The sequence below is a fragment of the Musca autumnalis genome, unplaced genomic scaffold (genome assembly GCF_047663935.1).
Source record: "Musca autumnalis isolate F117 unplaced genomic scaffold, ASM4766393v1 scaffold_1, whole genome shotgun sequence".
NCBI classification, from domain to species: domain Eukaryota; kingdom Metazoa; phylum Arthropoda; class Insecta; order Diptera; family Muscidae; genus Musca; species Musca autumnalis.
This window is the reverse complement of record NW_027411644.1, coordinates 292,447,505-292,735,862: the sequence shown is the minus strand read 5'-3', so window position 1 is coordinate 292,735,862 and position 288,358 is coordinate 292,447,505. Positions and strand designations below refer to the sequence as shown.

Sequence of the window (288,358 nt, the reverse complement as noted above, 5' to 3'; positions counted from 1 at the left end):
TAGCAAAAAAATTTAATTTACGTGGTAGTTACGACCGCGTAAAGGAAAAAACATAGGTAAAAACACGTTGAAGCTAAACAGGTTTTTTACATTGCTATTCGATTTCTGATTAAACCATTCAAATGACGGACATCTGTCCAAAGTAAAAGTAGGGGAATACAAAATGAAGATTACACTTCTAATGTATCACTTTCCAAAATTTCCACTGCATCCACCTTTTATGGATGCTGACATTTTGAAGCCGGATTTCAGGTGTTTTTTGTATTTTTTATGTAACTGGGACGCGCATTCGGATATTTCGAAAAACCAATTATAGGATTAAAGAACTCGCGATTTCGCATAATCTGATATGTATATTGAGTATGTAGCCCACACAGAAGCAGAGTAATCTACTACCAAAGGCCAAAATTTAGTGCGATATTTTTTCTAAAAAAACCTATTTGTTGGGTACAGTATTTACAATATCGTTTTGAGTGTGCTGGTACCCCGCGATATTTTAGTTTTTCGACGATCCAGATCATATGAATCACAGATCGTAAAAATCCATTTGCGAAAAATGTTTTTGAAAATATCGCGGATTAAATCGCGTTTTCTGTGGATCGTTTCCTTTTCAATGAAGAAACTGACACATCACTCGAGTTTTTGCGAAAACAGTGGTTTAAAAAATTTAGTGCCATGGGAGCTTTATCCGATTTATCCCAAAAATAGTGTGCGATGCTACATCCACGGTTCTTGATGGATTTTATCGAAATAGGTTTAGATCGATGTATTTTTTCATGGATGATAGTGAAATCGGATGCGCATAAAAAGTGTATGCACTTTGTGCAAATTATAAGCGTTATACAGTTTGTTGCACACTAAACTGCAGATGATGCTACATCTTAGCGGCCAAAGTAAATCCTAGCAAATGTGTACAAATTAAAAGAGAAGAATTCGCTATGTTGTTAAACCGCATGCGCATCAAGTGATTTTGAGGATTTCGCGATTTACACGCATTTCAAAAAGAACATTACTCGATACAGTTTTATTTCAAGAGTATACCCCATTAAAAGGAACCCAACATTTATTTGAACGATACCCATATCTTCCGCTAGATGTTAGTGTGTATTCGAGAAGTGATTAGAATAAAAATTCGATTTTTTGCGTGAAATTTCTCTAAAATAGAAAAATAACACCGACAAATTTTTCCTACATTTTTTCAACTAACTCACAAAATAAATTTTAATAAATATTTTCTCTTACAAAAATTTTATAAATTTCCTCAATATATCTTTCTGTATAGTTTTGGTTTCCATTAAACGGATTTGTATAGTTTTGGTTTCATTTGAATCATCGCGATGTTTAGATTACGTACATATTTTTTTTAAATATTTTTAGGATGCGTAAACAGCTTGAATTTTTTTAAAACAAGTTGCAAAGTACCATTTTTTTAACTCTTTCTCAATTTCCGCGAAAACTTAAAACTTTTTCACTAATGTTATGGGCCTCAGTAATCATATATTACGTAGGGAGCCCCTAATTAAGAGAGTTTCTCAATATAATGATTAGAGTCTTTTAACGATTTTTTTCTTTTTATCAGAATTGAAACCGCCATAACTTTTGCGCGCAACAACCAAAATTAGTATCTCGAACAGATTTAAGAATGGGATTTTTTTCCCAATCTATGTACCAAAAATTTTTCATGTAGCTAAAAAAAAAATTTTTAATTTTTTTTTATGGAAAACTAAAAAATTTTGTCTTTTCTTCATATATCTTTTTAGCCTAAAGACTGAGGGTATAACAAGTAAGAACGGCGTTAAGTTCGAGTTGTATTGAAGTAGAATTTGTTTCCTTTCGCTTATGAAGAAGACTAAACACTAAATTCCAGAAATTTCGCTAAAACAATGTGGATAACTTTTAAAATACCGAAACCTGGGAGGTCTCGTTGTATGGAGGCTATATGAAGGAATATACCGAAAAATTTAGAGTGAAATGTTGAATACCCTCAATAAAGGCTAAATACCAAATTTCAGTCATTTCGGTGGAATATTGCAGCCACAACCTTCAAAATACCGAAAAACGGGAGGTACCGTTGTATGGGGGCTATATTAAGGCGTGGGCCTGTCCCGACACATTTATGGGTGAACGTTTTATACCACCAACGAAAACTAAATACCAAATTTCAGCCATTTCGGAGGAATATTCAGCCATATCGGGAGGTACCGTTCTATGGGGGCTATATGGAGGCGTGGGCCTATACCGACAACATTCTGGGGAAATTATTACCGTTCCATGGGGGCTATATCAAAAAGTTGACCGATATAGCCCATTTGCAATACCAAACATCCTAGGAGAAACGTCTATACCAAATTAAAAAGCTGTATCTTAAAAATTGCGGGCTGTATCTTGATTTCAACGGACGGACATGGTTATATCGACTTAGAATTTTACCCCGATCAAGAATATATATACTTTATAGGGTCTCCGATGTGTTACAAACGGAATGACAAATTTAATTATACCCTACATATTATCGTGCAGGGTTTAAAAACGCAAAAAATCGCACCTTGGTATATTACGTAGTTGATTCAGAACCCTTTTCTTAAGATATTCCCGGTGTCAGAATTTCAGACAAAGTTGGAAAATTTTGTAAAAGTCTATAATATAAAACTATAATTTTGTCAAAAAAACGATTGTAAGATTGTGTCCTATATGACGATTTTTTCCGCGTTAACAAACATTTTGAAGAAAATTATATCTTAAAACATAAATTACACACCGCAACCATTCCACTGAATATCGTATCTATGTATTTGATTATTACCAAACTCTAACTAATTGCGTTTAATTTCTGCACTAAGTTTTAATCTTTTTTTTTTTTCAAAATAGTTTGGCTTTTTATTTTTTTTTTTTATTTTGCCTTCGAAATTTTGACTTTGACTTCGAATTATACAACGAATTTTGAACATTTTTGAAAACAAATTGCATATCCCTTCAATTTGACATGTTCTTTCTTCAAATCTATATATATAAAAGAGTAGTGAGGTGAGTGACTGACTGATTGACTGACTGATTCATCAACGCCCAGACGAAACGGCTGAAGCTAGAAACTTGAAATTTTTAGTGTGGGTTGCTGTTGGTGTGTAGGGGTGAGATAAGGCTGGATTTTTCGAAATTCGAACTGGAAGGGTACGAAAAGTACCAAAAGGTACTAAATTTGGTACCCTTTGTATTACGCGAACGCGTGGAGCTAGAACTCTGAAATGTGGAATGAGGGTAACTGATGAAGAGTTAGAAAGATGTACCAAAGGGTTTTTGGAAATTCGAACTACAAGGGTACGAAAAGTAGTAAATGGTACTAAATTTAGTACAATTTGGATTTGTGTGAACGAATAGAGCTGAAATCCTGAAATTTAAAATTAGGGTCAATTGTGGAGAATAACAAAGAAAGGTTTTTGGAAATTCGAACTATAAGTGCACGAATAGTACTAAATGGTACTAAATTTAGTAAAATTTGGATTTGGGTGAACGGATAGAGCTGGAATACAAACATTTGGAATGAGGGTCACTGATAAAGAGTAACAATGAACGGTTTTTGGAAATTCGAACTATAAGGGTACGAAATGTACTAAATGGTACTAAATTTAGTACAATTTGGATTTGGGTAAATGGATAGAGCTGGAATACAAACATTTGGAATGAGGGTCACTGATGAAGAGTAACAATGAAAGGTTTTTGGAAATTCGAACTATAAGTGCACGAAAAGTTCTAATTGGTACTAAATTTAGTACAATTTGGATTTGGGTGAACGGATAGAGTTGGAATCCTGAAATTTGAAATTAGGCTCACTGGTGGAGAGTGACAAAGAAAGGTTTTTGGAAATTCGAACTATAAGTGCACGAAAAGTACTAAATGGTACTAAATTTAGTACAATTTGGATTTGGGTGAACGGATAGAGCTGGAATCCTAAAATTTGGAATGAGAATCACTGATGAAGAGTAAAAATGAAAGGTTTTTGGAATTCAAACTATAAGTGTACGAAAAGTAATAAATGGTACTAAATTTAGTACAATTTGGTTTTGGGTGAACGAATAGAGCTGGAATCCTTAAATTTGGGATTAAGGTCACTGATGGAGAGCAAAAAGGAAGGTTTTTGAAAATTTGAATTAAAATTATAGGAAAAGTACTAAATGGTACTAAATGTAGTACAATTTGGATTTGGGTGAACGGATAGAGCTGGAATACAAACATTTGGAGTGAGGGTCACTGATGAAGAGTAACAATAAAAGGTTTTTGGAAATTCGAACTATAAGGGTACGAAAAGTACTAAATGTTACTAAATTTAGTACAAAAAGTTCTAATTGGTACTAAATTTAGTACAATTTGGATTTGGGTGAACGGATAGAGTTGGAATCCTGAAATTTGAAATTAGGGTCACTGGTGGAGAGTGACAAAGAAAGGTTTTTGGAAATTCGAACTATAAGTGCACGAAAAGTACTAAATGGTACTAAATTTAGTACAATTTGGATTTGGGTGAACGGATAGAGCTGGAATCCTAAAATTTGGAATGAGAATCACTGATGAAGAGTAAAAATGAAAGGTTTTTGGAATTCAAACTATAAGTGTACGAAAAGTAATAAATGGTACTAAATTTAGTACAATTTGGGTTTGGGTGAACGAATAGAGCTGGAATCCTTAAATTTGGGATTAAGGTCACTGATAGAGAGCAAAAAGGAAGGTATTTGAAAATTTGAATTAAAATTATAGGAAAAGTACTAAATGGTACTAAATATAGTACAATTTGGATTTGGGTGAACGGATAGAGCTGGAATACAAACATTTGGAGTGAGGGTCACTGATGAAGAGTAACAATAAAAGGTTTTTGGAAATTCGAACTATAAGGGTACGAAAAGTACTAAATGTTACTAAATTTAGTACAATTTTGATTTGGGTGAATGAATTGAGCTGGAATACATACATTTGGAATGAGGATCACTGATAAAGAGTAACAATGAAAGGTTTATGTAAATTCGAACTATAATGGTACGAAAAGTACTAAATCGTACTAAATTTAGTACAGTTTGGATTTGGGTGAACGGATAGAGCTGGAATCCTGAAATTTTAAATTAGGGTCACTGGTGGAGAGTGACAAAGAAAGGTTTTTGGGAATTCGAACTATAGTTGCACGAAAAGTACTAAATGGTACTAAATTTAGTACAATTTGGGTGAACGGATAGAGCTGGAATCCTGAAATTTGGAATGAGAATCACTGATGAAGAGTAAAAATGAAAGGTTTCTGGAATTCCAACTATAAGAGTACGAAAAGTAATAAATGGTACTACATTTAGTACAATTTGAGTTTGGGTGAACGAATAGAGCTGGAATCCTGAAATTTGGAATGAATGTCACTGATGGAGAGTAAAAAAAAGGTTTTTGGAAATTCGAATTAAAAGTATACAAAAAGTACTAAATATAGTACAATTTGGATATGGGTTAACGAATAGGGCCGGAATCCTGAAATTTGGATTGGAAATTGAAATTGAAATTCGAATTAAAAGTATACAAAAAGTACTAAATATAGTACAATTTGGATATGGGTTAACGAATAGGGCCGGAATCCTGAAATTTGGATTGGGGGTCACTGATGAAGAGTAAGAAAGATGTACCAAAGGTCGAAAAGTCCTAAATGGTAGTGAGTTTAGTATGATTTGGATTTGCATTTGAAGAACTGGGATCCTGAAATTTGGAATTAAGATTACTGTTGGAATATAGTAAATGGTACGGAATTCGCTACAATTTTTATTTGCATGAGTGTAGGATTGAGGTAGTTTTGGAAATTCGTACTTATGGAAAAGTGCTAAATGGAACTACATTGGCTATAAATTGGGTGAACGGATAGAGCTGAGATATGAAAGTACATTTTGGAAAATCGTGTACCAAAAGTGCTAAATGGTACCTTTTGGTATTTGTTATATGGTATAGAATTTTGTACAATTTGTGATTTTGTAAAGGGTAGAACTGGAATTGTGAAATTCGGTATTAGATTAGCAATTGGTGTTTAGAGTGGAGGTAGGGAAGAGGTTTTGAACATTCGTACTTATTTATACAAAAAGTACTAAACAGTACTCTTATGGGTTTCAGGGGGACATATAAAGCTGGGGAAGTGAATTGGGATTAGGATATATGTTGAATATAAGGAAGTAATTTTTGAAACGTTTACCTATGTATACGAAGAGATGGGTAACATGTTGGTACCAAAACCATTTTGGTATTGTGTAAGCGGTTAAGGTACTAAAGCTGGGATTATATAATTTGGAAATACGCTATTTGTACAAAAAATACGAAATGAAAAAATATTTGTTATGAAGATTACTTTAAAATTTGAGACAAAGTTCTGAGTTTGAAAAATTGTACTGAATATTGTTCCATTGATTTGATGTTAACGCCAAGGCGTTTCTAAACAATGCACAGTGGATCCATATATATGGAGAAAGTGGCCAAAAATATTTAGAGTGTAAAAATCAAGCCAATGCGCCGTTTACAGCTTTGTGCTGCTGCGAAGAGTGTTTTAAGAAACCGCGAGCGTAACATTCCTCCCCCCTTTCCCCTCTGGAGGGGGTATATGGTAAGAATTGTTCTATGCTGTTAATAGAAAATGTCATGAACAAAGCTCCCGATTATCTTATGATGCAAAAATAGGCTTGGGGAAACAAAACAATCTCCAAAAGAACATAAAATCCAACCAATTTAGCGGATTAAAAAAATCAACATTTTTGTCTGAAAATTGGTAAAATTTTTAATATAGATCTTATAGCGTTTTTCCTGGAAGGCACGTACCGCCAACGTAAGACAAATTTGGAAGAAGATTTCTTCGTCTTGCCACTGATGCCAATTATGTTAATGTACGTGGTCAGATAACAGAGTTATACGCTAATATATCCATAGAAACCATATTCCAGGGCAGCTTTAGTCAGCGACCCACCATTTATAGTCTGGCACTACATGGCAGCTGATTTTAATACTGAATAATCTTAAACCCATGACCTACTTTGGAAAATTATTGCCGAGGTGGGCACTGGTGGGCATCATGACTAAAACCTTAGGTCAAATTCAAGTATATGAAAATATGCAGGTCAAAATTAAAGTATATGAAAATATGCAGCTAACTAGAATTCCGCAACACACTAAAACATTATTTTTTAATGAAAATTAAGCTATTACCTTCTCCTTTAAAATCCACTATAATATTTGACTATAAGTATTAGTTTCGCGATATTTTGAATATATTTACTTGCACTTAAAATATAGGTTGTACTCACAACAAAAAATATTATTCAAATATTCCGACTTTTCAAGGTATTCTTAAGAAGATCGCGTTCGAATGAAACAAAAACTAATATATTTTAAAAAATCAGAGTTGCCAGATGTTGTACCAAAATTTTGACATTCATTTTTATACCCTACACCACCATGTGGGGAGGGTATTATAAGTTGGTTTTGGCCAAAAAGTTTGTAACGCATCGAAATAATGGTCGTAGACCCATACTTATATATACCAAAATGAATGTCTCGACGAGCTGAGTCGATCTGGCTATGTGTGTCCGTCCGTCAGTCCGTCCGTCCGTCCGTCTGTCCGTCTGTCCGTCTGTCCATCTAAACCTTGTAATCACGCTGCAGGTCGCAATTTTGATCGGATCGTCACGAAATTTTGGATGTTGATGGGGGTACCGGAGGGGAAGAAGCCTATTGATTTTGGTGATTGTCGGATAATATCTAGGGGTCGGAAAGGGCAAAAAACTTAGGTGGATAAAAAGACAACGTTTTTTTCAAAAGCGAATATCTCAGCTTCTACATGGGGTATACCAAAAGCAAAACCTGACGATGAAAGTAGAAAATATCGCCTTTCTACTGATGTAAAGTAGGTGCTCGTAGGTGATCAAACAACGAAGATATCACAATAGTAGCAAATAAAACTCCAATTTTCATTTTTGCGATTTTAATTATATTGACGAATATCACAGCTTTGGTTGGAAACTTTCCGAAAGCAAAGCCTGACTATGAAAGTAGAAGATCCCGTCTTTACAATGACTTAAACTAGGTCGGCGTAGGTAACCAAATAATGGAAATATCGCAATAGTCGGTAATACATCCCATTTATCCATTTTTTTGGAAATCACGCTACAGGTCCCAATTTTGATCGAATCGTCACGAAATTTTGAGGGTTAATGGGGGTCTCACAGAGGAAGAAGCCTATTGCTTTTGGCGATGGTCGGATAATATTTAGGGGCGGAATGGGCAAAAAACTTATTTGGAGAAAAGTCAACATTTTATTTCAAAGCCAATATCTCTGTTTCTTTAAGAGGTATATCAAAAGCAAAACCTGGCAAGGAAAGTAGAAAATATCACTTTTACAACGATGTAAAGTAGGTTGTCGTAGGTGGTCAAATAGCAGCGATATGGCAATAGTCGATAATGAATCCCATTTTCCGATATTTTTGTAATCACGCTACAGGTCGCAATTTTTATCGGATCGTCACGAAATGTTGGGGGTTAATGGGGGTCCCAAAGAGAAAGAAGCCTATTGATTTTGATGATGGTCGGATAATGTTCAGGGGTCGGAATGGACAAACACTTATTTGGAGAAAGGTCAACGTTTTATTTCAAAGCCAATATCTCTGTTTATTTAAGAGGTGTATCAGAAGCAAAACCTGGCAAGGAAAGTAGAAAATATCACCTTTACAACGATGTAAAGTAGGTTGTCGTAGCTGCTCAAACAACAGAGATATTGCAATAGCCCATAAAGCATCCCATTTTCCGATTTTTTTGTAATCACGCCACAGATCGCAATTTTGATCGGATCGTCACGAAGTTTTGGGGGTTAATGGGGGTCCCACAGAGGAAGAAGCCTACTGATTTTTATGATGGTCGGACAATATTAAGGGGTCGGAATGGGCAAAAACTTATTTGGAGAATGGTCAACGTTTTATTTCAAAGCCAATATCTCTGTTTATTTAAGAGGTGTATCAGAAGCAAAACCTGGCAAGGAAAGTAGAAAATATTACCTTTACAATGATGTAAAGTAGGTTGTCGTAGCTGCTCAAACAACAGAGATATCGCAATAGTCGTTAATGCATCCCATTTTCCGATTTTTTGTAACCACGCTACAGGTCGCAATTTTGATCGGATCGTCACGAAGTTTTTGGAATTTTATGCGGGTCCCACAGAGGATAATAGTCAGGAGTCGGAATAAGCGAAAAGCTTATGTGGAGAAAAGTCAACGTTTTTTTTCTTATGAGAATATTTCCGCTTCTAGTAGGAGTATTCCAAAAGGAAAGCTCGCCAATGGAAGAAGAAAATATGTCCTTTACATTGACGCAAAGTATGTTGGAGTAAGTGGGCAAACAACCGAGATATCGCAAAATATATTATAAAATATAATATATCCAATTTTTCCATTTTTTGTAATCACGCTACAGTTTGGAATTTTGATTGGAGAGTCACGAATTTTTGGGGGTTGATGGGGGCCCCACAGAGGAAGATGCCTATTGATTTTGGTGATAGTCGGATAATATTTAAGGATCGGAATGGGGAAAAACTCATGTGGAGACAAATTCAAAATTGTATTCTTTGTGAATATATCGATTTCTAGTAGGGTTATTTCAACGGCAAAGCCTGTCAATGTAAAAAGAAAATATTACCTGTACATTGGTGTAAAGTAGGTTGGCGAAGGTGGTCAAACAAGGGATATACCACAATAGTCGGTATTGCATCTAATTCTTCCATTCTACAGGTCGAAATTTTGATCGGATGGTCACAAAATTTTGGTTGCTTATGTGGATCCCAGAGAGAAAAAGGCATATTTTTTTATTAAAAACCAAAATATGTTTGGTGGTAGTCGGATTATGTTCCCTAAAATAAATGTTTACCAGTGAAAAGCTTATGCACAGGGGTAGTGGTGTAGGGTATCACATGGTCGGCCCCGTCCCGACTATAGCCTTTGCTCACTTGTTTTATTTTTGGCCAATGTGTGGATCCACTGTGCAATGTACTGAAATTAAGTAGTCAAACGTGAAGTATCTTTTCAAAAATGTTTTTTGTTCTGACCGCTTTGGTATGTTAATTTGAAAACGTGGTCCAATGCGACAATTTTGTTAACTGGATTGAAGTGGACATTTTTTAAATTAAAATTGTATATCCTCTGAGTATTCAAGGTCCAAATTTAAAGAGAATTGGACAATATAGATTTGTTCTTCCGTACCGTTATATGGGGATATAAGAAAACGTGGATTTTTATGGCCATTTTGAATTTAACGTAAGTTAGAACCTTGCATTGTAAATGTGCGTGATTGTTGTTGTGAAGGGGTGAGATAAAGTTTAGTGTCTGGAAATTCGTACTGGAAGGGAATGCTGTGTTAGTGAAGGGTTAAAGCCAAATCTGAAATTTGCAATATGATACGTAGTTTTGGAAACTCGAAATAAAAAATATGGTAGTTGTGTAGGGATGCGATACGGCAGTTTTTTTAGTAAATTCTGACTACAATCGAAAAAAATATTGGTAATAAAAATAGGTCTAAGTACAACAGAATCTCCAGGATTCATCATTCCCGTATTAAAAAACTTTTATATATATTTTGTTCCCTTTCCGCATACGAAGTAGCGGGCATTTGCTAGTCAAATTATAAAACACGCGTTATAAAAATTGCAAAAATCTACTTTTTGCTTAAAAATCTGTCCAAATTACCTACAGTGATGTGGCTAAAAACGGATAAAAAAAAATCGGGTGAAATTTTCTTATTGCTCGAATAGCATATCTGGCCAATTTTAGGTAATTTGGGCCCTATATATAGCTACCCAGCAAAAAAAGTCCTCCCAAAATCATGGGTTTCGTAAGGGATTTTTGGCAGCCGTAACTACTCTACGAACCCCCTTTCTTCCCCATTATTTTAACAAGGGCATTCAGTTTGTAGTTATTTTATGACCACTAGAATAACTAGTTATTCTGTGGCCACTAGAAGTTGAAAAGTAAGGTGAAAAAAATTCTATTTTCAGAACAGTTGATGTAGAGAATTTGTTTTCAATTTCATCACACTTCTTACTTTTATTTCACTTTATTTTATTTCGCTGTCTGCCCGAATTGAACCCACGAACCCTTTGATTTCTAGCCAAAGACACTACACACTATGCCACGCACGCGAATATTAAGGGTTGCTTAAGAACTTATACGTGCAGTACACATGTGCACCACGAACTATTATTTTTTAATTAAAAAAACTCGCGTGCGGACGGTGAGGGTTGAACACACAACCTTAGGATTTATAGTCGGACACACACTCACTGTGCCACCGTCGTCATTACTTAGTGAGGAGTAAAGTAAGTAGGTTTACCTTGTAATTTTTTTAAGAAGTAACCTATTACTTTTCAGATTACTTGTAATGCGAAAAGAAGCTTGTTTACATTACTTTGTAAAGGGTTACGTAATGACTACCGGATGCAAATTTTTACTGGGTAATATTAAAATCCGAGCCGATTTTCAAAATTTTTTGCAGGATTAGTTTCTTAGCCACAATAATGAACTGGTAATTTTTTTCATCGATTAGACAATATATGAGGCCTGTAGAACGGTTTGGTGAAAATTCGCCTTTGGTCCCATACAAATTACTATGGAAAATTCGAGGCCCCAGTGGCACGTGTTAACATATTCCGATTGTCTTCAAACTTTGGCAATCTTAAAATCTAACAAAACTAAACAAATTAAGAGGGTATCGCCTAAAAAAAATCTGACATCTATTTTTTCCCCTTTGAGTTAAAACCAGCCTAGTGTTCACCCAACCGTAACTGCTAAAATCTGGTTTCAATATAAATCGGGTTTAAGTGTCAAAGTGACTTTCGTTGAAAATGTACTTTCCACTTTTCGTAATCTTAATTTTTAGCAAAGTATAACACAATTATAATATCCCAAAAAAACGAAACCAGTTTTGATAATTGCAATGAAAGCTATATAAATTGTGTTTGTTAAGTTCATTGTCGCTAATGGAGTGTACGTTATTTAATCATTGATTTCAAATATAGCAGTGCAAAATGATTTGTTTTAATATTCAATTATACAGTGTGTAATTTTTTGAGTAATGGAAAATTTACCATATTCTGACAACGCAGAGGACACTTGCCCTACGGTCCTAGGCCTCCAAAGATTCGAGGCCTCGATGTTTAAAAGGATCATTTTCTCTGGCAATCAACTCAATAGTGTACCAAAGACATCAGTAAACAACTTTCTGGAACATACGAATTTGCTAAGAATGGTTTTAAGGTTTAAAATAGCAAAAATAACACAAGTAGTTTTCGAGCTTGAGGTCAGTTTTTATTTTAAATTTTTCCAATATTTCCCAATTTTTGTATAAATTTCATCTTCATGGAAAATATGTATAATAGTACGTTTACTTATAACCAGATTTAATAATCGTCTGAAAGATTATTTCTTAATCTACTTTCTGCATTTTTATGAAGAATATATTAAAACTAGCAAAGTGTCCACTACTTCGTATGCGGAGATGATATAAACAAGAAATAAAAAAATATTCAATATAGAAATGGGGAACACTGAAAATTTTGTTGTACTCATACCAATTTTAATCAATAATTATTTCTATTTAAGTAAATTTTTTTTAGGCATTAAGGACTTTCTGTCCTCAGAAGGTAAAACATTCTTCTAAAAAATAAACCCAGGACCAATTTTAGTTACATTTAGTACTTTTCGTAGCCTTATAGTATGTATTTCCAACACCATTTCAGCCAGAAGCAACCCTCGACCAAAATTAAGAATTTGTACTCATTTCAAAAAAAAAAAAAAAAAAAAAAAAATCCTTACATTATCGTTCATGCAATAACAGAATTGTACCAAATTTAGTATTTTCGTACACCTGGGTAACATCTAAAAAAGACCTTCTTATATTAACCATATATGCCAACAGCTATTCTCATTTCCAGCTCTATCAGTTCCCCCAGATCAAATTATAGTACTATAGATATAAAACATAAGTGCAAATTTCCGAAACCTCCTCCAAAAATTTTAAAAATTCCTGCTAACCCCTTTACATAGTAACAAATTATACCAAAATCTGTGCTATTTAGTGCTTTTCAAAGCATGCATTTCCAAAGCCATTACCATATCTTAAAATTTTAAAAGTCCAGCTCTGTTCCTACACCCGATACAACATTTAGAACGTTTTAGTACTTTTCTTAGTTTTATGGTACGTATTTCTTAAAACACGTCCATGTACCAACCAATACTCACCCTAACTCAACAAAATACCAAGTCCTGCTCTGTCCCTACACCCAACAACAAATTGAGTACTTACTTACTTACTTAGCTGGCCCATTACAGAACATTTGTTCTATAGGCCGAACTAAGAAAAGATCTCCATTTCTCTCTGTCTGTTGCTTCTCCTTCTGGAATACCGCGCCTTGTCATCTCTTCATCCACTTGTTTGCGCCATCTATTCTTTGGCCTGCCAATTCTGCGTGCACCGTCAAGCGGCTCATATTTATACGCCTTTTTAGCGGGTTCATCATCGCTCATTCTTATGATATGGCCTGGCCAACGCAATCTTTGCATCTCAATACTTTTAACTATATTGATGTCGTTGTATAGCAGATACAGCTCGTGGTTCATGCGACGTCGATATTCCCCGTCAACGCAGATTGGACCGTAGATCTTTCGAAGAATTTTTCTCTCAAACACACCAAGCACTGCCTTATCTGCATGCGCAAGTACACAAGCTTCGGAACCATACATCAGCACTAGGGATATAACTTTTTGCACTTTTTTGCAAATATCAAAAATACCACCACATAGCCGTGTAGAGCATGAAAAACTATTATGAAAAAAGGTGTAATTTTTTCTCTATCGCGAAAAAAGTTTCCGCACCAAATGCATTGAAGTTCAGTAATGCATTTTTTAATTTTAGCTGTTATGACAACGTATTTGCTTTTAATTACATTTTTTATTTTTTTGTAATCTAATTTGAAATCATTACCAAAGCGTTCTGGACCAATTTGTTCTCAAATCGCGCCATTTCGGAGCATTTAAGGAATTTTTGACACTATTGCAATTTTTGGTTTTTCTTTATAAACTCGTGAATTTTATGTTTATATTTATTGTACCTATCGGACAAGAGAATATGGTGCCATTTGCAACAAATTCGCGAAAGTTACAGACTGTTTTAATGACTTTGCCTGTGAGAATTGTATTTATTTTCTATAAATATTTATTCAAACAAAGCAAATTTAAAATTTTAAGTAGAAAAAATATCAAAAGGGTTTTAGTAATCACGGTCGGTGCGGAACCTTTTTTCACCGAATCGATCTTAGAAACGCGTTTTCGTTATTAGGACAAAATTCCCCACGTGGTACTGGTGTTGTATTTTTGTAAAAAACATATACGATTCTCACAGGCAAAGTCAACAAAAACAGCCTGTAACTTTCGCGACTTCGTTGCAAATGACCCCATATTCTTTTGTCCGGTAGGTACAAAAAATATAAACATAAAATTCACGAGTTTATAAAGAAAAAGCAAAAATTGCAATAGTATCAAAAGTTCCTAATATGCTCCGAAATGGCGCGATTTGAGAACAAATTGGTCCAGAACGCTTTGATAATGATTTTAAATTAGATTACAAAAAAAATAAAAATTTTAATTAAAAGCAAATATGTTGTCATAACAGCTAAAATTAACAAATGCATTACTGAACTTCAATGCATTTGGTGCGGAAACTTTTTTCGCGATAGAGAAAAATTGACGCCGTATTTCATAATAGTTTTCCATGCTCTACACGGCTATGTGGTGGTATTTTTTTGGTTATAGCCCTAATCAGCACGGGCAGTATCAGCGTTTTGTAAAGCGTTATTTTTGTTTGACGAGATGTGGCTTTGTTTTTAAACTGCTTACTTAAGCAAAAGTAGCATCTGTTAGCCAATACAATTCTTCTTTTTATTTCACAACAGATGTCGTTAGTTGTGTTTACGGCGGTGTCGAGGTAGACGAAGTCTTTTACTGCCTCAAAATTATTGGAACCAACGTCAACAGTTGGCCCGATCTCTATGGACGCATTGCGCGTCGACACCATCAACTTAGTCTTCCCGCCGTTTACCGCCAGACCCACTTTAGCAGATTCTCCTTCGACCTTCATAAAGGTATCTGTTACTTCTTTTACTGATCGTCCCATGATGTCTATATCATCAGCATAAGCAAGTAACATGTGGCTATTGGTGTAGATTGTGCCACTTCTTTCGATGTTTGCCTCTTCAATAACCTTTTCCAGCAGGATGTTTAAGAGATTACACGAGAGGCTGTCTCCTTGCCTGAAACCTCTTTTGGTACAAAATTCTTTGGAGAGATTCTTTCCTATTTTAACTGAGGATCTCGTGTCAGTTAAAGTCATTTTACAAAGCCGAATGAGCTTTGCGGGGATACCAAATTCAGACATGGTTTGGAATACCTTTGAACGCAGCTGGCTGTCGAAGGCTGCTTTATAATCGACAAAACGGTGGTAGGTGTCGATCTGCATCTCTTGGGTCTTCTCCAGGATTTGCCGCAGGGTAAATATCTGGTCAATGGTGGACTTGCCAGGTCTAAAGCCGCATTGGTATGGCCCAATTATTTCGTTGACCATGGGCTTTAGTCGTTCGCACAATATCCCTGACACGATCTTGTAGGCAATCGGGAGTACACTTATGCTCCTATAGTTAGAGCATACAGTCGTATCTCCTTTCTTATGGACGGGACACGGGATGCTCAGGTTTCAATCGTCAAGTATGCGTTCTTCTCGCCAGATAGAGCTAACTAGCTGATGCATACACCTTATCAGCATGTCGCCTCCGGTTTTAAACAGCTCGGCTGGTAGGCCATCAGCTCCTGCTGCCTTATTATTCTTCAGTCGGTTTATTGCTGTCTTTACCTCATCTTGGTCGAGTGGTATACTTTCAATACCATCTTCTGGGGTTTGATCTGTGGTATCTTCGTCGACTTCGCTACTATTAGATACCAACAGTTTGGAAAAATGCTCTTTCCACATCCTTAGCACACTATCTGTATCAGTTACCAGATTACCTAGCTGGTCTCTACTGGAGGATGTGCCAGTTCCAAAGCCATCAGTTTGATGTTTCACTCTTTGGTAGAATTTTCGGACTTCATTCTTACTCCTGTACATCTCGATTTTTTCACACTCCCGTTTTCCATCTCTCTCTTTTTCCTGCGGAAAAGACGTTTCTCCTCTCTCCTTTTCTCCCGATACCTCTCTCGTGCGCTACGCGTTGCTACGGATTGTAAAGTAGCCCTATATGCCGCATTTTTCTCTTCGGTAGCAGCACGACACTCCTGGTCATACCATGGATTCCTTGGTGGAGGTCTCTGGTATCCAAGTATGGATTTTACGTCTGTTTGCATGGAGTGGGCAATACTTTGTCATTGCGCTGATATGTTATCGGGATGAGGAGTGCTTTGATTAAGCAATTGGGCTGTTTGAGTGGAATATGCTGTGGCCATCTGTTGTGATTGCAGCTTACCGATGTCTAACTTTCGTGCTGTGTCTGTTCGTACTTTGTTTGTTACGTTTAACCGGGTGCGTATTTTTGCTGCAACTAGGTAGTGGTCCGAGTCTATGTTTGCTACTCGGAACGAGCGCACATCCAACACGCTTGACGAATGTCTTTCATCTATCACAACGTGATCAATTTGATTTCTTGTTTTCTGATCTGGAGCGAGGTGCCCTTATGGATGTCTAGATGTTTAAATCTGGTGCTGCTAACTACCATGTTTTTTGGCGCTGCGAAGTCTATCAGCCTCATGCCATTGTCAGATATTTCATTGTGGAGACTAAATTTTCCGACTGTTGGGCCAAAGATATTTTCCTTTCCAATTTTGGCATTAAAATAGCCTAGAATAATTTTTATGTCATGGGCAGGACAACGGTCATATGTTTCTTCTAAGCGCTCATAAAATATATCTTTGGTCTGTTCGTCCTTGTCTTCAGTGGGAGCATGAGCGCAAATAAAGCTGATGTTCAAGAATTTTGCTTTTATTCGAATTGTAGCAAGTCTTTCATTCAATGGGAAACGAGATATTTTAACCTCCGACCAACTACAAATCCGCAACCAAAGTTATGCTTTATGTCATGCCAGCTATAATGCAGTGCGTCACCTTTAGGTGTTGTTGTGACGCCTTTCCCGTCCCATCGTATTTCCTGTATGGCAGTAATGTCGGCCTTGTACTTTTCAAGTACATCTGCCAATGCGTAAACTGCCCTTCTCTATAAAGTGTGCGAACATTCCAGGTGCAGATTCGCAGATCATGGTCCTTAAAACGTTTGCGGGGTTCGTCAACTTTAGAGGGATTTGTTTTTCTTTTGTTTTTTCATAGTAGGCTGCTTTCTCTAGGGGAGGGTTACTAACCCGGCGCCCAAACCCAAGTTTTTAACGTTCGTATGGGTGAACGCACATGGTAGCTCAGTACCTTTAACGGGTGTTAAAGGCAGCTCCCCAGGTGACACCACGGGGAGGTCAGTGTCCACTTGATATGATAGAGGGACCAAGATAAATCCTGGACGTTGCCATGTAAAAGCCGGTCAGGACCGTTCCTTGGTATCTCTCATCCCCTACGTCACCCAACTCCAGATTTTACGCAGTTTAAAGGTCAGGCATCTTCCAAATGGAATGGCTCTAACATGATATTGCGGATTGTGAAGGGATAGAAAATATCGACATCTCATTGTTAATAAAACTTGGTTAAAACAACGTGATATCCTTCAGTTAGCGTAGCCGGAGAGCTTAGTACTTTCATAAACGAAAGGAAACTAATTGTTCCATTTTATTTAATTACAACTTTTGGTGGAGGGTATAAAAGAGTTGAGCCCGGCCGAACTTAATGCCTTTCTAACATGTTTTATTTTCATTTTTTCCAATATTTCCCAATTTCTTTAAATTGCATCTTCAGGGAAAATATGTATAATAGTATGTTTACATATAACCTGATTTAGTATTCCAAATAAATGTATGTACGTACATACGTCAAATAAATCCTCATAAAGGAGGTTAACCCGGCAAAAGGCTATAATTTATAATGTGTAGTTGCTAAATACGGGATTATTTAAGAGCTCTCGGGCCATTGTGGCAGAAAGTATGGACTTCCCCATAAAAAAATTAAATCATTGTACACAGGACCACAAGAACTAGATTCGATAAAAAAGCGATTCTTGAATAGTCCATTGACAAAAAAATCTTAAGGGGAGGTAATTCAAGGACTGGAGAGATGTATTTCATATAGTATTCATTCCAATAGCTCTTTTCATGCAAAGCATTTATCTATTTCTCTATTCGACTGCATTTCTGGGGTAACGATCTTCATAAACTATATTGATTGTTCCGAATAGAACATACGAATCAACCTACAGCAGTACGCTACCACAATCACAAGCATATCATGTACTTAATTTATTTACTTCCCCAAAACAGATAATTTATCAAAACTAAGCGCCATGTCAACATTATGATTTCTAAGTACACAAATCTATCACAACAATCAGAAAAAACTATACCAAGCAAAAAACCCCCCAACATAATATTTACTTACACAGTGTTTCATAAAGTAAATATTTAATTGGCATTCAGCAAACAACTAACAAGAATATCTTGGTAACAGAATTTCCCCTCCAACGTTTATCTTAATGAGAGATATCACAATGCCATACCAACATAGTTTTTTTTCAGTTGTAACTAGAAAGTAAGTGCGAATGAAACGAAGTAAAGATTTCATCACGACAAAGCAAATATTACTCAAGTAAATCCAACAGTAGCTGCAGCAATGGAAACGAATATGCCGACGACGGCCACAGCAGACACAGAGACAAGAACCCAGAGAACCACGAGAAATGAAATGTAATTGACGATTACTAATTGCATTATAATTGCTCCGTTTAAGAGCTAAACGGCCAAAACTATAAACACGGGCAAGGGCATTTTCAGCTATACTTTCCATACACAAAGTCAGTAGTGGAGGGAAATTTGATTTTAGAGATGTTGGAAAACTGAGAGAACCGTAAAAGTTATAATTAGCAATCGGTTCATCTAGGGTAGATTACACAAGCCATCTACCAGATCACTTATGTACAACCTTACAATTGCAATTTACATTTGCTTTTCAGTGCAGAAATCGAATGTTCCTTAAAAAAATCGGTTTTTATTCATATTTTTATAATAAATCCCTGTATTTAGATCCTTATATAAATAACGATTACTCATGTTTTTGATGTCTCTAGAACGTATATCACATGTCACCCAAGTAAAAGTATTTATATCACAAAACGTCTGCCCATTTAAAATCTAAAATTTACAAACGAATCCAAATAGCTAGAGCACTCGGGCTGACTAACAGACGATTATGTAGACATTATTGTTGTTACATGTTTGCCGTGATTGTCAATGTAATTGTATGTTTGTGTGTTTATTTTAAATCACTCGTTACACACTTTGCCTTGATTTAATTTGATAATTAAACTATCAAAAATTTTAATGAACGCCATAAATTTTATTTTCAAGATTGCATTTATTGTCACTGGCCCATTTGAAGGTGAAGAAAACGCCCATTTGTTCTATCATCAATTACGTTGTAGGTATTACTGAGATTATATCAGATTCTTACAAGTAGTATGTAACCGTACAGTCGAACGTATCTATAAAGTAGCTGCTGGGGACGAAGAATTACTACGTTATTTGTTATAGTTATGTGGGAGAATATTTATTTTTGTTTTCTACAATTCATTATAGAGAATTATTCCTTATTGAGATGGAAAGTGTATCAAACAAGTAAAAAAGTGTCAGTCGGCTTTGCCGACAGATATATACCCTCAGACACTGTGAAGTGAAACTTTCACCCACGGACAGATCGAATGTATTTAAGGTCTCTTCAGAATTTTGTGGCCCTTTTTGGACATTTGAACTTCGACAAAAGTGTGGATTAGGAATTAACTGCATTAAGACACAAATGTTGAACTTTTGTGCGGGAAGGTACCCTTAGGGAGGACCGATGTGCGCCATTTTAGAAGTTAAACTAAATTTTGACAAAATATTAGGAGAGCTAAAGTTTGGGCCAAATTGGTTGCCCCATTCAAGTGATATCGCCCTAGCCTTAATGGATGTAGCGAATGCAAATCGCTTCTACAAAAATCAAAGTGATTCGAGAGCAGGTCTTAAAGTGAACTTTTCCGACATTTTGTGTGAGAGGTACCAGAAGGAGTAGACTAGGGATACGTAAAACCGATTTCGGTTAATCGATTAATCGGTTATTAGTCGTAAAATCTCGATTTAATAGTAGTCGACTATTAACTGTGCGAAAGCCGTATAACCTATTATTCTTAATCGACTTTCGAAAGTCGGAGTCAACTATTATTCGTAGTCGACCATTAGTCGTAGTCAATTATTATTCGTAGTCGACTATTAATCGTGGACTACTATTGTTCGTAGTTGACTATTGGGTGTGCTAAAACCGCGTAATGGACGGTACTTTTTTGTACATATGTACATCACAGATTGCATCAACGAAAATGGTCGATTATATTCGATTATGTTCGGTTTTCCGCAGTTAACGAATAATCGAAACTCGACTTTAGGTACACTCTCAAATAATCAACTAACCGAAAATCGAATTTTAAGTTTTTCACGAAAACCGTATAATCGAAAAACCGATTATTGCATTTCACTGCGTATCCCTAGAGTAGACAAATATTGCCCATATTCGAACCTGATCTATATCTGGTAGATATATTTGGATGTGCAAAGTATGGATTACATCGGTCACTCCCTTCAAGAGTTATCGTGCGCACAATTTTTCCGAACATTTTTGAACTTTTGTGGGGGAGGTACCTGAAGGAATGGACCGATATGGCTTATCTTCGAACTTAAACTAAGTTTGGACAAAATATTACGAAGGTTAAATTTTGGACCGAATTGGCAGATCCGTTCGAGATTTATCTTGCGCTCCAACCACTACACACGGTGTCATAGGGGTTTTTTGCACCTTTCCGGCCATTTTCTCAGGAAGTATGGACTTGCCCTTGAAGAAACTTGTACCGTCGTATGAAGGGAAGTGAATACAAGTTGCTGCAACAAAAATCAAAGCGATTCGAGAGCAGGTCCTAAACTGAACTTATTCGAAATTTTGTGTCGGTGGTACCCGAAGTAGTGGGCCGATTGAGACCATATTGGAACCTCATCTAAGTCTGGCAGAAATTTCACGATGTGCAAAGTATGGACCAAATCGGTTAATCCCTTCATGAGTTATCATGCCCACAAATTTTCCGAACATTTTGGAACTTTTGTTGGGGAGGTACCGGAAGGAGTGCACCGATATAGCTTATCTTCGAACTTAAACTAAGTTTGCACAAAACAAAATATTACTAAGGCCAAACTTTGGACCGAATCGGCAGACCTGTTCGAGAGTTATTTTGCCCTCCAACCTCATCACACGGTGTCATAGGGGTTTTTTTGCAACTTTCAGGCTATTTTCTCAGGAAGTATGGACTTGCCCCTGATTATACTTATACCGTCGTATGGAGGGCAGTGAATACAAGTTCCTAAAGTAAAAATCACAGCGATTCGCGAGATGGTCCTAAACTGAACTTTTCCAAATTTTTGTGTGGGAGGTACCCGACGGAGTGGACCGATTGAGTCCATATTAAAACCTGATCTAAGTCTGGTAGACGCTCCACGATGGGCAAAGTATGGACCAAATCGGTTACTCCATTCAAGAGTTATCGCGCGCACAAATTTTCCGAACATTTTCGAACTTTTGTGGGGGAGGTACCGGAAGGAGTGGACCGATATAGCTCATCTCCGAACTTAAACTAAGTTTGGGCAAAATATTACGAAGCCAAAATTTGAACCGAATCGGTTCATCGGTTCGAGAGTTATCGTGCGCTCCAGCCAGCCAGACGGACGGACATTGCTCAATCGACTCCAAATTGTCTGTAACACATTTCGCCCAAACATATTTGGGGTCTAAAACCATTACTTCGATGAGGCACATTTTGCCCGTATGAAAGTGTATATGAAGAAAAGACAAATTTTTTTAGTTTTCCGTAAAAAAAAATTAAAAATTTTTTTTTTAAGCTACATGAAAGATTTTTGGAACATAGATTGGGAAAAAAATCCCATTCTTAAATCTGTTCGAGATACTAATTTTGGTTGTTGCGCGCAAAAGTTATGGCGGTTTGAATTCTGATAAAAAGAAAACCATCTTTAAAAGACTCTAATCATTATATTGAGAAACTCTCTTAATTAGGGGCTCCCTACATACTATATGTTCACTGAGGTCCCATAACTTTAGTGAAAAAGTTGTACATTTTCGCGGAAATTAGGAAAGCATTCAAAACAATTGGTAGTTTACAACTTGTTCTAATAAAATTCTTGCTGTATATGCATCTGAAAAATATATAAAAAAATATGTACGTAATCTAAACATCGCATCGCAAACATGTTCATTTTGAAATGCGTGTAAATCGCGAAATCCTCAAAATCACTTGATGCGCATGCGGTTTACCAAAACAGCGAATTCTCCTCTTTTAATTTGTACACATTTGCCAGGATTTACTTTGGCCACTAAGATGTAGCATCGTCTGCAGTTTAGTGTGCAACAAACTGTATAACGCTTATATTATGCACAAAGTGCATACACTTTTTATGCGCATCCGATTTCACTATTAACCGTGAAAAAATACATCGATCTAAACATATTTCAATAAAATCCATCAAGAACCATGGATGTAGCATCACACAGTATTTTTTGGATAAATCGGATACAGCTCCCATGCCACTAAATTTTTCAAACCGCTGTTTTCGCACAAACGCGAGTGATGATTCACTTTCTTCATTGAAATGGAAACGATCCACATAAAACGCGAATTAGTCAGCAATATTTTGAAAAGCATTTTTCGCAAATTTTTCATTTTTTGCAGTAGCCATTTCCGCCGTTCTAGTAGATGGATTTTTACGATCTGTGATTCATATGATCCGGATCGTCGAAAAACTAAAATATCGCGGGGTACCAGCACACTCAAAACGATATTGTAAATACTGTACCCAAAAAATAGGTTTTTTAGAAAAAATATAACACTAAATTTTGGTCTTTGGCAGTAGATTACTCTGCTGCTGTGTGGGCTACATACTCAATATACATATCAGATTATGCGAAATCGCGAGTTCTTTAATCCTATAATTGGTTTTTCGAAATATCCGAATGCGCGTCCCAGTTACATAAAAAATACAAAAAACACCTGAAATCCGGCTTCAAAATGTCGGCATCCATAAAAGGTGGATGCAGTGGAAATTTTGGAAAGTGATACATTAGAAGTGTAATCTTCATTTTGTATTCTCCTACTTTTACCTTGGACAGATGTCCGTCATTTGAATGGTTTAATCAGAAATCGAATAGCAATGTAAAAAACCTTTTTAGCTTCAACGTGTTTTTAGCTATGTTTTTTCCTTTACGCGGTCGTAACTACCACGAAAATTAATTTTTTTCGCTAAATTTTTGAGCTTTGTACAAAAACATCTAAATTAATCGAGCAATATTCATAGTTACTGGTAAACTACAATAGTTCGCGTATTATAAAAGTGCAAACCTTGGCTTCATGGAAACTAAAAAATTTTGACTTTTCCTCATATACCCTTTCTAGCCTAAAGGCTGAGGGTATAAAAAGTAAAAAAGCTTTAGGTTCGACCTGCCGAACTTTTTATACCCTCCACCATAAAATACATATTATTTAGTTTTCTTTCCTGTCCACAATTTTAAGTGGAGGTAAGTAAGGTCTGTAAATGTCTCTACAAATTTCTTTAATCGGGCGCCACCTTTATAGGGGGGTTATATCAAAATGTGGACCCATGTTGACAATTTTTGGTGGAGAAATTGTGAACACTGGGAACCTCAAATGTTTAGTGATAGTAGTTCGGTGAATAATAAACATCTGACTATGGTATGAGGCTGATAGACTTTGCAGCTACAAAAAACATGGTAGTTAGCAGTACCAGATTTAATCGTCTCGATATTCATAAGGGCACCTGGCTGTCTCCAGATCAGAAAACAAGAAATCCAATTGATCATGTTGTGATAGATGGAAGACATTCATCGAGCGTGTTGGATGTACGGTCGTTCCGAGAGGCAAACATTGATTCGGACCACTACCTTGTTGCAGCAAAGGTACGCACCCGCTTAAACGTAGCAAACAAAGTACGAACAGTCAAAACACGAAAGTTAGACATCGGTAAGCTGCAATCACAACAGATAGCCACAGCATATTCCACTCAACTAGCCCAATTGCTTAATCAAAGCACTCCTCACCCCGATAACATATCAGCGCAATGGCAAAGCATTGCCCACTCCATGCAAGCATCCGCAAAATCCATACTTGGATACCAGAGGCCTCCATCAAGGAATCGATAGTATGATCAGGAGTGTCGTGCTGCCACCGAAGAGAAAAATGCATCATATAGGGCTACTTTACAATCCGTAGCAACGCGTAGCGCACGAGAGAAATACAGGGAGAAAAAGAGAAAGGAGAAATGTCTTTTCCTCAGGAATAAGAGAGAGATGGAAAAGCGGGAGTGTGAAAAAATCGAGATGTACAGGAGCCATTATGAAGTCCGAAAATTCTACCAAGAGTAACTGATACAGATAGTGTACTCAGGATATGGAAAGAATATTTTTCAAAACTGTTGGTATCCAATAGCAGCGAAGACGACGAAGATACCACAGATCCAATCCCAGAAGATGGTATTGAATGTATACCGGCCAGCCAAGATGAGGTAAAGACACCATTAAACCGGCTGAAGAATAATAAGGCAACAGGAGCCGATGGCTTACCAGCCGAGCTGTTCGAAACCGGAGGCGACACGCTGTTAAGGTGTATTCATCAGCTAGTTAGCACCATCTGGCAGGAAGAAAGAGTACCCGACGATTGGAAACTAAGTATCCTGTGCCCCGTCCACAAGAACGGAGATAAGACTGTATGCTCTAATTATAAGGGCGTAAGTCTACTCCCGATTGCCTACAAGATCGTGTCAGGGATACTGTGCGAACGACTAAAGCATATGGTCAACGAGATAAATGGGCCATACCAGTACAGCTTTAGACCTGGCAAGTCCAATATTGACCAGATATTTACCCTGCGGCAAATCCTGGAAAAGACCCAAGAGATGCAGATCGACACCTACCACCTTTTTGTCGACTATAAAGCAGCCTTCGACAGCCCACTACGTTCAAAGGTATTCCAGTTTAAAAATAAAGCCACATCTCGTCAAACAAAAATAACGCTTTACAAAACACTGATACTACCAGTGGTGATGTATGGTTCCGAAGCCTTTGTACTTGCGCAAGCAGACATGGCAGTGCTTGGTGTGTTTGAGAGAAAAATTCTTCGAAAGATCTACGGAACAATATGCGTTGACGGTGAATATCGACGACGCATGAACCACGAGGTGTATCTGCTATACAACGACATCAATATAGTTAAACGTATCGAGATTCAAGAAATGCGTTGGCTAGGTCATATCATAAGAATGAGCGACTATGAACCCGCTAAAAAGACGTATAAATACGGGCCGCTTTGTGGTGCAAACAGGTGGGTGGAGAGATGAAAAGGCGCGGTATTTCAGAAAGCGAAGCATTAAACAGAGAGAAATGGACATATTTTCTTAGTTCGGCCTATGGAACAAATGTTCTGTAATGGGCCAGCTAAGTAAGTCAGTAAAGTTTTCCAAATAAACACTATCAGTCATTTATGATTAAAAATTACGTTTCAAAATTTACAATACCTCATAAATTAATCTATTCTATTTTCGTATAATCTAAAGATATATGAGATATTATACCAAACCAATTTGTACAAACAAACGTATACGAGTACATATACAGCACGCGTTTTTTTTTTCAAATGTACAGAGCAAAGATAAAAAACTATTACTTTATTTACCAGCTATCAAATTTGATCTACGATAAGAAGCACCTAACCGCACTATACCCAAAAATATGTTTGCAGTTTGTTCTGGAAATAAATCTGGGTCTGATGAAGACAACACTTATCGCCACAGTTATTCTGACGACAACACAGTAATGATGCTAATCATCATCGCCACGGTGTGTATTTGCCGAGTAAAATGAACATCAGCTGCAGCAACAGCAGAACATTCTTATCGTTTACGCTATAATCCACCTATTTTAACCACAATGTTTAGTCGAGAGTTTCAATTTGCCGGCATCTGTTATCATAAACTAATAGTGGGGACAAAAAGTATTTTTGGGATGTTTAGAAAAGAAGGCCAACAAAAGTGTGTGTGTGAGTGTCGTCTGTGTGTGTGTTACCACAACATTTTTTTGGTGAAATAAATAAATACCGCATAATGTTGTATATAAGAAAATCTTAAGATTGTGATGCGGCAAAATTTCTTAGTGTGCAAGTGTGTGTGTGTGTGAAAATAGCAACATAATAGATCAGACCAAAAAGCAACTGTGCCAACGTCGACATTATTCAACCAACCTTAGAAACCAACAACCGCTTAACAATGTGGCGCTATGTCGTTGACTTTGATTGTTGTTGAGATTGTATTTCATATTTATGAGAATTGTTATCAATTGAATAAAGGATGCAAGTTTTGAGGAATGTGTAACAGTAGGGATGGGATATATGGAGCAATAATCTCAGGATGTTGTCCGATTTGTGTTAAATGTGCCATTACGAGTTCAAAGCTTTTTATAAAACCTCTCAGCAAAAATATAAACACATTGGTGGTTTGAACGTTAAAACAATATAACTCCCAAAATGATTTTGGAAATTATGTCATTCCATGAAATCATAAACTTAGGAAGTATGTTATGACGGGGTACCGTATTTTTACAATGTAAAAATTTCTTAGGTGATCGACTTCTGTCGAGACAAAATTACCTATTTTAGTCGTGACCCTAATTACATGACCCTAATTACATTCCAAGCCATCAAGACCAGGCAAATTGTTGACATCTGTGAGTGAGGTACCAGGGGGGAGGAACCAATACAATATATCTTCGAACTCTGTCTATGTTCGAAAACATATTAATCAGTTTGATCCAAATCGTGTCCCATTAAAGAAACTCATTTGAACTGCAGAAAAAGGAATGAACCGATGTAGTTTATCTTTCGAAATTGATATTAGTTTAACAGACCTTGGCGTAGGATAACATCGTTGATAACATTTGTGAATATGCAATTACGATCACAAAATGGCACATAGGCTGCGAAGATGAGTCTACTACTGAAAGTCAAGGTTAACTCTTTCGATTTCGACTACAAACAACGCAAGGATTGATCGATCCGAAAACGGGATCAGATCGATAGAAAAGAAAACATGCTAGTTAACAGAACGGATACCGATAGAAATTGTCCCTCGCATGGTGAAAAAAATACACGAACGCAAACACATAATTGCCGACCCGTCCGTCTCAAAAAATAGCAGCTCCTAATTGAAGTTTTACCTGATTATGGTATTCATACGAAGACATTTCGTATACATATAAAACATTCATTATACCCTCAGACTTTAGGCTAGAAAACGTATACAACATACGACCAAAAATGTGCCTCATCAAAATTACGGTTTTTGACCCCACGATAACTCTTCCTCCTTCCACACAAAACTTCAAAATTTTTCCTGTAAAATAGTGTGAACGATAACTCTTGAAGGGAGCAATTGAATTGGTCCAAGCTTCTCACATCTTATTATTCCTTCCAGATATATATCGGGTTCGAATATGAACTCTATAGAGTATGAACTCTACCAAATAACACTGTGCAACATTTTTGAGCCAATCGCGTGCAAACAACTTCTGTCCAGAATTTTATGAAAGTAGAGGACCAATAGGCAAAAACCATATTTGGGTTTTGTTTTCTTAGATCGGGTTCGGTTTTTATGGCCTCATCTAAACATGGTTAAAGATCGAATTTTTAAAACAAATCGGGGCTGTATCTCTGAAACCAAAACGAATCTTGTTTTGACATCTGCAGCAAACTTGTAGATAAGAACAAGAAGAAAATATTTAGAGGAAAAGTGAACTCGAAAAACTGCATTTATTGCCTCAAATTTTATAATATATCTAAAAATTCTGTAATTTGTGTATATTTCGCAGCGTATCTCCCAAAATGTTAAATTCTTCTTAATGTTACCTTTGGGGAAAATATTCTCTGGAATGTAGTACACAACTCTTTAGAACATTATATTGTTGTAAAATGCCTCTATCGCCTTGTTTATTGCAAATTTTTCAAAAACAATTTGGTAAATATTTCAATAATTCATTGAAATCCCTAACATGAGAATAAACAGCCTGTGTGAACATTGTTTGAAATAAGTTCTGTAAAAGGTATTTTCATAACATACCCCTTAAACAACGTGAAATAACCATTTTAGAGTTTCAGAATGTTCTGAAGAAATGATGGTCACGTTATTTGGAAAATTTTTAGAATGGTTACTTGTTTCAACTCCCAACAGTTTAGTTGCTACTGACCAGAATTTCAGAAATTATGTAAACTTTTCTATATTTTAACGAGTTTGATGCGCTAGATGCAGCTTTTCCTAGTTCATCTGTTTGTTCTGCTCCTTTAGGGCTACAATATTTCTGAAGACGGCAAAGCGAAATTCTTATTAGTTTCGGAGATAAAAGTCCGATCACTGGAAAAAAGCTCATTTTAGGTCGGTTTAGATAAGGCCATAAAATCTAAACTTTCAGAAAATGTCCATTAGAAGTTGTTTGCATTTCCAGTGTTGCACAGTGTAATTGTAATAAATACCCAGCGAAAAGTTTGCCTCCAAAGAGGCAGTTTAATGATATGTACAAGTGATTTGGAAGTGCATTAAATTATGCATTTTCACTCATGATTTTTACAAGGGAGTGACCCCGGAAAGAGGCACTCCATTGCACCGCATTTTAACTGACCCTTTGGCATTGCATTTTAACTGAACCTTTGGCACTGCATTGTAACTGACCCTTTGGCATTGCATTTTAACTGACCCTTTCAGGTAGAATAGGAGGCAGTCCAGAGCACGTGTTTTGAATAACAAAATAAAATGCATATATTATTTGTGTAAAACAAAAATATTTATAACTTTATTAAACTAACACAAATTATGAAAATTCTCTATTGAATTCAATCGCAAACATGTGTGTTTCCTCCGCTCTTCATTAAATCCAAGCTTAAGTGCTTTTGCTTCATCTGCTAAATGGGTTTGATATTGTCTTCCCATCACCAGTTAAGATTTCGACATGTACTCCAACAGCACTCCATTGGGAAATTTTCTTCTCGTGAGTTACCGAAAAAATGTTCACAAATTAAATATTATGTTAACACGATTATCTCTTTTTGGAAATGTATTCCGCTGCCTGTAGAGATGTACAAACTGATTTATGTACATGTAGGGATCTCTAACAACTGCTAATAAAATGTAGTGAACGGAGTGCCTTTTTCACGACTCCGTTTGCACTGCATCCGGATGCTGTTAAATTGTGAGGAATTGGAGTGCCTTTTTCACGACTCCGTTGAACTGCCTCCGGATGTTGTTAAAATGTGACAAATGGATGTAATTCTTTGGATTGCATCCAAATGCGGTTAAAATGTGAGGAATGGAGTGCCTTTATCACGGCTCCGTTTGAACTGCATAAAAACATGCCATGAAAGAACTAGTCTACATTGCACTACTTCCAATTTATTTTGCTGGGTATTTGATTGAAAACAAAAATAAATGAAATGTTTTTTAAAAAAAATAGGTAAGAAAACTTTTTAAGTTAAACAATTTTATGTTAAACATACATTGCAATGTTTAAGATAAATGTACTAAAAACCAAAAAATAATAAAATAGATACAGTCGTGGGAATTATAAACATGTGCATAGACTAGACTAAAATAAAACCGTGGGGCACGTCAATTGTCTACAATCGTTGATTAAAATGTTTGTTTTGTAATGTTACACTATAATTAGGCAGTTGTTCAACCGACAACGATGGACGAGTGATAAGTAGGGCTAGAATGTGGAAACAAGCTAGCAAGCTCGATTATAAGCGAGTTTTAGGGTTTCATAATGGTGAGCGAGTAGTACTTTGTCGATTAAAGACAAACTACGAGCAGTGAAACGCTTCCTCGCCAGGCAGCAGTGTGAATGTCCAACGATAAACTAGTTGAAACATCTCTTTTATTTACATGGAGTGTATAACTATTGGAATTTCCATGAGCAAGAAATAGTAAGTAATTTCCTCACCGTCTGCGGGCCAACTGCCTAACGACGAATTAAACGATTCTTCTATCGCACATTAAGTCGATAATTTGTAGACAATTGACGTGCCCCACGGTTTTATTTTAGTCTAGTCTATGCATATGTTTATAATTCCCACGACTGTATCTATTTTATTATTTTTTGGTTTTTAGTACATTTATCTTAAACATTGCAATGTGTGTTTAACATAAAACCGTTTAACTTAAAAAGTCTTTTTACCTATTTTTATTTTCTAGTTTTTAGTTTTTATTTCGCATTCTGTTTAATTCGTTTAGTGCTTCATTATTGTAAGGTTTCTTGCCCGTTAGTTTATTGCAGTCCAACTCCTCTATACGTAGTCCCTGCAAAGATTACTCTACTAAGAGCCACGTAGGCTTGCCCTTCTTCAAACAGTTTCGCACCTACGTATACGACTGCGTGATCCACAGTGCTGCCCTGCATTTTATGTATAGTAGAAGCCCATGATAGTATTAAAGGCAACACACATCTGTGTGTATCGCTCCCGATGTTTTGTTAACCTGGCTTCATATTCTTCAGGCGTTTCTGACGCTATCATCTGTGTGTATCGCTCACGTTGCTTTGTTAACCTGGCTTCATATTCTTCAGGCGTTTCTGACGCCGTCATTTGTGTATATCGCTGACGTTGCTTTTTTAACCTGGCCTCTTATTGCTCAGGTGTTTTTGACGCTAATTGTTCCCGTCGTTTCTGTAATCGACTATTTCTATCACCTTCACTTTCTTTAGCTCGTTTTGCTTTATACTTTTCTTTCGCTTTTTGAAGCCTTCGTTTACGTTGTGTTGCAGTTTCTGTTTTATTTGTGTTTGTATTTTGTATATTTTTTACCATTTTGTTCCCACGTGTAATGGACATTACACGGTCGACCCCCCAGAGGTCCAATAAAGGGGCAAGGCTATTTACAACAAGATGCGCCTGAGTCTTGAGGGGAAAACGCTAACGACATATCATTTTTATCCACCCTAATGCCATACAGTTCTCGGCGCGTTTTAACCTTTCACCTTAACTTGCGTGGTGTACCGCTAACGACGTATCATTTTTAGCCACCCTAACGCCACACAGTACTCAACACGATAAAAAATCTTGACTTAGGTGGTGGATTCAGGCTGGATTAATCAGATACCTAAATTACAGATTCAATTTCTAAATTTAAATCTTAATTATACGCCATTTAGTGGCTGCGCCCATCTTAAATATTGAGGTTGTATAGTGCACTGTATTTTTCTTGTCAAGCCCTTTTATTTGATACCCATATTGGTGGGATTGATAAAAAATTTTTATCAGCCATTTGGTAGCGGCGGCCATCTTAGATTTCAATTTTGCATAGTAAATCGTATTCTACTTGTTGAGACCTTTCATTTGATACTCATGTTGATGGGATTGATAAAACCTAAGTTATCCGCCATTTTGTAGAGGCCGCCATCTTGGATTTTAATTTTATATAGTACATTGTATTCTACTGGTTGAGCACTTTCATTTAATACCCATATTGATGGGATTAATAAAACCTACGTTATCCGCCATTTTTTAGCGGCGGCCATCTTGAATTTATAATGATAATGAATAAACATAATTGTATTGTCACCAAAATCCAAAGTGTATACAAAATTTCAGATTAATCGGTTGACAGGAAGAGGGTCAAATTTGAATTACTAAATTTGACCCAAGAATAAATAATAAAACAAACGGGGTGAGCTAAATAAAACCATTTAAAAACAAACGGGGTGAACTAAATAAAACCATTTAAGAAAAAAAGTTTGGTAGTTGTTTGAACGAATTTGAATTTGAATCCTCTTAGTGAAACAGGCCATAAGAGATCGTTCTGAAAAATTGTTCAGGAGGCTATCCTTGCTGCTCCCTTTACGAAAAATAATATGTAGTATGAAAAATTTGTTTTTATACCCTCAGCATTTATGCTAACGAGGGTATATACACTTTCATACGGGCAAAATGTGCCTCATGGAAATAATGGTTTTAGACCCCAAGTATGTTTGGAGTCGATTGAGCAATGTCCGTCTGTCTGTCTGGCTGGTTGGAGCGCACGATAACTCTCGAACGGATGAACCGATTCGGTTCAAATTTTGGCTTTCGTAATATTTTACCCAAACTTAGTTTAAGTTCGAAAGGGGGCTATATCGGTCCACTCCTTCCTGTACCTCCCACACAAAAGTTCGAAAATGTTCGGAAAATTTGTGCGCACGATAACTCTTGAAGGGAGTAACCGTTGGTCCATACTTTGCACATCTTAGATAAGGTTTCAATATGGACTCAATCGGTCCACTCCTTCGGGTACCTCCCACACAAAATTTCGGAAAAGTTCAGTTTAGGGCCATCTCTCGAATCGCTTTGATTTTTGTTTTAGCAACTTGTATTCACTGCCCCCAATACGACGGTACAAGTCTCATTAGGGGCAAGTCCATACTTCCTGAGAAAATAGCATGAAAGTTGCAAAAAAAACCCTATGACACTGTGTGAGGTGGTTGGAGCGCAAGATAACTCTAGAACGGATCTGCCGATTCGGTCCAAAATGTGTTTTGTGGAAACTTAATTTATGTTCGAAGATAAGCCATATCGGTCCACTCCTTTAGGTACCTCCCCCACAAAAGCTTAAAAATGTTCGGAAAAATTGTGCGCACGATGGGAGTGAACAATTTAGTCCATATTTTATACATCCTAATATATCTACCAGATATAGATCAGGTTCGAATATGAGCAACATTTGTGCAATCCTTCGGGTACCTCCCTCCCACACAAAATTTTGGATAAATTCACTATAAGACCTGCTCTCGAATCACTTTGATTTTTGTTGAATCAACTTGCATTCACTGCCTCAATTACGACAACAAAAGTTTTTCATGGGCAAGTGCATACTTCTTGAGAAAACAGCCCGAAAGTTGTAGAACCCCCTATGGCATCATATGTAGTGGCTGGAGAGCTCGAACCGAATACTGCGTTCGTCCAAACTTTGGATATTATAATATTTCTTCGAATATTCCATGAAATTAGAAGGTGGTGCTTATAAGTCCACTCCCCCACTGTATGATATTTTGATGAGTTTTTGCCTAAGATTACATAAAATCTTAATTATAAAGTGATTCGATAAAAAAGCTGCCATACAAAGAGCTTTAAAAGTTTTTATTTTTCAGAACTATTGACAATTTTTTGAAGTCACTGTAAGCAGATATTTAACTGAAAACAAGGTATATGGGCACACGACATAACCAAAATTACATAATCGGTTGTTTCTCACTAATTTTATAATCGTATTATATATAATATATAATTTTATATTACAAATAACATTATTTTATATATCATCAAAATTAAAAGTAGTTTGTGCGGGACCTTTTTTAATATTAAAATGGAATAAAAATAAAAGTTGTCGTTAACAGGCAAAATGCCATACATTCGTGCAACAGGAAATAATTTTTTGAGAAAAAAATGTTTTTCATATCAAGGAATTTTTTCAAAAAAAAAAAAAAAAGAAGAAAGAAAAAAATTCAAAGTGGTTTGTGCGGAAACTTTTATTATAATAATATGAACGTTATTTTAGTCATTATTAGGCAAAGGTTCATTCATTCTCACTACAGGAAATCATTTTTGAGAAAAAATGTCAAAAAGACATAACCCTACATTGAATATTTTTACAAAAACGTTTTATTTTATTAAATAATGAAAATATTTGTTGTAAAAAATCGAGCGTTTTTTTGCAAAATTTTTTATTTTAAGCATTATTAGGCAAAGGTTCATTCATGCTCACTACAGGAAATCATTTTTGAGAAAAAATGTCAAAAAGTCATAACCCTAATTTGCATATTTTTACAAAAAAGTTTTATATTATTAAATAATGAAAATATTTGTTGTAAAAAATCGAGCGTTTTTTTGAAAAAAATATTTTCGCCTGCGGCGCTTTTATTTTTTCAAAAAGTATTTTCATACTTTAAAATACTTTTTATTTTCTTAAAAAGAGAAAATATTTTTGTACAAAATCGCGATGTTTTTTCAAAAATATTTTCGCCCGCGTCGTTTTTTGTTTTTTAGAAGGTACATGGATATTTTTGGGTGACGTAGGGGATGAATGATACCAAGCAACGGTCTTGACCGGCTTTAACATGGCAAAGCCCAGGATTTATCTTGGTCCCTCTTTCATCTCAAGTGGACACTGACCTCCCCGTGGTGCCACCTGGGGAGCTGCCCTTAACATCCGTTGAAAGTAGTGAGTTAACATGTGCCGCGCGTTCACCCATAAGAACGTTAAAAACTTGGGTTGGGCGTTGGGCTAGTAACTCACCCCGTCAAAACACCGCCTACTATGAAAAAACAAAGAAAAAGAAGAAAAACAAAACCCTCTAAAGTTGACGAACCCCGCAAACGTTTTAAGGACCGTGATCTGCGAATCTGCACCTGGTATGTCAGGACTCTCTACAGAGCAGGTGCAATTTGCGCACTGGCGGATGTACTTGACAAGTACAATGCTGATATTATCGCCTTACAGGAAGTGCGATGGAACAGGAAAGGCGTCACAACAACACCTAAAGGTGACGCACTGCATTATAGCTGCCATGACACAAAGCATGAGTTTGGTTTCGGATTTGTAGTTGGTCGGAGGTTATAACATCTGGTCGCCAGCTTCACCCCAGTGAATGAAAGACTCGCTGCAATTTATTTTACGCGCGCTTAGAAGAAACTTATGACCGTTGCCCTGACCATGACATTAAAATTATTCTAGGCGATTTTAATGCCAAAATTTTAATTTATCTTTGGCCCAACAGTCGGGAAATTCAGTCTCCACAGTGAAACATCTGACTATGGTATGAGGCTGATAGACTTTGCAGCTGCAAGAAACATGGTAGTTAGCAGTACCAGATTTAAGCATATCGATATTCAAAGGGCGCCTGGCTGTCGCCAGATCAAAGAACAAGAAATCGAACTGATCACGTTGTGATAGATGGAAGACTTGCATCAAGCGCGTTGGATGTACGATCGTTCCGAGGTGCAAACATAAACCCGGACCACTACCTTGTTGCAGCAAAGGTACGTACCACATTAAACGTAGCACACAAAGTGCGAACACAACACGGAAGTTGGACATCGGTAAGCTGCAAGGACAACAGATAGCCACAGCATATTCCACTCAACGGGCGCAACTGCTTAATCAAAGCACTCCTCGTCCCGATAACATATCAGGACAATGGCAAAAGATTGCCCACTCCATGCAAACAGCCGCAAAATCAGTACTTGGATACCAGAGACCTTCATCAAGGAATCCATGGTATGACCAGGAGTGTCGTGTTGCTACCGAAGAGAAAAATGCGGCATATAGGGCTACTTTACAATCAGTAGCAACGCGTAGCGCACGAGAGAGGTATCAGGAGAAAAAGAGAGAGGAGAAACGTCTTTTTCGCAGAAAAAGAGAGATAGGGAAAAGCGGGAGTGTGATCAAATCGAGATGTACAGGAGACAGAATGAAGTCCCAAATGTCTACCAAAGAGTGAAACATCAAACTGATGGCTTTGGAACTGGCACATACTCCTGTAGAGACCAGCAAGGTAATTTGGTAACTGATACAGATATTGTGCTAAGGATATGGAAAGAGCACTTTTCCAAACTGTTGGTGTCCAGTAGTAGCGAAGTCGACAAAGATACCACGGATCCAATCCCAGAAAATGGTATTGAATGTATACCACCCGGCCAAGATGAGGTAAAGACAGCAATAAACCGGCTGAAGAATAATAAGGCAGAAGGAGCTGATGGCCGACCAGCCGAGCTGTTTAAAACCGGAGGCGACACGCTGATAAGGTGTATGCATCAGCAAGTTAGCTCCATCTGGCAGGATGAACGCGTACCCGACGATGGGAACCGGAGCATCCTGTGTCCCGTCCATAAAAAGGAGATAAGACTTTATACTCCAACTATAGGGGCATAAGTCTTCTCCCTATCGCCTATAATATAGTGCCAGGGATATTGTGCGAACGACTAAAGCCCATGGTCAACGAAATAATTGGACCATACCAATGCGGCTTTAGACCTGGCAAGTCCATCATTGACCAGATGTTTATCCTGCGGCAAAACCTTGGAGAATGCCCAGAGCTGCAGATCGATACTTACCACCTTTTTGTCGATTATAAAACATCCGCTACGTTTAAAGGAATTTAAAGCCATGTCTGAATTTGGTATCCCCGCAAAGCTCATTCGGCTTTGTAAAATGACTCTAACTGACACAAGATCTTCAGTTTAAATAGGAAAGAACCTCTCCGTTGAGTTTTGTACCTAAAGAGGTTTCAGGCAAGGAGACAGCCTTTTGTGTGATCTTTTCAACATCCTGCTAGAAAAAGTTATACGAGTGACAAACGTCAAAAGAAGTGACACAATCTACACCAATAGCCACATGTTACTTGCTTATGCTGATGATATAGACATCATGGGACGATCAGTAAAAGAAGTAACCGATACTTTTATGAAGGTCAAAGGAGAATCTGCTAAAGTGGGTCTGGCGGTAAACGGCGGGAAGACCAAGCTGATAGTGTCGACTCGCAATGCGTCCATTGAGCTCGGAGCAACTGCTGAAGTTGGTTCCTATAATTTTAGGTAGTAAAAGACTTCGTATACCTGGGCACCGCCGCATCAGTTGTGAAATAAAAAGAAGAATTGTATTGGCCAACAGATGCTACTTTGGCTTAAGCAAGCACTTCAAAAACAAAGCCACAACTCGTCAAATAAAAATAACACTTTACAAAACACTGATACTACCCGTGCTGATGTATGGTTCCGAAGCCTGGGTACTTGCGCATGCAATGAGGCAGTGCTTCGTGTGTTTGAGAGAAAATATCTTCGCAAGATCTACGGACCAATCTGCGTTGACGGTGAATATCGGCGTCGTATGAACCACGCGCTGTGTCTGCTATACAACGACATCAATAGAACATTTCGAAGTTGAAAAACGTAATCTTGTGGTACTTTTATAGCGGCTCTTAAATAAAGGACGAAAAGGACATTGAAGGAAGCGAGTTAGAATGTCGAAGTGCTCTACGAAAATAATCCTCATTCGATTTGACTGAAGACATGTCATATCAAAAATAAGCTAAAGCAACAGTGGACAAAGATATAACGCTAATTCCTGATGGGTTACAGGGTCCCTAGCAAAAACTTCATCACGCCATATCGCGAAAGATCGACTCACGGCGAATCTGTCCTTCGGGGTTTTGTATATACTCACCAAGGGCTTTCATCTCCAATAGGAATTTTCCACCCCCCAAAATTTTGGTTCACAGTGTAATTTTTAATTATTCCTTATGTTGTATACTGGTTCCATTCACTTTCTTCATTTCACTTGGCAAAACCCGGACATATTTGTGTTTCTGAATACTCATAATATTATACGTGCTATTTGTATCAAATTTATGTAGAATATGTTTATGAGAATTATATGGAACCAAATCAAAAATTTTAGTAACAATCGCGTGGTCGGGGTTCGGAAGAATAATATATTATTCGCCTGCACTAACAACAACATAATACAAATTCGCGGAAAGATCGCCGAGATGCATAGCAGAAGATTCGTTGTAGCGATTGATAATAAACAATAATTGTAGAGAATCGTCTACGAATGGGCGAATTGTATATAAAAATTCGTTAAAAGATCGCCGGAAAGAAGCGCAGAAGAGCATTCTGATCAAGAAATCGTCCAACAATCTTCCAAATGTTTGCAGGGGTTAAACGTATAGAGATTCTCGATTCGAAATGCAGCGATTGCGTTGGCTAGACCGTATAATAACAATGCGCGATGATGAACCGGCTAAAAAAGCGTATAAATACTTGCCACATGGCAGTGCACGCAGAATGTGCAGGCCAAAGAATAGATGGCGCAAACAAGTGGATGAAGAGATAACAAGGCGCGGTATTCCAGAAAGCGAAGCACTAAGCAGAGAGAATTGGAGATCTTTTCTTAGTTCGGTCTATGGAACAAATATTCTGTAATGGACCAGCTAAGTAAGTAAGTAATTATTTTTCTTAAAAATGTAAATTGTTTTATGAAATGAAAAATGTATATACAATTATTTTTTATTATTTATTTTTTAATCTTTATATATAAAACTCAATTGTCGTTTGTTGGTAATTGAATCAGTTGAAAACGGCTGGAGCGATTTGGATAATTTTTTGTGGAAATGTTAGTCATAGTCCAGTTTAGGTTTTTATGCAAAGAAAAATTGGCCACGCCCACTTTTCCGCCACTTTTATAAATATGTTATATCTACGAAACTACTCAACAGATTTTCCTGAAATTTTCAGGGAACGTAGAGTGATGGCCCCCTGTTGAAATAGGCTACATATTTGGTTGAATTTCGGATCGGGCGGGGTACCTCCCCTATGCCCTATTTTTGTAAAAATGAAATATTTGCAACAATTACAAATGTATCGCTTTGAAAATTAATTTCCGAGTAAATGGCGATTGTGTCTCCGACCTTGCGTGCTTATTTGGGGCGTTAAGACTGGACAACGCCCACTTTTTTAAATATGTTATATCTACGAAACTACTGAAACGTTTTCCTGAAACTTTCAGCGAATGTACAGGGTTGGTCCCCGATAAAAAAAGGCTACATATTTGTTGACTTTCGGATCGGGCGGGTACCTCCCCTATGCCCTATTTTTGTAAAAATGCAATATTTGCAACAAATACGAATGTATCGGTTTCGGAATTTATTTGCGAGTCAAAGGCGATTGTGTCTCCAACCTTACGTACTTATTTTGGGACTTAAGATCCGACCACGCTCACTTTCTAATTAGGTTATATCTACAAAACTACTGAAGGGATTTTCAAGGAAATCGCAATTTGTCTAAACTTTTAAATCTTTAAAAATAAAAATCAAATGTCGTTCGTTGGTCATGGCATCAGTTGAGAACGGCTGGACCTATTTCGATATTTTTTTCTGTAAAATGTGCGCCATAACCCGGATTGGGTTTTTATGCAAAGAAAATTTACGCCTACTTTTTTCAATTTTAAATTTTTATCATTTCTACAAAAACTACTGAACCGATTTTCCTGAAATTGCCAGGGAATGTACTAGAATGGCCCCAGCTTAAAATAGGCTACAAATTCAGTTGAATTTCGGAAGGGGCGGGGTACTTCCCCTATACCCTACTTTTTTAAAAATGTTATATTTACAATAATTACGAATGTATCTATTTCGGAAGACCTTACCCTTAGGATCCAATGACTTGGCCACACCCACTTTTTAAAATATGTTACATCTACAAAACTACTGAACCGATTTTCCTGAAAATATCAGGGAATGTACGGGCATATTTTCTTGAATTTTGAAGGGGGCATATTTAAAAAAAACACCTTACCTTTATGAATAAAAATCAAATGCTGTCATAACCCAACTAAGGTTTTTTGGAAAGAAAAGTTTACCACGCCCCCCGAAAACAGGTTACATATTTTATTGAATTCCAGAGGGAGCGGGGTATCTCCCCTATGCGATATTTATAAAAAACGTTATATTTGCAAAAATTATGCATGTACCGGATTAAAAATTTACGGATTAATCTACAATCTAGGTACTTCTTTAGGGCCTATAGGCCCGACCACGCCTCTTTTTTTTAATACGTCATAACTCCAATACTACTGAAGGGATTTCCATAAAATTTACGACAAAAGCTCAATCTTTGCCGTTGTTATGTATATTTTATGAATTTCGGAAGTGGTGGAGTACCTTCCCCATGCCTTTCTGTTAAACGCTATATATAAGCCAAACGTACGGTTTCAGCATACATTTTTGTAGGCAATGAAGTTGTGTGCAGCCTAGGTACATATTTGGAGCCAAAATACCCGACCAGGCCTACTTTTTTTTAATATGTTATATCATGAAAACTGATGACCACGCCCACTCTTTTCAAAACATTATTTTTCCAAAACTAATGAATCTAATATTCAGAAAATGTTCAGGAATGTTCCGTGGTCCAAAATGCTATATATTTGTAGACGAATTTCGGGGCCTATTATTTTATAATCGCTATATTTGCTAAACTCATGAGTGCATCGGGACGATAATAAATCCTAAATAGCATAAATTGGCGAAAAAAATCCGACAAAGTCCGTAAGAGAAAAGAAAGGCTACAGACAAAAAATCCTTCTCGGTTTGACAATGGACCGAAGAAGTGAGGTAGAGAATACCTATTTTTGAATTGTCAAGCATAAAGTCGATAAAAAGTTGTCATTAAAACTCTTTACGACGGGCCAGCAACGCGGACCGGGGACTGCTAGTTTTGTTATACATTTGAAAATATAATTGTATTTAGAAAAACAAAAACAATTAAAATAAAAAAAAAAACTCCCAATGGAAGTTATTTCCGCTATTGGGGGTCGGACATGGCTCCCAAAATTTTTGGCACTTGCGTCCGCAAACCAAGGCGGACATAACTCTCAAAATCGTTTTGGGAGTTATGTCACGGAACCATGGCATACCTCTTTCCAAAAAAATGTTCATAAAGCCCTCCGTCCATGATTCTACTTTTTTAGGGAATATTAAAGGTTTTGGCCATATTCTTAACCGTTTGGGTATAGTTTTACATGTAAGCTTTTCTCCATATTATTTGCTTTTTCGCATAAAATGTTTATATTTCCCATAACATAAGTAAGTACGTTTACAGAAAAATGTCGGTATAATATCTTGCTATAGTTTCAATATGATAAAATACCTATATTTCCATTATTAGCGGTATTAAATGTTAATTGAATTCAAGTGATAAGATATAAAATATCGATTTAGAACAGATGTTATGGAAATCTACCAGCACGAATACATATTACGACCTATAACTTAAATATCATTTGTCATCACTACTTTTGCCATTACATATTTTAGTTGCAGACACTCGCATCTTCTTTTACAAATTCTCTTCGTATTCTTTCCTTTGCCGAATTTAAGCAACGACCTAAAATATCTTTGGAATTTTGAACAAGTGTCATACGTTTTTGCTTTAAAACATGATTTTTTTTTGGGCTAGCATTTGTAAAAACGCCTTCTTCTTTGTGTGGCATTGTTTAGCGACAGCATATTTTGCTGCCAAAATCGATTTTATTTAGGCCGTGACAGGTTTTTTCGGACCCATTTCAAATACAGTCGGGCGCTATTTGCTTTTGTATGAATACATATGTGTTTTTTTTTGTGCATGTATTAGTAGTCTTATTATTAAGTAATTTTGTTGGAAAGTTAGCCGAATGTGTGACTATCTGGTACTTGATATTATTATTGGCTTGTTCACGGATTTTTTGTATATTTATTATCTCTTAAATGAACTTTGTAGCGATACACTGAGAAGAAAAGGTTTAGAAATTCTGAATGATGTTTCTTCCAAACTGTAAGAAATGGAACTATATGAAAGTACAACATACATTTATGGCCTAAACATATTTAGGTAAATCAGCATGGTGTAATTTTGTTTTGAGTTTTTAAAATTATTATTTTTATTTTTAAATTAACATATTTAATTAGAATCTTTACTGTAATCCAAGGCATTAAATCTAAAAATCCCAATTAAAGATATATTTTTTCTTTAAGCGTTTCCATGCATTATTTTGTAATATTATCCTCAATATTTCATCTTCACCCAAAAAAATACCAAACAATTTGAACTTTTCTTCTTCACCTCGTTTTTTCTCATACAGATCACACAGTTGGCACATAGCTATTTATGCTACCACTACCATGAATACATAGCCAGCCGCCAAAGAGGCAGTAAGTTTTATGACGATACAATTGAGAAAAGTTAGGTATAAACGAAAGCAGGATTCAAGGATAGTTGTATTTGTATGGGGAGGCAAGCTTCTTCTACTGCTGCTGATAAAACACGGTCAGGGTTATGTTGTCTTTACAGTTTTTGTTGTTGATATTTTTTGTTGTTATTGTTACGGTTATTACCATTGTCCCTGCCTGCCTATGCAATTGCTAAGGTTGTCAAAAAATGAAAAATTATATTTAAACATTTATATTCTGACTTTTGTACAGAATAAATCTCAAAAAATGCCACAAACACACATACACATACACACAAACAATATACTTGAATGTGTTTGACATGGATATACACAGCATGGCATATTATTGTACCTAATGAATGCATTGAGAATGCACACATTATTATCACCATCATGACTTTTGTTATGGCATACGGATAGACATACTTACATTTAAATTGAATAAATTGTTATCTGACACTTTTACTTGTGCAGAGAACTTTTGGAAAACTTACAAAACTAAGTGGTCACCCACATAACCAAACAAAGTAAAAAGTTTTTGAAAACAATTGTTGGCTAATATTTGATACTACTTCAGTTTTGTGCAAATTATAACCAGAAACTTTATATGTTTACTAAATAAATAGTTTATTTAGTATATTTTTTGTTTAGTTTGCCAATAGTCTGCAATAATATTGATTATTTTGGGAAATATTTTCGGATTTTTGTTTAATCTGATGATTATTTATATTTTTTAAATTAAAATTATATCTATTGTATGAAAATAGGCTACCATCGGAACGGGGATGTTTATGTGATACTCTTTATCACCACTTCTGTGCTAAATATTTTCATGGACAGCAATTATTTTTGGGATATTTTTATACCCTCAGCATTTATGCGAACGGGCAAAATGTGCCTCATCGAAATAATGGTTTTAGACCACAAGTATGTTTGGACGAAATGTGTTTCAGACAAATTGGAGTTGATTTAAGGGTTGTTTACACCATTTATCAATGTCGTATGAGATGTCAAATTTTCTACCTGCGAATGTTGTACACATAGTGTGACCACTATGAAAATTTTCATCTATCAAAATGATTTGGCAACTCATATGTAAATTTTTCATTTAGGGAGCGCTCTATTTGATACGGCATTCTCGTATGTAAACATAAATTTATCAGCTGTTTTCTGGCATTCTCAAAAAAAAAAAATTGAAAAACAAAATCTTTTAAAAAGGAAAATGGAAAGTTATGTATATTTAGTTATGTATATTTATTTAATGGAAATTTTAGAAAAGTAAATAAAGGGTGTTTATAATGTTATTTTTAGATCGATTGGTCGAAAGGAGCAGTGTTGGAAAACCCTATTCTACCACATCAAACATGCTAGATATTCATTTTCCTTCAACCAAAATGAAAAATTTGCGCAAATTTGTAACTCGACAATAAATGTAAACAATGACAAAAACAGCTGTTTTTATATTTATAGGTTATGTCATACGAAAATAACACTTGTAGGTATGAACGCACAAATTGAAAGTTGTATGGATGACGTCAATTTTGACAAACATAGAGAATGTCGAATGGGTGAAAGAAATGACAGATCATATGACATTGATAGATGGTGTAAACAGCCCTTTAGCAATGTCCGTCCGTCTGTCTGTCTGTCCGTCTGTCTGTCTGGCTGGTGCTCACGATAACTCTCGAACGGATGAACCGATTTGGTCCAAAATTTGGCATTCGCAATATTTTGTCCAAACTTAGTTTAAGTTCGAAGATGGGTTATATAGGTCCACTCCCTCCGGTACCTCCTCCACAAAAGTTCGAAAATGTTCGAAAAATGTGTGCGTACGATAACTCTTGAAAGGAATAACCGATTTGGTCCATACTTTGCACGTCGTGAAATTTCTACCAAACTTAGATAAGGTTCCAATATGGACTCAATCGGTCCACTCCTTCGGGTACCTCCCACACAAAATTTCGGAAAAGTTCAGTTTAGAACCTGGTCTCGAATCGCTTTGATTTTTGTTTTAGCAAGTTGTATTCGCTGTCCTCTATACAACGCTATAAGTTTCATTAGGGGCAAGTCCATACTTCCTACAAAAAACCCTATGACACCGTGTGTAGTGGTTGGGGCGCAAGATAAATCTCGAACGGATCTGTCGATTCGTTCCAAAATTTGGCTTTCATAATATTTTGCCCAAACTTAGTTCAAGTTCGAAGATGGATTATATCGGTCCACTCCTTCCGGTACCTCCCCCACAAAAGTTCGAAAATGTTCTGAAAATTTGTGAGCACGATAACTCTTGAAGGGAGTAACCGATTTGGTCCATACTTTCATGAACATTATGAAATTTCTACCAGACTTAGATGAGGTTCCAATATTGACTCAATCGGTAAACTCCTCCCACACAAAATTTCGGAAAAGTTCAGTTTAGGACCAGCTCTCGCCTTGGTTTTTGTTGTTACATCTTGTATTCACTGTCCCCTATACGAAGGTACAAGTTTCATCAGGGGCAAGTCCATACTTCTTGAGAAAACAGCCCGAAGGGTGTAAAGACCCCCTATGACACCCCATGGTCTATGTCGGTCCATTCCTTTAAGTACCTTTTCCGCAAAATTTTTGAAACCTCATCAACATTTTTGTCGGTTCATATGACCAACATTTTTAAACCCCCTAAATACATAAGTTTTTTTGTGAAAAAAGTGTTTCAATTTACACAGGCTGAGGGTATATCTCTGTCGGCAAAGCGGACTGATACTTTTTTACTTGTTCAAGTAATATGAATAACGCAGAAAGTTAATATCTCCTACAATACGAGGAGAACTAAAAAAGTTTCTGGCTTAGGCAACACGCAGTGTTGGCAGCAGGGTTTCGGAGTCGAGGTATTTTTGATTCGACTCCGACCCCAGGCCAGTAAATTCTATACCACTAAAGTCTGTAAATTCCTATACCACTAAAATGAATAAAATGTGTAGAAATGTTTAACTTGTTCATATGTTTGGGCCCATATACGCCAATCTGTTGGGTTTTCCCAACATATTCTGTAGAAAGGGCATTCGTTCGGCAGGATTTCCTATAGAGACCACAATGTCTTTCATAGGAGTCCAACAGGTCCTTTAGTGAAGTCATCCTTGTCTTCTTTTGGACTTCTATGAAAGACATTGGGGTCTCTATGGGAAATCCTACTGATTACACTGTGACACAAAATGGAAGTCAACGTCTTTGTGAGAAGACCAGTTAAATGTCCAATAAAGAAGATGACGTTAAATGTCCAATTATTATTCGATTGTCATAGAACTTTACTTTTGCTTGCAAAAAATTAAGGGATCAGATGAGCCAAATTATTCTCGACATGCAATAGGTGATGAAAAGACTAAAATAAGGAATGATTTTCAAAAAAATAATGGTGTACCGTATATAATATTATATTTCTATAATGTAGAAAAAATGTTCCCGGAGTCGAGTAATTTTTTTCGACTCAGACTCCGACTCCAGCAAAATTGCCCGACTACGACTCGTAGACTCCGACTCCGAAACCCTGGTCGGCAGACGCCATTTGAAAATTTGTTTTTATGTTTTACAGTTTTTAGGCTGAACGTACGTAGGACAGTTTGGCATACGATCATGTGTTGTGTTGTTTACATATTCTGGAAATTGTTGGTATTTTTCGGGCTCATACGCATACTTCCATGATTCGTCATCTGGATCCATCTTATAAACGTCCTTTGAAGCACCGCGATCGTATTTTTTTTTTTTTTAAATTTCTTACTCCTTTCAACACGGGAACGATCCAACGAGAAACCCCCCATTTTTGCCACCAGGTGTTTATGCAATATCAAATGTTATTTGGTGGAATAAATGCCCAACGATGCCTCTATCTAATGGCTATATCACACCATATGACTTTTCACATGTATGACATCAGCTGGTCTGTATATTAGTATACCCAAAGTGACAACATACATGTGAAAAAGCGGTATGATATATCATTATCCGTTCACTCACGGCTTTTTTTTCTGGCGTTTTTGGACGACCCTCACGACCTTCGATTTTTAGAGAGTGTCGACCTCGATTGTATTCATTAAACCAGTTTTTCATAGTGCTATAGGATGGTCATTTTTCGACATACAGAGATTTAATTTGATCGATGCACTCTTGCCGTGATGTGATGTCGAAAATGTTCACAAGTAAATTCTTTTTTTTTTTTTGCAAAGTAATTTTTTAAAGTCACTGTAAACTACTCAACACGTGGTCGTACGTCAAACTGAGAACGGTTATGCTAACAAATGTCAAAATTTTCAGTGGAAATTTAAAATGGCGTTTTTTAGTTTCCGTCGTAGTGATTCAGAAACTTTTTTCCAGTTCAAAATCCTTAAAAATATGCAAGGTAAAAATCCAAGAAATTTGGCATCATAATGTAGGTTTTTATTTTAACCTCAGCCTTTAGGCTAACGAGGGCACATACACTTTGATACGATGAAAATTTACCTGATCAAAGTAATGGGTTTAGACCCCAAATAGACCCCAAAATTTTGGAAATCTGCGGTTTAAGGCCTGCTTTCTAATAGGTTTAATTTTTTTGCACAGGATATTCTCGGGGCTACAAGTTTTTTCAGGAGCATGTCCGTACTTCTTATACAACTACCGAAACTGATACGCAGGTCCAAACTCTATATCTTATCGGAAATTTTTACTGAAGGTACGCCTTGTGGTTCTGTTTACAGCTATAATATGTTTTTCGTGAGAAAGTCCATGCTTCCTCGGCGCGGTATCTACCGAAAGGAATGACTTCCAAAATAAAATCCACTTCCAAAATGGACCATGTCGGTCCATTACTTCAGGAGCCTCCTCCGTTACACTTTTTAGGGTTAATCCAATTCTAGTAATGGTTTTAGACCCCAAGTATGATTGGACGAAATCCGTTTCGGACAATTTGGAGTCGATTTAGACATGTCTGTCCGTTTGTCTATCTGGTTGGAGCGCATGATAACTCCCAAACAAATCAACCGATTGGGTCTGAAATTCTGCATTCTTAAAATATTTACATAAATAACTTTAAGTTCCAAGATGGGCCATATCCGGTACACTCCTTCGGGTACCTCTCCTACAAAAGTTCAAAAGTTTGCGCAAAAGTGCGCAACATTTTCGGTGCGAAGGTAGTAACCGATTTGTCCATCTTTGCACATCGTAACATTTCTGTCAAACGTAGATCAAAATTTCGGAAAAGTGTAGTTTATAAACCGGCTCTCTATCGCTTGCAGAAACTTTTATTCGCTGCCCCCATTACGACGGTACAAGTATTTTAAGGGTTGAGACCATACTTCCTAAGAAAATGACCCGAAAGATTTAAAAACCCTGTGGCCATCACGAATATAGAGGAGCTTTCAAACTATCAATGTTTCAATATATTAGCTGCGACCACCTGTGACACCGGGGTATAGACCACCTATAATATTATCACCCTACTTTGTGTGTTTTCAGGATTTTACTTACAACATTCCACCAATTTAGCCCAAAATTGACGTAACGTGTTTTACGAGTAAAAACCAGTAAGGAATCGATCAAAGTCGGGCTGGCCGACTATGATACCTTACATAACCATAATTTCAATGAAATTTGGCGAAATTTTTTCTAAAACGGAGTACGTCAAATTTTCCAAATTTTATCAAAATGTCTGTCCAATGATCTTCCCCAATTTTTACTGAATCGGACAATAAATGCGATCTGTACCTTGCGAACGGGCCGACTCAGAAGAGATTCTATGTATATCCCTAAAAGGAACTATGAGCCTATTTATGAAACACGTGTAATAATTTTAGTGAAATATTTAAACAATGATTTATTTATTATAAAATCCTTAGAATTTGTTTTTTTTTTTTTTGGAATTGAGGTTCCATGGTCTTATGACTAGTTCTACTTTGCTTGTTCAACAATGGTAACCATTGTATCTACCAAGAATGTATGTATTAAGTTTCGCTCTGCTAATGTACAACTTATGAGAACCGATAATAACATCTAGTATGATATGTATTAATTAGTAGTTTACAGTTGCTTAAAATAGTAGTATTAAATATATTTTAGAGTGTTGAAATATAGAGGGCAGGCTTGCATTTTATATTTTATATCCCAGCAAAATTTTAAGGAAGGCGTTCCATGCCTTGACCTGATTTCATGGCATCTTTTGCATTGGTTCAAACAAAGTCGTGAAAGATCCGATATTTTCATCAGCATTTGAACCCATGCAAATTAAGTCGTGAAAGGTCCGATCTTTTCATCGGCATTTGAACCCATTTCATCGACCCAATAGAGATGAATTTTGTGTTTTTATTTATACACATTTTTCTAAATATATAAGAATAATTATTTACAATAGGCTTTATGTTGTCGGAGATTCGAAATCACAACCAACGTTGTTAAAACTCTCGTCGTAATGATAATGTCATTGCAAAGGGTTGGTGAAAATGATATGCCAAAGCATGAAAATGCCATGTCAAAGCATTGGTGTAAATAACATGCTTTGGATCACTTGCACCCATGATTGAATGGCATCTTTGGCATCGAACATTTTGCTGGGATGTAGAGTTGTATTTTAATATGTTAGGCAACTGCGTGCAGTACATTTATTATTTTCGTTTATAGTTCCCACAATAATATCCCTAACTACAATGTGGTGTAGGTTATAAATATCCTTACCAAAAATGTTCACGTTTTGATATAGACCCCATATAACGGTACGTCTCATTCTAAGCTTTTCAAGGTTTCTGCCCAGATTTTTAAACCAAATTTTCAGACAATGTACATGTTGGGATCTTAGCGAATGAGGAGCAGCCCTGCGAAAAAATGCCAGTATAGGTTCACGTTTTGATATACTCCCCATATGACGATACCGCCTGCTTTGAAGCCATACATTTATAAATATGTATATTAATTTTTTGTAACTCCAAATTTTGTCCATCTTCAAATTATGAGAGAAATATTATGATTTACTATGGAACAATTTCAATTGCCCGTTCCGATAGTTTTTGTACCTACCGGTCAGTCACATTACAGAACATTTGTTCCATAAGCCAAACTAAGAAAAGATATCCATTTCTCTCTGTTTGTTGCTTCGCTTTTTGGAATACCGCGTCTTTTCATCTCCTTTTCCACTTGTTTGCTCCATTGAAGCCATGACCTGCCAGTTCTGCGTGTACCGCCATGTGGCGTGTATTTATACGCCTTTTTAGCGGGTTCATCATCGCTCATTCTTATGATATGGCGTAGCCAACGCAATCGTTGCATCTCGATACGTTTATTTATACTGATGTCGTTGTATAGCAGATACAACTCGTGGTTCATACGACGTCGATATCACCACCAACAAAAAAACACAAAAAAATCGCCGGAGGGATTTTCAAATAAATCGCGGTCAAAGTTCAAATTTTTAGGTCTTTTTTATGTATCCACGATTTTGCTTGGAAACCGCAAGCCCTATCGAAATGAGATTAAAGAAGATGATGTAGCAGTGAAAATTCTCTACAAGATTGTCCTCTATAATGTTTTCGTAGGTATTACCATTTAGAAGTTAAAATATAGAAGTTAAAATTTTGACAATTTACTGACTGTATCGTCTCCTTATAAAACAAGGTCATAACAGCAATTTCCCAACTTAAACTTATATATCTCAAAAATGGCACAACGTAGGAAAAAACAAGTGAGAAAAGGCTATAGTCGGTCCGGGGCCGACTATGTGATACCCTACACCACTACCTCTGTGCATTATCTCTATCACTCGAAAACATTTCATTTAGGGGGATAAGAAAGTTTTCACCTATCTGGATTTTATACTTAAGGCGAACTGAACCAAAATAATTAATATTTAATTTTATATTTGACTACTATCGACATCACCAACATCAATATGCTTCTATCTCTGTGAAAAAGTTTCGTGATGATCCGATCAAAATTCCGACATGTAGTGTTATTGCAGAAAAAGTGGGAAAAAGGATGTATTACCGACTAGTGCGACCTACTTTGCATTATATTAAAGATGGGATTTTCTACTTTCTTAGTCAAGCTTTGCTTTTAGATGGTCCCCAACCAAAGGCGTGATATCCGTCATTATTATTAAAATTGCCAAAATGAAAAGCTGGGTTTTCTTTGCGACTATTGTGATATCTTCGTTGTTTGATCACCAACGAGAACCTTTTCATTGTCAGGTTTTGCTTTTTATATACTCCTTATAGAAGCTGAGACATTCGCTTTGAAAAAAACGTTGTCTTTTTATCCAAATAAGTTTTTTGCCCATTTCAAGTCCTAAATATTATCCGACCATCACCAAAATCAATAGGCTTCTTCCCCTCCCCAAAATTTCGTGACGATCCGAACAAAATTGCGACCTGTAGCGTGATTACAAGGTTTAGATGGACAGACGGGCGGACAGACACACATAGCCAGATCGACTCAGCTCGTCGAGACATTCATTTTGGAATATATAAGTATGGGTCTACGACCATTATTTCAATGCGTTACAAACTTTTTGGCCAAAACCAACTTATAATACCCTCCCCACATAGTGGTGTAGGGTATAATTACGAAAACCAATCTTATAGAGAATTTTCACAGCTATAAGATTTTCTTTAGTCCCATTTCGATGAGACTTAACGTTTCAAGCAAATCGTGAAAACCTAACAAAAAAACTTAAAAATGTGCCCTGAACAGTCAATCCTCTGGAGAATTTTCACAGCTACAACTTTTTCTTTATCCCCATTCCGATAAAAATGTGAATTTTTGATTTTTTTTATTTATTTATTTATTTTTTCATCTACGAACATTGCTGTTTCAAAATCCGCAAAAACTTCCCAGGTGTAAGCGGTTTTCACTTAAAATTAGTTAAGGCGCACCATGTATGACATTGCTTGATAAGGAAGCGATACAGTCAATGCATTGTCCCAATTTGAACTTCTATATCTCAATAACGGTAAAGCCTAAGAAAATATCGTGAAGGTCAATCTTGTAGAGAATTTTCATAGCTCTAATATTTTTCTTAGTCCCATTACGATAGAACTTGTGGTTTCCAAGCAAAATCGTGAACACCTAAAAAACACATAAAAATGTCGACTTGAAACGCGATTTATTTAAAAATCCCTACGCCGATTTTTTTTTGTTTTTTTGATTTTTCTCATCTATGAATATTGTAGTTTTAGAAACCGCAAAAACTTCCCAAGTGTTAAGACGCACCGTGTTTAGTTGGTCGCCCTATGAATTTTAAAGTTGTTGGATCATTATGTTAGATAGGATAGATATAATAAGGATCCCAGTTGATTAAACCTCCTAAAAAGGCCCATTAAAAATCACTGTGATATAATTTTGCTGAAATCATATCTTCGGTAAATGGACTATTTCTGTAGAAAAGAACGAAAATCGTCATCCGATATGAGTTAAATATTGCATCAACCTATAGTCCGACTTGGCCGGTAACCCTATTTTTTTCAACGCTTTTTCACAAATACTTTTAGATTTTTTCCACCTTTATTTGTATTTGTCCTTCTGTATCAAAAGACTTGATCATCAATATTTGTCATCAGAAGCATTGACAACTTGATGGTGGCTTAGAACGCTATGACGTCGGCAACCGTGTCACTTGGCTATCGGAGACCCAGGTTCGAATCCTAGCCTGGCTCATGCGGGTTTCATTCAAACATATTTGGGGAGTTAAACCATTATTTCAGAGAGGCTCATTTTGGATCGTGAGGGTATAAACAAGGAAACAAAATTTCAATTTTTTTTTCATTGACGACAGCGTTACTCTAGGCGTTAATTGCACACTAAACTACTGAACTGGGGTTGGAATCGCTCGTTCACTCTTTATAGTTCAGCGAACTATAATATACAGTTTGGACCGATATAGTTATATGATCATTTCAATGAATCAATTGATTCTATACCATTGGATTAATTGTACGTCCAACGTGGTCGATGAATGTTTTCCATGCTGGTTTCTTATTATACCCTCAGCCTTCAGCCTAAGAAGGGTATATACACTTTGATACGACCAAAAATGTGCCTCATCGAAATAACTGTTTTAGACCCCAAGTATGTTTGGACGAAATTAGTTTTAGACAATTTGGAGTCGATTTAGCCATGTCCGTCCGTCTGTCTGTCGGTCTGTCTGGCTGGTGCGCACGATAACTCTCCAACTCCTAAACTTAGTTTAAGTTCGTAGATGCGCCATATCGGTTCACTCCTTCGGGTACCTCCCCACAAAAGTTCAAAATGTTTCTGATTGAACAATAACTCTCGAAATGAGCAAACGATTTGGTCCAAACTTTATCGTATTATTCCTCCCAGATATAGATCAGGTTCTATCGGTCCACTCCTTCGGGTACCTCCCACACAAAATTCGGAATACCTGAAGTTTAAGAGCTCCTATCGGATCATCTTGAAATTTGTTTCAGTAGGTTGTCCTTGCAGCCCCTTTTACGACGGTACTAGTTTTTTCGGGGGCAAGTCTATACTTCCTGAGATAATAGCCTAAAACCTCCAAGAAACCTGACGGCACCAATGAAAATGGCAAATCTGCAAAATAACTCTCGCAGGGAATTTCTGGTTGGTCTAAACTTGGCACACCGAATTATTTCATCCAGTATTATTTATCAGGTTGGAACATCGGTCCCGTCCTGCGTGTGCCTCCCACACAAAATTTGGAAAAATGCAGTTTGAGGACTCGTCTCGGATCTATTTGATTTTTTTTTTGCAGAAGGTTGTCTTCATGGTCCCTATGAACCAGATATGTCAATTATTTGGTATAGCCCCACATTACTGTAGTTACTGATTCCTCGTATTTTGAAGCAAAGTCTATATATTCTATATACGGCATCAATTTTTATACCCTACACCACTATGTGGGGAGGGTATTATAAGTTGGTTTTGGCCAAAAAGTTTGTAACGCATCGAAATAATGGTCGTAGACCCATACTTATATATACCAAAATGAATGTCTCGACGAGCTGAGTCGATCTGGCTATGTGTGTCCGTCCGTCAGTCCGTCCGTCCGTCCGTCTGTCCGTCTGTCCATCTAAACCTTGTAATCACGCTACAGGTCGCAATTTTGATCGGATCATCACGAAATTTTGGATGTTGATGGGGGTCCCGGAGGGGAAGAAGCCTATTGATTTTGGTGATGGTCGGATAATATTTAGGGGTCGTTATGGGCAAAAAACTTATTTGGAGAAAAAGACAACGTTTTTTTCCTAAGCAAACATCTCAGCTTCAATATGGGCTATACCAAAAGCAGAACCTGACCATGAAAGTAGAAAATATCGCCTTTCTAATGATGTAAAGTAGGTTCTCGTAGGTGATCAAACAACCAATATATCGCAATAGCCGCTAATAGAACCCAACTTTTTATTTTTGCGATTTTAATAATAATGACGAATATCACAGCTACGGTTGGGGATCTTCCATAAACAAAGTCCGACTATGAAAGTAGAAAATCCCATCTTTACAGTGATGCAAAGTAGGTTGGCGTAGGTGGCCACATAACGGAGACATCACAATAGTCGGCAATACAACCCATTTTTTCATTTTTTTGTAATCACGCTACAGGTCGCAATTTTGACCGGATCATCACGAAATTTTGGGGGCTAATGGGGATCCTACAGGTGATGGTCGGATAATATTCAGGGGTCGGAATGTGCAAAAAACGTATTTGGAGAAAAAGTCTACGTTTTATTTCAAAGCGAATATCTCCGCTTCTAAAAGGGGTATATCAAAAGCAAAACCTGCTAATGAAAGTAGAAAATATCACCTTTGCAACGATGTTACGTAGGTTGTCGAACAACGAAGATATCGCAATAGCCGCTAATAGAACACAACTTTTCATTTTTGCGATTTTAATAATAATGACGAATATCACAGCTTTGGTTCGGGACCTTCCAAAAGCAAAGTCTGACGATGATAGTAAAAAATCCCATCATTACAATGATGTAAAGCAGGTTGGCGTAGGTATCCAAATAACGGAGATATCGAAATAGTCGGTAATACATCCCATTTTTCCACTTTTTTGGAAATCACGCTACAGGTCGCAATTTTAATTGGATCGTCACGAAATTTTGGGTGTTACTTGGGGTCCCACAGAGGAAAAAACCTTTTGATTTTTGATAATGGTCGGATATTTTTCAGGGGTCGGAATGTGAAACAAAATATTTGGAAAAAAGACCAACGTTTTATTTCAAAGTAAATATCTCCCTTCTGTAGGAGGTATATCGAAAGCAAAGCCTGGCAAGGAAAGTAGAAAATATCACCTTTACAACGATGTGAAGTAGGTTGTCATAGGTGGTCAAACAACAGAGAAGACATTCAGAGCAAAGGCGCCAAGCTATCCCAATTTTAATATTTTGAATTTTATTAGTCAAAGCTTATGCACAGGGGTAGTGGTGTAGGGTATCACATAGTCGGCCCCGACCCGACTATAGTCTTGGCTAACTTGTTGTTTGATTCTTTTTTGTTCAGAGGTTGAGGGTATTTTTACGTCAGCACTAATACTTTCTTACTTGTTTTTTTTTTTTTTTTTGATAAATTGGTATAGTGTTTCATTTTCTCTAATAGTTGATTGTATTTATATTAAATGTATTTCAAACGTTAAAAACTACTTACATCTATAACCGAGGATCGTAAGTGCCTGCCAGACACAACGCAACATGAAGACACACTAAACATTTATTTTATATGCTTAATTAGTGTATTCATTACATATCAAAAACTTTCTTTTTTATATGGACATGTATTCCCCCCAATATGATAATGAAACCTCAAAAACAAAACAGCCGTCCTTGAATAAACAACAACGGCAAATACACCTTCATTACCACAATGGCTTCCCATAATCGTTTGTTTTTTTGCAGTTTGCTGATGCTCCATTGCAGTTTCCTACGCCAAATTTATTATGAGAAAACTACTTTGTTTAAAAGTTCAGCAGGGTTCAAGTCACAGGTTCACATTTAATACAATGCAACCGGCAATTAATTTTACAAAAAAAAAGGCATTTGGTAATTTTAGTCAATTGTATTTGCTTTTTCACTTATCTCCCTCCTTTCCTCTCTGTGACTATTTTTGAATATTTCTTTTGTCTTATATGTGACGTTTGTTGGTGGGCAGATAACAATAACAGTTAGGCAGTACTACCAAAAAGTAATTTATATTTAATTTGAAATGCAAATGCCAAATGGCACTTAAACAACTTCCTTTGATAGCCGCCAATAGAAGAAGAAATCCCCAAACGCTGGCTGTCAGTAAAGTCCATAAGTGAGGTAAGGAAAAAAGTCTCCACAAAAAATTACAGATATTTTGTTTAAAGAGTTTTTTCGCCTTAATCGTCAAACAAGAAATAAAAAAGACACCAAATATTTTGGTGTTGTATCTTTGCTGTCTGATAATAAAGCGAAAAAAAACATGGTTATGCGGCGCCAGCAAAGATAAATTAGCAAAATGTAAGTGAGAAATTAACAAAAAAAGAAATGTTGTGGCATTTATGTGAGTTTTATGGTCAATCCAAGTTTACGTCTCTTACATCAGCATCCACTTCATCATCGTTAAAGCTTTGCGTCCATAGCAACCACAATGCAACTATAAAGTGCAGCTACAATAATTGCTCCCCTTGTGTAGATCTACGAATTGTAGCAAGTATAGTTTATAAACTTGTGCACTTTGTTAAAATTATAGACTTACTAATAATTTACTAACTCAAGTATTTACATTGAGTACATAATCTATTTTAGTTTTCGCACCCTGCTCTCTACGTAATCAAATTCAATTAGAACAATTAAATAAGTATTAGTCGGCTTTACCGACAGAGATATACCCTCAGCATATGTGAATTGAAACTTTCATCTACGGACAGATCGAATGTATTTAAAATTTTGTATTTTCAGAATTTTGTGGCCCTTTTTCGACATTTGAACTTGCCGACAAATATGTGGTTTAGGATTAAAGTTCAATAGTGTTGCGGAGGAGGTATTTAAAGGAATGGGGGTTATATCGTCGGTGTCATGCTTAAGTGTTCCATACGCCATTTGCATGATTCGAGAAAAATTCAAGTTAATGTTTTGGTCCATACAGGCCAGGCATACTTGCTTAGCTGGCCCATTACAGAACATTTGTTCCATAGACCGAACTAAGAAAAGATCACCAATTCTCTCTGTTTCGTGCTTCGCTTTTTGGAATACCGCGCTTTGTCATCTCTTCATCCACTTGTTTGCGCCATATATTCTTTGGCCTGCCAATTCTGCGTGCACCGCCATGTGGCTCGAATTTATACGCCTTTTTAGCGGGTTCATCTTCGCTCATTCTTATTATATGGCCTAGCCAACGCAATCGCTGCATCTCGATACGTTTAACTATATTGATGTCGTTGTACTGCCTTATCTGCTTGCGCAAGTACCCAGGCTTCGGAACCATACATCAGCACGGGTAGTATCAGTGTTTTGTAAAGCGTTATTTTTGTTTGACAAGTTGTGGCTTTGTTTTAAAATGCTTACTTAAGCCAAAGTAGCATCTGTTGGCCAATACAATTCTTCTTTTTATTTCACAACTGATATCGTTTGTTGTGTTTACGGCGGTGCCGATGTATACGAAGTCTTTTACTACCTCAAAATTATAGTAACCAACTTCAACAGTTGGTCCGATCTCAATGGACGCATTGCGCGCCAACACCATCAGCTTGGTCTTCTCGCCGTTTACCGCCAGAACCCCTTTAGCAGATTCTCCTTCGACCTTAATAAAGGTATCGGTTACTTCTTTTACTAATCGTCCCATGATGTCTTTATCATCAGCATAAGTAAGTAACATGTGGCTATTGGTGTAGATTGTGCCACTTCTTTTGACGTTTGCCTCTCGTATAACCTTTTCTAGTAGGATGTTGAAAAGATCACACGAAAGGCTGTCTCCTTGCCTGAAACCTCTTTTGGTACAAAACTCTTCGGAGAGGTTCTTGTGTCAGTTAGAGTCATTTTACAAAGCCGAATGAGCTTTGCGGGGATACCATTTTCAGACATGGCTTGGAATACCTTTGAACATAGCGGGCTGTCGAAGTTTGTCGACAAAAAGGTGGTAGGTGTCGATCTGCATCTCTTGGGTCTTTTCCAGGATTTGCCGCAGGTATCTGGTCAATGGTGGACTTGCCAGGTTTAAAGCCGCATTGGTATGGTCCAATTATTTCGTTGACCATGGGCTTTAGTCGTTCGCACAATATCCCTGACACTATCTTATAGGCAATAGGGAGAAGACTTGTGACCCTATAGTTGGAGCATAAAGTCTTATCTCCTTTCTTATGGGCGGAGCACAGGATGCTCAGGTTCCAATCGTCAGGTACGCGTTCTTCACGCCAGATGGAGCTAACTAGCTGATGCATACACATTATCAGCGTGTCGCCTCCGATTTTTAACAGCTCGGCTGGTAGGCCATCAGCTCCTGCTGCCTTATTATTTTTCAGCCGGTTTATTGATGTCTTTACCTCATCTTGGCTGGGCGGTTACATTCAATACCATCTTCTGGGATTGGATCTGTGGTATCTTCGTCGACTTCGCTACTATTGGATGCCAACAGTTTGGAAAAATGCTCTTTCCATATCCTTAGCACACTATCTGTATCAGTTACCTTGCTGGTCTCTACAGGAGGATGTGCCAGTTCCAAAGCCATCAGTTTGATGTTATACTCTTTTGTAGAATTTTAGGACTTCATTCTGTTTCCTGTACATCTCGATTTGTTCACACTCCCGCTTTTCCATCTCTCTTTTTCCTGCGGAAAATACGTTTCTCCTCTCTCCTTTTCTCCCGATACCTCTCTCGTGCGCTACGCGTTACTACTGATTGTAAAGTAGCCCTATATGCCGCATGTTTCTTTTCGGTAGCAGCACGACACTTCTGGTCATACCATGGATTCCTTGGTGGAAGTCTCTGATATCCAAGTACTGATTTTGCGGCTGTTTACATGGAGTGGGCAATGTTTTGCCATTGTCCTGATATGTTATCGGGACGAGGAGTGCTTTGATTAAGCAGTTGGGCCAGTTGAGTGGAATATGCTGTGGCTATCTGTTGTGCTGGCAGCTTACCGATGTCAAACTTCCGTGTTGTGTCTGTTCGCACTTTGTTTGCCACGTTTAATCTGGTACGTCCGAGTCTATCTTTGCACCTCGGAACGATCGTACATCCAACACGCTTGATGCATGTCTTCCATCTATCACAACGTGATCAATTTGATTTCTTGTTCTTTGATCTGGCGACAGCCAGGTGCCCTTATGAATATCGAGTTGCTTAAATCTGGTACTGCTAACTACCATGTTTCCTGCAGCTGCAAAGTCTATCAGCCTCATACCATTGTCAGATGTTTCACTGTGGAGATTGAATTTCCCGACTGTTGGGCCAAAGATATTCTCCTTTCAAATTTTGGCATTAAAATCGCCTAGTATAATTTTAATGTCATGGGCAGGGCAAGGTAATAAGTTTCTTCTAAGCGCTCGTAAAATATATCATTGGTCTGTTTGTCCTTGTCTTCAGTGGGAGCATGAGCGCAAATAAAGCTGATGTTGAAGAATTTTGCTTTTAATCGAATTGCAGCGAGTCTATGATTCACTGGGGTGAAGCTGGAGACCAGATGTTTTAACCTCCGACCAACTACAAATCCGCAACCAAACTCATGCTTTGTGTCATGGCAGCTATAATACAGTGCGTCACCTTTAGGTGTTGTTGTGACGCCTTTCCCAATCCATCGTATTTCCTGTATGGCAGTAATATCGGCCTTGTACTTTTCAAGTACGTCTATTAAATCGAAGACTTTCTCTATAAAGAGTGCGAACATTCCAGGTGCAGAATCGCAGATCATGGTCCTTAAAACGTTTGCGGGGTTCGTCAACTTTTGAGGGATTTGTTTTTCTTTTCTTTCGTTCTTTTCATAGTTGTTCTTATGGGTGAACGTGCGGCACATGTTAGCTCACTACCTATAAAGGGTGTTAAAGGCAGTTCCCCAGGTAACACCATGGGGAGGTCATTGTCCACTTGAGATGAAAGAAGGACCAAGATAAATCCTGGGCTTTGCAATGTTAAAGCCGGTCAGGACCGTTCCTTGGTATCTTCCATACCCTACGTCACCCATACAGGCTAGATGTGGTGCAAAAATCCAATACTTTAAGATCTCAGTTCTACTTAACTAAACTTAAAGAATATATTAGGAGCTTATTTTAGTCAGATATCTGTAATAGTCTAGAAGTTATGGACAATTTTTATAAATGCAAAAGGTTATTGATTTGTTCCATCGGATCTGTTTTTCATGTTTTTGGTAATTTGTGTCACATGGAACACTTTATGTCACATTTTAACAAACAAACTTTTGAGCAATTGTGTTCCACCTCCGTTATGTGAAGTGCTGCTTTAGAGCTGAAAATTCGGGGGCTTCAATAAAACAGTTGCAGTAGAAAATAAATGCTTTAGGGACCATTGTTATGTGCTTCCTTTACATTTATTTAAGGAATGGACTCCTCCACTTTCGAAAAATATAATTTTTATTAGCTTATTTTTATTTTCTTATTTCATCGTTTAATTCATTCGAAAAAATCAATAAACGCTCTTTAAACTATTGGTAGTGGTAATAGAATTCTATCTTAATTCATTTTCTGACTTTTTAATTATCTTACATGTCTTTTATTAAGCGGGAGACGTTAAATTTAAGCAAAAATAAATTTTAGTTTCATATAACAATGCAACATTTTAAAATATCTTGATTTAAAAACTGTTCTTCTTCAGTTTTTAAACCTAGTCCTTTAAAACAATTTGTTCCATGGGAAACATGGAATTGTCCACGGAAAACATAATATCGCTTTAAACTGTACCACATCGAACTGCATCGGTATACGTTTACAAAGGATCCTCGAACAGACCCTAAACTGCACTAAGACACAAATGTTGAACTTTTGTGGGTGAGATATCCTAGGAGAGAACCTATATGGGTCATTTTAGAAGTAATACTAGATTTGGACAAAATATTAGGAGATCCAAAATTTGCACCAAACCATACCATTTTTTTGAATATTGCGGGAAGTAGCGGAAGGTGTGGACTAGGGTTATGACTGTTTTACTACCTCGTTTCCCTGCATACTATTTTGATGAGTTTTTACAAAAGCTCACATAAAATCTTAAATTTAAAGTGATTCGTTAAAAAAGCTTTTAAAGTTTTTATTTTTCAGAACTTTTGACAATTTTTTGAGGTCACTGTAAGCAGATATTTACTGAAAACAAGGCATATGGGCTCACGACATAACCAACCATAACCAAAAATGTATACCGATGCTATTCGCTGTGGTCCTGCTTACAGCTATATTATGTTTTCCGTGGCATACTGGTCCAAAAGTCATACGATGGCCCACTGTAATGACTAGTGACTAATGGCCATTACTTTAAGCACTTCCTCCGAAACATTTTTGATCTTTAATCCTAATCCACATTTTTATCGGCAAGTTCAAATGTCCAAAAAGGGCTACGAAATTCTGAAAACATCCTAAATACATTCGATCTGTCCGTAGATGAAAGTTTCAATTCACATATGCTGAGGGTATATCTCTGACGGCGAAGCCGACTAATACTTTTTTACTTGTGAAATATGAGTTGTCACTTTTTATATACATAATGTATATACAAAGTGAGAACACATATGTAAAATGACATACCGTGTAAAGTACCCATAAAAGAAATGTTTATGTTCACATAGTCGGCCCCATCCCGACTATAGCCTTGGCTCACTTGTTTATCCTTCATGGAATCAAGTTTATTCGGAAGGATTTTTGGAGTAATTTCATAGTTGAAATACGAAAACTATGTGGTCAGCATCTTACTGAGGGTTTTATATTTTTATGGACTCAGGTATAGCATACATTTTATATACTCCCGTGCAGTTTGTCCATACATATATTTTAAACTTAACATCCTAAATAACCACCTGTAACGTAACTGCTAAACACATGTACGAGTACATACACATTTTTTTACATATTTAAACAACAATCAAACAATAAAATTAAGAAAACGGACGTGAATAGTTTTTCCACACTTGCAAAAAAAAAAACAACAAAATGTACAGTACCAAAACAAAAAAACACACACTCCCAAATGGAAAACAACAACGTGCAACACCAGAAGCCTGAAGAAAATTGAATCTTTCGACAATTCAGAGTATTTTTTCCATAGAAACACAAACAAAACGGGCAACAACAATTGCAAAAACAAAAACGAAAGAAAAGATGCTGCCGCATGTTCACAGCCCAACTAGTCGAACATTATACAATATAGACTTGTGTACGGCACAAACATACATAACATACACAAACATACGTACATATGTATATACATTTACGATGGGAAACCAGAAAAATACAGGAAACGTATGGGTAACCACAACGATGATGATTATTATCATCATTACGAACGTGAGAGAGGAAAAACATTTCTTTGTTATGCTAAGCCTATGCCAGAGTTTGTTTAGATAAGAGATGGGATTTTCAATGTCAACACACAAGTACTAATGACAGAGTTTAATCCAGCTTGTCTTTGTTAATACTACAAGGTTTAAACAAAATTAGAAGAAGGGTAAGGTAGCAAACATTATTCAGCTAGGCTGATTAATTTTCCTATAGAAAACATTCAGTCAGGCTGGATTAATGTTTTTCTATAGAAAACATTATTCAGCCAGGCTGAATTAATGTTTTCCTATAGAAAACATTATTCAGCCAGGCTGAATTAATGTTTTCCTATAGAAAACATTATTCAGCCAGGCTGAATTAATGTTTTCCTATAGAAAACATTATTCAGCCAGGCTGAATTAATGTTTTCCTATAGAAAACATTATTCAGCCAGGCTGAATTAATGTTTTCCTATAGAAAACATTATTCAGCCAGGCTGAATTAATGTTTTCCTATAGAAAACATTATTCAGCCAGGCTGAATTAATGTTTTCCTATAGAAAACATTATTCAGCCAGGCTGAATTAATGTTTTCCTATAGAAAACATTATTCAGCCAGGCTGAATTAATGTTTTCCTATAGAAAACATTATTCAGCCAGGCTGAATTAATGTTTTCCTATAGAAAACATTATTCAGCCAGGCTGAATTAATGTTTTCCTATAGGAAACCTTATTCAGCCAGGCTGAATCAATGTTTTCCCAAAGGAAACTTTATGCAGCCAGGCTGAATCAATGTTTCCTATAGGAAACCTTATTCAGCCTGCCTGAATAAAGTTTTCCAGAGGAAAACATTGATGTTTTCTATATGAAAACATTAATTCAGCCTGGCTGAATACTGTTTTCTATAGGAAAACATTAATTCAGTATGGCTGAATACTGTTTTCTATAGGAAAACATTAATTCAGCCTGGCTGAATAAAGTTTTCCATATGAAAACATTGATTCAGCTCGGAAAACGTTTATTCAGCCTGGCTGAATTATGTTTTTTTATAGGAAAAAATTTATTCAGCCTGGCTGAATTATGTTTTCCATAGGAAATGTATTCAGCCAGGCTGAATAAAGTTTTCCATATGAAAACATTAATTCAGCCTGGCTGAATAAAGTTTTCCATAGGAAAACATTGATTCAGCCTGGCTGAATTAAGTTTTCCATAGGAAAACATTGATTCAGCCTGGCTGAATAAAGTTTTCCATAGGAAAACATTGATTCAGCCCGGCTGAATAAAGTTTACCATAGGAAAACATTGATTAAGTCTGGCTGAATAAAGTTTTCCGTATGATAACATTGATTCAGCCTGGCTGTATAAAGTTCATCATATGAAAACATTGATTCAGCCTGGCTGAATAAAGTTCTTCATATGAAAACATTGATTCAGCTCGGAAAACATTTGATTCTATAGGAAAACATTTATTCAGCCTGGTTGAATAACGTTTTCTATAGGAAAACACTAATTCAGCCGGTTGGATAACGTTTTCTATAGGAAAACATAAATTCAGCCTGGCTGAACAACGTTTTCTGTAGGAAAACATAAATTCAGCCTGGCTGAACAACGTTTTCTGTAGGAAAACATAAATTCAGCCTGGCTGAATATCGTTCTCTGTAGGAAAACATAAATTCAGCCTGGCTGAATATCGTTTTCTATAGGAAAACATTGATTCAGCCTGGCTGAATATCGTTTTCTATTGGAAAACATTGATTCAGCCTGGCTGAATATCGTTTTCTATAGGAAAACATTGATTCAGCCTGGCTGAACAAAATTTTCCATAGGAAAACATTGATTCAGCCTGGCTGAACAAAGTTTTACATTCGGCCTGGCTGAATAAAGTTTTTCATATGAAAACATTGATTCAGCTCGAAAACATGTGATTCTATAGGAAAACATTAATTCAGCCTGGTTGAATAAATTTTTCTGTAGGAAAACATTTATTCTGCCTGGCTGAATAACGTTTTCTATAGGAAAACTTAAATTCAGCCTGGCTGAATAACGTTTTCTATAGGGAAACATAAACTCAGCCTGGCTGAATACTCTTTTCTGTAGGAAAACATAAATCCATACTGGGTGAATATCATTTTCTGTAGGAAAACAAAAATTCAGCCTGGCTGAATATCGTTTTCTGTAGAAAAACATAAATTCAGCCTGGCTGAATAATGTTTTCTATAGGAAAATATTTATGCAGCATAAATTACAAATGGTACCATAAATCGTACTAGTTTTATAATTTCCATCACTTTTTCTTCTTTGCAGGTTACCTTCACAATGGACAGCAGCATCACTTTCGTTTTCATTCAGGCGTCACGTGCCAGCGCTAAAATGCCACAGCGAAAGTAATGAACCGCAAACACAATGTAAGGTGTTTGTGTCGAGACTATACAATGTTCGTGTATATCCGCGGAACGAAGCTAGTTGCTTCCAGCAGCAGTGGCATAGTTGGTGTTAGGCATACCGTTGCAACAACAATCGGCTATTTGCTTATTCGTGCATATTTATGTTGCAATTGCTGCAAAATACCCCGGTGTTGCATCGTTCATTTGACTGCCTATTTGAATTGCCAATGCTGATCATCATAAAGCAAACAACAACAACTATGGCTAAAGACATCATTGATGATGATGATGATGATGTTACTCTTGACGCAGAAGATGCTGATGGTGTAATTCAATATATTGATCAGCTGATGGTTGGTTGGTTGGTGTCTCTTCCCAGGTATGTTTTTTACCATATTGTTTTTTGCTTTTTCTTCATTGCATCTTTAATGAAGACAATGATGTTTCATGTCGCATTATTACATCTATAGCACGATTGTTTTTTTTTTCTTTGAGATGCGTCTCTATGACTATCTTTGTTTTCCGTTTTTTCGCGTTAAGGTCGATATGACTGTCAATAGAGTTTGTTATGGCTGTTGGTGTTGTTGTTGTTGTCGCCGTTGTCGTTTAATGTAATTTCTTGTATTATGTCGTGTTGTGTCATGGTTGTTAGTGACGGAACAGAGTTTTTCGAACTCTTTGCCGCAAATGTTTTGTTGTGCTGTCCACCCGTCCGTCAATTCGTCTGTCCAATTCTTCAATCATTCCAAACCATTCATCCGTTAAGTCTGTAGTAATTCAATGCCAATGTTAAGATTAAATCGTCAATACCTTGATGTACATAATTTTGGGTAGCTATGGAGATCTTCAAATCGAAATGAAGTTGCAATAGATTGCAAAATACAGTGAGTTATAGAAAACAGAACACGGTGCGCTCTAATTTGGTTCAGATGTTATTATTTGAATTCTGTATTTTTTGTTTTTGTATAACTAGGGAGCATTCATTATTTATTTTTGTTCCTTATTTATCTGATGTCACACTGTCCTCCTTGTGTGTGACCTGGGATTCCCTTCCATAAATTCCTTACTATATAAAAACGAGATTTCCTTTATGTTGACGCACAGCCCACTCGATGCATGCATAATAATCTCTTAATTTTGACTTGGGATTTTTGGACTCCACGTTAAAGGTACAAGCCCAATACAGCCTTAAAAAATGACATCTCCATATTCAAAATAGGGTGTTTTTTAATATTTAAACCATTATGGATTCCATATCCATCATGGAAAAAACTCGCACTGTAACAAAGACTTCTTAAAACATTAGTGGGAGAGGTGCATGAAGGATTTGCCCTAAATATTGGAACTATTCGGTGCCCATATTTCAGGAAGTATTAACATTGTGGTACTATTGACCACAACACCTACCCGCTATTAAAATTTCAACACGAACCAAGATATGGTCTTATAATGTTCAACTTGTGCGGGAGAGTTTCCTGATGGAATGGACCGGTATAGTCCAACATGGAACTGAATATAATTCTGGAAGTCTTTCGATAGTAACCGTGGCAAATTTTTTGATTGTTACCTTCAGCTCCAAGTTCAGAGATCACGTCAGCTGAATTGGATTAGTCCGTACTGCAACAGGAATTAGATGAGCTGGTTTAGCTGGACTGTCGAACAGGTTCAGCTTATTATACGGCCTGTTATTGCAGATGTAGGCCGAGTAGGAATTAAAGCAGCTGAACCAAAACAACACTCGTTTCTTATTCTTCCGCTGTCATGGCTGGTGGATGATCTCCAAGGACGACTCATATAGCTTCCGCGACTGCATTAGTATGAATACCACTCGAACCGGGCTGATACGTCTGTTGATCTCGAGGTTATATTTTGTATCTTTGGACCTCTCCCTAGATCATGACATACCTAAGGCAGGAGGAACCCATCCACTAGATAGTGATTTGGATGGTTTTGTCTATTGCATCCAATCAGATACTGCATCGACAACACCGCCTCCTCATGGCGGACCGAAGACATATGGAATTCTCAGGCTGTAAAGAGGTTAATTAGGTTTCCTTATCTGCTCCTCAATTGTTACCGGCTAGAGATTTAAGAATCTTGTTTCTACTTCTTTTATCTCATCAAAAATAGCTGTGAACGAGACCAGCAAAACTGAGTGCAAGCTTCATCTTCCCAGTTCTCGTAGAATAACTCAACAAAATCAATTAGATAGGCATTTAGTTACTTAGCTGGCCCATTACAGAACATTTGTTCCATAGACCGAACTAAGAAAAGATCTCCAATTCTCTCTGTTTCTCGCTACCCTTTTTGCAATACTGCATCTTTTCATTTCTTCATCCACTTGTATGCTCCATCGAAGCTTAGGCCTCCCGATTCTGCGTGCACCGCCATGTGGCATGTATTCATACGCCTTTTTAGCGGGTTCATCATCGTTTATTCTTATGATATGGCCAGCCAACCCAATCGTTGCATCTCGATACGTTTAACTATATTCATGTCTTTGTATAGCTGATATAGCTCGTGGTTCATACGACGTCGATATTCACCGTCAGCGCAAATCGGCCCGTAGATCTTTCGATGAATTTTCCTCTCAAACACACCAAGCACTGCCTTATCTGCTTGCACAAGTACCCGTACTTCGGAGCCATACATTAGCACGGGCAGTATCAGCGTTTTGTATAGTGTTATTTTTGTTTGACGAGATGTGGCTTTGTTTTTAAATTGCTTATTTAAACCATAGTAGCATCTGTTGGCCAATACAATTCTTTTTATTATTTCACAACTGATGTTGTTTGTTGTGTTTACGGCAGTGCCGAGGTAGACGAAGTCTTTAACTACCTCACAATTATAGGTACCAACTTCCACAGTTGGTCCGAGCTCTATGGACGCTTTGCGCGTCGACACCATCAATTTGGTATTTTCGCCGTTTACCGCCAGATTCTCCTTCCTAAAGGTATCAGTTACTTCCTTTACTGATCGTCCTATGATGTCTATGTCATCAGCAAATCGTGCCATTTCTTTCGACATTTGCATCTCGTATTACCTTTTCCAGCAAAATGTTGAATAGGTCACACGAAAGGCTGTCTCCTTGTCTGAAACCTCTTTTGGTACTGAACTGTTCGGAGAGGTTCTTTCCAATTTTAACTGATGACTAGACTGCGGAATCCTATGCAAATGCATAAATGGTTAGGATGGACGTAGAGAAAATCTGATTAGACAGAAACTCGTTTTATTACAAAATAAAACGAATTAGGCCCAGAAATTTTTGCATATTTTGCATATTCTGCATATCGTGCATATTTTGACATATTTTTACATATCTGCATAAAATGAGCATATGCAAAACCATATGCAAAAATATATTCAAGGATTTGTGGTCTAAATATCCCGCCGAAATGGCTGAAATTTGGTGTTAAGTCTTCGTTAGGGGTATGCAATTTTACAACTGAAATCTGTCCGCATAGGTCCACGTCTTCATATAGCCCCCATAGAACGGTACCTACGGGTATTCGGTATTTTGAAAGTTGTAGCCTCAATATCACACCGAAATGACTGAAAATTGGTATTTAGTCTTCGTTGGGGGTATAAAACATTCCACCTGAAATTTGTCTGCATAGGTCCACGTCTTCATATGGCCCCCATAGAATGGCACCTCCCGATTTTCGGTATTTTGAAGGTTGTGGCCACAAAATTCCACCGAAATGACTGAAATTTGGCATTTCTTCTTCGTTGTGGGTATACAATTTTCCACCTGAAATTTGTCGGTACAGGTCCACGTCTTCATATAGCCCCCATAGAACGGTACCTCCGGATTTCTGGTATTTTGAAGGTTGTGCCCTCAATATACCTCCGAAATGGCTGAAATTTGGTATTAAGTCTTCCTTTTGGGGCATGGAAAACCTTTGATCGGAAGGGACTGTCGAAAGCTACTTTATAATCGGCAAAAAGGTGATATGTGTCGATCTGCATCTCTTGGGTCTTCTCAAGGATTTGCCACAGGGTAAATATCTGGTCGATGGTGGACATGACCATGGGCTTTAGTCGTTCGCACAATATCCCTGACACTATCTTATAGGCAATAGGGAGAAGACTTATGCGCCTATAGTTGGATCATACGGCCTTATATCCTTTCTTGTGGACGGGATACAGGATGCTCAGGTTCCAATCGTCGGGTACGCGTTCTTCCTGCCCGATGGTGCTAACTAGCTGATGCATACACCTTATCAGCGCGTCGCCTCCGGTTTTAAACAGATACTCGGCTCTTGGTTTAGCATCATCATTGAAATTCGGTCAGGTTCGTTTGTGCTCAACGACTAATTTATTGACCTCTAATATCAGTTCTGTGACTCTTGGTCGCTAGGGTTCGTCCGACGAAGCTCATCAATTTAGCTAACCCCGCCGCCTTTCCTGGCAAATTAAATCTGGAATACGGCGAGCAACTGTAGCAGAGCCCAACAAAAAATTCCATTACAAAATAACGGGTTTTTGTAGTCACTTTTTGTAACTACTTACAAATCAACTTGCTAACTCATTATTTAACAAGGGTATGTCGCAATGAATAATTAGTTATTCTATGACCACTTGAAGTTGGAAAATAAGTTAAAAAATCTAAGTTAAAAAAGCTAAAGTCCATATTTTGCTGTATTGAAAAATTTGAAGAACAACAAAATATTTTACAATTTTATTTTTACAATTCTGAAATTTTGCACAAACGTAGTATGTGTCCGTGGGCAATAATAGACTAAATATGAACAATATCGGCTAATATTTTGGTATAGCCCCATATAACGGTACCTCCTGATATTCCGTATTGTGAGGATTTAAGCAATCCTTTCTTTCCAAATAAGTTACAATTTAATACTTAGGGTTTCTAGGGATCACTAAACTTTTCCACCAAAAATTGCGGCCATAGGTCCACGTTTGGGCATAGGCCCCTTTTTATGTACCTACTGATTTTCAGTATCTTCGGGGATTTAAGTTACATTTTCCGCCAAAATTAGGTGTAATTTGGTATTTGGAGTTCCCAGTGGCCACAAACATTCTCCAGGAAAAGTTGTGGACATATCTTTATATATAAAACTCAATTGTCGTTTGTTGGTAATTGAATCAGTTGAAAACGGCTGGAGCGATTTGGATAATTTTTTGTGTAGCCGATAGCCTTAGATGCTAGTGATATTTTTTATATAATTTTATTGTAATTTTTTATTATAATAAATATTTGAAATAAATAAAAAAATAAAATAAATTTTTTGTGGAAATGTTAGTCATAGTCCAGTTTAGGTTTTTATGCAAAGAAAAATTGGCCACGCCCTCTTTTCCGCCCACTTTTATAAATATGTTATATCTACGAAACTACTCAATAGATTTTCCTGAAATTTTCAGGGAACGTAGAGTGATGGCCCCCGGTTGAAATAGGATACATATTTGGTTGAATTTCGGATCGGGCGGGGTACCTCCCCTATGCCCTATTTTTGTAAAAATGCAATATTTGCAACAATTACAAATGTATCGCTTTGAAAATTAATTTCCGAGTCAATGGCGATTGTGTTTCCGACCTTACGTGCTTATTTGGGGCATTAAGACTGAACAACGCCCACTTTTTTAAATATGTTATATCTACGAAACTACTGAATCGATTTTCCTGAAACTTTCAGCGAATGTACAGGGTTGGCCCCCGACAAAAATAGGCTACATATTTTTTGACTTTCGGATCGGGCGGGTACCTCCCCTATGCTCTATTTTTGTAAAAATGGAATATTTGGAACAAATACGAATGTATCGGTTTGGGAATTTATTTGCGAGTCAATGGCGATTGTGTCTCAAACCTTACGTACTTATTTTGGGACTTAAGATCCGACCACGCTCACTTTCTAATTAGTTTATATCTACAAAACGACTGAAGGGATTTTCACGAAAATCGCGATTTGTCTAAACTTTTAAATTTTTATAAATAAAAATCAACTATCGTTCGTTGGTAATGGCATCAGTTGAGAATGGCTGGACCTATTTTCAACTTGGGTTTTTATGCAAAGAAAATTTGACCATGCCCACTTTTTTCAATTTTAAATTTTTATCATTTCTACAAGAATTGCCAGGGAATGTACAGAGATGACCCCCGCTTAAAACAGGCTACAAATTCAGTTGAATTTCGGAAAGGGCGGGGTACTTCCCCTATACCCTACTTTTTTAAAAATTTTATATTTACAATAATTACGAATGTTTCTATTTGGAAGTTAATTTGCGAGACAATTGTGGTTGTGTCTCCGACCTTACCTACTTTTTTAGGAACCAAAGACTTGACCATACCCACTTTTTAAAATATGTTACATCTACAAAACTACTGAACCGATTTTCCTGAAAAAGTCAGGGAATCTACGGGCATATTTTCTTGAATTTTGAAGAGGCATATTTAAAAAACGCTTTACCTTTATGAATAAAAATCAAATGCTGTCATAAACCAACTTAGGTTTTTTGGAAAGAAAAGTTTACCACGCCCCCGAAAACAGGTTACATATTTTATTGAATTCCCTAGGGGGCGGGTACCTCTCTTATGCGATATTTAAAAAAACGTTATATTTGCAAAAATGATGTATGTATCGGAATAAAAATTTAAAGATTAATCTACAATCTAGGTACTTCTTTGGGGCCTATAGGCCCGACCACGCCTGTTTTTTTAATATGTCATAACTCCAATACTACTGAAGGGATTTCCATAAAATTTGTAGCATAAGCTCAATGTTTGCCGTTGTTATGTATATTTTATGAATTTCCGAAGAGGTGGGGTACCTTCCCCATGCCTTTCTGTTAAAAGCTATATGTATAATCCACACTCATGATTACATCGGTTTCAGCATACATTCTGGTAGGCAATGAAGTTGTGTGCACCCTAGGTACATATTTGGAGCCAAAATACCAGACCAGGCCCAATTTTTTAATATGTTATATCTGATGACCACGCCGACTCTTTTCAAAACATTATTTTCCAAAACTACTGAACCTAATTTTCAGAAAATGTTCAGGAATGTCCCGTGGTCCAAAATGTTATATATTTGTAGAGGAATTTCGGGGCCTATTATTTTATAATCGCTATATTTGCCAAAGTTATTAGTGCACCAGGTTGCAAATTAGTTTTCGAGACAACAGTGGTTGCGCCCCCGATGAAGAAAAACTATATATGTACTTAAATGGTGAGGTTCAACGGTCCATCAGCCATGAAAAGCTAAAACATATAAGTCTAAATAAGCGGGAGAATTCGATTTAACCATTTTTTTAACTTTTATAATTGGATCGCTTTAGGATAAAGACAGGGACATGGACGATATTAAATCCTAAAAGGCATAAATTGGCGAAAAATCCGACAAAGTCCGTAACAGTTGTCATTAAAACTCATTACGACGGGCCAGCAACGCGGACCGGGGTCTGCTAGTGTAGGTATACTTTTTGATATTGCCCCCATATAACGGTACCTCCCAATATTTGTTATTTTGAGGATTTCGTCCACATTTTCACATTAAGCAAACCAAAAATTTTGAACATAGGACAACGCCCCCATATTACTGTACCGCCCGACTTTTGGTATTTTGAGGATTTAAGCTATATTTTCCATGCATTTATCAGGAAGATTTGGGGCTATTTGCAGCCAAAAGAAACTAGGAAGTCCAATTTAATTTGTCGAAAAAGAATTGGACTGGACATTAGAGAACTTTTGTAGTTGCGCTTCATTTAGCAAAAGTATATTGCACTAAAAAACACAAGAAAAATAATAATTTTTGAAAATTTATTGCTATATAACTATGTAACTCCAGGCCCCAAATTTATCTAACAATTAAACAAATATGAAGTTAGATACTTTGTAACAATTTTCATTAAATCTGATGCAGCAAAGTTTCTTGCATTGGATAGTGAATAGCTGATAGAATATTTACAACAACAACAATGTAAAACAGGTAAAAAAGTATCAGTCGGCTTTGCCGACAGAGATATTCCCTTCAGCCTATGTGGATTGAAATACTTTTTTCCCCAAAAAAACTTATGTATTCAAGGGGGTTTTCAAACAATTTCGGGGATATCAATAGATAGGGCATTTTTACCACACTAGCCTACGAAAAACATTATATCGCTGTATACAGGGCCACAAGGAAAACCTTCGGTAAAAATGTCCAAAAGATCCTCGAATCACACAAAAATGTTGAATATTTGTGTGGGTGGTACCACAAGGATTGGACAGATAGGACCCACATTTGAACATAACCTAAGTTTCGAAAATATTTAGAGATTCAAAGTTTGGGCCAAATCGGTTGCTACGTCTATGAGAATCCGCGCGTACTATTTTATCGAATATTTTCGAACTTTTGTGGGGGAGGTACCGGAAGGAGTGGACCTATAAGCACCAACTTCGAATTTCATCTAATATTCGAAGAAATATTACATTACCCAAAGTGTGGACGAACGCAGTAACCGGTTCGAGCCCTCCAGCCACTGCATATGGTGCCATAGGGGTTTCTTACAACTTTCGGGCTGCTTTCTCAAGAAGTATGGGCTTGCCCCTGAAAAAAAATTTACTGCCGTAATTGAGGCAACGAATGCGAGTTGCTTCAACAAAAATCAAAGTGATTCGAGAGCAGGTCTTAAAGTGAATTTATTTAAATTTGTGTGTGGGAGGTACCCGAAGGAGTGGTCAAATATAGCCCATATTCGAACCTGATCTATATCTGGTAGATATATAAGGATGTATAAAGTATGGACCAAATCGTTCACTCCCATCAAGAGTTATCGTGCGCACAATTTTTCCGAACAGTTTTGAACTTTTGTGGGGGAGGTACCTGAAGTAGTGCACCAAACTTAAACTATGTTTGAACAAAATATTACGAAGGTCAAACTTTGGACCGAATCGGCCGATCCATTCGAGAGTTATTTTGCGCTCCAACCTCTACACACTGTATCATATGGGGTTTTTGCAACTTTCAGGCTATTTTCTCAGGAAGTATGGACTTGCACCTGATAAAGCTTGTACCGCTGTATGGGGGGGCAGTGAATACAAGTTCTTGCAACAAAAATCAAAGCGATTCGAGAGCTGGTCCTAAACTGAACTTATCCGAAATTTTGTGTGGGAGACACCCGAAGGAGTGGACCGAATAATCCCATATTGGAACCTCATCTGAGTCTGGTAGAAATTTCACGATGCGCAAAGTATGGATCAAATCAGTTACTGCCTTTAAGAGTTATCGTGCCCACAAATTTGCCGAAGATTTTCGAACTTTTATGGGGGAGGTACCGGAAGGAGTGGACCGATATGGCTCATGTTCAAACTTAAGCTAAGATTGGACAAAATATTACGAAAGCCAAATTTTGGACCGAATCGGTTGATCCGTTCGAGAGTTATAGTGCGTTATCGTGGACGGACATGCCTAAATCAACTCCAAATTGTCTGAAACGGATTTCGTCCAAACATACTTGGGGTCTAAAACCGTTATTTCGATGAGGCACATTTTGTCCCTATGAAAGAGTATATACCCTCGTTAGCATAAATGCTGAGGGTATAATGAAACGTCCACATAAACCTGTGGTCATGACACAAAAGTAAAGTAGTTCAAAATACAAGTTTGTACTAAAAAGGTGTATTTTCGTATTATTAAATGAATTCAATTATTTAAATAAACATACACGGTTTATTTAAAAAATATCATCAGCACAACCCTGCAATGCACTGTAACTTGCAATTTCTTCGTATGGCCTTGATGCGTTTAAATTTATTTTCTCTACCTCATTTTTTTACTTCTCTGTCAGATATGATGTTATTTCACGTTGCTGCTGCAGTTGATGACTTTGAATAACATTCAAGCAGGCAGGTACTTGTTGTATTGGCCGATTGTTATGATGCAATTGTTATTACAAGTATTAAATAACTTAACAAAAAATAAAACAAATAAATATTTTGTATTTGCAGAGATCGATCGATGTTAGGCTATCGAAAAAGTTGATGCGGTTACAAGCAAGCGTGGTAAGTTAATGGTATAATGCTATTAAATCTGAACAATTTTCCACAGCCTCCAAAATTATGGATTGTCATGTCAACCAACTACAATAATTGCAGTGGTTATTATTAAGGTGTTGTTGCATTCGTTTTTCATCGAAATTATCGAAAAATATTTTAAAATTGTTGATTAATTTAAACGCCTTTTACAAACCATTTAAATTGTATTATTAATGTAAGTCGTGTGCCTCTTCATTGCTACTAGCCAAACCAACACCACCACCACATCTGTCTGGGAAACAAAGTCTGAGCGTTTTATCACCCTCATAGATCTATCGTTTGGTCATAGAGGGCCTAGCACTTGGCAATTGCCATACCATTGCAAGCAGTGTCAAGGTCTTTGTTATGCACTTGCACGCTTTACCTCCCGCCGACAATCGATTTCTCCACCAACAATGATGCTGAAGTTTTTTACTCGCCCATCTGTCGACAGGCCATGTCTTGGCATTGTCTTTTTTCTGCTTTGGCTTTTTTGGCCTTTTCATAATTTTTTTCTCTTATTGTCTTACATTGTCGTCGGCGGCTGGCATCTGCGGAATTTCTTTGAACATCATATTGATTACTGGCGTTTGCATCATTGCAGGTTCCATGTAGCTGTCATGTCCGCCCCCTCTCGCAATGTAAATGTTTCTCTGCTTCAATTAGCACATGGTCCAATGTACCAACCAACAACAATCACTTCCGTTTACCCAGCAGAGCTTGGTTCAAAGCAATAAACTTTCGGATTAATTGCTAATAATGGCTTTTAGCAAGATAAGGTGGGACATGTGCGATTGATGATAACGTGTAAAGGAGATTCTGTTTTTCTTTTTAATTACTGTAATTATGTTATTGCAACATTAATAATTTTTTTGAGTGGGGAGACAAAATGTTGCAGTAAAAAGGGCATTTAATTTTTCTGTCAATCTTCAAGTGCCGTCAGTGTATTTAAATGGAAATATTGTAGAGCTGCGAATTAAATAATAAGCAGCGGATAATTTGGCTGATTTGGAAGAATAGTCTTATAGAAAATGTACCTGACGTATGTTGACGGTGCTAGTCTCTGGCGCTACGTCTTCTTATGAGAACGTTAAAAGTCATCGGTTAAGGCGTTGACAAGTTAATCTAATTGCCCAAAACATACCAAATTGAAAGAAAAGGCAAAATATTGACGACATCTACAAACGTTTTGAAATCCACGTTCTGTGAATTCGCTCCTGGAGCTCGAGTTTACCCACTGGTGACTGTTGAAAGCAAAATAGGTTTAATTTCCGAGTTGGCTTAGGAAAACCGTTTTTTCTTATTTTATTCATTTCATATGGGAACATAGGTCATTTCTAAGAAAATTCCATCCTATTTCCTAAAACTTTAAGTTCTTACCACGAATTGTTGAATCCTTTAAGTTAGTTTTAGTTGTTATAGGCCAATGCCTTGGGGTTCCCAATCTAAAGGAATTCTGGAGTTGCTGTTCGGACCTTTTAGAAGGGTGTGGTCTATCCATTTTCTTCTTGTGGTCTGGCATTGTATGGATTCTTCATTAGTTTTATTCCATAGTTTTAAATTAGAAATTTTATTTGACCAAGACGCCGCAATTTCTTTTTAAGCATCTGTTTATGAAGGCTTGCAATCTTTAAATTTTTGAGTTTAAAAACAAGTAAAAAATATCAGTCAGCTGTACTGACATAGATATACCCTCAACCACTAAAAAAAAAACAAACCAAGCACATTAATTATGCCGTATAAAAAATATGTTAATTTTGTATCACGACTTTGTTTTAAAATCTGTAGGTGCCGTAATGTGGGGCTATACCAAATCATTCACATTTACCAAACATTTTTAGTAACCAAAAGGACTCGAAATACTAAATTATGTTAAACTACGTTTGGATGAAAAAGTTTTTGAGTTACCTTGCACAAAAATCATTTTAGTTTAGGCCTACAGGGCCTTGGAGTTTTTGGGTCATTATCTCAGGAGGTATTGACTCACTCCGGAAAAAATTTTACTGTTGTAAATGAGGCCGCTAGAACATCCTACTGAAAAAAAAATCACACCGATGCGAGAGAAGCTCTTAAACTTCACTTTTCCCGAATTTTGTGTGGGAGGTACCCTACGTAGTGGACGGATAGTCCATATTCCAATATGACTTTATGAAATAATACGATATGCAAAGTCTACACCAATCAAAAACTACTAACTTACTTACTTAGTGGTCCCATCAGAGAACATTTGTTTCGTAGACCGAACTAAGAAAAGATCTCCATTTCTCTCTGTCTATTGCTTCGCTTTCTGGAATACCGCGCCCTGTCATCTCTTCATCCACTTGCTTGCGCCATATATTCTATGGCCTGCCAATTCTGCGTGCACCACCTTGCGGCATGTATTTATACGCATTTTTAGCGGGTTCATCATCGCTCATTCTTATGATATGGCCTAGGCAACGTAATCGCTGCATCTCGATACGTTTATCTATACTGATGTCGTTGTACAGCTGATACAGCTCGTGGTTCATGCGACTTCGATATTCACCGTTAACGCAGATTGATCCGTAGATCTTTAGAAGACTTTTTCTCTCAAACACGCCAAGCACTGCCTTATCTGCTTGCGCAAGTACCCAGGCTTCGGAACCATACATCAGCACGGGTAGTATCAATGTTTTGTAAAGCGTTATTTTTGTTTGCCGAGTTGTGGCTTTATTTTTAAAGTGCTTACTTAAGCCAAAGTAGCATCTGTTGGCCAAAACAATTCTTCTTTTTATTTCCCAACTGATGTCGTTTGTTGTGTTTACGGAGGTGCCGAGGTATACGAAGTCTTTTACTACCTCAAAATTATAGGAACCAACTTCAACAATTGGTCCGAGCTCATTGGACGCATTTCGCGTCGACACCATCAGCTTGGTCTTCTCGACGTTTACCGCCAGACCCACTATAGCAGATTCTCCTTCGACCTTCATAAAGGTAACTGTTACTTCTTTTACTGATCGTCCCATGATGTCTATATCATCAGCATAAGCAAGTAACATGTGGCTATTGGTGTAGATTGTGTCACTTCTTTTTAACGTTTGCCTCTCGTATAACCTTTTCAAGCAGGATATTGAAAAGATCTCACGAAAGGCTGTCTCCTCGCCTGAAACCTCTTTTGGTACAAAACTCTTCGGAGAGGTTCTTTCCTATCTTAACTGAAGAACTTGTGTCAGTTAGAGTAATTTTACAAAGCCGAATGAGTTTTTCGGGGATACCAAATTCAGACATGGCTTGGAATACCTTTGAATGTAGCGGACTGTCGAAGGCTGCTTTATAATCGACAGAAGGGTGGCAAGTGTCGATCTGCATTTTTAGGGTCTTCTCCACGATTTGCCGCAGGGTAAATAATTGGACTTGCCAGGTCTAAAGCCGCATTGGTAAGGTCCAATTATTTCATTGGCCATGGACTTTAGTCGTTCGCAAAGGTAGGCGATAGGGAGAAGACTTATGTCCCTATAGTTGGAGCACATAGTCTTATCTCCTTTCTTATGGACGGGACACACGATGTTCAGGTTCCAATCGTCAGGTACGCGTTCTTCCTGCCAGATGGAGCTAACTAGTTGATGCATACTGCGTGTCCCCTCCGGTTTTAAACAGCTCGGCTGGTAGGCCATCAGCTCGTGCTGCCTTATTATTCTTCAGCTGGTTAATTGCTGTTTTTACCTCATCTTGGCTGGGTGGTACACATTCAATACCATCTTCTAGGATTGGATCTTGGGTATCTTTGTCGACGTCGCTACTATTGGATACCAACAGTTTGGAAAAATGCTCTTTCCACACTATCTGTTTTAGTTACCAAATTACCATTCTGGTCTCTACCGGAGGATGTGCCAGTGCCTAAGCCATCAGTGTGATGTTTCACTCTTTGGTAGAATTTTCGGACTTTATTCTGTCTCCTGTATATCTCGATTTATTCACTCTCTTTTTCCTGCGGAAAAGACGTTTCTCCTCTCTCCTCTCTCCTTTTCTACGCTACGCGTTGATTGTAAAGTAGCCATATATGCCGCAGTTTTATCTTCGGTAGCTGCACGATAATCCTGGTCATACCATGGATTCCTTGGTGGAGGTCTCTGCTATCCAAGTATGGATTTTGCAGCTGTTTGCATGGAGTGGGCAATGGTTTGCCATTGTCCTGATATGTTATCTGGACGAGGACTGCTTTGATTAAGCAATTGGGCCAGTGATTGCAGCTTACAGATGTCCAAATTCCGTGTTGTGTCCGTTCGCAATTTATTTGCTACTTTTAATCTGGTACGTACCTTTGCTGCAACAAGGTAGTGGTCCGAGTCTATGTTTGCACCCCGGAACGATCGTACATCCAACAAGCTCGATGCATGTCTTCCATCTATCACAACGTGATCAATTTGATTTCTTGTTCTTTGATCTAGCGACAGCCAGGTGCCATTATGAATATCGAGATGCTTAAATCTGGTACTGCTAACTACCATGTTTTTTCCAGCTGCAAAGTCTATCAGCCTCATACCATTTTCAGATGTTTCACTGTGGAGACTGAATTTCCCGCCTGTTGGACCAAAGATATTCTCCTTTCCAATTTTGGCATTAACATCGCCTAGTACAATTTTAATGTCATGGGCAGGGCAATGGTCATAAGTTTCTTCTAGGCGCTTGTAAAATATATCTTTGGTCTGTTCGCCCTTGTCTTCAGTGGGAGCATGAGCGCAAATAAATCTGATGTTGAAGAATTTAGAAGGATTTGTTTTTCTTTTCTTTCGTTTTTTCATAGTAGTCTGCCTTTTTCTAGGTGAGGGTAACTAACCCGGCGCCCAAACCCAAGTTTTTAACGTTCTTATGGGTGAACGCGCGGCTCATTTTAGCTCACTACCTTTAACGGGTGTTAAAGGCAGCTACCCCAGGTGACACCACGGGGAGGTCAGTGTCCACTTGAGATGAGAGAGGGACCAAGATAAATCCTGGACTTTGTCATGTTAAAACCTGTCAGGACCGTTCCTTTGTATCTTTCATCCCCTAAGTCACCAATCAGAAACTCTCTGCGATAATTATGTTGCGGATTTGTCATTTTGGTTGGTGCCGTCGGCGTTTACTGGAGTTTTAAGGCCAATATCTCAGGAAATATGGACAAAAAAAAACTATCTTTTAAACTTCACTTTATCCGAATTTGGTGTGGTAGGTACCCGAAGACGTGGTCAGATGTAGTCCATATTCGAACCCGATCTATATCTGGAAGGAATAATATATCTGGAAGGAATAATACGATGTGAAAAGTTTGGACCAAATCGATTGCTCCCTTTGAGAGTTATCGTTTACACCACTGTAAAGAAAAATGTTGAACTTTTTTGGGGGAGGTACTCGAAGGAGTGGACCGATATGGCCCATTTTCGAACTTAAACTAAGTTTGGACAAAATATATAGATACCCTAAATTTGGTTTGAATCGGTTAATCCGTTCTAGAGTTATCGTGTGCACCAGCCAGCTAGACAGACAGACCGACAGATAAACGGACTGATATGGCTAAATCGACTCCAAATTGTCGAATTTCGTCTAAACATACTTGGTGTCTAAAATCGTTATTTCGATGAGCCTGAATGCTGAAGGTATATCTTCCTGTCGATAGTATCAACCCGATCACCATAGAACCGACATAAACACCAGATTATCTTCGAGACGACAGCAAGTAAGCGGGTTACCATCGAACCGATCGTATCAACCCGATTATATCAACGCGAGTGTCATCGTATCGACCACATCCGAATAACTCAAAATAGAGCTTCCTATTAACGAGACAACAGGGTCCGAATATTTCAGAGTGAAGTCACACATGCGATCACCGTCGATCCGATGATATCAACGCGATTATCATCGAACTGACCAAATCTAAATACCTCAGAGAAACACTCCCCATTACATCCGTGGTGACAACGTCCGGATGCTTCAGAGTGGAGCCACACATCCGATTATCGAGATCACCGTCAAGCCGACAGCAACAACCCAATTGTCACCGAGCTGACACCAACAAACCGATTACCATCAAACCCACCATATCAACCCCATCACTGTTGACCCGATGATATCAACACGATTACCGTCGAACCGATCATATTAACCTGGCCACCGTCGATCCAATTATATAAAGATCATTACCATCGAACCGACCACATCCAAATACCTCAGGCCAGATGCCACAGCTATCTGTGAAAAACTGAAAAGGAGGACCCAGGTCCTGAAGTCCCTAGCCGGCTGCACTTGGGATGCAGATAAAGAAACTTTGTTGACTACATATAACGCGATAGGTCGGTCTGTGGTGAGCTATGTGGCGCCAGTTTAGTCCGCGAGTTTATGTGATATGCAATGAAATAATATTCAAACTTACCAGAATACCGCCCTGAGAACAGCAACAGGGTGCCTCCTCTTGTCTTCAGTGGACCATTTACATGAGTAGGCAAAGATTTTTCCAGTACAGTAACACAATGAGATGCTTTCATAGCAGTACTTGCTTGTGTCTTACCGTGGGATCCATGCTAATCACCATCTGTTGGCTAGGCCCGACACATTCAGGCATATCAGGAAGGATATTCATGCTCTAGAGAGGGAGGTCCAACAATATAGTAGAGAACGCCTAGATCAACAGGCATATCAAGCAGGTTTAAATAGTATTCACACGGATGCAGTTGCTAAGGCCATAAGCAAATATAGTGTGAATAAACTCCTCGGAGTACATCCCCGATCTATCGCAGCTGAGGAGCGTTAGCTCCAACGGCAAACCAGAGTAGTTTTGGGATATTGCAATCGCCTAAATTCTTAAAGGACAAAGATCGATCGCATCGTGCAAAACATCGGCCTAGCATGCGACATGGGCCTCACAACACACCGCACCTTTTCAACTGCGCTGCCAAACCAACTCAGCGAAATCCAGTGAATCCGTGTTTGCATCCCATTGAAGCAGCTAAATTCCAGGAACTGGAGATAGAACCAGAGCCAGATTGAGCAGAAGAACGAACACACAAACATACAATAATAAACACTGTTACAACAACAACCAGACTACACTTCCGATTACTTCCGAGCCGATAGGCACTGAATATAAGAGAGTGGAGCCACACATCCTATCCCCGGATATCTGATGATATCAACGCGCTTAACATTGAAACAACAATATCAGATCAGTCGATCAGATTATATCTAGGCGATTGCCATCGAACCGAACACATCTGGATACCTCAGACCCTGTGACCGTGACTGAGATTACCTTAGCCCTAAACAAAACCACTCTGTATAGATTTTATTTAGACATAAGTACAAACAATATTCGGCTACCTGCCCTAAAAAAATTCAACATTTTTCGCTAAAATCATGCTCACGATAACTCTTGAAGTAATTAACCGGTTCGGTCAAGCTTTGCTCGACGTAATATTTCTTCTAGAAATAGATCAGGTCCGAATATATCATCTGTGACATTTTTTAAATGTTTTTTTTGGGGCTGAAAAAACACACTGCTAGTTCGCAACATAAATCTCGAAGGGAGTACCAAAACTTTTTCATCCGTTATAGTTCTTTTAAAACTACACCTATTTTGCGGTTGAAATATATCGGCGACCCATAAGTACAGATTAAGACCTGTTCGCGATTACGTTTTGTAAATTATATTATTACGGATGGTTTTTGCGGAATAACTATTACTCATTGAAATAATTGTTTTAGACCTCAAGTATGTTTGGACGAAATCCGTTTCAGACAATTGGAGTCTATTTAGCCATGGCCGTCCGTCTGTCTGTCTGGCTAGCTGGAGCACACGATAACTCTCGAACGGATTAGCCAATGCGCTTCCAAATTTAGTCTTCGTATTTTGTATTTTGTATCTCCCCATATTGTATTCATTCTTTCCGAGACAATGATCCAAAAGTTTCAAAAAATGACAACCGCTTCAGACAATCATGATGTTCTCTATACCCTCAGCCCTTTGGCATATATGATACGATAATCCTCTTCAGAAAGCATGGAGTCAATGGTCGACCGGATTATCCAAACATTGTACATCATAATATTTCTTCCAAACTTAGCTTAAGTTCGAAGATGGACCACATTAGTCCAGATTTTAGTAAAGGTCCCATATAATCGTAGCTTCGGATTTCAGGTATTCCAAGCTTTTCGAGTTCGCTGATAGGATAGGAATTTATGATATAAATTCCTGGCTTTGAGAATATGTGTTTGAAGAAGGTGTTTAAATTTGAGAACGGTCTAAACTTTGGGTTGTGCATACAACTGAGGCGTTTGGGGGTGTACTGCTTCAAGAACAGACGTTCCAGCATAGAGCCAATTTAGACATTGAAATAGCAAAAATTGCCACAGAATTTCTGGTCGATATTAGTTATTATTTGTATTCTAAATAGCTAAATATATCTTGTAAAAAGTTTTGACGGATTAAACAAAAATATAAAATTAAGTTTTAATTTTATACCATAACTTAACACTCTCCTCCCACTGTCCCAGCCACCTCTACCATTTTCATTAAACCATCCATATAATAAACCATTCAAAACGATAAAAAATATACATTTTCAAATTAAAATAAATTGCTGTTGAAATATTTTCCCATTGTAAATCTTCGGAGTCGTAATACAGCATCACATGCTTGTATTTCCGAAATATGACATGCATGGCGCAATCATGTTTGTATCTCTTAAATCTTTTCAAATTGAAACCGAAGAACAACACCAACAACAACAACGAAACACAATAATAATGCATTATTAATTTATCTACACCTACAAAACAAACAACATAAAATGAAAAACTAAGCAAAAAACTATAAACCAAAAACGAAAAAAAGGCAGCAACTAACTATTCATTGGTGGTACCTGTCCAAAATGCATCCGCATGCAATCATAAAACTAAACAAGCTCTTTGCTGAATAGCAAAATAAACAAACAAGTCCGAAGCATGAAACATTGCAGCACAGTTAGAGGATTGGATTTATGTTCATGACTTATGAGGCTTGGTGAGGTACAATGGACTTCCCTGTTTGATGGCTGGTTGTTGGCTGGCTGACTGTTGCCAGCGGGGCAAAGAAGACCAGCTTCAACATATGCCACGTTTTTTTATTACACTAAGCTAAGTTTTACGGCTTTGGGTGCTATTAACGTGCTGCTGCTGCCGCCTGCTAGTTTTTTTATGAAATGGAAAATATGGGATTATCTTTTAAGCTGAGGTTGTCTTTTTCAAACATCATTAACCCAGGCAAAACAAACAAACGGACGACACTCTTACCCAGATACTACCCCAGCAGAAAAAGTTTTAACCTTGCAAGCGAATAAATTGGGGTTTACGATCGTCTTTGAATAAAAAACAGAAACAGAAATTCTCTTTCGTACAACATGTTGGCTGTTCGATGCTGTTATGCACAGTATTGGGAAAGCTGAAAATTTTTTGATATTTTTCTCCAGTATTAGTTTAGCTATGCAATTGCAACATGAGATTTTCGAATCATATACAAGTCTATTGAGGACTTAAACAGGAAGGACATGTTGTGGTTATGTCTCCCGTACAGTGGTACGTTAGGTCCCCAATCAAATCTTGTTTGTCCATTCATTTCCAATATTGACAAAGAATGCGTATGATTCTTCGATCACATCGGTAACGACCTTTGTAAAGCGTTGAATTGATCAACCATATCGGTTATAGAAATATCCATCAGATTTCAGAACAAGGTCTACGGCTTTTCAACTTGAAGCCCATATTAAAAATAATGCACAGTTCAGATATTGATGTACTTTGAACATACAAGGCCACTGTAATTGCCTTACAAGAAGTGCAATGGACGCTCTACAGCAACTATGAAACATGAACGTGGGTTTGATGACTCAAGTTCGGTGGAAAAAACTATAATTAATTAATAATTAAGTAAAGAATAACACATTTTTATTAATTAAGATTCTGTGCCGCATGCTTTGGCAGGGTAGATAAACGCTTCTCATAAGGTTCGTCTTCGACAATCGGTTGGGTTCGATGGAAGTACGAGGTTTGGATCTTCCACTATTAAGTCATAGCTGGGATGGCATCGCAGATAGTCAGGATTAACTGCCTAATCAGAATCACATTTTGTTGCTTGACTGACAGAATCCTAACCTCCTAATCGAGGAAATCTATTGCAAGTCGAGGTGTATTATTTGCAGACTAAATTTACGTTGATATGGAGAGAACGACCGAAGTTTTTGTACGTAGCTACGAAAGATTCTTTATCTTAGTCCCAGGAGGTGCTAACTCATGCCTACCTTCAACTTTCTGGCTAAAGAAGGTGGCCAGAGAAAAAAATGACACCTTCCGGGTCAAACTGACCACATCCGTTGTCAATTTGACAACGATAAGGTGTCAATGGTTTCGAGAATTGACAACGTACCGTGGTCAAAGTGAGCACGATTGTGGTCGAAATATTAAAAATTGGGCACCCATGTGCTCATACACTGAGGAAAAAAATGCCTCTCTAACATATGTATGTCCCAAACATATTTTGCAGCAAACATATATTTCTTTGCAATCAGTCATTTAATAAAAGAAAAACTGAATGAAATAATTTATAAAAAAGTTGCAATTTTAAATAGAAACAAGTAAGAAAGTATCAGTCAGCTGTGCCGACGGAGATATACCCCCAGCCAATGACAAAAAAGAACTATTCCAAACCAAATATAATAATTATGACGTATATAAAATATATTGATTTTGTATCACGACTTTTCTTTAAAATCTGTACGTACCATAATGTGGGGCTATACAAAATCTATATGTCATTGATTTTTAGTAATCAAACTTATTTACAAAGGACTCGAAATATTAAATTACGCTAAACTAAGTTTGGAAGAAATGTTTCAAAATGTTTTAGTGTTATATTGCACAGTAGCCATTTTAGTACGTGCCGGCAGGGGCACTATCTATCCCGGCAGGGCCATTATCTCAGGAGGTATTGACTTACTCCGGAAAAAAATTTTAGGGTTGTAAATGAGGCCGCTAGAACAACCTACTGAAAAAGGAATCAAAACGATGCGAGAAGAGCTGTTAAACTTCACTTTTTCCGATTTTTTTCGGGAGGTAGAAGAATTGGGCCGACATAGTCCACATTCCAACCTGATACATGACTGGATGAAATAATACGATGTGCAAAGTCTGCACCAATCAGAAACTCCCTGCGAGAATTATCTTGCGGATTTGTCATTTTGCTTGGTTCTGTCAGGGTTTCTTGGAGCTGTTAGGCCAATATCTCAGGAAGTATGGACTTGCGCAAGAAAAAATATTTACCGTCGTAAAGAGAGCCGCAAGGACAACCTACTGAAACAAATTTCGAAACGATCCGAGAGGAGCTCCTAAACTTCATTGTATACGAATATTGTGTGGGCGATACCCGAAGGAGTGGACCGATAAAGTCCATATTCAAACCCTATCAATATCTAGAAGGAATAATACGATGTGCAAAGTTTAGACCAAATCGATTGCTACCTTCGAGAGTTATCGTTCATACCATTTTACGGGAAAAATTTGAACTTTTGTGGAAATCGGCATCTGGAATTTTGATTCAATTATAAAATGCTTTACTAAAAAGCACAATTTCTTTAAGAAAAGACAAAACACTGATTTATTCACTCACTTTACTGTCTTTACCCTACGATTGTATTTATAAAACTGTAGAAAAAAGAACAACATAATTAAAACCATTTTTATTCTTCTCCTCTTCGCTTGCTACGTTGGTTAAAACAAAGCATGAAACACACGTGTTTTACGGCATACACACCACCAAAGCTTCTGCTTCTCCTATTACACCATACACACAGTTCTTTATTATAAAACAGCATTCCACAGGCGCGAGAGCCCTGTTGTTACTCTCTTTAACAAAAGTCCTCTCTCCACCCATAAAAAATATGTTCTAACATAAAAACAAGTAAGAGAGGGCTATAGTCGGACGGGGTCGACCATGCGGCCACCACTCCCTTGGACATTCGTTTGACCTGACCTATGTCTAGATGGAATAATACGATATGCAAAGTTGGGACCAAATCGATTACTCCCTTCAAGAGTTATTGTTCGCAGCATTTTAAAGACAATTTGTTATCTTTTGTGGGGGAAGAAGGAGTGGGCCGATATGGCATATCTTCGAACACAAACTAATTTTGAGAAAAATATTACGAAGTTCAAAATTTGGTTGCACCAGCCAGACAGACGAAAGGACAGTCTGAAACGAATTTCTTCCGAACATACTTGGAGTCTAAAACTTTTATTTCTATTAGGAACATATTTGGTGGTATAAAAGTGTATTAACCATCGTTAGCATAAAGGCTGAGGTATTAATTGACTAATATTTACCAGTACAGAATTTTAATTTGCATCAATTTAAAAAATGGGAATTTTTCTATCATGATTTAAAAACTTTTCTATAATGAGTGCGATATAATAAATAAATGTAGTTATTTGCAAACTACCCAAAACGATAACCGGTATATTGCTACAATTTGCATCAAGGGATAGGTCAAGAATTAGTTTTCAAGTTTCGAGTTCCTAGTTTGACGGAATCTACCCCTCAGAATTCAAAATATAGAACGAAAACTAAATTTGAATATTTTTCCCACAAAAATTAGGACCGATTTCACCCGCTAAATACTATCCTGTTATTATTCAAGATTATTGGCACTCTCCTAGACCAAAACTCTTACCCAGCAAAATGTTCGATGACAAATCATGAGTTGAATCATGGGTGCAAGTGACATGTCATAGGTGAACATTTAGGTGAATCACCAATGACATTTACAAGGGAGTGACACACACTTTCACCAATTCATTGTCATAGCATTTTGCACCAGTTCATTGTCATGGCTTCTTGCACCAGTTCATTGCCATGGCTTCTTGCACCAATGCTTTGGATCCGGATTTTCGCCAATCATAAATAAAATTTGCAATATAATTATATAATTTGTTGAATTAATAAGAATACAATGCACCGATGATTTGTATCGCCAGATGTTATTTTTCTTAATTTTGTATGTAATTTTCAAAATTATATATTATATTAATTTGCAATATCATATTTATCTCTTCCGATGGTTGCAAGATACTTCTTTCAACTTGGGGTTCCGTTTTTCCAATATTTGATAATTTATGTGTCAGTCTCGCACCAGGCTCATCATTACCATGTTTGGTGGTCTCGCACCGATCTTCTAATATGCTTCTCCATTTTTGGATGCCATATTTTGTGACATCATATTCAACTTGGTCTTTCCATTGGAGTTTTGTTCTTCCCTCGGGTGGCGTAACGTCAAATGGCTCGTATTAATATACCGGTGGCATCTTTATCCATCCTGTTGACATGGCCCAGCCAACTCAATTATTGCAGCTCGATATGTTTTATACCCGTTTCTCTTTTATTCATATTTTTAATTCCACAAAATAAAACAGGTTTCCAAACACAAAATATATTTTTATTTTGTTTTATACCAATTTATATTGTATTTTTAATTAAAATATATACATTTTGCCACAATCGATCACTTTCATCTGACTTTTATTTTCATTTTAACAATTACTTCTGCAAGTACACAATTATTCGGGTACATGAGTATTTGATAATTTATTGTGCGGGTACTTATCAATTTATTTAGACTCATGACAATATTATGACAGAGATCGGATTTTTCACCACTTCAAATGAACTCATGAAAATTCGATGAAAAAGATCGGATCTTTCACGACTCATTTCGCACCCATGCAAAAGAACCAGTGAAATCATGATTTCACATGGAATCACATCCATTTAATGTTGCTGGGTACCTTGTGTAAAATTGTTTTCAGAATTGAGCTCTAACTGCGACATCTAGCGTGATTATTATTACACTACACAATTAAAACTGCGTGATCCCTGTATAAAGTAGGCTGTAACTCCGTTATCTGACCATAACATAATTTGTATCAATGGAAAGGTCAAGAGCTCCTCTTTCAAATTTATACTAAAAATTTTACCAATTTTCACACAAAAGTTTTGGTCACTTTAAGCCAATAAATATTATCAGACCATTTTCTACAATTGCTGACATAATCTTTATCGTAACCCAAGCCTAACGTAAAATTTCGCGACGATCGGACCATAATTGCGACCTACAGACCCGCTACAAAATCGGATAAAAATTTATTTTTTGGTCCATTTCATCTTCTTAATATATTGCGATCATCACCAAAAACTATTCTGGTCTGAACCCGACCTCCATACAAAATTTCGTGTAGATTGGTCCATAAGTACGGCCTGTAGCGTGCGTACAATTTTTAATGGACGGGCAGACGGACACACATCTCAAAATCTTTATCTCGTCGAGATTAGAGATTGGTATACCACATTGGGGGTCTACGATGAATATTTCGCAGTGTTACATGAATTTTTCGAAAAACAAACTTATAATACCCTTTTCGACATTGTGGTGTAGGGTATAAAAATTCCTCTGGGTAAAAAGTATTTTAAACAAGTAAAAAAATATCACTCGGCTTTGCCGACAGATATATTCAGCCAATGTGAAGCGAAACTTTCACCTCCGGACAGATCGAATGTATTTAAGGTCTCTTCAGTTTTTTTTGTCGCCCTTTTTGGACATTTGAACTTGCCGACAAAAATGTGGATTAGGAATAAACTGCACTAAGACACAAATGTTGGGCCATTTTAGAAGTTAAACTAAATTTTGACAAAATATTAGGAGATCCAAAGTTTGGACCAAATTGGTTGCCCCATTCAAGTGATATCGACCTAGTATTTTAGTGGAGAAGTACCGGAAGTTGTGGACCGGTATGGCCTCATGAAACTAAGTTTGGATATAATATGACGAAGACCAAATGTTGGACCAAATCGGTTGAACAGTTCGAGAGTTATCGTGCTCTTCGACCGCCACATATGGTGACATAGGATATTTTTACACCTTTCGGGATTTTTTCCCAAAAATACGAATTTGCCGCTGAAAAAACATTTACCGTCGTAATGGAGTTAGCGAATGCAAATAGCTTCAACAAAAATCAAAGTGATTCGAGAGCAGGTCTTAAAGTGAACTTATCCGAAATTTTGTGTGAGAGGTACCAGAAGGAGTAGACAAATATAGTCCATATTCGAACCTGATCTATATTTGATAGATATATTAGGATGTGCAAAGTATAGATTACATTAGTCACTCCCTTCAAGAGTCATCGTGCGCAAAATTTCTCCGAACATGTTTGAAGTTTTGTGGGGGAGGTACCTGAAGGAGTGGACCGATATAGCCCATCTTCGAATTTAAACTATGTTTTGATAAGATATTACGAAGTCCAAATTTTGGACCGCATCGACAGATCCGTTCGAGAGTTTTCTTGCGCTCCAACCACTACACAAGGTGTCATAGGGGCTTTTTGCAACTTTCCGGCCAGTTTCTCCGGAAGTATGGACTTACCCCTGATGAAACTTGTACCGTCGTATGGGGGGAAGTGCATACAAGTTGTTGCAAAAAAAATCAAAGCGATTTGAGAGCAAGTCCTAAACTGAACTTATCCGAAATTTTGTGTGGGAGGTACCTGAAGGAGTGTGCCGATTGAGTCCATATTGGAACCTCATCTAAGTCTGGTAGAAATTTCACGATGTGCAAAGTATGGACCAAATCGGTTACTTCCTTCAAGAATTATCGTACGCACAAATTTTCCGAACATTTTGGAACTTTTGTGGGGGAGGTACCGGAAGGAGTGGACCAATATAGCTCATCTTCGAACTTAAACTAAGTTTGGACAAAATATTACGAAAGCCAAATTTTGGACCGAATCTGTTGATCCGTTCGAGAGTTATCGTGCGCTCCAGCCAGACATACGGACGGACGGACGGACATGCCTAAATCAGCTCCACATTGCCTGAAACGGATTTCGTCCAAACATACTTGGGGTCTAAAACCATTATTTCGATGGGCCACATTTAGCATAAATGCTGTGGGTATAAAAATGTGTTGGTACCCAAACAAATAAAATTGAGATATTTTACAAAATGTTGCAAACATATACTTGTTTATATTTGTTTGTAATCAGTCCCAAACAAATATTTGTTTGGATCCAAACATATTTCTAAAATATATTTTTCTGCGTGTATTGACACCATTCGTGGTCAGAAAATTGAGCACGCCTATGCTCATGTTTACACCATACGGAGTTGATTTTGAATCGGCTTTTTTATACCCTCAGCCTTTAGGCTAAGGAGGGTATATACACTTTGATACGATGAAAATGTGCCTCATCGAAATAATGGTTTTAGACCCCAAGTATGTTTGGACGAAATGTGTTTCAGACAATTTGGAGTCGATCTAGCCATGTCCGTCCGTCCGTCTGTCTGTCTGTCTGTCCTGCTGGCTGGAGCGCACGATAACTCTCGAACGGATGAACCGATTCGGTTCAAATTTTGGCTTTCGTAATATTTTACCCAAACTTAGTTTAAGTTCGAAGATGGGCTATATCGGTCCACTCCTTCCGGTACCTCCCCCACAAAAGTTCGGAAATGTTCGGAAAAGTTGTGCGCACGATAACTCTTGAAGGGAGTAACCGATTTGGTCCATACATTGCCCATCGTGAAATGTGTACCAGACTTAGATAAGGTTTCAATATGGACTCAATCGGTCTACTTCTTCGGGTACCTCCCACACAAAATTTCGGAAAAGTTCAGTTTAGGGCCATCTCTCGAATCGCTTTGATTTTTGTTTTATCAACTTGTATTCACTGCCCTCCATGCGACGGTACAAGTTTCATCAGGGGCAAGTCCATACTTCCTGAGAAAATAGCCTGAAAGTTGCAAAAACCCCTATGACACCGTGTGAGGTGGTTGGAGCGCAAGATAACTCTAGAACGGATCTGCCGATTCGGTCCAAATTTTGGCCTTAGTAATATTTTGTCCAAACATAGTTTAAGTTTAAAGATAAGCCATATCGGTCCACTCCTTCAGGTACCTCCCCCACAAAAGTTCCAAAATTTTCGGAAAAATTTTTCGTAAGATAACTCTTGAAGGGAGTGGCCGAGTTGGTCTATACTTTACACATCCTAATATATCTACCAGATATAGATCAGGTTCAAATATGGACTATATTTGTCCACTCCATCCGGTACCTCCCACATAAAATTTCGGATAAGTTCACTTTAAGACCTGATATGGGATCACTTTGATTTTTGTTGAAGCAACTTGCATTCGCTGCCTCAATTACGATGGGAAAAGTTTTTTCAGGGGCAAGTCCATACTTCATGAGCAAACAGCCCGAAGAGTGTAAAAAACCCCTATGGCACCATGTGTTGTGGCTGGAGATCCACTTTCATAACGGTCAATGTCGATTCATTCCTTTAAGTATTTCCTCTGCAAAACGTTTGCTCTTTTATCCTAATCAACATTTTTGTCGGTTCAAACGACCAAAATTTTTACGTAAATACATACGTTTTTTGGGAACAAATTGTTTCAATATACACAGGCTGAGGGTATATCTCTGTCGGCAAAGCCGACTGATACATTTTCACTTGTTTTTTTTTAATTTTTTAATTTTACCGATTGTTTTCGATAACTCAAAAATGTGTTAGAGAATCGCACTACTGATCACAATGAATAAATAAATTTAATATTGCAACACGATTCGAGAATGAGCTTATACCAAATTAAAGCGCAAACTCTTTTAATAGTTATCGTGTCCACCAGTCATTTTAGTTGGACGCTGTAGATCTTTTTAGAGCTTTTGGACCATTATGTCAAGAATCGTGTTGCATTTTTGTGAAAGAGGTACCCGAAGGTGTAGTCCAATATAAACTTTTTAGAACTTGATCAACGTTTGGAAAAAAAATTTAAAATGTGCAAAGTTTTGAAAAACTCCGATACTCGGTTCGTAAGTTATCGTACTTATCAGTAATTTTAGTTGGCACAGAGGGGCCGGGAGGTCAAGCTGCCTCAGACAAATTCGAAACGATTCAGGAAATGCCCTTATACTGGACTTTTGCGCGACATTTTAAAATGTTTTGTGGGAGGTGCCTGAAAGGGCGGACCGCTATAGCCATATTTGAATCTCCTTCGAACTCCCTTCGCACACATAGAGAAAGCCACAACTTCGATATAAAAGTTCAAGTGAATCAGAACAACACGATAGTTGGTCACAGGATTACGGCGCTTTCGAAGTTAAGTTGCAAAACCAAGCTCGGCTCGATTCAAATTTTTTAAATGTTTTCTCTAACTTTGCTGCATTCACAACACTGTGCCATTTCTCAGCAGCAATGAAAACGAAAGTGATCATTTTATTGTTGGGGATAGAAGGAAGAAACTAAAAGCAACATAACCTACAGATCAACTCGGTGAACACCTTCTCTTTCGTTGGCAGCAAAAGTGGCAATAGTAGAAGCAGCGGCAACTGGCAATGGTTGAAGCAACAAAAAAACTCAAACGGCACGTACCACACTCCACGTTATGATGCTGCAACAAATGGTGATTAAAGCAAAGTGGAAGTAACGAAAAAAAAGACAATAGCCAACATGAATGGATGAGTGGTGGTGGATGGTTATGATGGTGGACGCAAATGGAGCGTATGGATTGGTGGGATTGGACGAGGGAAATATTATTGTAACTGCATCCAAGTTAGCAGCATTACAGCAAAGAAAAGAGATACAAAATTACTTAAAGAAAACATTACGTTATGATTGTTGTGCTGTTGTTGTTGTTGCTGATATTGGCGGCCATGGCAAACTGTCGCGTAATAACCGCCATAGAAGAGGCATGCAACAAATGCTCAGCTATTTGTGTGTTGTTGTTATTGTTTCGATTTTTCGCTGCTCTATGAATTAATATCCGTCCGTCCAATTGTGGGGTTTTCTCAGTTTACGTCAATATATTTTTGTATGGATTTTTTTGGGTGCTGTTTTCAGCGTCTTCCATAACTTCTTTCTTTTTGCTTTGTTTTTTGTTAATTCAAAAAACAAAAAATGGCAGCGACATCAGCCGCGCTTCAGAGTACCACCGGAGCAAAACGCTGTAGTTCAAATTTGTAATCATATTCCCTAGTTTGTTACAGTTGCCCACCATCTGTCGTCGCGTAAACAACGGTATTTGTTGTGAAACCGAATGTAAAACGACGCTGTTGTCGCACACGCGCTTGTGCAAATCCTACGAAAAACGCTAACGGAAATTCAAACAAACCAAATAACGAAAAAAAAACAAAACCATATTTTTCTACCGTTTTCAATTGCCAGCTACCATTCATTGTTGTTTGTCGTTGTTGCACAAATATTAACAAGAAATTGCAGCAAAACTAAAAAGACTGTCATTTAGTACAGAAAGTGAAGGTGTTTAATTTGTATATTCGGTAAATTTTGCCTAAAACGCTAATAAATAATGCCCTATAAGGCCTGCAAGCCTCTGAAACTGTGGACTCGATAAGACTTAATGGCCAAACTCTAAATGGCATCGTTAATGATATTGCCTGCAATCAGTGTTAAACAGACAAGTGCTTTCAAAGTGAACTTTAATTTTTGTAATAATTAAGCAAATCGCCTGCCAGGACTTGATTTGAAATTCGTGATCCAGTTATTGGAATATTGAGATATTAAATACTAAGAGAAATAAATTGAAAACTAAATACATATTAAATTTTAAATTCGTGGTTGCTGCTCACAGTTACGAAAGGTTATTGTGGTTTGGCTGGTTACCAAATGTTACTGTACTAAACAATTTAGAATTATCTATAAACAATTTTAACTGAGACCAAAAATAGCATCCCTTGACAAACAGGAGAATGTTGCAAATTTAGTGACTAAGCTAATTAATATCCTACCAGGGATAAAAAAAACCGTGTGTGATGTGGAGAAATCTTTCTGTAGTAGCTCTCGATTCCGTGGTCCTCGGAAAAGTAATTCAAGTATCATCACTTTTTCTTTGAATGGATTCCTGTAGTGGAATTCTGTAACTCATGTTTGGGTTACCAACAAAAATCGGTAACACTAAAACGTAATATTATGAATAACAAGTAGAAAAGTATCAGTCGGCTTTGCCGACAGAGATATAACCTCAGCCCATGTGAATTGAAACTTTCATCTAGGGTTTTTCATAGTTTTGGACATTTGAACATGCCGACAAAAATGTGGATTAGGATTAAAGTACAAAAGTGTTGCGAAAGAGGTACTTGGAGGAATGGACCGACATTGTTCATTACGAAAGTGGATCTTCCTTTAGAACAGCCCTTAAATTGCACTTAAACAAAAATGTTGAAATTTTGCGGGGGAGGTACCTTAAGGAGAGGACCAATATGGGTCATTTTAGAAGTTAAAATAAATTTGGACAAAATATTAGAAGATCCAAAGTTTGGACCAAGTTGGATACCCTGTTCAAGAAAGTGTATCGTGCATACCATTTTAGTGGAATTTTTTAAATGTTGGGGGAAGTACTGAAAGTTTTGGACCGGTATTGCCCATCTTCGAACTGAAGCTAAGTTTGGGCAAAGAATGACTAAGGCTAAATTTTGTATCAAATCGGTTGACCAGTTCGAGTGCTATAGTGCGCTCCAGCCACTACACATGATGCCATAGCAATTTACAACTTTCGGGCTATTTTCTTAGAAAGTATTTACTTGCCACTGAAAAAACTTGTACCAGCGTAAAGGGGGTCAGTGCAAGTCAGAATGCAAGTTGCTTCAACAAAAACCAAAGTGATTGGAGAGCAGGTCTTAAAGTGAACATATCTGAAATTCTATGTGGGAGGTACCCGAATTAATGGACAAATATAGTCCATATTCGAACCTGATCTATACCTGGTAGATATATTAAGATGTGTAACGTATGGACTAAATCGGTCACTCCCTTCAACAGTTATCGTGCGCACAATTTTTCCGAACATTTTGAACTTTTGTGAGGGTGGTATCTGAAGGAGTGGACTGATATGGCTTATCTTCGAAATTAAACTAAGTTTGGATAATATTTGCATAAATGCTGAGGATATAAAAAGTTTGCTGCCCGTGAAAGATGGACCACATCGTTGTACCCCACAAAATGTCAAACTTTTTCGCTAAAATGGTGCGCCGATAGCACTCGAAGAAAATAAAAAATTGGGTCCAAATATATGTACATATATCCGATATTTCGAACAAAAATTCAAAAAATTTTGTCACGAGTGCTGTTAAGGACACTTGTAGGATCGGTGTGAACTTTTTTGCAGCACGTTGTTCTGTCCACCCTTTTCACGACGATGCAATTTTTTGGGGGCAAATCGATACTTCCTGAGATAATGTCCCAAAAGCTCTAAATAACCCTGCATCAACTCAAACGACTGTCTTAAAAATATCTTCCAAACGTTCATCAAGTTCTAAGAAGGAGTCTATTAGAAAACATATTCAGGTAAACAAAGTGCCTGATAGGAACGATAACTATCGAAAGGAGTCTTTGACATTGCTTCATCATTTGCGCATCGTAATATTTCTCTCACACTTAAATCATGTTCTAATATGGACTATAAAGGTCCACTCCTACGGGGATCTCCCACACAAAATTTCAAAATTTTTCGCAAATGTGCATTTTAGGAACCAGCCTAGGATCGGTTTAAAGCAGGCATTCATCGCTGCTCATATTAGGAAAATATAAGTTTAATCGAAGGTAAGGCCATATTGACTGAGATAATTAACATAAAGCTGTGAAAAGCCTACGGGAGTAGACTTAAAGGGAGTCCTCAATTTGGTCCAATTATTGTACATCGCAACTGTTCTTCCAAACTTACGTCAAATTCGAAGTTGTACTAACCCGTCAGCTTCTTGGGGAAACTCTCCTACCACTCCAAAAAATTCACACATTAAGACTTAATGGACTACATCAGTCCAAAAATTTTGAAAAAGTGCAGTTTAAGACCTGCTCTCGAAGCGCTTTGATTCTTTTTGCAACAAATTTTATTCGATGCCCCCATTACGACGGTATAAGTTTTTCAGGGGTAAGTCCATGCTTCCATACTAAGCCGATCCATTCCTTCAGGTACCTCCTCCGCATCACTTGTGAGCTTAAATCCAAATACCGACATATATGTTTTGTCCGAAAGTTCATGCGTCCAAAAGTGGCCACATTATCTGAAAACACCCAAATACATAATTATTAGGGAAAATGATTTTGGTTTCATAGCCGGTAATACATGCGATATTGTGAATAGATGAAAGTGTCAATTCACACAGACTGAAGTTATATCTCTGTCGGCAAAGCCGATTGATACTTGTTTTCCGAGAAAATTACCAATTTTTTACTAAATTTGAAAGAGTTAAGGCCTGGGTACATACATAAGCTGCCTCGGCAGAATAAAGAAGAAATGTCAGAAAAGAAGCATGCAAGGCAGCTTATGTACCCAGGCCTTTTGGATGTGCTCTTTTCAAAACTCTACTTTCAAAAAGTTCTATGTTGAAAAATATTTTTATTGTTTTGCGGGAAAATTGCCGTCTACGAGATACTCTTTTTGCTAAAACTTTAAATGCATCCATTGTATCTCGTTGAATATTGGACGGTTTAGTATCTTTGGACCAGAACCAGAGAAACAGGATAAAAATCCGATTTGCTTTGCTATTTTGAATTTTAAGAATCATCTATACATAGTTCGTATGTTCTAGAAAGACGTCTATTGAGATTTGAGGTACATATTTGATTTTTTGCTTGTTTGCTTCAAATTTCAACGGTTTGATAAGTGTAGACCAAAACCCGAGAAAAATTTTTAAAGAAATTTAACCTTGGCGATTTTGACCATGCAGATGAAGTTTGAAGTATTATATGTGTTCACATTTTTTGTTCTCTAAGACAAGAGCTACAAGAGCCTATAACCACGAAAGTTGATGAGATAGGGAAAAACGGCGAGGCACTGAGTCATCAAAACTTAATTTTTGAGAAGAAATGTGGATATCCTGAAAGGGCCGCCATATTCTACAGTGGTAAATATTCTCTAAAATGTATGGGAATGGCTTATGCGTAAAATCTACGACTCTAGTAGACAGTACGCTTCCAGTAATTAAGTTGTTGAAGGAATAAGGCAAGCCCTGTCAGGCAAAAAGAATCCTTGACATGATATACGGCTGTATACTTAATCAGGAGATATATTCTTATATTGAATAATACTGAAAGTACTTTGTTTTCAATATAGAGTTAATATGTATCGATATTCTAATACAATTTTTCTGAATACCTAGGTTCTATTCAAATGAGCCAATTATACCCTCAGCCTTTAGGCTAGAAGGGTATATACACTTTGATATGAAAAATGTCTGTCTGTCTGGCTTGTGCGCACGATAACTCTCGAACAGTTCAATCGATTCGAACCAAATTTTGGGTATCGTAATATTTTGTCCAAACTTAGTTTAAGTTCGAAGATGGGCCATATCGGTCCACTCCTTCTGGTACCTTCCAAACAAAAGTTCAACATTTTTCTGTAAAATGGTCTGAACGATAACTCTCGAAGGGAGCAATCGATTTGGTCAAATTTTGCACATCGTATTATTACTTCCAGATATAGATCTGGTTCGAATATGAACTATATCCGTCCACTCCTTCGGGTACCACCCACACAAAATTAGGATAAAGTGAAGTTTAAGGGCTCCTCTCGGATCGTTTTTCAACTTTTTTCAGTAAGTTTTCCTTGCGGCTCCCTTTATGACGGTTTTTTTCTTGCGGAAGTCAATAATTCCTGAGATATTGGCCTAAAAGCTACAAGAAACCCTGACGGCATCAACCAAAATGGCAAATCCGCAACATAATCCTCGCAGGGAGTTTTTGATTGGTAAAGACTTGGCACATCGTATTATTTCTTCCAGTCATGTATCAGGTTGAAATATGGACTATATCTTCCCACTCCTTCGGGTACTTCCCAAACAAAAGTTCGAACATGTTCGAAAAATTTGTGCGCACGATAACTCCTGAAAGGAGTAACCGATTTGGTCCATATTTAGTTCACAATGGGTTTAGATAAGGTTTCAATATGAACTCAATCGGTACACTCCTTCGGGTAGCTCCCACACAAAATTTCGGAAAAGTTTAGTTTAGGGCCTGCTCTCGAATCGCTTTGATTTTTGTTGTAGCAACTCGTATTCACTGCCCCCCATACGACGGTACAAGTTTCATTAGGGGCAAGTCTAAACTTCCTGAGAAAATAACCTGAAAGGTGCAAAAAAACCCCTATGACACCGAGTGTTGTGGTTGGAGCGCAAGATAACTCTCGAACGGATCTGCAGATTCGGTCCAAAATATGGAGAGTGTCCATTGATAAAAAAAAATATTGGGCAGAAAATATGTATTAGGCTCTCGGAATATTTTGAAAATCGATGTTTATATGCCAAAAAATATTCTTATGAAGAAATCGACAGAAACAATTTATAAAGCCAATGTTTTATACTGAATTGTGTTCCAAATGATCAGGACCACAACAAAATTACAAAGAAGTCAAATTTGACAGCTTTATAAGTCCAAAACAGAATAAATATGGTAACTATAATTCCCAGTTTTGCCTTTACAATTAAAAAATTAATATTTTATCTGACCGATGTAACTGTTATTTGACATTTGAGGTCCCCAGAGGTCGCAAAACTTCTAAAACAAAAATCATCAAAATTGGCCAATGTTTTGGTATAGCCCCCATATAACGATAATTCCCCATATTTTAACCGAAAAAGCATTTTTTGACAGAAGCTCTTAGTTGACATTTGAGGTTCCCAGTGATCACAAAACTTCAATAAAAATTGTCAACATATGTCCCGTATAAAGGTACCACACGATTGAAAACATTTTTAGATACATTTTCTGACCTAATTTTTGCATTTGGCTTATCCATGGCCGAAAACTTTAACCCCTCCCTGAAATTTAGTTATGAATATGGTTAGATCTACTTACTTACTTAGCTGGCCCATTACAGAACATTTGTTCCATAGGCCGAACTAAGAAAAGATCTCCAATTCTCTCTATTTGTTGCTTCGCACACTTTCATCTCTTCATCCACTTGTTTGCGCCATCTATTCCTTGGCCTGCCAATTCTGCGTGCACGAAGAAGAAGAATGTTTCTCTCAAACACATCAAGCACTGCCATGTCTGCTTGCGCAAGTACCCAGGCTTCGGAGCCATACATCACCACGGGTAGTATCATTGTTTTGTAGAGCGTTATTTTCGTTTGGCGAGATGTGGCTTTGTTTTTAAACTACTTACTTAAACCAAAGTAGCATATGTTGGCCAATACAATTCTTCTTTTTATTTCACATCTGATGTCGTTTCTTGTGTTTACGGCGGTGCCGAGGTATACGAAGTCTTTTACTACCTCAAAATTATAGGAACCAACTTCAACAGTTGGTCCAATCTCAATGGACGCATTGCGCGTCGACACCATCAACTTGGTCTTCCCGCCGTTTACCGCCAGACTCACTTTAGCAGATTCTCCTTCGACCTTCATAAAGGAATCGGTTACTTCTGTTACTGATCGTCCCATGATGTCTATATCATCAGCATAAGCAAGTATCATGTGGCTATTGGTGTAGATTGTGCCACTTCTGTTGACGTTTGCCTCTCGTATAACCTTTTCCAGCAGGATGTTGAAGAGATTACACGAAAGACTGTCTACAAGTCTGAACCCTCTTTTGGTACAAAACTCTTCGCAGAGGTTATTTCCTATTTTAACTGAGAATCATGTGTCAGTTAGAGTCATTTTACAAAGCCGGATGAGCTTTGCGGGGATACCAAATTCAAACATGGCTTGGAATACCTTTGAACGCAGCGTGCTGTCGAAGGCTGCTTTGTAATCGACAAAAAGGTGGTAGATGTCGATCTGCATCTCTTGGGTCATCTCCAGGATTTGTCGCAGGGTAAATATCTGGTCAATGGTGGACTGGTCAGGTCTAAAGTCGAATTGATATGGTCCAATTATCTCGTTGACCATAGGCTTTAGTCGTTCGCACAATATCCCTGACACGATCTTGTAGGCAGTAGGGAGTAGACATATTAACCTTTAGTTAGAGCATACAGTCTTATCTCCGTTCTTGTGGACGGGACACAGGATACTCAGGTTCCAATCGTCGGGTACTCGTTCTTCCTGCCAGATGGTGCTAACTAGCTGATGAATACTCCTTATCAGCGTGTCGCTCCCGGTTTTGAACAGCTAGTCTGGTAAGCCATCGCCTCCTGCTGCCTTATTATTCTTCAGCCGATTTATTACCGTCTTTATCTCATCTTGGCTGGGCGGTATACATTCAATACCATCTTCTGGGATTGGGTCTGTGGTATCTTCGTCGTCTTCGCTGCGAGTGGATACCAACAGTTTAGAAAAATGTTCTTTCCATATCCTGAGCACACTATCTCTATCAGTAACCAAATTACATTGCTGGTCTCTACAGGAGGATGTGCCTGTACCAAAGCCATCAGATCTAGATCTACACTCTTCGTAAACAATTTTTATTTTACTTGTTTTAATTTTGTTTTTATATACATCAAACTTTGAACACCTTTCGTATTGGCAATCTTTGTCGGTCTAATATAAAACAAGTGGAAATTTTAAAACCTGTTCACAGGATTTTAAATAAAAGTTTGAACAACAGTATCTTTCCTATGAAGACAATATAACTTCCACATATTTAAGAATATGAGACCCATGTTAATTCTACATATTTCCGTAACATAAGTGTTAATAAAAGTTTCATATTTTAATAAAATACATTAACAGCCTGTTCATGTATGTCGACCGAAAGGTTTCTTGCGCTTCCGAAGTGGAAAAAACTCATTTTCTGTTCATGTAAACGCCTTCGAAACGAAAATATATGCGACCGACAAGCCATACGAAATAACACGTAAACGTACACTTTTCCATTAAATTTGGGTTTATGTATTTCGAAAGGACTGTCTCTTATAGAAAGAGAATGTCAAAATCACTCACTTGCTTTGTAGCTGCCGAGTAGAACGTAAACTCGCGAATAACACCGAAAATCTTCAAACAAATTTATGCAACACATTATTGAAACAAAATAAAAATTTTAAAGACACTTTTTTATTGGGGGTTCATTCATTATTTTGAAGAAATCAATAAAATAAAATAATTCAAAATACCGACACATTTTATTTTTTAAACAAAACAAATCACACGTATTCCAATTTTCCAATTTTTAGACGGATGTGAGTGACTGCTTTCCTTTCGTACAGGTTTCCGTGCGACATACATGAACAGGCGGTAATTGTTAATCAACAATTTTTAGTTTTACGTACATAGCTTCATATTTATCAATTTGTTGAGACAACTATCCTCATTTTTAAATCCTATATCCTTAATAATCCGTAACTAAACATTTTCATACTATCGAGGCATCAAATCTTGTCTAATTTGTTTAAATAATTATTTACATTTATTATTTAGAAAACGCCTTTTACGGCACAGACAATCATATTTATCCAAGAATCATACCATGTTATTTATCCTCTCGAAATTCCGAAAAGGATTTATTTCGTGTTATAATAATATCTCATTTAAAATATTAACAAATATAAATTCAAAGTTCAAGGAACTTTTAGTCGCAGCACATAACTAAAGACACGTGTTGTAAAATTCACACCTAACATGGAATTGGTCCAGACAGTCTCGTTAACTAACGAACGAAAGAACGAAGAAACGAATAAAATGGGAAGAAGAATCAATGCCACAATTTCGTTACAGACAAAAAATTCAACGCCTTCTCATTTTGACCTTAAACATGAAAACCAATTTATTTGTGGTAGACATTAAAACTTTGTTGTCAAGAATTTGCCTGGGAATTTTTGTTAAGCACGAATGGTTTCAATTTTACAAAAAGAAAATAAACAAGGTGGTAAAACATAACCATTTTCAAAGTATTTGTGAAATTTGAAAATTTGGATAACTCTTACACAATTACGACATTTCTTTAACCAAATTAAATATTTTCTTAAAAACTTTAACTAAACCAATTTTAAATAGTAAAAGTGATATACCTTGTTAAAGAATGTTTGTCATGGTTTTCAGCACTATTCAAAATATAAGACTACTATGTTTTGATATGCTGTTGCTCTCTCATGTAGAATAAATGATGGCCAATTATATAATTTAAAGTTCATCTTTTGTCTGTTTGCAGTGATTAATGGCTAAAGTTACACGCCACCCAAAAAAAAAAGTGAAAACAAAACAAATAAACCCAGCCAGCCCCAAAAAATTTTAACCTTTCTTCTTTTAGTATTTTTTTTAATTAAAATACTACATTGTTGTTAGTGGGCGAGTGTGTAGCTATTCTTTATTGTGTGTAGCATAAAAAATACCATAGTATATATGAACTATGGTATTTTTTTTTTTTTTTGTAAATTTTTGTAATTACATATTGTAAATCTAGTAAACTGGAAATTCACAACAACAAAAATTGAAAAATAAAAATATTCAACCCAAAATAAAAACAAAAGCACAATGTATATGAAACAATTATCTTTCAGGAAATATTCTGCAAAACTTTAACAATGTGTCTTTTAAAGCTATCCTCAGTTATTTAGCTCATCATTATCCACAGCACAATAAACAGTGTGTCATATTAAAGAAACCCCAACGAAATGATGTGAAAGTGTAACTCAAGTGAAATTAAATAATAATTCTACTGTCAATACAACAAAGAATTGTGTGGCGAGGAGGCAATTATCTACGGTAAATCCGACTTGCACGGATATGAAGTAATACGGAATTTCGCTGAAATTAAAGCGTTGCGAATATTTCACTTAACCGCTGGCATCTTTCTTCTTTCCATTTTAACTTGTTAATTGTTTTATGAATGAATTGGAGGCATCAATGATGTTCCAAAGATGCGTTTCAACTTTCATTTTCTTTTGTTGTGCATTGCCTTAATTGATTGGATAACAACAACCGGATCATCACCGTCCATTGTTTCGCAATACTATAAGCCGAATCAATTTGCCACAGGTAAGATCTGCAGTTATTTTAATAAACATATGTTCTAAAAGTTTTATGTATGTACTCGTATATTCTTGATTGTATACGTACGCTGTAAAAAGAATAAATTGCAATTTAGAAAGCAATTAAAAAATGCATTAATCTATATATATAAAAGAGCGGTGAGGTGAGGTATTCACTGACTGATTCATCAGCGCCCAGACGAAACCGCTGAAGCTAGAAAGTTGAAATTTTGGGTGTAGGTTGCTGTTGGTGTGTAGGGGTGAGATAAGGATGGGTTTTTGGAAATTCGACCTAGAAGTGTACGAAAAGTACTAAAAGGTACTAAATATGGTACCCTTTGTATTAGGCAAACGGTAAGAGCTAGAATATTGAAATTTGGAATGAGGGTCACTGATGGAGAGTTAGAAAGATGTACCAAATGGTTATTGGAAATTCGAACTATAAGTGTACGAAAAGTACTAAAATTTACAAAATTTAGTACCAATTGTATATTTTGAACGGATATAGCTAGAACCATGGAATTTGGTATGGAAATCAAGGTTGGGAAGTGGTGTTGATGTAATTAAATGGTTTTGGAAAATCGTACGAAAAGTACTAAATGGTACTAAATTAAGTACAACTTGGATTTGGGTGAACGGATAGAGCTGGAATCCTGAAATTTGGAATGATGAAGAGTAACAATGAAAGGTTTTTGGAAATTCGAACTATTAGGGTACGAAAAGTACGAAATGGTACTAAATTTAGTACAAATTGGATTTGGGTGAACAGATAGAGCTGGAATCCCGAAATTTGGAATGAGGGTCACTGATGAAGAGTAACTATGAAAGGTTTTTAGAAATTCGAACTATAAGTGCACGAAAAGTACTAAATGGTACCAAATTTAGTACAGTTTGAAATTAGGTGAACGGATTGAGTTGGAATCCTGAAATTTGGAATGAGGGTCACAAATGGAAAGTAACAAAGAAACGTTTTTGGAAATTCGAACTATAAGGGTACGAAAAGTACGAAATGGTACTAAATTTAGTACAATTTGAATTTGGGTGAACGGATTGGGTTGGAATCCTGAAATTTGGAAAGAGGGTCACTAATGGAAAGTAACAAGGAAAAGTTTTTGGCAATTCGAACTACATGTGCACGAAAAATAATAAATGGTACTAAATTTAGTACAATTTGGATTTGGGTGAACAGATAGAGCTGGAATCCCGAATTTTGGAATGAGGGTTACTGATGAAAAGTAACAATGAAAGGTTTTTGGAAATTCGAACTATAAGTGCACGAAAAGTACTAAATGGTACTAATTTTAGTACAATTTGGATTTGGGTGAACGGATAGAGCTGGAATCCTGAAATTTTTAATGAGGGCCACTGATGAAAAGTAACAATGAAAGGTTTTTGGAAATTCGAACTATAAGGGTACGAAAAGTACGAAATGGTACTAAATTTAGCACAATTTTAATTTGGGTGAACGGATTGGGTTGGAATCCTGAAATTTGGAAAGAAGGTCACTAATGGAAAGTAACAAGGAAAAGTTCTTGGAAATTCGAACTATATGTGCACGAAAAATAATAAATGATACTAAATTTAGTACAATTTGGATTTGGGTGAACAGATAGAGCTGGAATCCCGAAATTTGGAATGAGGATTACTGATGAAAAGTAACAATGAAAGGTTTTTGGAAATTCGAACTAAAGGGTACGAAAAGTACGAAATGGTACTAAATTTAGTACAGTTTGAAATTAGGTGAACGGATTGAGTTGGAATCCTGAAATTTGGAATGAGGGTCACAAATGGAAAGTAACAAAGAAAAGTTTTTGGAAATTCTAAGTCCCAATTTACATTAGGCGAGTTTACTTGCGGCAATTGTCAGTTTGTATGTGAGAGAGGGTGCTGAGAGGCAAAGGGTTACCATATGCCTCACCTCTCTCTCCTACAAAATGAAAATTGCCGCAAGTAAACTCGCCCAATGTAAATTGGGACTAACTATAAGTACACGAAACGTACTGAATTTAGTACACTTTGGATTTGGGTGAACGGATAGAGCTGGAATCCTGAAATTTGGAATTAAGATTACTGTTGGAATCTAGAATTGAGATATGGAGGTAGCTTTGGAAAATCGTTCTAATGTGGATGAAGCAGTGCTAAATGGTACTAAATTCGATACAAGTTGTATTTGCGTGAACAGATTACTGTTGGAGTGTAGGATTGAGGTAGTTTTGGAAATGCGTACTTATGGAAAAGTGCCAAATTGAACTACATTGCAGATATATGAAAGTAGTTATTGGAAAGTCGTGTACGAAAACTGCTAAATGGTACAAAATTTGGTACATTTTGGTATTTGCTATATGGTACAGAATTTTGTTCAATTTGTGATTTTGTAAAGGGGTAGAACTGGAATTTTGAAATTCGGTTTTAGATTAGAAATTGGTGTTTAGAGAGGTGGTTTAAAGGAGGTTTTGAAAATGCTTATTTATACAAAAAGTACTAAATAGTATTATAATTGGTTTCAGAGGAACAGATAAAACTGGAAAAGTGAATTGCGGTTGGTATTTATGTTGAATATTAGAAGTAATTTTTGAAACCTACCTACATATGTGTACGAAAAGTTTGGTAACATGTTGGTACCAAAACCATGTTGGTATTGTGTAAACGGTTAAAGTGAGAACTGCATACTATAGGGGAACGAAAAGTACTAAATGGTACTAAATTTGGGCTCGGTGTAGGAACAAAGCTTGGATTATATAATTTGGACAAAAAACTACGAAATGGAAAAATATTTGTTAAGAAGATCATTCTGAAATTTAGATAAAGTTCGGAGTTTAAAAATTGTACTGAATATTGTTCTATTGATTTTATGCTAACGCGAAGGTGTTTATAAATAATAAAAAATAATGTACTGGAAGTATGTAGTTAAACGTGAAGTATCTTTTCAATTTTTTGTTTGTTTTTTTATGTTAATTTGAAAACGTGGTTCAATGCGACAATTTTGTTAACTAGAAGGTTATTATCCCCTGATAATAAAAAGGCTTAAATTGAAATGCATCAAAAAATGTACCGTTATATACGGTTAACATACCCGTGCACATTAACTAAAATTTTTTGTAAAAAAGTTTTTTTTCTAACCATAAATTCCGAATTTCGGTCGGAAAATGTGCAAAAAATCTTCAAATTACTCTAAGTCTTCAAAATATCTCTTCTAATAAAAGTGGATTAAAGTAGACATTTTTTTAAATGAAACTTTTGTATCCTCTGAGTATACAAGGTCCAAATTTAAAGAAAATTTGGCAATATAGATTTGTTCTATTTTTAAAATACACTAAGTCGAGGGGTACTGTTATATGGTGATATACGAATTTTTGTGGTCATTTTGAATTCCGAAAATTAGGTTCGTAGAATTTTCGGCATTCGTAGAATTTTCGGGTTCTTGGCGAAACCGCTGAAGCTAAAACCTTGAATTGTTGTGAAAGGGTGAGATAAAGTTTAGTGTTTGGAAACTCGTACTGGAAGGGAATGCTGTGTTAGTGAAGGGGTAAAACCAAAAGTCAAGTCTGAAATTAGCAATATGAGTAGCTGTTGGTGTATGTCTGTGATATGAGGTCGTAGTATTGGTAATTCGAAATAAAAAATATAGTAGGGGTGCAATACGGCAGATATATTTTTTTGGGAAATTCGAAATACAGTATTAAAAGGAATTAAATCAATTAAATGTTGGTATTAAAAATAGGTTTTAGTTCAACAGAATCGCCAGTGTTCACCTCTTCCATATTAAATATTGTTCATATATATTTTATTCCCTTTCCGCATACGAAGTAGCGGGCATTTGCTAGTAAGAAATAAAAAAGTACCAGCCATCAATGGACAGATCGAATACCGGCTAACAACAAAAACCTTTTCACCAAAAAATATATTTAGGAGGTCTTTAGAATTTTGTGGCTCTTTTTAACGTATGAACTTTAAGTACCTGAAGGAATGAATCGACATAGCTCATTTTTTAAGTGAATCTTATTTTGGGAATCTTTCCTTTCGATACACGTCGCGCCCACCAGTCTGTCGAAAAACATAATATCGCTGTAAAGAGGATAACAAAATGTACCTTCGCACTATAGGTAATTTGCCCAGTTTTTGAGGCAAAAAGTCGGTTTTGCAACTTTTAATAATAATAATTTTTTAGTGGACACATATGAATGACATTTTTCAAAATAGCGCAGTCAAAGTGAGAATTTCGAAGAAAAACTAAACAATATAAATTGTAAGGCCTATTTCAATGTGTTTAAAACCGTGGAAAAATAAATCAAATATAATTATATATAAAATGGAATAGATTGGCCACTGCGAGTGCAATTTATTAAATATATAATATAGCTTAAACATGTTGTGTAGCGACCAAAAACAGAAAAAGTCGAAAATAAATATTTTATTTTTCTTAAACTCACTTCATATAGACTTTTACTAAATTGGCCGTGTTTGGCCGTGATTTTGCCACCTAGAACACATTACTGAAAGTCTTCTGCATTGGTATTACTAGGTTTCAAAACCCGATTTTGCCCGTTTTTTGATATTTATCCGCTTTTATTAGGTTACTTCTCAATAAAAACAATTATAATTGTGGAAGTTTAGTTTTATGAAATAAATAACAAATATAAAAATATTATTGTTTACAATTTCATTGCAAGTAAAATAAGTTGTTGTTATATCCGTGGTTTTCTATAAACAGTGCGGTAGCAGTAAGCTTTATTTTATCTTTCTTTTACATATTAATCAGTGATACGGTTTAAAGGAGTACTAAACTCGCCTTTATTAACGTATATTTAAAAAATATCCAAAATTTTAATAGCAATTCGTTTGAAAATTTTCCCGAATTGTCAAAGTTTTTGTTACTAAGAAAACTAATGAAATTGGCATTGGAAGGAATAGCTTTGTTCGTTATATACGTAGTTGCTTATAACCGTTGTTCCTTATATCCGAATTTATCTGTTTAAGTCTTTGTTTTATCTCACTTTTACACATAAATAATTTAAAAAGTCAAAAAATCCTATAATTCCGTCGTTATTAATTTTTGCCTGGAAAACAGGGCAAATTACCAATAGTGCTTCCAAAAACTTCCAAAAGATTTTCGTACACACATTTTCGAATTTAAATTAAGTTTGGACAAAATATTACAAGATTCAAAGTTTGGACCAAATCGGTGGATCCATTTTAATTTAACGAATATTTTTGAGCGTTACCGAAATCAATGTACCGATAAGCATTAGAACAAAGTTTATACCAACGCAGCATCTTGTTCGAAAGTTGTCAAGCTTTTACAGCTTTCAGGTCATTTTCTTAGAAAGATGTGATCCGATATGGTTCCATCCATTTCTTCCAAAATACTTGGGTTCTGAAACCATTATTTCGATGAGACACATTTTGGGTGCATGAGAATTTATATACCCTCGGTAGCCTAAAGGCTGAGGGTATAAACATTAATGTATTTTTAAAGATACCAAATTAGACATATCATAGGTTTTCTTATAGAAACCTAGTATATATTGACGTAAAACGCCACTAGATATTGAATATTTTGTTAAAATATTGCAAAATTCTCGTCTTCTTCTCTACCTTTAACTTTTCATCAATGTGTATATGTACTCTATTTTCATCCTAAAATATTGGTCACCGTATGTATGTATATAGTTAGATTAATAATATAGTAGAACAGGAATTATATTCCTTAACTCTTGTATATAAACAAAAATTTAAATCGAAATTTGTAATCTATATATATCTATATAAAAGAGCAGTGAGGTGAGTGATTCAATGACTGACTGATTCATCAAAGCCCAGGCGAAACGACTGAAGCTAGTAACTTGAAATTTTGAGTGTGGGTTGTTATTGGCGTGTAGGGGTGAGGTAAGGCTGGGTTTTTGGAAATTCGAACTGGAACGGTACGAAAAGTACTAAATGATATTAGGCAAACGGGAAGAGCTAGATTTCTGAAATTTGGAAAGAGGGTCATTGATGGAAAGTTAGAAAGATGTACCAAAGGGTTTTTGGAATATCGAAGTATAAGTGTACAAAAAGTTACTAAATTTGATACCAATTGTATATTTTGAACATATATAGCTACAATCTTGAAATTTGGTATGGGAATCAATATAAGAAGTGCTGTCGATGTAAGGAAATGGTTTTGGAAATTTTTACTTACGTGTACGAAAAGTACTAAATGGTACTAAATTTAGTAAAACTTGGATTTGGGTGAACGGATAGAGGTGGAATCAAAAAATTTGGAAATAAGATTACTGTAGGATAGAGGTAGTTTTGGATATTCGTACTTATACGTACCAAAAGTACTAAATGGTACTGAATTTGGTACAATTTGGATTTGGGAGAACGGATAGAGCTGAAATCTTTAGAACTAAAATTACTTTTGGAGTGTAGGGTTGATATATGGAGGTAGTTTTGGTAATTCATATTAATATATTTAATATTAATGGTAATATTTGGATTTGGGTGAGCGGATACTACTGGAATCCTGTAATTTGGAATTATTATTACTGCTGGTTTGAGATATGGCAGTAGTTTTGGATTCTGGTTTGGTGGATTCCTGAATTAAAATTACTTGGTGTGTGGAATTGAGATAGTTTTTGAAATTCATACTTATGTGTACGAAAAGTACTAAATGGTACTACAATTTCCGAGAACCTTTAGAGTTTGAATCCTGACATTTGGAATAAATATTACTGTAGGAGTGGAAGTTTTAGTTAGTTTTGGAAATTCATACTTATGTGTACAAAAAGTACTAAATGTGATACAATTTGGATTTAGTGAACGCATAGAGGTAAAATTCTGAAATATAGAATTAATATTACTATTGGAGTGGAGGATTGAGATAGTTATTGAAATTCTTACTTTCGTACGGAAAGTATTAAATGGCACTGGGTTTGGATATAAATAGAGGTGGAATTCGGAAATTTTGTATTGTAGTCGCTGTTGGTGTGTAGGGTTAAGATATGGATGTGGTTGGGGATAAACGAAAAAATTTGGTTCAAATTGTTATTGCATAAATGGGTAGAGCTAAAATTGTGAAATTCGGTATTAGGATAGCAGTTGGCGTTTAGTGTGGAGATAAGGAGGATGCTTTGGAAATTCGTACTTATGTATACGAAAAGTACTGAATACAAGCCTAAATTAAAATATCTTAAAAAATTAGCTGTTATATAGGGGTCATTTCAAAGCTTGCTTGCGCATTAGGCAACATTTATTTAAAAAAGTTTTTCTACATTTTGATATCACAAATTCCGAAATTACAGCTAATTCGGTTGGAAAATGGGGAAAAAATCTTCAAAATACCCGTAGCGTTATAATAAAACGTGGAATGAAATTTAGAATGTGGGTTGTTCTTGATGTGTAGGGGTGCGATAAAGTTTTTTTTTTTTGGAAATTCGAACTAAAGATATACGAACAGTATATAAATGAAATTAAATATCAATTGTAATACGTATTAGTATATCAAAATTTTCAGTGTTCCCCATTTTCATATTAATATTTTTCTATTATTCATTTTCCGCATACGCATAGTAAATATGTATATATAATAGAGTTGACGACTGACAGATATACACCGCCCAGACGAAACAGCGGAAGCTAGAATCCTGAAATTTTGGGTGAGGGTTAGTCTTGGGGCGAAGGTGGTCGATAAGGCTGGGTTTTTCGAAATTCGTCCTAGAAGGGTGCGAAAAGTGCTAAAATGTACTAAAAATGGTATCATTTGTGCGGGGGACCGACTTATAATCAACACTCAGACGAAACGGCTGAAGCTAGAATCCAGAAATATTGTTTGCGGGTTAGTCTTGGGTCGAAGGTGGTCGATTAAGATTGGTTTTTGAAGGTGGGACGACCGAATAATAATCAACGCCCAAATGAAATGCCTGAAGCTAAAATTATGGGTGAGGGGTAGTCTTGGGGCTAGGGTGTCGATAAGGCTGGGTTTTTGGAAATTCGTCCTAGAAGGAAGCGAAAAGTACTAAAATGTACTAGAAATAGTATCATTTGTGGGGAGGATCGATTAATAATTAACGCCCAGACGAAACCGCTGAAGCTAAAATCCTGACATTTTGGGTGAGCGTTAGTCTTGAGGCAAAGGTGGTCGATAAGGTTGGGTTTTTGGAAATTCGTCCTAGAAGTGTGCGAAAAGTACTAAAAATTGTGTCATTTGTGGGGAGGGCCGACTAATAATCTACGCCCAGACGAAACGACTGAAGCTTAATCCTGAAATTTTAGGTGATGGTTAGTCTTGGGTTTTTGGTGATAAGGCTGGGTTTTTAGAAATTCATCCTAGAAGAGTGCAACAAGTACTAAAATGTACTAAACGCCCAGACGAAACGGCTGAAGCTAGAATCCTGAAATTTTGGATGAGGGTTAGTCATGGGCCAAAGGTGGTCGATAAGGCTGGGTTTTTGGAAATTTGTCCTAGAAGGATTGGAAAAGTACTAAAAATATATCATTTGTGTGGCAGACCGACTGATAACCACGCAGAAGGTCGGGGGTTCGATTCCCCATCAAGCATTTTTTCAACGGTGGCAAAATACCCCTCAGTAATATTGGCGACATTTCCTAAGTATTTCAGCCTAGAAAACTTCTCCACAAGTGGTGTCTTAAGACACGCCGTTCGGACTCGGCGATAAACAGTAGGTCCCATATCATTGAGCTAAATATGAATCGGGGTGCACTCATTGATATGAGAAAAGTCTCCCTTGTCCCGTATGGGATGTTGTGGAACAATGTTTTGTTTTACTAGAACGGCACGAAAAGTACTAAATATGATACCATTTGTATATGTCGAACAGGTAGAGCTAGAATTTGAATGAGCGTCACTGATGGATTGAAGAATAGATGTACCAAACGACTTTTAGGAACTTAAAATATATGTGTACGAAAAGTACAAAAATTTACTAAATTTGGTATCATTTTGTAATAAGTGAACGGATGGAGCTAAAAGCTTGAAATCTGAATGAACATCAAAGTTAAGAAGTAGGGTTGATATAAGGAAATGGAAATGTGTACTATTGTGTACGATAAGTGCTAAAATTTGGTACAATTTGGATTGAAATTCGAAAAAAATGGAATTAAGATAGACGGATAGAATTGAAATTCTAAAATATGGAATTAAGATTGCTAATTGTGTTAAGGACTGAGATATGGTGTTAGTTTCCGAAGTTCGTACTTATATGTGCAAATAGTACTGAATGTGGTACTCTTGGGGATTTGCTAAAATATATAATTTTGGTATTGGGGTCAATATTGGTTTGTAGAACTGATATCAGTAGTGGAATTCTGTAACTCATTTTTTGAGTTACCGACAAAAATCGTTAAAATTAAAACGCAAAATTATAAATGAAAAGTATCCGTAGGATTTAGCATCAGGTTTATTTTGGTTGTTAACTTACCGAACATTTTCGTTAATTACCGAAATTATAAGCATTTCAATTTTACCGATATTTGTCGGTATCTCGAAAAATGAGTTACAGAATTCCACTACAGAAAGATATTTCGGATATTAGTGCATATGTGTACGAAAATTTCTAAATAGTAGAGGTGGAATTCGGTATCATAGTCGCTGTTTTGTGCAGGTTTGAGATATGAAGGTGGTTGCGCTAATATGTACCACAGATTTCAAATCTTAAGTACTAATCGGTACTAAATTTAATATTGCGTGTATTTTCTAATATTGCATTCGAATTCGAATAATTTTTTGTATTAGGGTCACTCTTGGCGTATATGTTTGAGATATGGACGTTGTTTTCGAAATACGCACTATACAGGCTTTATAGGATAACAGTTAGTTTTTAAAGTGGAGGTAATGAGGAGGTTTTGGAAATTCATATATATGAAAAGTACTATAATTGGTTTTGGGGGAACAATTAGAGCTGGGAATAAAAGGATAAAGCTGGAATTCAGATTTTCCCTATTAAATATTGTTTTAATGTATTTTATTCCCTTTCCGCATACAAGGTAGCGGGCACTTTGCTATTGACGAATATTTCAGCTTTGGTTGGAGGCACTTCAATAAAAAGGAACTGATGAGGATCTGTGGCGAGATCCGAAACAATAGTCTTCCTTGCCTTCCCCCTTGGTAAACCTCGACAATTTGTCCCACTAATACATTAAAGTTATTTTAATAAAATATTAAAACAACGACTATGGGCTAAAGCCTGACTATTTTGAAAAGCAAAATATAAGTCGTCATCCCAAATAACAAGTAAGAAAGTATCAGTCAGCTGAGCCGACAGAGATATGCAATCAGCCTGTGCAAATTGAAACACTTTTTTCACAAAAAACTTATGTAGTTAGGGGGTTTCAAAATTTTGGTCGTATGACGACAAAAATGTTGATTAGGATTAAAGTTCAAAAATTTTGCGGAAAAGGTACTTAAAGGAATGGACCGACATAGACCATGGGGGTGCCATAGGGAGTTTTTACACCCATCGGGATGTTTGCTCAAGAAGTTTATACTTGCCCCTGAAAAAACGTTTACCATCGTAATTGAGGCAGCGAATGCAAGTTGCTTCAACAGTGATTCGATAGCAGGTCTTAATGTGAACTTATCCGAAATTTTGTGTGGGAGGTACCGGATGGAGTGGACAAATTTAGTCCATATTTGAACCTGATCTATATCTGGTAGATTTATAAGGATGTGTAAAGTATGGACCAATTCGGCCACTCCCTTCAAGAGTTACCGTACGAACAATTTTTCCTAACATTTTTGAACTTTTGTGGGGGAGGTACCTGAAGGAGTGGACCAATATGGCTTATCTTCGAACTTAAGCTATGTTTGGACAAAATATTACTAAGGCCAAATGTTGGACCGAATCGGCAGATCCGTTCGAGTGTTATCTTGCGCTCCAACTACCTCACAAGGGGTCATGGGGTTTTTTTTGCAACTTTCAGGATATTTACTGGGGAAGTGTGGACGTGCGCCTGATGAAACTTATACCGTCGTATGTGGGGCAGTGACTACAAGTTGCTAAAATAAAAATCTAGGCGATTCGAGAACAGGCCCTAAATTGAACTTATCCCAACTTTTGTGTGGGAGGTACCCGAAGGAGTGGACCGATTGAGTCAATATTGGACCTCATCTAAGTCTGGTAGACATTTCACGATTTGCAATGTATGGACCAAATCGGTTACTCTCTTCAAGAGTTATCGTACGTACAAATTTGCCGAACATTTCGAACTTTTGTGGGGGAGGTACCGGAAGGTGTGGACCGATATAACCCATCTTCGAACTAAATTTAGACAAAATATTACGAAAGCCAAATTTTGGATCGAATGGGTTGATCCGTTCGAGGGTTATCGTGCGCTCCAGCCAGCCAGACAGACTGACGGACGGACATTGCTCAATCGACTCCAAATTGTCTGAAATACATTTCGTCCAAACATACTTGGGGTCTAAAACCAATATTTCGATGAGGGACATTTTGCCCGTATGAAAGTGTATATAAAAATGTGTGAAGAATAGACAATACTAAAATGACCTCATTAGTTCAAACGCAATTTTAATAGATACCAACACAAATACATCACAATTTTCTTGAACAGACTTACACATTTTTGTTTACATTTCAATAAATCAGCTTATCATTATTTTCAGATTGTGGTATACGACCTCCGAGGAGAGAACCCAGATCTAAATTACCAGTCGATGATCCCGAAACTTCACGTACTGCAAAAATAATCGCCGGCATTCATACCAAAGAAGGGCAATATCCCTGGCAAGCATCACTGGAGTTGTTGCATCCATCGTTGGGTTTCCTGGGACATTGGTGTGGTGCTGTTCTCATACATCAATATTGGATACTTTCCGCCGCCCACTGTGTACATAATGATCTCTTCAATCTACCTTTACCCCCTTTATGGACTGTAGTTTTAGGTGAATACAATCGGGCTGTGGAATCGGGCTATGAACAAAGAATACCTGTGGAGAAGATTGTTCTTCATAAAAGCTATCAAAATTTCCTACACGATTTAGTGCTAATGAAGCTGTCCAAACCTGCAGATTTATCTAAAAAATCAAATATTCGTAGAATTTGTTTACCATTTCTATTCAATGAACCTGCTTATACCGAATATGAAGATGACGATGATTTGGAGGCGGAGGAACTTGATGATCCGCTATTAATGGATTTGGGTCAAGTGCCGGATAAAATGGAAAATTTCCTTAGAAGTGTTCAGAATATAAGGAGACATCGCAACATAACAATGCCAACAATGAAAGATTTGTTAGATTTGAAAATTTCAAATAGATTAAAACGCCAGCAAACAGCCCAACAACGTCTTAGTGGTAGTCGCAATGGTCGTAGCGTTCGACGTCGTAATGATAAAATTTTGAAAATTTTCCAATATTCCAATGAAAATGATGGTATGTCAGAGCAGAAACATTTTCATCGTTATTTAGACAGTAATCCAGATTTACCCTATATCGATTGTGTGGCAACGGGTTGGGGTAAAGCCAATGTTTCGGGCGATTTAACAGATTTACTGCTAAAGACAAATGTTCCTCTGCACAACAATAGAAGGTAATAATTGTGGAATAAGGTTTTTATTAAGATAATTTGAAATATTGTTGTTGTTGCTTTATAGATGTAAAGATGCCTATGGCACCTTCGTGCGAATACATCGAGGACATTTATGTGCTGGAAAGTTGAATGGCAAAGGGGGGACGTGTGTGGTAAGTTGAATATAAAATTATAAAATGATATCATTACTTGAGTGATATACAACGTAATTAAAATTACAAAATTGCCAATTCGTACACTACTGTTTTACAAAACTTTGGACCTAAACGATATTTATAGTTTATAGCCTCAGTCATATACCTAAAAAGCCTATATACACATTAATACAACAAAAATGTACATAATCGAAAAAACCACTAGGGTTTTATACATCAAATAAAAATGACTGGTGAGCACGATCAATCTCGAACGGAGTACCTGACTTCCTCACTACCTTGCGCATCGTAGTATTTGATCCAAACTATATCGATCCACTTTTCAGGTACTAAAACGTTACGGTTAAACGAAGTTCAATTTTCAATGGCCATAAAATAACTACTTATTTGGAGTGACATGGCCTTTTTAAAATAATGGGTTCAAGGTTGTTTTTTAGGTAAATACGGATACAAAAAAATACTATACACTGCCCGTCACTTAAATTTATATTTAGTTTTATGAAGGACATTGGCATCAATTCCTTTCACCTTAAATGCGTACGATATTTTACATAGGAATTCTAAAAAAGTCTTTTCCAGTAGTGGAAAGCATTTTCGGATGTCCGGAGTGGTAATTTCATCACGATATTGGTCCATTTTAAACACTTCGAGCAGCGAATACTAACATTTCTCAAAAGCAATTCGGATATCCTGAAGGGACCGCCATATTTTGTAGTGGTAAATATTCTCTAAAATGTATAGGAAAGACTTCTGTGTAAAATCTACGACTCTGACAGACAGTACGCTTCCAAAAATAAACGTATTGAAGGAATAGTGCAAGCATTGTTAAGCATTACACGTGATTATGAAAGGAAATTGTGCGATTCCTTGCCAATACAGGATATAGGGGTGTGTCTTTAATCTGGAGGGATATACTTTTACTGAATATTACTGGAATTATTTCGTTTTTAAAATAGAGTGAATGTGCATCGATATTCTACTACAATCTTTATGTATACCCAAGTTTTTAAGGTGGGTCCTATTCAAATGACGCAATTTTTTTACATGAATTTTTGACTTTATTTTGCTTTCGTCGTATAATTCTTATATAAATCAGATATGAATACTCAAAACACTTACAATTAAATATAAAAAATCTTCAACATTTCATATTTTGCATAATTCCGGAAAAAAATAAGGTTGGAAAAAAATTGGTAGGGGGTCCTATTCAAGTGACGGGCAGTGTATATGTAAAACCGTTATTTGAAAATGGTGGTTTTTGCTGGTATTTCGAGTTCTCTATACATCCGAAATTTCTTTACCAAACATTATTGAACTAGGTCAATGTTTCGGTATATACCCGGAAAATTGGGTAAATACCCATTTGTGGGAATTTATTTGGGTATTTACTATATTGAATCGTCAATACAACTTCTTAAACCCAATTCCAGGTTTTAGGTTGTGAAATCGTTTCAAAATTGAGAGTTTACCAATACTTTAAACATGTGGGTAAATACTGGAGTATTAACCAAATGGGTAAAAATTCTTTAAATGTCTAACCAATTAACGTATGGTGCCAAAATGTGGCTGAAATCTTTTTTATATCAATTGAACTCCTGGCATTAAAAATGGGGTCTCTGGGTCCATGTTTTGACATAGCCCCCATATAACTGTACCTCCCTATTTAAGGTATTTTTTATCTGTTAGCCGCATGTTACAATCTTATTGGCTGTAATTTGGCACAGTGAGTTCTCAATGTTTATAAAATATCCTTGCAAAAATCTATTAACGTACTTATTTAGCTGGCCCATTACAGAACAATTGTTCCATAGACCCAACTAAGAAAAGATCTCCAAATCTCTCTGGTTAGTGTTTCCCTTTCTGGAATACCGCGCCTTGTCATCTCTTCATCCACTTGTTTGCGCCATCTATTCTTTGACCTGCCAATTTTGCGTGCACCGCCATGCGGCCCGAATTTATACGCCTTTTTCATTATCGCTCATTCTTCTGATATGGCCTGTCCAACGCAATCGCTGCATCTCGATACGTTTAACTATATTGATGTCGTTGTATAGCAGATACAGCCCGCGGTTCATACGACGTCGATAGTCACCGTCAACGCAGATTGGTCCGTAGATCTTTCGAAGAATTTTTCTCTCAAACACGCCAAGCACTGCCTTATCTGCTTGCGCAAGTACCCAGGCTTCGGAACCATTCATCAGCACGGGTAGTATCAGTGTTTTGTAAAGCGTTATTTTTGTTTGACGAGTTGTGGCTTTGTTTTTGAAGTGCTTACTTAAGGCAATTCTTCTTTTTATTTCACAACTGATGTCGTTAGTTGTGTTTACGGCGGTGCCGATGTAGACGAAGTCTTTTACTACCTCAAAATTATAGGAACCAACGTCAACAGTTGGCCCGATCTCTATGGACGCATTGCGCGTAGACACCATCAACTTAGTCTTCACGCCGTTTACCGCCAGACCCACTTTAGCAGATTCTCCTTCGACCTTCATAAATGTATCTGCTACATCTTTTACTGATCGTCCCATGATGTCTATATCATCAGCATAAGCAAGTAACATGTGGCTATTGGTGTAGATTGTGCCACTTCTTATGACGTTTGCCTCTCGTATAACCTTTTCCAGCAGGATGTTAAAGAGATCACACGAAAGGCTGTCTCCTTGTCTGAAACCTCTTTTGGTACCAAACTCTTCGGAGAGGTTCTTTCCTATTTTAACTGAGGACCTCGTGTCAGTTAAAGTCATTTTGCAAAGCCGGATTAGCTTTGCGGGGATACCAAATTCAGGCATGGCTTGGAATACCTTTGAACGCAGCGGGCTGTCGAAGGCTGCTTTATAATCGACAAAAATGTGGTAGGTGTCGATCTGCATCTCTTGGGTCTTCTCCAGGATTTGCCGCAAGGTAAATATCTGGTCAATGGTGGACTTGCCAGGTCTAAAGCCGCATTGGTATGGCCCAATTATTTCGTTGACCATAGGCCTTAGTCGTTCGCACAATATCCCTGACACGATCTTGTAAGCAATCGGGAGTAGGCTTATGCCCCTATAGTTAGAGCATACAGTCTTATCTCCTTTCTTATGGACGGGACACTGGATACTCAGGTTCCAATCGTCGGGTACTCGTTCTTCCTGCCAGATGGTGCTAACTAGCTGATGAATACACCTTATTAGCGTGTCGCCTCCGGTTTTGAACAGCTCGGCTCGTAAGCCATCGGCTCCTGCTGCCTTATTATTCTTCAGCCGGTTTATTGCTGTCTTTACATCATCTTGGCTGGGCGGTATACATTCAATACCATTTTCTGGGATTGGATCTGTGGTATCTTCGTCGTTTTCGCTAGATACCAAAAGGTTTGAAAAATGCTCTTTCCATATCCTGAGCACACTATCTGTATCAGTTACCAAATTACCTTGCTGGTCTCTACAGGAGGAGGTGCCTGTAAAAAAACCATCAGTTTGATGCTTCACTCTCTGGTAGAATTTTCGGACTTCATTCTAGCTCCTGTACATCTAGATTTTTCCACACTCCCGTTTTCCATCTCTCTATTTTTCCTGCGGAAAAGACGTTTCTCCTCTCTCCTTTTCTCCCTTTTCTCTCCTTAGCCCTGTATGCCGCATTTTTCTCTTCGGTAGCAGCACGACACTCCTGATCATACCATGGATTCCTTGGTGGAGGTCTCTTGTATCCAAGTATGGATTTTGCGGCTGCTTGCATGGAGTGGGCAATGCTTTGCCATTGCGCTGATATGTTATCGGGATGAGGAGTGCTTTGATTAAGCAATTGGGCTAGTTGAGTGGAATATGCTGTGGCTATCTGTTGTGATTGCAGCTTACCGATGTCTAACTTTCGTGTTGTGTCTGTTCGTACTTTGTTTGCTACGTTTAACCGGGTGCGTACCTTTGCTGCAACTAGGTAGTGGTCCGAGTCTATGTTTGCTCCTCGGAACGATCGTACATCCAACACGCTTGATGCATGTTTTCCATCTATCACAGCGTGATCAATTTGATTTCTTGTTCTTTGATCTGGCGACAGCCAGGTGCCATTATGAATATCGAGATGCTTAAATCTGGTAATGCTAAGTACCATGTTTATTGCAGCTGCAAAGTCTGCTGCTATCTATCTGTAGCGCCCATATAACCGTACCTCCCTATTATTGGCTCAGTGAGTCCTCAATGTTTATAAAATATCCATGCAAAAATCGATCAACGTAGGTCCACGTTTTCTTATAGCCCTCATAAAAGGTACCCCTATTTCGAGTATTTATCCAAGTATTGGGTAAAAACTATTAATCTGCAAACCAATTGATGTAGGGTGTCAAAATTTGGCTCAAATCCTTTCTATATGAACAGAACTTCTGGTTCTGAAAATGTTCAAAATTTTTCGCTAAAATGGTGGGCACGCCAACTTTAATTTAATTTTAAATTATTTTATCAAAAACACAGAACCTAGCCTACAGGTCCAAAATGGTTCCAAATACAGCATAAAAGTTACTACACCGAAAACTAATTAACTTCCAAAGGGAGTAACCGAATTGGTTAGAACTTTGTATATGGTAATATTACTTCCAGTTATAGATCGGGCTCAATATGGACTGCATCGGTCCACTCCTTCGGGTACCTCCCACACAAAATTCGAAAAATGAGAAATTTAAGAGCTCCTCTCAGGTTTTTTTTCAGCAGTTTGTCCTTGCGACTCCCTTTACGACCCACACTGATTCATAATTGTTTTTTTTCTGGTCAAAGCTCTGTAACTTTTGAATTCGGTATTGTAGTTGCAAAGGAATTCATATGTTCCAATCTAGTGGACCGATATAGTCCACCTCCTCGGGTACCTCCAACACAAAATTCGGAAAAAGTAAAGTTTTGGATCTGCCCTCTACCTAAATGATGCCGAAGTTTGCTTAGTAAGAATGTATGGTATATGTCAATGATTTGGTATAGCCTCACAGTACTGTACCTACAGACTCCACGTATTTTAAAGGAAACTCGTGATTCAAAATCTATATATTTTATATACCGCATAATTTTTTGTCAGATGCTGAGTGTATGTATCCTTTACCGATACGTAAAATCTTCAAAACACGTAAAATCTGGAGGTGCCTTCATATTGGGAATATAACAAAATATCATATATTTATCATTCATTTCTTTGAGCATCCCTACCCATTAAGAATCCGAAATGCCAAGTTAAAATCACAACAAGAAACAAGCTCAATGTGAAGTCTTTTAAGAACGTGGACATATTCCAGCAATTCTCTGCAGGATTTTTCACATTTCTGTAGAATAAAAAACCAAAGACAAACTTTTAAAACACCAAAGATCGGAACCGTTCTAAGGTTGCTATATTAAAACGTGGTCCTATACCGACAATTCTTTGCAGAAATACTATATATCCCCAGCGAAGACTATATACATAATTTTACCCATTCCTGTAGGAAAATGCGGCTAAAACCTTGAAAATACGGAAAATCAGACGGTACCCTTCTCTAAGGCCTATTTCACAACGTGGTCCCTGGGAGAAAATCTTGTAGTCTCAAAAAAGACAAAATACCAAATTTCAGACATTTCGCTAAGAAAATTTAGCCAAAAAATATTTTTGTCGAACCATCCCAGACAAACCAAACCATAGTGCATTGTTTCAATGGGCCATTATTAAATGTCTTCGTTTAATATCTGATGGATTTGAAAACGCAAAATAAACCAATTTGGAGGCATTAAAAATATAATTTTTACATTGAAAGTTGATGCCAAGAAGCTCCTCCTTGAGGCGGAACGCTCTAAATCTGTTCGGTAAATCCAAAATATAACAAAAGAAGACTTGTTATAAAGGGGGTATGTCTTTATACCTTTAGCATTTATGCTAACTTACGGAAAAAAGGTGCCTCGTCGAAAAAATGGCTTTAACCCCAAGTATGTGCCAATTTACATTGGGCGAGTTTACTTGCGGCAATTGTCATTTTGTAGGAGAGAGAGGTGGTTACCATATGCCTCACCTCTCTCTCCTACAAAATGACAATTGCCGCAAGTAAACTCGCCCAATGTAAATTGGCACATACTTGGGGTTAAAGCCATTTTTTCGACGAGGCACATTTTGTCCGTAAGTTAGCATAAATGCTAAAGGTATAAAGACATACCCCCTTTATAACAAGTCTTCTTTTGTTATATTTTGGATTTACCGAACAGATTCAGACAAACCAAACCATAGTGCATTGTTTCAATGGGCCATTATTAAATGTCTTCGTTTACTATCTGATGGATTTGAAAACGCAAAATAAACCAATTTGGAGGCATTAAAAATATAATTTTTACATTGAAAGTTGATGCCAAGAAGCTCCTCCTTGAGGCGGAACGCTCTAAATCTGTTCGGTAAATCCAAAATATAACAAAAGAAGACTTGTTATAAAGGGGGTATGTCTTTATACCTTTAGCATTTATGCTAACTTACGGACAAAATGTGCCTCGTCGAAAAAATGGCTTTAACCCCAAGTATGTGCCAATTTACATTGGGCGAGTTTACTTGCGGCAATTGTCATTTTGTAGGAGAGAGAGGTGACGCATATGGTAACCCTTTGCCTCTCAGCACCCTCTTTCACCTACAAACTGACAATTGCCGCAAGTAAACTCCCTAATGTAAATTGGGACTATGTTTGGGAGAAATCCGTTTAAGACAATTTGGAGTTGATTTAGCCATGTCCGTCTGTCCGTCCATCTGGCTGGCTGGATCGCAGGTTAACTCTCGAACGGATCAACCGATTCCGTCCGAAATTAGGCTTTCGTAATGTTTTGTCCAAGCTTAGTTTAAGTTCGAACATGGGTTACATCGGTCCACTCCTTCCGGTACCTCCCCCACAAAAGTTCGAAAATGTTCGGAGAATTTGTGCGCACGATAACTCTTGAAGGGAGTAACCGAGTTGGTCCATACTTTGCACATAGTGAAATTTCTACCAGACTTAGACGAGGTTCCGATATGGACTCAATCAGTCCACTCCTTCGGGTACCTCCCAAATAAAATTTCGCAAAAGTTCAGTTTCGATCCTGTAAGTCCATACTTCCTGAGAAAATAGCCTAAAAGGTGCAAACAAAACCCTTATGACATCGTGTGTAGTGGTTGAAGCGCAAGATGACTATCGAACGGATCTGCCGATTGGGTTCAAAATTTGTCCAAAATTAGTTTAAGTTCGAAGATAAGACATATCGATCCACTCCTTTAGGTACCTCCCCCACAAAAGTTCAAAAATGTTGGGAAAAATTGTGCGCACGATAACTCTTGAAGAGCGTGACCGATTAGGTTCGTACTTTACACATCGTAAAATATCTACCAGATAAAGATCAGTGCGATTCTCTAAAATATTTTTTGAGTTACCGACAAAAATCGGTAACATCAAAACTCAAAAATATGAATTAAAAGTTCAAATAAAAGTTGACAACACTGTTGCTATCGGTAGAACTTTACGACTACTTTTTATTAGTCGCTAACTTACCGAATAATATCGTTAACTACCGAAATTATAAGCATCTTAATTTTACCGACATTTGTCGGTAACTCAAAAAATGAGTTAGAGAATCGCGCACCATCGGGTATCTCCCACATAAAATTTCGGATAAGTTCACTTTAAGACCTGCCTTCGAATAACTTTGATTTTTGTTGAAGCAACTTGCATTAGCTGCCTCAATTACGAAGGTAGAACCAACCCGACATTTGTAAAAAACCCCTATGGCACCAAATGATGTAGCTGGAGAGCACGATAACTCTCCAACTGATCAACAGATTTGGTCCAAAATTTTACCTTCATCATATTTTGTCGACCCCCCCCCCCCCCAATATTTAAAAAATTCTGACTAAATGGTATGCACGATATCTCTTGAACGGGGCAACCAATTTGGTCCAAACTTTGGATCTCCTAATAGTTTACCTCCCCCACAAAAGTTAAACATTTGTATCTAAGTGTTCGAAGATCGTTTGGAAATGTATTCCGATGCTGTTCGTTGTGGTCCAGTTTACAGCGATATTATGTTTTAAGTACTCCTCCGCAACACTTTTGAACATTAATCCTAATTCACATTTATGTCGGCAAGTTCAAATGTGCAAAAAGGGCCACAAAATTCTGAATAAAGTCCTAAATACATTCGATCTGTACGTGGATGAAAGTTTCAATTCACATAGGCTGAGGGTATATCTCTGTCGGCAAAGCCGACTGATACTTTTTGACTTGTTTAAACTAATTTATTCCAACCATTTTATTCAATTTCTTTTCAGGGTGATTCCGGTGGTCCCCTACAATGTCGCCTAACAAAAACTGGACCATGGATATTGGCTGGTATAACATCATTCGGTTCAGGCTGTTCCATTGAAGGCTATCCAGATGTCTATACAAGGATATCACATTATATGAAATGGATTCAGGATACAATAGCTTTTGAATAGCGAGCGAAGGAAGCTATGTTTAAAAACCTAACGAAATTCTAACAAAATTGCATTTTGTAAATGCCCCAAAAATTTCGAATCGAACACCAAAAGTACAATGTTGAAATTTAATTTTTTGTTATATTTTTTTAAACTTTTATTTTTTTTTTTAATTTTTATTATTTTTTAAATATTTATTTTGTTTTTCTTGGTATAAAAATGTGTATGCATAACTTAACGTAACTAAATTATATGACTATTTGTTATAATTATAGTTTAACATTGTTGTTGTGTTTTATTTTAATTGTTTTTGTTTTTTATATTTAAATACCCCACTAGTTCGTAAAATGATATGAAATGATATAATGAAAATAAAGCGAGAGAAATACAAACTAATCCCCTTTCAAAGAACAATAAAAGAAAACTTAACTTAAATTTATTATCACAGCCATAAATACTTTTCTACATCTTCCCCACTACAATAGCTAAAGAACAAGAGAATCTACGGATACTACTTGGTACCTATGAACTAAAGATTTATAAACTACTGCTAAGACAATGAGGATGATGATGATTATTTTGGACAAAGCCAAGTAACTACAACCAAAAATGAACACAGGAGATGAGCATCAATTGAGTATGAATAGTATAAGTAAAGGTTGGATGGATGAGTGGGTGGGTGGGTGAATGGTAGTGGTAATATGGTGATGGATGACATTGGCAGGCAGACACAATTCTCGTTTTCTATTGTTTTCTATATTCAGGCAATATAAATGTACTGCTCTGCTTTTGTTGTTCCTCCAATTCAAATTCCATCTCCATGTCGAGTAACTCTTGCTGCTCACCCAACTCAAGCTCCATTTCAAGTAGTTGTTCTTGCTCCTCAACATCAAGACGTTCACCAGCCGATTGTTGCACCAGCGGTACAAGTGGTGCAAACGCCACATGAGCTTTACTAAGTCTACGTGCTTTCTTTTTAGTTTCTTCGGCAAGAGCAAGCATTTTGTTACAACTGCTGTTGTTTGTTCCGGAGGGTATAATACTTGTGGCCACCATGGCAGCTGTTGAAGCTATCGTTGACGTTGGTATCTGGAAACACTTGAACATCGCTGTACACAAAAGTGCTAGGCCGGCAATAAATAAGGACAAAATAATGCCGTATTGTAAATAAGGACAAACTTTAAAGAGTATTTGCAGGAGGACTTTCAATTCCGGTGTCAGATCATCAACGCCCTAGAAATGATTATAAAGAAAACAAAAAAGAAATACATAAAATAGAAATGGTTTTATTTCTTATATAATTATATAAATTAAAGGTGGGACCGAAGCCAAAGCACAGGTTGCACTGCAGCTCTTGGTCGCATATCAAAAGGAATGGACAAGGCATCAAGAGAATTTTTATAACCCCTCTTTGGCACTCTCGGGTAGCTGAGAGAATTTTCCGGGACCTCACCACTACTGCAGCCGCTCGCCATATACCTAATGATCGGACCAAATTTCCAAGCAGAGGTGACGGGACTAGCAAATAAACGTGATGAGCTTCATCGTACGAACCCTTAGGACCCAAGATTTAGAAAACATACTGTTGAAGTCAACCGAATAGTAAGCGATCATAGGCGGAAAAAGTAGCTAGACCACCTTAATCAATGCAACATTGATACAAGCTTCTGAGATTTATCCAAATTTTAATGAATGATGATTTAATATTAATTAATTAATATAATTTAAATTTCTTTTATTTAATGACTGTATAGCAGCTTAATTTGGTCCCTCTTTAATCTCAAGTGGACACTGACCTCCCCGTGGTGTCACCTGGGGAACTGCCTTTAACACTCGTTAAAAGAAGTGAGCTAACATGTGCCGCGCGTTCACCCATAAGAACTTTAAAAACTTGGGTTTGGGCGTCGGGTTAGTAACCCTCCCCTAGAAAAAACAGCCTACTATGAAAAAACAAAAGAAAAGAAAAACAAACCCCTCTAAAGTTGACGAACCCCGCAAACGTTTTAAGGACCATGATCTGCGAATCTGCATCTGGAATGTTCGCACTCATTATAGTGAAGGTACAGTTTACGCATTGGCAGATGTACTTGAAAAGTACAAGGCCGACATTACTGTCATACAGGAAATACGATGGAACGGGAAAGGCGTCACAACAACACCTAAAAGTGACGCACTGTATTATAGCTGCCATGACACAAGGCATGAGTTTGGTTGCGGATTTGTAGTTGGTCGGAGGTTAAAACATCTGGTCTCCAGTTTCACCCCAGTGAATGGAAGACTCGCTGCAATTCGATTAAAAGCAAAATTCCTCAACATCAGCTTTATTTGCGCTCATGCTCCCACTTAAGACAAGGACGAACAGACCAAAGATATATTTTACGAGCGCTTAGAAGAAACAAAATTGGAAAGTAGAATATATTTGGCCCAACAGTCGGGAAATTCAGTCTCCACAGTGAAATAACGTAGCAAACAAAGTGCGAACAGACACAACATGGAAGTTGGACATCGGAAAGCTGCAATCACAACAGCCAGCCACAGCATATTCTACTCAACTGGCCCAACTGCTTAATCACATCACTCCTCGTCCCGATAACATATCAGGACAATGGCAAAACATTGCCCACTCCATGCAAACAGCCGCAAAATCCATACTTGGATACCAGAGACCTCCACCAAGGGATCCATGGTATGACCAGGAGTGTCGTGCTGCTACCGAAGACAAAATGCGGCATATAGGGCTACTTTACAATCAGTAGCAACGCGTAGTGCACGAGAGAGGTATCGGAAGAAAGGATAGACGAGAAACGTCTTTTCCGCAGGAAACAGAGAGAGATGGAAAAGCGGGAGGGTGAACAAATCGAGATGTACAGGAGACGGAACGAAGTCCGAAAATTCTACCAAAGAGTGAAACATCAAACTGATGTCTTTGAAACTGGCACATCCTCCTGTAGAGACCAGCAAGGTAATCTGGTAACTGATACAGATAGTGTGCTAAGGATATGGAAAGAGCATTTTTCCAAACTGTTGGTATCCAATAGTAGCGAAGTCGACGAAGACACCACAGATCCAATCAAAGAAGATGGTATTGAATGTATATCACCCGGCCAAGATGAGGCAAAGACAGCAATAAATCGGCTGAAGAATAATAAGACAGCAGGAGCTGATGGCCTATCAGCCGAGCTGTTTAAAATCTTAGGCGACCCGCTGATAAGGTTTATGCATCAGCTAGTTAGCTCCATCTGGCAGGAAGAACGCATACCCGACGATTGGAACCTGAGCATCCTGTGCCCCGTCCATAAGAAAGGAGATAAGACTTTATGATCCAACTATAGGGGCATAAGTCTTCTCCTTATCGCCTACAAGATAGTTTCAGGGATATTGTGCGAACGACTAAAGTCCATGGTCAACGAAATAATTGGACCATACCAATGCGGCTTTAGACCTGGCAAGTCCACCATTGACCAGACATTTACCCTGCGGCAAATCCTGGAGAAGACCCAAGAGATGCAGATCGACGCCTACCACCCTTTTTTCGATTATAAAGCAGCCTTCGATAGCCCCCTACGTTCAAAGGTATTCCAAGCCATGTCTGAGTTTGGTATTCCCGCAAAGCTCATTCGGCTTGGTAAAATGTCTTTAACTGACACGAGGTCCTCAGTTAAAATAGGAAAGAACCTCTCCGAAAAGTTTGGTACCAAAAGAGGTTTCAGGCAAAGAGACAGCCTTTCGTGTGATCTTTTCAAGATCCTGCTAGAAAAGGTTATTCGAGAGGCAAACGTCAAAAGAAGTGGCACAATCGACACCAATAGCCACATGTTACTTGCTTATGCTGATGATTTATCATGGTACGATCAGTAAAAGAAATAACCCATAAAGGTATCGGTTATTTCTTTTACTGAAGGAGAAGGAGAATCTGCTAAAGTGGGTCTGGCGGTAAACGGCGAAAGGACCAAGTTGATGGTGTAGACGCGCAATGCGTCCATTGAGATCGGACCAACTGTTGAAGTTGGTTCCTATAATTTGGAGGTAGTAAAATACTTCGTATACCTCGACACTGCCGTAAACACAACAAACGACATCAGTTGTGAAATAAAAAGAAGAATTGTATTGGCCAACAGATGCTACTTTGGCTTAAGTAAGCACTTCAAAAACAAAGTCACAACTCGTCAAACAAAAACAACGCTTTACAAAACACTGATGCTACCCGTGCTGATGTATGGTTCCGAAGCCTGGGTACTTGCGCAAACAGATAAGGCAGTGCTTGGCGTGTTTGAGAGAAAAAGTCTTCGAGAGATCTACGGACCAATCTCCGTTGACGGTGAATATCGACGTCGTATGAACCACGAGCTGTATCTGCTACACAACGACATCAATATAGTTAAACGTGTCGAGATGCAGCGATTGCGTTGGACAGGCCATATAATAAGAATGAGCGATGATGAACCCGCTAAAAATGCGTATAAATTCGAGCCACATGGCGGTGCACGCAGAATTGGCAGGCCAAAGAATAGATGGCGCAAACAAGTTGATGATGAGATGACAAGTGTTCCAGAAAGCGAAGCACTAAACATATTTTCTCACTTCGGTCTATGGAACAAATGTTCTGGGCCAGCTAAGTAAGTAAGTCCATTTTGTTTGATTAGTCAAATTAATTGGAAGGTAGGGTTTTACTCCCTATATATCGAAATCCTATATCAAAATCCAAATCGATTTTTAAGGCTATTTATCAAAAATTTACCGATTTATAGCAAAATCGTTGAAAGATATATATGGGGGCTATATCGAAATCTGAACCGATTTTTGTAAAGATCAGTAAAACTGCTCAGGGGTCTAAGAAAATATCACATATTAATTTTGCAGCCTATTCGATCGAAATTGACTGAGTTATAGCAAAATCGGCTATATCCATATCTGAACCAATATGGACCAACGTTGAAATTTTTCATTCTTATACCATCATAAGCTTGTATGGAAGCGGCAACACTGTGCGCCGTTATAACTATCAAAGAGAGAAACCGATTCGGTCCAAACTTTGTACAGTCAAATATTTTTATACCCTACACCACTATGTGGGGAGGGTATTATAAGTTGGTTTTGGCCAAAAAGTTTGTAACGCATCGAAATAATGGTCGTAGACCCATACTTATATATACCAAAATGAATGTCTCGACGAGCTGAGTCGATCTGGCTATGTGTGTCCGTCCGTCAGTCCGTCCGTCCGTCCGTCTGTCCGTCTGTCCGTCTGTCCATCTAAACCTTGTAATCACGCTACAGGTCGCAATTTTGATCGGATCGTCACGAAATTTTGGATGTTGATGGGGGTCCCGGAGGCGAAGAAGCCTATTGATTTTGGTGATGGTCGGATAATATTTAGGGGTCGGAATGGGCAAAAAACTTATGTGGATAAAAAGACAACGCTTTTTTTCCAAAGCGAATATCTCAGCTTCTATACGGGGTATACCAAAAGCAAAACCTGACAATAAACGTAGAAAATATCGGCTTTCTAATGATGTAAAGTAGGTTCCCGTAGGTGATCAAACAACGAAGATATCACAATAGTCGCAAATAAAACCCAAATTTTCATTTTTGCAATTTTAATTATAATGACGAATATCACAGCTTTGGTTGGGGACTTTCCAAAACCAAAGCCTGGCTGTGAAAGTAGAAGATCTTATCTTTACTATGATGTAAACTAGGTCGGCGTAGGTGACCAAATGACGGAGATATCGCAATAGTAGGTAATACATCAAATTTTTACACTTTTTTGGAAATCACGCTACAGGTCTCAATTTTGATCGGATCGTCACAAAATGTTGAGGGTTAATGGGGGTCACACATATGAAGAAGCTTATTGATTTTGGTGATGGTCGGATAATATTTAGGGGTCGTAATGGGCAAAAAATTTATTTGGAGAAAAAGACAACGTTTTTTCAAAACGAATATCTCAGCTTCAATATGGGGTATACCAAAAGCAGAACCTGGCCATGAAAGTAGAAAATATCGCCTTTCTAATGATGTAAAGTAGGTTCTCGTAGGTGATCAAACAACGAACAATAGCCGATAATAGAACCCAACTTTTTATTTTTGCGATTTTAATAATAATGACGAATATCACAGCTTCGGTTGGGGATCTTCCAAAAACAAAGCCTGACTATGAAAGTAGAAAATCCCATCTTTACAGTGATGCAAAGTAGGTTGGCGTAGGTGGCCACATAACGGAGATATCACAATAGTCGGCGATACATCCCATTTTTTCATTTTTTTGTAATCACGCTACAGGTCGCAATTTTAATCGGATCGTCACTAAATTTTGGGGGCTAATGGGGATCCTACAGAGAAAGAAGTCTATTGATTTTGGTGATGGTCGGATAATATTCAGAGGTCGGAATGGGCAAAAAACTTATTTGGAGAAAAAGTCAACGTTTTATTTCAAAGCGAATATCTCTGCTTCTAAAAGGGGTATATCAAAAGCAAAACCTGCTGATGAAAGAAGAAAATATCGCCTTTCTAATGATGTTACGTAGGTTGTCGTAGGTGGTCAAACAATGAAGATATCGCAAAAGCCGCTAATAGAACACAACTTTTCATTTTTGCGATTTTAATAATAATGACGAATATCACAGCTTTGGTTCCGGACCTTCCAAAAGCAAAATCTGACAATGAAAGTAAAAAATCCCATCATTACAATGATGTAAAGCAGGTTGGCGTAGGTATCCAAATAACGGGATATCGCAATAGTCGGTAATACATCCCATTTTTCCACATTTTTGGAAATCACGCTACAGGTCGCAATTTTAATTGGATCGTCACGAAATTTTGGGTGTTATTGGGGGTCCCACAGAGGAAAAACCCTTTTGATTTTTGATAATGGTCGGATATTATTCAGGGGTCGGAATGTGACAAACAAAAATATTTGGAAAAAAGGCCAACGTTTTATTTCAAAGTTAATATCTCCCTTCTGTGGGAGGTATATCGAAAGCAAAACCTGGCAAGGAAAGTAGAAAATATCACCTTTACAATGATGTGAAGTAGGTTGTCATAGGTGGTCAAACAACAGAGATATCGCAATAGTCGGTAATGCATCCCTTTTTCCATTTTTGTGCAATCACACTACGAAATTTTGATCGGATCCTCACGAAATTTTGGGGGTTGATGGGGGTCTAACACAGAAAGAATCCTATTGATGGTTGGCATACATCCCACTTTTCCATTTTTTATTTGGGTTGTACTGTCGATGCACTTAAATACGTTTCAAAAAAATTGACCTGTGTTAATGTAGACATTCAGAGCAAAGGCGTTAAGCTATCCCAATTTTAATATTTTGAATTTTATTAGTCAAAAGCTTGCGAACAGGGCTAGTGGTGTAGGGTATCACATAGTCGGCCCCGACCCGACTATAGCCTTGGCTCACTTGTTTGTCATATTTAATGTATAAAATATGAAAAATCTTGTTTCTTATGGTATTTCGAGTTCTCCATGAACAAACAATATATGTGCCAAAAGTTTTATACCTCCATCCTTTTCGAGTTCTCTGTGGACAGAAGATTTTCTTCAAAATATTGCTGATACTGGTGCAAATATTAGTATAATTTGACATCTCCATTTCTCTTTGGATAAAAATTAACCCTATCAAATTCATTGCCAAAGGTCAACATTTATTCGGAAAGTCCACAAACACTATATATTTGTCAGCAAATTCATTCGTCCAGGAAAAAACTTCTGAAAACAAACAAACTTCTAAAAACCTCAAAATACATAATTTTCCGAAAAGGATTTCGGTTGTGTAGCCGGTATCGATATGTCCATAGATAATAGTTTCAATTCACACAGGCTGACAAGTTAACGTGAAGAAGTTTTGTGACTACTACCGTTATATGAGGGCTATACCGACAAATGGACCTATGTTGACAATTTTTGATGGATAAGTTTTGTGAAGAATGGGAACCTCGAATGTCAAATAACTGTAGTTCGCTTAAAAAAATTAGATAAAATCTTCAAAATACCTAAAATCGGGGGCTAATATACCGTTATATGGGGGCTATACCAAAACTTGGAACTATGTATGTACCTAAGAACTGCAAATGTCAAATTCCAGCCAGTTGGTTAAAAATTGGAATTTAGTCCTCAAAATACCGAAAATTGGGAGGTACCGTTATAAGGAGGCCATACCAAAACATTGAGTTATATTGACAATTTTTGGTGGAGAAGTTTTGGCACTACCAAAGGCCTCAAATTACAGTTAGTTCCATTAAAAATTGTAGCTAAATCCTCAGATTTCCGATAATTAGGTATAGTTATATGTATATGGGCTATACCAAAACGTGGACCGATATAAACCATCATTGAACTTGACCTTCCTATGCTTGAAAAGACCGAAAATCGGGCGGTATTGGTATTGGTAGGAAGGTTTTGTAACCCTAACTATGACTAAATACCAAATTTCAGACATTTCTATTGAATAATTAAGCTAAAAGGGTGCCACCGTGGTGCAATGGAATGCACACCCGCCTTGCACGCTGAAGGTCGTGGGTTCGATTCCCCGGCCAAGCAACATCAAACAATTTTCAACGGTGGCAAAATACCCCTCAGTAATGTTGGCGACATTTCCTGAGTATTTCAGCCATGTAAAACTTCTCTACAAGTGGTGTCTTAAGACACGCCGTTCGGACTCGGCGATAAACAGTAGGTCCCATATCATTGAGCTAATATGAATCGGGGTGCACTCATCGATGTGAGAGAAGTCTCCCTTCTTACATCTGGGATGTTTGTGGAACAATTATATTATAATTAAGCTAAAAGCGTTAAAATACCTGAAATCGGGATGTAGCTTTCTATGGGAGGGAGCTATAAAGAAACGTTGACCTAAACCGACAAATCTATGGAGGAAAAGTTTTTAAGCCCCAACGACTCATTAGAGCCATTTTGATGGGATAATGAGGCTAAAAACTTTGTGGATCGATCTACGACGATTGCGTTGCCTGGGTAATGTCATAAGGATGGATAATGATGTTTCCGTCAGAAAGGCATATGAATACGAACCGTTTGAGAGTATACGGTCCAAGAGAAGGGAAGGCCAAAACTCCGATGAAGAACCATGTTGAAGACATGGCGTTTATTTAATGTAAGTACCCCGCCCTTTTCGAAATTTAAGAAAATATGCATCCTATTTTCACCGGGGGCCATCCCTGTATATTCCCTGAAACTTTCTGGGAATCGTTTCAGTAGTTGTGTAGATGTAACATATTTTAAAAAGTGGGCGTGGTCAAGTCATCTCAAATATACCAAGAAGATACCAAGAATATCGGTACATTTGGAAAGCTCTTCTATGTGAAGCTGATGAAAGAACAAGAAAAAACTATCAGTCGGCCTTGCCGACAGAGGTATACCCAAATTTTCCCAAAAACCGTATGTATTCAGAATTTTGGGCGTATGAACTTGCCGACAAAGATATGAATTAGGATAAAATCGCAAAAGTTTTGCGGGGGATGTATCTAAAGGAATGGACCGACAAAGTCAATTTTGGAAGTGTGTCTTATTTTGGGAATCATTCCATTCGATAGGACCATAGGACCACGATAGGACCACGAAAATCATATCGCTGTAAACAGGGCCACTAGGAATACCTTCGGTAAAAATTTACCGAAATTTAAACCTACCCTACCACCACATAAACTAAGTTTCGACAATATTTAGAGTTCCAAAGTTTGGACCAAATCGGTTGCTACGTCTATGAGAAATCGCGCGTACCATTTTAGCGAATATTTTCGAACTTTTGTGGGGGAGGTACCGGAAGGAGTGGACCTATAAGCACCACATTCGAATTTCGTCTAATATTCGAAGAAATATTACAATATCCAAAATGTGGATGAACGCAGTATTCAGTTCGAGCTCTCCAGCCACTACATATGGTGTCATAAGGGTTTTTTACAACTTTCGGACTGTTTTCTCATGAAGTATGGACTTGCCCCTAAAAAACTTTTACAGCCGTAATTCAGGTAGTCCGTGCGGAGTTTTTTTTTTTTTCTTTTTTTCTCCCATGGGACGCCTCCCCAGGTGGTGGATAGGGGAAAGCTCATCACATATGACGGGTACCGCAAAAATAAAATAAATGAAGTAACTCTCCCATGAAAATCATACAATATGAACAACCAACAAAACACACGGCCCTCAGTCTCCGGCCAATCGAGGGTGCTAAAAACCCCCGGAGGTAAAAACAAGAAAACACTGAACATTGGAACATGGAATGTTCGAAACATGTATGAGTCTGGAAAACTTAACAATACTATCAATGAAATGAACAGATTTAGCATAGATATATTAGGCGTTAGTGAAACATGGTGGACGGAATGCGTCGATATACTCCTCAGGAAATATGGAAGGGACACTCAGAAGAAGTGTAGGTATCATCGTTAGCAAAAATGTTGCTGGCTGTGTTACTGGATTTGTTCTAATGTCCGATAGGTCAATGATGAAAGGGGGGCGAAAGAAATGAAAGGGGTGACAGATTAATACAATTCGGTCAAGAGCATGGAACTACAATCACTTACACACTATTTCAATTACACCCCAGAAAGCTTTATACGTGGAAATCACCACAGGATAACAGAAATAATATAGTGCGTAACCAAATTGATTACATTATGATAAATAAAAGATATAGGAGCTGCGTGACCAAATGTTCAACTTACCCAGGAGCAGACGTGCCATCGGACCATAACCTTCTGATGTTAAATATCCGAATAAAACAAGCAACAATACGAAAAAAGAAGACTAGGGTCAGAATTAACTGTGAGAAACTCAATGATCCACTGATTAAAAACGAGGTGAAGGATAGCATGAACAAGGAACTAGCAAGGATTGACATGAACGATTTGGAAAACCTCTGGTATAATGTGAAGGGCACAATATGTAAAATTACTGAAAACTCCCTTGGAAACTGCACTTGAAAAAATAATGAGGAATGAATGACCAATGAAATTTTAGAGCTTCGAGCAGAACGCAGTAAATTTAAAAATGTGGATTACGAGAAGTATTGGGAAATCAACAAAGAAATTCGAACAGCAACTCGTGCTGCCAAAAACACACTGTTAAATAGAAAGTGCCAAGAAATTGAACACCTACAGAATATGCACGATGATTTTAATCTTCACAAAAAATTGAAAGAAGCGACCGGAATTTATTAGAAAAATATCCCCACAACGCTTATTGATAACAACAACCAGCCAATTTTTGAAACAGAACAAATAAAGAGCCATTGGAAAAAATATATTGAAGGATTGTTTACAGATGAAAGCCGATCCAACAACGAAAACGTTAATAACGGAGTCTGAAGTGGAGCATGCAATTATAGCGCTGAAGGACAAAAAATCAACAGGACCTGACCAAATGCCTTCCGAAGTGTTGAAGCTAATAGATGGACGCAATATACAAATATAAGTAAAACTCTTTAATAATGTATATGATACTGGCCAGTACCCACATGACTGGTTATTATCGACCTTTATAGCAATACCGAAGAAGATGCATGCAAGAATTGCAGTGAGTACAGACTGATTAGCCTCATGTGCCACATGCTAAAATTTTTTCTAAGAATAATACACACAAGAATATACCCCATATGTGAAAAGGCTATGGGAGAACCACAGTTTGGATTCAAAGAGGCATGGGGACGAGAGAGGCTTTACTCTCCATGCAGATACTGGTGCAGAAGTGCAGAGATGTCCAGAAAGATGTTTTCCTTTGCTTCATAGATTATGAAAAGTCATTTGACACAGTTCAACACGACAAGCTAATAGATATGTTGAAAGACATTGGAGTTGGGGAGAAGGAAATAAGATGCATTAAAATCTTATACTGGAGTCAAACTGCACGGATTGAGATAAATGGCGAAACTACGGACGAAGTTATTATATCAAAAGGAGTAAGACAGGGGTGCATATTGTCTCCTATGCTTTTCAACATTTATTCTCAAAAAATATTTAATGAATCCGTGGAAAATGAAAGAATAGGGATAAAAATACATGGACGAACAATAAATAATATACGATATGCAGATGATACCGCAATAGTAGCTAGCAGTCTACCTGGTTTACAAAGGCTCGTAGATAAACTTACAAGTGTGAGCGAAGCAAATGGCCTAAAAATAAACATTAAGAAAACAAAATACATGGTTGTGAGAAAGAAAAATTACCATTATCACACCATACTAACAATTAATAATAAAAATATTGAGCGAGTCACTAATTTCACATACCTTGGAGTATTGTTAAATGAAAAATGGGACTCTTCCAAGGAAATCAAACGTCGTATAGAGATGACCAGAGATGCATTTTTCAAATACAAAACAGACTTTACAAATCACGATATAAGCCTCTCAACAAAAGTCAGATTCGTGAAGTGTTATATCTGGTCCGTACTACTATACGCAGTTGAGACATGAACCATCTAAATTGCAGATGAGAAAAAACTTGAATCAGTCGAGATATGGGTCTACCGAAGGATTTTAAAGATACCATGGACTGATCATGTAACAAACCAGGACGTTTTACGCAGAATGGGTTTAGATAGACAATTACTGCGACATGCCAAAGTTCGGAAAATTGCATATTAGGAAGGAAAAAGAGGAAGAGGCAGGAGAGAATTGAACATACAAGATTGGACAGGCTGCCATGATGAAAGAAGCATGATTTCGGCGGCAAGAAATAGAGAGGTGTTTATGCCTGTATAATATAAAATAAAATAGCATAACACATGTATAATGTTATTGTGTGATCGCTTATATCCGGATAACGGATTTGCAAATAAAGAAGAAGAAGAATTGAGACAGCGAGTGCAAGTTGCTTCACATTTTGCCCGCATGAAAGTGTATATACATTCCCTCGTTAGCATAAATGCTGAGGGTATAAAAAGCTATATTTAGACTGGGGCAAAAATTAATGGACATGAGAACGCAACCTGAGGCTATTTAAATTTTTCAGTAACATAGTTTCTGGTGTACTTCCTATATAATATTTCTGTTCCCACAAATATTATATATTCTTACAAATATTATTTTAAACTTTAATTTAAAGCATAACTCCCAATAATACTTACAAATTCCAACCAAAGAAGTGGTATAACCGTATTGCGAAATTTGGACATTTCTCTATTGAATTTAACGTCATCAACCATCAGATTAACTTGGAAACGTGAATAAACTCTCATAGGAATGCCCAATTGCTAAAAAGAACACAAGAGAAATATTTTTGTAATTATGTATATTTCAAATATAACTTAAAATATGAAATTCTCAAACAAAACTCACACTATAATTTTTAATCATGATGAATATATTTATCTAGATGTATTTGCCAAAAAATATATGAATTTCTACGCTACATAAATCATGATCTAGTGCAGAACGATAATTTTAAGCATTTCTTAAATCTCCAATTACAAAAAGAAATATTTTCTAATATTTATTTACCGGTTGTATGGCTACTTCCGAACCATGTTTTGATTCATTGGGACTTAGGCCATCAACACCCTCCAATAGCGAGGGATCCGAATTAAAGAAGTGAGGAAATGAAATGGCCAAAGGAATATCTGTAAAAAAATAAACAGAAAATTCAAATACCTCACCACACCACTCAAACCTTTAAGAACTTACTGTAATAGCAGGGCGTTACATTGCCCAAACCCTTTTTCAAACATTTCTTATAATTACAATAACATGAGGTATCCGGATCCGACCTGTCACTGTCAAAAGCATTTTCATGTAACTTAAAATGATAAGCCACAATGCCATCGATTTGGCCCGGATGTGAATATACAATGGGAAGAGCACGACAAAAAGCTTTGCGATAGATGCGAAATGTTTCACCCTTGGTTATTTGGCGTGGAAATAAAGTTCCATCATAGGTGCCGCGAATACTATTGCAATTGGTAAGACTAAAATAGATGACAAACATTATAGATTCCCATAAGTTTTTACAAAAACTTAAATTATGTACTTACTTTCCCCTATTTTTGGTCCAAAATTTAATTTCCTTGCCACCATTCCATGTATCCAAGGCATAATCTCTCAAGCCACTGGGATTCTTTGGTTTTCCATCTTTGTGCTTATTTTTCGATGGCAGCTTCATTGTCACCGTATTCTCACCTTCGTCAAAAATTCTCTCCAGTATGCCGAATTTACGAAAGTTAATAAAATTTGGTACAAAACGTGATGCCAACTCCACCAGATTATCTTCATAGCCCCATAAATATTCATAGACTGACACCTTCAGCATGGGTTTCGATTTCATTTGACGTGTCAATGCACTCACACCCAGCGCAGCAAATGTCGACAACGATGTTGCAGCCGATGATGCACCCATATATGGTATGTTCGCTGCTATTATGTGATCATCCTTGGGATCTCCAATTGATTTCTCACGTATGAACTTTACTTCCCGTCTGGGCATAAAGGTTATGGTGTCATTGTCATTGAAGGTCACATTGTGGTTTGTCAGAATTTCCTGATAAACATAAGGACCTACTTCAACGACTTTTAGCTTGGCATCGATACCACGAACATATTCATCCAAATTGGTCACATTGAACATGTAAACCTTCATAAAGACTTCCAGCGGTGGCTTCTTCCATAGGTTAAAAAGCAAAGAGCCGGTTCTTAGTGTCAATTGCTGTAACAGACAGACAAATTGTGGTCAAAATGGTGAAACAAAAGAAGAGTATAAATATGCAATCATTTATCATGAAATGAATAGGAAATGATAAAGGGCAATTTGTCATGTCATGACTTGCGGAGATTAATGATAAACAGTGGTAACCAAGGGGGGAAAGGGATAAAAGGTAGCAAAGTAACGTTTAAATAAAATAATAAATATAAATTGGTTCCTTCTTTTAAAATGCTTGTTTATTGTTAAATTATACTGATCCAATAGTTCAAGGTATATTTAATGTACCTTACTTTATGTCCGGTTGAAAAGAGTAAAAATGCAGGGGTGTTTCCAACCACCAAGACTCAATCCAATTTGCCGATCCCTCCCAGCGTCAATTATCCGATCTATCTTTTGCTATTTAAACATATCTTATCGTATTTAAACTAGAGATGGGCGCGATGGGCGGACCAAAATTTTTGTGCACTTTCACGCACAAACACGGCGTTTTTCGAGAAGGCACGAACACGCACACTCACGCACGAAATTACAAAAAAAGAGATATTCATATATTTGTACAATTATTTGTTCAAAAAATATTCATATATACTTCTAAAATATACATATTGCAAAGTTACTTATTCACTAATATTTACATATTCTTATTTAAAAACATTATTTCCAGATGTGGAAAAATTTCTCGCTCGTTGCTGAGCTGAGGCGTATAGCCAAAATGTTCCTGGCTAATTGTTTTAAAATTTTTAGATTAGACTCTTTCTAAAGTTTAAAACATCAGTCTGGCTAGATACGGCACTCGCTAAATATGTATCAATTTCTTTATAAATTAGAGACTTATCCATTTTTCGTCTTTTTGTCAAATTTGGATCCAAAACTCTGAAAATTTGTGTGGCATTTTAATTTCCTGCTCATGCTTAGAACACTCTATGTTCTCACTTTGTATATCAAGTAGCATTACGTTTAAATCTCCTAAAATCCCAAACAACGTTGGAACCATTGTCGGTTACAAATACAGAATTTCCCAACTTGTCTTCAATATCAAATTTAGCAAGATAAACAATTGATTTTCAAAGACAGTACATTGCGTTAACCCGCTGAGTTGTTTTTGTATTTGCTTCTCTCTCATGAACAAAAGAAATGCAAACAAACATCATCTTTTTGTTCTGGCCTCTCCATAACAAAACGGCAAAAAGTACCAGACTTTTTTTTATATTCTTGTTCGATTTTCTTGTTTAGTATGGTCTCTTGCACGACTTCTAAACGGAGCCCAAAAATTTAGCACGATCGTGACACATAGTGCAGGTCGTGTTTAGTCGTGTCGTGCAAAATCGTATCGAACAAAAAAACACGATCACGCACGGCCAAAAATTTATTCCGGCACGACACGCACAAACACGCCGATTTTCGGGAAGGCACGAACACGCACTACTCACGGCACGACACGCGCCCACGTCTAATTTAAACATCAGTAGATTGTAAACTAGTCTTACGTCAATAAATATCCGATTTAACCCCCAGGAAAGGGAGATTACTCGTATTTTTATTCCGTAAGGTTGGGTCCTTATAGCGACCCTGGACACGACTGAACTTAGCCCAGCCAACGCCAAAACCACGTTACAGCATGCTCCGCAAGCTGTGTATATATTTTACACGGTATCATCTACTCTGGTTTGTCCTGATGCTTCTCGGCTACGATAGATGGGGATGTTCTCCGAGGACCGCATTCACGTGATAGTTGTTTATGGCATCTGCGACTGCGTGAATTCTATTTAAACCTCCGTGTGAATGCTATTTAAATCTGCCACATAGGCTTGTTGATATAGGTATTCTCTCTTGTAACGCTGGATCTCTCTTTCTAGATGATGTAGTTCCCTCCTGTCATACCTGGGTGGGGTGTCCTATCCAGTACTTGCACGGTAAAACCCGAGCAATTACTGCAACGAAAACATGTCATTTCTGTACTCGAAGAATATTTGTCTGCTCTTGTAAATGGCCCACTAAAGGCATGAGGATGCACCCTGATGCACTTCCCATTTCGGCATTCTGACAGGTTTGGATATTTTCCATCACATTAAACTTATATTCGCAGACCACACTGGCGCCACTTTATGTGTACCACAAGTGCTGCCGGTTAGGGACTTGATGACTTTGTTCCCAGATTTTTTAAGGTAGTTGGTGGTCGGATTTTTTTTTTTTTTTTTTTTTTTTTTGTTATGAACAGAGTTGAATGGTGGATATGTGAATATTCCTACGAGGGAAAAGATGATACGACCAGTCAAATAGGAGTTCAACATTTCACAAATCACATCACGGAAGGTACCAGATGCCAAGATCGATTCTACGATCTTAACCTCTCAATGCCGTCTGGGGGCGGAATACAGGAGAAGTAGAGGTTAAACAGTTGCAGTTTCACTCTACGGGGCTTGGACTTCTTGTTACTGAATTCCACGTACGACTGACGTCTGTCTCGGCACGTCCTTTCTGCTGAAGTGGGAAACTCGTCCAATTAGCTTTCCCATGATTGACGGATGTATGGCGTTCAGAGGTGATGAAATCGGATGGTCTGCAAGTGTCGCGTTATGTTCGGCGAACTGTGACACTCTCCGCTAATTCTGCTACAGGCTTCCTCATTGACCGGGTAAAACGTAGATCAATCAATCTGCTCGGCCAGCACTATACTCCTCTGGCCGTTTCCGAGGGCCGAATGCCATACCTCATGATGGGCATTAAAGTTCCCCAAGACCAGACGGTTATGACCTGCCAAAACGGGCCAATGTTGGGTCTATAACCTGGAGTACAGATATTTATCTATACGTTCAACAACTCTACCTCGGCAGTTCCACACCTGAGAGCCAGGCTCAAGCGAGACAGGTTTGCAAAAGCTAGTCCCCCAACTCCACTTCTGGTGCGATCCTTCCTCAGTACGTTGTTATCATCACAACGCTGTAAGCTGCAGTTGTACCCTGAGGTGGCAGCCACTGGCCGGAACGCTGCAGTGGCATGGATCTGTAGGTCCATTAATCGTCGCCTTTGACGATCTTATAAACGCATTTTTAAGCATCGAGGGTATAATTAAATTTGTCATTCCGTTTGTAACACATCGAATTATTCATCGGATACCCTATAAATTACATATTCTTGATCAGGGTAAAATTCTAAGTCGAAATAACCATGTCCGTATGTTGAAATCAAGATACAGTTCGAAATTTTTAAGATAGAGAGAGTAATTTGGTATAGAAGTTTCTATCACTCCTGGGATGTTTGGTGTTGCAAATGGGCTATATCGGTCCACGTTTTGATGAAGCCCTCACAGAACGGTACCACCCAATTTTCGAGAGAGATAGGGCGAAGAGAAGTGTGCTACGCCGTATAAGTAGAGCTCTTCCAGCCGAGGAGGTACCACCACAATTTACGATGAGCGATGTTGCAGATGCCATCCGAAACGCTAAATCATCCAAAGCGTTGGGCCCGCACCGAATACCGATGGTAATGCTTAAGCAGCTGGATGAACCCGGAGTTGAGTATTTAACAAGTGTTCTCAACCTATCGTTAGCCACCCATGTTGTACCGGATGCCTGGAAAGTTGGCAGGATGGTCCCACTACTGAAGCCTGGCCAGCAGAGGTGAATCGTACAGGCCGATTTCCCTCCTGTCGACAGTAGCAAAGATCCTAGAGGCGCTACTTCTCCCCACGATGAGAAGGTGTTTTCCAGTTGCCCAACATCAACATGAATTTCGGAAAATGCATAGTACTACAACAGCATTAGACGTCATATCCACACATATCAGTAGAGGACTGAACCAGAAAAGGCCGTGCGACCGAACAGTCATAGTGGCTCTTGACCTATCGAAGGCCTTCGATACCGTCAACCATGCCAAGCTGTTCGAGGATATAGAGAAAACTAATCTCCAGCCATGTTTGAAACGTTGGGTAGTCAACTATATGTGTGGACGCCAGTCGTTTTTAGAATTCAGATACAAGAAGTCCAAAACCCGTAGAGTGAAACAGGGAGTTCCCCAAGGAGGGGTGATATCTCCGGAACTGTTTAACCTCTACCTTTCTGAAATTCCACACCCTCCAGACGGCATAGAGATCGTGATGTATGCGGATGATTGTACGATCTTTGCGTCGGGTCCTATCGTCGATGACATATGTGATAGGTTAAATGTCTACATAGCTGACCTAGTGCAGTTCTTCCATCTGAGGAATATGAAAATATCCGCCGCTAAATCCACAGCCACGCTGTTCACCACATTGACGGCTGAGATGAGGCTCCCACTGAACATATTGGTCGATGGTGCACTGATTCCGACCACTAACTACCCTAAAATACTGGGGGTAACGTTCGATAGCATGTTCAAGTCGTCCGCGCATGCCACAGCTATTTGCAATAAGATCAGAAGTAGGAACAAGGTTCTCAAGTCGCTGGCCGGCAGCACTTGGGGTGCTGATAAAGAAACCTTGTTGACCACCTACAATGCAATAGGCCGGTCTGTGGTAAGCTATGCGGCGCCAGCGTGGTCCGCAAAGGTTAGCGCATCGCAGTGGAAGAAGATTCAAACCTGACAGAATGCCGTCCTGAGGACTGCAACAGGGTGCCTCCTCATAACACCAGTGGTCCATCTTCATGAGGAGGCAAAGGTTTTACCGGCGCGTCAGCACAATAAGATGTTGTCGATGCAGTACCTGCTTGGGTGTTACCGCAGTGAGCATCCCTGTCACGATTTAATGGACAGGCTCCCCCAGCCAGGCACGTCAGGAGAGACCTTCATGATCTAGAGAGAGAGGTCCAAAGGTATAAAAGAGAACCGCTAGATCAACGAGCCTATCAGGCAGGCTTGAATCGCATTCACACCAACATGGTTGCGCAAGCAGTACGAATATATGAATGCCGTACTTGGAAACCATCCCCCATCCATCGCAGCAGAAGAACGACAGCTGCCAAGGCAAACACGAGTGGTATTACCTCAGTTAAGATCCGGACGATGCAGTCGCCTCAATTCGTATTGGGCCAGAATTGACGCCACGATACCCAACATATGCCCAGCATGTGGATTGGGACCACACGATACTCTGCATTTATTCCACTGCCCTGCTAACCCCACTCATCTGTCTCCTCATTCTTTATGGACGCAACCAGTCCAGGTTGCAGAATTCTTAAGTCTGGATACAGAGGAACTTGATAACTGAAATAATACACGAACGAATATATATGCGTTGCTACAACAACAACAACCCAATTTTCGGTATTACACATCGAAATGGCTGAAATTCGGAACTAAGTCTTCGTTGACGGTATAGGTTCTTGCCTTCATATTGCCCCCATAGAACGGTACCTCCCAATTTCGGTATTTTGAAGGTTGTGGCCACAATAATCCACTGAAATGGCTGAAATTTGGAATTAAGTCTTCGTTGGGGGTATGAAACTTTCCTCCAGAAAGTTGTCGGTACAGGTCCACGCCTTAGTTCAGCGCCCATAGAATGGCACCTCCCTATTTCCTGTATTTTGAAGGTTGTGGCCTCAATATCCCACCGAAATGGCTGAAATTTGGTATTTAGTCTTCATTTGGAGTACTAAACGTTCCATATGAAATTTGCCGGCATAGGTCCACGCCTTCATATAGCCCCCATAGAACGGTACCTGCCTATGTCCGGTATTTTCAAGGTTGTGGCCTCAATATCCCACCGAAATGGCTGAAAATTGGTATTTAGTCTTCCATAAACGTTCCATATGAAATTTGTGGGTATAGGTCCACACATTCATATAATCCCCATAGAACGGTTCCACCCAATTTTCGGTATTTTGAAGGCTGTGGCCACAGCAATCCACGGAAATGGCTAAAATTTGTTGGAGGTAAAAGCCATTCTGACTGAAATTCGTCGGTATATGTCCAAGTTTCGATATAGCCCCAATAGAATGGTACCTCCCGATTTTCGTAATTCTGAAGGTTGTGACGTCAATATCCCACCGAAAGACTGAAATGTGTTATTTAGTCTTCCAAGGGGTTATAAAATATTCCAGAAGTGAACTATCAGTATAGGTCCGTGGGTTCCTATATCCCCCATATATTCTCACTTGTTTTGAAGACATTTTTATACCCTCAGGCTTTAGGTTAACAAGGGTATAAACAGTTTCATACGATCAAAATGTGCCCCAGCGAAATAACGGTTTTAGACTCCAAGTATGTTAGGACAAAATCCGTTTCAGACAATTTGCAGCCGTCCATCAGTCAGGCTGGAGCGCACGATAACTCTCGAACGGATCAACCGACCCGGTCCTAAATTTGGAATTTGTAACATTTTCTCCAAAATTAGTTTAAGTTCGAAGATGAGCCATATCGGTCCACTTCTTCGGGTACCTCGCCTACAAAAGTTCTAAATTGTTTACTAAAATGGTGAGCACCAAAGCTCCCGAAGGGATTAACCGATTTTGTCTATATATAGACATATATGAGGTTCGAATATGGACTATATCGGTCCATTACTTACGGTACCTCCAACACAAAAATTCATTTCAAGACAGTTTAAGACCTCCTCTCAAATCGTGATTTTTTGTTCAGAAGTTTGTGCATGGAGCCGCTATTACGAGGGTAAAATTTTTTTCATCGACAAGTCAATATTTCCTGAGAAAATTACAGGAAAACTGTAAAAATTCCTACATTTTGAACTGGGTACTGCGTTGGGGCAACTTTGTAGTACTTCTGCGAATCTTAGATAAAGTTCGAACAGTACTTATCCATCCACCCCATTCCTGTACCTCCCCCACAAAAGTTCAAATCTCTTGAACGGAGCAACCGATTTGGTCCAAACTTTGGATCTCATAATATTTTTACCCTCAGCATTTATGCTAATGGGGGTATATACAGTTTTATACGGGCAAAATGTGCCTCCTCGAAATAATGGTTTTAGACCCCAACTATGTTTCGAGGAAATCAGTTTCAGACAATTTGGAGTTGATTTAGCCATGTCCGTCCGTCTGTCAGTCTATCTGTCTGGCTGGCTGGAGCGCACGATTACTCTCGCACGGACCAACCGATACGGTCCAAAATTTGGCTTTCGTTATATTTTGTCCAAACTCAGCTTAAGTTCGAAGATGGATTATATCGGTTCACTCCTTTCGGTACCTCCCCAACAAAAGTTCTAAAATGTTCGGAAAATTTGTGCGCACGATAACTCTTGAAGGGAGTGACCGATTTGATCCAAACTTTGCACATCGTAAAATTTCTACCAGATTTAGATGAGGTTGCAATATGGACTCAATCGGTCTACTCCTTAGGGTACCTCCCACCCAAAATTTGGGAATAGTTCAGTTTAGGATCTGCTCTCGAATCGCTTTGATTTTTGTTATAACAATTTGTATTCACTGCCCCCCATACGACGATACAATTTCCTTTAGGTGTAAGTCCATGCTTCCTAAGAAAATAGTCTGAAAGGTGCAAAAAAACCCATATGACACCGTGTGTAGTGGTCGGAGCGCAATATAACTCTCGAAAGGATACGCCAAAATTCGGCCTTCGTAATATTTTGTCCAAACTTAGGTTAAGTTCGAAGATAAGCCATATCGGTCCACCCCTTTGGGTACCTCCCCCCTAAAAGTTCAAAAATGTTCGGAAAAATAGGGTAACTCTTAAAGGGAGTGACCGATTTGGTCCATAAAATACACATCCTAATATACATATTTACCAGATATAGATCAGGTTCGAATATTTTTGTCCACTCCTTCGGGTACCTCCCGCACAAAGTTTCGGATAAGTTCACTTTAAGGCCTGTGCTCGAATCACTTTGATTTTAGTTGAAGCAACTTGCATTCACTGCCTCAATTACGAGGTAAAATTTTTTCAGATTTCAAATTTTTTTCTTGAGGAAACAGACCGATGCTGTCGAACTGATCCCCTCAATATTTAAAAAATGTCACTAAAATGGTATGAACGATATCTCTTGAACAGGACAACCAATTTGGTCCAAACTTTGGATCTCCTAATATTTTGTCGAAATTTAATTTAACTTCTAAAATGGCCCATATCAGTCCTCTTCTTAGGGTACTTCCCCCACAAAAGTTCAACATTTGTGTAAAAGTGCAGTTTAGGGTCTGTTCGAAGATCCTTTGGAAATGTTTACCGATGCTGTTCGTTGTGGTCCTGGGTACAACGATATTATGTTATCCGTGGACAAGTCCATGCACCCTGATATACCGGTCCAAAAGTTATACGATGACCCACTGAAATGACTACTGAGCGCGATATCTATCGAAAAGACATGACTCCCAAAATAAGATCCACTTCCATAATTGACAATGTCGGTAATTGACAATCTTAGGGTACCTCACTCACAAAAATTCAACATTTTTGTATAAGTGATATTTAAGTTTTTTTTTCGAGGATCGTTCGGAATGCTACACTTTGTGGCCCTTTTACTGCGATATTATGTTTTTCGTGGGCAAGTCCATGCTCCTTGACTTTATTGTTCAAAAGCTGTGAATTATAGGTGCCAACTGAAATGACTGTTGGATGCAATATCTAGAGGAAGGAATGACTCCCAAAGTAAGAACCACTTCCAAAATGGACTATGTTGGTCCGTTCCTTCATGTACCTCCTCTGTACCACGTGTGAACTTGCCGACAAAAATATGGATTCGGATTACCATTATATTTTTGTCGGCAAGATAAAATGTCAAATGTCTCACCTAAATACATTAGTTTTGGGGAAAAGGATTTTGATTGTGTAGCCGGTATCAGATCTGTCCATGGGTGAAAGTTTCAATTCACATAGGTTGGGGGTATATTTATGTCGGCAAAGCCAACTGATACCTTTTTACTTGTCCTTTTTATCGCAACAATCCGCATTTCATCAAAGTCCCTCCCATAAACCCATAGTAACCACTGTTCAATGTAATCATCACAATCATGTATTACATATGCGCGTACTTACCGAATCTACAACCATGGCTACAGGATCACTGACTAGTATTACCACCGACAATATGCTTAAGGTCATGCCAAGTGCAGCAAATTTAAGAATATCTGAAACGGAACGAAACGAAACAAAGAACAAATTAAGACAAATCAATAAACACACGTCAGAATAGCAATACAATAAAACATTTGCGTGATCAGGAGGATGTCATGACGAATTTAATGGAAGGAAAAATTTTATGGCAATGGAATTTTTCAATTAAGTCAATTGTCAAAATTGTTGAAATCAATAAAACAAAGCAAAATACTGAAAATAAAAATTACACGGATGCTCAAATGGAGATAAAGCGTGAAACAAGTTTCTTTTTCTGTGAATTCTACCTCCGAAAACCCCAAAAAAAAAAACTAAAAAACAAAGCAATGTTGAATTGCATGCCAGGCAACGGTGTGCACACCTCTTCTTGGCATCTTAAAACCAAAAGTAAACAAAAAACATCAACTTTTGTGCACTGACTGCATGCCGCCGATCTTTAACATTGACAACAAAAAAGAATTTCAATATCAAGGTGACGTTGTTGTTGTTTGTCTTTAACAAAATTCAAACACATCAATTTCAGGGTTTGTCCAAAAACCAGGGCCACACCAGCATAATTGATGTGTTCTTAGCATCAAGACCATGAATGTGGCACAATGACCTACAATCGACATCGATATGGTTTCCATGCATTATCATTTTAAAATCTCCAATATTTATGAATTATTCAATATGCCAATATGTTTTGTTTTGTTTTGGGCGTCAACAATCTGGACACTTGAATTCTGCCAGAATAGGCCCGATACTCAAACAAAACAAGCACCAAAAAACTGTCCAAGCTTTCGTTTTCATTTGTCAAGTAGCTAGTTAAGCGTTTAACTGTTGGTGTAGGTCCGAAACACAAACAAAACGCCACACACTCACAACAACATTCAGAATCAAAAAATTTAAATCTCAAAATTGACCGCAAATTATACCCAACAACAATAACACACAAAAGTTGTTGGTGCTGCCGCCGAAGCAACAAATTTCACGCTGATAGCCATAACCTTACCAACAACGCGACCAATAACAAACAGGTAAAGCCACAGCGCGTAAAGAAACCAACATTATTAACCTAAGCGTTCGTTGGTTGGTCTGCACTTAGTCACTTAACCACTTGTAACGAGAGGTGAATCAGACAGCTCGCCAGCCAGCCAGTCAGCCACCCAGTCAAACTGACAAATGGTCAGCTATTAACCAAAAAACCACCAACAAAAAATAACCAGATCAATGAACCTCCATCGTGTGGTGGTGGTAGCAGCATCAGCAGCTGATTTTAGCGCTATAAGTTATGCCGGTACAGGTTATAATGCTGCGGAGGCAATCGCTTATTCTTCAACTCCAACAACAAATACAAAAGTCATTCAGCATCAAAAATGCATTTAAAAGTATAAAGACCGAAACTGAAATCGGTATGAATGAATTTTATGTTGAAGGCAGCAGCAGTCGTCATAACGTAATGAATGTTTGTACATATGTATGTATGGATGGACGAAATGAACCTATAACTGATACCCCAGTGTATACATATGTACGTACAGACATAGGTGGAATATTAAGCAATATTTCTCATATTACATACGATTTGAAATTATACTGTGGTTTCTAAAGCCTATCCTGCATTCTACATATCGTCACCTGAAATACCCAAAGACGTAACCCTCAAGGGTTACGTTGAGGGTTACGTCTTTGGGCATTTCAGCTGACGATATGTATGTATGTACGAGTATTGAAAGAAAAACAAGCAAAATAAGTAAAGGCCTCGACACATAAGAAGCATGGCACTCTTGCTTAAGTCATATCTGGTAAATAACTAAAGACCAAGTTCGACCTAATTAAAATGTGATTCTAAAATCTTTTTATTAAGTCGAACTTGGTCTTTAGTCTTTTATCAGAATATCATGCTTCTTATGTGTCGATGCCTTAAGAACGGCGTTAGCCAGGCCGAACTTGTTTTACCCTCCACCATGAGTTGCATTAAAGTAAAATGGAACAATAAGTTTCCTTACGTTATAAAGAAGACTAAATACCAAATGTCAGCAAGTTTGGTAAAACAATGTGGCTAACCTTCAAAATACCGAAATTCGGGAGGTACCGCTCATTGGGGGTTATATCAAAAGGTTGATCTATTCCTACAAATTTCTGGCAAAAAGTTTTTAGACTCAAAGAAGACTAAACACCAAATTTCCGATATTTCGGTAAAACCTTCAAAATACCGAAAATCAAGACGTACGCTTCTATGGGGGATATGGGAACCCGCGGACCTATAATGATAATTCTTCTTTGGAGTATTTTATAACCCCATGGAAGACTAAATAACAAATTTCGGTCTTTCGTTCTGAACCTTCTGAATTACGAAAATCGGTTAGTACCGTTCTATCCAAACGTGGATGAATTTCAGTCAAAAAGCTTTTACCTCCAACAAAGACTAAATACCAAATTTCAGCCATTTCGGTGGGTTGATGTGCCCACAATCTTCGAAATACCGAAAATCGGGACTATATGCAGGCGTGGACCTATACCGAAAAATTCATGGGAGAAAGTTTTATATCCCTAGCGAAGACTAAGTACCAAATTTCAGCCATTTCAGTGTGATAATGAGGCTAAAACCTTCAAAATACCGACAAGCTGGATGTACCGTTTTATGGGGGCTATATGAAGGCGTGGACCTATACCGACAAATTTCTAGGGGAAAGTTTTATACCTCCAGCGAAGACTAACTACCAAATTTCAGCCATTTTGTTGCGATAACGAGGCTAAAACCTTCAAAATACAGAAAATCGGGTGGTACCGTTCTATGGGGGCTATAGGAAGGCGTTGACCTGTACCGCCAAGTTTGGGGGGAAAAGTTTTATACCCCAATAGAAAGACGTATTAGCAAATTTCATCCATTTTAGTGGATTATTGTGGCCACAACCTTCAAAATACCGAATATAGGGAGGTACCGTTCTATGGGGGCTATATGAAGGCGTGGACCTGTATCGACAAATTTCTGGGAGGAAGTTGTATACCTCTAGCGAAGACTAAGTACCAAATTTCAGCCATTTCGGTGTGATAATGAGGCTAAAACCTTCAAAATACCGACAAGCGGGAGGTACCGTTCTATGGGGGCTATATGAAGGCGTGGACCTATACCGACAAATTTCTGGGGGAAAGTTTTATACCTCCCGCGAAGACTAACTACCAAATTTCAGCCATTTTGGTGCGATAACGAGGCTAAAATACTGAAAATCGGGTTGTACCGTGGACCGATATAGCCCATTTTTAATACCAAACATCCTAGAAGTAATAGAAACATCTACACCAAATTACAAAACTCTATCTTAAAAATTGCGAGCTGTATCTTCATTTCAACAGACGGAGGGACGGTCGAACGGGCAGACGGACATGGTTATATCGACTTAGAATTTTACCCTGATCAAGAATATACATACATATGTATATGGGCAAAACTGCCAATTATTTCATATTCCATTTCCAAAAAATTGAATTTTTTCTTTTCGCGCTACATTAACGATTTTTGGTACATAGGTTAAGAAAAAATTCCCCAGTACAAATCCGCTCGCGAGCAAATTTTTGGTTGTTGCGGACAAATGTTATCGCGGTTTTACTTCTGATTTTAAGAAAAAATTATTATAAACACGCTAATTATTTTATTGAGCACAATTGTCACTAAAAAGTTATCACGAAGTGACGTCATTAAATAGATTGCATAATACTTGTAAAATGTTTCTCAGCATTCGCGGAATTTACAAAAAATTGACAAAATTTTAAATGTAATCCGAATTTTTTGAAAATATAGCTCCATATACCCGTCAAAAATTACAAAAAAGTAACAGTTTTAAATAAAGACTTCACGGGGAATCAAATGAGACCAAACTTATAATCATCGGGATAGTAGTTAGGATATTATAGCCAAAATAAGCACATATTTGTGTTACAAAAAACTAATTTTGGTTTGGAATAATAGTTTTCACACGCATTCTAGAGTCGAAAATATTGGAAAAATTCTATAAGAGCACTTCTTTTATTTTTCTTGAAACTCCCAAGAAAATGGGTGGATTTTGCTTTATCTACATTCACATAGAAGGTTTCCCATTGAGGAAAGTTATCGGGTTGTTGAAATAAATCATTAGACTTCTTAAACGGAAATAGAATTCAAATAAACCGCTTTAACTTATATGAATTATTAAAATATGTGTAAATCGCGTAATTATCAAAATCGTTTTGTCCGCATGTGATTTTCATGTACAGCAAGACCATATCTTTTAATTTGTATATATTTTTCGAAATATAATTTGGACGCTAAGATGTAGCATCGGCTGCATCTTAGCATTAAAAAACCTATAAAACATCGCTAATTTTCCCAAAGTTCATACAATTTCGTTCCGCATCCGGTTTTAGTGTCACCATGAAAATCTGCATCGATATATACCTATTTCAAGGCAATCAGTCAAGAACCGTGGATGTAGCATCACACACTATTTTTGGGATAAAATGAATGTAGTTCCCTTATCAGTGAAGTTTTTAAATCTTTGTTTCCGCAAAAAGGAAGATCCTGCACTAGTTTTTTCATAGCAGTGCAAGCTGCCGACAGAATACGCGATAAAATGCGCGATATTTTCAAAAACAATATTAGGTGATTTTCCTACCTTGGAATTTCTCGTATCTCGCGTTTTAGTAGATGGAATTTCACGAGTATTGATTTATTAGATCCGCAACGTAAAAATCAAAAATTTGCAATCAAGTACGAGTAAATCGAATGCCAATTGTAAAAATTAGGCCCGAAAAATATGATTTTTAGAAATTTGTTCACACAAAATTTTCGTATTTGGATACAGATTTCTCTGAAGCTGTGTAGGCTACATTCACGACACATATATCAAAAAAATCAGAATCGTGAGTTCTTCATTCCTATATATGACTTTTTGAAAAACCTGTTTGCGGAACGAAATTATAAGAAAATTTCAAAAAACACTTAAAATCTGACTTCAAAATGTCAGCATCATTTAATGGTAGACGCAGATCAAATTTTGAGAAGTTATACACTAGTGAGATGATCCTTATTTAGTTGCCTTCTACTTTTACTTTAACGGGAAAATCGTAAAAAGTGTGGTTTAATCACAAATCGAGAGAAAACAAAAAAAGGCACTTCGGCTTCAACCCATTTTTACCCATTTTTTAACATAAATATAGCTACAGCTTCCACGCAAATTAACTTTGAAACCCAATATTTTTTGCCAAGTCTAAAAACATTTCATTTTATCCAAAAGCATTTAAATTGTACAATATACAACCACTATTCGCGAGTTATAAAGGGGTAAACCTTGGCTTCAACGATGTTAAATTTTCAATAATATTGCCCATATACTTTATAGGGTCTCCGATGAATATTTCGATGTGTTACAAACTGAATAACAAATTTAATTATACCCTCTAAATTATGGTGAAGGGTATAAAAATCGTTAAGTCCCAATTTACATTAGGCGAGTTTACTTGCGGCAAGTCTCTGTTTGTAGGAGAGACACGTAAGGGGAATGGAAATGAAAAAATTGCTCGTACCGGCAATTTTCAGGCAATTCCTTTTATTTTTTCGAAGTTGACATTGTTTTCATTGTTTTGAAAAGAAAACTTGCCGGAACAGAAATGAAATAGAAAGTTTCCTTTTAGGTGGGACACGTTTTTTGGCAAAAAAAAATTGTCTACAATCGGGATGTACAGATAGTTCAGTAAACAAATGTCAATTCCTTAAAACACCTAAAATCTGGAGGTATCATTATATGGGGGTTACAACAGAAAATGACCCTATGCTCACAATTTTTGGTGGAGAAGTTTCGTGACGGCAGATGTCACAAAATGGATAGTTCCCTCAAAAAATTTAGCTAAAACCCTCAAAATACCAAAAATCGGGAGGTAACGTTATATCGGTGCTATACCAAAACATAGACCTCTGTTGACAATTTTGGTGGATAAGTGTTGTGACCACTGAGAATCTCAAATGTCAGATTACAGGTAGCTCGGTGAAAAAATTAGATATAATTTCCAATATATCGAAGTTCGGAAGGTACCGTTATATGGGGCCTAGCTATAATATCAATAATCGGGAGGTACTGTTTTATGGGGGTTATACCAAAAACATGGACCAGTACTTAAAATTTTTGGTGGAAAAGTGTTGTGGCCACTAAGAACCTCAAATGTAAAATTACTGTTAATTCGGTTAAAAAACTTACCTAAAATTATAAAAGTACCGAAAATCGGGTGGTACCGTTATATGGGGCCTATAACAAAACATGGACAATGACAATTTTTAGTAATTACGTTTTGTGAGCACTGGAAATCTCAAATGTCAAATTATAGCTAATTCGATAATTAAATTGTAGCTAAAACAGGTAAAAAAGTATCAGTCGGCTTTGCCGACAGAGATATACCCTCAGGCTGTGTGGATAGAAATACTTTTTTCCCAAAAAAAAAAAAAAAATATATATATATGTATTTTGCACCGACAAAAGTATGGATAGGATTAAAGCTCAAAAAGTTGCGGGAATATCGATAGATAGGGCTTTTTTGTCACATCAGCCTGCGAAAAACATAATATAGCTATATTCGGTAATATATTCGGTTCGTGCCGTCCAGCCACTACATATGGTACCTTAGGGGTTTTTTTTAAACTTTCGGGCTGTTTTCTCAATAAGTATGGACTTGCCCCTGAAAAAAACTTTTACTGCCATAATTGAGGCAGCGAATGCAAGTTGCTTCAATAAAAATTAAAGTGATTCGAGAGCAGGTCTTAAAGTGAATTTATCCAAAATTTTATGTGGGAGATACCCGAAGGAATGGACAAATATAGTCCATATTCGAACCTGATCTATATCTGGTAGATATATTAGGATGGGCAAAGTATGGGCTAAATCGGTCATTCCATTCGGATCTGCCGATTCGGTCCACAATTTGGTCTTTGTAATATTTTGTCCAAATTTAGTTTAAGTTCCAAGATGGGCTATATCGGTCCACTCCGTCCGGTACCTCCACAAAAGTTCGAATATGTTCGGAAAATTTGTGCGCACTATAACTCTTGAAGGGTGTAACCGAACGGTCCATACTTTGCACATCGTTAAATTTCTACCAGACTTAAATGAGGTTCGAATATGGATTCAATCGATCAACTCTTTCGTGTACCTCGGAAAAGTTCAGTTTAGGACCTGCTCTCGAATCACTTTGATTTTTTGGTAACAACTTGTACTTGCTGCCCACATTACGGCAGTAAAAGCTTTATCAGGGGTAAGTCCATACTACCTGAGAAAAAAGCCCGGAGGGCAACAAGTCCTGTGGTTGGAGCGCACGATAACTCTCGAACGGATCTGCATATTTTGTCCAAAATAAGTTCAAATATGGGACATATCGGTCCTTCGGTACCCCTCCTTCGGTACTCGTTCGGGTACCTCCCACACAAAATTTCGGAAAGGATCAGTTTAGGACGTGCTCCCGAATCGCTTTGATTTTTGTTGCAGCCACTTGTATTTGCTGCCCCTATTACGGCAATACAAGTATTATAAGGGTCAAGTCTATACTTCCTGAGAAAATAGCCCGAAGATGTAAAAAACCCCTACGGTACCAAGTGTAGTAGTTGGAGCGCACAATAACTCTCGAACGGATCTGCAGATTAGGTTCAAAATTTGGCCTTCGTTAAATTTTGTCCAAACTTAGTTTAATTTCAAAGATGGGCCATATCGGTCCACTCCTTCATGTACCTCCCCCACAAAAGTTCGAAAACGCTGGGAAAAATTGTGTGAACGATAACACTTAAAGGTACGAGTACGAGGATTCAATATGGACTCTATCAGTCCACCCCTTCGGGTAACACCCACACAAAATTTCGGAAAATTTCAGTTTTGGACCTGCTCTCGAATCGCTTTGTGTTATCAGGGGCAAGCCCATACTTCCTGAAAAAATAGCCCGAAGTTGTAAAAAACCCCTATGGCAACAAGTGTAGTTGTTGGAGCGCACGATAACTTTCGAACGGATCTGCAGAAAATTGGCCTTCCTAATATTTTGTCCGAACTTATTTTATGTTCGGAGATGAGCCATATCGGTCCACTCCTTCAGCTACCTCCCCCCACAAAAGTTCTACCCTTTCACTAAAATGGTGCACACGATAACTCTCAAAGGTACTAACCGATTTGGTCCATACTTTGAACATCGTTTTATTTCTACGAAACAGGTTCAAAAATTGACTACATGTCAACTCCTTCGGGTACCTCTCACACAAAATTTCAGAATGGCCTGCTGTCGAATCGCTTTGATATTTGTTGTAACAACATTTATTCGCTACCATTACGACGATACAAGTTTTTTCAGGGACAAGTCCATACTTCCTGGGAGCTGTAAAAAGCTCGATATTATGTTTTTCGTGGGCAAGTCCATGCTTTCAGACCAACTGAAATGACTGGTGGGCACAATACCTATAAAAAGGAATGACTCCCAAATTAAGATCCCCTTCCAAAATGGACTATGCATATCCATTCCTTCAAGTATATCCTCCTAACACTTTTGAGCTTCAAACCAAATATATTTCTTATCAGAAATTTCCAAAAAGGGCCACAAAATCCATATTCCGTATATTCGATATTGTCAATAGATATACGTTTCAATTCACAGAGGCTGAGGGTAAATCTCTGTCGACAAAGACTGTAATCCTACGGTCACCAACTAATATAGCTGGGGCGCGCGATAAATAAGAATGAAATGAATCCCAAAATAAGATCCACTTTCAAAATGGATTATGTTGGTTCGTTTATTCAGGAATCTACTCCGTAAAAGCTCAGCTCTTTTGCGCTTTAACTCCATAAAATTTAATAGCAAAAGGTAATTAATCCGGAACGTTCACAAACCTTAAGATATAAATACCTAAAAAGTCTCGATATTTTTATCAGCATGTTCATTAAACCGACCCAAATAAAACAAAAATTGTTTATTGGAATTCAATTTTTCCCCTTGACCCACCTTATATATGACATTTTCTGACGATCGGTTAAGGTTAACCCTTGCCACCCGGGAGATTTTTGTTTCCATAGTAATAGGCAATTACTCCGGAACGTTCACAAACTTTAAGATAGAAATACTCGTACCTAAAAGGTCTCGATATTTTTATCAGCATGTTCATTAAACCGACCCAAATAAAAAACATTTTTTTTTTCAATTTTTCCCCTTGACCCAGAAACCGTATATATGACATTTTATGACGATCGGTTAACCGTTGTCACCCGGGAGATCCTTCTTTCCATAGTAATTTAGGGCCCAAAGGTGCATTTTCACGAAAATTCTTCGAAAGCCCCATTTATGGTCCAATCGATGAAATGTTTACCAGTTCATTGTTGTACTAAAAACGAAACCTACAAAAAATATAAAAAACGCATCGGATTTTGATATAATTTGTATCGGGTTAATATATTTGTATATTATATCGGATAGAACAAAATTATTATTCTAAGTAAATAATTTAGGATTCTGATCTTTATTTTCTCAAATATTAACAAATCAACCAACCACACTTTACATTTCTAATTGTTTGGGGAAACGAACCACTGTGCCTGTCCACCACCATTTTTGTTGCTAGCGTCGAAAATTCAAACAAACAATCAAACATTTTATGCATTTATTTGAATATTTCTCAGCTGTTAGACGGACGTTATTGCAGTGCAACTGCTTTTTGGTTGCATTTCCCAATTAAATGCTAATAAAAACGTATTTCGTCAATGGAAATTTTCTATTTGAAAAGATGAAATATGTTTTGTGCATTCAATTTGAAATTGTATTGTAATTTTGTTTCTTGCCAGTTTCTGGCAGGATTTTTGACATTCATCAAAGTGATTTTTTTCATTAAATATTGATGATGAATTTATGAATAAATTGTTAATTTTTTCTCTTTCAGTGAACAGCTTTTCAACATTTGTCTATGTTATTATAATGAGGTATTGTTTAACTAAACAAGAAACTTTAATTTTTTTAATCGGAACATTTATATAATTTGTTTTAAGGTAAAAATCGCTACAGGCCTATGGTGCGTATGTGGCTGTAGCGATTTTTACCTCGGAACATTTGGCATCCCTGTTACAGAGTATCCAGCAAAATTAATTGGAAGTGGTTCCATGTTTTATTTGCACAATTTCAAAGAAAGTGGAAAAAATCAAAGATTTTTCTCTGACATTTATTCGAAAAAGAAGCCCAATTCTGAGAAATATTCTTTATGTGATATAATTCATAAATACTGGTAACTCAAAAGTATATGCGGGGGGGATATCTTAGTGAAATCGGACACTTTTTTAAAATAAGGTTTTTGATTTCCTTTATTTTTTGCTGTGGTGATGCTGCTCATCAGCAAAATATTTTAGTATATTTTCAGATTTTTTTTTTGACAAAAGGTTCCAGATATATCGCCCCCTTGAAGAAATCGAGTTCTGTAAGAACTATATGCAAAGAAATATTCATTACTTTTTTAATATTGGTCCAAATAGAAAAAATCTTTAATTGGATTTTTTTATTTTTTTATCAGTTAACTAACTAAAAATAGAAAAAAGTTTGCACAGTGGGCTTGGATGCAATTTTCGCGATTTACAATTTAAATTCCATTTTTATCAATGATTGTACTCTTCGATTTTCTTGACATTTTTTTTTATTAAACTACGAATAATTACAAAAAATTTAAGTGCTATTTGGTAGTGGGATTCGAATAATTACTATTTTTACAGTGTTTTATTTAACTTGTTTTGGTGTCCGTTTAGTTCAAATCTGGTAACTCATTTTTAACACATTTGCAGTTGACCAATCGAACTGAAACTTTGCACACTTTTCAGATTTAGATGACAATACATGAATATGGAATCAAAACTAATATTTGTCCATTTTTACAGTGTTTTATTTAACTTGCTTTTCAAATCTGGTAACTCATTTTCCACACAGTTGCAGTTGACCAATCGAACTGAAACTTTGCACACTTTTCAGATTTGGATGACAATACAGCCTCCATATAGCGGTACCACCCGATTTCAAGTATTATGAGGATTTTATCTTCACTTTTAGCCCGAATTATGGACATAGGTACAGGTTTTGGTATAACCCCAATATAGCGGTACCACCTGATTTCCAGTGTTTTAAGGATTTTATCTTCATTTTTAACCCGAAAAGGGTGTAATTTGGCATTTGGGGTTCCCAATGGTACTGAAACTTCCCCACCAGAAATTGTGGACATAGGTCCATGTTTTGGTATAGCCCTCATATAGCGGTACGGCCCGATTTCAAGTGTTTTAAGGATTTAATCTTCATTTTTAGGCCGACGCTACAAAAACTTCCCAACAAAAAATTATGGACATAAGTCCAGGTTTTGGTATAGCCTTTATATAAAGGTACTACACGATTTTAGGCATTTTTAAGTTTTTATCTAAATTTTCGGCCTAAATTGACTATAATTTTGTTCTCAGTGATCAAAAAATGTTTTTACCAAAAAGTTAAAACAATATAATTTAAAAAAATTAAGTTTCAGTGTTTTATTTAGAAATGCACTTAAAACTAGAAAATAATTTGTCGCTTAGCCTCAATATATATATTCTTTCTCATGATGAAATCTCTCAAATAAAACGCTTGCATTTAAATTATAAACCGTGGCAAAATTAAACGGCAAGCGTTTATTTGAGAGATTCCATTATGAAAAAGAATATTAAAGTTATGAGTATTTCCTTGCATATAGTTTTTACAGAATTCGACTTTTTCAAGACGCGACATCTCTGGAACCTTTAGTCAAAAAAATCTGAAAATATTCTGGAATGTAGCAGCATCACCACAGCAAATCAAAAATCTCATTTTGAAAAATCAACCGATTTTACTCAGAAATCCCCATATTTATGTATGAATGGTTGAATTGCTTTTTTTATTTGTACTATAACTAAGCAAACTAATTCGCATCATAATTAATGATGAAATATGAATCACACCACACCACAACGACGATATAAAATGAAGTGTTGATTACTAATAAATTTATTGATATATTTAAAATAAATGTTAAATGCAATATATTGACCTCTTATGTATATATAACCCATTATTATATAGAATTATGAAGCATTTTTTTCTTGTTTCCTAAAGTCTGCAATTAAATGCATAAATTTATTGCATCAAATTAATGCAACTATTGCAACTTTTGAAAGTTGTTACCAACGGCACGTGTTGCGTGCGAATTTTTGAAATAAATAAAATATTCAAAAAACATTTGTTTGTTGAAATGTCCCACAATTATAGACATTCACTTTACAACTTAATTCTAAATAGAATTTCATTCATCTTTTTGGATGTTTATTAATGAAGCAAAACAATTACTTTTTATCATTGATCAAGCCGATCTTATTCATACCTAATTAACATGCTCTGTCTGTCATATGCTACAGAGCAATTTTAAAGTTCACTAGGAAACGTCTGAGTAATTACATTCCAGCTGTGAAGTTTAATCTCAATAAATTATAGATTAACAAGACACGTGAAACAATGTTAAGTGCAGTGGTGTATTGACAGATTGAAATTAAATGATTGATTTATAAGGGGACATAGAGTTTATTATAAATACCATATTATTAAATACAATATACTCAAGTTTATATGAATAGGTTCGCTATTAGGAGGGTTGGAGTTTTTTATTGGGATGACGACTTCTATTTTGCTTTTCAAAATAGTCATGGTTACTCCCATAGTCGTTGTTTTAATATTTTATTAATAAACAAGCGAACTGATGAAGATCTGTGGCGAGATCTGAAAATATAGTCTTCCCTGCCTCACCCCTTGCTTTGCTATTTTCATAAAGAATTAAGTGAAGAATTATAGAATTAATAAATAATATTGATGTTGTATTTGTTTCGGCTGAAGGTCATTCATCAATATTAAAAATAGTCAGGTCAACAATAAACAACAACAGCATTAATAAATAATTTCAAAATAGGGCTTAGTAACTGGCTGAGAACATTTTTCTTTAATTTTGGGCCATGTTATCTCAAATCATTACACACAGTTGATGTATGTATGTACAAGCTCTGAGCAAAATGAAACCCTTATGACCTGATCAAAAATAAAAAAATATATTTATTCATCAGTAACTATCTTGTCCCCTTAAAAGCAATCCCCTTCAGATGTAATACACTTTTGTGTTTTTTTCTAATCCTCTACATAATTCTGAAACGCGTGTTTTGATAAAGCCAATAGGAACAATCTTAGCTGCCGCACGTTTCATACCAAAAACATCCGTAAAAATTACTTGGTATGAGCAAAACGATATGCCAATTTTATCAGCAATTTGATTATCAGAAATAATTTTCAATTATCAGAAATAATTTTCAATGTTTTCACCGGTTGTCCATTCATTCCATTCTTCGAATAGTAAAAAATCGAAGAGCACACCAAAACACGGCTAACCTTATTATATGTCAGAAAGAAACAATCCAAAATTGCGTTAAGTTCGTCCGAACTTTTTATGCCCCTCACCACGAGTTGTATTGAAGCAAAATGGAATAAATACTTTCCTTTATTGCCTGCATTAACGCACCGTGCGTTAACTAACTTGAGATGAAAGGTGCTTACACCTGGGAAGTTTTTGCGCATTCTGAAACTACAATGTTTATATATGAGAAAAATCTAAAATCAAAAAAAGTCGCAGGAGAGATTTTCAAAGAAAATGTTGTAGAGAATTTTCACTGCTACAACATTTTCTTTAGTCCCATTACGATACGACTCGCGGTTTCCAAGCAAAATCCTGAAAACCTAAAAAAAACCTAAAAATGTGAACATTGACAGCGATTTATTTAAAAATCCATCCAGCGATTATTTCGTGTTTTTGGATTTTTCTCACCTATAAAAAATTGCTGTTTCAGAATCCGCAAAAACACCCAAGATGTAAGCGGTTTTCACCTAAAGTTAGTTAAGGCGCATCGTGCACGACATTGTTTTGAAATGAATCGACACAGACAGTGCATTGTCCCAATTTGAACTTCAATATCTCAAAATTGGTAAATCCTAGGAAAAAGTCATAAAGGTCTTGTAGAGAATATTCGCTGCTGCAACATTTTATTTAGTCCCATTACGATACGACTCGCGGTTTACGAGCAAAGTCGTGAAAACCTAAAAAAACCCTAAAAATGTGAACTTTGACCGCGATTTATTTGAAAATCCCTCCGTCGATTTTTTTTTGAGTTTTCTCTTCTATGAGCATTGTAGTTTCAAAATCCGCAAAAACATCCCAGGTGTAAGCACATTTCATTTAAAGTTAGTTTAGGCGCACCAAGAACAATGTTCCGAATAAAATTTGTGTGTTCACATTTCGGTCCGCAAAAATGACTAAGAACCCACGAAATAAAAAAAGGGCGGTACCGTTACATGGGGGCAAAATTAAATCGTGGATCCATTCTCTGCTTGAATGTTTTATACAGCTAGCGAAGACTAGATACCAACTTTCGGTTGTTTCGTTGAGATAATGTGTTGGGAGGTGTTGTTCTATGGTAGCTATATAAAAACGTGGACCGATAGCGACAAATTTATGGGGGAAAATGTTGTACTCCCAACGAAGAGTAAATACGAAATATCAGCCATGGTGCGATAATTAGGCTCTGTAGGGGGTATACCAAGACGTTAATCTACACAGACAATTTCTGGGGGAAAGTTTTGTAGGCCCAAAGAAGGCTAAGTACAAAATTCCAATTTTGGTAAGATAATGTGACTAAAACTTTCACAATACAGAAAATCGGGATGTACGCGCTATATCAACACGAGGACCTTTACTGAAAAATTTCTAGGGGAAAGTAATATAACCCAAAAGATGACTAAATACCAAACTTCAGCCATTTTGGTAAGATAATGTGACTAAAATTTTAATATACAGAAAATAGGGAGGTACCGTCCTAGGGGGGCATATCAAAACGTGGACCATACCACCAATGAAGTCCACATGCTAACACCTTGAAAATACAAAAATTTCTGGTAACCCCACAGAAAACAAAAAACATCAAATTTTCGTCATTTTCTTAGGATAATGGCTAATATCTTCAAAATACCGAAAATCATGCTATATCAAATCGTGGGTCTAAAAAAATATTTTGGTGAAAATGTATTTTAGCCTATGGAGACGCAAATTACCAAATTACATATTGTGTATTTATTTGAGCTGAAGTCCATATTTTGTTGCTTCTATATTTGAAGAACAAAATGTTTAACAGTGGGTAATGAAATTGATTACTACGAGCGGAGGCAGAGAAGACTATAGTTTCGGAAGCAGCCAAACTTCCTCATCAGTTCCCTTAACCGCGGACTCTGTGTCAATAAGCAGGTCAATAAAAGTGACCAGACAGCGGTTAAGGGAACTGATGAGGAAGGAAGGAAGGAAGGCCTCCAAAGGTTTGATGCTTTGATGAAAAAAGGGCCATTTAGTCAGGACTATATCTTCCAAACCGTTAGGAAATTGGAATTTATCTCAGAGGCAAAGCTGTAGCTCTTGTCTTAAAGAACAAAAATTGTGAACACATATAACAGATCAAACTTCATCTACGAGGTCAAAATCGCCATGGCCAAATTTCTTTTAAATTTTTTTTCTCAAGTTTTGTTTACAGCTTTCATACCGATCAAATTTGAAGCAAACAGCTAACTACAAAAATGTACCTCAGATCCCAATAAACATCTTTCTAGAATATACGAACTCTGTAGAAACCGATCTTAATGGTCAAAATAGCAAAACATTTGCGATTTTTTACCTCTTTTCTAGGATTCTGCTCCATAGATATTTAACCGTTCAAAATTCAAGAAAACAATTAACCCTAATAGCGTAGCAAAGGCATCAATAAACAACTTTCTGGAACATGCGAAATGTCTATGAAGGGTTCTTAATGGTAAAAATAGCAAAAATCTTTTGAAAATATCCAATTTTTATACTTTTTCTCCGACTCTGGTCCAAAGATACGCAACCGCCCAAAAATTAAGGATACAGTCAACTACAAACATGTACCTTAAATTTCAACAAAAAAGTTTCTAGAACAAATGAAGATTCTAGGAACGATTCTTCAAGCTAAAAATTCGATTATTTTAGATCATTCTTTCCTGTTCAGGTCCGTAAATAACAAACCTTACAAATTTCCTTGAGTTTTTAACAGTTTGTTATTTCCAAACCTGAGCAGGGGAATGTTAAAAATAATTTAATCGTTCGTGAATTTCAGCCCTATGAATCATTCCCAGAATCTTCATATGTTCTAAAAAGTTGTTTATTGAAATCTTAGGCACATTTTTGTGGTTGACTGTATCCTTAATTTTTGGGCGGTTGCGTATCTTTGGGCCAGAGCCGGAGAAAAAAGTATAAAAATTGGATATTTTCAAAATATTTTTGCTATTTTTACCATTATGAACCCTTCATAGACATTTCGCATGTTCCAGAAAGTTGTTTATTGATGCCTTTGCAAAGCTTTTAGGGTTGACTGTTTTCTTGAATTTTGAACGGTTTAATATCTATGGAGCAGAATCCTAGAAAAGAGGATAAAACTCGCAAATGTTTTGCTATTTTGACCATTAAGATCCGTTTCTACAGAGTTCGTATATTCTAGAAAGATGTTTATTGGGATCAGAGGTACATTTTTGTAGTTAGCTGTTTGCTTCAAATTTGATCGGTTCGAAAGCTGTAAACAAAACTTAAGAAAAAATTTTAAAAGAAATTTGACTATGGCGATTTTGACCTTGCAGATGAAGTTTGATGGGTTATATGTGTTCACAATTTTTGTCCTTTGAGACAAGAGCTACAACTTTGCCTCTGAGATAATTTCCAATTTCCTAACGGCGTGGAAGATATAGTCCTGACTAAATGACACTTTTTACATCAAAGCATCAAACCTTTGGAGGCCTATAACCGTGAAAGTTAATGAGATAGGAAAAAACGGCGAGACACGCGTCTCATTTTTGGTGTTCTATCACACTATGGAGTCAGAATATGGTTAATAATTTTCATGTTGCACAGTGACATTTTTTCGACCATATTTTTGCAAAGCCCAAATATGGGTTTCGTAGTCTCCAAGAATACTGCGAGTAGTATCCGGAGTCTATCGTTTGTATCGCCGAACTCCTGATAAAAATTATTTTTTATACCCTCCACCATAATATGGAGGGTATAATTAAATTTGTCATTCCGTTTGTAGCACATTGAAATATTCCTCTAAGACCCTATAAAGTACATATATATATTCTTGATCAGGGTAAAATTCTAAATCGATATAAACATGTCCGTCCGTCTATTGAAATCAAGATACAGCTCGCAATTTTTAAGATAGAGCTTTGTAATTAGCTATATAGGTGTCTATTATTCCTAGGATGTTTGGTATTGCAAATGGGCTATATCGGTGAACGTTTTGATATAGCCCCCATTGAACGGTACCACCCGATTTTCGGTATTTTGAAGGTTCTAGCTTCATTATCACACCGAGATGGCTAAAATTTGGCACTTAGCCTTCGTTGGGGGTATACAACTTTCTCCGAGAATTTTCTTGGTATGGGTCCACGCTTTCAGATAGCCCCTATTGATCGGTACCTCCCGATTTTGGGTATTTTGAAGGTTGTGGCCTCAATATTTCTTCGAAATGGCTGAAACTCGGTATTTAGTCTTCTTTGGGGTATAAAACTTTCCCCCAGAATTTGTTTGGTATGGGTCCACGCCTTCATATAGCCCCCATTGAACGTTACCTCCCGATTTTTCGATATTTTGAAGGTTGTGGTCTCAATATTCCTTCGAAATGGCTGAAATTTGGTATTTAGTCTTCTTTGGGAGTTCGAAACTTTTCCCCAGAAATTTGTCGGTACAGGTCCACGCCTTCATCTTGCCCCCGTAGAACGGATTTCCGGTATTTTGAAGGTTATGGCCACAATAATCCATTGAAATGGCTGAAACTTGGTATTTAGTCTTCGTTGGGGGTATTCAACTTTCCCCTCTAAATTTGCCCATATATAGGTCCACGGCTTCATATCGCTCCCATAGAACCTCCCGCTTTTCGGTATTTTGAAGGTTGTGGCCTCAATATTCATCCGAAGTGGGGGTATAAAACTTTCCCCCAGGAATTTGTTGGTACAGGCTCACGCCTTACTACAGCCCTCTTTAGAACGGTACCACCAGATCTTCGTTATTTTGAAGGTATTGGCTTCATTATCACACCGAAATGGCTAAAAGTTGGTACTTTGTCTTCGTTGGGGGTATAAAATGTCCCCTTCATATAGCACCCAAGGAGCGGTACCCCACGATTTCCGGCATTTTACAGGTTGTGGCCTCAATATTCCTTGGAAATTGCTGAAATTTGGTATTTAGTCCTCATTTGAGGTATAAAACTTTCCATATAAAATTTGTCGGCATAGGTCCACACCTTCATATAGCCCCCATAGATAGGTACCTCCCGATTTTCGGTATTTTGAAGGTTGTGGCCACAACAACCCACCGAAATGGCTGAGCTTTCGTATTTAGTCTACGTTGGAAGTAAAACCCTTTCCGGCTGAATTTCGTCGGTATAGGTCCACGTTTCGATATAGCCCCTATAGAACGGTACCTCCCGATTTTAGTAATTGTGAAAGATGTGACGTCAATATCCCACCGAAATGACTGAAATGTGTTATTTAGTCTTCCATTGGGTTATAAAATGTTCGTCAACAATTTGTCGGTAGAGATCGACGTTTTGATATAGCTCCCATTGAACGGTACCTCCCGTATTTCGATATTTTGAATGTTAACGACATTGTTCTACCAAAATTGCTGAAATTTGGTATTAAGTCTTCTTCATAAACGTAAGGAAACTAATTGTTCCATTCTGTTTTGCACCCAAATATATTATTTGTTTGCTACATTTTTTTCTTCTTGTATAAATCGGGAGCTAAAACGTTCACCTATAATTATTGAACATATTAGAAAATATTAACTTAATCAAATAAGAAATGTAGATAAAATCATAAAAATACTTTATATTTTTGATGGTACCCATTTATGAAGACTTGTAGAAATCTTCTCCCATCCCTAATATGCACCAAAACCGTGTTCCGTTATATTGATTGAGACGTAAATATTCGAAAATTATTAACATTAAACCACCCAAATACTGCCCTGAATTAATCTGCCTCTTTGGGGATCGTCGTCGCTTCTACGCCTTCTATTGCACCATACACACAGCACTCTATTATGAAATTAGCGAGAGCCCTGTTGTTACGCTCTTTGACAAAAATCCTCTATCCACCCATAAAAAATATATTCTAACATAAAAAATATGTTGGTACCCAAATAAATAGAATAGAGATATGTTACAAAATGTTGCAAACATATATTTGATTGGAACCAAACATAATATGTTTGCAACCAGTCCCAAACATATATTTTTCTGCGTGTGTAATTTCAGCATTCAATCGTTTGTCATTCGTTTTGGAACCCCGGGGCATAAAATTCAATAATTTCCATCTTACCAGATGCTGCTAAGTAGCTGATACATTGACAGGGTACAATGTCTCCTTCAAGTTTTAAACAACTCGTCGGTTAAGCAATTGGTTCCATTCATCAGATAAATGAGAAATTTACATTTCACGCCCTACAACTAATGAACAATTATAGCCCTTATGCTATGACGGTAGGTACTCAATACTAGTTCTAGGGAAAAACATCTGTTATGTAACAATTAAAAAATTAACAATTAATTAAATTAACTCAAAACATCACTTAGAGCAATAAAGCTGATGAAAACATTTCAGCATTTGATGTGTTTTGTTTTGGTATTTAGCTACCGTTTGATTTGTTTTTTTTTTCTCACTTTCTGTTTATATTTCATGTCTTCTTTATGTTGGCTATTTTAGTGGCATTTCATAATTTTTTATGCGATACTGATGATGATAAATTTAACAAGTATGCGGCGACATTGCTATTTTTGTGCGTTTCTCTTTGCACGCCAGCTTCTTCAAGTTCAAGTTCATTTAAATGATGTGAGTTTTTTTTTTGTTGGTTGTTAAAGCAACTTTCGAATAAAAAAAGTGAAAAAGAAAAAAAATAAGCGGTGTTTGTTGTCAAACAAACGGTTCATCTCACGAATAGCGGTCGTAAAATTGAGGGAGGTATGAAGATTGGCTTGGTCGTTTAGTTATGGCGTGACATGGTGATAATAAGGTAAATCCGTACATACATACATATGTATGTACATTTGTTGATACTCACAAACATTAAGACGGCCATTAACAAACTGACAGCTTTAAGGAAGTGCTCTGTGCGTTTCACTTTAACGAGTTATGAAGCATCCAAACTTTACGATAAATGACACGAAAACCTCGTTTAAGATCGATAAGTTTATCTTTTGTGTTGTTGTAGTCGTTTTTATTTATCATTGCAAATGTCAGATCAATCATTTTTATGTGACATAAGTGGAGGAGGTTATGACCAAAATAATAAAATAAAAGGTGTGGCAGTTGGCAGTTTAAATTTTTTGGAAAAAATAAAATAAATATAAATAAAAGTAAATAAATAATACTAATAATATGGAAGTGGTTATTGTATAGTTTATTGTCAAGGCAATTGCTATAGGCAATGTACATAGTTTTACTGTTAGATATTGTTAAATATGCTCTACATTAAATTGTTTATAAAGTAGAGAAAGGTATGTGATAAACTGTATTCAAATTTTAAGGAATCAAATCAGAAGGCAGAACAACCAAAATTATTATTATAAAAATTAAGAAAATAGGCCCTGGGATAGGAAAATCAGCAATTTCTCTGTAGAATAGCATTAAAGTTGTCAGTGGTTTGAAAACACTGAAATAACAAGTAAGAAAGTATCAGTCAGCTGTGCTGACGGAGAAATACCCTCAGCCACTGACCAAAAAAAACGTATCTTATATAAAAGAGCTTAGTGATAAGTGAGTGAGTGTGTGAGTGACAGATCATCGCCCAGATGAAACGGCTGAAGCTAGAAGCTTGACATTTTGATTGTGGTTTGCAGTTAGTGTGTAGGGGTAAGATAAGGCTGGGTTTTTGAAATTCGAACTGGAAGGGTACGAAAAGTACTAAAAGGTACTAAATATGGTACCCTTTGTATTAGGAAAACGGGAAGAGCTAGACTTCTGAAATTTGGAATGAAAGTATCTTATGGGGGTTAGAAAGATGTACCGAAGAGTTGTTGGAAATTCGATCAGCATAAAATTCTATGTCGATTTAACCATGTCCGTCTGTCTGTTGAAATCAAGATACAGCTTGCAATTTTAAAGATAAAGAGTCAATATTTGGTACAGAAGTTTTTATTACTTGCAGGATGGTTGGTGTTGAAAATGGGATATATCGGTCCACGTTTTGATATAGCCCCATAGAACGGTACCTCCCGATTTTCGGTATTTTGGGGTTTTTGGCTTCATTATCCCACCAAAATGGCTGAAATTTGATATTCAGTTATCTTTGGGTGTATATAACTTTCCACCTGAAATTTGTTGGTATAGGTTCACGCCTTCATCAAGCGCCCATAGAACGGTACCTCCCGATATTCGGTATTTTGAAGGTTTTAGCTTCCTTATTGCACCAAACTGGTTGAAATTTGGTAATTAGGCGCAGCTAAGTACTTTCGTAGATGAAAGGAAACTAATTATTCCATTCTATTTCAACGAACTTAACGTTTTCTTACTTGTTATACAATCATTTGATTCCAGATGCCGATTTCCCGCTGATGATTTCAACTTTGAGGAAAATGTAATTTATTTCACAACTAAGGCGAAGCGTTGAACGATGTTTCAATATATTTTTTCTTTTTAAAAGTGTGACTTTTTATAAATTATTTAATTCCGTTTTTTCTTTTATTAAAGTCTGTTACGTATTTCTTTGGAATTTTGTATGTTCCTATGGGTCTGTTGTTGCTTTTGTGTTTGGTATTTCGAAGCATTTCAATAAACCAACACTATTTATAAATGTGTGTATATGTTAGAGATAGCCAGTGAGCGCTTACTTAGAGCAAGCGAGCATACATTTCAATGTATTTTACATTGAAATTTACGCTTCCTTGCTCTCAGTAAGCGCCCACTGGTGCATGTGTTTTGTTTTTATACCCTACACCACCTTGTGGTAAGGGGTATTATGTCTTTGTGCATTAGTTTATAACATGCAAAAGGAAACGAGATAGACCCATAGTTCCTTTTAGGGATATACATAGATATAAGGATATACATAGTCCGTCTGTCCATGTATTTTTGTAAACAAAGTACAGGTCGCATTTATTGTCCGATTCGCATGAAAATTGGGGAAGATAGTTTTTTTGGCCAAAGGACGAACGCTATTTGTTTTGGTAAAAATCGGTTCAGATTTGGATATAGCCCCCATATATATCTTCGCCCGATTTAAGGCATTTGGTGCACGAAACACGCTATATATGTCCGATTTCAATGAAATTTGAAATGTGCGACGGAATTTAGTCTAGAAATAAGTGTGCCAAATTATATAGAAATCGGTTCAGATTTGGATATAGCCCCCATATATATTTTCGCCCGATTTAAGGAATTTTGTGCACGAAACACGCTATATATGTCCGATTTCAATTATATTTGGAATGTGCGACGGTATTTAGTCTAGAAATAAGTGTACCAAATTATATAGAAATCGGTTCAAATTTGGCTATAGCTCTCATATATTATTTAGGCAGATTTGAGGTATATGATGCACGAAACACGCTATATTTGTCCGATATAGCCCCTAGAAGGCTAACTCCCGATTTTCTGTATTTTCAAACCTCATTGTCACTCAGAAATGGCTGAAAGTCTGAATTTTCCCCCAGAAATTTGGTCCTCAGGATCCACGTTTAATTAAAATTGTTTGGGTGTAATTTTTTTGGTGGTGGAGGGGCAAGTTTATTAAGTTTTTGTATGAGGGAAGGGGGGAGAGGGCTCAAGTTATCCAACTCACCTTGCTCGAAATCGAGAAGAGTTTCACTCGCGATAGGAATTCGAGGGAGTATTCACAGCTCTGGTTTAATACGGATATCATGTAACGGTACCGCCCCATTTTTATACTTCGTGGGTTCTTTGTCACATTTCAAACCGAAATGTGGCTACAAAAGTTTTATTCGGAAAATCATTAACATTAACACATAGCCTTGTATGTGTTGGTAAAGATGCCGCAGCGGAAGAGCTTCCATAAACTAAAAGATCTAAATTTCCATTTCACTTCAATACAACTCATGGTAGAGTGCTTAAAAAGTTCGGATCGGTCCATTGCTTTGACCCCAAAATGAGGTCAACTTACAGCTTGTTAGTCTGGAGATTTCTCAAAGAAGGTAACAGGCAGGCTATCTGGCTTCTAAAGCTCAAACATTTTGCGAAGAAGGTACCTGAAGGAATGGACAGATAATATCTGGACCATTATATTTGGACTTGCCACACAAGATATAATGTCTCAGTAGATCGCGAGATGTAGGTTAGGCAAAAATTTCCAAAGGATCCTCGTGCAGACCTTAAACAGTACTCAAGCAAAAAGAGTGCACCATTTTCGAACTTTAACTAATTTTGGAGAAAATGTTATGAAATCCAAAGTTTGTTTCGGTTGCACTGTTTTACCATTTTAGCAAATATTTTTGAATTTTTGTGGGACAGGTACAGGAAGGAGTGGGCCGATGAGCCCAATCTTCGAAATTTATCTAAGATTCGTAGAAATGTTACTATATGCAAAGTTTGGACCAACGAAGTACTCATTGCGAAAGTTGTCGTGCGCCTCAGCCTCTATATATTGTGGTTGCAGGAGCTATTACAGATTTCGAGCTATTTGCTCAGGAAGTACTGGCGTGCCCCAGAAAAAAAAACTTGTACTGTTGCACTGCCCAATGACAGATTTTTGAGGCAACAAGTCACTGGAAGCTGCTGGACCTTTCAAATTTCGTCCTGATGTTTATAGTGAGCATAAAAATATATCTTCAAAATTTGGAAGGAATCGGTTCAGATATAGATATAGCTTTCGTATATATGTTTCAATCGATGTTATCCGATTTTATATTTTAGCCGCACTTAGGTCACAATTTGCATCCGATGACTTTAAAATTTGATATGGTACATCCTAATCAATTAAGAATCACGTCCAGAAAATTTGGTTCTGATCGGTTCAGGTATATATATCTACATATATATAGAAAATTATTCAGATCTGCCATGATGTTCGAAATATAAATCCTCCGAAATGGCTGGACTGTAGATTCTTTAGGTCTTAGAATAGATCTTAAGGTTATTTTTTATCCCGAAAATGGAGGAGGCGGGGAACCTCCCCCACAACGGGTTTTAGCCAAACGCGAAATCTAAGAGATTATTTGACGTATTGGGATACAATACAATAGTAATTGTGACCTCCATCATTAATTGATTATTTCGAAGTAGAATACCGCGATCGCGTTAAATTTTTGAATACTTTATAATTACAGGTCAAGATTTTTAAATTTAGTAGGTTTTTGTTGTCCCAATTACTAAATAAAGAGATCTTGAACATAAAAGATTTCAATGCTTGGTATAACTCGATTAAGATAACTATCAAATTTCGCGACTTGTGACATACTGACAAGTTCCACTCTCAGCCCAGCATAATACTTAAAAATATCCAAATTTTTAAGTATCACGCTATTTGTAAGTATTTTTCTATTAGTTTACGGATCCATACGGAGATAAAATTTTCTACACATATACTACTCACCATTACCTTTTACCACATATATATAGTTTCGCGAATACGTCGCAATACCGAGAGTTCTATTCCAAAAACTACACAAAAAATACACCACAAGTCTACATCAAATATTCCTTATCAAATCTAACTTTTTTTAATTCTTAATCAGAATATTAATTTACATACGTTTACACGTGTTATCCATTAAAAAAGCTGTTTATTATATTAGCGGTTTTTAATTGTCGAGCGAAACAAATTTGTTCTTCGTTTGATAGATTTTTATAAAATTTTACAATGTAAGATGCAGTATCTTTGACAGCCCGGTATGTGGTCATGAAGCATTCCAGGTTGAAATGATTCCGTTTCTAAGTGGCTCAAAGTGTTAAGAATCTAATCCCGTTACTATTTTATCCAAATATATGACTTCAAAAATAGACTTTTGCCTCAGAAACCTGTCATTGTGATTCGACAGCAGGCCATAAACAGCACTTTTCCGAAAATTTGTGTGGGAGGTACCCGAAGGAATGGACTGATCTATGTCTCGTAGAAATATTAAGAAGATAAAGAAGTTATTGGTTCACTTCGTTGAACTTAATCTAGGTTTGGAGAAAATACTACTAAAGCCAATATTTGGACCGAATCGATCGATCCGTTCGAGAGCTATAGTGCATTCCAGCCAGACAGACGTTGTACGGTCATTGCTAAATTTAATTTGTCTGAAATATTTTTACATTTTGGCCGTAGACTAAAGGGTGAGGGTATAATGAGGGCTGTTGGTGGTTAGTAATCTGTCGACTGTCGATTTTCGCTTTGTTCAGGTACCTCACTGCGTCCCCGCCTTGAATGGGGTGGGTCGAACATAAAGAAATTTGTAAAAAAAATTGTATGTCCAAACGAAAGGGTGAAGTGTTTTTCTCCGCTATCGAACCTAAGGCCTTTTACCAAAGTTCAAAACATATTAGTCCAATGTAACAATTACAGAAGTAAATCAATTTAAATAACCAATTATTATTTAATTTTTGCACTTAATAAAATCTGCAATTCTATATTACGACTAATTTACATCATGCCAACCAACAAAGCCCAATTACAATACACTTTCATGCAATAATCGAGGCGATTGTTTGACCTCCGATGAATTAAAATAAACTTGTTTTTCTTACGTAGATTCTGACTTCGACAACACTAATGACAACGGACCCAGATAACCTCTAATAATTACACGGAATTTTTTATTTCCAATTGTGGTTGTAATTATCAAGAAATCAGTTGCAAACGTTGTTTGCAATTCCATATCCAGACGTATTACTTCATACGTATTCTCAGGAAAACCTCGCTTGCAATCAAAATCTTTTTTAGAATTCCTATAAAATTCGAAAATGTTTGTTGGTAAATAGCTGTGCAGATTTATACATAAGTATCCACCTAAAAACTAGTTAACCGACTGACCCACTATTTTGTTATGAGTGTAATCGACACATGAAATAATCAACTCTAGCACTTGGTAACAAACATTGCAAAAGTAGTAGCAACAGAGATTGCCGTAACTCAAAATTTACGCTCACCAAATTAACAAAAATCCGTAGCATGTTTACTACAGAAAACAGAAGAAGAAGAAAAACAACATCAAATCAAATAAAAAATAACGCATTTCAAGTTGTTGAATGAAATGGAATCTTAGCGCTCACATGGTATAGCTGAAACATGGGCCTGTCCAGTCTAGTCTAACTAGACGGCTGAGAAAAAAAGAGTCAATGATCTAGCAGTTATGTACATAAGTACGAACATATGTACAAACATAAGTAGATTCAATTCACTTGTTCACCAGCAATGAAATCAAAATACCCCAACCACCACACCTCAATACTTCAAATAATAACAAAAAACACTTCTAATGCTTCTAGGCAACACACTGCGGCTATGCATGCACATGGCTACGCCGAGCATGCCAGTCAGCTGCTATTGCCGCATGCATGCCGTATGATAACAACAAAAAATCTCTATAAACAGTAAACAGGTATTCTGGTTTCAATACTTCCGATTCGGTAACAAAAAAATACTTTGTAAGTCTATATTTCAAATACACACCAAAACAAACAAAACAAATGTATCGTTCAAAATAAAAAAACCTGCAAATATATTCAACGGACAGGCAGACATCAGCATTGTCAGCATCCAACAACACCAAAATAGACATGTTTTAAGCATTTTGCAGTGGTATTCGTTCGTATATTGACCAACAAACAATAATATCACACAAGCGCCACACAGCAAACATGCCGTTACTATCAGTCAGTTTTGTACTCTGTAAACATACATACATATTAGGGTTAGACTTTTTTACAACCTCATATCCCTGTATCATAGCGTAATGAGTTTATACATAAGATTACATAAAATCTTAATTATAAACTGATTCGGTAAAAAAAGATTTCGCACAAAAAGCGTTTAAAGTTTTTATTTTTCAGAACTTTTGACAATTTTCTGAAGTCACTATAAGCAGACATTTAATAGAAACCAAGGTATAGGGGCACACAACATAACCGAAATGACATAACCGTTGGTTTCTCACTATTTTATAGTCGAATTATTACATATATCATTTTATATTATATATAACATTATTTCATATATCATAAAAATTAAAAGTGGTTTGTGCAGGACATTTTTCAATATTTATATGAAATAAACGTTATTCAATGGTGGGCAAATTGCGAGAGACTCATATATTTTTTATACTTTTGTGTATGAGGCCGAGCATTTCTGCCCAACAGTGGTTATTTTAGTCATTCATAGGCAAAAGGTCATTCATTCGTGCAAGAGGAAATAATTTTTTGAGAATTTTTTTTTCATTTCATAGTATTTTTTCAAATTTGTTTTTTTTAAGTAGTTTGTGCGGAACCTTTTTTATAATAAAACGGAATGAATGGTATTTTAGGCATTAGTAGGCAAAAGTTCATTCTTTCTTACTACAGAAATCATTTTTAAGAAAAAATGTCAAAAAGTCATAACCCTAATACATATCTGTATCTAAATGTCTACAATGTCGAAATTAGCTGCTCAATTTTCAATCAGCCTGAACTTCCATGTCGTTCAAAGAGCCGCTAATAATTGATTGGTTTTTGTTGACAAAGAGCGCGTATAAAAAAAGTTGCCCACCATACACGGACGGTACTAAACGTCAAATTATTACGCTCAATTTTATTGAATATAATTGAGCGGGGAAATCCCATTAAATGTCAACATTTATGACTGAGTAGTGTAAACACACTATTATTTATTTACGATGTATTTAACAATGTTGTTAAATGAGAGAATATGTCAAAATGTGTGGCACATAAACGGTTTTTATGTTCAAATAAATTACAATTGGTTGGTTGGTAGTTGGGATATTTTGTAATATTGATTGGAGGGAATTATAGTTGTGACATCGGTGGGTAACAATAAAATATGAGTCAATAGAACTATAGTAAAAGTTTGGTTTTTAATTATGCGTTACCGACAAAGGTATATAGCTTGAACATTTTATAACATCAGCCTTTACTCTTGCAACCCACGTCGAAATCAGTTTCTGATAATATGGAGTCGGCTTGGCTCTATACTCCCATCGTACAATAACTCTAGAACGGATCAATCGATTAGGTCCAAATTTTTCACATCGAAATATTTTGTCCAAACATTGATTAAGTTCGAAGATAAACACTGTCGGTTCACTTCTTCAGATACCTAAAAGTTCCATATTTATACCCATGGCACAATTACACAGGTAGTGGCATCGTAAAAATTTGAATATGTTATGTCAAAACTTTCTTTAAGTTGTTGGGGAAATTACAACAAAAATATTTTTTTTATAAAGTGATTTGACTTTTCATATTCGATCAGCTGGTGTGATACCACTACCTGGTAGTTCTGCCATGTTTATACCCTACACCACAATGTGGAAAGGGTATTATAAGTTTGTTTTGGTAAAAATTCGTGTAACACCGCGAAATATTCGTCGGAGACCCCCAATGTGGTATACCAATCTTCATATCTCGATGAGATAAAGCGATTTTGAGATGTGTGTCCGTCTGTCCATTATAAATTGTAAACACGCTCCAGGCCGCAATTATGGACCGATCGTCACGAAATTTTGTATGGAGGTCGGGTTCAGGCCAGAATAGATCCCTATTCTTATTGGTGACGATCGAGAAATATTTAGCGGGTGAAATGGACCAAAAACATAATATTTATTCAATTTTCTAGCGGCTCTGTAGGTTGCAATAAAAGTCCGATCAACGCGAAATATATAAGGTAAGAGTATATGACTGAGAAGAAGCTTGCAATTTGAGATGGCGATCAGATAATATTTAGAGGGTTAAATGGACCACAACTTTTGTGTGAAAATTGTGAAAATTTTTAATATACAACTTATATCTTTATTCCTGGAAGACAAGTAAGCCACCCTTGGAAATGAAACGGTTGACCTTTCAATTGATGCCAGTTGTGTTGGTGTGCATGATCAGATAACAGAGTTACATCCCAATATTTTCAGTTATTCGTATATAGTGTAATCATGAACTCGTTAGAGGTCGCAATTTTACCCCAATAGTCACGAAAATTTTCACCGGGTAAGAGTTTAGGTCAAAGAAGATGCCTAAAATTTTGAATGATAATCTGATATTATTTAGCGGGTGAAATGGACCATTACTTTTGTATGAAAAATATACAAATTTTATTTTTGGTCGATATTTTAATTCTTTGAGGACATATATCGGCAAAGTAGCCGATTTGATTTGTGAAAAGCTAATTCCCAGGGCTAAAGGTGTAGGGTATCACATGGTCGGCCCCGTCCGATTATATCCTTGGCTTACTTGTTTTCTCTAAAATCGTGTACGAAAACTATCGACAGGAGTAGCCATAGGTTTAAATATATATTTTAAAGTATTAAGTTAGATAGATATTGCGCCCACTAGTCATTTCATTGGGTCATCGTATAACTCTTGGACCAGTACGCCAGGAAGTATGTACATGTCCACTAGTTAAACTAAATTTGAACAAAATATTAGGAGATCCAAAGTTTGGACCAAATTTGTTCCATAGATATCGTGCATACCATTTAAGTGACCTTTTTTAAATATTTGGGGGAAGACCGGAAGTTGTGGACCGATTTTGTGTATCTTCGAACTGAAACTATGACAACTTATGACGAAGGCCAAATTTTGGACCAAATCGGTTGATCAGTTCGAGGGATATCGCGCTCTCCAACCACTACACTTGGTGTCATAGGGGATTTTTACAACTTCTGATTAATTTCTCAGGAAGTATGGACTTGTCCCTGATAAAACCTGTGCTGCCGTAATGGCGGCAGCAAATACAACTTGTTACAGCAAAAATCTAAAGGCCTGCGTACATAAGCTGCCTTGTCTGATTGCCTTGCTTTCCTGCTTCATTTCTGACATAATAAAAATAAACGAATAAAGAAGGCCGAGCAAATTTCGAACTGGGTTGCCCTTTTCTTTTTTATTCTTTTATCAGAAGCAAGCAAGGTAAGCAGCCAAGGCAGCTTATGTACTCACCCCTTAAGCGATTCGAGAGCAGCTCCTATACTGAACTTTTCCAAAATTGTGTGTGGGAGGTACTCAAAGGAGTGGACCGATAGAGTCCATATTGGAACCTCATCTACGTCTGGTAGAAATTTCACGATGTGCAAAGTATGGGCCAAATCGATCACTACCTTCAAGAGTTATCGTGCGAACAATTTTTCCGAACATTTATGAACTTTTCTGGGGACGTACGTGGACCGATATGGCTCATCTTCGAACTTAAACTATGTTTGGCCAAAATATTACGAAGGCCAAGTTTTGGACCAAATCGATTGATCCGTTCGAAAGTTATATTGCGTACCAACCACTCCACCCGGTGTCATAGGGATTTTTTTGCAACTTTCAGACTATTTTCTCATGAAGCATGGACTTGCCCCTGATGAAACTTGTACCTTCGTATGGGGAGCAGTGAATACAAGTTGTTACAACAAAAATCAAAGAGATCCGAGAGCAGCTCCTAAACTGAACTTTTCCGAAATTTTGTGTGGGAGGTACCCGAAGGAGTGGGTCGATTAAGTCCATACTAGAACCTCATCTAAGTCTGGTAGAAATTTCACGATGTGCAAAGTATAGACCAAATCGGTTATTCCCTTCAAAAGTTATCGAGCGCACAAATTTTCCGAACATTTTCGAACTTTTTTGGGGGAGGTACCGGAAGGAATCGGCCGATATAACCCATCTTCGAACTTAAACTAAGTTTGGACAAAATATTACGAAAGCACCAGCAAGACAGGCAGACGGACGTACATTGCTAAATGGACTCCAAATTGTCTGAAACACATTTCGTCCAAACATATTTGGGGTCTAAAACCATTATTTCGATGAGGCACATTTTGCCCGTATGAAAGTGTATATACCCTCGTTAACATAAATTTTGCAAGACCTGGCGAAGACTAAATACCAAATATCAGCTACATTGGTTGTTTAATGTGGCTAAAACCTTGAAAATACCGAAAATTGGGCGATACCGTTCTAGTGGAGCTATATATATGTACATAATTTTTATAATTTTTTAGTTTTTTGGTCCATTGGGAACCCTCAATGCACAATTTCGGCGTATTTGGGCGTGAAACATATGTAAAATGTTCAAAATTCCGAAAATCGGGAGGTAACGTAATATGGGGTCTATATGAATACGTGGACCTATGTCCATAATTTTTATCGGAAAAGTTTTTTGTAAAGTGAAAACCCCGCATCTCAAAATTCAACCAATTTGGTTGATAAGTTCAGCTAAAATATTCAAAATACTGAAACATTAAGAAGTACCGTTACATGGGGACTATCCCAAAACGTGGACCGATCTTCCCAATTTTTTGCTCTCGACATTGCCAGTGAACTATAAATATTTATACCAACACTCCTTTTATATTTGGCCACCGTTTATTTGAACTCGCGACATAGTGCAGCGTTTTTTGAGGTTATGCGTCATTATCTCGGGAACTATGGACTTGCCCTCGAAAAAAATTACAATGACGTAACGGGGGCCGCACGAACATCCTGCTACAAAAAATTTCATAACGATTCGTGAGGTGTCACTAAACTGCACTTATTTCAAATTTTGTGTGGGAGATACCTGAAGGAGTGGAGCGATATAATCCATATTCGAACCTGATGTATGCCTAGAGGTAGTATTACCGTATGCAAAGTTTGGTTCAATTCGGTTACTCCCTTTGAGAGTTATAGTGCGCACAAGTTTTGCGACCATTTTTGAACATTTGTGGGGGAGGTACCTGAAGGAGTGGACCTATATGGCTCATCTTCGAACTTAAACTATGTTTGGACAAAATATTACGAAGGTCAAATTTTGGACCGAATCGGTTGATCCGTTCGAGAGTTATCGTGCGCTCCAGGCAGCCAGACAGACAGACGGACGGATATTGGTAGATCTACTCAAACTTGTCTGAAACGGATATCGTACGAACATACTTGGGGTCTAAAACCATTATTTCGATCAGGCACATTTTTGGTCGTATCAAAGTGTATATACCCTCATTAGCCTAACGGCTGAGGGTAAAAAATGGTTTCTTTAATGGCACAATTAACAAGTACGAACAGCGTTAAGTACGGCCGAGCTGAACTTACTAAACCCTTCTACCCATTTAGGTTCCGAAATACCAAGTTACAGCCAATTCAATAGAAAAAAACCTTTAAAATACATCCAATCTGAGAACTCGCTGTACGAAATTACAGAAGTCGGAGGAAACCGTTGCAGTATGGAGGATATATTAAGTCTGTTTTTCCGTTTGTAACGCATTGAAGTAATAACATGCGACCCTATCAAATATATATATTCTTGATCAGGATAAAATTCTGATTCGATGTAATCATGTTCGTCTGTCCGCGTATTGTAATCGCTCTAGCGTCCACAATAATTGAGCTAGAACGCTATATTTTTGCACCAGAGATGGCCTATCGGCCCTGGTTTTGGTATAACCCCCATAAAACGGTACCTGCCGATTTTCCGTATTTTGTGTATTTTATCAACATTTTTTGTCGAAACTACCTAAAATTTCCTATTTGAGGTTCCCAGTGGTAAAAAAAAAGTTGTCAACATAGGTCCATGTTTTGTCATAGCCCCCATATAACCGTACCTGCCGGTTTTCGGTATTTTGAGGATTTTTGCTACATTTTTGGACCGAACTACCTGTAATTTAACAGTTGTATCTCCATCAAAATTGTCAAAGTAGGCCTATGTTTTGGTGTAGCCACCATATAAGGTTATCTCCGGATTTTCAATATTGTGCGTATTTTAGCTACATTTTTGGACCGAACTACCTGTAATTTAATATTTGGGGATTCAAATGGTCGCAAAATTTCACCATAAATTTTCAACATGTGGGGGCTACACCAAAACCCCCACAGAGATTTAGAGAAATGTAGAGAACTAGCTGTAATTTGATATGTGTATGTCTATGGTCAAGGAACTTCTCGACTAAAAATAACCGTACCTCCTGGTTGTCGGTATTTTGAGGACTTAAGCTACAAATTTTAACGAAACTCACTATAATTTAGATTTGAGGTTTTTGGTGGGCTCAGCACTTTTCCACGGAAAATTTGTTTATATAGTTAATTTTAGTATAGGCCCCATATGTATAACCGTACCTCCCGATTTTCGGTATTTTAAAAATTAAAGCTACAATTGTTAACCGGACTAGCTATAACTTGACATTTGAGGTTCTCCGTGATTACATAATTTCTCCATGAAAAATCGTCAATATAGATCCAAGTTTTCATATAGCGCCCATATAACAATACCTCTCTACTTTCGGCATATTGAGGATTTTTCCTAAAATTTTTAGCCGAACTATCTGTTATTCGACATTTGAGGTTCTCAGTGGACACGAACCTATTTCATTAAAAATCATAGGTTCATGCTTTGCTATTACCCTGATATAACGGTACCTCCCGAGTTTCGTTATATTAATGGTTTTAGCTACAATTTTTAACCGAACTAACTGTACTTTGACATTAAAGGTTCTCTGTGGTCAAGAAACTACTCCACCAAAAATCGTCAGGATTTTTTCTAAAATTTTTAGCAGAACTATCTGTTGTTTGACATGTGAGGTTCTTAGTGTTACCTCGTGCTTTTTGGAATTTTGAGGGTCTTAACAACATTGTTTTAGGGAACTTTGAGGTTCCTTGCAGTTACAAAACTTGTCCCGTAAATTGGCAGAATAGGTCACACTTTGATATAGACCCGATATAAAAGTGCCACCAGGTTGAACATTGTTCATCTCTCTACCATATAAAAATAAAATAAAAATTCTTTTGATAAATTTAGAGAAAAAAAAAACAATTTTGACCGGAGTCGAGCTTTTTTTCACGACTCCGACTCCGATACCAGCAAAATTTGCTAGACTCCAGACCTCGACTCCGATACCCTGGTCTCAATTGGAGTGGAAAAAGTGCTTCAACAATTGGTTTGAGCACATAAAAAAGTGTTCAAATCATGCCGGAGACTACTTACGGAAGTCCCGGTCCACACTGGAGCGGTTTCATTGTAACAATTGCATGAAATTAGGCGTTCTTAGATCGAGTTCCATACTAAAATACTATCATGTAATTACTGTAGTGAGGTACTCGATCTAAGAAGCACTAATTTCATGCAATTGCTTTAATGAAACCGCACTAGTGTAGAACGGAACAACGCAATAAAACTATTTTTGATGGTAAATATTGGCTTTTTCATTATCGTGGAGACCTCGTATTTATAGATCACAACAGCACAATTAAATAAATGTATCGAGTAACAATAATTAAGTTGGCCATATATTATAAATTAATACAATGACTTATGTATAGTTTCCCTACAGTGGAGGGAAGAATAAAAAAGTTTTTGTTTTATTATAATAATTCATATTCCGCAAATAAATCATAATCGATAATTGTCGATAACAAATAGAAATATTTCAATTTCCGGTAAATCAACAAATTGTATTTATGCAAATTGAATAGTATGAATAGTTATAGTATGATCCCAGTAATTCAATCCCAACTTTAAATATCGGCCAATAAATCATATTTAATTAAACATTAATTTTGAAATAATTGACTTTAAATTAACTTTATTATTCTATTAAAACACATTGTCAATAATCAATTCACTAATATTTCAAATTGCAAATAGGAATTATACAACATGTAATGGAACTAACTCTTCAACTGACGTCTCACTTAAACGGTTGTACGAGTGCAGGTTTATCGAAATAATGCGGAAACACTAGTTTACAACAAAATAAACATACAACAAAACAAAAAACACGACAATTCAAATAAATACACATATGGAATTACAGGCCAAATAAAGTTCTAAATTACAAAACGCATTAATTGTTCATGTCCAAACAGTTGTAATTACAAAAACAAAAAAGGAAAAACTTGTTTAATTTGATTTTAATTATCACCAAAGATGAGTTATTTATGTAAATGATTTAATCTTTTAAGATCGGGAAAATTCTGAAAGTTACTTAATAAAATAGAAGCAGATGGATTTGATTAAATTATTTTATTTCTTTATACCAATATTTAGAACCCTGGTTCTTGTAGCCGAAATCAAGATCGGCTTGTTACCCCTTGTATGACCTGAAACTTTATAACAAGAATGAACGAAGAAAAGATCACCAACTAAGAAAACGGTTATCTCTCGCTCAATATATCTCCTACCCCAGTATGTTCTGGAGCATAGCTTCGAATGCGAATATAATTCCCAACACTTTAGCTGAGAGAAAAAACCCTATTATGTAATTGGTGACAAAAACCTTTTAAAAGTATTGTCTGATATTTTATTAACAATATATTATTTCATTTGATAGACAAATCGAATTTATGTACATCTGTTAATTGCCTTCTTTTTATACCCTCAGCCTTTAGGCTAAAGAGGGTATTTACACTTTGATACGACCAAAAATGTGCCTCATCGAAATAATGGTTTTAGACCCCAAGTATATTTGTACGATATCCGTTTCAGACAATTTTGAGTAGATCTAGCAATGTCCGTCCGTCTGTCTGTCTGTCTGTCCGTCTGTCTGTCTGTGTGACTGGCTGGTGCGCACGATAACTCTCGAACGGATCAATGGATTCGGTTCAAATTTTGGGTATCGAAATATTTTGTCCAGCTTCGATATAAGTTCGAAGATGGGCCATATAGGTCCACTCCTTCAGGTACTTCCTCCACAAATGTTGAAAAATTGTCGCAAAACTTGTGCGCACGATAACTCTTGTAGGGAATAACCGATTTGGTCCATACTTTGCACATCGTGTAATTTCTAGCAAACTTAGATAAAGTTCCAATATGGACTCAATCGGTCTACTCCTTCGGGTACCTCCCACACAAAATTTCGGAAAAGTTCGGTTTAGGACGGTTTGGTCTCGAATCTCTTTGATTTTTGTTTACGCAAGTTGTATTCGCTGTCCTCTATACGACGCTGTAAGTTTCATTAGGGGCAAGTCCATACTTCCTGAGAAAATAGCCTGAAAGTTACAAAAAACCCTATGACACCGTGTGTAGTGGTTGGAGCGCAAGATACTCTCGAACGGATCTGCCGATTCGGTCCAAAATTTGGCTTTCGTAATATTTTGTCCAAACTTAGTTCAAGTTCAAAGATGGATTATATCGGTCCACTCCTTCCGGTCCCTCCCCCACAAAAGTTCGAAAATGTTCGGAAAATTTGTGCGAACGATAACTCTTGAAGGAAGTAACCGATTTGGTCCATACTTTGCACATTATGAAATTTCTACCAGACTTAGATTAGGTTCCAATATGGACTTAGTCGGTAAACTCCTTCGAGTACCCGCCACACAAAATTTCGGAAAAGTTCAGTTTAGGACCTGCTCTCGAATCGCATTGGTTTTTGTTGTAACATCTTGTATTCACTGTCCCCTATACGAAGGTATATACTTCCTGAAAAAATAGCCTGAATAGCCGAACAGAAATTCCGATTCCGACCAAAATTTGGCCTTCGTAATATTGTATCCAAACTTAGTTTAAGTTCGTAGATAAGCCATATCGGTCCACTCCTTCAGGTACCTACCCCACAAAAGTTCAAAAATATTCGAAAAAATGGTGCGCACGATAACTCTTGATGGGAGTGACCGATTTGGTCCATACTTTACACATTCTCATAATGTGTACCAGATATAGATAAGGTTCGAATATGGACTATATTTGTCCACTCCATCCCGTACCTCCCACACAAAATTTTGAATATGTTCCCTTTAAGACCTGCTATTGATTCACTATGATTTTTGTTGAAGCAACTTACATTCGCTGCCTCAATTACGATGGTAAAAGTTGTTTCAGGGGCAAGTCCATACTTCTTGAGAAAACAGCCCGACTGGTGTAAAAACCCCCTATGGCAACCCCATGGTCTATGACGGTCCATTCCTTTAAGTACCTTTTCCGCAAAATTTTTGAACTTTAATCCTAATCAACATTTTTGTCGGTTCATACGACCAAAATTTTGAAACCCCCTAAATACATAAGTTTTTTGTGAAAAAAGTGTTTCAATTTGCACAGGCTGAGGGTATATCTCTGTCGGCAAAGCAGACTGATACTTTTTTACTTGTTATATGACAAAAACGTTTATGTCACCAGTTTGCATTTGTAAATAGACAAGTTATAAGAATGCACTCAACGCCCGTGTCCACCTTTGACTCTATTTCTGCAATGTCTCTTTCCATTTAGATTTAATAATACCAGACACAATTTATTACATTTATTGTTAATTATTTGTTAACAATGCCATTAGTACTCTTAATACCAATAATAAGTCGATTTTTTTAAACACTGTGCAACATTTTTAAGGTAATCTTGTGCAAAAAATTTGAGCTGAGGAAGTACAGACCCAAACGACAAAAACCCTAGTTGGGTTTTGTTGTGTCAGATCCGGCATGGATTTGATGGCCCCATCTAAACATGGTTAAATATTGACTTTTTAAAGCAATTCTGGGCTATATCTCTGAAACCTATGTGAATTTTCATCTGACCTCTAAAGCAAATATGTGGATAAGGGCAAGAATAAAATATTTAAAGAAATAATGAACTCGAAAAACTACATTTATTGCTTCAAATTTTAAAAATATCGAAAATGATTTGTCTACATTTCGCACCATATCTCCAAAACCGTTAATTTTTTCTTAATATTTTCTTTTGGAAAAATATTCGCTTCGGAACATGTCATTGTTGTAAAATGCCTCTATCACGTTGTTTTCAGTATATTTTTCAACGACCATTTAATAAATGTGTCAATAGTGTGGTAAAATCCGAAATGCGAGAATAAGCTGTTGGTGTGAACTGTATTTGAAATACGTTTTGTAAAAGATATGATGCAAAATACCGCTGAAACAACATGAAGTAAGCATTTTAGAGTTTCAGAATATTTTGAAGTATTCTTCTCTTCTTTATTTGCCTATTCGTTTTTCGAATTTTGGCGATCAATGCAATTATATACCTACATATTACATCTGTTACATTATAAATTTCATTTTGGTGTTTATAAATTTCTTATTATCTCAGCAAATGACTCTCTGTTTCGGCTTTCGCTGAGAAGATTCCCAACATCTTGGATACCAGTCCACTCCTGTATGTTATTAATCCATATCATTTCTTTTCTTCCTCTAGTGGGTCTTCCTTCAATTTTTGTTCGGATTATATTTTGGAGTAGCTTATATTTGTTATTTCGCATTATATGACCAAGATAAGCTGTTTTTCGTTTTTTTATTATATGGATTATTTCCTTTTCCTGGTGTAGCCTTTGCAGTACCTCACTGTTTGAAACAAACTGCGTCCATGGAATTTTCAATATTCTTCTGTATGTCCACATTTCAAAAGCTTCTAGTTTTTTAATATCTGTTGCCTTTAAGGTCCAAACTTCGACAGCGTATAACAGAACTGACCATACATATGTTTTCATGTATCGCAGCTTGGTTTTTATGTTTATATCATGGCTGGTAAAGATTTTCTTGTACTTTATGAATGCTTCCCTCGCCATTTCAATTCGGCATCTTATTTCGGATGAGTTATCCAGCTTGTCATTTATCACTGCACCGAGATATTTAAAGCTGTATACTCTCTCTACTGGTGTATCTTTTACTGTTAGTGTGAAAGGGGGCAGCGGTTTTCTTTGCTCACAATCATATATTTTGTTTTCTTAATATTGATTTTTAACCCATACAACTCGCTTTGTGCTACCAGCCTATTTAAGAGATATTGAAGACCTGACATGCTGTCAGCTAAGATTGTTGTGTCGTCTGCATATCTTATATTGTTGATAAAAGCGCCATTTACAAATATTCCTTTCTGAACATCTTTAAATGATTCCTGAAATATTTTTTCGGAGTATACATTGAATAGTAAAGGTGACAATATACATCCTTGTCTAACACCTTTAGATATTATTATATCTTCAGTCATCTCTCCTTCAACATCAACCTGTGCGGTCTGTTGCCAATATAAACTTTTTATGCAGCGAATTTCCTTTTCTTCGATACCAATAGATGCAAGGATTTCTACAAGTTTATCGTGTTTGACTGTATCAAATGCTTTTTCATAGTCTATAAAGCAAATATAAACGTCTTTTTGAGCATTTTTACATTTTTGAAGAAGAACTTCAATTGAAAAAAGCGCTTCACGTGTTCCCATTCCTTCTTTAAAGCCGAATTGAGAGAATCCCATAACATTTTCACATCTTTTATATATCCTGCCATGAATTATCTTGAGAAAAATTTTAAGGGCATGGCTCATAAGACTAATTAGTCTGCATGCTGCATGCTGCATCGCTGCATGCTTTTGGATGTCCTTTTTTAGGAATAGCTATGAACGTAGATTTTAGCCAGTCCTGTGGATATTTACCGGTTTCATATATGCAATTAAAAAGCCTTACAAGTATGTTGATATTATCGCCTTCAATCAGTTTAAGAATTTCGGATGGGATTTCATCTGGACCACATGCTTTCTTCATTTTTAAAGATTTAATAGCAGCTTCAGTTTCGTGTTTAGTTATCGGAGTTCCTACTTGTGGCTCGGGTTCCATTATGTCGTAGTTTGATCTGTTTTCATCTGTATAAAGAGAGGTTATGTAATTCTGCCATATAGCTTTTTTCTCCGTAATATCAAAAACAGCTTCATTGTTGCTGTTGTATAGAACTTTTGGCAGTGATTTGAAGTATTGCTGAGAACTTTATTTGGAATATTTGCGCAAAAGGTTACTTGGTTCAACTCCAAACAGTTTGGCTGATTCAGACCATAATTTCAGCAATAATTTAAATTTTCTATATTTTACAGATTTTGTTGCCCTAGGTGGAGTTTTTCTTATGTGGTCTGTTCAAAAGATAAGTTCTACTTGATTAGGGCTACAATCAAGTCCAAATTCCTAATCGTTTCTGAGATAAAGGTCCGATAAATGCAAAAAACTGTAGTTTTAGCCCGGTTTATATGAGGTTAGCCCGGTTTATATGAGGTTCTGACGGGACAAAACCCTACTAGGGTTTTGGTAGTCTAAATATGTTCTATCAAAAAATGCACACTAGAAGTTGTTTGCATTTTCAGTATTGCATAGTGTAAGCTGCGCTTATTTATAGCGATTATTATGTGCAGAAACCTGGTCTATCATATTGTAACCATTTTCAATTTATAACAAGTAAGAATGCCGTTAAGTTCGGCCAGGCCGAACATGTTATAGCCTCCACCACGAGTTGTATTGAAGTAAAATGGAACAATTAGTTTCCTTTCGTTTATGAAGAAGACTAAATACCAAATTTCAGCAAGTTCTTTAAAACAATTTGGCTTACCTTCAAAATACCGAAAATCGGGTGGTACCGTTTTATGGGGGCTATATGAAGGCGTGGGCCTATACCGAAAAATTTCAAATTTTAACCATTTTGGTGGGTTGCAGTGGCCATAACCTTCAAAATACCGAAAATGGGGGCCATAATATGGCATGCACCGAAAATTTTCTTGGGGTATTTTACCCCCAACGTAGACTAAGCACCAAATTTCAGCAATTTCGGTGTGATAATGAGGCTAAAACCTTCAAAATACCAAAAATCGGGTGGTACCGTTGTATGGAGGCTATATCAAAACGGTAACCGATATAGCCCATTTTCAATACCAAACATTCTAAGAGTAATATAAACTTCTGTACCAAATTACAAAGCTGTATCATAAAATTGCGAGCTGTTTCTTAATTTCAACAGACGGACGGACAGATGGACATGGCTATATCGACTTAGAATTTTACCCTGATTAAGATAGGGTCTCCGGTGAAAATTTCGATGTGTTACAAACGGAATGACAAATTTAATTATACACTCCATATTATGGAGGGTATATGACAGTAATGCCGGCCGGGTATACTTTTCAAATACAATGTACATGTGAGTAATAGCCGAAGTGATGTTTTTCAGATGATGTCAAAATGAAGTAATGTTCGCTATTCGTCTTATACTCTCCACCATAATATGGAGGGTATAATTAAATTTGTCATTCCGTTTGTAACACATCGAAATATTCGTCGGAAACGCTTGATGAGCATAAAATTATAAGTCGACATAACCATGCCGTCTGTTTGTCTGTTGAAATTAATTACAACCTATAATATTTATGGTAGAGCTTTATAATTTAGTATAGAAATGTCTATTACTATTATCGGTCCCATAGAAAGATACCTCCCGATTTTCGGTATTTTCGGAAGGTTGTGGCCTCAATATCTCACCAAAATGGCACAAATTCGGTGCTTAGTCTTTTTTGCTAGAAATTTGTCGTCTGCATATAATCTCCATAGAATCGCCATTTTCGATAGTTTGAATTTTTCCGCGCCATTATCAAACCGAAATGAATGAAATTTGGTATTTAGTCTTCGTTGAGAGTGTACAATACAACATTCAACTCCCGATGTTCGGTATTTTAAAGTTGTTGGCATCATTATCAAACTGAAATGGCTGAATTTTTTTATTTAGTCTGCGATGGAGGTATAACACATTGCAGAAGAGAATTATAAGAATACGTCCACATTATCATATAGCATCCATAGAAGGGCACCTCCCGATTTTCCGTATTTTTCAAGCACCGAGGGATTTTTTAAAATAATAATTTGAGCGGAAGCTGTAGTCGTATTAGTGTACAAAAATTGGAAAAATTGGAAAGGGTATATGAGGAAATATCAAAATTTTTTAGATTTCCCAAAAAAAAAAAAAAAATTTAAAAAAAATTTTAAGCTACATGAAAGATTTTTGGTGCATAGATTGGGAAAAAATCCCGATTCTCAAATCTGTTCGAGATACTAATTTTGGTTGTTGCGCGCAAAAGTTATGGCGGTTTTAATTCTGATAATAAGAAATAAATCTTAGAACAACGCTACTCATTACGAGTATATTGCGAAACATTCCCAGCAATATAAATTGGAAGTAGTGCAATGTAGACTAGTTCTTTCACGGCATGTTTTTATGCAGTTTAAACGGAGTCGTGAAAAAGGCACTCCATTCCTCACATTTTAACCGCATTTGGATGCAATCCAAAGAATCGCATCCATTTGTCACATTTTAACAACATCCGGAGGCAGTTCAACGGAGTCGTGAAAAAGGCACCCCAATTCCTCACAATTTAACAGCATCCGGATGCAGTGCAAACATTTTATTAGCAGTTGTTACAGATCCCTACATGTACATAAATCAGTTTGTACATCTCTACAGGCAGCGGAATACATTTCCAAAAAGAGATAATCGTGTTAACATTTCCAAACATTTGTTAATACAAACTAAATAATATTTAATTTGTGAACACTTTTCCGGTAACTCACGAGAAGAAAATTTCCCAATGGAGTGCTGTTGGAGTACATGTCGAAATCTTAACTGGTGATGGGAAGACAATATCAAACCCATTTAGCAGATGAAGCAAAAGCACTTATGCTTGGAATAAATGAAGAGCGGAGGAAACACACATGTTTGCGATTGAATTCAATGGAGAATTTTCCTAATTTGTGTTAATGTAATAAAGTTTTTAATATTTTTGTTTTACACAAATAATAAATGCATTTTATTTTGTTATTCAAAACACGTGCTCTGGACTGCCTCCTATTTTACCCCAAAGGGTCAGTTAAAATGCTATGCCAAAGGGTCAGTTAAAATGCGGTGCAATGGAGTGCCTCTTTCAGTAGTCACGCTCTTGTTAAAATCATGAATGAAAATGCATAATTTGATGTACATCCAGATCACTTGTACATATCATTTAACTGCCTCTTTGGAGGCAAACTTTTTGCTGGGTTTTAATTAAGGGCACTTTTGGGCGGAAATGCTCGGCCTCATACACAAAAGTGTAAAAAATACATGAGTCTCTCGCAATTTGCCCACCATTGATTAAGGGCTTCCTACGTATGTACTATATGATTACTGAGCGGTTTGCACATTTTAGCAAAAACCAAGAAAAAAATACATATATGGAGGGAATTGAGAATTTTTGTAAGAGAACATATTTTTCAAATTTTTTTGTGAGTTAGTTGAAGAAAATGTAAGAAAATTAGGTCGGAGTTATTCTTCTATTTCAGTTAAATTTCACGCAAAAATCACGTTTTTTATTCTAATCACTTCTCGAGTACATGCTAACATCTAGCGGAAGATATGGGTAACGTTCAAATAAATGTTGGGTTCCTTTGAATGCGGTATAATCTTCAAATAAAACTGTATCATTTGAAATGCGTGTAAATCGCGAAATCCTCAAAATCGCTTGATGCGCATGCGGTTTATCAATACGGCGAATTCTTCTCTTTTAATTTGTACACATTTGCCAGGATTTACTTTGGCCGCTAAGATGTAGCGTCGTCTGCAGTTTAGTGTGCAACAATCTGTATAACGCTTATAATTCGCACAAAGTGCACACACTTTTTATGCGCATCCGATTTCACTACCAACCGTGGAAAAATATAACGATCTAATCCTATTTCGATCAAATCCATCAAAAACCGTGGATGTAGCATCACACACTATTTTTGGGATAAATCGGATACAGCTCCCATGCCACTAAATTTTTTAAACCGCTGTTTTCGCAAAACCGCGAGTGATGTGTCAGTTTTTTCATTGACAAGAAAACGATCCACAGAAAATGCGACTAAATCCATTTTTCGCATATTTTTCGGTTTTTGCAGTTGCTGTTTTCGCCGTTCTAGGGGATGGATTTTCACGATCTATGATTTATATGATCGGGACCGCCGAAAAACTAAAATATCGCGGGGTACCAGCACACTCAAAAGAATATTGTAAATACTGTAACAAAACAATATGTTTTTTTTTAAATATCGCACTAAATTTTGGCCTTTGGCAGTAGATTACTCTGCTGCTGTGTGGGCTACATAGCCAATATACATATCAAATTATGCGTAATTGCGAGTACTTTAATCCTATTATGTAATTGTTTTTTGAAATAATCGAATGCGCGTTCCAGTTAAATTAAAAATACGAAAAACACCTAAAATCCGGCTTCAAAATGTCAGCATTCATAAAAGGTGGAAGCAGTGGAAATTTCGAAAAGTGATACATTAGAAGTGTAATCTTCATTTTGTATTCATCTACTTTTACTTTGAACATATGTCCGTCATTTGAACGGTTTAATCAGCACTCAAATAGTAACGTAGAAAACCTCCTAAGCTTCAACGTTTTTTTGCTATTTTTATTCATTTACGCGGTCATAACTTTCACGCAAATTAAATTATTCTGCCAAATTTTTGAGCTTTATTCAAAAACACTTGAATTGATCTAGCCAAGGTCATAGTTACTGGTAAATTGCAATAGTTCGCGTATTATAATAGTGCAAACCTTGGCTTCATGGAAACTAAATTTTTTTGATATTCACTCATATACACTTTCATACGGGCAAAATGTGCCTCATGGAAATAATGGTTTTAGACCCCAAGTATGTTTGGACGAAATCCGTTTCAGACAATTTGGAGTCGATTTAGCAATGTCCGTCTGTCTGGCTGGTGCGCACGATAACTCTCGAACCGGATCAACCGATTCGAACCAAATTTTGCACTTCGGAATATTTTGCCCAAGCTTAGTTTAATTTCGAAGAAGGGCCATGTCGATCCACTCCTTCCGGCACCTCTCTCACAAAAGTTCGCAAATGTTCGGAAAATTTGTGCGCACGATAACTCTTGAAAAGAGTAACCGATTTGGTCCATACTTTGAACATCCTTAAATTTCTACCAGCCTTAGACGAGGTTCCAATATGGACTCAATCGGTCCACTCCTTCGGGTGTGTGGGTGGTACACAAAATTTCGGAAAAGTACAGTTTAGGACCTCCTCTCGAATCGCTTTGATTTTTGTTGTAACAGCTTGTATTCACTGCCCCCGATACGACGGCAAATTTCATCAGGGGCAAGTCCATACTTCCTGAGAAAACAGCCTGAAAGTTGCAAAAACCCCTTTGACACCGTGTGTAGTCATTGGAGCGCAAGCTAACTCTCGACCGGATCTGCCGATTCGGTCCAAAATTTGGCCTTCGTAATATTTTGTCCAAACTTAGTTTAAGTTCAAAGATAAGCCATATCGGTCCAATCCTTCAGGTACCTCCCCCAAAAAAGTTCAAAAATGTTCGAAAAATTGTGTGCTCGATAACTCTTGAACATAGTGACCGATTCGGTCCATACTTTACATATTCTAATATATCTACCAGATATAGATCAGGTTCGAATATGTACTATATTTGTCCACTTCTTTAGGTACCTCTCACACAAAATTTCGGATAAGTTCACTTTAAGACCTGCTCTCAAATCACTTTGATTTTTTTTGTGATGCAACTTGCATTCGCTGCCTCAATTACGACTGTAAACGTTTTTTTAGGGGCAAATAAATACTTCTTGATAAAACAGCCCGAAAGCTGCAAAAAACCGATATCGAGGCTGGGGACCACGACAACTCTTGAACTGATCAACCTATTTTGTTCAAAATTTGACTACCAAAATAAGATCCACTTCCATAATGGACTTTGTCAGTCCATTCCTTCAAGTACCTCCTCCGCAATACTTTTGAACTTAAATCCTTATCCATATTTTTGTCGGCAAGTGCAAATGTCCAAAAAGGGCCACAAACATCTGAAAAGATTCTAAATACATTTGATCTGTCCGAAGATGAAAGTTTCTATTCACATTGGCTGAGGGTATATCTCTGTCGGCAAAGCCGACTGATACTTTTTTACTTGTTTTTATATAAATTCCCAATAAGTGGCGTTTGAATAAAAATTAGAGGTCAATGTTCCAAGAATAAGTTAAATACTACACTTCAAAGATTAAGTTGCTAATGTATGATTTTTTTATATATCCACTACATCAGCCTCTCAGGGAATGCTGACATTTTGAAAACTAAAAAATTGGGTACTTTGAATTTTTTCTCCATTTTTGAGGCGCAACGGGATTTATCTAGAAGCTTAATATATGATTGTAGTACTCGCGACTACGCATTTTTGCATGTATAACTCGAGAATGTAACCTTCATAGGATCACAGCAATCCACTTCCAAAATAGAAATTTTGTGCGTAAAATTTGTTCGTTGGTAACGCATTAAAATATACCCGCGACCCTATAAAGTATATATATTCTTGATCAGGATAAAATTCTGAGTCGATATAGACTTGTTCGTCTGTCTGTCCGTCTGTTGTAATCACTCTAGAGTCCACCATAATTGAGCTAGAGCGCTATATTTTTGCACTGATTTCCCTTTTTCCATAGACAGGTCAAGTTCGAAGATGGGTTACATAGGCCCACGTTTATACGGGTATAGCCTCCATATAACAATACCTCCCGATTTTCGGTATTTTGAGTATCTTAGCTACAATATTTTACCAAACTAACTGTAATTTGACATTTAAGGTTCTTAGTATTCACGAAATATCTCCACTAAAAACAGTCAACATATGTCCATGTTTTGATATAGCCCCAAAATAACGGTACATCCCGATTTTCGGTATTTTAGAGATTTTAGCTACATTTTCTGACCGAACTACCTGTAATTTGACGTTTGGGGTTTTCAGTGGCCATAAAACCTCTCCACCGAAACCTGTAAAAATAGAACCATATTTTGGTTTAGACCCCATATAACGGTACCTCCCGATTTCGGTATATTGAAGATTTTAGGTACAATGTTTAAGGTTCTTAGTGGTCACAACACTTCTCAATGCTTTGGTGTAGCCGAAATATAACCTTTTCTCCCGATTTTCAGTATTTTGAGGATCTTAGCTAAATGTTTTTATCAAATTATCTGAAATTTGACATTTGAGGTTCTTAGTAGTCACAAAATATCTCCCCCAAAACAGCAATCCACTACCAAAGTAGAAATTTTTGTTCGTAAAAATTAAAAAAATCGCATTTTTTGGTTCAAATTTTACAACTGCATTCCAAATCGAATAAGCCATGGCGGGTCCAAATCCTTCTTGATGTATTCTTCAATGGCGATCATTGAAATCGGGGAAATTATTGTAATTTTACTGTTTTTGGACCCTTAATGTGCAACTGAGGCTAAATCGTGGTCGCCATGGTTCGCTATGTTGGAAATTCAGATGCGCATCATATCATTTCCACTATTACGCGGTTTATACGAAAATAAAGTACAAACTCCGTTGATCTACCTTGTTACGGTATATCACCATAACACTTCCTTTAATATTTCTAATCCCATTACTAATATTAAATTTCATTAAACAACATCCAATATGTGTATACAAACGTCAGAATGTAACCAATTTAATATTCAAAGCGGTAAATTGTGCATTAATATAATCTGTAAATTGCTTGTAATGACTGCAACAATTTATAATTGTTTTCATTTTTTCTTCAAAACATTTATTAGAGCGTTTTAAACCTTTAATGTCAATAGCAATTTCAACAACCATTTTATTAAGAAAATTAATTAGGTTTTCTAATAAAAATAACAGCAACTATTGAAAATATTATAACAACAGCTGACATTCGGGATCTTATATTAATTATTATTGCAACTTCTGTTGGGACAATTACATTTAAGTACAGCACATTTAAAATCTAAATTATTTGCTAAATCATTGTTATCTTTTCCCCCCTTATCAAGAATATTATTATCATGTAAATTAATATGAGAGATCAATGCTACTACTAACGTAAGCCAGTAGTCGTTAAACGTATGAAAACACATTAGTAAATCTAGTTTGGATTATGACTACGATTGTTCCGCCTAAAACAATTGTCTTCGTCATATTTGCATACAATTACAATTCCATTTATACTTTTATTCACGTTTTTACGTTTTCAAAAGATTTATTACCAAAGAAATTGCACTAGACTTATTTTATGCTTGCAATAAAAAACGTTTTTGTAGAAACAAATTATAAATCCTGATTAGTTTGAGGTGGAAAATTCCAATCGTATTGTGTTTTATATGTTTTGTGTAACAAACGCGTTTACAAATTCACAATGAAAAAAAAATTCCCCCAAAATACAAAGTATATTTTATGTGAACAGTTTTTGTTTGTGATATCACTGTGCAACATTTTTAAGGTGATCTTGTGCAAACAATTCGAAATGAGGATTTTTTTTTAAAGAACAGACCCAAACGACAATAAACCCTAGTTGGGCTTTGTTGTGTCAGATCCAGCTCGGATTTTATGGCACCATGGTTAAATATTGAGTTCTTAAAGAAATTCGGGGCTATATCTCTGAAACCAATGCGAATCTTCTTTTGACCTCTGTAGCAAATTTGTAGATAACGACAAGAATAAAATATTTAGAGAAATAATGAACTCCAAAAACTACATTTATTGCCTCAAATTTCAAAATATATGCAAAAATTCCACAATTTTTATACATTTCGCACCGTATCTCCAAAACCGTTAATTTTTTCTGAATATTTTCTTTTCGAAAAATATTCCCTGGAATATAATACACAACTCTTCAGAACATGTCATTGTTGTAAAATGCCGTTGTTTTCAGTACATTTTTCAACGACGATTTAATAAAAATGTCAATAATGTAGTGAAATCCGAAATGCGAGAATAAGCTGTAGGTGTGAACTGTGTTTGAAATACATGTTGTAAAAGATATAATGCAAAATACAACATGAAGTAAGCATTTTAGAGTTTCAGAATGTTCCTAAGAATTGTTGAGAACTTTATTTGGACGATTTTTGCAAGAGGTTACTTGGTTCAACTCCCAATAGTTTAACCGATACTGACCACAATTTCAGCAATTATGTAAAATTTTCTATATTTTATAGATTTTGATGCCGTAGATGGAGTTTTTCTTATGTGGTCTTTTCAAAAGATAAGTTCTACTAGTTTAGGGCTACAATATTGCTAAAGACAGCAAGGACAAATTCCTATTCGTTTCTGAGATAAAGGCCTGATAAATGCAAAAGAGTGTAGATTTAGCCCGGGTTAGATGAGGCCATAAAATCCGAACTGGATCTGACAGGACAAAACCCTACTAGGGTTTTTATACCCTCAGCATTTATGCTAACGAGGGTATATACACTTTCATGCGGGCAAAATATGCCTCATCGAAATAATGGTTTTAGACCCCAAGTATGTTTGGACCAAATGTGGTCTGCCTGTCGGTCTGTCTGTCTGGCTGGAGCGCACGATAACTCTCGAACGGATCAACCGATTCGGTCCAAAATTTGGCTTTCGTAATATTTTGTCTAAACTTAGTTTAAGTTCGAAGATGGGTTATATCGGTCCACTCCTTCCGGAACCTCCCCCATAAAAGTTCGAAAATGTTCCGAAAATTTGTACGTATGATAACTCTTGAAGGAAGTGACCGATTTAGTCCATACTTTGCAAATCGTGAAATGTCTACTAGGCTTAGATCTGGTTCCAATATGGACTCAATCTGTCCACTCCTTCGGGTACCTCCCACACAAAATTTCGGAAAAGTTCAGTTTAGGGCCATTTCTCGAATCGCTTTGATTTTTGTTTTATCAACTTGTATACACTGCCCCCCAACGAAGGTACAAGTTTCATCAAGCGCAAGTCCATACTTCCTGAGAAAATAGCCTGAAAGTTGCACAAAACCCCTATGACACCGTGTGAGATGATTGGAGCGCAAGATAACTCTCGAGCGGATCTGCCGATTGGGTCCAAAATTTGGCCTCAGTAATATTTTGTCCAAACATGGTTTAAGTTCGAAGATACGCCATATCGGTCCACTCCGTCAGGTACCTCCCCCACAAAAGTTCAAAAAATTTCGGAAAAATTGTTCTTGAAAGGAGTGGCCGAATTGGTCCATACTTTACACATCCTAATATATCTACCAAATATAGATCAGGTTCAAATACGGACTATATTTGTCCAATGTACCCTGTACATCCCACACAAAATTTCGGATAAGTTCACTTTAAGACCTGCTATTGAATCCCTTTGATTTTTGTTGAAGCAACTTGTATTCACTGCCTCAATTACGATGGTAAAAGTTTTTTCAGGGGCAAGTATGAAGGGTGTAAAAACCCCCTATGGCATCATATGTAGTGGCTGGAGATCCACTTCCATAATGGTCAATGTCGATCCATTCCTTAAACTTTTGCTCTTTAATCCTAATCAACATTTTTGTCGGTGTATACGCCGAAAAATTTTAAAACCCCCTATGTACATACGTTTTTTTGGAAAAAGATTGTTTCAATATACACAGGCTGAGGGTATATCTCTGTCGGCCAAGCCGACAGATACTTTTTTACTTGTTGTAGTCTCAATATGTACTTTCAATAAATGCATACTTGAAGTTGTTTGCATTTTCAGTGTTGCATAGTGTATTTCCTGTCCAGAAAGAACCCTACCAAATACATATGTGAATTCAGTATGAGGGGTATACCGAACAGGGTAGTCAGTCCCTGTTACAACGGCACTGCTGTAAAAATTCAAAACAATCCGAGACATGTCGTTAAACTGAATTTTTCTGAAATTTTGTGTGGAAAGCAATCGAAAAGTGGACCTTTCTTACTAAATTACCCCTTTACAGAACATTTGTCCTGTAAGTCGAACTATCAAGACGTTTCCACTCCTTTTTATTGTATGCCTTTCTTTCCTAATTTTGAATATTATGTCCTTATACCATCAGCATTTATGCTAACGAGGGAGGGTATATACACTTTTAGACGGGAAAAATTTTCCTCATCGAAATAAAGGTTTTATACCCCAAGTATGCTTGTATGAAATCCCATTCAGACAATTTGGAGTCGACTTAGCAATGTCCGTCCATCTGACAGTCTGTCTGGCTGACTGTAGCGCATGATAACTCTCGAACGGATTAACTGATTTGGTCAAAAATTTGCATGTGTTGTGGATGGGGCGCGTTGTAACTCTCGAACGGATAAACCGAGTTTGCGAGTAATTTCTTTAAGACAGAAAGCGAGCCCTACAGTCATTTCAGTTGGCCACCGTATAACTTTGCGATTTTTTACCACTATGTTAGGAAGCATAGATCCACGAAAAAACTTAATATAGCTGTAGAATGGACCACAAGGAGTAACATCGGTATATATTCCCAAAGGATCTTCAAAAAACTGCACTTAAAAAGAAATGTTGAACTTTTGTGGGGGACCGATATAGTCCATATTCGAACTTTATCAAAGATTCGAATATACCAACAGGACCAACAGGGCCCAGAAGTTACCTGAAGGAGCGGACCGATATCGATCATCTTCGAATTTAAATTACGTTTGGACAAAATATTACGGTTCATCCGTTCGAGAGTTATGGTGCTCTCGAACCACAACACTTAAAGGGTATTTACAGATTTCGGGCGATTTTCTCAGTAAGTATGGACTTGGCCCTAGAAAAACTTGTACCTTCCTAATATAAGTTGCTACAACAAAAATCGAAGCGATTTGAGAGCAGCAGGGTGGTAAGGACTGGTATTTGAACCTGATCTATGTCTCGCAGAAATATAACGATGTGCAAAGTAGGGTGCCACCGTGGTGCAATGCTATGCACACCCGCCTTGCAGGCTAAAGGTCGTGGGTTCGATTCCCAGGCCAGGCAACATAAATTTTCCAACGGTGCCAAAATACCCCTCAGTGATGTTGGCGACATTTTCTGAGTATTTTAGTCATGAAAAACTTCTCTACAAGTGGTGTCTTAGGACACGCCGTTCGGACTCGGCAATAAACCGTAGGTCCCACATCATTGAGCCAATATGAATCGGGGTGCACACATTGATATGAGAGAAGTCTCCCTTGTTCCATCTGGGATGTTTGTGGAACACCATTTCAGCGAAAAGTTTTGACCTTCTGTGGGGGAGGTTCCACGAATGAGTGGCCCGATATGATGATGGTCATCATCTAACTCAAACTATGTTACCGGTTTCTCTGTTAGTTACGCACCTCATATGACATATCGACTATAGAAGTGGCTTCTTGGCAATGCTTCGAATCTAGTACTTATCTCTGCTATCGAACTATTTGTCGAAGACTCTAAAAAATATATATATTCTTGATCAGCATACAATTCTAAGTCGATATAACTATGTTCATCTGTCCGTCTGTTAAAATACATACAGCTGTTGGACCCTCAACCTTCAAAATACCGAAAATGTCTGAAATTTGGTACTTAGTCTTCTTTGGGGGTATAAAACTGTCCGCCTGAAATTTGTCGGTATGGGCCCACGTTTTCATATAGGTACCTCCAGACTTTCGGTATATTGAAGGTTGTGGCCTCAATACCCTACCGAAATGGATGAAATTTGGTATTTAGTCTTCCTTGTGGGTATAAAACTGTCCGCCTGAAATCTGTCAGTATGGGTCCACGTTTTCGCATGGCCCCCATAGAGCGGTACCACCCGATTTTCGATATGTTGAAGGTTGTGGCCTTAATACCCCACCAAAATGGCTGAAATTTCGTATTTGGTCTTCGTTGGGGTATAAAAATTTCCACCTGAAATTTGTCGGTAAATTATCAGTAAAAAATTTCTTCTCCTGCAAGGAATAGAAGGAAGAACTTATTACATACTTTCATAAACGAAAGGTAACTAATTGTTCCTATTTACATCAATACAGTTCGTGGTGGAGGGTATAAAAAGTTCGGCCCGACTGAACTTAACACCGTTCTTACTTGTTTCTCAAATGCAATGTGTTTCTTTCCAGCGAAAAGGGTTTTCTCGTTACAATCCGCATGGTTTCCATGACAAACGCTTTTTAGCGCAGCCTTCGGAGGACGTGGGTGCAAACTCCAGCCCGGATTACGCTGGTTTACAATATTACAAACACTTCGGCATGAGTACAAGATTCAAAAAACAATTAAAAACCCGGTAGCATAATCTGGAGGTTGTGTGATGATCTCTTCCGATTTCCTTTTTTTATGCAAAAACTATTTGATCATTCAGATCAACTCCAACGAGACATTACAAAAAATTAAAAACGTATCAGTTGGCTTAGCCGACAGTGATGTACCCTCAGCCAATGGAGTTTTAACTTTCATCTACGGACAGATCGAATATATTTAGCGTCTTTTCAGAATTTTGTGGCCCTTTTTGGACATTTGATCCTGCCGTCGAAAATGTGGATTAGAATTAGAGTTCAAGAGTGATGTGGAGGAGGTACTTAAAGGAATGGACCGATTTGGACTATTATGGAAGTGGATCTCATTTTGGGAGTCATATATTTTCGATAAATATAACGTCCACTAGTCATTTCAGTGGGTCATCGTATAATTTAGGACCAGCACTCCAGGAAGCATCGACTTGTCCACGGAAAACATTATATCGCTTTAAACAGGCCCACAGCGAACAGCATCGGTATACATTTCCAAAGGATTTTCGAACAGACGAACTTTTGCCATTTTAGAAGTTCAACTAAATTTGGAAAAAATATTAGGAGATCCAAAGTTTGGACCCAAATTGGTTGCCCCGTTCAAGAGATACCGTGCATACCATTTTAGTGAAATTTTTTAAATATTAGGGGAAGTACCGAATTTTGTGGACCGGTACTGCTCATTTTCGAACTGAAACTAAGTTTGGACAAAACATGACGAAGGCCAAATTTTGGACCAAATCGGCTGATCAGTTCGAGAGTTATAGTGCTCTCCAGCCACTACATATCGCTCATTTACTCAAAGAGTGACACATCTCGAAAAATCCAGTCTCGAGAAAAACGCGTTTTAAATTGATGATTGAAATTTGACTTCCCATCTTAAAAAAAAATGTTATACAAAAACTAAAACAACTACTTGGCCCATATTTTGTAAACAGCTAGCCAGATATTACTGCTAAATTTCTGTGCATAATCAAGCATGATTTGAAGTGGTTTAGTGCTTCATAAACTCAAAAAAACGTTTTTGTTGAATTTTGCCATTATAGTAGTAAATGAGCTGTAACTCGTTGATTTTTAGAGATATCAACATGAAAATGTCACACAAGATAAAAGACATGTCGTAGAAAAAATAGAAATTGCTAACTCAGAAAACGTATTTTTAGAGTTATGCCACTCTTTGAGTAAATGAGCGATATGTTGTCATAGGGTTTTTTACAACATTCATCCTATTTTCTCAGGAAGTAAAGACTTTCCCCAGACGAAATTTGCAGCGTCGTTTGGGGGACAGTGAATACAAGTTGCTACAACAAAAATCAAAGAGATTGGAGAGCTGGTCCTAAACGGAACTTTTCCGAAATTTTGTGTGGGATGTACCCGAAGGAGTGAACAAATTAAGTCCATACTGGAACCTCATCTAAATCTGGTAGACATTTTACGATGTTCTAAGTATGGACCAAATCGGTTACTCCCTTCAAGAGTTATTTTGCGCACAAATTTTCCGAACATTTTCGAACTTTCGTGGGGGAGGTACCGGAAAGAGTAGACCGATATAACCCATCTTCGAACTTAAGTGCGCTCCAGCCAGCCAACCAGACAGACAGACGGACGGACATGGCTAAATCAACTCCAAATTGTCTGAAACGGATTTCGTTCAAACATACTTGGGGTCTAAAAAAAGCCAAGATCACCCATATACGTTAACGTGACTGCAACAACAAGTTACGTTCTCCTTATTCTCATCTGTCGTGGTTTAGCAAAGGAAAGACTTACTCAGAGAGACTAAGGCACAACTATGTATTTTGAGCACCAGCGCACACTGGTCGAAACCATTGATCTACCGGCGCGAAAGTCAAAAAATCAAAATATAAAATTGCGAAATGTTTTCCATTGTATCGATTACAGACATTCTGCTGACTTAAATTTTGTTTTCACTTTTTTGTTGTTGTAAATATTCACTCAGTTATTAACTGTCAAGTGCACGAAATTTTGATGCATCAGCTTTTAACACAATTTTTGCTAAAAACTTCATTTCATATTTGTTTAATAAATTCGTAATAAAAGCTAAACAAAGTTTATTTTTTATTGATAGGGGAGGGTGTAAGTTAAATTTAAAAAAAATGTTTGGGGCCTGAAGTTACATAGTTATGTAACAATAAATTTTCAAAAATTATTATTTTTTTATGTTTTTAATGCAATATACTTTTGTTGAATGGAGCGTAACTCCACTAAGGTTCAGTCCATTTTTTTTTACTAATTCAATTGGACTTCCTGGAATCCGATTTACCACAATTGAGCTGCAAATAGCTGCAAATCTTGCTGGTAAATGCTCTTGAAAAATAGCTTAAATACTCAAGATATCCAAAATCTGTCGGTACAGTTTTATGGGGGCTATATCAAAATGTAGACCTATGTTCACAATTTTTGGTCTGAAAATTTAGACAAAATCCTAACAATACCGAATATTGGCAGGTACCGTTATATGGGGACAATATCAAAACGCAGACCTACGTCCACAATTTTTGGTGGAAAATGTTTGTGTCCACTGGGAACCCCAAATACTAAATAACACTTAATTTGGCCGTAAAATGTAGCTTTAAACCCCCAAAATACTGAAAATCGGGAAGTACCTTAAAAGGGGTCTATAACCAAAATTGAACCTATGTCCACCATTTTTGTTGGAAAGGTTTAGTGATCACTAGAAACCCTAAGTAACAAATTACAATTAATTTGGAAGAAAAGATTGGGTTAAATCCTCGAAATACCGTTATATGGGGCTATACAAAGATACTAGTCGATGTTGTTCATATTTAGTCCATTATTACCCACGAACACGGACTGAGTTTGTGCAAAATTTCAGAACGATATCTCCATTCGTTTCCAAGTTATTAATTTCGCGCCGCTAGATCAGTGATTTCGACCACTGTGCACCGGTCTAAAACCATTAATTCCATGAGACAGATTTTGCCCGTATGAAAGTGTATATACCCTCGTTAGCATAAATGCTGAGGGTAAAACCAATAATATTAAATTATCTTCGCGCTAACAGGCAAACTTGCAAAAAAAACATCCTAATTTATTTATCTTAAATAATTTATCCACCTTTTCTGAACGAAGTGCCCGTAAGTTGGCAGTAATTTAACATTTCGCACTTACTTTGAAAACATTCAATTAGGAGCCTTCTCAACAAGTTATCTATGTCTTCATGTTTTAAAATTGGTATTCATTTGTTGAAAATTTTAATCATTAAAAAAGAAGAAAAAATTAACAATATAAAGTTTAAATGCTTTCAAGGCACCATAAATTGCTTAACGATGAATATAGAAATAATTAAAACAAAACATTTAATATTATCCTTTCAAGTACATCACAACCCAAATATTACTGCAATGTCTTTCAAACTGTTCTTCTTCATCTGTGGTTGTTGTTGTTCACGCATTCTGAAAACACATTTTTCCACGTACGCCACTAACCAACATTTTATTCTTTTTTTAATCCAAGTTACAATGAAGGAGTAACCCTTTATAGCACGTTTCAAGTTCTGTTTTTTTTTTTTTGCAATATGTTCTTGGTGATCGCATGCACCTTATCACGTAGACCACGAAAAAGAATCTGCCTTTTACTAATAGATTTAAGTTGCCTTGTAAAGTGAGCAGCAGTTCTTTCCCATAAAAAGTGTTCAATGACAGACTTCTGTTCTGGATGCACGTGTATGTGTGTGCAATTATGTGGAATGATAATAAAAGTGCCAACAATGTAATTATTTTACGGTTTAATGATCAATTGGAATAAATAAAGACACTATAACGTACATCCAGAAGAATTATAGACTGCATTGCAAATTGATTGAATAATGTTCATGAAACATATTTCCGTTGAAATCGAAAGGTGGTAAATCAAGGTTTTTGAATAAAGTGAGGTATTAATGAAGTCCTTTTACAATCACATAAAAATAATTGCCTATAATTTTATGGAGTGTTCCATCGAATTGGGATAATAGTTGTGTGGAATGTACCTCATAATGTCGATTGCACTTTACCGCTTTGCAATAACTAAATTGAAAACAATTGCAATTTAATTTTTGGCTCCTAGTAATTTTCAAGTTTTTTTGGATTGAGACACAGTCCTTGATAATATTGTTATATACATAGTAATTTTACATGCCGCATTTAAATTATAATTTCATTATTTAAAGGTCATGCAAATATTTTTTTTTTCAAAATAGGTACATACTGTAATTTAATTCCACCAACATTCTTTCGACTCAATTTGGTTTCATAAATGTAACTAAAACTGCAAAGGTTTTATTGTCTACACATTTAATTACCCTCACCCTAATAAAATAAATTAATTTGTTTTATTTAATTGTAAAAATATGACGTTTTTAGCCTTCAACTTCTAAACTATTGACCCCAAACTACGTCAGCCAATGTAGAGCAACAAAATATCTCAAATGTTTGGAATTCCCCTAAACTATGACTACAAATTGTACTTTTCTCTGTAATGCCAATTAAATACTTGTTAATTAAATTCTCAAATTAACCATATTTGAGCATGATATTTATTTTATATGTTTGAATACAAAAAATCTAACAAAAGCACTTCATTCGCACATGTGTTAGTGGAATTTCTACACAATAGCATCTACAATTTTTACAATGTGTAATCAATAAATGATTAGGTGATTAAGCTTAATCTAATTCATAACTGCAAATTTTATAAAAAAAAACATTTGCCACCATGTACAGTACATTCGAAATCGTTGGTAACATCACACAGTGGTTCAGTAGTGCGATTCTCTAACTCATTGTTTGACTTACCGACAAAAATCGGTAACATTAAAACGCAAAATTATGAATGAAATGTTCAAATAAAAGTTGGCAACACTGTTGCTGTCGGTAGAACTTTGCGACTACTTTCTATTGGTCGCTAACTAACCGAATAATATCGTTAATTACAGAAATTAAAAGCATTTTAATTTTACCGATTTTTTTCGGTAACTCAAAAAATGTGTTAGAGAATCGCACTACAGGAATCGATTTTCCTGGTCAAACCACCAATTTTTTGTCGCCACCGATTGTTAATTTCTGTAGGGGTTTCGAAAGTAAACATATTGAAAATAAGGAAATCAACAAATTAGTTCAAAATATTGGAAGGTGTCGGCGTGGCGTGCTCCTACAGACGACAATTTTTTTTTCGCAATTTTGGAAAATATGTCATTTTTGCAAATTTCTGGAGAAATAAATAGCTATTTCTCGAAAGCTATAACAGATATTGGATTCATTGTTTTTTTTTTTTGTTAGGTAGGTAGAATTGTTGTCGTTAGGTAGGTAGAATTGTTGTCGTAATATATCGTAGCGTTAACACAAAGTGAGCTATTTTATTTTTCCTCAAGTACTAAATTTTAGTGAATTTCCAAATTTGGTGGACTAGAACTTTTAGGGAACAGCTTGGAACAATGTTCTGTTTTTACAGAATGATGCCCAAAAGTGTCCTCTTTCAGCCCATGTACAATTTTGAACCCGTCCCGTTACGTCCGTTTAAATTTTTTTAAATTTTTATATCCTCAGCATTTATGCTAACGAGACATTTGGAGTCGATTTAGCCATGTCCGTCCGTCTGTCTGTCTGTCTGGCTGGAGCTCACGATAAGTCTCGAACGGATCAACCAATTCGGTCGAAAATTTGGCTTTCATAATATTTTATCTAAACTTACTTTAAGTGCGAAGATGGGTTATATCGGTCCACTCTTTCCCGTACCTCCCCCACAAAAGTTCGAAAATGTTCGGAAAAATTGTGCGAACGATAGCTTTTAAAGGTAGTAACCAATTTGGTCGATACTTTACACATCGTGGAATTTCTACCAAACATAGATAAGGTTCCAATATGGACTCTACCGGTGCACTCCTTCAGGTACCTCCCACACAAAATGTCGGAAAAGTTCAGTTTAGGACCTATTCTTAAATCGCATTGATTTTTGTTGTAACAAGTTGTATTCACTGCCTTCCATACGACGGTATAAGTTTCATCAGGAGCAAGTCTATACTTCCTGAGAAAATAGCCTGTAAGATGCAAAAAAACCCCTATGACACCGTGTGTAGTGGTTGCAGCTCAAGATAATTCTCGAAAGCAACTGCCAATTCTGACTTAAAAATTGGCCTTCGTAATATTTTGTCCAAATATAGTTTAAGTTCAAATATAAGCCATATCGGTCCACACTTTCAGGTACCTCCAAAAGCTCAAAAATGTTCGGAAAAATTGTGCGCACGATAACTCTTGATGGGAGTGACCGATTTGGTCCATACTTTACACATCCTAATATATCTACCAAATATAGATCAGGTTCGAATATGGACTATATTTGTGCACTCCTTCGGGTACCTCCCGCACAAAATTTTGGACAAATTCACTTTAAGACCTGCTCTCTAATCTCTTTGATTTTTGTTGAAGCAACTTGTATTCGCTGCCTCAATTACTACAGTAAAAGTTTTTTCAGGGGCAAGTCCATACTTCCTGAGAAAACAGCCCGAAAGTTGTAAAAAATCCCTATGGCACCATATGGAGTGGCTGGAGAGCTGGAACCGAATACTGCGTTCGTCCAAACTTTGGATATTGTAATATTGCTTCGAATATTAAATGAAATTCGAATGTGGTGCTTATAGGTCTACTCCATCCGGTACCTCCCCCACAAAAGTTCGAAAATATTCGCTAAAATGGTATGCGCGATTTCTCATAGACGTAGCAACCGATTTAATAAAGACTTTGGACCTCTAAATATTGTCGAAACTTAGTTTATGTTTAAATTTTGGCCCTATCTGTCCAATCCTTGGGGTACCACCCACTCAAATGTTCAACATTTTTTGGACATTTTTACCGTTGGTTTTCCTAGTGGCCCTGTTTACAGCGATATTATGTTTTTCGTAAGCTAGTGTGATAAAAAATCCCAATCTAACGTTATCCCCGCAAATTTTTGAGCTTTAATCCTATCTATACTCTTGGCGGTTCGTACGCCCAAAATTTGGAAAACCCCCCTAAATACATACGTTTTTCTTTGGGAAAAAAGTATTTCAATCCACACAGGCTGAGGGTATATATCTGTCGGCAAAGGCGACTGATCCTTTTTTACTTGTTTACTTTTTAATTTTGGAAAAAAATTAAATTTTTTGAAAAAAAAAAATTAAAAAATTTTTTTGAATAATTTTTTTTTCCAAAAATATTTTTTTTAATTTTTTTTTTATACTAGCTGACCCGGTTCCGCGTTGCTGGCCCATCGTTTTGGATTTCCATGTAAGCGTTAGTAATCTATCAACAATTTATCTATTTAATATTGATACCTCTAAATTTTCGAACCGAATTGACAATATGTCGATGTTTTGGTATAACCCTCATACAATGGTATCTCCAGATGTAGAATAGAAAGTTACTAAGATTATAGCTTCCACCATACGATGTGTAAGGGTATAATTAACTTTGTGATTATGTTTGCAACACATCGGAATATTCGTCGGAGAACCTATAAAGTATGTATAAATTTGTGATCAACATAAAAAAGTCGATATAACGATATCCGGCTATCTGTGGAAGATACAGCTCGCGATATTTAACATAGAACTCTTCAATTTGGTGCAGAAGTCTCTATTTATTACTCGTAGCATGTTTGGTATTGAAAAGTTATTATATCAGTCCACATTTTGATATAGCCGCCATACCACTGACCGCCCGATTTGCAGTATTTTCAATGTTTTAACAGCATTATCCTACCGAAATGACAATAATTTGGTATTTAGTCTCCCTTGGAGGCATAAAATATTTCTGTAATAAATTATCGACATAGGTCCACGTTTTGATAGAGCTACTCTAAAACGGTACCTCCCGAGTCTCGATATTTTAAAGGTTTTAGTCTCATAATCACACAGAAATGGCTACAATTTGGTGTTACGTGTTCAGTGGGGGTATAAAATATAGAATATTCGGTACAGGTCCAGGTTTTGTAAATAGTCATAGCTAGATTTCTAACTTCGGTATTTGTATGTGTATAGCCATATTATTCATACGAAATGGCTATAATTGGTACTTAGTCTCCCTTGGGGGTATAAAACATTTCTGCAGAGAATTATTGGCATAGGTCCACGTTCTAATACAGGTACCATAGGACTGTACCTCCCGAGTTTCAATATTTTAGAGTTTTTAGAGTCATTATTCCACCGAAAAGGCTACAATTTGGTGTTTATTCTCCATTATGGGTATAAAACATTACCGGTAGAAGTTGTTATGTAGCCTCCATTGAACGATACCTTCCGGTTCTCGGTATTTTCAAGGTTTTAGTGGCATTATTCAACATTATTTGGTATGTAGTCTCCTTTGGAGGTATCAAATATTTTAGCAGAGAATTGTCGGTAAAATCCATATAGCCCCCATAAACGATACCTACCAATTTTTGGCGATTTTTTTTCAATCGAAATGTCTGAAACCTGATTTCAATATAATTTATGCTGGTGGGTAACGTCGTTTTTAGTTGTTGTTAACAAAGTGCTGTTTCATGAAGCACGTTATTATTTTACACTTTTAAACATGAAACATCGGTGATTCATAAAAAATGACTTCAAAATGCTAGTTGAATTTATCTAGACTCTGCTGTATTTCAAGCCCTAAAGTTAATGTTCACGGCGTGATTGCTGCCCCTTATTAAATTAGTAATTCTAATCAGAAAGAATAAAGTTTTCAAAACTTGGACGCAATCGCGATATTCTGATTCAAAAAACCCTTTATTGACAGAGGCCACAATTACTATTGTTTTTACTAATATGTATAATAATAATTGCGTTTCGCGATTTGTTAAAACCTGTTATGGGAGAGGTCCCCCATCCCCTCCATTTTTTGTATTCTACCACCTTAAGAACCTGCACACACGGAAGTCTAATTTAGAACATCATGTCAGTCTTAAAGAATTTATATGCATTTAGGTAGATCATACCATAGGTTACCCGTCGTTTTAGTGGCCATTTCACATTTTTAGACGTTCCAGTTATTTAACCATCTTTGACGTTTTACGTTTTGTCTGATTTCTCAATAAATTTTTTGGAATTTCGATCACGCAGCATTTTACATTATCGAGGTTGTAATATGTTCCAAAATGTGGTGTTGAAGCCAGTGTTTATATTTTTTGTAGTCACGCTTACTAAAATTAAGGATATTATCAATAATAATACATTTTTGAAAAATTGGGCTGACCGCGATTTTTCACTTCCGAGATGACCATTCAGGATCGGGGCAGTATTTACCATAGTATTGCAAGTAATTTTTAAACAATACTTTCAAAAATATCCTTAATTTCACGTTTTCTTAAAAAATTTTGTGGGGGAGGTACCTCGGTCACTCCACTGACCAATATAAAAAATAGCTAAAAACCTATTCTCAGATCTAAAAACTCCACGTGCAAAATTTCATCGAATTCGGTCCAGCCGTTTCGGAGGAGTTTAATTTCGAACATCATGGCAGACTCGAAGAATTTTATATATATATAGATTTTCTATGGTTTCCTGATTGGTGTTTGACCTTTTTTAAATAGTTAGAACATATGAAAAACTCAAAAACACTCATATAATGATGCAAAATATGAAAAAAACTTAAATTTTTAACTTTGACCATGAATCCCTCAGCAACTACTACACCACAATCAAGTGCTTTTAATCTGTTATCTGTCAATCAAAAAATTATAAAAATATATCTACGCGTTCAAAAGTTACAGAGTTTTGACCAGGAAAAACGATTCTGGACCACTGTGCGTCGCAAGGTGAGCATCAAGGACAACCTGCTGAAAAAAATTCAAAACGAACAGGGAGGAGCTCATAAACTTCACTTTTTCCGAATTTTGTGTAGGAGATACCCGAAGGATTGGACGGATGTAGTCCATATTCAAACCCGATATATGATTGAAAGTAATATTACCATATGCAAAGTTTTCGAACTCCGGAAGGAGTGGATGGACATGGTCCACCTTCAAAAATCAAACTAAGTGTGGACAAAATATTACGTATGTCAAATTTTGGACCCGATCAGTTGCTTCGTTCGTCTCCAAATTGTCTGAAACAGATTTCGTCCAAACATACTTGGGGTTTAAACCCATTTTATGCAACCCTTATTATTGGTCCGATTCATGTCAAATTTTAGGACTGGGCATATGTTGGACTTCTGATTAAATTGCAATCGAAACATATGATATATGCAAAATTATGCAAAATGCATAAATTTTGCATATACATTTCGGAGGGATATTGAGGCCCCAACCTCCAAAATACCGAAAATCGGGAGGTACCGTTCTATTGGGGCTATACGAAGACGTGGACCTACATCGACAAATTTCAGGTGGAAAATTGTATACCCCCAACGAAGACTAAATGCAAAATTTCAATCATTTCGGTGGTATATTGAGGCCACATCGTTCAAAATACCGAAAATCGGGAGGTATCGTTCTATGGCGGCTATATGAAGACGTGGACCTATACCGACAAATTTCAGATGGAAAGTTTTATACCCCTAACGAAGACAAAATACCAAATTTCAGTCGTTTCGGTGGGATATTGAGGCCAATATCAAAATACCAAAAATCGGGAGGTACCGTTCTATGGGGGCTATATGAAGACGTGGACCTATACTGACAAATTTCAGGTGTAAAATTGGATACCCCCAACGAAGACAAAATACCAAATTTCAGCCATTTCTGTGGGATTTTCAGGCCACCAATCCTTGCACATGTTTTTGCATATGCTCAGCACGGTGCTCTTGAATTAAGTTTAAATGGAAGGGCTTACACCTGGGAGGTTTTTGTGGATTCTGAAACTACAATGTTCATAGATGAGAAAAATCAAAAAACAAAAAAAAAACGCCGGAGCGCTTTTTAAATAAATCGCGATTTAAGTTGACATTTTAGGGGTTATTTAGGTTTTCACGGATTTGCCTAGAAACCGTTAGTCCTATAAAAATGAGACTGAAGAAAATGTTGTAGCTATGAAAATGTTCTTCAAGATTTACCTTTAGGGTATTTTCGTAGGTTTCACCATTTTTAAAATATTGAAGTTCCAATTGGGACAATGCTGTATCGCCCCCTTATAAAACAATGTCATGAAGGGTGCGCCTTTACTAACTTTTAATGAAAACCGCAAACACAGGGGAAGTTTTTGTGAATTCTGAAACAGCAATGTTCGTAGATGAGAAAATTCCAAAAACAAGAAAAAATCGCTGTTTGGATTTTTAAATAAATCGCGGTAAAAATTCACATTTTTAGGTGTTTTTTAGGTTTTCACGATTTTGCTTGGAAACCGCAAGCCCAATCAAAATGGAGCTAAAGAAAATGTTGTAGCTGTGAAAATTCTCTACAGGATTGTCGTTTATGATTTGTTCTCAGGCTGTACCATTTTTGAGATAAAAAAAGCTCAGTTTACATTTTTTAGGTTTTTTTGTTAGGGTTTCGCGATTTTGCTTGAATACGGCAAGTCTTATCGGCATGGGACCTGAGAAAATCTTATAGCTGTGAAAATTCTCTACAAGAAATTCTCTAGGTTGTACAATTTTTTAGATATATAAGTTTAAGTTGGAAAATTGCAGTCATGACATTGTTTTATAAGGAGACGATACAGAATTGAATTGAATTTGAATTGTCCCAGTTTCAACTTCTACATCTCAAAAGTTGTAAAACCTACGAAAATATCGTTAAAGTCAATCTTGTAGAGTATTTTGATAGCTATAACATTTGATTTTGATAGGACTTGCGGTTACCAAGCAACTTGAATCGCGATGTTTTTAAAAAGCGCTCCGGCGATTTTTTTTTTTTTTGTTTTTTGATTTTTCTCATCTATGAACATTGTAGTTTCAGAATCCGCAAAAACTTCCCAGGTGTAAGCACCTTCCATTTAAATTTGATTCAAGAACACCGTGTCAGTTTATGCAAATATGTCAAAATATGCATGATATGCAATGTATGCAAAAAAATCTGGACCTAATTCGTTTTATTTTGTGATAAAACGAGTTTCTGTCTAATCAGATTTTCTCTACGACCATCCTAACCATATATGAATTTGCATAGGATTCCGTTGTCTACTTATCTATTATCTATGTACCACCGGAGTCTTTTTGAGCCACTCAATTCCAACATTGTTAAAATATTATATTTTCGTCTGAAACCACCTAATCCTCTACAGTTTTACTTTTGTCGAAAACCTATTGCTTTGGGATAGGTTTACGACGTTTTCAACATATGTATTATATATCGGCTATATTTGTCACATACATCACACTTCCTGACAGGTGCCATTTCCGATTGATATGCCAACACTAATTTCATAACCTGAAATGTTATAAATTATTTTATATTATTTTCATGTTCACACCGATTCGATAAAACGTCCAAAAGAAGGTGGGTCAAAAAAAAACAGGTTCTGGCATAGTGTTGGACAAAATTTGATTTTTGATTTAGTATTAACCAGTAGTGAATACGATACATTTGATTTTTATTTGTCAACAAATTTTCTTTGTTCGAAGCCAAACAGAAATATTTAAATTTAGTTCATAGATGAACACGCTGAGCACTCGCCTTTACGTTTTAATGTTTACCTTTCTTTGCAATTTCATGCATTCAACTATTCATCAAAACTTTTAGTGTTCTTTTTTTGAAATTACATTAGTTATGTAATCTTGTAAAAAATAAAGAATCATAATATCGAGAACATATCATGTTCTTGTTATTTCGCAAAGATTGTCAATAACTTTTTTTACTTAAGAAAACAATATTATATAAATAAAATGGCTAATAGACGTTACCGAGAAGTATTTGTTAGGGAAGTTGTCGAACAGACATGTATAACTTGTTACAAATTATTGACTAAACAAACATGCCTATAAATAGCAAATCTCATACAAAGAAATGACTTTCTTGGAACGCTTTACAAGTGTTGACTTTTGAAAAAAAAACGTGAATATTAACCAACCTTAACATTTGGCACAACAACTGGTCAGTATATCTTAACAATATTTGATGACTAATAGCTCAAATAAATTCAGTAATAAATATTCAAAATATAGAAATATTTACTAGCGATAAACAAATATTGAAGTTGAATACTCTTTACTTAAAAAATAAAAAATGCATATTCACATGTCTATATAATATATACCTATGTACATGTATATACATACATTACTTGCACTCTATTTCAATTCTATGTTGATTTTTCGTAAATATTTACAATTTTTGTATTTCTGTGTTTTTTCGAACTATAGTGTTAAGTGCTTTTTTGTTGTTGTTGTTGTTAAATTTCCGCCTCTTGATTGGTGTAGTAAAAACTAAAACCCTTACTTTATGAATTGAAGGTGGGATTTTTTTCTGTTATCTCTGCATAGTTGCACAGTTTAACTTCCTAGATAATTTACATTTTTAATTTGAACCATAAAGATCATAATTGTCGATAATAGCATTTTATAGAATTGTTTCTCACAACTTTGTTTTTAAAACAACAAATGATTATAATATTTATACATAATAATTGTCGGTTAATACATTGTCTATAAAATTACAATAAATGTCATAAATAATTTTTCAACCCTTGCTAAAAGCTGAAGTACCAGAATAAGCGTTTTTAAAAACGTGCGCATGTGCCACATACTCATTATACACACGTTAAACATACTCGTACACATACGAGGAAAATAATAAATGTGTTTTCTTACGTACAAACTTTATGATTGACGGTCACGATAAACAAAAAACAAGAAAACAATACAAAAATTCAGTTAATAATATTAACATCAAATAACGTTTTTCGTTAACACTCATGTTTTACAACATTTAACGATGTCACATATGGCGAGTAGGTATGTGTGTTTGTAACATCCCTCTAGGAAGCCTGGGATCAAGTGTCGACATGTCACCAGTTTGTCCACTATTATGGGGACGATGTCATCTTGTTGTCTACAAGTTGTCAACAATCGTTAGTTACTCTTTAATAAAATGTACAATTTAAACAAAAGTGTAGTGTTTGGTTCAAACAATGTTGTTGTCTTATAGTAGTTGATGTAAAATGTTAATTATATTACGTATACGTAAAATAAATCTCGTGGTCATATACCCAGTGGATATTATCGGAGGTGTACGCTATTGAAATCGTAAATCTAAACACACTTTTATGCATCTAGTTTTTTAATGTACTAACAAGTACAAAAGTATCAGTCGGCTTTGCCGACAGAGATGTACCCTCAGCCTATGTGAATTAAAACTTTCATCTACGGACAGATCGAATGTATTTAGGGTCTGTTCAGAATTTTGTGGCCCTTTTTGGACATTTGAACAAAAATGTAGATTAGGATTAAAGTTAAAGTGTTGCAGAGGAGGTACTTAAAGGAATGGAACGACATAGTCCATTATGGAAGTGCATCTTATTTTAGGAGTCATATCTTTCGGTAGATATCGCGCCCACTAGTAATTTCAATGTATCTTTGTATAACTTTTGGACTGGGATGCAGGAAGCTGGGCTTGTCCACGGAAAACATAATATCGCTGTAAACAGAACCACAACAAACAGCATCGTATACATTTCCAAAGGATTTTCGAACAGACCTTTAACTGCACTTAGACACAAATGTTGAACCTTTGTGGGGAGGTACCCTAAGGAGATGACCGAAATTGCCCATTTTAGAAGTTAAACTAATTTTGGACAAAATAATAGGATATCCAAAGTTTGCACCAAATTGGTTGCCCTGTTCAAGTGATGTCGTCCATACCATTTTAGTGATATTTTGGGAAAAGTACCGGAAGTTGTGGACCGGTATTACCCATATTCGAACTGAAACTAAGTTTGGACAAAATATGACGATGTCCAAATCAGTTCGAGGCTTATCGTGTTCTCTAGCCATAGGGGTTTTTACCCCTTTCGGGCTGTTTAATCAAGAAAAAACTTTTAGCGTCGTAATTGAGGCAGCTAAGCAACTTGCTTCAACAAAAATCAAAATGATTCGAGAGCAGGTCTTAAAGTGAACTTATCCGAAATTTTGTGTGATAGGTACCCGATGGAGTGGATAAATATAGTCAATACTCGAATCTGATCTATATCTGGTAGATATATTAGGATGTGTAAAGTAGGGATCGAATCGGTCACTCCCATCAAGAGTTATCGAGCTCACAATTTCTCCGAACATTTTTGAACTTTTGTGGAGGAGGTACCTGAAGGAGTGGACCGATATGGCTTATCTTCGAACTTAAACTATGTTTGGACAAAATATTACGAATGCCAAATTTTGGACCGAATCGGCAGATCCGTTCGAGAGTCATCTTGCGGTCCGACCACTAGACACGGTGTCATAAGGGTTTCTTGCCCCTTCCAGCTATTTTCTCAGGAAGTATACACTTGCCCCTGATGAAACATGTACCGTAGTATGGGGGGCAGCAAATACAAGTTGTTACAACAAAAAGCAAAGCGATTCGAGGTCCTAAACTGAACTTTTTCGGGAAGTACCCGAGGGAGTGGACCGATAGTGTCCATATTGGAATCTCATCTATGTCTGGTAGAAATTTCATGATGTGTGATGGTATAGACCAAATCGATTACTACCTTTAAAAGTTATACTTATTTACTTACTTAACTGGCCCATCACAGAACATTTATTCCATAGGCCGAACTAAGAAAAGATCTCCGTTTCTCTCTATTTGTTGCTTCGCACTCTGGAATACCGCTCCTTTTCATCTCCTCATCCACCTGTTGCGTCATCTATTCCTTGGCCTGCCAATTCTTTGTGCACCAACAAGTGGTCCATTCTTATGATATGGCCTAGCCAACGCAATTGCTGCATCTCGATACGTTTAACTATTGATGTCGTTGTATAGCAGATACAGCTCGTGGTTCATGCGACGTTGATATTCACCGTTAACGCCGATTGGTCCGTAGATCTTTCGAAGAATTTTTCTCTCAAACACGCCAAGCACTGCCATGTCTGCTTGTGCAAGTACCCAGGCTTCGGAGCCATACACCAGTACGGGTAGTATCAGTGTTTTGTAGAGCGTTATTTTTGTTTGACGAGATGTGGATTTTTTTTTATACTGCTTACTTAAACCAAAGTAGCATCTGTTGGCCAATACAATTCTTCTTTTTATTTCACAACTGATGTCGTTTGTTGTGTTTACGGCGGTGCCCAGGTAGACGAAGTCTTTTACTATCTCAAAATTATAGGAACCAACTTCCACAGTTGGTCCGAGCTCAATGGGCGCATTGCGCGTCGACACCATTAACTTGGTCTTCCCACCGTTTACCACCAGACCCTCTTTAGCAGATTCTCCTTCGACCTTCATAAAGGTATAAGTAACTTCCTTTACTGATCGTCCCATGATGTCTATATCATTAGCATAAGCAAGTAACATGTGGCGATTGGTGTAGATTGTGCCACATCTTTTGACGTTTGCCTCTCGTATAACCTTTTCCAGCAGGATGTTGAAGAGATCACACGAAAGGCTGTCTCCTTGCCTGAAACCTATTTTGGTACAAAACTCTTCGGAGAGGTTCTTTCCTATTTTAACTGAGAACCTTGTGTCAGTTAAAGTCATTTTACAAAGCCGGATGAGCTTTGCGGGTATACCAAATTCAGACATGGCTTGGAATACTTTTGAACGCAGCGATCTGTCGAAGGCTGCTTTATAATCGATAAAAATGTGGTAGGTGTCGATCTGTATATCTGGTCAATGGTGGACTTGCCAGGTCTAAAGCCGCATTGGTATGGTCCAATTATCTCATTTACATAGGCTTAAGTCGTTCGCACAATATCCCTGATACGATCTTGTAGGCAATAGGGATTAGACTTATGCCCCTAGAGTTAGAGCATACAGTCTTATCTCCCTTCTTGTGGACGGAGCACAGGATACTCAGGTTCCAATCGTCAGGTACTCGTTCTTCCTGCCAGATTGAGCTAACTAGCTGATGCATACACCTCATCAGCGTATCGCCTCCGGTTTTAAACAGCTCGGCTTCAGCCGATTTATTGCTGTCTTTACCTCATCTTGGCTGGGCGGTATACATTCAATACCATCTTCTGGGATTGGATCTGTGGTATCTTCGTCGTATTCTCTGCTATTCGATACCAACTATTTGTATCAGTTACCAAATTACCTTGCTGGTCTCTATAGAAGGATATACCTTCAAAATGTATAGTTCGCACAATTTTTCCGAACATTTTCGAAATTTTGTGGGGGGTACTAGAAGGGCTGGGCTGATATGGTCCATCTTCGAACTTAAACTAAGTTTGGGCAATATATTACGAAAGCCAAATTTTGGACCAAATCGGTTCATCCGTTCAAGAGTTATCGTGAAATATATTTCGTCTAAACATACTTGGGGTCTAAAACCATTATTTCAGTGAGGCATATTTTGCCCGTATGAAAATGCATATACCCTCGTTAGCATAAATGCTGAAGGTATAAAATGCTCCAACTAAACCAACAAATATAGTAGTGAAACTCTGGCACCAATGTCTCCATATGGCCCTTCATGATCTATTCACTCACTATCTCCAATGTCTACACTGACTTACTACCTTCAGTGGTCCCTCAGAAACTACTGACACACTAGTTTCAATGTCACTAGTGACTTTCGAATGATACGTTCATACAAAATGTCTATAAGAAATTACATGAGTTGTCTACACTTTGTCAGTAATACGGTTGACATTGTCAATAGTAAGTCAGTATAGATTCCCTATTGACATTTCCTACAGGGATGGGTAATAAAAGAACTATAGATGTGTGTTTTTCTACATGAAATTCAATGTGACAAAGAATACAAATAAAAAATTCATCACGTGTTTATTGACATCAGGGATGATGGATTTCCAGGAACGACCCTGATCACCTTTAACAATACAAACTCCATGATTTATTTATTCTGGCCCCTCTTTCATATTAAATAGGCTCTTAACACCCCGTGGTGTCATATGAGTATCTAAATAAAACATTCGCCATATTTAATAAGGCAAATGTGCCGCACAATCTCTACAAGAACTTTAAAACATTGGGTAGAGGAATGGAGATAGTAACTCTGGAGTCCTTAAACTTAACTCTTTTCAAACTTTGTGTTTGGACATTATTCAAGTCTGTAATAATGAATACAAAGAACCACGTTTGGACCAAATCAGTTTCACCCTTCGAGGGTTATCGAACATACTACTTAGTTTAGTTGGTGTCGATAAGAGCTTTTCGGTCATTATCTCAGGAATCTATGCCTGTTAGTAATGTTACTATTATGACCAATTCGTTTATAGTGCGCACCATTTTAAAGAAAATTTATTAACTTTTGTGTGGAGTGGACCTATATGGCCTATCTTCGAACTTAAAGTAAGTTTCGACATAATATTACGGTACCCAATTTTTTAACCAAATCGCCTGATCCGTTCCAAAGTTATCGTGCGGTCTAGCCAGACAACAGACGGACATGGCTAAATCAACTTCATATTGTCTGATTTCGGATTTTGTCCAAAAATACTTGGGGTCTAAAACCATTATTTTGATGATTTAGTCGTATCGAAGTATATGCATGTACCATCTTTAGGCTTAAGGTGAAGGGTATAAAAAATACTTCACATGTTGTTGTTCCTGCTGTTCCTAAATGTAAAGAGTAAATATGAATCTTACAAGATAAATTATATTTAAGATCGAAAATTTACTATATCAGTCCATCCCTCTGTACCTCCCTATACAATTTTAAAATACATGTCGGTGCACATATCGGTACATATCTTCCTTCCCCACAAAAGTTCAAACACAAACATATATACACTGAGGTGGCAGCTGCTGGGCGGAACGCTAATGTAGTGTGATTCCGGGTCAATCCGGTGTCGAAGAATCCGCTATCTCCCAAGCAGGTACTGCATCGACAATATGTACGTATTTTCTTGTGCTGATGAACCCGTAAAATCTTCATCTACTCATGAAGATGGTGGGACCAATGGTGCCATGAGAAGTCACTCATTTGCAGTCCTCTACTAATGCGCATCGCTAACATTTACATAGCTCGCATTCCCACGACGGCGGGTTCTTTGATATCGTATTGACCAGGAACCGAACAACACCTGTATTACAGCCAGCGGCTGTCACCCAAGTGTACACATGTTTGTATTTATATAGTTGTTCTGTGTTGGAGCAGCATATCCCGGAATGCCTGCTTCGGATTCTTTTAGTCCGTGCCGGGACGGATGAAAACATAGGAATCGGTGAGATTCAATAGGTACTGGGATTGGGTGCATCTCAGGGGTTGTTCTGGGCTCGTCGATGCGAGGTACTATGACAAGGACCATGTTGCTGCATGCTGCGTGAACACAGATCCAGTACTTCGTCGTGACTCCCCCGCAGTCCCCCCACACCAATCGCACACACAGCTCTTAACACCTTAACGTTGTTATTCCAATCACTGAAAATGCATTCCCATTGCAATTTAATTGCGTTGTGAGTGTTGCAACGTACTGAGGAAGGATCGCACCAGAAGTAGAGGAGGGGGAATTTGCTTTCCCATTGCACCAGTCTCACCAGTCTGTTCAATACAGACCTATCTCGCTTGAGCCTGGGTTCTAATCACTCGTATATGGAATGTAGGGGGTAGCAGGCAAGAGTGGAATTAGGTAGAGTTACTTACGCCGATCAATAGCTGTACTCCAGGTTATCGGCTCCCTTTTGGAAGGTCATAACCGTCTGGTCTTGGGGGATTTTAATGCTCATCATGCGTTATGTCATTCAGTCCACGGAAACGACCAGAGTTCTACCAGAACTAACACACAGTTCGCCAGACATAACCATCGTGTCCCCTGGTCCGACAAATGACGTCATCTGGCAAAACGCCGATTCTCTTGGATCCGATCATCACACAATGATGGTCTCCATCAGCAGACCGTCCGATTTCATCACCTCTAAATGCCACACTTTCACCAATCATGGGAAGTTTCAAAGAGTTCACCAATCACCGCTTAAGAGATCAGCCTAGGGGGTAGCAGGCAAGAGTGGAATTAGGTAGAGTTACTTACGCCGATCAATAGCTGTACTCCAGGTTATCGGCTCCCTTTTGGAAGGTCATAACCGTCTGGTCTTGGGGGATTTTAATGCTCATCATGCGTTATGTCATTCAGTCCACGGAAACGACCAGAGTTCTACCAGAACTAACACACAGTTCGCCAGACATAACCATCGTGTCCCCTGGTCCGACAAATGACGTCATCTGGCAAAACTCCGATTCTCTTGGATCCGATCATCACACAATGATGGTCTCCATCAGCAGACCGTCCGATTTCATCACCTCTAAATGCCACACTTTCACCAATCATGGGAAGTTTCAAAGAGTTCACCAATCACCGCTTAAGAGAACAGCCTAACCCTTCCGACATAATCACTGCTGCAGCCGCTCGCCGTATTCCTGCTGGTCGAATACCAGAAGTTAGACCAAACTTTCTAGCAGAGGCGACGGGAGTAGCAACGATGAGCGTGATGAGCTTCGCCGTGCAAACCCCAGTGACCCTAGATTAGGGAGCTGATACTGGAAGTTAACAGGTTGGTCGATGAGCATAAGCGGAAGAAATGGTTAAGTCATCTGAACAGTTGCAACATTGGAGCCGATATAAGTGAAATGTGAGCAAAGAAGAAAGATAGGATCTTAGTCACGTTTGGCGACCTTACGCTGACTGATCCGAAGAGGTGCGCAAGTTATTTAAATCGACAGTTTGTCGAGCACCCCGATTTTCAGTATTTTGAGGATTTCAGCTACATTTTTTACTGAACTACTGATTTCAACACCTCTAAATGCCACACGTAGGGGATGGAAGATACCAAGGAACGGTCCTGACCGGTTTTAACATGGCAAAGCCCAGGATTTATCTTGGTCCCTCTTTCATCCCAAGTGGACACTGACCTCCCCGTGGTGTCACCTGGGGAACTGCCTTTAACACCCGTTAAAGGTAGTGAGCTAACATGTGCCGCGCGTTCACCCATAAGAACGTTAAAAACTTGGGTTTGGGCGTCGGGTTAGTAACCCTCCCCTAGAAAAAACAGCCTACTATGAAAAAACGAAAGAAAAGAAAAACAAACCCCTCTAAAGTTGACGAACCCCGCAAACGTTTTAAGGACCATGATCTGCGAATATGCACCTGGAATGTTCGCACTCTTTATAGAGAAGGTGCAGTCTTCGCATTGGCAGACGTACTTGAAAAGTACAAGACCGATATTACTGCCATACAGGAAATACGATGGATTGGGAAAGGCGTCACAACAACACCTAAAGGTGACGCACTGTATTATAGCTGCCATGACGTAAAGCATGAGTTTGGTTGTGGATTCGTAGTTAGTCGGAGACTAAAACATCTTGTATCCAGCTTCACTCCAGTGAATGAAAGACTTGCTGCAATTCGAATAAAAGCTAAATTCTTCAACATCAGCTTTATTTGCGCTCATGCTCCCACTGAAGAAAAGGATGAACAGACCAAAGATATATTTTACGAGCGCTTAGAAGAAACATATGACCGTTGCCCTGCCCATGACATTAAAATCATTCTAGGCGATTTTAATGCCAAAATTGGAAAGGAGAATATCTTTGGCCCAACAGTCGGGAAATTCAGTCTCCACAGTGAAACATCTGACAATGGTATGAGACTGATAGACTTTGCAGCTGCAAAAAACATGGTAGTTAGCAGTACCAGATTTAATCATCTCGATATTCATAAGGGCACCTGGCTGTCTCCAGATCAGAAAACAAGAAACCAAATTGATCATGTTGTGATAGATGGAAGACATTCATCGAGCGTGTTGGATGTACGATCGTTCCGAGGCGCAAACATTGATTCGGACCACTACCTTGTTGCAGCAAAGGTACGCACCCGCTTAAACGTAGCAAACAAAGTACGAACAGACACAACACGAAAGTTAGACATCGGTAAGCTGCAATCACAACAGATAGCCACAGCATATTCCACTCAACTAGCCCAATTGCTTAATCAAAGCACTCCTCATCCCGATAATATATCAGCGCAATGGCAAAGTATTGCCCACTCCATGCAAACAGCCGCAAAATCCATACTTGGATACCAGAGACCTCCACCAAGGAATCCATGGTATGATGAGGAGTGTCGTGCTGCCACCGAAGAGAAAAATGCGGCATATAAGGCTACTTTACAATCCGTAGCAACGCGTAGCGCACGAGAGAGATACAGGGAGAAAAGGAGAGAGGAGAAACGTCTTTTCCGCAGGAAAAAGAGAGAGATGGAAAAGCGGGAGTGTGAAAAAATCGAGATGTACAGGAGCCAGAATGAAGTCCGAAAATTCTACCAAAGAGTCAAGCATCAAACTGACGGCTTTGGTACAGGCACATCCTCCTGTAGAGACCAGCAAGGTAATTTGGTAACTGATACAGATAGTGTACTCAGGATATGGAAAGAACATTTTTCAAATCTGTTGGTATCCAATAGCAGCGAAGACGACGAAGATACCACAGTCCCAATCCCAGAAGATGGTATTGAATGTATACCGCCCAGCCAAGATGAGGTAAAGACAGCAATAAATCGGCTGAAGAATAATAAGGCAGCAGGGGCCGATGGCTTACCAGCCGAGCTGTTCAAAACCGGAGGCGACACGCTGATAAGGTGTATTCATCAGCTAGTTAGCACCATCTGGCAGGAAGAACGAGTACCCGACGATTGGAACCTGAGTATCCTGTGCCCCGTCCACAAGAAGGGAGATAAGACTGTATGCTCTAACTATAGGGGCATAAGTCTACTCCCTATTGCCTACAAGATCGTGTCAGGGATATTGTGCGAACGACTAAAGCCAATGGTCAACGAGATTATTGGACCATACCAATGCGGCTTTAGACCTGGCAAGTCCACCATTGACCAGATATTTACCCTGCGGCAAATCCTGGAGAAGACCCAAGAGATGCAGATCGACACCTACCACCTTTTTGTCGATTATAAAGCAGCCTTCGACAGTCCGCTGCGCTCAAAGGTATTCCAAGCCATGTCTGAATTTGGTATTCCCGCAAAGCTCATCCGGCTTTGTAAAATGACTTTAACTGACACGAGGTCCTCAGTTAAAATAGGAAAGAACCTCTCCGAAGAGTTTGGTACCAAAAGAGGTTTCAGACAAGGAGACAGCCTTTCGTGTGACCTCTTCAACATCCTGCTAGAAAAGGTTATACGAGAGGCAAACGTCAAAAGAAGTGGCACAATCTACACCAATAGTCACATGTTACTTGCTTATGCTGATGATATAGACATCATGGGTCGATCAGTAAAAGAAGTAACTGATACCTTTATAAAAGTCGAAGGAGAATCTGCTAAAGTGGGTCTGGCGGTAAACGGTGAGAAGACCAAGTTGATGGTGTCGACGCGCAATGCGTCCATTGAGCTCGGACCGACTGTGGAAGTTGGTTCCTATAATATTGAGGTAGTAAAAGACTTCGTCTACCTCGGCACCTCCGTCAACACAACAAACGACATCAGTTGTGAAATAAAAAGAAGAATTGTATTGGCCAACAGATGCTACTTTGGATTAAGTAAGCAGTTTAAAAACAAAGCCACATCTCGTCAAACAAAAATAACGCTCTACAAAACACTGATACTACCCGTGCTGATGTATGGCTCCGAAGCCTGGGTACTTGCGCAAGCAGACATGGCAGTGCTTGGTGTGTTTGAGAGAAAAATTCTTCGAAAGATCTACGGACCAATCTGCGTTGACGGTGAATATCGACGTCGCATGAACCACGAGCTGTATCTGCTATACAACGACATCAATATTGTTAAACGTATCGAGATGCAGCGATTGCGTTGGCTAGGCCATGTCAAAAGAATGAGCGATGATGAACCCACTAAAAAGGCGTATGAATACATGCCACATGGCGGTGCACGCAGAATTGGCAGGCCAAGGAATAGATGGCGCAAACAAGTGGATGTTGAGATGAAAAGGCGCGGTATTCCAGAGAGCAAAGCAACAAATAGAGAGGAATGGAGATCTCTTCTTAGTTCGGCCTATAGAACAAATGTTCTGTAATGGGCCAGCTAAGTAAGTAAGTAAGTAAATGCCACACTTTCATCAATCATGCGAAGATTCAAAGAGTTCACCAATCACCGCTTAAGAGATTAGCCCAACCCTTCTGACATCATCACTGCTACAGCCGCCCGCCATATTCATGCTACCCGAACTTTCTAGCAGAGGCGACGGGATTAGCAACGATGAGCGTGATGAGGTTCGCCGTGCCAATCCCAGTGGCCCCAAATTCAGGGAGCTGACACTGGAAGTTAACAGGTTTTCGGTATTTTGAGGATTCTAGATACATTTTTTACTGAACTACCGATAATTTGACATTCGAGGTTTACAGTGACTTCTGTAAACCTCGAATGTCAAATTATCGGTAGTTCAGTAAAAAATGTATCTAGAATCCTCAAAATACCGAAAACCTGTAAACTTCTTCGCTAAAAATAGTCAATATAGGTCCATATTTTGGTATAGCTCCCATATAACGGCACATACCTTCGGATTCTAGGTATTTCGAGGATTTCGGTATTTTAAGGAGTTTTCTAACGCAACTTGCTGTAATTTGACATTTGAGGTTCTTAGTGGTGACAACACTTCTCCACAAAAAATTGTCAACATAGGTCCATGTGTAGGTATAGTTACCATGTCACAACACCTCCCCATTTTTAGTATTTTGAGGTTTTTTTTATCGAAGTACATGTAATTTAGTATTTAAGGTTCCTAGTGGTCACAAAACTTCTCCACTAAAAATAGTCAATATAGGTTCATGTTAGGCCCCATATAACGGTACCTCTGTCAGGAAAATTGTCCATCAAAAGCTGTCAAGGTAGACCCATGTTGTGGTATAGCCCCATATAACGGTACCTCCCGATGTTCGGTAGTTGAAGTTTTTTGTGATATTTGAGATTCTTAGTAGTCTCAAAACTTTTCCACCAACAATGGAGCTATATTGACAAACACTGTCAATATAGCTCCATGTTTTGATATAGCCCTCATATAACGCTGCCTCCCGATTTTCGGTATTATGAGCATTTGAGCTACATTTCTTGACCGACCTGTAAGTTGGCATTTGAGATTGCCAGTTGGCGGAAAACTTCTTCACTAAAAATGGTCAACATACGTCCATGTTTGAGACCTCCCGATTTTCGGCATTTTGAAGATTTTCCCTTCAATTTTGAACGGAACTTGCTGTAATTTGACATTTGATGTTCCCTGCGGTCATTAATAGCTCCATGTTTTGGTATATCCCTCATATAACGCTACCTCCCGATTTTCGGTATTATGAGCATTTTAGCCACATTTCTTGACCGACCTGTAATTTGGCATTTGAGATTACCAGTGGGCACAAAACTTCTTCACTAAAAATTGTCAACATGCGTCCATGTTTTGAGACCTCCCGATTTTCGGCATTTTGAGGATTTTAACTAAAATTTTTAACGGAACTTGCTGTAATTTGACATTTGATATTCCCTGCGGTCATTAATAGCTCCATGTTTTGGTATAGATCCCATATAACGGCACAATGAATTAGTTGTAATTTGGTTTTAAATTTCCTAGTGGTCAAAACACTTCTCAAACAAAAATTGTGGACATGGGTCCACATTTTGGAATGGTCCCATATAACGGTATCGCCGACTTCAGACATTCTCAAGTTGTTATCTACTTTTTCAGGTGCTGTAATTTGGACAAAAAACTTCTCCAGCTCTAAATCTGTTTGTAACAATATTTTCAGTCCAAGTGTGATCCAAAAGCTTCTGCATCCAAATTTGTGAACAGGTATTCCGACAGAATTAACTATTACTTTGTATTTGGGGTTTCCAAAGGTCAAAAAACTTCTCTACCTAAAATTGTGTACTGATTTCAGATATTTTCAAGTTTTGATCTACATTTTCGACCCAAACTTTGTGTACGGGGATCCCTAACGGTCAGAAAACTTTATGTAATTTTAGTTCATAATATTTAATGTTGAAGAGTAAAATAAGTTCGTCCAGGTCGAACTTACCACTTTTTACTTGTTAAAATAGTTTCTACCAGTTTAAAATACTCTTTAATATTTCTAATTTTTAAATTCCAAAATAATATCCTCCCAACATTATTTCTTTTTTTCACTTTTAAAGTATTAATAAACATCTTCGTTATATTCTTCAATAATTTACCTTAGTTTTGCTTATAAATTATTCAAAACAAATATAAACAAAATTATAAACAATATCAACATTTTAGCCCAGATAAAGGCTGGCAAAATTCGTAACATTAAATACCAACGAATGAATGAATAAATATTTAAGAAATGTTTCGGTTTCAAGGTCATGTTTTGTTTATTGAAAATAATTATACAAGGCCTATGGCACAAATTGAATAAATTATTTATAACATAACAGCATCAGCTGTTTTAAACTAAAGTAACATTGTTAGCATTGTACATAGTTGTGTATACATATTAATATTTTATGTACTAGTTCCACCAGATTTAATGAGTTCTTTTAATCAATATTATTAAGAAGAGGAATTTTTAATTTCCTATAATAAAGTATGGCTGCCATTGAAGATGACTGAATTACAATATGTGCCCAAAAACAAGTTTGCACAAAAATACGAGTAGCCAATTTATTGTCTTTATAATATTAAAAAAAAATAATTAAAATTCTATAATCTTTTTTATTAAAAAATAATAACAAATATATATAATATTAGACAATAATTAAAATTCTATAATCTTTTTATTAACAAATAATGAAATATTGCATTCAAATAAAAAAACTGGAAAAAAGCATTATAAAACCATGAATGAACATTTGAATGAATGAATATTCTCTCATATTAAAACTATACTACATTTTTTAACTCACATTCTGCATACATTAATATTTCATGTACTAGCTGCACCTGATCCGATGTTATGACCAATTTTTTAAAATTATTTATTTTTAACTTGTTAATATTTCGAAGAGAGTCAATGGCATCGATTATAGAGAACGGATGAAAAATTCTTTAGAACTAGTTTTGACAAAAAAAAAAAGATACAGGTATTCAACTAATTGTACGTTAACATTAAAAAAATATATAAAAATTTATTTTTTAATTGAATGCAGAAACACATATTAATAAATACTACAAGAACTAAATAAAAAACTGGAACTAAAATACAATGAACCCTACCATCTTCTGTCTTAAATGAAGCCTTGGTAAAAAAGAAAACCTCGAAACTAACAATAACAAGTAAAAAAGTATCAGTCGGCTTTGCCGACAGAGATATACCCTCAGCCTGTGAGGATCGAAATACTTTTTTCCCAAAAAAAAAATTATATTTTTAGGGGGTTTTCAAAATTTTGGGCGTATGAACCGACAGAAGTATGGATAGGATTAAAGCTCAAAAATTTGCGGGGATAACGATTGATAGGACTTTTTATCACACTAGCCTACGAAAAACATAATATCGCTGTAAACAGGGCCACTAAGAAACCCTTCGCTAAAAATGTCCAAAGGATCCTCGAACAGACCCTTAACCACACAAAAATGTTGAATATTTGTGTGGGTGGTACCACAAGGATTGAACATAAACTAAGTTTCGACAATATTTAGAGATCCAAAGTTTGGACCAAATCGGTTGCTACGTCTATGAGAAATCGAGCGCACCATTTTAGCGAATATTTTCGAACTGTTGTGGGGGAGGTACCGGAAGGAGTGGACTTATTAGCACAACCTTCGAATTTTATCTAATATTCGAAGAAATATTATAATATTTAAAGTGTGGACGAACGCAGTATTCGGTTCGAGCTCTCCAGCCCTACATATCGTGCCATAGGGGTTTTTTCCACTTTCGGGCTGTTATCTCAAGAAGTATGGACTTGCCCCTGAAAAAGCTTTTACTGTCGTAATTGAGACAGAAAATGCAAGTTGTTTCAACAAAAATCAAAGTGATTCGAGAGCAGGTCTTAAAGTGAATTTATCCAAAATTTTGTGTGGGAGGTACCCGAAGGAGTGGACAAATATAGTCCATATTCGAACCTGATCAATTCCTGGTAGATATATTAGGATGTGTAAAGTATGGACCAAATCGGTCACTCCCATCAAAAGTTATCGTGCGCACAATTTTTCCGAACATTTTTGAGCTTTTGTGAGGGAGGTACCTGAAGGAGTGGACCGATATGGCTTATCTTCGAATTTAAACTATGTTTGGACAAAATAGGCCAAATTTTGGACCGAATCGGCAGATCCGTTCGACAGTTATCTTGCGCTCCATCCACTACATACGGCATTATAGGGGCTTTTTGCATCTTTCAGCCTATTTACTCAGCAAGTATGGACTTGCCCCTGATGAAACTTGTACTGTCGTATGGTGGGCAATAAATGCAAGTTGTTGCAGCAAAAATCAAAGCGATTCGCGAGCAGGTCCTAATCTGAACTTATCCGAAATTTTGTGTGGGCGGTAACCGAAGGAGTGGACCGATTGAGTCCATTTTGGAACCTCATCTAAGTTTAGTAGAAGTTTCACGATGTGCAAAGTATGAACCAAATCGGTAGTGCGCACAAATTTTCCGAACATTTCCGAACTTTTGTGGGGGAGGTACCGGAAGGAGTGGACCGATATAACCCATCTTCGAACTTAAAGTAACTTTGGATAAAATATTGCGAAAGCCTAATTTTGGACCGAATCGGTTGATCCGTTCGAGAGTTATCGTGCGCACCAGCCAGCCTGACAGACGGACAGACAGACGGACGGACATTGCTCAATCGACTCCAAATTGTCTGAAACACATTTCGTCCAAACATACTTGGGGTCTAAACCATTATTTCGATGAGGCACATTTTGCCCGTATGAAAGTGTATATGGCGAATAACAAAAATGTTTTGCAATCGATGAATCCGAGTTTCCCCCTATCAGAATTCGCGAACTGTTAATATATTTTATAAAGTATGACTACAATTCTTTAAAATGAAGTGTTTTAGGAGGGATCCCATAATATCGACCATTAAAATTAATTTTCGTTGAAGCTGTGTTGGCATCAATGTAGAAAAATGGGTAAAAATGTGTTGAAGCCAACAAGTTTTTTTATGTTCCCATACGATTTTTGGCTTAACCTTACATTTTATAGACCTATCCCCAAAGAAAGAATCACAGAATACTCCATGGGCAACAAGATTGTAGTGTATGATTTTTCGATATATCCACTGCATCCACCTAAAATTGATGCTGACATTTTGAAGCCGGAATTTCGGGGTTTTTTGAATTTTTTTAATAATCCGGACGCGCAAGAAGGTAATATTCCAAACTCATAACACGATTATAAAACTCGTGATTTTACGTCGTTTGGTGCATATCTCATGAGTGTGCTCCTTACAGCATCCTAGTAATTGGAGCCGAAAGGCCAAAATTTCATGCGTTAATTTTTTTACAGAACAAATTTTTTGCGTGTAAAATTTACAACTGTCATTCAATTTCCTTTGAAACCCGCGTGAATTTAGTTTTTTTACGCGACGGTTCTAATGAAGGCTTCCGCGATCGAATTCATCTACTAAAACCGCGGATATAGATACCTTGAAAATCGGAAAATCAGCAAAAATCTATTTTGACAAATCCGCGTACTAAACCGCGATTTTCTTTAAATTTTTTTTACATAAATGGAAACCTATACTCGCGATTATAATATTTGCGAAAACACGTGTCATAAAAAAACAGAGATACGCGAGTAATATGGGTATTTCGCCAAAAATTGAATGTGGAGGCACATCCGCGGTTTTTGAAGAATCAATTTGAAATAGGTGTATATTGACGTATTTTTGATAGGCGCTGATGAAACCGGATGCGCATCAAAATCATATGCACATTGCGCGACTTTTACCAACTTTAAGGTTTTTTGCAGTGCATGATGCAACTGGCGGCACACAATGACCGCTGACTGAAACATCGAAATATGCATAAATATTGAAAGAGATTGATTCGCTTTATCCAAAATCGCATGCGCATCAACCGACTTAAACTAATTCACGAGTAACAAGCTTTTTAATTTTCATATCTTTTAAATGATAGTAATTTCAATATTACTCTTAATTTCCTATCCTTATAAGTTATCACAGTAAGCAGTTAAGCTTTCACGGTGGTAAACCATATTTTTTGATGAAGTTTTAACAGTATACATTCATTATTCTATGGGATTTTAGCAAAATAGTTGGAGAACTCCCAAATATTTTTTTCGAATTTTTAGAATCAAACCAAAAAAATATTTGCAACAATATTTTCCAACAATAAGTTTTTCTCTTTTGTTGTTGCTATAATATGCAATTTATGTACCCAATCTCCATAAATTTGGTATCATATTTTTCTACGCATTGTCTAGATTCCGCATATATTTTTTAATTTATTTTTTGAGGGTTTGTGCGGATTCTGGGAAAGGATAATTTGGACTTACTTCAAAATTTTTTTATTGTTTGTTGATTTTCCGCGAAAATAATAATAAATTTAATAACTTTTTTATCCACGAATAGATATGGAATGCTGTTAACGATTTATGCATACATTTTCTTATAACAACAAAAAAGATATTTTTAAATATTTTTTCTTTATATGAGAATAAAAACCGCTATAACTTTTGCGCGCATTGGCCAATTTCGTGAACGCGAGTAGATTTGAAACCGGATTTTTTTCCTTTACCTCTATACCAAAAATCGTAGATGTGCTCGCAAAAAAAAATTTTAATTTTTTTCAAATGGAATTGTAAAGGAATTTTGTTATTCGCCATATACCCTCGTTAGCATAAATGCTGAGGGTTTCAGACAATTTGGAGTTGATTTTTCAATGTCCGTCCGTCTGTCTGTCTGGCTGGCTGGTGCGCACGATAACTCTCGAACGGATGAGTCGATTTGGTCCAAATTTTGGCTTTCGTAATATTTTGTCCAAACTAAGATTAAATTCGAATATTGCCCATATCCACCATATCCACTCCCTCGGGTACCTCACCCCCAAAAGTTCGAAAATGTTCGGAAAATTTGTGCGCACGATAAATCTTAAAGGGGGCAATCGATTTGGTCAATTTTTTACACATCGTGAAATTTCTACCAGGCATAGATGAGGTTCCAATATGGACTCTAACCGTCCACTCCTTCGGGTAACTCCCACACAAAATTTCGGAAAAGTTTAGTTTAGGGCCTGCTCTCGGATCGTTTTGATTTTTGTTTTAGCAACTCATTCCATTACGAAGGCATACGTTTTATCAGAGGTAAGTCCATACTTCCTGAGAAAATAGCCAGTGGTGTAGTGGTTGGAGCGCACGATAACTCTCGAAGCAATCTGTCGATTCGGTCTAAAATTTAGCCATCGTAATATTTTGTCTAAACTTTGTTTAACTCCCAAGGTGAATATTCGGAAAATTTGTGCCCACGATAACACCTGAAGTTTGTCAATACTTTGCACATCGTAATAACTCTACGAGCCATCTATCGGGCTTGAATATGGACTATATATGTCAACTCCTTCAGGTACCTCCAACACAAAATTTCGGAAAAATGAAGTTTAAGGCCTGTTTTCGAATTTGTCTTTGTTGTAAGAACTTGTATTCGCTATTTTTAGGGACAAGTCCATACTTCCTGAGAAGATAGCCCCAAAGCTCCGTCCAAAATTTGTGCTTCGTAATATTTAGTCCGAACTAAGTTTATGTTTGAAGATTGGCACTGTCGGTGCGCACTTTCCGGTGCCCCCCGCCATCCCCAAAAGTTAAAAAAGTTCACTAAAATAGTACGCTCTTTATCTTCTGATCAAAGCAACCGTCTAAAACTTGGATCTCTAATATTTTGTCCAAATGTAGTTTTACTTCAGAAATCGGTCTTCTCCTTATGGTACCTCCCCCACAAAAGTTCAACGGTTTTGTTTAAGCGCAGTTTATGATCTGTTCAAAGAACCTTTGGAAAGTTATACCGCTGCTTTTCTTTGTGGGCAAGTCCATGCTTCCTGACATCGTGGCCATAAGCCTCTGAGTTATACGGGGACCAACTGAAATGACTGGTGGGCACAAAATCTATCAAAAGGAATGAATCCCAAAATAAGATCCGCTTCCAAAATAGACGATGTCGGTCCATTCCTTCAAGTACATCCTCCGCAACACATTTGAGCTTCAAAACAAATATTTTTTTGTTTGCAAATTTCAAAAGGGGCTTCAAAATCCGTAATTCGATATTGTCAATAGATGGACGTTGCAATTCACACAGGCTGAGGGTATATCTCTGTCGGCAAAGCCAACTGATACTTTTTTACTTTTTTATAATAAATTGTTAAGTACCGAGTTAATGATTGATGCATTTAATAAAAGCACACCTAAGATCATATTCCTGTCTAATCATCCAATGATTTGAAAAATAGCTTCTCAGTTTAAGTTGTCATATGGATTAGGTGTTAAATAAACCATTAATTAAATTCATATTAGACCCGAAGAGCAGAAAACGGGAAACTAGCATTCAGTACTATTTCATGATGTCGAAGAAAATAATCGCCAGAGGAGAAATGCGAAGCGTAGAAACATTTTTTAACGGAGATTAATACCATAGTTGGATAAGAACTGTAGAATTAAAAATTTGGAATTTTAAAACTATGGTTTGTAAAAGTCAGTCTTCGGCAGCTAATATTATTATCAAAGTATCCCACGGCAGCGGTTTCATCGATACCGGATTGACCCGGAACCACACAACACACATTTTACGGCTAGAGGCTGGCACCTCAGTATACACTAGGGTTATGATTTTTTGACATTTCTTCTCAAAATGATTCCCCGTAGTGAGAATGAATGAACTTTTGTCTGTTATTGTCTAAAATAACATTTATTCCACTTTATTATAAAAAAGGTTCCGCACAAACCAGTTTGAATTTTTTTTTTTTTTTTTTTTTTGAAAAGTCTATGAAGTGGACGCAAATTTCTCAACAAATTATTACCTATTGCACGAATGGATGGTCTTTTACCAATTAATGACTAAAATAACTTTTAATCCACTTAGATTTTAAAAAAGGTCCCGCATAAACCACTTTCAATTTTTATGATATATGAAATAAATTTATATATAATATAAAATGATATATATGGTATAATACGATGATAAAATTAGTGAGAAAAAAAACGGTTATGTCATTTTAGCTATGTCGTATGCCCCTATACCTTGTTTCCAGTAAAATATCTGCTTACAGTGACTTCAAAATGTTTTCAAAAGTTCTGAAAAATAAAAGCTTTCTGTGAGGAAATTTTTTCTATCGAGTCACTTTATAATTAAAATTTTATTTAATCTTAGGTAAAAACTCATCAAAATATCATACAGGGATATGAGGTTGTAAAAAATTCATAACCCTAGTATACACATGTTATTATTTGTATCGTTTTTCTGTGTTGCTGCTGTAGACCAACCAGGACCAACTTATTTGTGCTCAGTTTGTCACATCCGCATCCACCACACTCAAACGTCGGTGAGATGTCGGGAATGGTTGCTTCTTAGGGATTCTTCTGGAAAGACTACGACAGGAACTATGTGAACCCTCTAGTAGTGAGTCGTCGTCGTTATCAGAATAAGCGACGCAGCACTTAACACTTGCCGTTGTTGTTCCAAATCCTGAAAATGTATCCTTTCAGAAATTTAATTGCAATGGACTCCGAGATAAGATGGAGGAAATAGTGAGTTTCATGAGTCGGAACAATGTTATGGTCGCGGAGGTCAGCAAACCAAGCTCAACAACAACTGTAGCTACCGCATTGTGATGGTCAAAACGTACTGGGGAAGGATCGCAACATAAGTGGCGGTTGGAGATTAGCTTTGCTATTGCACCAGTCTGTTCGATACAGCCCAATCACGTTTGAGCTGGCTCTAATGATCCGTACATGGAAAGCTTTTTTATGGTAGTAGTCAAGTGTAGAACTCCCCAGGTAAATGGGCGCTACATATAATTTATATTAATAAATAAAAATCCAATGTAATTCGTTGGTAATGGCATCAGTTGATAACGGCTGTACCGATTTGGATAATTATTTTTTTTTTTAATTTTCGTCACAACCCAACCACTCCCACTTTTTACAGTCTTAATTTTTTCTACCTGAATTTGCCAGGGAATGTACAGGGATAGCCCCCGGTTTGGAAATTAATTTTCGAGACAAGTGTGGTTATGTCTCCGACATTACATACTTTTTAGGACCCAAAGGCTGACCATGCCCACTTTTTAAAATATGTTACATCTACAAAAATACTGAATCTACTTTCCTGAAATTTTCAGGGAATGTACAGGGATGGTCTCCGGTGAAAATACACAGAAAAAAATAATTACTGCATTTCAGGAATAGTGTTCATAAAGCCTTGTCAAGGTTCGAATTTTTGCATTTCATGAACGCCTTACATAAAGCAAAAAAAAAAATACTGTTTTTTTCTGCGAGATTGAAAAAAAAAATTTTTGACTAGTTGTTGTTTTGTTATTATTGTACTAACAACCACCACACACACCACCAACCAAAACCAGAGGCAATTTTTGCTACTTTTATTAATTCTTTTATTTTGAATTACCCTGCAAATATTTCTCAAAATTGTGGAAGATTGTTCGCTCAGATTAATCTTCGGTGATTCCCAACGGCGATCATTGGACGATTGTTTACATTTTTTTCTTAGATTTTTTCAAATGATCGCCCTAGAGAATCACAGAAGACTCTTCTGGAAGAGCAACAGATGATTCTTACTAACATTTTTGATTTTGTTGCATATAATTCTCATATACACTTTCTACAGAACTTTAATATAAATGACACGTATAATATTATGAGTATTTACATTTTTGCGGGGTTCAAAAGAAAACGAGAACAAAGTTGAGAGCATTTGCCAACCAAGAGAAGATATATAAGAGCAAACAGTAGAATATAGGGAAAAATAGGAAAGTGATTTTGTATCTCAGGAAAATCTTACATATTTTTGAAAAAATAGTGGCTTTCGGATGGAAATAAGAAACTGCACATGTATCTTATGTTAGGTACCTGTACAGTATAAAAAAACTACATCTCGAATGAAAATATGTAAAAATTCTTGAAATATTTGTTTCTGTGTTGGATGCATATTTTCTTGAATTTCAAAGAGGCGGGGTACTTCCCTCTGCCGTCATAACGCAACATAGGTTTTTATGGGCCACTTCTTCATACACATCCTACGAACTTTCTAATGATGTACATAAAAGGTTATCGGATTTCATATCTCTCATTACAAAACAACTTCAATACATATTTAAACCTCAGACGGGTTTTTTTAATACTTGTCACTTTTTTTCGAATGCACCTAACAAAAACAGGGATATTTATAATTCCAATAAAAAATGGAAATTTAGGATTGTTTATTAATATCTTCGACCTTTGACCCCTAATAGGAGCTCTATAAAATCACTACTTGTTTTTTGTTGATTTGAATTCTATATCCAACCAACACCGCCACATAGTGATGTAGGGTGAACATTGTCATTTTTTTGTTTTTTCATTTAAATAAATTGAACGATTAATATTGATAACTCTTAGTTTATTTTCTTTCTCTTTTTTAGATATTCATAAAAAAATTTTTGGAAAACTAGTTTTTGCATTATTTGACGCAAAAGCTCTAAATTTAACACACTGAAAAATTGCAAAAAATTTGTTTCACTAGATATGTTTTACATAATACGCTCTAAAGTTGATGGGAGGCCACTAATGTTGTGGAACAGAATGAATTTCCTAAAAATAGATTTGAAAAGGCAAAAGACTCACAATATAAATCCAATTAATAATTTAATAGAAAGTTAACAAAAGCGGAGTTCAGATGCGATTTCTTTGTCCAATGTTCTCACATTTATTGGCAAAAACAAATACCGAAGAACGAACGAACGTCACGAAATGTTGACAACATAAATATTTATTAGGTGTTAATTGACGCGAAGCTCTTTTATTTCCGTTCTTATTATTTATTATTTACACATCTCTCATGATCTTTAATAATTTATCGAAACTTGGACCTATACCGGCGAAATTCAGTCGGAAAGGGATTTACTTCCAATGTAGACTAAATCTCAACCATTTCGGTGGGTTGTTGTAACCACAACCTTCAAAATAGCGAAAATCGGGAGGTACCGTTCTATGGGGGCTATATGAAGGCGTTTACCTATACCGACAAATTTCATATGGAAATTTTTATACCTCAAATGAGGACTTAAGACCAAATTTCAGCAATTTCAGAGGAATATTGAGGCCACAACCTTCAATATACCGGAAATAGGGAGGTACCTTTCGTGAAGGCGTGGACCCATACTAACAAAATTCTGGGAGAATTTTCATACCCCCAACGAAAGCTAAGTACCAAATTCCAGCCATGTCGTTGTGATAATGAAGCTAGAACCTTCAAACTACCGAAAATCGGGTGGTACCATTCTACAGGGGCTGTATTAAGGCGGGGACCTGTACCAACAAATTTCTGGAGAAAAGTTTTATACCTCCAACAAAGACTAAATACCAATTTTCAGCCACTTCAGATGAATATTGTGGCCACAACCTACAAAATATAGATAATCGGGAGGTACCGTTCTATGGGGGCTATATGAAGGCGTGGCCCTATACCGACAATTTCTGGGGAAAAGCTTCGTACATCCAACGAAGACTAAGTACTAAATTTCAGCCATTTTGGTGTGATAATGAAGCTAAATCCTTCAAAATACCGAAAATCGGGTGGTACCATTCTATGGGGGCTATATGAAGGCATGGACCTATACCGACAATTTTAGAGAACAACGTTGAATACCCCCAACGAAGGCCCAATACCAAATTTCAGCCACTATGGATGAATATTGTGTCCACACCCTTCAAAATATAGATAATCGGGAGGTACCGTTCTGTGGGCGCTATATGAAGGCGTGGACCTATACCGACAATTTTAGAGGAGAAAGTTAAATACCCCCCAACGAAGGCTAAATACCAAATTTCAGCCATTTTGAAGGAATATTGACAACCACAATTTTTAAAATATCGAAAATCGGGAGGTACCGCTCTATGGGGGCTATATGAAGGCGTGCACCCATACCAACAAAATTCTGGGGGAAAGTTTTATACCTCCAACGAAGACTAAGTACCAAATTTCAGCCATTTCGGTGTGATAATGAATCTAAAAACTTCAAAATACCGAAAATCTGGAGGTACCGTTCTATGGAGGCTATATAAAAACGTGGACCGATAAAGCCCATTTGCAATACCAAATATCCTAGGAGCAAAAGAAACTTCTGTACCAAATTACATAGCTCTATCTTAAAAATTGCGAGCACGGACGGACAGACGGACATGGTTATTTCGACTTAGCATTTGACCCTGATATACTTTATGGGGTCTCCGATAAATATTTCTATGTGTTACAAACGGAATGACAAATTTAATTATACCCTCCATATTATGGTGGAGGGTATAACTAGTAGATTCTCACAGTGCTGGAACAGGCCAATTGTCAAAGCAAATGCTCGAAAAGTTCAAAGTAGCCGTATATTTTTTCGGCAAGTCCTTACTTCTTCAAATAGGCCACAAAATTCTGACATTTTTAGACAAAAGATGAAAGCCTCAATTTCCAGCCAAAAGTTTGCCTTGTACGGGAACCTGGAAAATATAAATTTTTCAACCGACAAAAAATATACCCCTTTAAATTTATTGGCAAAGGCCTACATTTATTTGGAATGCCCACAATTGCCTAAATAGAGGCCACAAAATGTTCCAAACCGTCGTGAATTTTTTCCTACATGAATAAACCACCAAATTCTGAAATCCCTCTGAATGAATAATTTTTAGGCAAAATGGAATGATCGAATATAGGATACAAAAACCAAGGATGTATTCGATAAGCCCATGGATGAAAGTCTAAATTTCTTGCTGAGGTTTAAATCTCGACGAGATATAAATGAATTTTCAAAAAACCCTTGACTTAGAATAAAAATATTTACTAGACTTCATATCACAGGCTGAGGGTGTATCTCATTAGGCAAAGCCGACTGCTCCAATTTTTTTTATTGTTAATATTTTAAGTGAAAGAACCTCGTTAATAATTATTAAGATTATTTCACAAAATCACCCCATAATCCAAATCGTTCTTCCTATGTAATATGTCCGCCCATTTCCGCTAAACAGCTGATTTAATCAAACCGGTAGTAAATGTTGTAATTTCCTTTTAATATTGACTTATCATACGATTTAATCACTTTGATTCTATTCATCATCACTTCTGATCTATTGACGATTTCCTTGTCACTTTTATGATGTGCACTTAAGCATCATAATTTTCCTCATACTCACAACAAAATTGCTAATCATAACTGTCAATGGCATCACAACAAACAGCAATAACAATATTATTAATGGAATTTTTATCGCCGGTTTTTTTTTTTTCAACGTAAAACATGTCATAAAATATGCCATTCATTTGCCTAAATTGACCACATAATTCTGATTAACTTCATTCACTTGGTTTTTGACATTAAACATCAAAACAGTTAATTTCCATTATATCCTATGTACAGCAGCACATCACACTGACCTTAATCGAAACGTAACATTCGCTGCTGAATTATTGGGAAATGTAAACAACGAAATTTACTACCAATCCCTCAACTTAGCACTTGACGACGACGACAACAACACTAGTTATTGAGAGACAACAGATAAACCAACAATAAAATAAAAATAATAAAACACCTTTTGTCACTTGTGATTAAACGTTTTAACACCTCAAAGTGATTTTTTTGTATTTTAACATTTTTAATAATTTTATTTTCTTTCCAAGTTTTAGTTTTTTTTGTTGCTGCAAAACATTGGGAAGACTAATTAAAAATGCAAACTTACTTGCAGTTTTTGTTGATGTTGTAAATAGCTTCATTTTTGCTGTTGTTGTTTTTGTTGTTTCTGTTATAAATTCGTTGATAAATTCTTAGTTAAACATATATCACACTGACTTTTTTTCAAATAACTTTTTAGTTATATTTTCGTTATATCTTCTTAATTTTTATTTATATCATAAATTCTTAATTTTTTCATATATATTTCATTATTTTTTTCTTTTAATATCCTCTCCACTTTACTTATTTTATTTATTTATTTTTTGTAATTTTTCAATTTTTTTTCTTTTAAAATAATATTCTATTGCTCTTGCATCGATCGCATCAGGGAGTAGCACTGCATTGAATCGGCCCGTTTTCTTGTACTCTCCACACTTCTAGACAGCGCGAGTTTTTTAAAATCAATGTTTATCTCGCACAATGCGACTAACCCTTTTATATAGACTTTTTCAAGTCAACCGGTCTGTTACTATTTAAGCCGAGATTTGTTGCTATTTTCCTCTGCCGCCTCAATTTCGGCAAACAACAGCAGCACTACCGGCAGCAAAACTACTCAGGCTTGTGGCTGCTGCCGTCACTACCACTCCGACTCCGGCTAGTAGCATTCATTTAATTTTTTCGGACTTACGAACCCTGACACCGACACCGTCAGTTGTTGCTGCTCAACAATTCTTGAAACGATGTTGTTGTCGTCGTCGGGCTTCTCATTGTTGTAGCTTCTTAGTCGGTGTTGTAAAGTCTGCTTTAGTGCAAATTACCCCCCCCCCAAACCAGCCGCAAAAGATTGCTTGACCACAACAACGCAGGCCAACGGGTTGTAAGAGAGAGCAACAAACAAACTAGCCAAAAACTAAACAATCGTAAAGCGCAAAAGCACACTCAAGTTTAGCTGAAAGCACAGCTCATTCTTTGCTGGTCGTTGAACAGGTGATCTGAACGTAAATGTGTCTATGCATTTAGCATCGGCATCAGCATCAGCATCAAGTCGAGCTTAGTTTTCTTATCGACTAACACACATTTGTGATGATCTACAAGCATAAAGAATACCGGTAACAAAAATGAGAAACAACAACAATTTCGTGGTATTCATAACAATATCACAAGCCAATGTCAATAAAACAGTAACTGGATGCATATTAGTCAATGTGATACAGTGATGAAGAAAAGTCTTAATACGTTTATAAAACAAGTAAAAAGGTACTAGTCGGCTTTGCCGACAGAGATATACCCTCAGTCTATGTGAATCGAAACTTTCATCTACGGACAGATCGAGTGTATTTAAGGTCTTTTCAGAATTTTGTGACCCTTTTTGGACATTAGAACTTACCGACAAAAATGTGGATTAGGATTAAAGATCAATAGTGTTTGCCGAGTTGAAAGAATCGACCGACATAGTCCATTATGGAAGTGGATCTTATTTTGAGAGTCATTTTTTTAGATAGATATAGCGCCCATTAGCCATTTCAAGCGGTCATCGTATACTTTTTGGACCAGTATACTAAGAAGCATGGACTTGTCTACGGAAAACATAATATCGCTGTAAACAGAAGCACAACGAACAGCATGGGTATACATTTCCAACAAATCTTTGAACAGACCCTAAACTGCACTTAGATACAAATGTTGAAGGAGAGAAGCAACGTGGACCATTTTAGAAGTTAAACTAAATTTGTGTAAATAGTAGAAGACCCAATGTTCGGACCAAATTGGTGGCCCCGTTCAAGAGTTATCGTGACCTCCACCCACTAAAATGGTGCCATAGGGGTTTTACACCTTTCGGGCTGTTTTCTCAATAAGTATGGACTTACCCCTGATAACACTGTTACCGTCGTAATTGAGGCAGTGAATGCAAGTAGCTTCAACAAAAATCAAAGTGATTCGGGAGCAGGTCTTGAAGTGAACTTATCCGAAATTTTGTGTGGGAGATACCTGAAGAAGTGGACAAAAATTTTGTATCCACATTTTCCAATTGAATTTTGGAATTTGTGATATCAAAAGATAGAAAACCATTATTCAAAAGATGTTACCCTATATAACAGTTCATTTTAGAAACATTTCATTTTAGGCCTTTTAGTTCTCAGGGCGTAAAAACCTTCTTGTAAAACATTAGCCGCATAGATTTCCTTTTTCAAATGAACTAACTATACACGGTGCGCCTTAACTAATTTTAAATGTAAATGGGCCTAAAGAAAATGTTGTAGATGTGAAAATTCTCCACAAGATTAACATTCATGATAATTTCGTAGGTTTTACCGTTTTTGAGATATAGAAGTTCAAATTGAGACAATGCGCTGACTATATCGCCTCCCTAAAAATATCATTACTGCATTTTCCCCAATTAAACTAATATATCTTGAAAATGTTACAACCTAGGAAAAAGTAAATCATCCAATCTTGTAGAGAATTTTCACAGCTTCAACATTTTCTTAGTCCCATTTTGATATGACTTGCGGTTTCCAAGCAAAATCTTGAAGACTTAAGACAAAAACCTAAAAATTTTAACTGAAAATCTATATCTCAAAAATGGTAAAACCTACGAAAAAACCTAAAGGTCAATCATGTAGAGAATTTTCAAAGCTACAACACTTTCTTTGGACTCATTTCGATACGACTTGCCTAAAAAACCTAAAAAACCATAAAATTGTGAATTTTGATCGCGATTTATTTGAAAATCCCTCCGGCAATTTTTTGTGTTTTTGTTATTTTTCTTATCTTTGAACATTGCTGTTTCAGAATCCGCGAAATTGTGACAGCTGCCTGTTACATTTTTTTACATTTATTTCCACAAATTTAATTTCACTGGCCAGAAATGTTTACTATTTATTTGTTTTGATCATTTTTTATGAAAACTCAAAACAAAGTACTGTCAAATGTGATTAGTGTTGTAAAACGACACCAATCCTCATTTTGTTCTATGTTGCCACAACGACGTTTTGAGATTGGGAACTTGCATCATTAATAGGCATGCGTCAGCGTATAGCGTATGAATTCTAAAACATGTATTGTGTTCGAAGAAATTTTGAATACAAAAATAGAAATAATACCACATTGAGTGTTACTTCCACATGAAACAAAATAATGTATGGTTGCGACATCTATACTCCCACCATTACATTACAAACAATGACATTAGGATGCAACGATAAAAAAATCGATAATTTATCGATTATCTTCTAAGGCTAAATTCCATGTGGATTTTAACTTCCTGAATATCAAGATGGCTTAGGATCGATCTTTCTCAAAGAAACCAGTGATAAGTACAGTTCGGCAATATTGAAGAAGTAAAAACGCCATAGTGAAATATAATATACAAAACTCATAATTCTGTTTCGACACCTATTAAGAATTTCTTTCACCATATTCAACTGGAACTCCTACTTGAAGCCCAATTTGGTCATATTTTTTTGCTGAGAATATAATTCTATCCAAGGAAATAGTGATATTTTTAATAAATCTAAAATATACTCGGGATTCTGTGGTTAAAGCCGTGAAATATTGACAGACGGGATTAGTCCAATAAGTTTCCACATTTCTGGGAATTATCATCCCAGAAAATTAATCCAGCAATTTCAACAAGAGTGCTGAACCATACGGTAACCACATTCTTCCCGAGGGAAATTATCATAAATTAACACATCTGTATGCCACCAGGGTAACCTAAAAGCCAGTGAGTACACAAACCATCACAAACTGTACTGTATTGTAAAAAACTTTATAGAGGCATAAAACAACAAAATAGCAATCATATTACTTTGAGAAAATCTCTATACATTTAAAAAAATACATGATCTATCTAAAGTAAGAACCTTAAGAAGTCATATAAAGCATAATCTTCCCTTTGGTTGTAAATTGAGAGCACGTGTCTCAAATTAATATCCATTAACCCTAAAGCAATGAATGAATTGGAAATTTAATGTATACATATTTCAAAGCAAACTTTTAGGCGTTTGCAACTTCTACAACCAAATCAAAAATAACAAAAACTTCATTATCTCGTTGTAGTTATAAAAATAAAGAGAATTGAGCTAAACATATTAATACATTTAAAATTAAAACAAAAACATATATGTAATATATAATGCAAAATATACATAACCTTAAAAAACAAGGTAAAAAAAATTCTAGACTGTGTAAAATATAACCTGACGTTAAAATCTGTACATATATCATACAAAAATTTGTGGTAAACTGAATGTAAATATTGAAATACGTGTAAATCTTGATAAGATTATATATTGATATATATATAAAATTCTAATAATAAAATAAATATTCATCCCCTTAATATTTGTATGATGTATGTATAAAACAAAACGCATAAAAAAAAATATAAAACCATACACAAAAAAACTATAAAAATGATACACATTAAAATATAAAAAAATAAAAAAATAAACTAGCATATATATATAGATATTAGAAATATAGAAAATTAAAAAGAAAGAAACTAATTAGTCTATATATTTATATAAAAAAAAAAACCAATTATATATATATAAGTCAAAAGAAATATGTTAAATATTATAAATTATATTATTAAATGAATTATCACTAAATTGAAACAAAAAAATATGTTTTGAATCTATTTAAAATAATGGACTGAATGTGATTATCAAATAGGTAGGTTTCATTAGGGGTGTTTTCAGTAATATAAGGTGGCTAGAAAATACCACGGATGACTTTTAAGTCATATGGGGTGGGCAGCCACAGAGGTATACCATCTAAACCTCTACACAGTTGGAAATTAGGCGTTCATTATTAAATTTGCACAGCATAAGGATAGGAATTGAAATACATCCGTTACATAAGTACTTTAATCCCCCTTTTTTCATTTTGTTCACTCTAAAGAATTTCCGTAATAGAATATTTAAATGGTACAATCTAATTTTAAATGTACAATTTCGCGGAAGAAAAACCCCTCCCATCCGGCGAGCTTAGCCGCAGCAATAAACCACCTTGTACCACGTCCGCATGAAAAGAATTGTCACATTTATGGCGCCCATCTCTCGAGCACGCATTTTTTAACTTCTGAAATAGCCCAAGCCCTTCTATTGGAAGAAATCATCTTGTCGGTATCCCAGAAGGTTATATCCAAAACCATGCTGTGTCGTAGCGACACGTTGCTGTTTTCGAATAAAGGGTAACCAACCAAGTAATGTAGTACGGTATTCGAATGGAATCATATGATGATGAGGCTATATAGCTTAAAAACATATTTGTTCTTCTTTTGAAAAATATTGCAAAATCTTGTTTGGTAGGATACATTTAACTACAAAAAAATGTATTTCAATACTTTCTTTCTAAAAATTTTTTATCTTGTGCATAAAATAACATAAAAAAAATCAAATTTAGAATGAATGCTGGTTTTTATTTTTTTATAGTTAATATAAAAAAAAACATATAATCATATTAACAATTTTTTTGGTTTCAATAAAATTAATTTTCTAATATATATTAGAGAAAAGTTTAATATTTTTGAAATATATATAAAAAAATTGTTGCTAAATTTCCAACAAATATATTTCTCTTGCGAAATAAGTTTACGTATATGTATAACTACTTTATTTGAAAATCAAAACATTCAGTCCTAAAGAATACATAATTTATATAATAACTTATAAAACATAAAAAATTAAAAAAATATTTCTACCTACAATCACATAAACCATTTGCAAATTATATTTCCAATTCGCTTATAAAGAACACATTTAAATTCTATCTAACGTATTCAAGATATAGAATACTTGTTTCAAACTGCTCTTAATTGCTTATATATATATTTTTTTTTTTGAAGTCGAATACCTGACTATGGCGAGTAAAAAAACTTCTCATATGGCCACTAGATCTACTAGTAGAGCAGCTGATTTAGACAATCCAAGTACGTCCAACCAAGCCAATAATAATTTTTCAGCCAATATTCCATTGCCAAACAACAACCAAAATTTAAATAATATGAATGTCTCACAAAACTCAGAACAAGAGGTCAATAGAACAATAGTTCAATCTTCTATACCTCCTTTAATGTCGCTTGTAACAACACAGCCATCCGGACCCCAAACCACATCATCTCCAGAGTCAGGTAGTTCCATTACTAGAACACAGTACAGTAGCATGGCAGCTCAGGAAATTAGGGACCAATTTGCTAGGAATAGTCAACCGGAGCCCAGACTCCCAACTCTGAACGAGCATGTTAGCTTAGAAACCCCAATAAATAGTACTGCTGGCCCAAGCCTGAGAGACTATATAGACGCATCGGTTAGAGTAGCGCAATCGAACTCATTGAAAACTATAGAAAACAAATTGAAATCAATTATTCCTCAAGTTGTCAGGAGCTCATTAGATCCATACAGAAACGCATCCCATAATACCACACAAGAACAAATACAAAATGAGCAGGACCAATCTAGACCCCCACCTAATCAACAACAACACTATCCAGAGCCAAATTATCCTCAACGTAATTATGGAGAACCATATTCTCATAATGTACAACAAAATTTTGCTATTGGTTACAAACCCATAACCCCATTGCAACTGCAAAAATGGGGACTTAAATATGACGGCTCATCTAAATCAGTAAGTGTAGAAGAGTTCATTTTTAGAGCGGAATCTTTGAGAGTAGACTACGGTTGTCCTTGGGATGTCTTTATCAAAGGCTTCCACCATCTATTGAGTGGTAGAGCTTACGAATGGATATGGCAATTTCGCCAACAAAACCCCCTATGTGAATGGGACTATCTAAAATTCTGCTTTATCAAAAAATTTAGAACTTTCGAGAGCGACTTTGAGATCCAAAGAAGGATCATTGAGCGTCGACAGCTTCAATCAGAATCTGCAGACGTGTATATTTCAGAGATAATAAGGCTCAAAAATCAAATGAGAGTTCCCATTCAGGAATATGAAATTGTGAGGATTATTAAAGACAACCTGAAGGAGGGTCTGGTACAGCTGATATACCCTAAAAATATAGACACAATAGATTCCTTGTTGGAAGAGTGCAAACGTGCCGAATCCAACATTGCCAAACGTATCTCCTATAGACAACAACAACAATCAAATTACAGACGTGTACATGAATTGGAATTCCAACAAAGTGACGTTTTTGATCCATTACATGAAATTGAGGCATTATGTAGTTCAACAGCTCCAGGCAGGCAAATAACCTGCTGGAACTGCAAAAAGCTAGGTCATTCCTTTATCAATTGCCCAGTTGAACAAAGGAATGTCTTTTGTTATAAGTGTGGGTTCGATGGGGTTACATCCCCTATGTGCCCTCATTGTATGGGAAACCCAAACAAGAACATGGAGAAGTCTGGGACCCCATGTTCTCACAAAGACTCGACCCAGCAATAAAAATCGATGATAATTTTAAAGCCATAAGTCCTAATATTGCAATAGACCAACAAGATAGTAAACATTCTACATTACTACAATCTCAAAAAGACATAGATACACCAAAACTTGTTAGAAAATTGAAGACAATAGTTCCATACGACCAGAGGTTACAAAATTACAATAAACGTAGGGAAGAAATATTCAAAGATTTCAACCCAACAATTAGCAAGAAAGTAGCCAAAGCCAGAAAAAGTTACATTAAAAGAAAATCGGAACGAAGGGAAATAGCCTCTACTTGCCTTGAACTTGAAAATGACATCAGGCCTTATATGAACATAAAATTAAATGGTGTGGAGTTTACTGGACTGATGGACAGCGGCGCCTCAGTCAGTTGTTTGGGCAAAGATTGCATTGAAAATGCCAAGAGGATCAATGCCAATATTCAAAATTTCAAATCCACTATAAAAACGGCTGATGGCAACAAGCAACTTATTATAGGCAAAATTCAAGTTAAAGTACAATGTGGCAGTAAAATTAAAGATATGACCTTTTACTTAGTTCCTAGCCTTAAACAGAACTTAATTCTGGGCTATAACTTTTGGCAAACTTATGACATCAAAATCTCTTTTCACCCGGAAGTCAGAGAAACAGTCAGTGGCATAGTAGATTCAATGGAAGAAGAAGACCAGGAAAAGCATAATTTGACCAATGAACAAAACCTTATTCTAGAAAAAGTGAAACTCTCTTTCTGTTGCTATACCAAATACGGTTTAGGCAAGACCCATCTAGAGCAACATGTCATTGACATTGGGAATTCTGCTCCGAAAAAGATGCGGTATTATCCGGTAAGTCCTGCAGTACAAAAATTAATGTATGACGAGTTGGATCGCATGCTTGATCTTGACGTCATAGAAATAGCACAGAATGCAGAGTGGAACAATCGTGTAACCTTAGTCATAAAGCCAAATAAAAATAGACTATGTTTGGATGCTAGGGAACTGAATAAAGTTACCCGTAAGGATGCGTATCCCCTACCAAATATAGATGGTCTTTTGGCAAGACTAGGGGAAACCTTTTATATATCAGCCATTGATCTCAAGGACGCATTCTGGCAGATTCCTCTGGAGGAATCGAGTCGCCCCTTGACAGCTTTCACAGTCCAAGGAAGGCCACATTATCAATTCAAGGTAATGCCCTTTGGACTGTGTAATGCTGCTCAAAGGATGTGTCGACTTATGGACAAAGTGATTCCTCCAGAGTTGAAAGACCGTATTTTTGTGTACCTTGATGATTTATTGGTGGTATCACAGAATTTCCAAGTTCATATGGAGATGTTAGAGACAGTCGGAAAGAGGCTAACCAATGCAGGTCTGACAATTAATATGGATAAGTCAAAATTTTGCTATAGGGAGCTACGGTATCTAGGCTATATTGTTGGCGCTGGAAAACTTAAGCCAGACCCAAGCAAAATAGAAGCCATTATAAATATAAAACCTCCAAAAACCCAAAAAGATGTCAGAAGGTTCCTCGGTACTGTTGGATGGTACCGTAGGTTCATTCACGAATTCTCAACCCTAACTGCACCACTTACGGATACCTTAAAAAAGGCATCAAAATTCGTGATGACTCCACAAGCCATAGAATCTTTTGAGAAATTAAAAATGTGTCTCGTATCTAGTCCAGTTTTATCTAGTCCAAATTTCTCTAAACCATTCTTTGTTCAGTGCGATGCTTCGAATGTCGGCGTTGGCGCTGTTTTGTTTCAAAGAGATGACGATGATGGAGAACATCCCATCGAATATTTCTCAAAGAAACTTAACAGTGCCCAGCGAAACTATTCGACCACTGAAAAAGAATGTTTAGCAGTAATTTTGGCCATAGAAAGATTCCGTCAATATATAGAATTGATGGACTTTACCGTATTAACAGATCACTCAAGCCTGCAGTGGTTAATGCGGCAAAAAGATCTCAACGGACGACTGGCTAGGTGGAGCCTCAAACTACAGGGTTATAGGTTCACAATAGAACACAGAAAGGGAACTAAAAACATAGTTCCTGATATGTTGTCCAGATTAGACATGGAGGAAATCGCTTCAGATAGCACATCCATCATAAATTTTGACTCTGAAGAATTCAAAAATTCTTCATATCTAACACTAATTGATACTATTGAACAAAATAGTAACCGCCTGCCAGATTTAAAAGTAAATGACGGCGTTGTTTATAAAAGAGTAAAATTTAATAGTATGGATGTGGAAAATGAAGATGAATGCTGGAAGATATGGCTTCCAGAAGGGTTAACTAAAGAAATCATACACAAATCCCATGACAATAACACTTGTCATGGTGGCGTAGCTAAAACGTTACAAAACGTTCGGCAATATTTCTATTGGCCGTCTATGGTATCCCACATTAAGGAATACATAGACAACTGCAACACTTGTAAGGAAAGTAAACATCCAAGACAAGTGCTACGACCACCAATGGGTAACGAGGTAGTCACCCAACGTCCCTTTCAGAAGGTTTATATAGATTTCCTTGGGCCATACCCAAGAACAAAGACAGGTAAATCTTTCATATTCATTGTCTTAGATCACAAAACAAAATTTGTTTTGTTGAAAACCATGACAAAAGCAACTGTTGCTCATGTGAACAAATTCCTTGTTGAGGAACTTTTCTATAAATTTGGCGTACCTGAGTTTATCCATTCTGACAATGGTAAACAATTTACGTCACAGGCTTTTAAGGACTTACTGCAACTCTTTGGCATTAAACACATTCGGACAGCTATACACTCACCGCAATCAAATGCGAGTGAACGTGTCAACCAGACTATATTGAGTAGTATAAGGAGCTATTTACAAAGCGACCAATCACGGTGGGATGAAAAGCTACCAAAAATTGAATGTGCTTTAAGGTCTACAATTCATGCTTCTATTGGCACATCACCTTATTTCGCATTAACAGGGTATAACATGATTACCCATGCGGACGCATATACGATTTTAAAAAAACTAAATGCTTTGGAAGATGGTGATATGGAAGTATTACCAAAAACAGACCAAATGCAAATTCTCCATAAAAAGATAAATCAGAAAATTCACGAAGCTTATGAAAGGAATACAAAATCGTATAATAAAAGAAGTCGATTTGTAACCTTTAAACCAGGTCAGGAGGTGTACAGGAAAAATTTTGTGCAAAGTAATTTTGCAAAAGGTATAAACGCAAAGTTCTGTAAACCGTGGTTAAAATGTAGGGTGAGAAAAGCGTTAGGAAATTCATATTATGAGGTAGAAAACCTCAAAGGTAACCTAATAGGCACAATACATGCGCAACACCTCAAGCAATGACCGAGTAAACAATTATACCAACCACCGAAAACCCCACTGTACACAAATAAACTATGACACATTACTTTCCTTTGTTTATCCTTTATTCACTTCAAATTTCCGAGTTAACATCACATAAAATCACTCACACACTTACTTACATAGGGTATTTGTAGATTCCATATCGATAGAATTTCTTCTTACCACAGGTATACGCTTTTGGGCCTTGTTTGTATATGACGGCAACCATTGAAACCAAAAGACTACAGTATTTATTTTTGCATTTTATTAATTCTCACACACATTATTCGGTCATCGCCACAAAATACCTAAATAAAAAAATATATTAACATATTACAATGTTGTTTGAAAATACAACATACATACATACCTTCCATACAAACTTATTTTGGTGTCACTTCTTATTCATGTTCATGGCAAAGCTATAGAAACAAAACAAACTATTTAATAGTACTCACTGACAACATTATCTACTAACAAATACCTCTTTGCATCTATTCCTTTTATAAATGGTGGTATTTGTATGGTCCTAAGAAACGCACGATTTTGTTTGTCCTTTTGTGTGTGTGTCACCAACAGATCTTATACCTTGTATACCCATTGAAGCTGAAGACACTGACCATAACCACAAAACCAGCACCTTTTACCTGTAAAACAATAGATGCTATAGGCTGCTAAAGTAAACAAATGTTTTCTTACCTGAAATAACAAAAAAATCCATGCAGAATCCCAACTCTTTTGTGCGCCACAGGCTCTGCAAAAAGCGTTGGCTTTGTGACAGCTGCCTGTTACATTTTTTTACATTTATTTCCACAAATTTAATTTCACTGGCCAGAAATGTTTACTATTTATTTGTTTTGATCATTTTTTATGAAAACTCAAAACAAAGTACTGTCAAATGTGATTAGTGTTGTAAAACGACACCAATCCTCATTTTGTTCTATGTTGCCACAACGACGTTTTGAGATTGGGAACTTGCATCATTAATAGGCATGCGTCAGCGTATAGCGTATGAATTCTAAAACATGTATTGTGTTCGAAGAAATTTTGAATACAAAAATAGAAATAATACCACATTGAGTGTTACTTCCACATGAAACAAAATAATGTATGGTTGCGACATCTATACTCCCACCATTACATTACAAACAATGACATTAGGATGCAACGATAAAAAAATCGATAATTTATCGATTATCTTCTAAGGCTAAATTCCATGTGGATTTTAACTTCCTGAATATCAAGATGGCTTAGGATCGATCTTTCTCAAAGAAACCAGTGATAAGTACAGTTCGGCAATATTGAAGAAGTAAAAACGCCATAGTGAAATATAATATACAAAACTCATAATTCTGTTTCGACACCTATTAAGAATTTCTTTCACCATATTCAACTGGAACTCCTACTTGAAGCCCAATTTGGTCATATTTTTTTGCTGAGAATATAATTCTATCCAAGGAAATAGTGATATTTTTAATAAATCTAAAATATACTCGGGATTCTGTGGTTAAAGCCGTGAAATATTGACAGACGGGATTAGTCCAATAAGTTTCCACATTTCTGGGAATTATCATCCCAGAAAATTAATCCAGCAATTTCAACAAGAGTGCTGAACCATACGGTAACCACATTCTTCCCGAGGGAAATTATCATAAATTAACACATCTGTATGCCACCAGGGTAACCTAAAATCCAGTGAGTACACAAACCATCACAAACTGTACTGTATTGTAAAAAACTTTATAGAGGCATAAAACAACAAAATAGCAATCATATTACTTTGAGAAAATCTCTATACATTTAAAAAAATACATGATCTATCTAAAGTAAGAACCTTAAGAAGTCATATAAAGCATAATCTTCCCTTTGGTTGTAAATTGAGAGCACGTGTCTCAAATTAATATCCATTAACCCTAAAGCAATGAATGAATTGGAAATTTAATGTATACATATTTCAAAGCAAACTTTTAGGCGTTTGCAACTTCTACAACCAAATCAAAAATAACAAAAACTTCATTATCTCGTTGTAGTTATAAAAATAAAGAGAATTGAGCTAAACATATTAATACATTTAAAATTAAAACAAAAACATATATGTAATATATAATGCAAAATATACATAACCTTAAAAAACAAGGTAAAAAAAATTCTAGACTGTGTAAAATATAACCTGACGTTAAAATCTGTACATATATCATACAAAAATTTGTGGTAAACTGAATGTAAATATTGAAATACGTGTAAATCTTGATAAGATTATATATTGATATATATATAAAATTCTAATAATAAAATAAATATTCATCCCCTTAATATTTGTATGATGTATGTATAAAACAAAACGCATAAAAAAAAATATAAAACCATACACAAAAAAACTATAAAAATGATACACATTAAAATATAAAAAAATAAAAAAATAAACTAGCATATATATATAGATATTAGAAATATAGAAAATTAAAAAGAAAGAAACTAATTAGTCTATATATTTATATAAAAAAAAAACCAATTATATATATATAAGTCAAAAGAAATATGTTAAATATTATAAATTATATTATTAAATGAATTATCACTAAATTGAAACAAAAAAATATGTTTTGAATCTATTTAAAATAATGGACTGAATGTGATTATCAAATAGGTAGGTTTCATTAGGGGTGTTTTCAGTAATATAAGGTGGCTAGAAAATACCACGGATGACTTTTAAGTCATATGGGGTGGGCAGCCACAGAGGTATACCATCTAAACCTCTACACAGTTGGAAATTAGGCGTTCATTATTAAATTTGCACAGCATAAGGATAGGAATTGAAATACATCCGTTACATAAGTACTTTAATCCCCCTTTTTTCATTTTGTTCACTCTAAAGAATTTCCGTAATAGAATATTTAAATGGTACAATCTAATTTTAAATGTACAATTTCGCGGAAGAAAAACCCCTCCCATCCGGCGAGCTTAGCCGCAGCAATAAACCACCTTGTACCACGTCCGCATGAAAAGAATTGTCACAAAATCTTCCCATGTCTAAGCGGTTTTTTGCGCACTGAGCATGATATTGTTTTAGAAGGAGGCGATACAGTCAGTGCATTGTCTCAATTTGAACTACTATATCTCAAAAACGGTAAAACCTACGAAAATTCATGAAGGTCAATCTTGTGGAGAATTTTTACAGCCACAACATTTTTTTAGACCCATTTACATAGGACTCGCTGTTTCCAAACAAAATCGAGAAAACCTAAAGAAACCCTAAAAATGTGAACTTAAATCGCGATTTATTTGATAATCCCTTCGGCGATTTTTTTTTTTTGTTTCTTGATATTTCTCATCTATGAGCAATGTAGTTTCAGAATCTGCAAAAACTGCCCAGGTGTAAGCACCTTCCATTTAAATTTGGTGTATAACGTTCAGAATAGACAACAAAAATAAAAACAATTTCGTTAAAAAGATTCGTTTGACTTGTTGATTTCTGTACATTAATTAGAAACTGTTTCATCGATTGGACAATAAATGTGGTCTGTAGAGTGATTTTGTGAAAATTGACCTTTGGTCACATACAAATTCGCCTTTGGCCCCCATACAAATTTTAAAGAAATCGCTCTACAGACCACATTTATTGTCCAATCGATAAATCATAATACAATTAATACTTTTCGTATGACAGTAATTCCGAATTTTTAAGTATTGTACCAAATTTAGTACCATAAACACGAACTTTCACAACTATTCCAGTCCTACACTCCAATAGTAATCTAAATTCCAACTTTCAGAATTCCAGCTATCTCCGTTCACCCAAATCCAAATTATACCATATTTAGTACCATTTAGTACTTTTCGCACATATAACTACGAATTTCCAAAACCACCTCAAACCTAAACTCAAACAGTAATCTTAATTTCAAATATCAGGATTCCAGCTCTATCCGTTCACCCAAATCCAAATTGAAACAAATATATACCAAACTTAGTACCATTGGTACATTCCGTACCCATAAGTACGAATTTCCAAGGCTAACACAATGCTACAGTCCAACAGTAATCTTAATTCCAAATTTCAGGATTTCAGTTCTCTCCGTTCACCCAAAACCCAAATTTAGTACCATTTAGTACTTTCCGCACCCATAAGTACGAATTTCCAAAACTACCTCAATCCTGCACTCCAAAAGTAAACTTAAATCCAAATTTCAGGATTCCAGCTCTATCCGTTCACCCAAATCCAAATTGTACGAAATGTAGTACTTTACGTACCCAAAAGTACGAATTTCCAAAACTTTCTCAATCTTACACTCCAACAGTAAAATTTAGTACCATGTAGTAATTTCCGTAGCCATAAATACAAACTTCCAAAATCCTACAATCCTACACTTCAAAAATAAGTTAATTCAAAATTTCAGGATTATTTATTATTATTATAATTTCAGGATTCCAGCTCTACCCGCTCAACCAAATCCAATTTGTACCAAATTTAGTACCATTTAGTACTTTCCGTACCCATAAGTACGAATTTCCAAAACTTCCTCAATCCCTAACTCCATCAGTAATCTTAAATCCAAATTTCAGGATTCCAGCTCTATCCGTTCACCCAAATCCAATTTGTACCAAATTTAGTACTTTCCGTAGTTATAAGTACGAATTTCCAAAACTACCTCAATCCTACACTTCAGAAGTAAACTTAATTTCAAATATCAGGATTCCAGTTCTATCTGGTCACAAAATGCAAATTTAGTACATTTAGCACTTTACGTACCCATAAGTTCGAATTTCCAAAACTTTCTCAATCCTATACTCGAACAGTAATCTTAATTCCACTTTTCAGGATTACAGCCCTATCCGTTCAACTAAATCTTAATTGTACCATATTTAGTACCATTAAGAACTTTCCGTACCCATAAGTACGAATTTCCAAAACTATCTCAATACTACACTCCAAACGTAATTAAATTCCAAATTTCAGGATTCCAGCTCTATCCGTTCACGCAAATCCAATTTGTACCAAATTTAGTACTATTTAGTACTTTTTGTCCCCACGAATTTCCAAAACTTTCTCAATTCTTCACTCCATTACTAATCTTAATTCCAAAATTTCAGGTTTTCAGGCCTATCCGGTCACCCAAATCCAAAGTGTACCAAATTTAGTACCATTTAGTACATTTCGTACATATAAGTACGAACTTATGTGTACGAAAGTACGAACTTCCGGGTGCCACCGTGGTGCAATGGTATGCACACCCGCCTTGCACGCTAAAGGTCGTGGGTTCGATTCCCAGGCTAGGCAACATCAAATTTTCAATGGTGGCAAAATACAAATATTTCAGCCTTGTAAAACTTCTCTACAAGTGGTGCCTTAGGACACGCCGTTCGGACTCGGCAATGAGCTAATATGAATCGGGGTGCACTCATTGATATGAGAGAAGTCTCCCTTGTACCATCTGGGATGTTTGCGGAACAATTTTATATATATAATTACGAACTTCCAAAACAATTCCCATATAGTAACACCACTTCCCAAACTTGATTCCCATACCAAATTTCAAGATTCTAGCTATAACCGTTCAAAATATACAATTGGTACTAAATTTAGTAACTTTTAGTACTTTTCGTACACTTCTAGGTGGAAATACCAAAAACCCTTTGGTACACTTCTCTAACTCTCCAGCAGTAACCCTCGTTCCAAATTTCAGAATTCTAGCTCTTCCCGTTCGCCTAATACAAAGGGTACCCTATTTAGGACCTTTTAGTACTTTTCGCACCCTTCTAGTAGGAATTTCCAAAAACCCAGCCTTATCTCACCCCTACACACCAACAGTAACCCACTCCCAAAATTTCAAGATTCTAGCTCCAGCGGTTTCGTCACTCAGTAACTCACTCACTCATCACTAAGCTCTTTTATATGTATAGACATACCCCCATTATTATAAGTCTTCTTTTCTTATAGTTTGGATTTACCGAACAGATTTATAGCGTTCCGGTTAACATAAAAGCTGTGTTCCTTTACTTACCCGAGGTTACCATTTGTTACCATTTTTAACCTGCAAAGCTTTCCTTAACCCCGAAAAGTGGCAAAACTGGAAGCAATTTTTAAGAGAGTGAGAGTGGAGAGAGAGAGCGAAAATGGCTTTCTCCTCTACCACAGGCTACCAGCAAAATTTCTGCAGGTAAAAAATGGCAGAACTGATTTTTCGAATTTTGTTTGACGATTATTTCACAATGAAAAAGAAAATGGACGCAAAACAGAAGAAAAAGTCGAACGCTGACAAAACTAAATTAAAAACTGTGAAATAAAAGACGAAAATTAATTTTTTATGTTTCTTTTTGACATTGCTGCCAGATCTACCATTTTTCCATTCCTTTACTTTTCTGGTAAAAATGTTCATGAGAGAGCAATTTTGACACTTTTCTCTTTTACCACCCTTACCATTTAAAAAGTAAAGGAACAAAGCTAAAGTTAAAAGTGATGATTGAATTTCAAGGAGGAGCTTCTTGGCAATAACTTTCAATGTAAAAATTATATTTTTAATGCCTAAAAATTGGTTTATTTTGAGTTTTCAAATTCCTCAGATAGTAAAAGAACACATATAATAATGGCCCATAGACTAATAAATATATAGACGACGGATCACTCAATTTTTCCGCGGTCAAGTCACTCAAACCGGAAAACTCTAAAAGTTCGAAGACGATTTTTGGGGAAAATTGCAATATTTTCATGGATATTTTTACCTGAGGATATAGTTCCCATCAAAAACTATCCCCATGTAGCCTTTTGTCAGAACAAAATATTTGTTAAGTTGTATTTTTTGGCATTTTATATTGAGTTTCTTAGGTACCACACCCAAATCGAACATACTCGGTGAGAGAGTTCCGACGTCTATGTTTTCATTAGTCTATGGTATAGATTATTATGTTATTCAGTAAGTTAGCGACCAATAAAAAGTACTCGCAAAGTTCTACATCTAGCAACAGGAATGTAAACTTTTTTTGAACTTTTCATTCATAATTTTGCGTTTTAATTTGACCGATTTTTGTCGGTAACCAAAAAATGCCCTAGAGAATCCCACTATTGGTAGATATATTTGGATGTGTAAAGTATGGATTAAATCGGTCATTCACTCCCTTCAAGAGTTATCGTGCGCACAATTTTTTCGAACATTTTTGAACTTTTGTGTGGGAGGTACCTGAAGGAGTGGACCGATATGTCTTATCTTCGAACTTAAACTAAGTTTGGACAAAATATTAGGAAGGCTAAATTTTGGACCGAATCGGCAGATCCGTTCGAGTGTTATCTTGCGCTCCAACCACTACACACGGCGTCATAGGTGTTTTTTGCACCGTTCATGCTATTTTCTCAGGAAGTATGGACTTGCCCCTCATCCGTTCGAGTGTTATCTTGCGCTCCAACCACTACACACGGCGTCATAGGTGTTTTTGCACCGTTCATGCTATTTTCTCAGGAAGTATGGACTTGCCCCTCATAAAATTTGTACTGCCGTACTGGGGGCAGCAAATAGAAGTTGTTACAACAAAAATCAAAGCGATTCGAGAGCAGGTCCTAAACTGAACTTTTCCGAAATTTTCTGTAGGCGGTACCCGAAGGACTGGAACGATTGGATTCATGTTGGAACCTCATCCAAGTCTGGTAGAAATTTCACGATGTGCAAAGTATAGACCCAATCGTTTACTCCCGTCAAGAGTTATCGTGCGCACAATTTTTCCGAACATTTTCGAACTTTTGTGGAGGACAAAATATTATTGACGCCAATTTTGGACCGATTCGGTTGATCAGTTCGAAAGTTATCGTACGCTCTAGCCAGCCAGACAGACGGACGGACATGGAGTCTAAAACCATTATTTCGATGAGGCACAGTGGATGTGCCCAACGACGAAAATAAAAAAAATTGATGTCACTATTTTAAGAATTTAAAGATGCAAAACGCTTCAGAACATTCAAACATTTTTCGAAACTCAAGTCAAAGCGGTTCTTAAGGAGAAAAACCCTTAGAAACATGACTCATTTTGAAGCAAAATGTATTTAAAAATGAGAAAAAATGGTTATATTATAAACGAAATTCTGAAAAAAGGACTATTATTCACAACTAAACTTAAATGGAATGATTTAGTAAAATTTCCTAGGCTGCGTTTTTCTACTTATAAGAATTCATCTAAATTACAAAGTTTGCAAAATATTTTGGTTATAATTTTGGCCAAAATGAAAATATTTAATATAGATGTATGGATTTCCTTAAAGTTTTAGTTATTGTCCAAGCATATGCAAGAATAGGGATAGGTAATGGAAAGCAATAATCGATTTTTCGACTTTTAGATATTGGTCTAAAACTAAAAATGCGATTTTTCGGTCTGGCGATTATTTCAGTTATCCTTAAACCCGACTTCCGACTTTTTCATTCTTCTTCTTTATTTGCCTATTCGTTTTACGAATTTATGGCGATCAGTGCAATTACATAAAATATATTACATTATATTAAGTGATTATATGTATTTATAAGTTGTTTATTATTTCAGCAAAAGATTGTCGATTTCTGCACCTGCTGAGTAGAGTTGAGGCATCATTTATGCCGGTCCATTCCTGAATATTGTTAATCCAAGACTTCTCTTTTCTTCCCCTGGACTGTCTGCCTTCTATTCTGCATCGGATGATGTTTTGGAGTAGTTTGTATTTGCTGTTTCGCATGATGTGTCCAAGATATGCTGTTTTTCGTTTCATAACCGCCTCAAATTTATTATTCGTCGATTTTCAAGTTTTCTTTTGAAACTGCAAGACCTCCAAAACTGTAAATCCGACACGTCAGCAATCTGTGGGCAAACTCGAAAATCGATTGCAAGATATTTGATTATAGGTATGTTCGATAACCCAAAAATTTGTACAAACTTTTACAAAATGCTGTTCGATAACAAACTTGTTTCGTAAAAGAGAAATGGGAAGTACTTGCAAGAACTTACAAGTACTTTTTACTTGCAGAGTTATCGAACAGGCCTTATGTGATTTTCCCTCCAGACAAATGATTTTTAGATTTTGACTGCAGAAAGTCGATTATTCGAAAGTCGACTTACCTATCCCAATGCAAGAATCGCCACTAGTACCAAATTGAAGCCAAGGGTCTGTAGATTTCAAAACTGTTAAGATTTTTGCGGACATTTGCGGCAGTTATGACCAAAAGTATAACTCGGATTTTATACGCTCAGCATTTATGCTAACGAGGGACTTTCATACGGGCAAAATGTGCCTCATCGAAATAATGGTTTTAGACCCCAAGTATGTTTGGACGAAATCAGGTTCAGACAATTTGGAGTCGAGCAATGTCCGTCCATCTGTCTGTCTGGCTGGTACGCACGATAACTCTTGAACGGATGAACCGAATTGGTCCCAAATTTGGCTTTCGTAATATTTTGTTCAAACTTAGTTTAAGTTGGAAGATGAGTTATATCGGTCCACTCCTTCTGGTAACTCCCCCACAAAAGTTCGGAAATGTTCGGCACATTTTTGCGCACTATCACTCTTGAAGGGAGTAACCGACTTGCTCCATACTTTGCACATCATGAAATTTCTACCAGACTTAGATGAGGTTCCGATATGGACTCAATCTCTCCACTCCTTCGGGTACCTCCCACACAAAATTTCGGAAAAGTTCAGTTTAGGACCTGTTTTCGAATATCTTTGATATTTGTTGCAGCAACTTGTAATCACTACCCGCTTACGATGGTACATGTCTCATGAGGGGTAAGTCCATACTTCCTGAGAAACTAGCCTAAAAGATGCAAAAAAAAACCCTATGACACCGTGTGTAGTGGTTGGAGCGCAAGATAACTCTCGAACGGATCAACCGATTTGGTCCAAAATTTGGCCTTCGTAATATTTTGTCCAAATATAGTTTAAGTTTGAACATAAGCCATATCGGTCCAATCCTTCAGGTACGACCAAAAATGTGTCTCATCGAAATAATGGTTTTAGACCCCAAGTATGTTTGTACGATATCCGTTTCAGACAATTTTGAGTCGATCTAGCAATGTCCGTCTGTCTGTCTGCCTGTCTGGCTGGTGCACACGATAACTCTCGAACGGATCAATCGGTTCAAATTTTGGTTATCGAAATATTTTGTCCAGATTTGATATAAGTTCGAAGATCGGCCATATCGGCCCACTCCTTCAGGTACCTCCCCCACAAAAGTTCAAAAATGTTCGGACAAATTGTCCGCACGATAACTCTTCAAGGGAATAACCGAATTAGTCCATACTTTGGACATCGTGACATTTCTACCAGACATAAATGGGGTTCCATTATGGACCCTATTGGTCCACTTCTTCGGGTACTTTTCACACAAAATTTAGCTTAAGTGCAGTTTAAGGCCTGCTCTCGAATCGCTACCCCCATTACGGCGATATAATTTTTTTCAGGAGCAAGTCCAACTTCCTCAGAAATCATGTGTCGTAGTTGGAGCGCACGATAACCCTCGAACGGATTAACATATTTGGTTCAAATTTTGTCCAAACTTAGTTTAAGTTCGAAGATAGACCATATCGGTCCACTCCTTGCGGTACCTCCCCCACAAAGGTTCAAAATTTTTCGCCAAGATTGTAGGCATGATAACTTTAGGATATAGTAACCGAATTGAGTCAAACTTTGCTATTGGTAATATTACTTTCAGGCATAGATCGGGTACTAATATGGACTATATCGGTTCACTCATTTGGCTACCTCCCACACAAAATTAAAAAAAAGTATAGTTTAATAACTCCTCTCTGATCTTATTAATTTGAGATGCAGCAGGTTGCACTTGCGGCCCCTGTTACGAGATTGTAATTTTTTTTCGTGGGCAAGTCCATACTTCCTGAGATAATGACCCAAAAAGGTCTAAAAAATCCTACCGGCACACCTAAACTGGCTAATGTGTAAAATAACCCTTTAAGAGAGAAATCGATTTAGCTCAAACTTTGTAAATTGAAAAGTAAAATTGTAATATATTTAAATTCAGAAAATTAATTACAACATTTTTAATTATATAGTCTGTAAGGAAAGTATCCATATACTAATAAAGAAAAAATTATTTCCTACAGATTTGTATTTGGTCCAAATATGTACTACATCGGATCACTCCTACGGGTACACCCTACCCAAAGTTTGGAAAAAATGCACTCGTCTTGGATCATTCTGAATTTTGTTATAACATGTAGTTCTTTGCAGCCCTTTCCAACCTGGAAAATTTTCCAAACAGCTAAAAAACCTACAGAAATATTGTGTTAAAAATGAGAAAAAATGTTTATATTATAAACGAAATTCTGAAACAAAGGACTTTTATTTAGTAAATTTCCTAAGTTGCGTTTTTCTACTTATAAGAATTCCTCTAAATTGCAAGGGTTGCAAAATATTTTGGTTATAATATTGGCCGAAATGAAAATATTTCGTCTTTTTCATAACCGCAGCAAATCCATTATTCGTCGATTTTCGACTTTTCTTTTGAAACTGCAAAACATCCAAAACTGTAAATCCGCCACGTCAGCAATATATGGTTAAACTCGAAAATCGATTGCAAAATATTTGATTTTGTGATTTTCCCTCCAGACAAAAGTCGACTACGATTTTTAGACTTTTGACTGCAGAAAGTCGATTAATCGAAAGTCGACCCCAAGTATGTTTGGACGAAATCAGTTTCAGGCAATTTGGAGTCGATTTAGCAATGTCCGTCCGTCTGTCTGGCTGGTGCGCACGATAACTCACGAACGGGTGAACCGATTTGCTCCAACATTTGGCTTTCGTAATATTTTGTTCAAACTTAGTTTAAGTTCGAAGACGGGTTATATCGGTCCACTTCTTCAGGTACCTCCCCCACAAAAGTTCGGAAGTGTTCGAAAAATTTGTGCGCACTATAACTCTTGAAGGGAGTAACCGATTTGGTCCATACTTTGCACATCTTACTGAGGTTCGAAGATGGGTTATATCGGTCCACTCCTTCGGGTACCTCCCACACAAAATTTCGGAAAAGTTCAGTTTAGGACCTGTTCTCAAATCTCTTTGATATTTGTTGTAGCAACTTTTATTCAGTACCCCGCTTACGATGGTACATGTCTCATGAAGGGCAAGTCCATACTTCCTGAGAAAATAGCATAAAAGATGCAAAAAAAAACCCCTATGACACCGTGTGTAGTGGTTGGAGCGCAAGATAACTCTCGAACGGATCAACCGATTTGGTCCAAAATTTTGCCTTCGTAATATTTTGTCCAAACGTAGTTTAAGTTCGAACATAAGCCATATCGGTCCAATCATTCAGGTACACAAACACCTACCCCCCCCCCCCCCCCCTAAAAGTTCAAAAATGTTCGGAAAAATTGTTCGCACGATAACTCTTGAAGGGAGAAGCTAATTTGGTCCATACTTTACACATCCTAATATATATACCAGATATAAATCAGCTTCGACTATGGACTATGTTTGTCCACTCCTTCGGGTATTTATCACACAAAATTACTTTGATTTTTATACCCTCAGCCTTGAGGCTAAAGAGGGTATTTACACTTTGATACGACCAAAATGTGCCTAATCGAAATAATGGTTTTAGACCCCAAGTATGTTTGTACGATATCCGTTTCAGACAATTTTGAGTGGATCTAGCAATGTCCGTCTGTCTGTCTGCCTGTCTGGCTGGTGCGCACGATAACTCTCGAACGGATCAATCGATTCGGTTCAAATTTTGGGTATCGAAATATTTTGTCCAGATTTGATTTAAGTTCGAAGATGGGCCATATCGGGCCACTCCTTCAGGTACCTTCCCCACAAAAGTTCAAAAATGTTCGGACAAATTGTCCGCACGATAACTCTTGAAGGGAGAAACCGAATTAGTCCATACTTTGGACATCGTGACATTTCTACCAGACATAAATGGGGTTCCAACATCGACCCTATTGGTCCACTTTATCGGGTACCTCCCGCACAAAATTTTGCTTAAGTGCAGTTTAAGGCCTGCTCTCGAATCGCTTTGATTTTTTTCAGGAGCAATTCCATACTTCCTCAGAAATCAGCACAAAAACTGCAAACAACCCATATAATACCATGTGTCGTTGGAGCGCACGATAACTCACGAACGGATCAACATATTTGCTTCAAATTTTGGGTCTTTCAATATTTTATCCAAACTTAGTTTAAGTTTGAAGATAGACCATATCGGTTCACTCCTTCCAGTACCTCCCCAACAAAGGTTCAAATTTTTTCGCCAAGATTGTGGCTAGATAACTTTAGGATGGAGTAACCGGATTGAGTCAAACTTTGCTATTGGTAATATTACTTTCAGGCATAGAACGGGTTCTAATAAGGACTATATCGGTTCACACATTTGGGTACCTCCCACACAAAATTTGGAAAAAAAGTATAGTTTAACAACTCCTCTCTGATCTTATTAATTTGAGATGCAGCCGGTTGAACTTGCGGCCCCTGTTACACATGTAATTTTTTTCGTGGGCAAGTCCATACTTCCTGAGATAATGACCCAAAAAGGTCCAGAAAATCCTACCGGCACCACCTAAACTGGCTAATGTGTAAAATAGAAGAATAGAATGTGTAAAATGTAAGTATTGTGTTAACTTTTTTTCTTCGGGTACGTGGCTGAGGGTATATCTCTGTCGGTCCAGCTGACTGATACTTTCTTACTTGTTTTGAAACAACTTGCATTCGCTGCCTCAATTACGACGTTAAACCCCTATGGCACCAAATTTAGTGTCTGAAGAGTACAATAACTCTCGAACTAACCGATTTGGTCCAATATTTGGTCTTCCTCACATTTTGTCATACTTTCAGTTCGAAGATAGGCAACACCGGTCGACAACTTCTGGTACTTCCCTAGAATAGTCCATGCTTCCTGGCATACTGGTCCACATATTATACGATGATCCACTGAAAAGCCTATTGGGCGCGATATCTATCGAAAAGATATGACTCCCAAAATAAGATCCACTTCCATAATGGACTATGTCGGTCCATTCCTTTAAGTACCTCCTCTGCAACACTTTTGAACTTTAATTCTAATCCATATTTTCGTCGGCAAGTCCAAATGTCCAAACACAGGCCACAATATAATAAAAAGACCATGAATACATTCGATCTGACCGTAGATGAATGTTTCAATTCACATAGGCTAAGGGTATATTTCTGTCGGCAAAGCCGACTGATACTATTTTACTTGTTAGGTGCTGAATTCATATTTTTTTGGAATATTTTAAAGTAACTTTATTATCCGTACAATATAATGTTTTGTGCTATTAGCGATTTCTATTATCATGGTAACTTGGAGCCGAATTGAAGACTCGTGAAAGAAAAAGGACAAGTTTTGGGGGTATTCACTTTAATAAATAATTTGTCTTTTTGTTGTTGGACCACGCCAACACTTTTAGATTTTTCCGCACTGAAAACTATTATTACATACATATACATGATTACAGGTAATTCTGCAGAAAAGGTGATTAAATTTTATAAAGTACCGAAAAATGGATGATAACCCTTTATGGAGGTTGTGATCAAAACTGGACCAACATCTCATTTCTTCATAAGGTGGTGTTCTGAACTCTGAGTTCATTGTTAAAACCTATTCGGTTTGAATATTTAGTTAACATCTGTCGAAATAATTTGAGATATAAATCATAAAGGACAAAATAATGGACCAATATTGGCAAGTTTTCGAGGGGAGGTTTAATATGCAACAACAACTACTGGTACCGGTTTACAGCAAATTCTGTTGGTAACAGTAAAATACTTCAATTTATGATGATTCGTTACATGGGAATCGCGCGAAATCTTGGACATGAAATTCTTCTGGAATAGATCCTTGAATTCATAAATTTCGTTTCTGATAATATTACAGGAAATGTACCTCCTAGATTGCGATTTTAAATTACCTGCAGCCTGCATTGTTTCTGTTAAAGGTAAGTTATCTATATATTGTTTCATAAACATTTTTTGTTGCATGCATTTTGTCTAGTCTTATTTCTTCCACGTCTATAACAACTACTGGCTGAACTTGTCGATCAAGATATTTTCCTTCCCAATTTTTCCATTAAAATTCCCTAGAGCATAACGTCATGACCTCTCTAGTAGCTCGTAGAATATATCCTTTATATATTCATCTCTCTCTTGGGTCGGGTCATGCATGCAGATGAGACTGCTTTTATGTGTGGCAATTCACTCATCAACTGCAATGAATTAGGAGACCAGGTTGTTAAGCCTCCGATTTACCATAAATCCAAGACTTAGCGCATGGTCTACACGATTTCATCGCTACTTACCAAGTACATCCGCAAGTGCGCAAACTGCACATACTCTTTAAAGAGTTCGAATATTACAGGTGCAGATTCGCTGGTCAGTTTCCTTAAAACGTTTGCGGGGTCGTCAACTTTAGAGGGTTTTGTTTAAACGTTAGTTAGTTAAGCAAATATTCATTAATCCTGTAGCAGAAAAAATTAAAAAAGTCACCACATTAGTATGCATGTCTGTTCTAAGGGCCTAGAATGCATGGTGGGTTTTATTATGCCAATGCTTGTGTTTAAAAACAAGTAAAAGGGGATTGGCCGGTCTTGGTGATTACTATTTTCTAACTTTTTCAATCACCAATGATATATTACACTTTTACAAAGGCGTCATCTTTAAATAAAACAAAAAACAATATTAAGAGAATAATATAGTTTTTTTATTATTTTTTTTTAAATACGTATAAATGTGAAAACATTAAAAAGCATATCTTTATGATTTATTTACAAACATACATATATGTATATGCAGGTATAAACCACCCATGTAGCTATAAACTACAAACATACAACGTACTACATTGACATAAAACATACATTGACCTGAGATTTGATATTGTCATTCTTACTTTAACTTCAAAAGCTCTTGAGGTGATTACATTTTCTTCTTGTTTTTGGCAGAGACCTCAAAAAGATTAGAATTTTATGACTTGGGTTAATTGTTGTTAGCATTTTTAACATTTAATTTTATTACTGCGTCCATAAAATGTTTGAAAATGTAGTGAGGCGACATGTTTATGATAGAAGGGATGACTTTTAGAAAAACTGTGAGCTGCTGACTAATATTGAGAAATATTTGCATAGTTGAATTTGTTTTATAGAAGTTGTAGTTATCATTTGGTTTGTTCCAGTACTGCAAGAATCTACTAATTTTTACTATGTTTTCCGATAACATAAAGGAAAAAATGTTATCGTAGTAAAAAATAGTAGCTTCTTGCAGGTTCTGGAACAGAGCAATTGTGGAAGAAAATTGTTTAGATATTGTTTTATTAAGAAATTTTAAATCTTTGGCAAGATGCATTCCTGGGAGATTTTATTTGTGTCACTGTCTTGCTGTTTTATTGTAAGCCACATAAATACATATTCTTACTTTACCTAGCTGGCCCATTACAGAACATTTGTCCCATAAGCCGAACTAAGAAAAGATCCCCATTTCTCTCTGTTTGTTGATTCGATTTTTGGAATACCGCGTCTTTACATCCCTTTTTCCACTTGTTTGCTCCAACGAAGCCTTGTCCTGCCAGTTCTGGGTGTACCGCTATGTGACCCGTATTTATACGCCTTTTTAGCGGGTTCATCATCGCTTAGTCTTATGATCGTTGCATCTCGATACGTTTAACTATACTGATGTCGTTGTGTAGCAGTAGTATTTATACCACAAATCATTCGAAAATTGTATATTCGAATTATTTATTTATTTTAACATTAATTATTTAATTCCAAACCTTTCCTATAGTCCGACTTGCCTGGTAACCCTATTTTTCAATGTTTTATTACAAATACTTATGAATGAAGAAACATAACAACTACTCCATTGCGCTCATCCTCCAAGCACCTACCCCAACATAAGGAATAAAAACCCATAACAAATATGAAGAGAAAACACAAATTACGACCAAAAAACTTCTCAGATTGTGGTGTAACTCAACTATCAAAACACAAAGAAGAATGAGAAAGAAGAAACAAATAACAAGTAAAAAGTCGTTAAGTTCGGCCGGGCCGAATTTTTTATACCCTCCGCCATAAAATAATCTTAATTAAAATGGAATAATTAGGGTGCTTTCACAATTTTAGGTGTAACATCTTTTCGACAATGGATAGACTCCTACTGCCTCCCACTATTGCTTAAATTACAATGTGAACACAAATGTTGGGGCAGAGATAATTCCTTTTGGAGATGAATGCCCTTGGTGTGTGTATATTAAAAACCCCGAAGGGTAGATGCGCCGTGAGTCGAACTTCCGCGTTATGGCGCGATGAAGTTTTTGCATGAGACCCTGTAAGCCATCATGCATTAGCATTATATCTTTATTTGTTGTTTTTGTAGAGCACTTAAGCAACAGTGAACAAAGATATAACGCTAGTTCCTGATGGCCCACAGGGTCTCTAACAAAAATTTCATCACGCCATAACGTGGAAGTTCGACTCACGGCGCATCTGTCCTTCGGGGTTCATAATATACTCATCCAAGGCCTTTCTTCCCCAAGAGAAATTTTCCGTGCCCCAGACTTTCACCTCCATTTTGTTGCACAGTGTTATCTAATCTAATCTAAAAAAATGTGTTCAGCTAGGTGAAAGGTACCACCTACGGGGCCATATCAAAGAGTCAACCGATCTTTAAATTTTTGGCGGAAAAGTTTTATAGCTGCAGGGAACTTCAAGAGTCAAATGGAGGGTAGTTTCATCAAAACAATGTAGACCCTCAAAACTGGACTCATGTTGACGAATTATAGTGAAGAAATTTCGTTACCACTGAAAATTCCCGAAAATCGGGAGGTACAGTTATATGGGGGGATATACCAAAACATGGACCTATATTGACGATTATTTTTGAATAGACAAAATTGTAGCTAAAATTCTGAAAATACCGATCATTACAGCTAGTTCGGTTAAAAATTGCAGCTAAAATTCTCCAAATTCCGAAAATCGGGAGATGCCGTTATATGGGGGCTATACCAAAACATGGACCTATGTTGACGATGTTTGGTGGAGATGTTTCATGTATTCTGAGAACCTCAAATGGCAAATTACAGCTAGTTCGATTAAAAATTGTAGCTAAAATTCTCAAAATACCGAAAATCGGGAGGTACGGTTATAAGGGGGCCATACCAAAAATGGACCTATGTAGACGATGTTTGGTGGAAATGTTTCATGACCACTGAGAACTTCAAATGTTAAATTACAGCTATATCGGTTAAAAACTGTAGCTAAAATTCTCAAAATACCGAAAATCGGGAGGTACCGCTAAATGGAGGCTATACCAAAACATGGACCTATGTTGACGATGTTTGGTGGAGATATTTCATGACCACTGAGAACCTCAAATGGCAAATTACAGCTAGTTCGGTTAAAAATTTTAGCTAAAATTCTCAAAATACCGAAAATCGGGAGGTACCGATATATGGGGGCTATACCAAAACATGGACCTATGTTGACGATGTTTGGTGGAGATATTTCATGACCACTGAGAACCTCAAATGGCAAATTACAGCTAGTTCGGTTAAAAATTTTAGCTAAAATTCTCAAAATATCGAAAATCGGGAGGTACCTATATATGGGGGCTATACCAAAACATGGACCTATGTTGACGATGTTTGGTGGAGATGTTTCATGACCACTGAGAACCTCAAATGTCAAATTGCAGATAGTTCGGTTAAAAATTGTGGCTAAAATTCTCATAATACCGAAAATCGGGAGGTACCGTTATATGGGGACTATACCAATCCTTTGGGATATAAGTTTGATGATCACTAGGAACCCTAAGTGCCAAATTATAGCTAATTCGGTCTGCAAATGTGGCGAATAACGTCAAAATACCTCAAATCCGGAGGTACCGAACTTGACCTGCCTATGGAAAAAATACCCTCGGGTGCAAAATTTCAGCACTCTATCTCAATTATTGCGGACGCTAGAGTGATTACAACAGACGGACAGTCGGACGGACAGACGGACATGGCTAGATCGTCTAAGAATTTTATCCTGATCAAGAATATATATACTTTATAGGGTCGCAAATGATTAGTTCGATGCAGGGACGTACGCAGGATTTCATTTCGGGGGGGGCCCAACTTGACCAAAAATCATGAAAATTAAAAATGTTGTGTATGGTTACATAGAGCTATTTTAAAGGTTTTTTAGTTGATTTTATGTATGTATATGCAATATTGCCACAAAGTATATACATTCAATAGAGAGATCACAATATTTTAGAAGCAAGATTGAAATTTGGAATGTTAGTCCTTGGATGTATAGAATTGAAAGTGAAGTTTAACCAAATTCTCCAACGGAATTGAAGCAATTACATTACCTCTTATTTGGCATTTTGGGTTCTAAATCCCACAGAAAATAGCTTTCGAAAGATTTTCTATAATTCAAGGCAATTAGCATAATTTTTAAAAATATCGTAAGTAAAATGGATTTTGGAAATCCTTTTGTGGGAGAACCTCCAAGCAAAAAGTGGTGAAAATAGATCCACCTTCGAATACAGGGATTGCAATCGCGAATATGTCAAATAGAGATATACAGTGGTTGGAGGATATAAACAGTTCGGCCCGAAAGCCTTTTCTTCCTTAAAGTACATATCCAGATATCACACACTAATTTCAGTCCCATTAAAATTAGTTTTTTTATTATTGCAAGAAAATAATTTTCTTTAATGACACCAAAACTTTACTATTTTACCAAAAGCGATAGAGTCCGTAAAATCCAACTAAAAACTCAGAAAATTACATTAAAAAAGAAAACATTTTTATCAAGAGCCGGGCGATACAATCAACGACTCATAGACTCCGAATCCAACACGCAGTACTGTTTGATAGTCCTGAAAAAATGGGTTAAGTCGAAAAACTCCATCTGATACCTCAATGGTTGTTGTTGCCACTTATTAATATCTGAATTGTACGACTAGAAGTTTATGGACTCGATGACATTAAAAACTTTCCAAAGACCAATCACTTCTGTCGGCACAGCAGAGGCAAACTTATGAAAATTCATAACTTTTGTTTTCCGGAAAACAATTAAAAAGTGACAGCCTGTGTGAGTTGAAACTTTAATATCGAATCGAATACGGGCTACATAGCCAAAAATTTTTCTATTAATTGTATATCCAGGAAGTTTCAGATAATATGGATAATATTTGGGGTATACAATTTCACGATTGTTGGCGTTGCGGATAAATGCTTATGTTGTGCTCAAAAATTTGGCTTAAAGAAAGCCCAAATGTTTTGCACTTTTGTACAGAAGATACCTTAAAGAATCGACTGATATAGTCCATTTTGGAAGTCATTCCTTTTGATAGTTATGGTGTCAAGCCGTCAATTTAGTTAGTCGCCGTAAGATTTAGAGCTTTTGGACCACTCCTGACATAACCATGGACTTACTCACGAAAAATACGATATCACTGTTAACAAGACAGCAAGGAGTACCATTGGTCAAAATGTGCAATGACTCTTCGAATAGCCCTTAAACTACACTTATGTTGAATTTTGTGAGGGATGTATCCGAAGATGTTGTCCCGAATTGACTCTCTTGGTCCTGATATATGTACGTAAGGAAGTAATTTTAGGACGTTCAAAGTTTCGGTCAAATCGGATAATTGAAAATTTGTGTTGGAGGAACCTGAAAGAGTTGATCGATATAATCCATATTCAAACCTAATCTATGTCTCACAAAAATCGATTTGGACTTTCGAGAGTTATTGTGCTCAAGATTATAGGGAAACTTTTTGAAGTCTTGCGGGGAAAATGTCCAAGGAGTGGACCGATATGACTTAAAGTTTGGATAAAATATTGGGAGATCCAAAATTTGGACCAAATCTATTGATCTGTTCGGATGAACTGGAATAAATCAACTCCAAATTGTTTGACGCGGGTTTCGTCAAATCTTTATTTCGCTGAGGTACATTTTTATCATTAGCCTAACGGCCGAGGGTACACTATCACGGTGCTCGTGAACCAACGTTAAATGAAAGGAGCTTACAACTGGGAATTTCTGCGGGTTCTGAAACAGCAATGTTCATAGATGAGAAAAATCCAAAACTAAGAAATAATCGCTGCAGGGATTTTTAAATAAATCACGGCCAAAGTTTTTAAGTTTTCGCGATTTGTTTGAAAACGGCAAGTCTTATTGAAATGGGACTAGAAAAAAATCTTATAGCTGCTAAAATTCTCTACAAGATTGGCATTCGTAATTTTTTTCTAGGTAGTACCATTTTTGAGATATATAAGTTTAAGACGATACAGTCAGTGAAATGAAACCTACGAAAATATCATAAAGGACAATATTATAGAGAATTTTCACTGCAATTTTCTTTAGTTCCATTTCACAGCAAAATCATAAAAAAAAACTAAAAAACCCCAAAAAATGTGAACTTTGACCGCGATTTATTTAAAAAGCGCTTCGGCGATTTTGTTGTTTTTTATTTTTCTCATCTATGAACCACCAATAAAAACAGGTGTAACCTTCTTTCACTTAAAGTTGGTTCAAGAGCGCCATGACATACAATACAAATTGTAAATTGGAAAAAAATCAGATGTGCATGCTATTTATAGCAGATATTATCACTTTATGATACACAACAATAAATTAATAATTAATAAATTTTTCTCCATTACTTTCTCACAATATTTAGAAATAAGTTGATATAAAATAGGAATACAAAATTTTGATTAAGACAGTAAAACAAGTTTCTAATTGTTTTTCGAGATATACTCCACAGAGAAACCTTGATATGTCGTACATATTGTCCAATAGACATTTCCTTTCATGTACTTCTAATCCGTACAATACTGAATTTGTAAACGTTTTGAATACGCAATGAGTTTAAAGCCTCAAGGCCTTTATATTCATTACAGAATTCCACAACACTGACTTGGGGCAAAAGAAGGAATTCAGTTTTACTGGAAGTTTCTCTCAAAAAGAGTATTTAAAGAAAAAATTTTTAAATATTTCTTAGACAACTTCTTAATAAAGTACATTTTCAGTACATAACCTTCAGAACAATATAAGTTTTCATTTGAAATTTCAAAAACAAAAAATTATTTTAGAGAAAAAACGTTAAAATTTGTTAAAGTAGCTCAAAAAATGTAGTCAGATCAAACCATTTCGGGGGGGGCCCGGGCCCCCCGTGCCCCCCCCCCCCCCCCCTGCGTACGTCCCTGGTTCGATGTGTTACAAACGGAATGACAAACTTAATATACCCTCCATACTATGGTGGAGGGTATAAAAACAAGAACCTTTATGGTGTACATACACAAAAAAAAACAAAGATAAAATAAAAAAACAAAGATAAGAGGAACTCATACAAACAAAACTCACCAAAATTGATTTTTTTTTCGAATACCGAGAGAAGAGGACAAATTTGTCGATGAAAAGAGAATAATATTGTAAACTCAGACAAAAACTATTGTTGGATATGACAAAAGCAATTGTTGTTATTAACAAAAAACAATTGTTGGAGTCACAATACTACATACGTAATCTAACAATATCTTTACAATACGTATTTTGCTCTTCGAGTATTGTTGGATCAATCATATCTTTCGCTCTGCGTGCTGCCTTATCTGCTTTCGCAAGTACCCAGGCTTCTGAACCATACATTAGCAGTGTTTTGTAGAGCATTGATTTTGTTTGACGAGATGTGGCTTTGTTTTTAAACTGCTTACTTGAGCCAAAGTAGCATCTGTTGGCCAATACAAATTCTTCTTTTCATATCACAACTGATGGTGTTTTTGTGTTTATGGCGGTGCGGAGGTAGACGAAGTCTTTTACTACCTCAAAATTATAGAAACCAACTTCCACTGTTGGTCCGAGCTCTATGGACGCATTTAGCGTCGACACCATCATCTTTGTCTTTTCGCCGTTTACTGCCATACCCACTTTTACTGACTCTCCTTCGACCTTTTTAAAGGTATACGTTACTTCCTTTATCAGCATGGTAGAACAAATATAAGGTAAAGTAAATACTACAACAAATACAACTCAACAACAACCACATAGAAATTTGTTTTTGTTTGTAATGTTAGTGCCAAAGTTATATGTAAACAAAATAAGGAAATGTCTATAAATTACACTGTGCAACAAAATCGAGGTGAAAGTCTGGGGCACGGAAAATTCCTCTAGGGGAAGAAAGGTCTTGGTGAGTATATTAAGAACCCCGAATGACAGATCCGCCGTGAGTCGAACTTCCGCGTTATGGCGTGATGAAGTTTTTGCTAGAGACCCTGTAAGGCATCTGAAATTAGCGTTGTATGAAACCTCTTTTGGTACTGAATTGTTTGGAGAAGTTCTTTCCTATTTTAACTGAGGAGCTGGTATCAGTTAAAGTTATCTTACAAAGCCGAGTGAGCTTTGCGGGGATACCAAATTCAGACATGGCTTGGAATACCTTTGGGGGTACGGGGTTTTCGAATGCTGCCTTATAATCGACAAAAATGTGGTAAGTGTCGATCTACATACATCTCTTGGGTCTTCTCCAGGGTTTGCCGCAGGGTAAATATCTGATCAGGTATAAAGCCGCGTTGGTATGACTCAATTATTTCGTTGACCATACGCTTCAGTCGTTCACAGAATATCCCTGATACTATATTGTAGGCAATAGGGATTTGACTTATGCCCCTATAGTTAGAGCATACAGTCTTATCACCTTTCTTGTGGACGGGACACAGGATACTCAGATGGTGCTAACTAGATGATGAATACACCAGAGCGTGTCGCCTCTGTTTAGCAATCGGCTCCTGCTGCCTTAGTATTCGTAAGCCGTTTTATTGCTGACTTTCTAACTTCATTCTGGCTCCTGTACATCTCGATTTTTTCACATTCCCGCTTTTCTACATCTACCTTTTTCCTGCGGAAAAGAAGTTTCTCCTCTCTCGTTTTCTCCCGATACCTCTCTCGTGCGCTACTTGCTATTGATTGTAGATTTCTCTTCGGTTTCGTGTTGTGTTCGTTCGTACTTTATTCGATACGTTTAACCGGGTACGTATCTTTGCTGCAACCACCTGGTGGTCCGAATCTACGAGTATGCTTGCTCCTCGGAACGAACGTACATCCAACACGCTCGATAAATGTCTCCCATCTATCACAACGTGATTAATTTGATTTCTTGTTTTCTGATCCGAAGGCAGCCATGTGCCCTTATGAATGTCGAAATGCTTAAGTCTGGTGCTGCTAACTACCATGTTATTTGCCGCTGCAAAGTCTATAAGCCTCATACCTTTGTCAGATGTATCACTGTGGAGACTAAACTTTCCGAATGTCGAGCCAAAGATATTCTCCTTTCCAATTTTGGCATTAAAATCGACTAGAATAATTTTAATATCATCGGCAGGACAACTGTCATAAGTTTCTTCTAAGCGCTTGTAGAATATATCTTTGGTCTGTTCGTCCTTGTCTTCGGTTGGAGCATGAGCGCAGATAAAACAAATGTTGAAGAATTAAGCTTTTATCCGTATTGTAGCCAGTTTTTCATTCACTGAAGTGTAGCTTGAGACCAGATGTTTTAACTGCCGACCTCAAATCTGCATCCAAATTCATGATTTGTGTCATGGCAGCTATAATGCAGTGCTTCACCTTTAGGTGTTGTTGTGAAGCTTTTCCCAATCCATCGTATTTCCTGTATGGCAGTTATGTCGGTATTGTACTTTTCAAATACATCTGTCAATGCGTAAACTGCACCTTCTCTATAAAAACTGCGAACATTCCAGGTGCAGATTCGCAGATCATGGTCCTTAAAACGTTTGCGGGGTTCGTCAACTTTAGAGGGTATTGTTTTTCTTTTCTTTCGTTTTTTCATAGTAGGCTGCTTTTTGTAGGGGAGGGTTACTAACCCGACGCCCAAACCCAAGTTTTTAACGTCCTTATGGGTGAACACGCAGCATGTTTTAGCTCACTATTTTTAACTAGTGCTAAAGGCAACACCCCGGGTGACACTACGGGGAGGTCAGTGTCGACTTGAGATGAAAGAGGGACAAGGATAAATCCTGGGCTTTGCCATGATAAAGCCAGTCAGTACCTTTCCTTCCTTCCTTCCTTCCTTCCTTATAACTTTTTTTCTTGCGCAGGTCTATACCTGAGATATTAGCCTAAAAACTCCATCAAACCCTAACGGCACCAACCAATATGGCAAATCCGCAAGATAATTCTAACTTGTTTGGGAGTTTCTGATTGGTACAGACCTTGCACATCGTGTTATTTCATACAGTCATGTATCAGGTTAGAATATGGCCTATATCGGTCCACTCCTTGGGGTACCTCCAACACACAATTCGGAAAAAGTGAAATTTAAGATCTACTCTCTCATCGTTTCGATTCTTTTTTCTGTAGGTTATTCTAGCGGCCTCATTTACAACGTTACAATTTTTTCCGGAGTAAGTCAATACTTCTTTAGATAATGGTCAAAAGCTTCAAAACTGCCGGCACATACTAAAATGGCTATAAGTTCTTCCAAACATAGTGTAACGTAACTTAATATTTTGAGTCCCTTTTGAAGAAGTTCGGTTACTAAAAATGTTTGATATATGTCAATGATTTGGTATAGCCCCACATTACAGTGCCTTCAGATTTTAAAGCAAACTCGTGTTACAAAATCAACATATTTTATATACGGCATAATTATTGTGTTTGGTTTTTTCGTCAGTGTATCTCCGTCAGAAACCACTGTCCACTGTGGTCCACTGGTCCATTCGTACGTGCCTTTTTAATTGAAGCAAAATTAAGAAATAGTTACGTTTTGTTTGCTTTGTCTACACGTACAATATACAAATATTTATCAGGTTTTGATCATTAATAATAAAAAAAGAGATAACACTTACAACGCACTACGTGTGGAGATTTTTATTTGTATCAAGCATCTTTTTTAATTGACATATTTGTTGATGTTTTGAAAGAAAAGTTTATCACTGGACTATTGTTACGCCTTTTAAAATAAAATAATTTTATTTTGTATATGACAAAATTATCAAGCTGAAAAAAATTGTGCACTAAGTTGAAATGTTTAACTTACGGAAGGTTTGACTAACGGAGGTACATGACCAATAAATTACAATTACGACAGAGATCTGTGTTACGCGCTACACAAGCACATGTTTTTTGGATGTATAACACGTGGGCGGGATTTTGGATCATTCAGTCCATTACCGAGAGAGAAATATGGAGAATACAATTATAGGAGAGGGTGACGTAAGGGATAAAAGATACCAAGGAACGGTCCTGACCGGCTTTAACATGGCAAAGTCCAGGATTTATCTTGGTCCCTCTTTCATCTCAAGTGGACACTGCCCTTCTCGTGGTGTCACCTGGGGTAGCTGCTTCACACCAGTGAATGAAACAATACGTATAAAAGCAAAATTCTTCAACATTAGCTTTATCTGCGCTCTTGCTCCAACCGAAGACTAGGACGAAGTGACCAAAGATATATTTTATGAGCGCTTAGAAGAAACATATGACCGTTGTCCTGCCCATGACATTAAAATTATTCTAGGCGATTTTAATGCCAAAATTGGAAAGGAAAATATCTTTGGCCCAACAGTCGGAAAATTCAGTCTCCACAGTGAAACATCTGACAATGGTATGAGGCTGATAGACTTCGCAGCGGCAATAAACATGGTAGTTAGCAGCACTAGATTTCAACATCTCGACATACATAAGGGCATCTGGCTGTCTCCAGATCAGAAAACAAGAAATCAAATTGATCACGTTGTGATAGATGGAAGACATGCATCAAGCGTGTTGGATGTACGATCTTTCCGAGGTACAAACATAGACTCGGACCACTACCTTGTTGCAGCAAAGGTACGTACCAAATTAAACGTACCAAACAAAGTGCGAACAGACACAACACGGAAATTTGACATCGGAAAGCTGCAATCACAACAGATAGCCAGAGCATATTCCACTCAACTGGCCCAACTGCTTAATCAAAGCACTTCTCGTCCCGATAACATATCAGGACAATGGCAAAACATTGCCCACTCCATAAAAATAGCCGCAAAATCAGTACTTGGATACCAGAGACCTCCACCAAGGAATCCATGGTATAACCAGGAGTGTCGTGCTGCTACCGAAGAGAAAAATGCGGCATATATGGCTACTTTACAATCAGTAGCAACGCGTAGCGCACGAGAGAGGAAAAAGAGAGAGATGGAAAAGCGGGAGTGTGCCAGAGATGTACAGGAGACAGAATGAAGTCCGAAATTTCTACCAAAGAGTGAAACATCAACTGATGGCTTTGAGACTGGCACATCCTCCTGTAGAGACCAGCAATGTAATCTGTAACTGATACAGATAGAGTGCTAAGGACATGAAAGAACATTTTTCCAAACTGTTGGTATTCAATAGTAGCGAAGTCGACGAAGATACCACAGATCCAATCAAAGAAGATGGTATTGAATGTATACCACCCGGCCAAGATGAAGCAAAGACAGCAATGAACCGACTGAAGAATAATAAGGCAGCAGGAGCTGATGGCCTACCAGCCGAGCTGTTTAAAACCGGAGGCGACACGCTGATAAGGTTTATGTATCAGCTAGTTAGCTCCATCTAGCAGGAAGAACGCGTACCCGACGATTGGAACCTGAGTATCCTGTGCCCCGTCCACAAGAAAGGAAATCAGACTGTATGCTCTAACTATAGGGGCATAAGTCTACTCCCTATTGCCTACAAGTTCGTTTCAGTGCGAACTACTAAAGCCTATGGTCAATGAAATAATTGGACCATACCAATGCGGCTTTACACTTGGCAAGTCCACCATTGACCAGATATTTACCCTGCGGCAAATCCTGGAGAAGACCCAAGAGATGCAGATCGACACCTACCACCTTTTTGTCGATTATAAGGCAGCATTCGACAGCCCCCTACGCCCAAAGGTATTCCAAGCCATGTCTGAATTTGGTATCCCCGCAAAGCTCATTCGGCTTTGTAAAATGACTCTAACTGACACAAGATCTTCAGTTAAAATAGGAAAGAAGCTCTCCGAAAAGTTTTGTACAAAAAGAGGTTTCAGGCAAGGAGACAGCCTTTCGTGTGATCTCTTCAACATCCTGCTGGAAAAGGTTATACGAGATGCAAGCGTCAAAAGAAGTGGCACAATCTACACCAATATGGCTGTCGACGCACAATGCGTCCATTGAGCTAGAACCAACTTTGGAAGTTGGTCCCCATAATTTTGAGGTAGTAAAGGACTTCGTATACTTCGGCACCGACTTAAACACAACAAACGACATCAGTTGTGAAATAAAAAGAAGAATTGTATTGGCCAACAGATGCTACTTTGGTTGAAGTTAGCAGTTTAAAAACAAAGCCACATCGCGTCAAACAAAAATAACGCTCTACAAAACACTGATACTACCCGTGCTGATGTTTGGCTCCGAAGCCTGGGTACTTGCGCAAGCAGACAAACACGATCCGAGAATGGCATTAAACGCAAACGTTTTGAACTTTTATTTCGTCACCATTGGACCAGAATTGTTTCGACTTTCAAATTTCAAAACAAACCTTAAACTACACTATGTTGAACTTCTTTGAGGGTACTTTTTGGTTGTTTTTATATGTTCGTTCGCGTATTATTTCAGTTATCAACGTCTTAATTGGGCTAAAAGCACTAGTTTTTGTTTGCCTTGGCAGCTGGCGTTCTTCTGCTGCAATGGATGGGGGTGGTCTCCAAGAACGGCTGTATCTCTGTACTGCCAGCGCAACCATGTCAGTGTGAATGCTATCCAAGCCTGTCTGATAGACTCGTTGGTCTAGGGCAGGGATGGCCCAAAACACACATTTGCAGATTATAACTAGTGTGAGTGGAAACGTAAACAATGCATCAACCCTAAAGCATAGTACACACGGTCCAACAAAACTGACAGTCAACGTACTTTTACGGCAATATTCTGGCAAATAAAAACTTTTTGTTAGCTAAAAATGATTGAAATACTACTTTTAAGGTATAATTTAGTGATTAGGAAAGTAATTATTCAGCTAGACTTTGATATTAACGAAATAGACCTCGATGACTGTCAGTTTTGTTGGACCGTGTGTACTATGCTTAACGAATGTGTTTATAGTGTACGTGTGTTTCGTATGCCCGCATAGGAAAATTGATGTTGGTGGCCATCCCTGGTCTAGGGGTTCTCTTTTATACCATTGGACCTTTCTCTTTAGATCATTAAGATCTCTCCTCACGTGCCTGACCTCCTGGGGGAAGTCTGACCATTAAATCGTGACAGGGATGCCGGTAAAACCTCATGAAGATGGTCCACTGGCGTCATAAGGGGGCACTCTGTTGCAGTCCTCAAGGCGGCATTCTGGCAGGTTTGTATTCGACGTTAGCATATGGACGAGCGGTGAACATCGTTTCATTCGACGTTCGTGTGTATACGATCGGGGTACGATGTATTCGGTGTTCGGTTGTATGTGAACGGTGATACGATGGAATCGATGTTCGTCTGTAGATAATCGGAAACACGTTGTATTCGGTATTCGGCTGTGAATGATCGGTGATACGGTGGATTCGGTGTTCGGCTGCTGATGCTCGGGAACACGATGGGTTCGGCTGTTGATGGCCGGGGTGTTCGTCTGTAGATGATTGAAAACACGTTTTATTCGGTGTTCGGCTGTGAATGATCGCTGATACGACGGATTCGGTGTTCGACTGTAGATGATCGGGAACACGTTGTAATCGGGGGTCGGCTGTGAATGATCGATGATACGATGGATTCGGTTTTTGGCTGTAGATGTTCGGGGACACGATGTGTTCCGCATTCAGCTGTTGATGCTCAGGAGCACGAAGAAAGCGAAACCCATATCGTCATCGGGTTCTTCTTTTCTTCCTTCTTGTCTTCAGCAGCAGGGGCAGCACGAACACCGAATCCATCGATGGGTTCGCCGTTCGACTGTTGATGCTCGTGCAACAGCTGACCCGAAGGCTCTGTGGAACTGCTGACCCGAAGGTCCAGTGGAACAGATGACCGAAGGCCCTGTGGAACTGCTGACTCGAAAGCCCTATGTATGTATTAGCCATTACAACCTAATGGATAGCCCTCAAAAAGTATTCCCAACGCTATAACACCGAGGATTTAGAACAGACTATTGTTCCAACCCGTGTAGCTATCTCCGTGCAGTAGCAAGCTCCCCTTCTCAAGCATTTCTGAAATACTTTAGTGTCCTGGATTATAAATTAAATGAGAATTATTTGTTGTGCGCGATGACAATGAATATTGTGACGTTGCACTGAAATGCAAATTTCCCTTGTCTAAGATGTTATTTCTCTGCGGGTGGGTAGTAATGACGTAGTGTAGATTTTTTATTGGATGGCTGGTTCTGTATAGTAAGGGTAGTAGTTGCTGTATTATGTACGTGAACATTTTGTCAAGTTACATTAATCAACGATTTTCGTCGCCAGATGATGATGTTGAAGGGTTCAGAAATGATGTTTGTGTGGTGTCTCAATCGGAGTGGAGAAAGTGCTTGGTTTGAGCGCATGTGAAAGTGTATAAATAATGCTGGAGAATACTTAAAAAATAAAAACATTTTTGATGATAAATACTTGTAGTAGCCCTCGTAGTACCCTTCGTACATTTGCATTCCTGAATACTATTTATTTATTGAAAGTTTTATTATAATTACAAATTATAATACAATTATATTTAAAAATCACTAGCAACTAAAGCTATCGGCTAAACTATTTTATTAAAATCCAAGTTTCGAAGTAATATCAACAATTAGGGTTGACATTAATTACATTTTATTTGTGTGCTTTAGAATATTTATAATTTCTCGAATACCATAATGACAAAACAAAGTACCCTCTTATGATAAAAACAATTTCTGAACATTATTTAAAAATACTGCAATACGTGTACATCAAAGTCTTTGCGACTTCAAGACATTCTAATTTTTACTAAGAGTTTCTATAATTTATTCCACTTTAATTAACTATATAATTAATTGAATACAACAACAACAATTAAGCTGAATGAAAAAATTTTAAAGGGCAATGTTTTATAATTGTTCTATTACGGTTGAGAACAATTTATTGTTATATTCATTTAATAAGCTATTAATTAAAGATGTAATTAGTGTTTGAAACTGTGATACACGCGCCCTTTTTAAATAATACATGAAAAAATAAATCATGTTATGTGGTTTTCTTTTACGAGATTTACCGTAGCGTAACGCTGTTATTATTATGATTTGTTTTTTTTTTTTTGAAAACTATCACCCCTAACAAAAATGAAAGGAGAATGTTATGGGAATTTTCATTGTACCTTTTGTTAATATTTGCTGTATGTGTATCTTTATTAGTTACACATATGACCGTACCTTCTATCCGTACTGGACATAAAATGCTTAGAATCATATATAATGGGATCAACTGAGAGACAGACGGGCGAACGTGGCTAAATCGTCTCCAAATTATTTTAAATTTTTTCTAAAACCATTGTTTCGATGAGGCACATCCATGAAGGCTGCAGTTGTGAAAATAACAAATTTAAAAATTGTTTTGTTTAATTAGGATTTTTAATCATTATATAACAACAAAGAAATATGAGTGGGTTCGTAGGATTGACATGCCGTTAGACTTGGAAAATATATACAATAATGTGAAATTTTAAGAACGGCATCTGATGGCATAAAATATCCAAAAAAGAAGAACAATGAAATGTAGAGTTGGGTAATCTAGTTCCCGGAGCGGATCGATATTTTTAGTTCCATTTCCTTAATATCGTTACATAGTTCCAAACAGTTTCGAGACCGATATAATTCAATGAATCTTTCTCTTTCATCGTTTGGTGGATGAATTGACATAAAATTAAATAAATGAAGGGTTTTAACACACCATAATGAACGAAACGATGGGAAAATATCCAAGTGAGTGAGAAAATAAAGAAGGGAAATGAAAGAAACTATATGGACGCGTTTAGCCGATAGCCTTAGATGATAGGAACTATTCCGGTAAAGGAACTATTGGAACTAGAACCAGATATTTATTGCGTTCATATAGTTTTTATACCCTCAGCATTTATGCTAATGAGAGTATATACATAAATGCTGAGGATATAAAAACTATATGAACGCAATATCTGGTTCTAGTTCCAATAGTTCCTTGACCGGAATAGTTCCTTGGAAATGGTTTGTTCCGGAAATACACAACTCTAATTAAATGTATAAATATGGGTTGCCAACTATACACGCTCGAATACGATGTTTTGAGTGCTGCCTACGAGTACACACACATTTTATACCTACCGACTTTAAAACATGGCAAATTCGAAGATCTGAGCATAAAGAAAAATTTAATGAGAAGAAGAAAATAATATCAAACGCCAGGATACGGAATAACAAATGGTGGTAGCACCGCAAGAAATTCGTTCACAAGCCTGATATAGCCGCAGAAATTACTGGAATCCATAAGGGTTTAATAAACAATTAACAATTAAAAATATATCAGTCAGTTTTGCCGACAGAGATATATCCTCTGCATGTTTGACATGACACTTTCATCTTCGAGCAGATCAAATTTCGGTTACACAACCAATATACTCTTCTCTAAAAATTGTGTATTAACACGTTCGCGGACGCAAGCAAATTCAGGGAGGTGAAAAAAATTACACCCAATTATTTTCGAAATAAGTTTTTTTGTTTTTATTTATTAATTATTGATTATTATTATTATTTTTTTATTATTGAATTTATCTTGTTGAAATAAATCGTATTATGTATATTAATCACCATAACTTAAGATTGTATACAAGTAAATGAACAAAAATTGGCTGACAATGTGAATGCTATAGCATTCACGTCATTTTGCATCGGAATGCTATAGCATTCACGTCCGCGAACGTGTTAAGGAAGGTTTCAGAATTTCGTGGGCCTTTCAAGATGTATGAACTTCCCAACAAACAAAATATGGATTCGTATTAAAACTCAAAAGTGTTGCCGAGAAGGTACCTGAAGTAATTGTACATTTGGAACTTATTTTGAGAAAATATCGCGCCCACCAGTCGTTTAAGTTGGTCACCTTATAATGTAGAACTTTTGGACTATTGTATCAGGATACATGGACTTGTCCCCGAAAAACATAATATCGCTGAAGGGAGTACCTTCGGCAGACATTTCCAAAGGATCCTCGAAAAGACCTTAAACCGCACTTAAACGAACATGTTGAATGTTTGTGTGTTTGTGAGGGAGGTACCGAAAGGGATGGACCAATATGACCCACTTTCGAACTTAAACTATGTTTGGACAAAATATTACGAGATCCAAGGTTTGGACCTAATCGGTTGCTCCGTTTAAAAGATCTCGCACATACCATGTTAGCGAATATTTTTGAACTGTTATGGGGGAGGTACCGGAAGGCACCAACGTAAACATGCCCCCCACACCTGTGTACGTTCCTGCCGGAAGGAGTGAGCCGATAAGAGACATCTTCGAACTTTATTTAAGATTGGCAGAAATATTACGATTTCGAAATTGGAACCAACGCAGTATCATGCGCACAAGCGATTACATATGATGGCAGCTTTAGTGTCATTTTCTCAGAAAGTATGAACTTGCCACTGAAGCAAGTGAACTTGCCACTGAAAACAACTTAAACCCCGTTAAATATGTCCCGAGAACAACCTTGCAACAAAATCTAGAGTAGGTCTTAAACTATACGTTTACCAAATTTGGCGTTGGAGGTCGCGGAAGGATTGGGCGATAGTCCATATTGGGACTTGTTCTATATCAGGTAGAAATACATATTACAATGTGCAAAGTATGAATCAAATGGGTTAGTCCCTCGATAGTTATTCTGCGTTAAATTTGGCAGGTCCCCTGAATTACGAATCATCGCGATTCTACCTCATATCCCTGTATCATATTTTCTATGAATTTTTATTTGTGATTAGATAAAATGTTACATATAAAATGTTAAATATATATTCTGAATCATCGTATATGTAACATTTTGTCTACTACAGATAATGGTTGTTGAAACTTTTGAAGTTTGAAATAGCAATTAATTTTTATACCCTACACCACAATGTGGAAAGGGTATTTTAAGTTTGTTTTTCGAAAAATGCATGTAACACTGCGAAATATTCGTCGTAGACCCCCCATATGGTATACCAAAATTCATATCTCGACGAGATAAAGTGAGATGTGTGTCCGTCCGTCTGTCCGTCCATTAAAAATTGTACGCACGCTACAGGCCGCAATTATGGACCAATCTTCACGAAATTTTGTATGGGTTCAGACCAGAATAGACCCCTATAGTTTTTGGCGATGCTTGTGGAATTAGGGGTGAAATGAACCAAAAACTAATGTTTTATCCATTTTTGTAGCGGCTCTGTAGGTCGCAATGGTAGTCTGATCGGGGCGAAATTGCAAGTACGGTTTAGGTTTACGACAGAGAAGTAGCTTGAATTTAACGTGATGATCGGATAATATTTAGCGGGTTATATTGACCAGAACTTTTGTGTGAAAATTGGTAAAGTTGTTAGTGAAATGACTATATCTTTATTCCTGGAAACTATGCTAAACCAATGTAAATTAGGTTTAGAAGAGAAACGCTTGACCTTTGCATTTTCTAATTGGGGGTAGTGTAACCTTAATCACGCTAGTGATCACACTTATAGTTCAATACTGACGAAAGTTGGGATGATGTTATAGGTTTGGTCAAGGATAGTGCCAATAATTGTTGATAATGATCGGATAGTAATTAGCGTGTAAAATTGACCATAACTTTTTTGGGAAAAATATTCTAAATCTATATCTCAAAAATGGTAAAACCTAGGACAATGTCATAAAGGTAAATTTTGTACCGAATTTTCACGGCTACAACATTTGCTCTATTCCCATTGCGGTTTCCAAAAAAATGGTGAAAACCTAAAACACAATGTGAACTTTTGATCCCGATTAATTTAAAAAGCGCTCCGACGATATTTTTTGTTTTTTTATTTTTCTCATCCTTGAACATTGTAGTTTCAGAATCCACAAAAACTTCCTTGGTGTAAGCACCTTCCATTTAAAGTTGGTTCAGGCGCACCGTGACGTATAAGTGTGTTTCCTCTATAGTTTTGGTTTGTTTATAAAGAATTACGTTTACATTCCATGAAAAGAAAGATATTAAAATCATGATAGAAGAAATGTACGGGGTTTTGAAGTTTTTATGCAACCTTTGATTAGAAGTAATAGCTCGAAATATTGATCTCTTTCATTGATCGAATGGTTTTTATATTTTTCTTTCTTAATACAAATTTTTAATTTTTTGAAGAAATATGTATGTATATGTAGCCAAAATGGTCCATCTGACCATTACGAAATAATGAAAATAATATATATGGTGTCGCAATCATACATACAAACATACATACATATATTGCCACAACATCCCCGAAGGAACGCGGAAAACTAGTGCCCAGAGGAAGTGGCCTAAACCCTCTTTTACTTCTTATTACTATTCTTTATTTGGATATTTCACACACAGCGGAGCAATTCGAACACCACCATTGTTGAGATGTTATGTATGAAACAAATAGTCAGCAAAAATTACGCTGAGGATTTAAACACTCCCTGCCAGATTTCCGTATTCATGTTTGCATGGTAGTCTTACTAACCACTGTACCACCACTATTTTAGCCAATAACTCCAAATAACATTTCAGAGGCTATATTTTTGTATTTTGATCAATGCCATTCTGAAAATAACTATTTTTACTAGGTCGTAATTATATGCATTAACATTAACTTTTTTTATTATAGCTCTAAATTCTTTCGTTTGGAAAATAACCTTTTTAAACCCAACTGAATTTATTTTTACAGTTAGTACGGAAGAAGCATCCAAACATAACAGCTAAACTTTGAACATGTCATTGCACTTTTTTCATGAAGCTTTTATCTAACTTTTAATTTATCTTTCGTTAACATTGCTATCTACTCTTTGAACATTTACGGTCATGTTGTTAACATAGCATGTGGAAAGCTTTATTTGGATTTTAGTAACGTTAGGCATTTTTCAAAGATTAATATTTTGTTAACATAGCAAGGAAATGTTAATGTATTTTAAATGAATTGGTGGGAATGACATTTATAGTAATAGGTGGGATATTGAAACATGTTTCTGAATTGCTGAGTTTCCCTGTTAATCGATTTTTGCATAAACGAGTTCAAATTTAAATTATTCACAAAATGATGGTAATCAATCTATAACGAGCGTTTAACGTCAAACAAGCGATGACTAAAGTTTGAAACAATTCACGAGAAATACAACTCGTCATACCGCTACTTTCTAATATATAATCAAATAGCATTAAGTTACTATATACAATTACAGTTCAATTTAATGTAGTCTACACAATTAGTATGATCTTTATTCAGAATCAGTACGGAGTTCTTCAAACATTTAAAATATTGAAGTAGTAATTAATATACAAAAAACATCGAAAAGGTTATTGAACTTTAGAGAGCCAGAATGAATTGAAAATTGCAGTGAAATCTGACAATACTCATCAGAACAAGTAAAAAAGCATCAGTCGGCTTAGCCGCAAAAGACATACTTTCAGCCTGTGATATAGAGAAAAACTAACCCAACATCATCTATCGCCAAAATGTAACCCTGCAATAACAATTTTCGTATGAAACAGACATTTGGACTTTCATCTGCACAAAAATTATTTATTTATTGGTGTTCAAAAGCTTTCCGGCTTTGTTTGGGAATTTTTATCGAAACAAATACATATAGGAGTTTTTTGGAAATTTTAAGTTCTGTGGAATTACTGGAAAAAGCTCGACACAAACTACAGGCAAAATATTTCTTCTACATACATCAACATTTTTTTTATGATAGAGAGATAAACAATAATTAAATTTTGGTGATCGTTTATTCATTTTATACGAAAACTATGGAAAACAATTAAAAAAGTATCAGTCGGCTTTGCCGACAGAGATACCCCGTCAGCCTGAGTGGATTAAAATAGGTTTTTTCCAAAAAAAACGTATGTAATTAGGGGGGTTTTAAAATTTTTTTGGTGTATGAACCGACAGAAATATCGATAGGATTAAGCTCAAACATTTGCTGGGATACCGATAGAGAGGGAGGTACCGGAAGGAGTGGACCTATAAGCACCACCTTAGAATTCCATCTAATATTCGACGAAATATTACGATATCCAAAGTGTAGACGAACGCAGTATTCGAGCTCTCCAACCACTACCTATTGTGCTTATATGGCTTATCTTCGAACTTAAACTAAGTTTGCACAAAATATTACGAAGGCCACATTTTGGACCGAATCGGCAGATCCCTTCGAGAGTTATCTTGCACTCCAACCACTACACACGGTGTCATAAGGTTTTTTTGCACCTTTCAGGCTATTTGCTCTGGAAGTATGGACTTGCCCTTGATGAAACTTGTACCGTCGTAGGGGGGCAGTGAATACAAGTTGCTAAAACAAAAATCAAAGCGATTCGAGAGATGGCCCTAAACTGAACTTTTCCGAAATTTTGTGTGGGAGGTACCCGAAGGAGTGGACCGATTGGGTCCATACTGGAACCTCATCTAAGTCTGGCAGAGTTATCGGACATGGCTAAATCAACTCCAAATTGTCTGAAACACATTTCGTCCAAACATACTTGGGGTCTAAAATTATTATTTCGATGAGGCACATTTTGCCCGTATGAAAGTGTATATACCCTCGCACTTCCAAAATTGACTATGCCGGTGCATTTCTTTAGGTAACTCCCCCGCAAAACTCTTGGGCTTTAATCCAAATCTATCTATATATATAAAAGAGCTTAGTGAGTGACTGAGTGACTGACATATCATCGCCCAGACGAAACCGCTGAAGCTAGAAAGCTGAAATTTTGACTGTGGGTTGCTGTCGGTGTGTAGGGCTGAGATAAGGCTGGGTTTTTGGAAATTTGACCTAGATGGGTACGAAAAGTACTAAATATGGTACCCTTTGTATTAGGCAAACGGGAAGAGCTAGAATTCTGAAATTTGGAATGAGGGTAACTGATGTAGAGTTAGAAAGATGTACCAAAGGGTTTTTGGAAATTCGACCTATAAGTGTACGAAAAGTTACTAAATTTGGTACCAATTGTAAATTTTGAGCGGATATACATACATAGCTACAATCTTCATATTTGGTATGGTAATCAAGGTTGGGAAGTGGTGTTGATATAAGGAAATGATTTCGGAATTTCGTACTTATGTGTACGAGTAGTACTAAATTTGGTAC

At 36.9% G+C, this 288,358-nt stretch overlaps 2 protein-coding genes and 1 long non-coding RNA gene across 3 annotated transcripts; 1 reads left to right on the top strand and 2 right to left on the bottom strand.

The window, feature by feature from the left end:
* Window positions 1-102,375: 102,375 nt before the first annotated feature.
* On the top strand, window positions 102,376-124,241 carry LOC141389713 (trypsin-1). Its single transcript, XM_073961635.1, has 4 exons — window positions 102,376-102,814; window positions 114,434-115,358; window positions 115,423-115,510; window positions 123,767-124,241. Exons 1-4 carry the CDS (start codon window positions 102,697-102,699, stop codon window positions 123,932-123,934), a joined length of 1,299 nt encoding a protein of 432 aa, XP_073817736.1. The 5' UTR covers window positions 102,376-102,696; the 3' UTR covers window positions 123,935-124,241.
* Window positions 124,041-240,111, bottom strand: LOC141389712 (scavenger receptor class B member 1). Its single transcript, XM_073961633.1, has 7 exons — window positions 239,452-240,111; window positions 147,499-147,590; window positions 137,909-138,576; window positions 137,562-137,842; window positions 137,379-137,497; window positions 137,006-137,131; window positions 124,041-125,146 (listed from the first exon to the last, which is right to left on the bottom strand). The coding sequence occupies exons 1-7, from the start codon at window positions 239,483-239,485 to the stop codon at window positions 124,658-124,660; spliced, it is 1,809 nt and encodes a 602-aa protein (XP_073817734.1). The 5' UTR covers window positions 239,486-240,111; the 3' UTR covers window positions 124,041-124,657.
* Window positions 240,112-250,204: 10,093 nt separating this feature from the next.
* Window positions 250,205-250,996, bottom strand: LOC141391351 (uncharacterized). Its single transcript, XR_012409625.1, has 4 exons — window positions 250,829-250,996; window positions 250,614-250,776; window positions 250,500-250,551; window positions 250,205-250,437 (listed from the first exon to the last, which is right to left on the bottom strand). It is a non-coding gene; the product is annotated as an uncharacterized lncRNA (long non-coding RNA).
* Between the last annotated feature and the right edge of the window lie 37,362 nt (window positions 250,997-288,358).

What these genes read in the sequence shown, in the direction of transcription:
- LOC141389713 (XM_073961635.1), top strand. Translation starts at nt 102,697, where the DNA reads ATGCGTTTCAACTTTCATTTTCTTTTGTTGTGCATTGCCTTAATTGAT. An exon ending in CCTCTGCACAACAATAGAAG is followed by an intron (nt 115,359 to 115,422) that starts GTAATAATTGTG and finishes GTTGCTTTATAG; the next exon opens with ATGTAAAGATGCCTATGGCA. An exon ending in GCAAAGGGGGGACGTGTGTG is followed by an intron (nt 115,511 to 123,766) that starts GTAAGTTGAATA and finishes ATTTCTTTTCAG; the next exon opens with GGTGATTCCGGTGGTCCCCT.
- LOC141389712 (XM_073961633.1), bottom strand. Translation starts at nt 239,485, where the DNA reads ATGAAGCTATTTACAACATCAACAAAAACTGCAA. An exon ending in TGGACCAAAAATAGGGGAAA is followed by an intron (nt 137,843 to 137,908) that starts GTAAGTACATAA and finishes CATCTATTTTAG; the next exon opens with TCTTACCAATTGCAATAGTA. An exon ending in CGGAAGTAGCCATACAACCG is followed by an intron (nt 137,132 to 137,378) that starts GTAAATAAATAT and finishes TGTTCTTTTTAG; the next exon opens with CAATTGGGCATTCCTATGAG.